The sequence below is a fragment of the Rhinatrema bivittatum genome, chromosome 11 (assembly GCF_901001135.1).
Source record: "Rhinatrema bivittatum chromosome 11, aRhiBiv1.1, whole genome shotgun sequence".
In the NCBI taxonomy this organism is placed as follows: domain Eukaryota; kingdom Metazoa; phylum Chordata; class Amphibia; order Gymnophiona; family Rhinatrematidae; genus Rhinatrema; species Rhinatrema bivittatum.
Genome location: NC_042625.1, coordinates 87,967,904 through 88,256,261, shown reverse-complemented (window position 1 = coordinate 88,256,261; position 288,358 = coordinate 87,967,904). Strand labels below are relative to the sequence as shown.

Sequence of the window (288,358 nt, the reverse complement as noted above, 5' to 3'; positions counted from 1 at the left end):
CAGCTCTTGACAAACACAAACAAAAAAGGGGGAATGCCATTGGACTTCCCACTAAGCAAGACTGGCTGAACAAAGTATTGTTCACTTTGAATCATCTAAACATATCAGGTTCAAATCAGACCACAGCCGTGGATAATCATTATGGGACTAGGGTTAGTCACCCACAGCCATCAGTTTTGTATAGAATATTTAATGTCTGGTATGGTCCCGTTCCCTTAAAATGGGGAACGAGGATATGTTTCTGTGCTTGCTCCCACAGGTCCACTTTGGGTTCCGAGCCGCTGTGTGAAACCGTGTAAGGATGGCGTGGCATCAAGGTCTACAGGACCCGATCCCCAACTTCTCCCTGAGCCTCCACAGCCCTCAGAAGAACAGAGACCGGACCCCCCGCAAGAAGCAGCACCAAATGACCTGGGGACAGATCAAGGCCCTATCCAACCAGTCTGCACAACTCTTGGAACAGCAGGGCCTTGAGAAAACTCCAGAAAACTTCTTATTGGCCGCCTTTTCTTGCCTGAATGCCAACTCATTAACAATTGTGTTCTGCACCCTCCTCCTTTGCCTTATTTCTCCAGCTCTGGCGATTTCAGAACAAGGACTCTGGCAGGACAACATGTACATCCTCGATGCACAGAACTTTTCACACCTGCTGAATCAAACAGACTGTTGGATCTGCACACACCTGCCAACCCATACCCGCGGAGGACTAATGATGCATGCCGTGCCATTTAATCTTACAGGATGGATGAGTTTCCCGTGGCCGGGAGGTTATCCCCTTAACTCTCCAGTTGGTAACACCATAATACCCATCAGCAGCCGTATTCAAGAGACTGCCGCTCTTTGTTGGGACTATAATACCGGGGATGGGGAGGGGCTTCAGGTGGGAAAATATCCATATTGTAACCGCACCATTGTATTAGAAGAAGTCATGTTTAGATCATATTCTAATGTAACAGTTTACCCTGAATTCCCAAATAACATCACAGAATACTTGCATAGCTTTACCCACCATATGTGCAATTGGCTGATCTCAGGATGTTCCGTGGGAGAACCAAAAAGGTGTGATAGAAAAGAAAAATTCTCAGACGGGCAATTTAGCCTGTGTGAGTATGTAGCCGCTATGGTACAACAAGTCAAACAGCCCCGTAACTGGTACACTAACCAGATAGGGAACATTTGGATGCTGTGTGGGCGTAGAGCATATATGCACATTCCCCCCAGATGGAGAGGCAGATGCACTCTAGGCTACATCCTCCCCTCTTACTATGCAGTCAAAAATTTACCCAAAGCAAGGCTCCGTAACAAAAGGGAGGCGATTAATAATCCCATAGAAAAGTTTACAGAAACTCAGGTAGCTAGAAGCCTGTTTCCTCCCATGGGAACAGCTATGAATTACAGGGACTTACACATCCTAGCTAACTGGACGACTGCCCTATTTAATCAAACAGTCCATGCATTAAAACTACTCACAACAGAAGTTTCTCAGATTAGACAAGTAGCATTACAGAACCGCTATGCCTTAGACACCATTTTAGCATCAAAGGGTGGTGTTTGTGCATTAATTGGATCTCATTGCTGTGTGTACATATCAGACTATAAAGCAAACCTCACACATACCATAGAGCAGATAGAAACCATGGTTGCTGATGCACCATTTTCAGACAAAATACCAACTTCTCCATGGGACTGGCTATGGTCCTGGCTCCCTGATATTTCTGGTCTCAAAAGGGTGATTTCTATTATAATTACTGTAATTGTCTTAATTATTTGCCTGTGCTGCTGTATTCAGTGCATACCCAACCTCATATCCTTACTGAAACCTTGCTCTCAGCCCAGATATAAAGATGTCTTGTATGCTGCTTAATGGGGAATCTTGAGCCCTGCAGAGTTGGCACACCACCTGCACCAGCTCTGGGTGATATGGAGATTCAGAAGCTCATCGGTGGCTGGCACACCACGTCGAATCAGCTCTCTTCTCTCCATAAGCCCCCTTCCCCTATTTCCAGCCCATACCAAGACATAACAGATTTCAGTAAGGGTCTAAAGCTTTATTTGAGCTGCCCTAAACAAAAACAGAAAGGGTGAGATGTGGGAAATATAAGCTTTGCCAGCAAGCCATATCAGGGTTTAAACACTAACTTCCCTTCTCCTTGACATTTGCCTGAATAAAAGCATCACTTGTGCTTAAGTCTCTGCCTGGGAAAGGATACCTGTTGGCCCTGAATTCCTGGGGGAGGGGCTGGGTGTTCCCTAGTCAGAGGCAGGACAAAGTCAGGAGGTATAGATTTCAGCAGCCAATGATATGATCCGTGCACACCCCCTGAGCCAAAGCCAATGGTGTAATGACTCTTCTGTTGGAATGGAAAAGTAGCCAATCATGTAATGACACATCATCTGCCTTGGTAAGAATGAACAATAAAAGAGAGGGCCACACTGTGCTCAGCCCTTTTGACCTGCCTACCATGAGAACTGCCTCAAGTGTCTTCTTTGCCTCCATACACAACATACAGATAGCCCGACTGTATTTTCAAAACAATTGAACAAGGATCTAGAGCAGTTCAGAAGTATTTTACCTAAATCAGTATCTTTATTTACATATGTTGATGACATATTGCTTTCTGCTGAAACTAAAATAGAATGTTGTGAATGGACATTTAAATTATTACAAAGGCTTGGTGAGGCAGGATATAAATGTAATCAACAGAAATGTGTATTAGCTAAGACTCAAGTAAATTTTCTAGGTCAAATAATATCCTCAGCTACTAAACACATAACAAAGGACCTATTGTTAGAACTACAGAAACAGGAGTTTCCCCAGAATTTAAAGCAATTACGAGGTTTATTGGGAACTTTTAATTACTGTCGACAATGGATACCAAGTTATTCAGCGCGCATTTCTCCTCTACTGAGGCACTTACAGGTACCGGCTGGTACTGGGTCTTATGCGCAAATAAAATTGACTGAAGATGACGAAATGGTAATACAAGATGTATTACAGACTTTACTACAGGCTGAACCCTTAGGTACTGTAGACCCCAGGCTGAAAGTGCATATATGGGTCCGAGACATGGGAAACACATGGGCTGCTTTTGTAAATCAAGAAGATACACCGAAACAAGCAGTGGCATTTCTATCTGGATCCTATAGTCCAGTGGAACTGGCTCTACCTGAAATTCCAAAGTTATTAACTGCTATTGTCGCCGCTATTGGTAAATGGCGAGCTATGATGCCATATAGCTCGTTAATTTTACACTGCGCTCATTCAATACATCATTTGCTAACGACTAGTCAGGCTGCATTGACAGCAACCAGATTTGGTAAATATCAAACAATATTGACTGGCCAAGATATAGTAACAGCACCTCTCACGAAAGCTCAGAATAAGTTACTAGATTGTTTTTTTCCTAGTAATGTACAGAGACAAATTGAAAGAAAAGATATCCCGGATCTTTTACTGACCCAGTTTGATCCCCTTGATAAGGGACTAATATGGTTTACAGATGGGGCACAGAAAGACCAGCAAGCAGCGTTTGCAGCATTAAGTGTTACACCCAGTTTAGATATTATTACCAAAATACAGTATCAAACAGAGAAAGGTGTAACAGCACAAGAAGCTGAACTCCTTGCTGTAATAGCAGCTTTGAAATCTTCAGGAATAAAAGAGCACTGCACAATCTATACTGATAGTTCATATGTAGTTAGTTCTCTACAATACCATTTATTGAAATGGAAAAGAAGGGGAATGATTACTGCCACGGGTCAGCCCTTACAACATATCAACAACTGGAAACAAATATTGAACTTATTATCAAAAAGGGAAGGGGTTGGTTCTAAAACTGCTATAGTATGGACGCCAGCACATACTGGACATATGAGTTTTGAGGCAAAAGGAAATGACCTAGCAGATAAAGCTGCTACAGAAGTGCTTACCGTGAAACTAATGACTATGCAAACACGGTTTAGCTCAGAATTAATGCATACTCCATATCCCATGCCACTTGACATACTCCATGAACAACCTAGTGGTGAGGAATTACAGAAATGGGTGACAATTGGATGTTATAAAAAAGGGAAAGAATGGCTCCACCCTAATGGAAAAAAATGTTTGACAACATCAGAAGTGTTGCGATACTTCTTTGCATGGCATGCAACCATGCATCTGTCTGCCACTGCACTATTAGCAGGCATACAAAGTAATCATTGGAACCAGAATCTTTATGCTTTAGCTGTACAGATAATTCATAACTGTTTAGTCTGTTCTACTCATATAGCTCGTCGAGGCCCAGCTGTGAGTCCTGGGAACTTGCCTATCCCCCAGGGACCAGGTTTGGAATGGCACATTGATTACACTGATATGATTGAAGCAGTTAAAGGAAAACGGTATGTATTGGTATGGGTGGATAGCTTTTCACATTGGATAGAAGCTTTCCCATGTACAAAAGAAACAGCTCATGTAGTTATTGATACCTTTTTACATAGAATTTTACCAGCCCATGGATGTCCAATCAAAATTGTATCTGATAATGGGACACACTTTAATAATCAAATTATGAATGAATTACAAGAGATCTGTAATATTATCCATCGACGTGTGTCAGTCTATAAGCCAACCTCGAATGGTTTGGTAGAACGATATAACGGAATATTAAAACCAAATTGAGGGTATTGCTAGCAGCATTAAATAAAAACAAAACAAACAAATTATATACCTGGTTGGATGTATTACCGTTGGCCTTAATGAATATACGGAATACGCCAGGTACAATCCATGAGATTACTCCATTTCAATTACAGACAGGACGGATTATGAATCCGGTGAGAATAAGACAAACTGATACTCAAGTAGAGTATTGGAAAAAAGTTCAGCCCCTAGTAGCCATGGCAGCAGATCTAATACAGACTGAATCGAAAAAGGTTCCTAAACAATCTTTTTGCGCTTCCTTTTCAGTAGGTGATCAAGTACTACGAAAGAATTACACCCACAAGACTTGGAAGGATCCGATATACGTTGGACCTTTCACTATCACAGACCTCAGCCATACTACTGCTAAACTATCTGAACATTCCACTTGGGTACATTTGTCGGATATACGGACATTTAATCCGATACTATAATTGGACTGTTGCATTATCTTTTCTCTCTGAAGTAGACTGACGACTGAAGGAAAAGAAAATGTTATGTTTACTAACCTGTTTATATGTACTAACGTATACATGGCCACTTGTTACTTCTTTCCCTCTCCAACAGGCCCCTGTTTCAGGTTTAACAAATTTGTGGGTACAGACAATACAAGAATTAGTAAAGACTCTTCCAGCAGATGTTACTGATTGTATCGTCTGTACTCCACATCAAAAAGCCCATTCACATGTCCCAGCCATTTCCTTTCCAGTTCCATTACACCATATTTTAGGATTTAAAGATAATGGACCTCACAATATGACCATAGATCCATTAGCAGGACAAACATGGACACAATATTTGGGTAATGCCAAACCTCCCCCACTTACAGCCGATTTACCAAAAAATGGTTTTCTTTGCCTTAGTAATGTTACTTCCCCGAACCCTATTCCTTGCAACTATACTTACTCCACATACAATACAACATGGATTATTCGTAAGGGAACCATCTTACCCAGCACCCCTTTCACTGACATTGTAATAAGCTGTAATTGCACATTTTCACATATTACTGCATCTCCTCCACCAGGTTGCCTCCCATGTATAGCAAATTTGTCCAAGATTGTACATGTAGCCACCGACACCCAATACATACGCACTTTCAATTCCACATACACTGTCTGTCCACGTCTGTGTGACCTCTTCAACATAGCAGACAATAACTGTTCATCTGAAAATGACTTATCTTTGGTTCCTTGTAGTGTATTAGGAAAATATAAATCTCCTTTTGTTTATGGCCCTTATGACAATAGCAATGATACCGTAATACAAAACTTTGCAAATCTTTATGTTGGACATTATTGGTTGTGTGATGGAATAGTTTTCCTCAAACTCCCTACATACTATGAATTTTGTGTGTTAGTTACATTTAACTATTTTTCTCGAATTATTCCATTAAATCACCCTATGCATACCCGCTCCCGAAGGAGTGTTCCCTCAGCTGTCCCTGAAGATCAAGCAATCCAACTCTCATTGGATTATATTAACACAACCTACCCTTTAACTAAAACTAGATTAGATGCATTAAGCTATACCTCATGGTTACCATTTGCCCAACCTGCAGTTGCAGCTGAATTGGGAATGGCCATTCGGCGACTACAATCTGTTCTCCATGTAGTCACGCATGAATTAGAAATCGCCCTTAAAGCCCTTCAAGACACGGTAGATGAATTAACTACTGTTTCTACATATAATCGACATGGTCTGGACTATATATTGGCTGCCCAAGGCGGATTGTGTACAGTACTTAATAGCTCTGAATGTTGTACAGTAGTGGTTAATCGCTCTCATATAGTTTACAACGCAATGCAAAAGATACAAGAACTGGCTAGACTTCAAGTTAGCGATTTTGAGGGAGGAATCTCAGTAACTTGGTGGGATTCCATAACCTCCTGGTTTACTAACTTATCTAGTCATTTGAAGGGGATAGTAGGAGTTTTTCTTGGATTACTAGTTTTAGGTATAATGTTATGTTTTTGTATTCCATGTATTTGTTCAGTATTACAATATTGTCGACCAAAGATGCCAACACCAAAACCAGTAACCAATATGATAGCGTATAGCAATATAAACTTGAGAACTACTAGAATGGTCCAAACCACAATCAGTACAGATGATAGCTGGGAAACGGAAAGTGAGAGCAGTTAAAAAAGGGAGGTCCTAGGGAGGTGTCCACAGATACAAAGAAGAAAACCCTAGTCTCTATGCTGTTCCCCTGTGTGAAGAATGAAGACACCTAATGTGAGCCAGAGTCAATCTGGCTCAAGGGAGGATTGTAGAATATCCTGAAGGAAAAAATACCAGAGGCCTCAAAATGAATTAAGGCTCTGAAGAAAGAAGAAGAAGCTATGGTGAACTATGGCCTAGTTCTGCAAAGCAACATATGAACTATGGCCTAGTTTTGCAAAGCAAAACACACATTAGCAGAATCCAGGTGAAACGTCAACAAGTGAAGTCACAGGATGAGCATAAGATAAGAAGATGACAGGTCTGAGAAAGGGTATCTGTGAAGATAACAGATATGAGAAAGGGTATCTGTGAAGAAAGTTTGTACATATGAAGTAAGATAAGATCAAACGGGAACAAAGAACAGCTGTATTTGCAGCAAGGTTAACTGAAATCTTGTGGTTTGGAGTAAATAGTAGTTATCAATTAGCTTACTGAAAATGTATATAAAAAGAGCTTGCAAAAAGAAAAAATTAAGCAAATGTTCCAGACCATAGATGTGCTATGTACATTGTTGTAAGTATACCTTTGCTTCCTGCGTATACCATTGCTTATACTCAGTATAATAAATATATTATTGTGTGATTTAAGACTTAGTCAGAGTTGTTATTACAAACATAATGTACAGTACTGTAACATCCCCATACCTCACCACCAGTCACAATATTTAGCTCTACAAACAAACAAAGTCCAAGAAGGCAATTAGTACCCCTGCAAAGGACATGTAATGCCTCGGGTCTGTAGGTTTAGCACTGGATTCCTGGACTATAGTGCATCCTGGCAAGGAACACTGCTATGGTGTGAAGATGGTAAATTCTAACCTGTGAGCTCAGGAAGGTCTTTCTGTATTAACCTTGCCAATTGAGAAGTAGAAGTCCACAGGTGTTCCATCAGGCGTGTACATGTATGCTGAAGAATTTTCAAAAAGTCAGACATGGGTATAAGTGCGGAGAATTTTCTACTACTGGAATTAGTGTGATGAGAACCCAATAGCATTGTGGAATTTTAATCTGGACAGACACAATGATGAGTTGCCAGGAGAAACATGGTAGCCATGCAAAGAGGTCCAGGATTATTTTAGTTGTTTTGTAGTGCAATTCTAGTAGCCATACTGGTCTTGGAAAGGTTGCCATACCTTTCAACAAAACAGCAGAAAAGATGTTGTAGTACATGAGCTTTTGAAACCAGGCAGGTCAGAAAAAGGAACCTCTACGGTCTCCAAAGCTCATGTAGAACAACATCTTTTGTGTTGGCCCTATAGAAAGTCTCACTGTTGCTGTTCTGCAAAGGAAACCGTGAAGGAATTTTCATTGATGACTGAAGAGTAACTTTGAAAATAAAGTTTGATGAAATACCATTGCATATGTTTTTGTTAATGGGGGCGGATGAATATCCAGCAATCTGAACATGGGAGTTAAGTTTCTCAATGCTGATACAAAAGCATAAGTGAAGACTGCACCCCAGTTGGTGGAGCAGGAGCCAAGACGGGTACTGTCAACATTTTCAGCCTATATCAAACAACTCTGTGTATGAAAGACAAGGCCAAATTTCTCAATGCAAGAATTTTGTTTTTAATTTGTATCAATTGGATAAAATGTGTGCCTTAGATTTTCAAATGTTGGGAAACTCTGTTGTAGTACCACCTGTAATCCCTATAGCTGGTAGACAGTTCTCCCAGGCTCCTGCAATTCTGTGGCTGGACACCAAGGGGATGAGGGTGTGGGTGGAGAAACTGCACAATTAGCTTGTTACCGCATAATTTATAACCTGCTGCAATTCAACAAACCTAAAGCTTCCCCATCTCCTAATTCAATCATTTTAAGAAAGCTACAAAGTACCTGCCTTGAGTCTCTCTGCTTTCTGCTCCAGCCTCTCCCTTCACAAGCAGCCTGTAGGGAATAGAATGAGAAGGGATGCAGCTGAGGTTGGAGCAGAGAAGAGGCACTGCTCCTTAATCCAGCCCCCTCCCCCCTGAAAGGACCAGGAGGGAAAAGGTGAAGCTGGAATGGACAGAAAAAGTAGTCAGAATGTTTGATCCCTCAAGGATCTCTTAATCCAAACCAAGCAAAGATGATTTAGATAATTGAGATAATTACTAGATGGAGTGATTCAATTCTTCTAAAGGGACATCTTTATACAAAGGTTCTTGTACCTGCATATGTCAACAAGCATACACCAGTTGACAAAGATCTGGATGTTTTTTTTGGAAGTCTGCAATTGCTAGTATTACTCAGTTGACAGAGACAGCATTCATTTCAGTTCATAGAAGCCTTGATGACTGCTCACAAGTTCCAGACTTGTGCTAATTCAAACCCTTTTTGTGTCTGTTACCATGTGTCCAATACACCCACAAACATTTTTCTGAGGGCATTTTCAACATACAGAAGCTCATATACTCGGAAAAGACAAGGACTTTCCTAAGAAAATATAAAAAGGATGGTTGCATCGTATTTGGATTCAAAGCTAAAGTATATTTCACAGTTAAAGGTTTGTAACACATATACTTGATAAACAGTTGACTTTTGTACTTAGTAAATTTAGTATCTGTCTATATAAATATTGTTTAAAAGCAATGTAAAAGGTTTTCAATAAAAAATTGACTTTTTGGATATTGAGAGATGTAAATCTTTATGCAAAATTAAGCAAATTGCCACCGAATTTGCTAACTTGCTGTAGAATCTTGAAAAAAATCTGCTGTAGGAAATCAGGAAGTGTGGCTATAGGTTTTGCAATATCCATTATATCCACACCAGAGAGCAAATGAGGCTCAACCCCTGGGTAAAACTGAATCTTCAGCTGCCATTTCATTTCTCTCCCTAAGTTTAGTTTAAACAATTAATCCATTACTAAATAATAGAGATGTGAATCGGAACTGAAATCCGAACTGATTCTGGTTCCGATTCACATCTATAGAGATGTGAATCGGAACTGAAATCCGAACCGATTCTGGTTCCGATTCACATCTCTACTAAACAATGAATTCCCTTCTGCATACCTACAAAGAAACTTCTTTAAATCTATTATTTAATTATCTGAATGACCCTTTGGTGCAAACAAGAAAGCACCATAATGGGAGATCTCACTAGATAGATCCAGTACATATTTCCATTTGCTCAAAAAACATAAATCAAAGCAAACATGAACAGCAAAGAGAGAGTGGAAATATGATAATGCTGAAAGGTCACTATTATTGCTATTTACATTTAAGTTGCAATCAGCTTGACATGAGATCCTATCATTCTAATCTAAAGCCCTGGCCAACATTATAGATGAGGAACAGAAAGACATAACACTTAAAATTCAAAGAGTTAGGATTATTTCTCTTGTTTTTTGACACCTGACCCACAACCACAAACTTTCTCTGAATGAAATGTTTTGAAACAGTGAGACACACAAATTCCTTTCCAAGCATATTTTGGGAATATCACAATACACACCACGATATTAAGTTGGAGGACGTACAGAAAAGTAGTGTTTTCTGCTTTTCTGTACATTTTATTGTGCCGCTCAGAAGTTAACGCCTGCTCTGGGCAGGCGTTAATTTCTGAATGTAAAAATGTGCGGGTCCGATGCACATTTTTAATTTAGATCTGGGGAGAATAGCCAATAGCCTCATCAACATGTATTTGCATGTGTTGAGCGCTATTACCGGTAGTTTTGTGGGGGGTTGGACGCACGTTTTGAACGCGCTAATCCCCTTATAGCATAAGGGGTTGAGGATGCGCATCCAAAACATGTGTCCAACCAAGGGTTTAACAGTGTGCTCAGCTGAGCGCACTGCTTTGCATTGGCCCCATTATGCTCTACTGACATTCTTACAACACAGTTTCCATTACTTAATACCCCCTCCCCCCATGTAATAATGATTATTATTCCATTGTTTAGGATGGGTATTTTCCAATGTTTTCCATCACCTCTATTCTGAAAGGAGGATAACAATGAGGGATCCATCATGGTTTTACATTAAGAAATTCTGCAAATGCTAATTTATCAGCAGATAGCAGAAACTGCTCCATGGAAGGATCTACTTGGCTTTACAGCCCCACCTAGGGAGAAGGCTTTCTCTGTAATTTAACCCTCATAAGTCCCACTGAAACAGCTGTTGTCTCAATATTTGTACTCCTCAGAGCTCCATGAAGTTAGCAAGTAGCACATTTAAGACTAATCAGAGAAAATTCTTTTTCACTCAATGCACAATTAAGCTCTGGAATTTGTTGCCAGAGGATGTGGTTAGTGCAGTTAGTGTAGCTGGGTTCAAAAAAGGTTTGGATAAGTTCTTGGAGGAGAAGTCCATTAACTGCTATTAATCAAGTTGACTTAAGGAATGGCTACTGCTATTACTGGCATCAGTAGCATGGGATCTACTTAGTGTTTGGGTACTTGCCAGGTTCTTGTGGCCTGGTTTGGCCTCTGTTGGAAACAGGATGCTGGGCTTGATGGACCCTTGGTCTGACCCAGTATGGCATGTTCTTATGTTCTTATGTACTTTCCCCCTTGCTAGGAAAGGACTATCAGAGAAATTCCAGGTCCGTGAGTCCTCTCTATCCATACTAGCATATTAGGAGATTATATATTGTATATACTGAGTGGAGGAGTAGCCTATTTAGTGGTTAAAGCAGCACACTGAAAGCCAGGGTTCAAATCCAACTGTCACTCCATGTGGCCTTGGGCAAGTCACTTCACCCTCAATTGCATCAGGTACCAACTTGGATTGTGAGCCCTCTGGAGACAGGGAAAATACCTACAGTACCTGAATGTAAATAGCCATGAGCTAAACACAATATATTGAGTGCTACTGCAAAGTAAGCATTTTAAACCTGCACCTGAGATATGGCAACTTGCATTTTCTCCTCTGTCTTGTAAGACAGTTACATACATATCATGGGAATACATGCATTACTGCCAAGCCACATGTTCACATTTCTAAGGTTGAGGCATGTGTCTCCAAACAACAACTAGAGCTCCCACACTGTCCTATCTCTGTCTTCCAACTCCGATACTGCCCCACGCTTCGGGAAGGCTGGTTCCATTCCTACAAACTCTGAAATGTCTTCTGTCTAGCAATGAAATACATTTTCTCTGCACCCACAGAAAAAAGGCTGTCTCTGGAGTCCTAACTTCCACAGCTCCCATTTTGCTATAATGGACCCATGCATCTCTAATCCTTAGAGCCCAGTATATGTCTCTGTATGTACTGTATGTATATCTTTCACATTTTTCCCCTCCGATTTCCAGAAAATCCTCTGTCTCAGAGTTAATGCTGTCTCCAAACTCTCTACAAAGGTAAACTGAACTTTTATCCTTCTACTCCTGTATCTTTGGACTATATATTCAATAGAAAAAACTGCTTCTAATAGTATATCTGTAATAAGAAACAGTGCTTGGATTTGCACTGAATTGCTCTTAAAGATCTTGCTGGCAAATAGTGGCAGACAATTGAGTTGTCTAAAACAAAAACAAACTAAGAAATGTGATAAAAGACTTATGAAAAGGTAGCCATGTTTTCCTGTAACTACAGAAAGATTTCCTTTTCAAGTCTTTCTTCTGATTTGCATTGTTTTGTTATGACTTTATGTGAATAAACGGATGATGATGATGCATCTCACCCCAGATAACATTGTAACCGGCTTTCCTGTCAATGGCTCAGCTTGACTTGTGTCTCAGCCATGCGAAGGGATGGCTTTCTGGATTCCTTCTTCTTAGTCAATAGGAGCCACATCCTTTCTGATGCATATACTCATACAACCAGGTGCTTCCTCTGTTCTGTGCCATCATGGTCACAAGAACATGAAGATCAAAGAGCTTCCGGAAGAGTCTTGGGAATATGTCCTGTCTCAGATGCCATTTGGATAAAATAGCTTCTCATTGGCTCTGTGGCATAGATGATAAGAAGAGACCTGGTCCTGATGATACTAAAGCATTGCAAAAACCGTTCCTCCAGTCTTTTCATACCACATAAACCCCATTCTAATTATGTGCAGCTCTCAGCATCCTTTCATGGGAAAATAAACAAAAAACAAGCTAAAGACATTCTGAAGGCTAACTTGTACAATGCTGCTTTAGCATTACCTTAAATTTAACAGATAACATAAAAATCTCATAGACATTATACCACTGTATCACCAAAATATAATTAGAAACAGACATCCTAGGCATCATACCTGGCTTCGTTAGCCATCTGCTTACTCCATGACCTTGACTATCATATTCATGCATGGAGGACAATCAGTTTTGAAGGATTCCAGATGATCTGGAGAAGTAGCTGGTATTGGTAGTCACCATAAAATGGTACTGCAGAAGCTATTGTTACGCATGCTGTCTGTGGCAGACCCGTGGTACGGCCCCCTCACTTTTCTCCAGTGACTCCAGTGCCTGGTCCCTCGTCTCTGGTGGCGGTAGGCCGCCAGCTCCATCCTCAGGCCACCCCTGGTGCCTCCGGCTCAGCCACAGACCCTGGTATCTCCAGTCCAGCTACTGCTCCTGCTGTTCTACTTCGGGCATCTTCATGTGGCACTTGGAGAGACGCTGCTACTCCACGCTGCGCCCCCTCCCTAGGTGTGTGCGCGTGCATCACTGAAGCTTAAGTAGGGCCCACAGCGGGAACTGAGCCGCGGCCCCGGATGATGACGTCAGCAGAGCACTGGTATTTAAGCCTGGGCTCTGCTTCCTAGCTTTGCCTTTGCAACAGGTCTCCTCGCTGGTCGAGTACTCGTTGCCTCCTGAGAGATTCGTCTCGCTCCTGTGTTCCTGTTCCTCATTGACTCCTGTTCTGATTTCCTTGGTCCTGCTCTTCAACCCTTCCTTGGATTGCCTTCACGGACTTTGACTCTGCTTTGCCAGACCACGTCGTTGACTCTCTCCAAGCCCGGACCTCTGCTTTGCCTGACCACATCGTTGACTTTCTCCAAGCCTGGACCTCTGCATTGCCTGACTACTCCATTGCCTCTCTCCAGTCCTAGACCTCTGCATTGCCTGACTACTCCGTTGCCTCTCTCCAGTCCCAGACCTCTGCATCACCTGACTACGTTTGACTATCTCCACGCTCAGACCTCAGCCTTGCTTGCCACTATTTCCAGATTGCCGCCAGCCCTGACTCAAGCCTGCTATATGACACCTCTTCAGCCTACGTCCTGGACTTGGCCTATTCAGGCTTCGGCCTGTTCTTGCTCGGGCGCCCCTGTCTGACTTTGTGCCTTTGGCGCCTGGGTCTCCAGGACTCTAGCTCATCCGGTACAAGACTGTACCATCCCTCTGCTGCTGTCTCTGGGCTGACCTCGATCCATCCATCGCCTACCTAAGTCCAGCTGGCCCCAGCACCCAAAGGCTCAACCCGCTGGGAACAAGGGCTGGTATTGGTGAAGCGCCAGCTGGCCTCCATCCATCAGCCCACTCTGCCTGCCGACAGTGGGGACCCGTAGGACCCTTCCTACGGGTTGCGTCAACTCCACCTCGGCCCAAGGGTCCACCTCCGGCGCAACAGCTATGAGATAAGTTATACATGTGACTTTGGTGAAAAGCCATTGGCTTAATGGTTTTTCTCTGTGAAGACCATGCCGATTTCCAAAGCATGCATGCATTTAGCTGGGCAGAAGGGGGCATTGCCAGGGACAAGGAGAGGGTGTTGCAAGTAAACAGCACACATTGATTTGATTTTAAAATCTACATCTGGATGTTTTGCATGAAAATTTTGCCCATGCAAAAATGCAGTTGCAAACTCCATGGTACTTTTGGCCTGGCCACAGTCCTTGTAGGCAATTTTCAAAGAGCTATGAGGTCCATGAATTAAAAGTAGTTATGGACTTTGTTGCTACTGGGGCTGTTTGAATATTGCTCCATATAGTAACGTATGTATGGGTTCCAGAAAATTGCTACGATCCCAATCCTTAGATAAGCAGAGGACTTACATCATCATAGGATGCTAGTACTGGAAGGGGTCTATAAGAGACTGGGCAAAAACAAGATTCTCAAGGCTATGAAGCCGAGAGGCCTAATTTACAAGATAGCATGTGTGAAAGGGAATGGGGATAAGGGAATGAACCCTGTTTATTGGTTCCTGTAGAATTTAAATGGCTTGTATTTAGAAGGCATTTCCTGCTATTAGGTTAAACATCATCCCTGAAAATGAAAATTAATTCGAATTTTAGTTTGTTGCAACATAACAGAGGATTGTTGGGAAAGGTTTGTCTTTCTGCCAATGGAACAGGGTGAACAGCCAGGAAGGTGTAGAAAATATGTGGTGCATTCTAGCGAAACTCAAGGAATGGTCTAGGGTCAGGCAGCTATGATTTAATGCTAAAAAATGCAGAGTAATGCAAAACCCCAAGGGAGAGATGCAATACAGGGTGTGAAATTCTTCTAAGCATGAAAGAAGAATGGGGTCTGATGGTGATTGTATCTGAAGATCTTAAGGTGGCCGAACAGTTGGATAAAGCGATAGCAAAAGCCAGAAAGATGTTTGGGTGCACAGGAAGAGGAATGGTCAGCAGAAAAAGAGAGGTGAAATTGCCCCTGTATAGATCCCTGATGAGACCTCACTTGGAATATTGTGAACAATTTTGGGAGACCGCACCTTCAAAAGGATATAAACAGGATGGAGTTGGTCCAGAAGGTGGTTACTAAAATGGTCAGTGGTCTTGATTCTAAAGTATATGGGGATAGACTTAAAGATCTAAACATGTACATCCTAGAGAAAGATGAGATAGTGGAGATATATGAGACATTTAAATATTTCAAAGGTTTCCATGCATAGGAAGCAAGCATCTTTCAACAGAAAGTAGTCTATGGGATGAGGGTGAAAGGGGATAGACTCAGGAGTAATTTTAGGAAATATTTCTTTACAGGGAAGGTGGTGAATGCATAGAATGGACACCCAGTGGAGGTGGTGGAAACAAAACCAGTATCTGAATTCAAGAAAGCATGGGACAAATACAGGGGATCTCTAAGTGAATGATGGGAATTATACAGCTATATTAATTGGATGGAGGGGCAGACTAGATGAGCTATACAGTCTTTTTTTGCTGTCAAGGAAAGAAATCAAGAAAGCAAAAGGTCAAACGAATGAAAGGATTTCCAAAGAGGTAAAGCGAAGTGACAAAACATTTTTCAGATAGATCAGATAAAGAGGGTGGTATACTACAACTGAAAGGTCGCAAGGAGCAATGTCTGGAAAAAGATGAAGAAATATTAAACAAATGCTTCAGTTTGGTGTTCACTGAGGAAGACCCCGGAGAAGGACCGTTGCTAGTTAACAAGATCATGGACAGAAGTGAAAAAGATGCAACCCCATTCACAGAAGAAAATGTATAGGATGAGCTAGGAAAACTAATAATGGACAAGGTCATGGGGCCAGATGAGGTACATCCTCATCTGTCATATGTCACTATATCCAAGTTAAATAGTTAAATTATACAGATTATATTACATAATTTTATTAATTACAATGTTAAACTATACTATATTATTTATTATCATTATGTTAAATTGTCATCCAGTTATATTGTTCCATATGTGCCACTGTTCTATGTAAAGCCCCTTATCTCTGTTGGGCAGTTTATAGTTATATGTAAACCGGAGTGATTTGTAGTCTCTATAAGAACCTCGGTATATAAAAATTAAAAATAAAATAAATAAAATCCTAGGATACTAAAGGAGCTCAGTGATGGGCTGGTGAGTCCACTGACAGACCTGTTCAATAGATCCTTGGATGTGAGAGCGGTGCCACAGGGCTGGAGAAGAGCAGTTGTGGTACCACTTCACAAGACTGGCAGCAGAGAGGAGGCTGAAATCTACAGGCTGGTTAGCCTCAATTCAGTGGTGGAAAAATTAATGGAGACTCTGCTGAAGGAAAGGATAGTGAACTATCTGCAATCCGGTGGGTTGCTGAATTCGAGGCAGCATGGATTCACCAGAGGCAGGTCCTGTCAGACAAATCTGATTGTTTTTGATTGGGTGACTAGAGAATTGGTTCAAGGGAAGAGCACTAGATGTGTCTACTTGGATTTCAGCAAAGGTTTTGATATGGTCCCGCATAGGAGGCTTGTGAATAAAATGAGAAGTTTGGGAGTGAGCGCCAAGGTGGTGGTGTGGATTACAAACTGGTTGACTGATAGGAGACAGAGTGTAATGGTAAATGGCACCTACTCTGAAGAGAGAACAATGTTAAGTGGAGCGCCATAGGGATCGGTGTTGGGACCGGTCCTGTTCAATATCTTTGTGAGACATTGTGGAGGGCATAAAAGGTAAAGCTTGTCTTTTTGCAGATGATACTAAGATCTGCAACAGAGTGGACACACCTGAAGGAGTAGAGAGGATGAAAAGTGATTTAAGGAAGTGGTTGAAGGTTTGGCAACTGGAACTCAATGCCATGAAGTGCAGAGTCATGTGTCTGTGGTGCAAAAATCTAAAAGAGCTGTATGTGATTGGGGTGCAAAAGACTAATGTGCACCAATCAGGAGAGGGTCCTTGGGGGAAATAGTGTCTGGCAATCTGAAGGCAGTAAAACAATGTACCAAAGTGATAGCTAAAGCCAGAAGGATGCTGGGCTGCACAGAGAGAGGTGATAAAGCCAGTGCAGCTCCAGATATGGCCTTGGTGAGGCCATATCTGGAGTATTGTATTCAGTTCTAGAGACCATATCTCAAAAGGGTCATAGACAGGATGGAAGCAGTCCAGAGAAAGGCACCAAAATGTTGTGGGGTCTGCATCAGTAGACATGAGAATAGGCTGAAGGATGTAAATATGTAAACCCTGGAGAAGAGGTGATGCAGGGGAGATATGAAACTGTAGAACAACGGGTCACAATATGAAACTTCAGTGGGGATAACTCAGAACCAACATCAGGAAATATTTCTTCATGGAGAGGGTAGTGGATGCCTGGAAAGCTCTCTTGGAAGAGGTGGTGAGGACAAAAAAAGGAAATGTATTCAAAAGGGTGTGGGACAAACACTGCAGATCCCTAGCGTTGGAAATGAAGAAAGGGGTGCATGGGCAGGTAGCACTCTTAACAGAAGGCACAGGGATAACCTATATGGAGCAGCAGTTGCTACTCTTAACTTGCAGAGTGGCAGGTACAACTCATAGCAGAAAGCACGGGGGTAACCTGCATGGAGCGGCAGTTTCTATCCTGAGCAACTTGCTGGGCACAGTGGATGGACCACTTGGTCTTTAGCTGCCATGATTACTATGTTTCTATGTTTCAGCCTGGTACTGCTGTATCATCTTGCACAAATTTTGCAGAAAGGTTTGTCAGGTGAGGGCAGCAAGATGAGTTAAGATGTGAACACAAACTTGCAAGAGGTACCTCTCTTGCACAAGAGCAGGTGTCCTCTGCCAGACATGTTACCTTGTTATAATGCACCTGCACATGTCTCGTTCATGGGTGTGTTGTGATATTTAAGGTTTGATTTTGTGGTTGTTGTTTTTCAAGTTACCAAGGGTGACAGAGAGAAGTTCCTCTGTTACCTGCCATTGCATTTACATAATAAAACTGCCTGGGGAAAATGAGGGATCTTTAAATTTTATCTTTATTAAAAATGGAATGAATCACTTATGCAGACACTCAAAGCAACTTTCAAGAGTACATACATAATAAACAAATTAAAATTTTAAGACAGAAACATACTAATATGAAACACTAGTGGTTGGAAAAACCAAATTGAGCAAGGTTTGACTGTCCCTTGGTGCTTTGGAAGCTGAAAGGATTACAGGGCATGGAATGTTTAGCCAAAACAGACACTGAACCCAACTGGCCAAGCACATTTCTTCATTCTATAAATAGGTTCACGGGGCTAACACGAGGCACCTCTCCTGTTGTCAGAGAAGTGCCTACTGAGTGATTTGAAAGACTTAGGATGATTAAGAAAGGCTGCACCACTCTTAAGTTTCACATTCCTCAGGAGGCACCTCTGATTACCTAAATATACAATCTGGCAATGGAATGTTTGCATGTGGCTATCAAATTCTGTGGCACTGGACTGCTGGGGATTATTCTTTATTATTTATTTATATTAAAACCCAAGAAAGTTGTCCATAGCTTGGGTATGCATCTACATTCACATCTGTCAATAATATCAGGAGTGCATTCTTAGCTTTGAGACACATTCACCGGGTATGGGCATTTTTGGATAAGAGAGATTTGTTGACTGTGGTTAATGTGCTAATGTCAAGAGAACTGTAATCCCTCTACCAGGGTCTTCCTGCTATGAGATTAAAACAGCTGGTACAAAATACCACAGTACGCCTTACACAGAGAAAGAAAAGCTTAGACCATATTACCCCTATCCTTCATGAGCTGCACTGGCTCCCTGGAACTGCTATCACCAGTTTTTTTTTTTAATAAAAAAAAGTACCCCCTATCCTTCATGAGCTGCACTGGCTCCCTGGAATACTATCACCAGTTTTTATAAAAAAGTACCCCCTATCCTTCATGAGCTGCACTGGCTCCCTGGAATACTATCACCAGTTTTTATAAAAAATACCCCCTATCCTTCATGAGCTGCACTGACTCCCTGGAATACTATCACCAGTTTTTATAAAAGTACCCCCTATCCTTCATGAGCTGCACTGGCTCCCTAGAATACTATCACCAGTTTTTATTAAAAAAAAAATACCCCCTATCCTTCATGAGCTGCACTGACACCCTGGAATACTATCACCAGTTTTTATAAAAAAAATACCCCCTATCCTTCATGAGCTGCACTGACTCCCTGGAATACTATCACCAGTTTTTATAAAAGAAAAATACCCCCTATCCTTCATGAGCTGCACTGGCTCCCTGGAATACTATCACCAGTTTTTATAAAAGTACTCCCCTATTCTTCATGAGCTGCACTGGCTCCCTGGAATACTATCACCAGTTTTTATAAAAATACTCCCCTATCCTTCATGAGCTGCACTGGCTCCCTGGAATACTATCACCAGTTTTTATAAAAGTACTCCCCTATTCTTCATGAGCTGCACTGGCTCCCTGGAATGCTATCACCAGTTTTATAAAAGTACGTCTGCAACTAGTTACATGCATGAGCACTGGGCTATATCCTAACCGCCATGGGAATGACTCTTAAGTGTCGTCCTCGAGCCAAGCTGATATGCTTGTCAAAGTTACTTTCCCAACAGGTCCTATTAGTGGTGCCTGTGTTACCAGCTGTAAAAATTGACATGAACTTACAATTGTGCTTTTCTTGCCTTTGTCCCAAAGTTCTGGAATTCAGATTCCTAGGATCCTCAATCGGATTTAACTTAACTGATATTTTGTAACAAAGTGAAGACATGGCTGTTCAAGCAAGTTTTTGTTTCATTTGGCATTTATTAGAAAGGAAAAAACCCCCAAATAAGAAAAAGGAAAGGGACCACCGTACATTTTAAAAACTGAACCCCCCACTTTGCCCCAGAATCCTTATAACCCATCTCTGATGTTTTATCTCTGGTCGCTCCTGCCCCACCAGATCCTGTTTTCAAAATGACGATGGCTGGCCCTGAAACTGGGCCATTGGCCCTGGGGGGCAGGAATGATTGGGGATTGCTCCTGCCCCATTTTGACTCTGAAGACACCTATGGTGAAAGAGAACTCCAGGGAGGGTGGGCGATAGAGGAAGGCCTGAGGGCGAGGGGTGTCAATTTTTAACAGTCCACAATGCTGGGAGTGTTTTATTGTTTCCAAAATGAAAGGACATTTTTTTTTTTAGAAAACTTATTTCAATGGTTTATTTTTAATTTCATTTTCTAATGAAAGGAAATTAAATGTTTTTTAAATTGTGTTTTTCATTTGTTTAGAAAATGAATGCACAATCCTATAACTATTGTTTTTCTTGTCATCGACTTTGAGGTTTATGATGTAAAGTGGAAATGAAATATAAAGAATACTTTTTTGCACTGCATTCCCAATTTATCATAGCATAGTAAATTTTACCACAATGGACAGTAACTGGAAAAAGACCTTCTCATGGCCGCCTCCCTCTGCAGCTTGGTTTCTGCTTTCGCCCTGTGGATTACCTAACATTTTCTACAGTCAGGGTGTATTCTGAGGCAGTACAGGAAGACAACTGAATTTGCTGAACTATTGCTACATTTTCAGGTGCGGATATTTGTTTTGAGGTGGGGAATTTTAATTTCAACACGGTGATACAACATTCTTGGTGAAAAGGCTGAAATCAGTAGGGGAGGGATTGTCATGAAGCAGGAGATAAGCGGGTAAAATGTCTAGTCGCATCATGTCACCCTCCTAACCAACTCAATGACCTGCAGAGACATTAATGCTACCACCCTCTAACACAGCTGAAAGTCACAAACATCTCATGCATGTAGGATGACAGCTACGCCTTGCCAAATGCCAAAACAGTAGAACTCCTCGGCTTCCCCGCCTGAATGTATGAGTTGATTTTCTGGCTAGACTTCTGTTGCTATCAATATTTTCAGCCCTAGCAACAGAGAAAATAAATAAATAATTTTAAATGAAATAACCTCTGAATGGCTCATCTGCTCACAGAAACCCAGAAGGGTCCATTGTTCAGAGATGTGCATTCTGCCCCACGATGTGAGCCAATTCGGAAAGGGTCTGTGGTTTCCTCAGAAACACCAACGTGCCAAACCAAAGAGTCCTTAGTTCTGCAGAAAGAAAATCATGGAAGCCAGTTTACTTAATTAAAAAAGGTACAGTTCATATATTTCTGAGAGTTATTGACTGGCTCCATGTCATCTAGCCAGAGGGAGCCAGTCCAGGCCTACCCCCATGACATCCAGGGAGTTGACTCCAATGTCTCCAGGAAAAGCAGGAACTACAAATCTATAAATGCGATGGAGTAAACCAGGCCCGGCTCAAACTGTTTAAATGACATGAAGGCAGGGTTGCCAAATTCTCCAGTTCCAAGAGTGAGATTTATTTTGTCTGGTCCTGGTTTTGAACTCACTCTGTGGTGCTGGCAGTTCCTGATTCTACCTATTGAAAATCAGCAGTGAAGGCAACAGAAACCTAGGACTGTCCTAAAATCTCCCTCCTGAAACTGGGGTCTTGGTAGCTCCAATCATGCCCAACCTCAGGATTCAAGAATCCATCTCAGTGTTTAGGTCTGGATCATGGGCAGCAACCAGATTCTAATAAGCTGCCAGCATCAGTCTTCACTAGCCTGCAGTTTTAATGATTTAAAAATCACATTTTGTCTGAGTGTGGATTTTCTGGTGTAGAAATCCCGAGTTTCACTCAAATTCATCATGAAAATAGGACAGGAAGTACCAGTTCAGATGGTACTGTCTTCTGAAACTTAAAATACCTTTTTAATAAAATGGATGGGAGTTTATGTGGTTCATAATGAAATGTCATGTTGATTACTGTAACAGCAGTACTTTCAGGAGTGTTAATATTTGGTACCGACTCCTGGATTTGATTTCTGGCTCAGGTTCTTAATCCTTGGCTGGGAATTCTGCTGAAATCACTTTCCAACTTTTGGTGCAGATAGGGAGGGAGCGTGCCCTTCTTTCAGCCACCCGAAATCTTGGCACTTTTCCCATTTCTTCCTTTCTCTTAAGAACGGAAGAAATGGGAAAACCCACATGTAAGGAGATACTCCTGCATTTGCAGCAACACTCACATTTATTCATTTAAAAAATCACCAGTTTCATTGTTCTAGTCTGCAGAATTAATGAATACAAGTCAATGCATTTTAATAGGTATTGCTGAGCCTTGTGGTTACAATAATGGTTCCTAGCTTTCGTTTTCTCCATCTAATCTAATCTGAAGTTTGTTACCACCTTTCTGATATAACACTACTTGTGAACTGGGCAAGTCACTTCATCTGCCATTGATTCAGGTACACATTTTTATTGTAAGCTCTCTGGGCAGGGAAATTTATTGTACCTCATCCTGCAGAAAGGAGCCATGGTGTGAGGCTACTGGCTAAAGATTGTCTCTGCAATGCCTAGGCTGAATTGGGAAGGGGATGTCAAAATAGAAGAAAAATCCCTGGCTAGGTCCAAGGGAAGGTTCACAGCACCATAGTCCAACAGAGCTGAAAGCCGAAAGGAGCAAGAGGAAACTGTAGGGTTGCCAACTGGCTCCAGCTTTTCAGGACAGGTTGCTTCAGTCCTGGTTTTACCTCATTGCATGCTGGGACTTATTCTGATTTCTCTATTGCATTCCCTAAGAAAAGCAAGATCATGAATACCTGCATGCAGGTGAGTAAAAATAGGACTAGATCAACATGTCCTGAAAATCTGGAGCCAGTTGGCAACCCTACGAAACTGCCAGGTCAAAAAAAAAAAAGGGGGCGGGAGGAAGGAGGAAGCTTTACAGGACTGGATTACAGAAAAAGAAAAAATAAACAGCAAATAAACCACAGCAAAGCTCAGATGTGAATTCCTGTATCCAAGAAACCAGTAATACTAACTCTACAACTCGGAATGCCTTTGACACCCTAGAATCTGTATCTGTAATAGCACTTTTGCCTCCAGACCGGTTCATGGGCTTTGACAGTAAAACCAGAAGACTTGATGCAGACAGAGCTGGAAGAACTAGATTCATAAATATTTATTCTAAATGGAAAAGAAAGTGCTCAAGTGTTCGGCGTTGAAGAGTGCATGAAGCAACCTTTGCAAGACTGATGGAGTCACCGATATAAATTACCATCTTCTGCACTCTTTACATGTGCTGCCAGAAAACTCAGTTTCAGGTTTACTTCAGGGCAAACACAAATGCAGCTAGAGGACCCATTTAGCAGAATTTCCCTTTCCTGATGTGAGCATCTTTCCAGGCACACAACTCTGCATATGACATACAGTAACTGTAGAAACAAAATCTATTCTGTTTAACTTAGGGGCCCATGCAATAAAATTTGCACTAAAAATGTTTTAGAGTGCACCTTGGTAAAATGTTTAAACACATGCTAAAATACTACTTAATGGGTGATTAACAAATCTTACATAGTGCATGTGTATGTGGTATTAGCTAGCACAAAGGCTGTGAAATCCTCCAGGCTAGCCAGCCTGAAGTGAAGGCCCCACTCAACTTCCCCACCCCCAGAAGGTTGAACCTCAAACATTCATGACCTTTCACCCCACCAGCCTCCCTCCCTACTGGTATGAATCATTGACTCCTCCCCTCTAGGAAGCCAGAACCCCCATCCCCACAATTCTCTCACCCTTCTGGAAATGCCTTTTGCCGTGCCTTAGGGTCATACCTGGGAACTTTTGACTTCCAGTCACCCTGAGATCACCATGGATTAGCAGGGGGGGTGGGGGGATGGGGGGAGGCAACTGCATAGTGGGACCGGTTGCTCACAATTTGCTTTCATTTACATGTTCACACTTACTTTCCCTGCTCATTCTCTCACGTCCATTGACACCTTTACTTCTGTCATTCTCCCAGCAATACACACACACATGCCCACTCACTTTCACTCGCATGCTCACTTGCACTCAGCTCTCCTACATACTCTCAGATCTCTTCTTCCTGCACAAATACACACTCACTCACTCTCGCAGACATGCTCATTCATTCTCTCCCCCCCCCCCCCCCCTTTCAAAACACACTAGCAACAGCAGACTCTAACTTGGGCTCTTGGAGCAGCCTCTTCCTTCTCTTCCTTCTCCTCCTGTGCTGTGGAAGTGGATTCTGCCTGTTTCTTACTCCTCATTTGATGCATGGGCAGGAAATCACAATGTCAATCGGCCAAGGCAAACAGGATGGAGCAGGAAAGTGGCTGGATACAGGAAACAGGCTGTGCAGGAGCAGGTGGTGTCATGAAGCGAAGTTAAGAGTTAAGAAGGTCCAGAGATGGTAGAAATCACTGTCGAGTTCCTCTTTCTCAGCCGTGCAAGACCAATGACGTTCATTTCTTCTTTCCGGGTCCGAGCAGATTGGTTTTGCTGCAGCACCCGGAGATTTCCGGTATTGAGCCGGAGACCCGGTAATTCTTTTAGAATTCCGGAGAGTTCCCAGATATGCTTAGGGTCCTCCATCCCTATCCTTGTTGGTAGGGGAGGTCATGAGCCTGCACTGCTGCTGAACGTAACGATACCACGATGCAGCACTCCAGCATCTAGGCAACAGCACTTGTGTCAAAGTCATTGGGGCATTGCACTATGAATTAGATAAGTGAGATCAAGCCATCTTTGTTAATTAATTTTTTTGTGATGGATCCAAGATGGTGCTGGTCTCAGATCTGCGAGTGTCTCGGTAGAGGCATAGTTTGGTTTTTCTCTTATTAGTACTGCGGCATGTGAAACAAAAGGGTAAGATGGACTTTTTCCCTCTGAACAGGGCCAGCTCGTCCCAATAGGTGAACTAAGCAGTCACCTAGGGCACCAGCCATTAGGGGGCAGCAAACAGCAGTCATTAGGGGGCAGCAAACAGCAGCCATTAGGGGGCAGCAAACAGCAGCCTCCAGCGGAGCCCATCCCACTTACGGCCAAGAGAAGCAGACTCTCAGTGGGCCACAAGTGGTGCCTGTGTGTGTGTGTGTGTGTTTGTGTTAGAGGGACTGAGTGAGTACAAGAGAGCAATGGTGTTAGTGAGAGAGACGGAGGAAGCCTGTGTGAATGAGTCAAAGAACCTAAGTGTGTGAAAGAGAGGGGGCCTGTCTGAGTAAATGAGGTCGGGGTCTGGACTGGGGGGGGGGGGGGGGAGAGGAGAGGGGGCAGGCACCCTAATACCCTTGCACCAGCTCTGCCTCTGAAGCCTCAGCCCTTGTTTTACCTTCCCAGACAATTCCTTCAGTGTAAAAACCAGTGCTGCTTCATTGGTGGCCTCCACTACTGGGGATCACTCTGCAGTAGCCCCAGCTCTAATCAAACTCAGGTCCTAGCTCCTGACCCACACTGGCAGCCCCATTTCAATATTTTAAAAATTCAATTCTGTTCACGCAGCAGCTTCCAGTATATAACACTTAAGCAGCACTGTATCCAGATAGCAGGGACACACAAGGAATGGTATAAAAATACATCATCAATTAGATATTGGCAATATCAGAACGTAATACACAGCTGTTAAGCAAAGGGCATGTATTAATGTTTAGGTAATGAATATGAAGCATAATCTAAAATTCTACGTAGCCATCAGTGTGTTTGGAGCTTTGAGCCTATCACAGTCGGCAGAAAAGCCAGCACTAAGGGAAAGGGCATATCTACAGGAGGGCCTTGGGGAAACTGTACCCCCCTCACCGTTCTCTCAGGCCCTCACCCCTAGCAGCATCTGAGTCAGACCTTAAAGGTGCAGCATTAGCGGGCCTGGGGGCACTGGAATCACTGCCAGTTCATGAGCCCAGGAAGGGAGCTAACGTTAACAGGGAAGCACTGTCCTTGGGCAAGTCCTGTAAGGTTTGGGGTCATCAAAGCCTTTCCGTTTACTTTGAGCCGGTAATGCCAGTCCTGGGTAGAAGCCGATTTACCTAACTACGCTTCAGCAGCTTGCGTAACATAGCTGCCATAGCCACAGAAGGGGAGCGAGAAAATGATAAAACCAGGGAGAAGATCCAGAGGGCTGTCAAACATAAGAGTGTTATAGGCACTACCATGAAGACCCACATAGGAGAAAAGTGGGGTGGAGTAGGGCATGGCAGGGCAGTTAGCACAGAGTCCACCCATTTAACCGTACCCCCTCTTCCCCAAAAAATGCAATTCTGGCTACATCTCCGATTAAGGGCTACAGCAGACTCAATTTAAGAATGTGTCAGGTCAAGCCAATAGCGAGTACTGCACCCTGGCATGTGAAGGGCTCCACTCCCAAGTTAGGCCTCTGGTTGCTGGGTCAGCCAGGGATGCTGTAGAGGCAGCATTCACAAACACCTAGTAACTGAAAGATCCGTATTAAACAGATCCTAAAGGGAGGCCGGCCAAAAATGGGCACCGAGCTGGCTGGACTGAGTTGGTAGGGGGTAGAAAAACAGGGGGAGAAAAAATCCTCAAGTAGTTATGAATGAAAACTCAGGGCACTGTAGAGCACTAGAGGCCGGCTGCCATGGCATGGACACCCAAAGAAGCAGAGGGCAATGGTCGGGCCAAAACCAAAATGATCTAATCTTGGAGTACTGGGCCACTTTCAGTTCTGAAGGATTTCAAAATGTCAGTTCAAGCAGAATATGACTGCTGGGCAGAGAATTCACATGCTTAACCAGCTCACGCCTGCAAGCTTGAAATCCGGCTCTTGACCGGAGCATGTGAATATTAACTGAAATAAATTTGCAAGCCCATCAGCAAGTCAGGGAATCTGACCTTTCCATCTGAAATAGAAGTAGTGGAGAAAAGATCACTGCAGATATGATCTTAAATTGTGTATCTCAGACATGGATTCATTCTTGCTGAAGTGTGCCATACCTCATACCATTCTAGAGGGATGAGGATTTGTCTGAGACTGATAAGAGGGAGACCTAGAGTATCAGTTCAGGAGGTATGCAGGACTACTGCCAATAACCGGCTAAGGTATATTTTATTGGTTTAAGCATGGGAATTTAGGTACAGATGACCTAAAGCGGTAGAGAAGCACACCCAGGATGAATCTAGACTGGGTAGAGTGCAAACAGTAACTGGCCTTTAGCTGCTGTCAGTTATAATGTTTAGCTAGCTTTTCAAAGTGTCTTGCAAATGTGTTAAATCCATAGTAGTAATCACATACAATCAAGTTCTTGATACTAATTATGCCATTGGCATCTATATTTCAAAATCTTTAGTTAAAGCTTTAAACATTTAAAAAGGACAACAGCTTAGGTTTGGAACGAGCCTGACATTATGATTCATATGACTCAGCAAACACCCAAAGCGTATGTTTTGTGTGGTCACTCTAAGGATACTATGTTCCATCATACTCAAATTCTCTTGCCCAAATTTAGAATTGGTTTGGGCAGTCACACAAAATCCAACTGAAAAAGCACTATTATAAAGTCAGATGGCAAACCTATATGTTTCTCTAAAATTTTGCAGTATGCATTGTGGTTAAAATTAAGGCTTACTTAAAATAGGCTTTAAAATAAAAATGGTTGTGGCCTTAGGCCAGGTTCCCTCTCTAAGCAAGAAGCTAGTCACAGCTGCACCTGGACCTGGAGCAAAAGGCAGCAGCAACCTATTCTAGGCCTTTCTGCACTCATCACCCCTTTTTATGGATGTCTTGTGTCTATAAAAGGGAGTCCCAACTATCTCACCCCAGTGGAAAAGAACAGTCAGCCTGCTTAGCTTGAAAATGAGTCAGCCTGCTGCAGAGGAATGCAGAACAAGACAGACATTGTGGCTGGACTCTGGCCACTGTTAAACAAGGGACTGTGCTTTCGCTGAATAGGACTTAATGCAGTAGAAATACTAATGTACCAATACTATTTCCGTAGCACCTTCGGCCTTAAAGACAACAGAATTTTTTGGTGAATCTAACACAGTGTCTTCAATAACTTTTATGTGTTCCAATAAAAGATTAGTTATGTGCTTACAAAACCACATCAAACATTTCAGGGTAGTAAGTTTATTTTCTTAGAGCCTGTAGATCACGAGAGGTTTCTCGATAAGAGGAATCCAGTTTGAATGAGGTGGCATGGGTGTCACAGCATAGTAACTTTCTAAATTTCCAGATAAGTGTTTTCCTTAGTTTCCCCCCTCCATGTGGGCTAATGTATGATTACTAATATTTTTTTTCTTTAGAGTGCCTTAATTATTTTGTTTGACAATAATACTTTACCTGTCATTTGATATACATAATGATTTGAAAAATTTAATAAAATGTAAATTTTAAAAAAAGTGTGTGTGGGGGAGGGGGGGGGGTGGCCTTTGGCCCTACCATTTCTAAACTTGTCCCTTTCTCCCTGTAATAACTCCTTTATGCTTGGAATTGAAAGCATCATTTCAATGTTCAAGGACTGAACAGTTAAATCTAAAATGTAAAATCGAACACCGGTATATAAAAGTAAATAAATAAATAAAAATAAATACAGTAGTAGCCAAGTATGGGACAGTTGCTTAATGTTCCTGTGAAAATATTTTAGTTCTTGATATGGCAGAGGGCTTCTCAGGAAAATGGATTTACAGCAAAGAGCTGAGATTGAATTTCAGCTGTGGAAGGAAGCACAAGGAGCTTGCAACACATTATTGTGAGTACTACACCAGGCCAACGGTGAGAAAGGCAGCCAGAAATAGAACGTACCCACTGCAGGACAACTTGCTGCTGTAAGCCAAAGTTATTATTATTCATAGAGTGACAATGAAGGCAAGAGTTATCCCTCAATACATCAATTTTAGCTTTCAAATTATATTGCTGTAAATTCCACTCTTGCCTCAGGTCATGCACCCTTCAACCGCCGACTTTACTGCAATATTGACAGCTGGAAACCTCACCTTGGTTGCGACCCCCCTCACCTCCAGTGTGTGACCTTGAAAACTGGAAAAGGAGCATGACGTACACTTGCTCCATAGGCACAAGATAAGCTTACATGTCAGAGTGACTCTCACTGTACTCAAAACATTAGATTTTAAACTGTTGCGAGAAGGGTAACTACAGCAGGTTGATTTATCAACACCAAATTATTCTTAGATCATTAATCCTTTTAATCCTCTTAAATAGTTGCTAGGAATGAAACAGAAACCAACCCAAAGGAAGAGTGATGTGCCTCGTCAATGGATTATCACTTTTTAAAATTATAATTTATGTAAATTAGGCCAGTAAGAGTTCTATTTTATCTATATGCTACTATTCATCCATAGCACACAAGCCCCAAGCTTAAAGAACAGCTGGCAGCCAACGGGTGAGGGTTTAAATTTAATATTCAGAGCCAAGGTCATATTGTGCCAAAGCAGGATCTACTTCAGCTTACTATTTTAAGCAGTTTGGTTCCAAAGATTAAATGGGTGGTAGTAGCAGGGTGAAGGCTTGTGGCACTGTTGTTAGAGGCTCCAGGAATCCCCATAGGAAGTGGTCAGATTTGATCTCACGGCTCGAAGCAGGCCCCAGCAGACATTTTCTGATAACACTTCCAATTTCATGAGCACAAAACTAGATAGGGTAGTCAAGTCACAGCTACTAGGAAAATCAAACCAAAACTTCACTAAGAAGATAGTGGTGGGAGTGTGTGTGACTAAGTCTACAGCAGCCTTTTTTCTTTTCCCAGTAGTGTATATATTATCTTTGCTGACAACTCCACATCTTTGCTTTGTAACTTCCCAAGTCTCTTGTGCTATTTGTCCTGGTGGAGTGTAAGGTCTATTGAGCAGGAACTACATTAGTCCTGTAGCACTATAGAAGTGTTAAAAAGAGTAGTAATACTCAATGCTCTAGTACTGGTCTTCAAAATATGCTCAGCTTACTAGCTAACATTTTGATTCAGCTTTACTTCAGCCAAAGCTTTGCTATTGAAAAATCATCTTGAAATACATTGAATGAAATGCAAATAATTAAAGCTCAAATAGCAGTAACCAGTTAAGCATGATTTGTTACAGCATAGCTGTAAGCAAAACCCATAAGAGGGACCAGTTACTATTAGGCAAGACTCCCACAGAGCCCTGGGTCCACTCACCTAGCCCCTATTGTATATTAGGAACATCTGACTGATTACAACTTTAAATGTACTAGTTTCCCTCTTCTTTTATAGAACTCATTTATATATTCCTCTGTTCAGGGTGCCTGACCCCTCTCTAAACTCATTCACAACAGCACTGGAGAAATTACTTACCTAATAATTTCATTTTCCTTAGTGTAGACAGATGGACCCAGGACCAATGGGTATAGTGTACTCCTGCTAGCAGTTGGAGACGGATCAGATTTCGATCTGCCGTCAGCCCTAGTACATATAACCCTGCAGGAAGTGCAGCTCTTCAGTATTCTCCTTGAAAAGCATTGTGTATATATGTATGACTGAATAATTTGAATAACTTGATTAACTTTATAACTTGGTTAACTTAATTTGAACTAGTTGAATTGGCTACAGCTGGAGACCGCCAGTACCCTCAAGCAAGAAACGTTGCCACCCGGTAGGATGGGTGTCCTAGATGAAGGAAAGCATGGCTTACCCTTGAATCACTCACTCCTGGGGATGGCCCCCGAGAATTCCATGAGTAACGGCAGCCGTGAGTGGGAAGCTGAGTCCATCTGTCTACACTAAGGAAAACGAAATTATCAGGTAAGTAATTTCTCCATTTCCTAGCGTGTAGCCAGATGGACTCAGGACCAATGGGATGTATAAAAGCTACTCCCAAACCCGGTGGGAGGCTGCTATGACCTACTTAGTACTGCCCTTGCAAATGCTGTGTCCTCCTGAGCCTGAACATCCAGGTGATAAAACCTGGAGAAGGTGTGGATAGAGGACCATGTCACCACCCTGCAGATCTCCGCGGGTGACAGCATCTTGGTTTAGAGCCCAGGACACTGCCTGGGCTCTAGTAGAATAGGCCTTGACTTGTAGAGGCGGTGGCTTGCCTGCTTCTACATAGGCTGCCTTGATGACTTCTTTGATCCAGCATTAACCAACATTACTCTGACTGCTTTGTCTCGGAGTCTGTGAATGAACTTTAGGCAGGCTCGTCTGACTGCCCGGGCTTCTAGGCGATTGATGTTCCATCCAGACTCTGGTTCGTTCCATTGCCCTTGGGCAGTTAGCTCCTGGCAGTGTGTTCCCAATCCTCGTAGGCTGGCATCTGTGGCGAGTAGGATCCAGGTTGGTGAGGATAGCTTTGTTCCCTAGCGCAGATGGGCTTCTTGTAGCCATCATAGTTTGGCCCAAATGCTGTCCAGGAGCTGAAGCTGTACGGTGTAGTTCTGGGACAGTGGATTCCATCGTGATAGTAGTGAGCGCTGTAAGGGTCTCATATGAGCTCGTGCCCATGGGACTACTTCCAGTGTGGATGTCATGAGGCAGAGAACTTGTAGGTAATCCCATGCTGTAGGGCAAAGTTTGCTCAACAGGGTTCGTAACTGGGTCATCAGTTTTGATCTCCTTGGTGGTGTCAGGATGACCTTGTCTTGTTTGGTGCCGAACCGGACTTCCAAGTATTCTAGAGATTGGGAGGCCTGCAGGCAGCTCTCGTTTGTGTTGACCACGCACCCGAGGTTCTCCAGTAGGGTTTTGACTCTGTTGGTTGCCTGGTGGCTTTCCTCTGGGGATTTTGCTCTGATCAGCCAATCGTCTACATAAGGGTGCATGCAGATTCCTTCCTTCCTCAGTGTTGCTGCCACCATCACTATTATCTTGGTGAACATCCGGGGTGCAGTGGCGAACCTAAAAGGTAGTGACAGGAACTGGTAGTGACAGTCCAGGATCGAGACGCATAGAAAACGCTGATGCTCGATGGATCAGAATGTGTAGGTAGGGTTCCGACAGATCCAGGGACATAAGAAACTCTCCCAGTTGTATCGCCCTTATTACCAAGTGTAGGGTTTCCATGCGGAAGCGAGGAATCTTCACCTAATGGTTGACCAACTTGAGGTCCAGGATGGGCCTGAATGTTCCTTCTTTCTTGGGAACGATAAAATGGATGGAATAATGGCCAGTATTTATTTGTTGTGGAGGCACCAGTGTTATAGCCTCTAAGGCTAGTAATCTGGTCAGTGTAGCTTCCACTGCCATTCTCTTGGAAGGGTCATTCCACAAACTTGCCTGGAGGGAGGTGGTAGAAATCCAGGTAATATCCCTCTCGAATGATGGATAGGACCCACTTGTCCTAAGTTATCTTGACCCATCGTTAGTAGAATAGGGCAAGTCTGCCCACTATGGCTTCTTCCTTTGGATGGGTTGGCTGATTTTCATTGTGGGGTGTGGCTGGGGCCTGGGCCCAAGCTGGCTCCCCTTTTATTGTGCTTGTTCCAAAAGGACTGGCTCCGGCCTGCGGGTTGGGCCACTTGATATGAGCTTATATCTGGGTTGAAGCACTGTGATCCTCTGCGCCTGGAGGTCCGGGGGGAAGGATTGCTGGTTTCTTTTATTCCTGTCCTCCGGTAGCCGTGATAGTGAGGACTCACCCCATTTGTTGGCTAACTGCTCTAGTTCGCTTCTGAACAGGAGTGTTCTCTTGAAAGGCATCCTTGTGAGTCTCATTTTGGAGGATGCGTCGGCTGACCAGTTTCAGAGCCAGATTTGTCTTCTGGCTGCCATGACAGATGAGACTCCTCTAGCTGCTGTGCATACCAGATCCAAAGCAGCGTCTCCGAGGAATTATACAGCTGGTTCCAGGGCCTCCCTAGGAGTGTTGTTCCTGGTCTGTGCTAAGCAGGCTCATGTCACACCATGGCACAGCAGGTCACGATCTGTAAAGATATAGCAGGGACGTCAAAGGACTGTTTGAGGATAAGATTCCAGACATCTGTCTTGAGCATCCTTTGAGTGCTGCTCCTCCCTCCACCAGGCTAGTAGTGCGCTTCGAGACCGTGCAGACCATGGCATCCACTTTCGGACATGCCAGATCTTTGGCGGCTGGGTCCAGAGGGCACATGGCTGCCAGAGTCCAGCCCCCTTTGAATGTAGTTTCTGGGGCATCCCATTCCAGGTCAATTAGTTGCTGGACAGCTTGTAATAGTGGGAAATGGTGGGAGGTCTGATGGAGTCCCTCTAATAGTGGGTTCATCTTAGGTTGCCCCAAGGTACTTGTGCCCAGGATGGTAAGCTCTTTTAAGCTGTGTAACCAGGTCTGGAAGCTCATCCTTGGTGAAGCATCTCATGGCTCATGGTTCGATGGGGTTCTGTCCCTGGAGGGAGTTCCTCTTCTTCCAGGGGTTCTGACTCAGCTGAGATGTCAGTGTCCCCAAAGGTTGGGCTTCTGGGCGGTGGGACCACTTCCCTGGGTATAGAGGGTACCAGCCTGTTGAGGTCCTCTGGTGGAGCCTGTGGCCGCATTATGGGAGGCCCCGGTTGCATGTGGATGAAGGTAACAGACCTTTGAAGAATTCCATGCAGGAGATAGAAGCTGTGTCTAGACTAGGGGGGCCCCGCTGTGTAATGCTAGGTCCGGCGTACTGCTCGAAAGACTGGGGTCCAGTACCGGCTGGGGAGGGCCATGAGTTGGGTCCCCTAGGGCCTCTTCGCATTGTATACACAGGGCCGTGGCCTCCTCATGCTGTACACCTCTAATGTGGCATGCTGAGCAAAGGCCCTGAGCTTTGAGTTTATTTTCAGGTGGTGCCATGGCTTGTGCGCGAACAATACAGTTGTGCGTTCCAGTGTGTGTGTCAAAGTTGCGCGCGTGGGTTTGGTGCTTGCGCTGTTGTGCGCACAGGTTAAAATTATGCACCCAGCATAGTAAGCACATGGCTATGCGCTTCGCTTGTGCACATGGATCGAAACTGTGGACAGGGCAGCAGAGCCAAAATGGTGATGGCAACCACCTCGGAGGGTCTCTACGTGGGAGGACCCTCTGATCTGACCGGGGTCTAGCCCTACTAGGGCCTATCAAACCGGTGGCACTGGTCCCGCCTGGCAACCTGTTCATCTTCTCGAGCTTCAGAGACCGGAGACTTAAATACATTTCTACTTTACCTTGTCTCAGTGCTTCCCAGTTTCATTCTGGGGCAGTCTCCAGCTGTGGGGGGAGAGGGAAAATACCTTCACCGCCACGCTCTAGGTTGCACCCGCTGACTCTCAGCCTCACCTGATGTCGGGGGCTGGGTTGGCCGCCGGATCAAGGCTTACCGCAGAGGGATCACAGAGCTCACCTCAGGAAATCTGAACTGTGGAGGGACCCAGCAGGTGTCACCGCCGGAGAGTGGGGCTCGTCTGTAGAGGTAAGATTTCTTCTTAATTTGGATTTCTTTGGTAAAATTACTCTAATGCTGTGTGAGCATGCATAGAGACCCTAACTGCTATGGAGATGGAAAACACTGAAGAGCTGCACTTCCTGCAGGGGTAAATGTACTAGGGCTGACGTCAGATTGAAATCTGATCCGTCTCCAACTGCTATCAGGAGTACACGATACCCATTGGTCTTGAGTCCATCTGCTACATGCTAGGAAATAGAGCATTATTCAAACTTCCCTCTATTTAATGATGCTCCTATTTCAGATTTAGTTCTGCTCAGGCTCCAGCCCAAACACAGGTTGTTCATCAGCTCCTGCCCAAACGCTATACATGGAAGAATTTCTGCAGTAGCAGAAGCAGACTTAATGCTAAGTAAGATATTAAAATAGAAGATACCCTAACAATTATGAAACAGTTGCTTTTATACAATAATCACAGCTGCCAAAATTAAGAAAAAAAGCACATCTTAAGCCATATTTATATATAAAAAAAATCTTAGTTACTTGCTTTTATTTCCACTACCTTAAAACGATCCCATTTCCCTCTAAGCTCTGCTTAGACTTCTCCTATAATCCCTTGTACCAGTACTCAACCCCTTTACTAGCACAAAGTTTTGTTTTTTTTTAGTGTCTTAACCCCTCACCACCATATGTAGCATGTGTCCAGTGCAAGGCATGGCTATAGATACAGAGGTGGATAAGGCCTATGATGCAGACATGCATAGCTGTGTGCCTCCTTACAGAAATTAAGTCAGGCACACAGGGATACAGCCATGCACTTATGCTTTTCTAGAGCACTAGATGAGAAATGATGCATAGCAGACAGCCTTCTGCCTGAACAACTTGCTGCCTCTGCTCAGTAGGAAGACAGGTGACAAAACATTACAGCAGATCCAGCCCCTGTCATCCTAAGAGTGACCCAAGGGATTCAGGCAATGAACTACTCCCCCTACTGAAATTCTATCCACTCAGCCCCCTTGCCCTCACCCCTATAGTGACTGAGACCACTCCCATGGATTTTTAGCTCAAGAGCAGCTCCCTGATAGGGAATAAATAAGATTAAGGAAGGTCCCTCCGTGTTGCAGCAGAATCCTAAATCTCACATTGATAGAGCAGAGCTGCTTTCTCTATATTCCCTTCCTCATGCCAGCCTTGCCTGATTCTCTCAGAAGTAAAATGTAATGTCAGACTATACTGGCTGCCTCCCACCACCAGGACCAGGTTGGAGAGCATGGATTAGAGGGGGCTGCTACATAGCAGTACTTTATACTGGCACTGTTTGCACACTATCCTACCAAGGTAGCTCCTACAGGAGCTAAGAGCAGCATACCCTCTTACGTTAGGACTGGAGCTATAAGAGTAGAGGTTAGTATCAGCAATGCTGTGCTTCTCTGCTCCTGCGCACTGACAGGAGTGAGCATCTCTTCCCAGCCCTGCTCTGAAGCCATGCCCCTACTGCCTCAATGTATCCTAATAGGAACTAGGGCACAGAACCCAGTTTTTGTCCTTCAGAAGAGTTTAGCTGTTAAACTAGTGCTCTGCTAGATGTTTAACACAAGGGTGCTGCTTTTCTAATGCTGCTAAGAGCAAATGGCTTTAATGCTTAAACTGGAAATAGCACATCTAGACCTCAGCTCAAAGAATATTTTAATATAAAAAATTAAGCAGGTAGTCTACATTTTGTAAAAATAAAGACAAGACACAGTATGAGAAAATATATTTTATAATTTAACAAAAATAGGGTTCAAAACAGGTTGAGCATGTCCATCCTCCCTCCCCCCCACCTTACAGAGTTTGGATATAGAACTCAGCAAGAAGAAAGGCAAACTTATAGACTGAAGCTACTTCTGACTTCTATAAGCTACAAATTGCATAGAAAAATATTGCAATTACTTTAAGGGGTGTAACTGAACAGATGGGAGAGAGTTTAGAAAGTTACAGCAAAATTAGACCATGACAGACTGAAGTAACTTATTGCAAAAGCTATAGCCACTTCTTCAGGTAAAAGACTTCCCTTTAACAGTCAAGCAGTAGCGTGGAAGAAAAGATACAGAGTAAGTACTTTTGTGATGGAGCTGTAAGGGGAAGTTTAATTCAGCTTTCAGCATTAAGCACCCCTAATTGAAAGTTTTAGCAGACTTCATTGTTTATATACTGTAATTCAAAACAAAAACAGGTCATTTAGGTAGCAAGGGTTGATGGAAGCAGGCAAGAGCAGGGTCCAAGAAGCCATTTATAGCCCATTGAAAAACCCCTTACTAGTTTTTGGTCAAGTTCTAGTTTGAGCAATTAAAGGTGCAGGCTTCTGCCAGCCAGCTCTGCTCCTCCACAGGAGGGTAGCATTGTATTGGAGCAGGCAGGCTTCATACTGTCGTACAGTGAGTATGGGGGTGGTAGTCCTGTAACCCTGCCATCTCTTCTAGCTTTTGATAGTGTTATAAGAGCAATGCCAAACTGCAAAATAGAAGAATCTGCATCTAGCAAATAAGTTATGGCAAGGGCCAGAATCTGCCATTTTTCTAAAAGGTAAAGTCACAAAAATAAGTCCAGTCTTGTCATAGTTAAGCTCACATGCAAATATTGTAATACAAAACCCCCCTCAGTCTCATTACAAAAATTCACCTCATGTAGGTAAAACAAGCAGTTAAATACATTGTATTTGTTTATGACAAATTCTAAATAAGGAGCTGGTACATGAAAGCCAGCACCAGGATCAGTTAGGCCATCTAACTTTTGCTGTTTCAGAAAAATGGAACCTTACATCTCAGTGAAGAACACAAATGTGCATTAGTGTGGTAAGAGAAGTGCACTGGAGCTCACAGGCATGCAGCTGTTTAGTATGGCCAAAGATTAGCATAGATACATAGCACAATAGCCTAGTACTCAGCACTATCAAGCTAGCCTCCTGCACTGCTTGACTGGGTGTAGCATAAAGGTTATTTTTCATCTCTGGCAGGTATAAGTAAGCTGATGCTACCTTAAAGGGCCCAGGAGCAGAATTTATTTTAAAAAAAGTGTACAATTCACCCAGTCAAGAAGGCTGTACTGTTATTGATGAATCTTTAGAGAAGGGAGAAAACTTTTTAAAGTTGTTTGGAGGTATCTATAAAAGGATATGGTATAGTTGAGAGATAGCTACCATTTTGCACATACAAGGCACACTAATATATAGACCAATTTGCTGATTTATAGCTTGCCTTCACCTTCCTGGTTCAAAAAAAAAATAAGACAACTTTTATCTAGTACCAAGTATAACCAAACAAGAGTAACTGCTCTCTTGCAGAGGGCATGACAAGTATGTGCAACATTTAATATGAAATCTGATAAACAAAAAAGTATGCTACAAGTTTATACCAGTGCTAGCAACCCAAGTCTGGTTTAAGCCTTGCTTTAAAGAAGTCCATGTTATTCAGACAAGCATCACCTTTCAACCTCTTCTTGCTGTTGACTTTGTAGGAAGGAAGGAAGCTATGGATTTTCGTATGTAGGATCAATACAAGGAGCTATGTATTTAGAATCCTGTCCCTTTGGGTCAGGAGGAATTAACACAGAAAACCTTACATGAGAGAGTCAGATGTAGCTGCTAAGGCACATCAATTACTGTACCCATAATCTGTATTCTTACAACTGGTAATCAAGTGTTCTATGCAGGATTGTCAGGATCTGACTAGGTTAAATCTGACATAGGATGCACTGTACAAGAAAGGTATTGTGGTTTTAATGCTCTTAAATTGTCAGCTTAGTATCAAACTTATAAAAGCCAACACTAAGTTCTGAAGCACCTACAATCTGAGATCCACTGCTTTGACTAACCCCAAGTTTTATAGTTGGCAAGTCTTTCACCCCAGCCTTTACAAAAGGCCTAGAGAATTCCCTTCTTAGGCTTGATGCCTATATGATTGAGTTGATCACCCTCTACTCTTCAGACTCCAATAGGTTTGCTCAATAGTAGGAAGCTCAAAACCCACTGCATTGACAGACCTGGTGTGTATGTGCCAAGAATCATATACAGAGATGAGGGACATAGGGCCAAGAAAGGAGGGCACTGTTTAAGACAGATCCTACCAAACCCACAAATGGGGTGAGGGTGAGAACACAGCAACTTCAAAGTCATTGCATTAACAAGTTACACCCAAGCTCCATCAGGCATCCATAGTGAAATGATTCACTGCCCTCAGATCCACCCAAGGCTTACCTTAAACTACCAGGATGAATTTACCTGCAGAGACTTGCTTCTACATCATGACCCTCTAAAGTAGGACCAGGAGAACAGATAGGGGAAAAAACTGTAGTATTCTTTGCATAGCTGCTCTGGTATGTAATTGTTAGAAAAAGGCTACAGCTTTTAAAGTCATTCATCCTTTAGAAGTAATTACAGTGTAAAATATTGAACAAAGTATTTTTCTTGATCTAGCAGGGAGTAATCAGACCCCAGGAAGATATGCCAGAAAACTGAGGGAGACTATACCACACCAAATCTTTTGTAGATTAAGCTATGTTAATGCTAAATTGACAGCTATCAATATACATGACATTTGCAATAGTTTTGCCATTAAGTGCCAAGACAAAAGCAGAGACAACCAAGAACCCTGTGGTTTAAATTCTTCCAACTTAAGGTTCTCTAGCACATTAGCTTAAAATCAAGGCATCAGCACAAACATTTTACATCCAAACAGTTTTGGAAGCAGACCTGTTGGAGCCATTTTAATGGCAGACAAGTTCTTCCCCACCCACCCCTGTATACAATACTAAACTTTGAGACATACCAATAGATAACAGTCCCAGAAAGGATTGTGACAGTAAAAAAAAGAGCTTAACCATTACAGGCACTTATTGTACAAGAATTTAATTTGGTCCTTCAAAACATGATCTGCCACTGGCAGCTTCTCTACAGCTCAGAACACTTTCATACACCAATTCCATCCTAAATTGTCCATATTCTGACAAGACATTCAGATCAATTTGGACGTCATGCATTCTATTAATCTCTCAATCTCATTCAGTGGGAGTGATTTAGAGGTTGACAACTTGTTTCAGTACATAAGGAGCTTGTTCCAATAATCACAGGAGCACAGTGATATTGATGGGGAAAAAAAAATGAGTCACTTCCATTTGATGTATTGCTTCTCCTGGCTTTGGAAACTGTTTCCAGAACCAAGTGTAGAGCATTTCTGCATTGTGGCCACCAGGCTCAGTTACAAGGTAGCCATGTTGGGTAGGCATGGTTGCATGGTAGAAGGGGCTGCACCCGAGTAACATAGTAATTGTTGAAATTAATTTCACTGACATATGGTGCTGGCTGGTAGTAACATGTCACATTAGTTGCTGCAGGAATGATGCTTTGCTCAGACAGGATGCCAACAGCAAGCATGGCAATGAGATTAAGTGTTTGTCTCCTTTCATGCCCCATTAGGCAGACTGTACTTTCATTCACCACTCTGTGGAGAGTCATTAGGCAGTCATACCTTTTGCTCTCCATCCCTACAAAGTGATTCTGCAGATAGCACTCCAGTTTCCTTTGCTGCTCTCCAATGTCAGGGAAGTCTATGAAGTACCTTGAGCACATATACCTCTGCAGAGCCTTCATGTCTGCCTCAGATTCTGGCTTGAATCCCCTCACAAGGAGGTTGCAGTATTTCAAAAGTCCACCACCCCGAATTTCTTCAGGATTCCTGGTTGCAATGATGCCATTTTTGAGATGATCCATTGCTTCCTCAAAGTCACCATACACACTCTCGCCAGTCACTGTTGGGTGGAAGTTCTGGGACATAGGATTTTCAGAACACTCACTGAATAGCAACAGAGAGTCCAAAATAATTTGGAAGGAATCCACACTGAACTCAAACTGCCGTCTAAGGGAGTCCACAAATTTCAGCTCTACATTTTTCCCACTGTTGTTGGAAAGAGAAATGAGGCTCCAACGATCTGTTTCTGTACATACTTTTACAAGCTTCTGAACATAGGCTTCCTTCAGTGTCATGGGAGTGATCTTATCCTTGTTGACTCCCTCTGGTAGGAAGTCCAGGAGACAGTCCAAGACCACATCTTTCACCATCTGAAATGCATCTTCACTCTTAAGATCCACAGCAAAAATGAGGTCAAGATCTTTGTAGCCCAGTCCACTGTTGTGATGTAGCACGTGGCTGGCTGCAGAACCATTAAGTCTTACATTATGAACAATAATGCCTTTAGCTTCCAAACGGCTTCGAACCACCTGTAGATATAAAGAAAGCCTGGTTACAGGAGTTATGCTAAACAGAAAATATCCTAGGGAAAACCAATTTATTGGTCACAACTTATGAACTTAATTTAAAAAGCAGTAAGAAATCATGCTTATGTGTCAGCAAGTGTTTGTTCACACACTAGCATAAGTAGAAGTGAAGTAAAGTTACAAGGATGAACACCCAACTAAGACTGCTGCATGTCAGAACTAAAGTACAGGAATGAGTGTTGAACTGTAACATTACATTCAGATGACAACCAACATTTCTACAGTCTGGGGTACTGATAAGCAGACATAAGTGAAAAAAGCACATAACATGCCATACTGGGTCAGACCAAGGGTCCATCAAGTCCAGCATCCTGTTTCCTACAGTGGCCAATCCAGGCCATAAGAACCTGGCAAGTACCCAAAAACTAAGTCTATCCCATGCTACTGTTGTTAATAGCAGTGGCTATTTTCTAAGTAAACTTAATTAATAGCAGGTAATGGACTTCTCCTCCAGGAGCTTATCCAATCCTTTTTTTAAACACAGCTACATTAACTGCACTAAACACATCTTCTGGCAACAAATTCCAGAGTTTAATTGTGCATTGAGTGAAAAAGAACTCTGTTTTAAATGTGCCACATTACCCGAAAGAGTAAATAACTGATTCACATTAACCCATTCTAGACCTCATGATTTAACACCTCTATCATATCCCCCCTCAGCCGTCTCTTCTCCAAGCTGAAGTCCTAACCTCTAGTCTTTCCTCAAAGGGGAGCTGTTCCATTCCCTTTATCATTTTGGTCATCATTCTCTGTACCTTCTCCATCGCCACTATCTTTTTTTTAAATGCGGCAACTAGAATTGTACACAGTATTCAAGGTGCGGTCTCACCATGGAGCGATAGAGACATTATGACATTTTCCATTTTATTCACCATTCCCTAATAATTCCCAACATTGCTTTTTGACTGCTGCAGCACACTGAACTGACGATTTCAATGTATTATCCACTATGATGCCTAGATCTTTCTTGGGTGGTAGCTCCTTATATGGAACCTAACATTGTGTAACTACAGCATGGGTTATTTTTCCTTATATGCATCACCTTGCACTTATCCATATTAAATTTAATCTGCCATTTGGATGCCCAATTTTCCAGTCTCAGACGGTCTTCCTGCAATTTATCACAATCTGCTTGTGATTTAACTACTCTGAACAATTTTGTATCTGCAAATTTGATTACCTCACTTGTATTTCTTTCCAGATCATTAATATATTGAAAAGTACAGGTCTCAATACAGATCCCTGAGGCACTACTGCTTACTCCCTTCCACTGAGAAAATTGTCCATTTAATCCTACTGTTTCCTGTCTTTTAGCCAGTTTGTAATCCACGAAAGGACATCGCCACCTATCCTATGACTTGACTTTTCCTAGAAGCCTCTCTGGAGTAACTTTGTCAAACACCTTCTGAAAATTCAAATATACTACATCTACAGGTTTATTAACTCCTTCAAAAAAGTGAAGCAGATTTGTGAGGCAAGACTTGCTTTGGGTAAAGCCATGCCGACTTTGTTCCATTAAACAATGTCTTTCTATATGTTCTGTGATTTTGATATTTAGAACACTTTCCACTATTTTTCCTGCACTGAAGTCAGGCTAACAGGTCTATAGTTTCCTGGATCACCCCTGGAACCCTTTTTAAATATATTGGGGTTACATTAGCCACCCTCCAGGTACAATGGATTATCTTACAACTAGGTCTGAAATTTCATTTGAGTTCTTCAGAACCCTGGGGTGTATACCATCTGGTCCAGGTGATTTACTTTTCAGTTTGTCAATCAGGCCTACCACATCTTCTAGGGTCACTGTGATTTGGTTCAGTCCATCTGAATCACCCATGAAAACCTCCTGATATGGTTATCTCCCCAACATCCTCTTCAGTAAACATTGAAGCAAAGAAATTGTTTTTAATTTTTCTGCAATGGCCTTATCTTCTCTAATTGCCCCTTTAACCCCTCGATCATCTAATGGTTCAACTGACTCCAAGGACTGCTAAGGCAAAGTGTATAAACAGAGAGTTCCACCCTCAATTTAAAGGCTCATCTAGAAAAAAAATGTTGCTAGCAGTACATTGTATTATCAAGATTTGGGAATAACTGCACAGAGCAGCAGTTGCTACCCTTAAGAGAAACAAGAGGGTAATCTACACAGCAGATACTGCCATAAGCTTGCTGGGCAGACTGGATGGACCACTTGGTCCTTTTCTGCTGTCATGAACTTTAACACCATGGCAAAAATCTTCCAGGGAACCCATACAAAATCCAATTGGCTATGTCAGGACAAGCTGTATAAAAGAGTAATATACAGACCTACCACAGAATAGAAGAGCCATGAAATCCACGCATCTAGTCGAGCCAATTTACTTCCTTTTGCATTGCCATAGACCAGAGGCCAGAGAATAACAAATTGCTGTTGTAGATAGAGCTGCATTTAATCAACTTTCAGTATTTTTATAGTTTTCTGAAACCAAAGAGTTTCAGATGTGACAGTGTTTTGTTAAATCTTAACACGATCAAAAATGAAAAATGGACTAAGCTTTAAAGAATGGCAGATCATGAACTAGATTAAAAATCTAAAGTTAAGGGCATTAAGATTCTGACTGCTATATTTGTTTTCTATAGTATAATTTCACTATCATTGAGTTTAAAGAATTTGCTAAGAGACAGTTCCATTGCATGAGAACATGCACATAACTGAAAATGTTTTTATAGGTAATAGTATAAATTTAAAGGCTTGATTAAAATCAGCTTGTCTTAGTATGGCAAGTCAGAAAGCTGATTAACTCCATTTTGTGTCTTGCAGGAACTCATTAAATCCTCCTTTGCTAAAATGCTAAAGCTGCTGCACTGCTATCTACATCAAGCCTGCAACTCCCTGTCCTGACTTGTATGGTACTTCCCAGAATTCCCAGCATCAAGGCTTTTGGCAGGATGCCAAGCAGCATTTAATTTCACAGGTGTTACTACTTCAGCAGTTTTTATCCAGCATGACACCCTTCAGTTTTGTTTCTAGGGCTTCATTATCCATTTAAATAGCCTTCTGAAATCAGACAAGTTTAGGTTCCAATGAATCTTAAATTCATGAACTATAAGAAGGTATGTGTTCTGGCAGGTCTTCAGACATTGGATGACTGCTTATTACCATCTTCCCTTACAAAGGGATGTAATAAACCATGCACCAAGACTGTACCGAAATTCAGCAGTTTAATGCAGGCACAAAAATAAAATTTAACTCCAACACAATAAGCCAATGGTATGCTAATGCACTGGGAGTTAGCATGCTCAAAAGTTAGTGTTTAATGTATTTGATAAATCATTTGTCAGATATGAAGGTGATATTTTTTATTCCTTTTGGTTTTTGTATAAGTCAGTAAATTAAAAATACAGAGCTGTGAACATAAGTTGTAAAATCTAATGTCTAAGAATGATTTAGGAGAAATTGTAAAAGGCTTGATGAACAGCTAGGTCTTCACCCCCCCCTAAAGTGGTAACGAGTTCCAAAAGACAAGGCCTTAGATAGGAAGAGCTCATTTCCCTGGAGGTGGAGTCAATAGTTCACAAGTTAAAAGTGTGATTAGCATGGTTGACTGCACATTTTAACTTATGGTGCATGGAGTCAGATGGTGCACAAAAATCATGTTATGTGCATGAAAATGTTGTGCAGAAAGCCTATTCTGCATAAACCCCGGTTGCAGGTCCTGGCACCAGAACTGCTTTTGTACATAGTTATAGACTGACAATAGCCCTGGACCTTTACTCCACCTCTGACCAGGAGTACAAAGTTTCCAGTGTTAAGAAAACAAGTTAAACCAGCACACCTCTGCACTGGAGTAACTAGCTAGTGTCCTCAGTATAAAGTTTCTATGCATGGTTGCTAAGCAGCACATTTTTCATCAGCAATATTTACTTAATAGCCAGCATCATTCAACATTAAATATTTATTGTATGTAACCCAACTAGAGATTACATATGACATCTTTCAACATACAAAACAAGCTTTATGCTAATTCTTATAAGGCACTCTACTATATGCAATAACTTCAACAGGATTAATGAAAATTGTGTACAGTTTGTGCACAAAAATGGGCAGACTGTAGGTAAAACTGTTCTGCAGAGGACAAGGTGTGGGAATAAGATTGAACTACCCCTTAGGTGGGGGTGTGAGAAACATGGGAATACCTCGAAAACCTAGGTTCAGCATAACTAGTCTCATGAATTCTGAAGTTTATCTATGCCCTGTCCTTCCTACTGCCAAAAGAAAAGAGTTAGCATTAAGTCCATATAATGGATGCTGTAAATTGGTATCATTGCTTTAGCACCTGATAGAGGGTCTATATGAAACCAATGTTCACCTTTGAGGCTTGTATTTTTCTGTCTTAACTATGTACATAAATTTACAAAGTGAACATTTTTAAATCCAAAGACTAAAGAGATTTAGGGATTGCTTATAAAATAAGCCTACGCTGCTCCTACTTGCATATAAAAATTAGATGTCATGATCAAGTAATCCAATATTTGTCACTATCACCACTTCATAGCTTGAATATACAGGAAGTCGAGTAGTTTTGCTATTAGAAATGCTTTAAGAAAATGTGCATGCATTGCTGTTCCAACATAGTACTAGTCTAGCCCAGGATGCAAGCCACCATGTCTACCTTCACAACACAATGCATGCAAAGACCAGAGTATGACTCACTGCAGGAAGGTTTAAGAGAGTATTTCAAGCAGTTAGACTTGACCTGAAGCCCACTGTCTTAACTAAGAACTTACTAAAAAAAAAGTTTACTTTTGTATTTTACACAGCTCAGTGTGGTATCCTCAATGAAAGCTACTATACAATTACTATAGCATACAAACTGACATGATCCTTCAGACAAAAAAAAATATATATTAACTCAAGGCTTTGGAGTTGCAAGTAGCTTTCAAGGACTACTAGTGAGGTTTTTCACTAAAGATTACAAAGGTTCTCTTGGACATTAAAGCATTCAATCATGAGTCAAGACTTAGGCCTAAATTCAAAGTTTTCTGAAATTCTGTTTATAGATAGTACTGTGCCAAGCTTTCCAACATGGCACATGTTCTATTGGTTCTGACAAGTCACCATCCAACAAGTGCTGTAATGTGTAGTCTGGGCATAAGGCATTATATAGAGATAAGAGCTGACCTTATAAAACATTCAGTACACTTTACTGATTTTTACAATGTTTTAAGCTATAATGATTCAGATTTGAGGGCATTCAAATTTTGAAGTCTATGAAACTTTGTAGACTTGGCTAGATGCCCATAATTACAACAGGTGCTCAGTATGAGCATCTGTTTTATCCCACATTGAAGACCACATCAGTAAATCTAGTGACTGTAGCGATCCTTTCAGGGCTGGAGCCTTCTGGAGATGGTGACCTGAGCACCGCTTTCTTCCCATAGTCTTTACTGTGATACTACTATCTTCCTTTCCTTGCATCAGCAGGCGTAGTGTGAAGGCGATATTCAGCTTGTTTTCCTTCATTGCTTATCCTGAATGCAGACAGATTCAATGAAACTTAGTCCTGTCACTCGCAGAATGACTTCACTCCAGAGCTGATGTTAAAGTTTGGCATGTTAAGTGTGCACTGGGTGCCTAGGGAGTTTGTGCATCAGGGGATATCATCCTCATCTATATGGAATTTAGATGTGATGAGTGCCATCAGCTAAGCAGTTCGGGCATGTGTTTTGTACGCACTAATCCCCTTATTGCATCAGGTGTTAGTCTCGCGCATCCAACTAGACATTAACCTGTGAATTAGGCTGGGTGCACTTTATTGCATCGCCTGAGAATAAGAGCAAAAAAAAAGGTCATTGCCAGAATACAAGTGAATCTGAATATATTACAAAGGACATGCAAGGAGGGTGTCAATTAGTGATTTTACTGATACATTACTATTGTAATGTATTCTATGATTCACTTGTATTTTCTGGCAGTTATCTTTGCTCACCCATTGTTTAGACTGGAGAAGAGAGTGTTAACTCCCAAAAGCTAATAAAGAAATGTATTAAAGTTAAACCTGTTTAATGACCTTTATTTTCATGCATGTTTAGATTTTTGCCTTCTGCTTTTCACTCTTCAAAGCAGATTACATTCAGGTACTGTAGATGTTTCCCTATCCCCAGAGGGCTTACAATCTAAGGGGCCAATGCAATACAGCGCTCACACAAGCACACTAACCCGCTGTTGGTTCAATAGGTGCTAATCCACCCCCTAATGCAATAGGGGGATTAGTGCCTAATTAACACGTATCCAATGCGGAGTGAATGAGTTAGCACTCATCACATGCAAATGCATGTGAATGAGGCTATTACTCAATCATTCCGCATTCAAAATAAGTGTGCTTCTCAGACGCACATTTATCGCTCAGATATTAACACCTTCCTGGAGCAGGTGTTAATAGCTGAGCGCACGTAGAAGTACAGAAGAGCAGAAAAAACTGCTTTTCAGTACTTCAATAAAAACACATCTCTGCAGACCGCTGAGTTATGAGGACAGTTTACCAGCAGTCTCTGCAACCCCCTAATTTGCATATTGCATGGCACCCCCCTTGTGAAGAGTCAGTGCCCACTTTCTGCAAAATTTGTTGCATTGGCCCCTAAGTTTATACCTGAGGCAATGGAGGTTAAAAGTGACTTGTCCAAGGTCACAAGGAGCGACCGTGGAACTTGAACCACTTACTGAAGTGCAGTAAGGATATAATGCATGCAAGTGTTCTAGACAATATGCCCATCTCTTGCTATATTGTACTTTTTAGTTCTGCCCCTAGTGAAGTTAGCTGCTTTGCATAGGAAGCCTTATGTAAATAAGATGCAGCTTGCCATATAAGTAAGCTGTATTTAACAATGCAGGGGCATCAGACACTAAAGTGCATCCCAATGGTCCTAGATGTTCCTTAAAGGGCCAAAAAGCCTAGACATGATCCTCAAAGTATATCATCCTTTGGGGGGGTCTTGGCAGACCTTTTCTCCTGTCAAGACAACCATGCATAAAGTAAAAAAAATCCCTTTGATGGTGTGGAAGTACCCCCACCCCCTTAACACCTTCCACAGAATCAAGTCATGGGATGACGCCAGAGGCTGGTTGGTGCCATTTTGGAACACTGCAACCAACCCAGAGTCTAGGAAGTACTCCAAACTACATTTAGACAAGGTATGGGGTGAGGGAGTGGCTCACTAGACTACCAGGGACTTCTTTTTACTCGAGGCCACTAGACAGCAGGGATTTAATTCTATGGAAGGGAGGGGGTATGGTATCACCGCACAAAGGATTTTTGCTTTTTGTGTAGGGCCTCCTTGAAAGACAGTGATGGGATCTGACAACCCTGGAGGGTATTTTGGCACATTAAGAAGGGGCAGATGGAGGCCCCATTCAAAGGGTATCTGCATTCACATCCCTGCAATATTTTTTCATGGGGAGGGGAATACCTCCCCCCACATCACAGCTTAGTAAGTGAGCCCTTAAGTTAAAAACCAAAAAATCCCGAGAAATCCACAGATCAGTTGAGTAAAATCTTAATGGACATTACTGCTGACATTTCAAATGTGTGCAGTACCATGCACTAATTGTTCTAAGGGCCTCATTTACTGACAGAATGGGAGAAAAGCCTTAGTAAGTCAGGCCCTAGGTTTGCTAGAAAGGAGTCCTGTAATCATACTACAGGTTAAACTCCCAGATAACTGTTCAAAGACCAACCCCCAAACCCCCCCCAACAGTAACCATATCAAACTGAGCACTGGATGGGCAGCTTGATTTCAGTAAGCCTATGTTTATGCTTTCAGTTGAGTTTCCCTGAACACATCCAAACAGTATCTGGATTGCCTTACAGCAAATATGAAGAGAAAAATCACTGCTTCTACATGTGACTGATGAGAATACAAAGGACTCTGCAGTCTTTAGAGAAGTGATTCACCTCTAGTCTACCCAGGCTTGACTTGACACTGGTGTATCTAGATTAGAAATGCAGTGTTTTAAGTGTTTATTACTAACGAGTTAATAAAAACCTGAATAGTGCCACCTTCTCAGACCTACTGTATTTTTTGCTCCACAAGATCCACTTCCCCACCCCCAAAAGTGGGGGGTAAATATCTGTGTGTGTTATGGAGCGAATATTAGAAAATTAAAAAAATACAGTCCCCCCAACCTCCAAGACCTGCCAACAGTCCCTGGTGGTCCAGCAGAGGTCCGGGAGTGATCTCCTGCACTTGGGCCATCGGCTGCCAGTAATCAAAATGGTGCCAACGGCACCTGTGACATAGTAAGGGCAAAAGGGTCGTCTGCGCCATTTTGATTACTGGCAGCCAACGGCCCAAGTGCAGGAGATCGCTCCTGGACCCCTGCTGGACCACCAGGGACTTTTGGCAGGTCTTGGAGGGGGGATTGTAGTTAAATTTAAAGGTTGGGATGGGGTTTTTTTTGGGTGTCCCCCCCCACAGAAAGAATAATAAGTTTTCTGATCTGGGGAGTGGACCGAAATGACCCTCCCCAGACCCAAAAACAAAAATGGGGACCAAAACTTAGCTGCTGTGCTAGGGCCAAGCAAGATTCAGCTGTCAGAATAAAATGCCTTGGGTGTATACAGATTTAACCTGCACAATTCCTGTAGACCTTTGACAAAAAATGATGGGAGTTATCTGAAATGCCATCTACTGAACATGTGATGACGTTTGCTAAATAGGGATTCAAAGTCCAGTACCTGTAAAAGGTAGGACATCCAAACAACAATGGGCAAATTTCTGCAACACTGACTATCTTGAAACACTCTTCCCCCTTCAAGTTGAGCAATAGGTTTGTCCTGCTTCCCTGCAGTCTTTTAGCCAAGTAGGAAATTGAATCACCCTTAGGCTTAATGCAAGGAGCATGGTAAAACTGTGCTGAAATTCAGTTCACTAACCCATGTGGAGAAGTATAGCTCCCAATGCAGTAATCAAATAGTATGCTAATGCATTGTTACAAGCACACAAACAAGTTAAGATGCACACTGCCTTCTGCACATTAATGCTGGCAGGAAAAAAAAAAAAAAGTTTAGGCACAGTTTTCTATGCATAAAATGCAGATTACAGGTCCCAGCAGCAGAACTTGAGTTTCTGCCTATAGATTATCATCCCTGGGGGGGGGGGGGGGGGGAAACAAAAAAAGCTTCACACTGACTAGGAGTTAAGTTTCCAGTGCTAGGAAAGCATGGTCAGTATACCTTTGCATTGGGGGTTAATAGTCTATATCATTTGCATGGGTGATAACCTATTAAAGTCATATTCTGCATCTAAGCTATATGCACATTGTGCATACAACTGCTTGCTGCACTGGCAGTAGGAATTGTGTATAAATGCATACAATTGCAGGTTAAACTGTATTATGCCAAGCACACCTTATGATATTGGTCCCTTACTTAGCTAGAGATCTCACAGGACCAGACACCACAGTGGTATGACTACATGCACAAAAATGTACATTATGAAACTGTACTTTAACAATTTACTTTTCTCCAGACATACTATCTGCAAGTGGAGACACCTTCAGGAATCCTTTCAACAATTATATATATCATGTCAACTCACAACTATTCACATCTGAATAGGACCTTTATCTTGATAAACTCCTGCCACTTACCCATACCCGACTTCAAAGGCTATGGACACCACACTTCTATAGTAACTGAAGTTTAAAGAATATTGCAAAAGGTAGATGAATTCAGATCTTATACAAAGATTGGTATGAACAAATGAAGGTTACCTGCAGAGTGAAATATTTCATGTCTTATAATCTGAGGCTAGTTATGCATGTTAAACACTTGCTCATTATCAAGAGTAATATTAGTGCACTACATGCACATTATGCAGACAACCAGTCACTGCATATAAGCTTATGCCAATTGTTTAACATTGTAGACATGCCTGAAGGTCTAGTATTAAAATTACTAAAATAATGTTGTGCCCTTGTTAAATGCATGTGCAAAAGCCAATAAGCCACCTCAGACATGCCTTAGCAATTGCACTTCAGCAAGTATAACTTTAGTTGGAGAAGCATTTGCATGGTTTAAAAAAGTTTGAATTTTGAAATACTATAAAAGCATATAAAGCTATCATGACCTTTCCCATCCCACAGCTAGTACTGATATTAAGCAGAATAGTTGATAGGGAAAGAACAAAACTGCAAAGCTTTGATAAACTATTTAAGAGCGTTAAGGAAGTTTCATTTTAGAAAAAAAATGGTTACAACTTCCACACGTTAGATGTAGTGTTTTGTTTTAGGGGTCTGAGGCTTTTGCAAGATCAAGATCTTCCACATTCTTTACATAAGGAGAGATACGCTCACTAAAAACTGCTCTAGCTAGGTATGTCATAAGGATAAGAAACCCTGTCTCATGTAACCCATAAAACCACCTCCCACAAATAAAGAACTTAGTGGGCAAATTACTACTAGTTTTTTTATAGTACTAAAACTCTGGGGGCAGAATTTCTTTTAAGATATCCAGCAAGATGTGTAATTAAATACTCTGGGAACGTATATGTATTTTATAATCCTGATCATTTGAGAGAATTCTTAGATGCCAAAGGGTCGTGCCGTAAGTTACCCGTGCATTTAAAGATAGGTAGGTGCAGGAGTGCTTTACTTGTTAATTGTTTCCTAAATTTTCTCCCGTGTGTTGTTTCTATCTCCTCTCCAAATATTTCTTTGGAATAGCGGAAAGAAAATATATATATATATATATCCTGTTTGATGATGTAAGGAGAAAATATATTTCTTATATGTAATCTTATGCAGAATTTCCATGCAAAGTTTATTTGTTTATAAATATTGTTAAAATCTAATAAACATATAATAAAAAAAACTGCATTGTACTAATTGGTATCAGAAAACGTATAATTCCACACCAAAAACAGATTTCTTCTTTCTATATCTGACACTGTCTCAAATTTCATAATGAAGTTGAAAGGAGAGAAACAAAGTGTTAAGTTTTTCACCAAGCCCATTGCAGAAGCCAAGTACCAGATTAATCTAAAGGAATGATAATAGCAAAGAAGGGAAAGGAGAAGATAATAAATTAAGACCTTACAGTAGGCAGGCATAGAAGGGCAGACTAGATAGATCAAGTGGTCATTTTACGTAACTATGAGCCAGCAGAATAAGAATTCAGTTAGAAACATGATATCAATGTTTAAAGTTTTCTAGAACCGCTGACTCACTGTGAGCCCGATTTACTTTTTCATTCTGTGTCCATAGGAGTGGGGGAGAGCTCTTGTAAGCCACGCCCCGTATCCAGTTAGAACCATCTAGATAGTAATAAAAGATAACACCTTGGGCAAAGGTAAGAGCCATAGATAAGGACTTCAGACATGTTCAACCATGTTTCTACGTTTCTATCAGGAGATCTCTGCAGGCGTGGTAGGGATTGTAGACTAGCAGATGAGTGGATGGGAATACTAGAAGAGCCCGTTTCTATAAAGCTAGTTAGGAAGAAATAACTTGCAGATACACAGAACTGGAGATATAGTTAAACCTACCATATTAACAAACCACCCAAAACCCAGTAAAAGAAAAACGAGTCGGTGCGACCAGAAATCGTGTTCCAAAGAAAGTTAAACTAGAAAGAAACTGAGAAGGCATGGATGATCCGCGCCAAGTTTCATAGCCCCTATCCCTTTCCGCTCGCCTGCAAGTTCTCAGCTCCTCCACATCTCAGCAACGAATTACGCAGCCGGGCTGCGGGAAACCAGCACTAGAGACCTCGCAAGCACATACGCGGATGGCGTGCGCACCACGCCTCCCCCATGCCCAACCCCGGCACGTCCAATACCTGCACGATCTGTCGCGGGGGCACAGCAAGCGTGGGGAAGTTGCCGCGCCCGTGCACGGGCACGCTCTCGCCCAGGATGGAGTCCAGCCTCTGCACCTGCTGCCAGGAGAGCACGCTGAAGCGGCGCGAGTCCTCGATGGCTACCGGCGGCGTTGACGTCATGCTGGCGCAGGTTGGGCAGCCCCTTGGGACAGCTCTGGTCTTGCTCGCAGGGTCGCACAGTGGCTAGCGCGCGCGTGCGCGAGTGCACAGACGGCGATACGCACACGCCCCCTCGCGCGCTCAACGTCTCGCAGTAAAAAAAAAAAAAAAAAAAAGCGTCCTATATTATAACCGTCGTTCTCTTAACAAGTCACAATAACCCTCAATCTCGCGGCAAAAAGACAGATAGTTACTAGAAAAAAAATAAGCGGAGCACAGGAAAAAAAAAGACTTTGTCAGAAAGTTTCAAGAGAACGTCGTGCTGGTCTTTCGCTTCTTCTCTCCTACAAGCAGATTTCTTCGTTTTATTTACGCGAACCGAAAACAAACTTTTATCTTTTTTTCTGTAAAAAAGAAAAACCTGCAGTATTAACTACCACCCTACGGGCTTTCACCGATTGCCCAGCGAGACCTCGTTCAAATCACTCTACTATACTCCGCTGCTCAGGAAGCCTTATATAAACCGCGTCCCGAAACTCTAATTGGTTACCCTGGCTGTCAGTATTATTTTCCCCGCCCACCTGCGCCAGAGAGTAGAATCTGATTGGAAAGGGGGTTCAGCGGCGGAATAAAATGCCGGTACCTTTAGCCCCGCCTACTTTCCATCTGCGTCATTGGGAAGCGGAATTTCTCTGTGATTGGTCCCGTCGCCACCATCCCTTCCTGGCCGGCTTCTCATTTGCTCTAGTAGCGCTAAACCTTGCCGCCTTGGAAAGGAATCCCGACTGCGATAGCTCGGCGGACATGCCATTCAATTTAAAGGGCCACTGCACGAATGGTGTGGCATTTATCCAGTGTTACGTAAAGAGCTCCTGTCACATTAGCTAAGATTAATGTTTGAAATAGCTAGATAGCTTAACAAATTACCGTTAAATTATGATGTGCATTTTTTAAATTTATTTTGTTGCCACTGCTGATTATTTGATTATGAAGAGGGGACATACGTTTTCTACAAAGCAGTAGCAATTTGCGATTATGCTTACTTTAGGCCAATCAGCTACCATCTTAGATATAATAAAAGTGACCATTTTTATAGCATTACTGGGTGTACACAGCACTATACAATGGTGATACCTATTCATATATAAGTTAAGTTCTTGCCCAAAGAGTTTACAATCTGTGGGTATGAGGTAGTGGGAGATAAAGTGAGGTGCCCAAGTTCACAAGGAGTGTCAGTGGGAGAAGAGACTACAAAAGAAGATCATATGGCCTATCTAATCTGCCCACCCATTCCCTCAGAAATCTCCCATGCTTTCTTGAATTGAGATACTGTCCTTGTCTCCACCATTTCCACTGGGAAGCTGTTCCATGCATCCACCACCCTTTCTGAAAAAGAATGACTTCCTTATATTACTTCTTAGTCTACTCCCTTTCACCCTTATCCTATGACCCCCTCTTTCCAGAGTCTCCTTTCCACTGAAAGAAACCCACCTCCTGTGCATTGATACCTCTGTAGTATTAAATGTCTCTGTCATATCTCCCCTACCTCTCCTTTCCTCTAGGATAGACATGTTTAGCAGGATATGGACCTTGGCTTCCCTGGTTCTCAGCCCATTGCTTTAACCACAATTGAACTGGCCTCTTCCTAAACCCCCCCCCCCCCCTCCCCAACTAGGATAATTAAGGGTTGCTATATCACAATGCAATATTTGTCTGATCTCATTTTCATGAGATCATAACATGATGTTTTATTTCATTACTACTGAACCCAGAAAGAAAATATGGCACATCATAACAACTGTTAGACACTAAGGGGTGAGATTTCACAGTTCCACACTTAAAAATGAACATATATGCATGAAAATAGCTTGTACTTGTGACCCACTATTTTATAACATACATGCATATTTTCATTGTCTCATGCACATTTGAATGCATATAAAGGGGGCAGTCTAGGGGCATAATAGGACAGGAAGCATTACATGCATAAGTTGAGATTTTAGAAGAGACTTCCGTGAGTACATGTGGTAACTTATTCGTGCAATTTTACTGCTGCTAATTATCTCACGCAATTGGTATCAGATAATTCTGTTGTCGATTATTGGTTGAGTAAGAACATAAGAAATTGCCATGCTGGGTCAGACCAAGGGTCCATCAAGCTCAGCATCCTGTTTCCAACAGAGGCCAAACCAGGCCACAAGAACCTGGCAATTACCCAAACACTAAGAAGATCCCATGCTACTGATGCAATTAATAGCAGTGGCTATTCCCTAAGTAAACTTGATTAATAGCAGTTAATGGACTTCTCCTCCAAGAACTTATCCAAACCTTTTTTGAACCCAGCTACACTAACTGCACTAACCACATCCTCTGACAACAAATTCCAGAGCTTTATTGTGCACTGAGTGAAAAAGAATTTTCTCCGATTAGTCTTAAATGTGCTACTTGCTAACTTCATGGAATGCCCCCTAGTCCTTTAAAAGGCTGGGAGAATAAGAGATGTGGATCAACAGTGGACCAAACTAAAAGGTGCAATTATCAAGGCAACTAATCTATATGTTAGAAAAGTACAGAAAAGCAAAAGAAAAATGAAACCTATATGGTTCTCAAAGGAAGTGGCTGACAAAATAAAAGCCAAAAGAACAGCACCCAAGAAATACAAAGGACCCCAAAGGGAAGAGCACAAAGAAGAACATCCGGTACAACCGAGGGAGACGAAAAAAGCAACCAAGACGGCAAAAAGAAGGAAGAGTGAGTGAAATGGAGGTGGGGGAGTTCAGGCTGAAGAACTAGGAGACATTCTGGGTAAACTGGTAGAAGAATTGGAAAACTGATAATTTAAATTATGTGTGCAATATATCAACTTGCGCACGTAACTTAGAGTTTTATGGGAGCAAGTCATTTTGTTCCAAGCATATAAAATACATGGGTATGTTTCTAAAATAGGTAGGAGAGATACATGCTTTCAATGCATTGCAGATATTTGCACATATGTTGGGGGTTTGACATATGTATTTTATAATCTGCATGTACCTGATACATTCAATTTATTATATGTATTTATTTATTTGTTTAAAAGTAATTTGTATTCCGCCAATCCACAAATCTTGGTGGATTACAACATACTATAGTAGATTTCTGCATGGCCATATATGCACATGTATGGGGCCTGTGCAGAGTTGTTGGAAGGTTATCCTTCCTGTAGAGCTATCATGCAAACTGAAACTCTAGGATACAATGCAATACAAGCAAAGAAAACTGTAACAGATCATCTCCTGAAATGATTACTTCTTAGTTTCTTTTTGGCTGTAATGAAATGTAAGGTCTGAATCATGAGCTGAGGTCTGTTCCTTGTCCATCTGGTTGTAATTGTATAATATGATGGGAGGGGAGTTAACATCCTGCCACCTAGCCCTACTGGGGCTATAAAATAGTCGAACCTAGAGGATCACCCCTTCCATAAAACCCCTTCTGACTGATAGTAGGCCACTCCTTGCTCCCATTAGTAAGAATACCCTCTGCATAATGATTTTGCCAAGTGAACCAGATCAGAAAAGAACCAGTTTCTGTAAAGCCCATATTTATTGTATTTAATCTAGACAATGTAGTCCTATTGGAGACCCAGATCCCAAACTGCAGTGAAATGGACTTTAGAAAACCAGGTTCTACTCCTCTGTCTATGCTGACCTGGCTCAGATGGACCGCAGATCCTGAATTCCTGTATGCTTTCAGATTTGCCATATGTTTCATACTCACTCCTGTTATTTTGGTGCATACCTAGAGAATTCTTCAAAGGACAGGCTGTAATGCCTTATGGTTGTGTCTTGCTGCCCTTTATGAACCCGATTATGGAACTGGCTAACTAGGCAGGCAGCTCTTCTGCCTGGAACAACCTTTCAGGCTGTGCTGATTAGTAGATTTTTGTAACTTGGGCAATAATGTCACACAGGAGAGACAGCAGAGAAGATTGTGTAAAACAGCCATAGCTTCTATTTTCACATTAGGAGACAGAGGATTTGTGAGACTCTAGGGTGCCACATATTACTGGATGGAGCATTTGTGTACTGATCTGTGTGCACTTCTTTTACACCTCCCTTTGGACTTCTCCTTTAAAACTTTTCCCTTTAAATCTTTGCTATTAAATTAGCCATTATCATAAGATAAGAGACGGAAAAGCAAATGGTTACAGCAGTCATAGTGTTTCAGGTTCGAGGTTTCAGCAAACACTGGCAAAAAACATTGTGTGGAAAATAAATCTAAAGGGAAAAAAGAGGTGCAATCTTAAACAAGAATTATCGCAAGCTGCGGCATGTTCCACAAATACACTGTTCCGATAAAAAAAGGTTTAAAAGAAATCTTCTATTTGTCATATGATGCAGAATCCAGATCTTGTCAGAAACGTTTATTCTCTGTTTTGCTGACAGAAATTGATTTGCTCAATAATTATACTGCCCTCCAGTTAAATGTAGAACTGTTGAAGGATAGGCTGGCAAGGACCTGGAAAGGACATTCAGTCCATGCTCTGCCTGCGGGTTGCGTGTAAATCTGGTCAGGGAGGAAGGACATTCTTTCTACTGCCTGACCTAGAGTTTACCCTCCCAAAAGAACCACCCCGAGACCTTTCCACCTCGTTCTTTATGTGCGAGATTATAAGCATGGAAACATTGAAAATGAGGACGCATGGGGCCTGCAAGGGCCTGACCCGTTGGCCTAAGCTACTTTCTGTTATAATTGTCATGGAACTCGGTAAATCTCTGGCTTTCCCTTCAGTTCTTTGCAGCTAAGGATCCTCTGTGCTTATCCTGGGCCTTCCTGAATTCTGTTAGTGTTTTGGCCACCACCACCCTTTCTGTGAAGACAGATTTTTAAATGAACCTCTGGTAAGAGATCTTCTTTTCCACTGGAAATGCACTATTTATATCTTCTATACAATATGATTTTGTTCTGGGATGGACCTTTCTGTGAGATTCAGACTGAGGACTTGCTGATATGCTCCATATCTCTGCCGGGAAGAATCTTGCTATATTGCTTACTCTGCATGATGACAACAGATACGGATGAGAACCTGAGGACTAAATTTGTCAGTGCTCTGTTTAATCACGTCCCTTCTCCTCCCAATTATTTAACTCTCGTCTCAGGGAATGGAGAAGGTCCACACACCAGCTTTTTTGACTGCAGCAGCCTGGGTTGGGAGTTGCTGAGCCAGGAGCCTGTCCCAGCACGTTCAAGGTGATAAACAAGAGCAGGAGCAAAAGCTCCTCTAGACACACTACAGTAGCACTGCTCTGGTTCGGCTGCGGACTTTTCAGCATTCCAGGGTGGTGGCACCTCCACGGATCTTTTGTGAACCATGTTGGGGGTTGGCTCAACAGTAAACACTGAATGATCTGTCCCATGCTGCTTCTTTCAAACCATCATCAGCTTCAACGTTATACATCAAGTCTCTTTGAATGGCTACTGGGATGGTAACTAGTGGTCTGGCTACAAATAAAGAACACAGTGCCTTGCATAATTGACTACAATTTATCCTGTGCTCTTTTGGAAAGCAACCTCCTTGAACAGAGTGCCCTGAAAGTCCATCTGTGGGGCAGTGCCTGGTTAGCCAGGAACAGGACTCTATTTTCCTCATTACAATTCATCAGTGGAAGGGTGTTCCCCAAACACTCCTCCACCCAGCCAAATGAATAGAGCTTGTGATAATGATACCACCGTGTCCAGAAGCAGAAATACCTCTCATTTCTGGGCAGAGAGCCAGCAGGCAGAATGACGGAGTTAGCAGCCTTCTCTCCGTAGAAGGAAAACTCCTTTTGTGTTCGTGGGCCTTTCTAACATTGTTTACATTGTCTCCGTTAATAACAATGTCATTGTTGCACTGTAATTCAGTGAGAGATTAAGGCCTCTTCTTCACTTTCTCACCAAATCACCTTCTTAAAAACTTTTAAAATATTGGCTTGTCTGAAGCAAAGAAAAGAAGACCTGCCCAGGAACGGGGGTTATGCTTAACCTCAGGTTACTGGCGCCGATTAGTAAAAAAAAAAAAAAGAGATTTATTAGAACCAAACCCTGGAGTACTAAATACAGAGGCTGTCTCCTGAGATATTTTTCTTGCATGAAGGGCTTCTTTTCACCAGCAGCCTCCTCAAGATTGTGTAATTTGCTTTTCTGGTCTTTTCACCACACCTGCATTTCCAGCCCCAGGCAGCCATTCTGGACCTTCATTTTGTAGCTGCCGGGGTTATCTTGCTCGGTTTAAGCCCCACCTTCATCCTTCTATACCCCCAGTCATCACAAAAACTATTTTTGGTAGAAGGACCTTAGGGAACTGGTACATGTGCATTCTAAATCCTACCCAAAGGTGTCACTAGCAAGAAATGGCTGTGACTCCCTCTCCCTGGGGACTGTGACTCCTGTCTCTGCATTATCCCCAGTCCCTGCAGGCGCCGAACTTGGGAATCAAGTCAGGTCTCCCCCTGGCCCATCGAGCTGACCCACAGGCTATGAGAAGCAGGCTTTACTGTCAATTATATGAAAAGTGAGCATTTACCGTTCTATTGCCACTTACACCTCAGTTCTGTTTGGCACAGATGCCAAAGAGCTCCCCATTGTGATGGAAGCTGCTTGGGAACAAGCACGTGTGCCAGAAAGATTGAGCTCCTGTTGTGGGTGAGTGTGGACTTAGAAGGCGGAGTGGAGTTTAAGGTCTGCGTATCTACTTAGAAACGCCTTCTGCACAAATGCATTGCAATAGATAGCACTTGTTCATTCATAGTCATGGAATAATCCATAGCGCAGTGCACCAGGAAGAAAACTTGACGTACCGAGAGTGCCTTCTTTACCAGACGTAATACCCAAGTAAACTGCTAATAGAAGTTCACATGAGCTAAGGCATTTGGTAGGGAGAAATTATACTTTAATTTGTTTGTAGAAAGCTGGTAGATGTCTTAAATTTATTATGGATGCACTGGAGTTTGCTGAGCACCTTGGGCAAGATAAATATGTTAAATAAAAACCCACTTCATGTAAAGGTTGTGACACATCAGTGTGTGTATTAGCAGAATGAGGGCTTCAGTATTCTTTCCAATAATTTGGGCCCAGTATAGATGCTGGGCACACAGTTTTTGCTATTGTTTCCCTGCTTCTTTCTGTTTCATTTTAATCAGGTCGTGATCTAAGAATGTATTACCAATGGAGAGTATGCACAGATTTGGATTGCGAGGGTTTTGGCCTGCGTTCTGCTTGCCCGTTGGTCCCTCTTGTGGCAGATCAGTTTTATTACCAATCACACAGAAGGTTGCTACTGAAAGCCCATGCTGTTCCCCGTGCCACAGCTAGTGGAGACAAGGAACTGGATCAGAAAATTCACTGCTACTATTATTTATCATGTACATAGTGCTGCAAGATGTAGACAGCACTGTACAGACAACACAGGAGCCTGTCCCTGCTCTACGTAACTTACAATCTCACTAAGATCCACAGACAACACAAGTAAGAAGCGGTGAATGCAGAAAATAGGAACTGCAGACAATGTCTGGAATAGTTTGCTGTGGAGAAAAAGAATAGGGGAAGGCTAGTAGTACTGAACTAAGAAAGCATAGGGGAATGGTTAGGAAGCAAAAAAATGGGTGTTATCCTATGGTGATCTTCTTCTCCTAGTAATATCCATGAATTCTCGATAGGAATCACTGTTTCTAATTCTCCAAGAATAGTTAGTGGGATGGGAGGTTGTGGTGCAAGATGTAAGTGAGACAACTTAGCATATGAAAGACTGCTTCCAGCCTACAACCAGGGGCACGCAAAGAAGGGGCAACAGGGGAGAGAGCGCACTGAGAGTGGCCATAACTCTCTATCTACCACTGTCAGCTCAGGGTGGGTTTAGGGGAGAGGCAGTGATACATGGGTCTGCCTAGGGCACTACCGACCCTTGCACTGACCCTGCCTACATCTAGCAACTGGTAATCGGAAAAGCCTAAATTATTTCTCTGAATCTATAAGCCAAGATGAATTGCCAGAGAGTAAGTCTTCTACAGAAGTTATTGCCTTCCTTATTTTACGAGGGTAAAAAAGAGTTTGTGCGCTCTCTGGTCCACTTTACACGTTTTTTTCCAAAGCATGGGTGCCACCTCGGATTAATAGTTTTTGTAATTATTTCTATGATTTCTTTCGACATCTGTATTTCATTTTGTATTGTGCCTCTCACAAAAAAAGAAACAATTCTGCAGGCGTTCATATTCAAGTCAAAGAGTGAGCTATACTGAGGCAATAGATGCTTTCAGATCAGATGATGTAATCTGAAATAGTATCTTAGTGCCAAAGAAAGCTTTTTCGAAATATACTTCTGCAGTAGTTTCTCAGCAGTAATAAAGAAGGAAGATACAAAAATGGACAAGCACATGATGCTATTGTGGAGGTTTGCATGCAGCACTCCTATATTTACAAGGATGCTAGCGCTAGAGGAATAAACTCAGTTTGGGAAGTTGAAGTTTCTAAATATAGCTTATGAATTAACTACAGCTCCCTTGTGGGCAAACTGAATAGTCCAGTTGCCTGAGCATTACAGTGCTTGTGGATGTGTCTATCTCTATCTGTCTATTTTTATAGCCCCCTAAGGGCAAACCTAGTAGGATGATTAGTGGAGCCTAGGGGGTGTTGCCGAGCCCCACTAGACCACCAGGTAGGCCTGGGTGGTGGGGATTGGCCTAGGGTGGGTCAGGAGTTTGGGGGTGGTGGTGACTGCTACTGTGGGGGGAGATGGAATTTGAATCTGAGGAGGGGAGAGCATTTTTTGAAAAGTATGGGTGGAGGTGACATTGTCACACTTCTGTTTATTTTTCTTACTTTAATCACCTGAGGGCCACCTCCAGAGGGGGCAGGAGTCTCTCAAGACTCCTACGGGAGTCATTCACATGTTGGGAGATCTTTAAGGCTGTCGTGGCCCTTTAAGAACCATCCTGAGCGTGTTGAGATGTACATTAGCATCCTATGCTTCTGAGTTGTAGATAATTTCAGGAAAATAAAGTGGCTTGCAAGCCAGTTTATTTTATTAACATAAAATTACCTAATAATGAGCTGCTTTGCTTCCATTTGCAAAGCATAAGCATGCAAAGGAGCTCCTTATCATAGCTGCATTTGTTTAAGTGAAATAAAGTGCAATATTTAAAATATTTGTGTGATAAACACTTAACACAGTTTAGCAAATGTACCTCTAAGTTTGTGCCTGAGATAATGGAGGATGAAGTGACTTGCCCAAGGTCGCAAGGAGTATCAGTGAGCAGATCCCAAAGACTAAATCTGTTCATTTCTAGTAAAGAAGGTGTAGCAAGCTACTCAGCTCAGAAGAAAAAAAATAGCTTCCCGGAATCTGGGGAAACCCACTTTCCCTACATACAAGGGAGCAATTTTCCACAAGTAAGCACCTGTTTTCCAGTGGGAAATCTTCCAAGTACTGCCCCTTTTGAGGGTCATTTTACAAGGGACTTCTGTGGGCTACACAGTGGTTTTACTCAAAGAGATGGCCTTTTGCACAATTTCCTGCCCAGTATGCAATCATGTCAGTTTTGTTCCTGCATTTAACTGGATTGAGCAGGGTTCCTGGGGGCAGAGCTGGGATGGGCTTTGGACTTCTGCGCATACATTGACATTTTTAAAAGTAAGTGTATAAAATGATGAAAAAATCTGCATGCACATTTTAGCAGGTGCAAATTGTGTGGATAGATTTGGTGGGATTCTTTTCAAAGTCTGCTTTGAAAATGTGTGGAACTCACAGGCACTTTTGCTAACTTTCTTATGGAGCCTGTTCTACCCTCAGTGCTAGCCTTCATTTTTAGATCCAGATTTCAGTTAAAGGACTTTCATTTGTAACTGTGCACCAGAAGACTGGATTTTAATTTCTCTTGTGGGATGCATGCCACACGGCATATTATGGGGTACATTTTCAAAGGCTTAAGGGGGGGTTGGTGAACATAAAATGTTCCAGATGCAGGAAGTGGTCTGTGCATGGGCCAAGCCCATTTTCAGAAGGCCACAAAGTACGTGTGCAGTACTTCTGCCGCCGCACGGAGAAAGAAAACGTTCCAGAGCAGGATGGGGACGTGTGCGCACCCTCCTGCATTTTACACCTTCTAATCAGGGGGCAGAAATGAAATCTCACTTCTTGTTTGTCTGCAGTTTTTAAGTGGGAAGGGGGGGATCTGGAGCAAATGGTAGCAGGTCTCGGTGTACTGGTGCTTGGAAGCTTGTGCACAGCTGAAATGCTTGCCTGCATCTGCTGACTTGATAAAATATTTGCTTCCAAGCATGCACTGGGGGTTATTTTGCACACGTTGCCATTATTCCAGGTGAAAATCAGGCAAGCACACTTTTATAAAATAGGTGTACAAACTCTGTGAATCCCTGTATAAAAAAAAGAAAGTGCGCATCCCAAAGCAGACACACAGGGTTTTGGGGCAGAGATACCCAAACCTTTAAAAACTGTGTGGCTCCTGACACAGTTTTATAAAATACAAGCTTAACTTTAGGAGCCCTGCTCACGTGTGCACGTGCAGAGATATGTACTCGCTTGAAAAGGACCCTCTCTAAGCTACTGGTGCTGTTTTCAATGGATGGCTTCAACCTAAACGTTGGCATTTACAAGACATTATAAGGGAATGGAAACATAAAAAGTTCTTTCATAACCCACAGCCATGTGGATTATTTGTATAAGGGTTAGCTGTTTGCATTAAAGGGAGATTTATAAACAGATTGACTTTTATTATGCTTCACTATAGACTGGGAAAATAATGAAAAATTAAATGATGCCATAAAGTAAATAAATGCATATTAAATTTGCTATCCAAATATTGGTTTCCTGGTTATCTGGCATTCTTTTAATTAGTCAGCAATTCACCAGTCATTAATTTCCCCATTCAATTGCTCTACAAACATGAATGAATAAGAACATAAAAAATTGTTATACTGCATCAGACCAAGGGTCCATCAAGCCCAGCATCCTGTTTCCAACAGAGGCCAATCCAGGCTACAAGTACCTGACAAGTACCCAAACACTAAATAGATCCCATACTACAGATGCCAATACTAGCAGTGGCTATTCCCTAAGTCAACTTGATTAATAGCAGTTAATGGACTTCTTCTCCAAGAACTTATCCAAACTTTTTTTTAAACTCAGCTACACTAACTGCCACATTCTCTGGCAACAAATTCCAGAGCTTAATTGTTCAATGAGTGAAAAAGTTTTTTCTCAGATTTGTTTTGAATGTGCTATTTGCTAACTTCATGGAGTGCCCTCTAGTTCTTCTATTATCTGAAAGAGTAAATAATCAATTCACATTTACCCGTTCTAGATCTCTCATGATTTTAAAGACCTCTATCTTATCCCCCCTCAGCCATCTCTTCTCCAAGCTGTTCCATCCCCTTTATCATTTTGGTTGCCCTTCTCTATACCTTCTCCAGTGCAACTATATCTTTTTTGAGATGCAGCGACCAGAATTATACACAGTACGCAAGGTGCGGTCTCACCATGGAATGATACAGAGGCATTATGACATTATCTGTTTTATTCACCATTCCCTTTCTAATAATGCCCAACATTCTGTTTGCTTTTTTGACTGCTGCAGCACACTGAGTTGACGATTTCAATGTGTTATCCACTATGCCGCCTAGATCTTTTTCCTGGCTGGTAGCTTCTAATATGGAACCTAACATCGTGTAACTACAGCAAGTGGTATTTTTCCCTATATGCATCACCTTGCACTTGTTCACATTAAATTTCATCTGCCATTTGCTTGCCCAATCTTCCAGACTTGCAAGGTCCTCCTGCAATTTATCACAATCCGCTTGTGATTTAACTACTCTGAATAATTTTGTATCATCTGCACATTTGATAACCTCACTCGTCATATTCCTTTCCAGATCATTTATAAATATATTGAAAAACACTGGTCCAAATACAGATCCCTGAAGCACTCCACTGTTTACCCTTTTCCTCTGAGGAAATTGACCATTTAATCCTACTCTCTGTTCCTGTTTGTAATCCTCGAAAGGACGTCATCTCCTATCCCATGACTTTTTAGTTTTCTGAGAAGCCTATCATGAGGGACTTTGTCAAACGCCTTCTGAAAATCCAAATACACTACATCTACCGGTTCACCTTTATCCGCATGTTTATTAACCCCTTCAAAAAAATGAGGCAGATGTTGTGAGCCTCCCTACCTCTCTTCTAGCTCTTCACGGCAGGCTGCTGCCGATTCCGTCCTCTGCGGCCCAGAGGCCGCAGCCGTCTCCTGCGCTGCGCGGCAGGACTGAGCTGCCCGATGTGCATCTTCATGGCTGGAGCTGCTGCCGGGGTCCTCAAACAGCAGGGAAGCCGTCCCTGCCGGTGCCTGCCTCTTCTCCCGCTTCATGGCAGGGAGCTGCTCCTTCTCGGGCCTCCCACGTGGTGGGACTCCACCGATGAACCTCTGCTTCTTCCTGTTTCTCCTTTGATGCGGGCACATGCCTCAGTTCAAATTTTAAAGGGGCAGTGGCGGGAAAAGCCCCGTGGCCCTCTGAGATGACATCATCAGCCTGTTCCACTTCAGCCCTATAAAAGGGCCTTGCTGCCATTCCTCAGTTCCTTTGGATCGGGTTTGCACAGTGTCTGTGATCTTTCTTCTGTTCCAGGTCTTCCGTGGTCTCCTGTGCCTTGATGGATCTTCGTTCCATGTTCTTCGTGTTCCTGAACCTCGTCTCCTTGATGTTCCTGGTCTCATCACTGGTTGGAGCTCCCTCGTCGCCTGTCTTATGTTCCTGATGTTCCGTGTCCAGATGTCCTGATGTTTCAAGTCCTGAGGTGCCATGTTCCATGTTCCTGTTGTCCGATGTTCCTGTCTTGACTTTATCCATCTCATCTTCAGCTCTTTGTCCAGTTTCCAGGTCCCTCGTCTGTCCACCTTTCCTGGCGTGCCATGTCGAGGTCTGTGACCAGCCCCGGAGAGGCTGTGTAGGGCGCCTTGTGGTACAAGGCCTTCTTCTCGTCTGCAGCGCAAGCCTCCAAGAGACTTCTGTTTTTAAAGCCTTGTTCCTGAGTATCTTGTTCCTGGTCTAGGGAGTTCCCTTGTGTCTGCATCCGTCCATGCCTAAGACTCTGCCAGAACCTGCTCCGCTCCAGCATGGTCCGCGACCAGCCACAGGTGGCTGTGCAGGGCACCCCGGTGCAGGCCCCTACTGAATCTTCGCCATGTTCCAGTCTCAAGTTCCATGTCTTCACCTAGAATCTGCTTCGCATTCAGCGTGGTCCGCGACCAGCCATGGGTGGCTGTGTAGGGCACGCTGAGATGCAGTTCTCACCCAGTACTTTCGCCTGACTCTTGAATCCTTGCCTGAAACTTCTGAGCAACCTGAATCCTTGTCAGAGTCTTCCGAGTATCCTGAATCCTTGTCTGGTCCTCTGAGTCTTCTGGGTTTCCTGAATCCTTGTCCGAGTCCTCTGAGTCTTCTAAATATGCTGAGTCCTTGTTTGAGTATCCAAGTCTTCGTCCGAGTCTCCTGAGTATCCAAGTCTTCGTCTAAGTATCCAAGTCTACGTCTGAATCCTCCAAGTATCCTGAGCCTTCATCCAAGTCTTCATGTTCCTGCCCTCAGCCTCCGTCTGGCCTCACGCACTCGTCATTCCCTAGCGACGGTCCGGAAGGGCTATCGAGTGGCCGGAGGGCTACTCTCAGACCAGCATTGCGTTGCTGGTTCTCATTGGTGCGTGTAAGTCCAGTGGAGGGCTGAGCCTGCCTAGTTCCTGTTCCGGAATCCTCGCCTTGTCTTCACTCCAGCCTCACTCTTGCTCCACCCGTGCTCGTATCAGCTCACCTCCCACAGTGTGTCTTGGGGCTCCTCCCTGAGCTGTGCTGCGGCCCAAGGGCTCACATCCTACCTTAGATGGGACCGCGCCTCTGAGCTCCCAACAGGGCCTGAGGGCACGCTTCCTCAACAGCAGATTTGTGAGGTAAGACTTCCCTTGGGTAAATCCATGCTGACTGTGTTTCATTAAACCATGTCTTTCTATATGCTCTGTGATTTTGATCTTTAGAATAATTTCCACTATTTTTCCCGGCACTGAAGTCAGGCACACTGGTCTATAGTTTCCCAAATCACCCCTAGAGTCCTTTTTAAATATTGGGGTTACATTGCCACCCTCCAGTCTTCAGGTACAGTGGATGATTTTAATGATAGGTTACAAATTTTAACTAATAGATATGAAATTTCATTTTTTACTTCCTTTAGAACCTTGGGGTGCATACCATCCACTCTGGGTGATTTGTTACTCTTTAGTTTGTCAATCTGGCCTACTACATCTTCAAGGTTCACAGTGGTTTGGTTCAGTTCATCTGAATCATCACCCCTGAAAACCATCTCCAGAACCGGTATCTCCCCAACATTCTCATTAGTAAACATAGAAGCAAAGAATTCATTTAGTCTTTCTGCAATGGCCTTATCTTCTCTAAGAACCCCTTTAACCCCTGAGTCACCTAACAGTCCAACTGACTCCCTCACAGGTTCTTGCTTTGGATATATTTAAAGTTTTTATTATGATTATTTGCCTCTATGACCAACTTCATTTCCCATTCTCTCTTAGCCTGCTTATCAATGTTTTACACTTAATTTGACAATGCTTATGCTTTTTCCTATTTTTTTCAGATGGATCCTTCTTCCAATTTTTTAAGGATTTTTTTTTGGCTAAAATAGCCTCTTTCACCTCACCTTTTAATAATACTGGTAATCATTTTGCCTTCCTTTCACCTTTCTTAATGCATGGAAAACATCTGGACTGCACTTCTAAGATTTTATTTTTAAACAATGTCCACACCTGTTGTACACTTTTAACCTTTGCAGCTGCACCAGAGCTGTCACCATTGTTACTACTTCTGCCACTGTCAAGACAGATATCCTGATTCACAGTGAGGATCTGTGTGAATGTGAAAGTTGTCTGCAGGTCAACTATCTGATCAAACAGGTGGCAGAACTGAGAGAGGAAGCAACACTGAGAAGCATATGGGTCAAGGACGATTACATTGACGAAATGCTTATTGGGGTATCAAAAATTAAAGAATCAAGCAGAGGGAAAGATGAAACTATTCCACAAAATGATAGCTGTAACCAAATTACCAGAGCCAAGAAACCCTGACCTCAAATCCAATTTCCCAAGCTGATGTGTGTGGTGGCATATTTTATATTATGTCATAGAATAGTCTACAAACAATCTGATGGATAACAAATCAGCAAAGTAATATCAACATTGAATACAGTATCACAGTAAGCTGTACATAAATCAATACAGGTAAATAGGAGACAGACATAAATATAGATATAACATCAATCAAGGGACAACAAAGAACACAAAAGAACACCTCCCTTATACGTCCTCCTTGTATATAAGCCAATGTTCATAGAAACCAGGAAGACGTGGGCCCAGGGACTCTGAAAAAGAACGACTCGCTCTCTGTTCCTTTCAGTTCATCCAACTAAAATAAGCAAACACAATGCCTTATATATCCCTCTGCAAGTTAGGTGCTTCAGTCTGCACCCCAGCCAGGAAGGCATTTCAGTGTTAGTCTTTTGATCTCCCATTTGGTAAAAGACACCAAATATTTTAATTCATTATCAGCTCATTGGTCTTTAGAATTTGATCTTTCCAGGTGTTAAGAAACACCAAATGTCATAGCCTTTGATCTTCCCAGGGACACCAAATTCTATTTTGACACTCTATCAGCTCATTGGTGCCAGGAAGTCTCAGGAATGAAGGAACAAATGGTGATAGTGTCATGCCTTTGTACAATGTTTGTACTTAAATTATATGCAATATATTGATCCATACTTATCAATCATTAGAGTCTGTTCTGATCCTTAGCTCTTTATTCATGATACAAAGTCTTCCAGTGATCTAGCTTTGCCTAAAATTATCTTCTTACAGCTGAACAATCAGCATGCAGCCTTGGAAGTAGAGGAGAAAAAGCCATCCCAGGAAAAGGAGGAGGAGAAACCAGAACTCATAAATCCCATAGCTGCAGGCTCAACAACCACTGCACATAGGTGACTTGTTCCTTAGGGGCACTGAGGCATCCATCTAAACTAGGATGGCTGTCCTGGGAGGTGTGCCGACTCCCAAGTGCCAAGATCTGAGAAAGTACAATGAAACTGCTAAGAATCATCAAGGCTCGATTACTATCTAATGCTGCTCATCCATATTGGCACGAATGATACTACTACCACACAGAGCATATCTAAGGGTAGTGGACATATGAAACAACCTTCCTTTTTTGGTGGTGGATACCAGGGCAGGATCAGAATTCAAGAGAGCAAGGGACAAGTATAGAGGATCTCTAGGTAGAAAAGGGTCTATAAAACTGAGCAGGAGATGTGGATGGGCAGACTTGACGGTCATATCATCTTTATCTGCCTTCATGTTCTATGTTTTATAAATAGCTACATTGATCTTCGCAACAAGGTCTCTAACTGGCTACCTTGTTATAATAATGTAAATAATGTTTTTATTTACATTATAACTTTAGTGGTGTTATTAAGGCAGAGGTGCACAATGCCAGATATTGCTGGCAGCCTCATGAGTTCCAACTGATTGACCATTAGTTCAAGAAGTTCTAGTTCTGGCCAGGCTCTATCATTGAGTACAACTCAAGGGTGTAATTGAGTTAAGTGACCGCATACCAATGCCATAATTCTCTTGGCAAGTTGGCCCCCCTTGCCTACCCAATTCTTGCCTTTCTTTGCTCAGCCAGTGAGTGTGCATCATCAGCACCATCACAATTAGAATGCATTGTCCATGAGAGAGAGAGAGAGACTTAAGAGTAGACTAAAGGGAAGAGATAGGGTTGCCAACTGATTCCATGTTATCTGGACAGACTGAGCTACCCCTGCTTATATCTTACTATGAGGCAAAAGTACTAAACTGTGAGTGGGTTCATAGGAATGGACCAGTAAGGTATGAAACATTTGCACATTATGGGTCCATTTAAATGATATGTAAATTATTCATGTAGCAACATTTTTACAACAAAGTTCACACAAAATAATAGACTTTATTACAAAAAACTCAGCCACCCCTTTCTGAGATTTAGTTAATTTTCATGAAAAATTGGGTTTGAAAAACCTTTTGCATATAAATTTGCTACTGCAAAACCGCTAATGTTCTATTTTTTTTCAGCTCATTAGTGGTTTTGCCTATTTTTTTTAGAATGGCTTCACAAAATGGAAAATTACGTATAAAAAGAAGGCAAATAGTGTTCTGAAAAGTCCATAAACATGTTTATGCATGTCTTTTGCTGTTTCCCCACGTCTAATCCCATTTGCAAAGTCTTCCATTTCTTGGATGCACTGGGAGGCTCTGCAAGTCCTCTGTGTCCTGGGACTATATGGTGACCTTTGAGACGATTCCTGCTGCCACAGGCGGGTTTGTCACATCAGCATCTTTCTATCCTAAGCAAACAGAAAACAAGACTTTCTCTGCTGCTACTGCTTTCTTAGTGTTCGTACAGTCTGTCCACAATTCTGTATTCATGATCATTTAGGGATGCGCAGGCCTGGACACTGGATTAGCTTCTTTAAGTGCAATTAAAATTCTTTGGATTTTTTTTTTCCCCAACCTGGCAGTTTGCTCCTGTTCAGTTAACACCAAGGCTGGGATCCTGGAGCCATGAGTCTGGGATTTTCCCCTATTTTATAATCCTTCTGCCCCAGTCACTGCAGGAAGAGTCCTTTGGGGGCTGCGGGGCACATGCCAGGGCTCCTTCTGGAATGCTCTGAGCATGGTCCCTTAATCGAGCCACTGGGTGGCACCAAATGGGAACAATTACAAATACACAGGTCTTGCTAAAGAATTCAATCTGGTAATAAATTAAAAAAGTGAATGGGAGCAATCATAAGAATATGGCTCTCCTCTGGGAGAGACTTAGCCCCTGGAGCTGTTGTTACTCAGAGAAACTGCAATCGCTATATGGAGTCCATTTTTTTTTCAAAAGTTTTTTTTTAATTGCCAACAAACTATGTACAACTCAGATTTTCTGTGTCAAATATATAAAAATCTACCAGTTAGCTGACTTCCACCAATCCAGAAACCTTTTAACAGCCAAAATTGTGCTTTACTAAGAGGTACCATTCACCTGTCTCAGGGGGAGAACCGGGAACCGTCCGTAAGACGTGCACTGCCGCCAGGCCAAACTACATTTAGATTACCAGGAACACCTGCTACTTGGCATGAACTCTGCAAAGCTAAATTAATGTCCGAGTGCTTGCACTCCCAGACAGAGTCGCACTGTGAAGCTGGCGAGTCCTCACTCGGACAAGGAACAAAATTGCTATTCCGAAATGGAAAACAAATGTAATTAGCTACTTACCTCAATTATTGGAAACGATTACATTTACTTATAATTGTAACTAGTTACTGTTCAGAAGTAACTTTTACCACATGGGTGGGGGAATGGGCTTGACAGCAATGTTTATTTCTGTGGGTTGCAATATAATATTATATAAGTGAAAGGGAGGGTGACACGGGGTGGCCAAAGCTCTGATTTCCGGTGAAAATGAAGACTGGCCCAGTCTCACAGCTCCTTGCCTTGCCCTGAAGGAATACGAGCAAGCTCAAGAGGTTTAATTCTAAAAGAAAAAAACAAAGAGAGCAATAACAGACTTTCATCTTTGAAAAGGTCATCCCTGCCAAAGAGAGGGAAGAACAGACGCTGGCTCTGACATCATTGCTAGTGAAAGAAACTGATCAAACAGTTGCAAAGCAGGATGTGGATTTAATTACGCGCCTTTCCAACTCCGAGCTCAAGGTACATTATGTTCCAACACAATAGGTATTTTCCGGTCACTAGAGAGCTTAAACGATTGTCTCTGAGGCAATGGAGGGCGAAGTGAGGCCAAAGGTGAAGCAGGATTTGAAGCAGCCTCCCCAGGCCTACGCTCGCTGCTCCTTCTCAAGTTGGTTTGGGACACTGTCTGGGTCTGCCTCTGAGGCAGGGATGGATGGATTGAGGGTGGGGGCTCAAAATACCTTCACTAGGCATCTGCTACATTGACAAGCTCACCCCCTCTGAGGTTGGGACTCTTTTTGTACCCCTGGAACCTATTGGTGTCATGCAGACTCGACGGGAGGGTCCCCCAAACCCCCTCACATTCACACTTCAACGCATGGAAACAAAGGTCAGCAAAGCAAAAACCATACCAGGTAATATACAAAAAGTGCATGTCCTGATGAGGGATCATGAAAAACTGAATTAAGTTAGGAGCATTTCAAACTGTTTCTTCCTATGTCTGGCGAAGTTTAATTTCAGTGGCAAATGGGAATATAAAACAACTCCTTGCAATTTCTGTTCTAAAGTTAAAGAGGGAATGCTCCCAGTATGGCTGGGGTGGGGAGAAGACCTTTCTCCTTCCAGCTCCTAGAAGATCAATGGATAATGATGTTCCTACTAATTTCACCGATTTCCTTGAAAATTCTGATGAAGGAAATGTGATTGATTGTGCTATTTTGCTGGTGACTTTTGCTTTTATGCAAGACCACAATAACATCTTTAGTCTATATTTTTGCAATAATGACGTTTTGTTTAGAGGTCAAAAGATTTGGATGTATCCTAATATATCTAGAGCAATGCAGGAAAGAAGAAAGAAATTCTGAGCTATGAACGATGCCGTTCTCTCATTAGGAGCCACCTGCATTTTACCTTATCCTTGTAAATGTGTGATGATAACTCTTGATTCCCATGGTTATGTTCTTCTTTCCCCACCCCCCTGTATTTATTGGGGTCTAATGGAGGCAATTTACATTGATACAAATTTCTTATAATTTGCTTTATGATCGGTGTACAGATTACCAAGCATATTGTCTATTTTTCTTTGTCAAATATTTTTGTATATTTGATTTAAAACTATAAATAAAGTGTTAAATAAAACAAGAATTCTATGTGGGAGCTATTTTCCTTTCAGTTGGGCCCAGGATTCTTTTAAATATTTAAGGGTCTTGCTGCACAGAGACGTGGCTAAGGGACGTGGGGTGAAATGTAAATGTCTGCTATTACATACTACAAATACTTTGCAAACTTGGATGGGGCGGGTAAATCTGTACCATATGATGATATATTTGTTTCCTACAGTACCAATTTGGCTGAGAAAAGGGGAAACTGGCCGTACAGAATGACAAATGCGACAGTTTATATGGCGAAAGGTGAAACCTTACATACGGGAGCAAGGAGGTCTGGGGCTAGCAAACATAAAATACTATAACAGAGCGTGTCATTTGAGACATGTGGGAGACTGGATTATGGGGACAATGGTTTTCACTCCAGTGGAAATAAGGAGAAATTTGGAGATGCCTAAGGATTTACCATTATATTCTGCATAGGTCTTGCTTGGCAGAGTTTCCTTCTAGCTCCAGTAATAAAATCCTGGCAGTGGTACCATAGGAAGGTAAAGGTGGACTATCATATATCTCACTTTTTGCCCATAGTGGGGAATGAAGATTTTATTCCTGGCTCTCACTCCCAAATCTTTAAAGAATGTGGAAAAAGGGGATTATTCATTATAAAACATGCTCTGACAGATGAGGGAGCAATATTATCCTTCCCTGAGATTTTCTGGCAGTTCGACCTCTCTCCAGTGCATGGTTTTTCATACCTTCAATTAAGACACTACTTGCAGTCATAGAACCTTAAGGTCTTAGAAGGAGAGCGACAAGAGATAATGTTAGAAATATTGGACTTAGAGCTCCCCACCTACCATTCTGTCTCTTATTGGAATAAAACTCTCCATAACTTGCAAAAAAGATCAGAATTTGAACAAGTAGCAATGGGTTGGAGCAAAGACCTGAACATGGAGATGTCAGGGCAATTTCTGTTTCAGTCCTTCTCTTACGCCAAATGCGACTTTGAGGGAAACTCAATACGTTTCTTCTCAGAGCCTTCTGCTCCCAAGCTCAGGCGTATAGGAGTAACTTAGTAACGTCTAGTCTGGTGTCACACTTGCCTTAGATGCACGCGTTTTATTATTTGATGATCTGTAAAATAACATTTCCATTAGTTGTTGTGTAGGAAATTATTACTGTTGGCAAAGAAATGTATTTTACAAAAGTGGATGATGTCTGAGGCACCCAATTTAGGGCAGCTTAGGAATATGGTTTCCCAGACATGTCATTTAGAAAAATATATTGAACAAATAAATATGACTAAGAAGCACCAGACCTTTCTAAAAATTTGGGATTCCACTTTTATGATACTTTTTGCCGACCTGCCGGTAATGAGTTTCCATGTCAGGCTTCTACATTTTGAACCTCTCTTACAGTGGATATACGGGCGTTTCTTCGCAAACTTTAAGCTAAGTAAAAAATTGCATCTTAAGAAGTCAATAAATGCAATGACATGCTATGAATATGATCTTCACTATCTCCATAACTGGACTTTGATTTCATGAAGAATAAGAAATTAATTTTGAGACCTATGATTATTGATTACACTCATTGGTGCATATGTTCTGTTTGGAGATAATAGTCTGCTTGGGATTAGCAATCTGTTGTTATTTAGGAGAGTTGTGGGTAGATCCTTGGACCGGTGGCAGATGACCACAGCCCTGGTGGAAGATCCCGAGAGGGACCACCGGTCAGGCTCAGAGTATGGAGACAGACACACACACTAGTTCTTTTATTAGACAGTATACTGAACCACCCGAGGTGGCAGTAGTGAGCTGGAATGCCCGGCTGGGCTGTAGCGCCTCAGATACTGGAACAGCGATCCCTGGAGGCTGAGCTGTAGAGAAACTGAGATATAGTGAGTAGGCAGGGTATGCAGAGTTCATGGACAGAACCTGATGGTGACACTCACACAATGTCTCATAGAAGCCCAGGAGCTGGAATGTATAGGCCCTCGAGGAGCGAGTACCTGGTTCCAGGGAAAGCTCTGAGAGTGCGATGGTAACTCACTGATGTAGTTGGCAGTGATGACTTCCAGGCAGATGAGAGTACCAAGTAAGTCTGGGAATGAGGGCCCTCAAGGAGCGAATACCGGTTCCAGACTGTCACCTGAAAAACAAAGGAGAGAGCGAGGCCCCCAAGGAGCAGGTGCCCCTAGTAAGTCCGAAGAGACAGAGTAGCTTAGGTAGAGTAACCCTTGCTAACTCGATGTGTTAGCAAATTCTAAGACCTTATATATCTGTCGCAGGTGACATCATCTTCGGGGGATGCCCCCGAGGTTCACGCCACTGCCGGTACTTCAGTTGGGGCCGAGCCACGTGCGCGCCCCTAGGCTTCCAGGAAACATGGTGGTATTCAGCATCTAACTGGTCCGGGGACACCAGAGGACTTCAGCAGAAGACTGCCACAGCAGCCAATCTTCCCACGGGTGAAGAGGAAGGTGCCAAAGAGGTAAGGAGGGTGGAGAGAGGGCATCGGGAACCGACAGACACAACAGTACCCCCTTCAAAGGGCGATTTCCTCTTCAGGTACCAGGCTTAGGTTTTGAAGGATGCGCGAGGTGAAACTGATGAAGCATCTCTTTGTCCAAGATATTAGTCTGAGGCTCTCAAGAGTTTTCTTTGGGGCCAAAACCTTCCTATTTTAGAAGGTATTGAAAAGTCTTGCCTCTTTTACAAACATCCAGAACTTCTTTGATTTTGTATTCTAAGTCGTCTTCTGCATTGATGACAGGTAGATCTTGAGTCTTGGAAGAAAATTCACTGAGTATGTTGATATCAGCAGCGATGGATGAGCTGCTGGAGACGTCACTGAGATCTTCAGTAGAAGTAGCGAAGTTGGGGAACGTCCAAAGCCCACTTCAAGTTGTAACACAATAGTGGATCTTCAAATTTGATGAGGGGACTCTTCAGGTTTTCCACTAGACGTCTGATAATGAAGTTGACTCCTGCCCCTGAGTCCACTAGGGCAGGAGTCTGAACCGTGATCAGTCCGTAGGTCAAAGAGACTGGAAGAGAGCGCGGAGGAGATGTTGCAGTATGGCCTAAGAACAGTCCTCCTGCAGGACTTAGGCCCGTCCATTTTCCGGATGAATGGAGCATGTGGAGAATTTATGGCAGAGCTGACCACAGTACATGCAAAGGTCGCGCTTCTTCCGAAATCTTCTCTCTTTGGAGGTCAAGCGACCGTGACCAAGTTGCATATGTTCATCTGTATCAGCAGCAGGGACTACTGGAACCATTCGAGGTGTAGAGACAGCTCTGGCCTGTTTCAACCCAGGTAACACCCTAGGCCGAAGTTCCTTCACCTTGTCCTGGAGCCGGTGATCAATCCGAGTAGCCAAGGCTATTAATTCGTCCAGCGAGTCAAGTGTCTGGTGACCGGCCAGCTCGTCCTTCAGACGGTTGTCCAGGCCTCTGCAAAAGAGAGTCTTGAGACATCTGGGGTCCCAGTGGAGTTCTGCCACTAGAGTTTTGAACTCTATGGCAAATTCAGCCAATGATCTGTTGCATTGCTTCAAATCCACTATAGCAAAACCGGCTACAGACATTCAAGCAGGGTCATCGAAAACAGATTTAAATAAGTCCATAAATCCTTCTATGCCCTGCAAAATGGAGTCTTTGCGTTCCCACAAGATAAATGCCCAAGACAAGGCCCTACCATCCAGGTATGAAAGAATGTAGGTGGTCTTGGAAGAGAGCTGTAGGTAATAGAGATGGCTGTAAGGCAAAGTGCATGCAGCACTGGTTCAAAAAGCCCTGGGTCTTCTGGATTTCTCCGGAAAAGCGGATTGGAGCCGCCAGTGGTACAGCAGTCTATAAAGTTACCTCCTGTGACTGACCTTCTTGGTTGGAGGCTGTGCCTTGAACCTTCTCTGTGTGTGCAGCTGATGAAATGTTGCAGTAAGTTTCTCCAAGGCGTGTTGCTGCTCCATAATGCACTGGGCGAGGCCCAGTATGGCCTGCAAGGCATTCAGTTGTACTGGATCCATGGAGTTAGCAATCTGTTCTATTCGGAGATAACAGTCTGCTTGGGATTAGCAATCTGTTGTTATTTAGGAGAGTTGTGGGTGGATCCTTGGACCGGTGGCAGATGACCACGCCCCCGGGGGAAGATCCCGAGAGGGACCACTGGTCAGGCTCAGAGTATGGAGATAGACACACACACTAGTTCTTTTATTAGACAGTATACTGAACCACCCGAGGTGGCAGTAGTGATTTGGAATGCCCGGCTGGGCTGTAGCCCCTCAGATACTGGAACAGCGATCCCTGGAGGCTGAGCTATAGAGAAACTGAAATAAAGTGAGTAGGCAGGGTATGCAGAGTTCATGTGCTGAACTAGATGGTAACACTCACACAATGTCTCATAGAAGACCAGGAGCTGGAATGTATAGGCCCTCGAGGAGCGAGTACCTGGTTCCAGGGAAAGCTCTGAGAGAGCGATGGTAACTCACTGATGTAGTTGGCAGTGATGAGTTCCAGGCAGATGAGAGTATTGAGTAAGTCTGGGAATGAGGGCCCTCAAGGAGCGAGTACCAGTTCCAGACTGTCACCTGAAAAACAAAGGAGAGAGCGAGGCCCCCGAGGAGCAGGAGCCCCTAGTAAGTCCGAGGAGGCAGAGTAGCTTAGGTAGAGTAACCCTTGCTAACTCGATGTGTTAGCATCGAGTTAGCAAGGGTTGCGGGTGACGTCATCTTTGGGGGACGCCCCCGAAGTTTGCGCCATCGCCGGTACTTCAATCGGGGCCGAGCCATGTGCGCGCCCCTAGGCCTCCAGGAAACATGGCGGGTTGCAGCGTCTAGCCAGTCTGGGGACGCCGGAGGCGTTCGGCAGAAGAACGCCGCAGCAGCCAATCTTCCCGTGGGCAAAGAGGAAGGCGCCAAAGAGGCAAGGAGGATGGAGAGAGGGTGTCGGGAACCGACGGACACAACAACATATAAGATCATGCTATCGAGCATTACAATCCATGCCCATGTATGAGGTCTATTAAATGAGAAAAAAACATTTTTCATTCACGGTGTGTTTATTTGGGTTACAAAATCTTGGTTCTTTAGCCTCCAATGTTATTGTTATTACTTATACCGCTATTACCACCCTCAGAATATTTTGAGAGACTTTTGTGATTCTCAATCAAATGACATCACCCAGGTTTAAAGATACAAATACTATATTATACCACCTACCACTGAGGGCCGGTGCAAGGGGGATGAAGCACCCTAGGCACCTTCTGCCTTGTGCCGCACCTCCCAGTTGTGCTGCCACCCCCATTAGGGGGTGTGAGCCATATGGGGCCGCAAGCTGCGGTGCGACGATGTTAAAGAGGAGTAGAGATTTCCGAATTTCCACTCCTCTTTGGCGCAGCCGCTCATGGCCCCACATGGCTCATGCCCCCTAATTGTTGGCACCATAGGCCCAGGCCTAGTTCACCTAGTGGTTCCGCTGGCCTTGCTAGCACTGAAACCATTATAGCCTATTATCATCTATGGGTAGAGGTTAAGTTAATTTTAGGTAGGGGTTAAGGATGGATCATATAACCATAAAGGTCCCAGGTTTGGAACCAGGGTTATACTGCTAAATATAAAGAAACTTAAAGAAAGCCAGGGAGAGGAGTTGTCCCCTACCATCCCTACCCCCAACCCCAAAACAGAATCTTGAATGAAAGACATTAGCTGGAGAGAAATCACTCTAGGTGAAGGGGCAGGGGAATCAGTTAATGCAGAACCCCCCTTTCCTCCCTACCTTTCACTCTAGCTCTTGCTACAGGATTAATCCCCGCTTGGGATAAACAGATGTCTTGGTATGAAGAATTTCTACACTCCAAACCACCCTTGTCTGCACATCCGGTATTTGTCAAGACTGGCAGACAAAAGGTAGAAAATTAAAGGGTGTTATAGAAAATCAAGTGCTCCTCCTGTGGGTTGTGAACATGGACACACTCTGGCTCTTAAGCCTTAATTGCTTAACTGATTCAATTAAAATTATTCATTTCTGCTCTTAATGCAGGACTGAAAATAACTCTTAGAACTCCAGACTGGTGATATCCGAGTGAGATCGAGCACCGAACGGACAGAAGTGAAAACAAAAAACATTATTTTAAAATTGAAAACTAATGTAAACCAACAATCTCTTTTATGATTTTTTTTTTAAACCCAGGACATATTTAGACATGCCTAATATATTAAAATATGCATATCAGTTACAAAAGACATAAAACGCAGACCACATCCATCCATACCACTTCTAAAATCTCATAACACAATCATACCACACATTCATACCATATTATCACACCCATCTATTCTACATCGAGCTTTACAAAATATTTCTCCTATATGCAAATATGTCCAAGTGTCTAGGGCAACATATATAGCCTTTAGAATTGTCACAGCTGTCTCCCATGTGATACAAATATCTTCTTGTTTCATCCTAGTCCAACTTCCTGAGGGGGCAGATACAGGTTCAAAGTGTCGAGAATTGGAATCACTGTTGTTAACCAGAAATGTTACTCCCTAACTTTCCATTTTAAAATAAGGCATGCCCAAAAGATGTCCTCAATAATAATTATTGAAGATGCCAAGCAGTGAATAAATTATTCTTGCAATAAACTGTAATCCACTGAACGTTTCGCTTGAGACATCTGTGACAACTTCTAAAGGCTATAAATATGTTGTCCTAGTTATAGGGACATACTTGCTATAGAAAAAATATTTTGTAAAACTCGCTGTAGAATGGATGGGTGCGATATAAGGTATGAATGTCTGAAGTGGTATGGATGTGTCTGGATGCATTAGGCGTGAATACGTTTGGGGTTTTTGATAAAATCATAAAAGAGATTGTTCTTTTATAGAAGTTGGTTATAAGGTAGAATGAAATTTTGTAAAGAGAGTTTTATTTCTTCCTCGTGTTTATTTGGGTATTGTTGTTACTGCCATAGAGAATAGTATTCCTTACCTTCATTTTCTTAATCTAAAAGCAGACTGTCAAATTTCCAGGAATTTGTTTGTATTAAAGATTCGCCTTTCTTCCAAATCCAAAGGCTTTCTCCGGCGAATTCCACATCCACGCAGTCTCCTCTCTTTCGGCTCTTGGGCAATTTTAAATCACAATGGTTCTTGCTTTCCTCCCTTCTCTTCTGTTGTTCTCCAGGTTTCTTTATTATATGTTTCTCATTTTCAGCCGGGACCCTTCAGCCATCCCTCTGGTTTTTGCAATTGATCTGCTTAGCAGACAGGAAAAGCTTAATGGGATGAACCTACAGCTAACCCTCAAAGCCCAGCAGGTCACAATTTTTTTTTTTTTAACCATGTTCAGATTTAATCACTGCACAAGGGTCCTTGTATGTTACTGACTGGGGGATTCCGGCAGGTATTACAAAACGAATGTGTAAGGAGCACAATATTCATGGTTTGTACCTGGAGCCCTTTAAATATCTTAAATCACCAGGCACAAAGGAATAGATTCTTCTTCCTGCCCAGAGTCCAACTAACACCAGCCACCCTGGAACCCCACTACACCCTCTGTAACGCCAGTTCTAGAGTTTTGCCCCTGTAGCAGTAGCCGTTCCAGCCATTGTACTTTGCCCAATTTGTCTCATACACCGCAGGTCTCTCTTTGCCTTTTCCTTCACTTCAACTTATGACTCGCTATATTTACACTGACTCAAAGCGATTTAACAGTCACAGTCCCACACAGATTATGCACCAGAACTCATTTGATTCACTTAGGATCCAGTTGATTTATAAAATGTATATTCCATCTTTCCCAACAAAATTGTACAATCACAATCAACATAAACATCTGTAAACAGCTAACAAATCCAAACACTATAACCAAAGACTAAAACACCATAATACCATTCAAAGGTCATCTCATTAAACCACAGCAAACATTGCATACTGTTTACACATTTATAGGCACTTCCTCAACAGTGAGGGGCCACAGAGAGCCATTCCCTTCTGCAGATAACAGGTTTACGGGGAACCACTGTTTGCACTGCAAGGAGACACAGCACCTTATTAAATCCAGGCTTTCCTGAGCAGATGTCATGTTAAATCGTGTACCCTGCTGGCAAGGTTGAAAGAACAGGGACATTTCTAGTCAAACCTGTTTCTGGTTGCCTAATACTTCTCATTACATGATCATCTAGGGGCAGGTGGAAAAAAAAACACACTCTGCACATATGTGGCCAACTTCAAAGCACCATGAGAAAACCTCACCCTAATCGAACCTTTACAATCGGTTTGTCCCTGGCTACACATTTCTCCCTAAATCATCATAACCTCTCATCCCTCACTCCACCAAAAACTCGCCCAATTTTCTTTTAAAATTATCAAGTGCTGCAGCCCATGACTATCTCCATTGGCAAAAACATTTCATCAATTTCATCTCGGGCTGCCCAATGGCTTTGTGGCAGCTGTGCGCACCCCCATGCCAATTAGGGTTGCCATCTGGCTCCAGATTTTCAGGACAGGTTAGGGAAATCAGAATAAATCCTGAAAATCTGGAGCCGGTTGGCAACCCTAATGCCAATTCAGGTCTTCTGCTCCCAGGGTGCACTGGAGCTGGGAATGGGTCAGAGTCATGGTCATTGTGCAATGCCGACACCTAATGGTCAGATTTATGTCCCATGATTGCAGGGGTCCCCTGGCCAAGGACTTGTACCTTGGCAAAGGATATAAAATGGAGGGGGGAGAGAGTAAATCTCTGGGTAGCTGTGAATGAAAGTTTATGGTCCCAGAACCCAGCTAAAAGCTCAGAAAGAACAGGAGGAAACTGTTGGGTGCCTCAAAAAATGTCCTCGCCAAGGTGGCCCCTTGCTTTGTTTGTTGGTTCTGGGAGATACAGTAAAGGCCACCTGTGAAATCTCTGTTCAAATGCTTGTGCAATTCTAAGTAAAGCCCTCCCAGTTACCTCCTTTATTAGCATCCAAAAAGTAAAAATAATAATAAAAGTAGATCACTAACATTGGATTTGGCTTTTGGGAATGGGAGTCCTAAACGGAACCACATACTCCAAATGGGGCTAGGCAGAGGTCGCAAAACCCTGGCACGATAAACCTCCTTGTGGCTAGCATGCACCCTGCAGCTGCTACTGCTGATTGGCTTTGCCCACTCCCCCACTCCCAGTTATTCTTAATATCATCAAGGGTTTGCTTTTTTGGTGTGGGGTAGGGCAGGAACATTGAAAGCCTGGGGATTTGCTTGTGCAGCGCTGTATAGGCTAAGGATTATCACTTCCACCCTCATTCTTCAGGTAACTTCCTCAAACTCTAACTGCCAGCCAGTCCCTGGCATCAAAAAAGCTTCAGAAACATGGTGGAAGGTTCTTGGAGCCAGGCCAGGATTTAAGATTTTGGAGCCCATAGGCAATAAATTTAGAAGTGCCCTGGGAGGGGGAGGGGGAGGGGGAGGGGAAGGGGGGCAGGTGAGCAAGTGGGCATGGGGGGGGGGTGATTAAGGATTAAAAGTGGAATGCAAACATTGAAAGCCTACAGTAAATATATAAATCATAAATAGGAGCAAGGAAATATGAACCAGTAAAGACTGGAAGAGCCCCCCCTTCCTCCCCCTTAAAACTCCATGCCCCAGTCCCCTCCTCCCCTTTAAAACACCATGCCCCAGTCCCCTCCTCCTCCCCTTTAAAACTCCATGCCCCAGTCCCCACCTCCCCTTTAAAACTCCATGCCCCAGTCCCCTCCTCCCCTCCCCCCCTTTAAAACACCATGCCCCAAGTCCCCTCCTCCTCCCCTTTAAAACACCATGCCCCAGTCCCCTCCTCCTCCCCCCCTTTAAAACTCCATGCCCCAGTCCCCTCCTCCCCCCCCTTTAAAACACCATGCCCCAAGTCCCCTCCTCCTCCCCTTTAAAACACCATGCCCCAGTCCCCTCCTCCCCTTTAAAACTCCATGCCCCAGTCCCCTTTCTCTCCCCCTCCCTATTAACATGCCATGCCACATTCAGCATCTAGTTTCTCTCTTTTACTCCCATCCCATCGCACTTGTGCGCCCTCTCTCTTTACTCCTCCTGCCAAGCCCGGCCTCCTTCCTTAGCAGATCTGCTGAATGTACCCGCAGGCAGCTAAACTCTGTGGTCCTCTTGTTTGGATGGGGCTTGCACCATGCCACGCCCATGAGGACAGTGAGGAGCATTTGCCTAGCAGGACTCCTGTGCAGGCGTCAGGACCATCAGCTGCTCTGCACCAGGAGGGGGCCAACAGGTAATCGCACGCACGCAGGCTGCTGCCTCAGGCCCTTTGAAATGTTGGTGCCAGACCCAACTGCTTTCTATGAGCAAATCCAGACTTACAGCAGATGTATTCCAGTGCTACAAACCCCAAACTGAGCATACAAAACAAGCAGGCCCTAATGAACTGAAAGCTTGATCTCGTTTTGCATCTATGGGGAAAAATGCTTCAAAAGTCAAAGCCATGAAGTAGCTGCCCAGCAGTGACAAAGCACTTCTGCCTGCGCTGGGTACATATGTAATATGGATTCTCCTTTGACATTGTATAAAACCACGGAAGCACAGATCTGAAACTCAAGGGTAGGGCCACATTTATGATTTTGGTGCCCATAGGCCTAGTACTTTGGCAGCCCTTCGAAACTATGCTGGTCCATGACCCCAAAGCAAGCCGAAGCAGGTTCCTCTTTGGCTTGGATATGTAGTGCCCTAGGCAGTTGCCTGTGCCAAAATCCAGACCTACTCAGGGGACAATATAATACTCCCAAGAGGGAATCATTATTTAGGAGGGATGTGGATTCATTACATCCGTTTCAGTGGCACTCGCATACCTCATCGACTTTAGCACACATGAAAAAATGGATCGTGTGCATGTAACTCATTGTTGAAAATACATGGATAATATGTTTTTATTTGTGGGTACTAGAAAGTCTGCCAAAATGTAAGAAATTCATGTACTTCCCTATTATTGAGATCCCTATGGACCAGGTCATGCACCGTTCCTCTTTCAAATATTGACCTGAGTTATGAATGCACTGACCCCTGAATGTATAGACCCATATTATGAATGTCTCCTCAAACTATTGAATAGCCATGATCTATGAATGTCTCTTGTGATCTTTATTAGGAATAAAGGTATATAAAATGCTTAAATAAACAAATAAAATGTATACAATTTTTGTGGGAGACCTATTATTCTATAAATAAAAAGCTCTGTGCTACTCACTAGTGCCTCTCTATCATTGTATAATCAGGTAAATCTAATGGCAGGTGGCTGAGAAGAGTATAGTTTGTCAGTGAAGGGGGGTGGGTCTGCACAGAGGTGAGCCATAGACCAGGGGGAGAACGCAGGCTCTATGCCACTCATTTTAAATTTAAATAAATAAATGAATTATGGTTGTTGACTGGAACAGTCAGATTGATGCAACTGTCTTATTTTCCACTGAAGCCTATAGACATAGGGAGATGAGCATGTTAACTTTAAAGATTATGGAAGGTAAAGACCCTGTTTGAAGGCATGCCCTAGCAATGCTCCCAAATCATACTATGGTGCAGGTGACAAAAGGAACTCCTCATTTTAGTTTACTAGCACTTAACATAGTGGCATAGTGAAAGACAGCACATAAAGACAAAAATGGCCCATCGAGTCAGCCCAGCAAGTTTTTTTTTAATTTCTTTAAGGGTATTAGCAACTGCTACTCCATGAAAGTTATCCTCAAGCCTTCAGTTATGGGTAGTAGCAGCTGTCGCTCCATGCAGGCTATCCTCAAGCCTGCTGTAGCCCTGTTATATAGTCACATACTGCAATGGAGCAAAATGCATGCAGGTTAGGTGGTGAGGGATCAGTATTCAGAAGAAGCTATTTCAATGGCACTTATATTGTTTAGGGCAAAACATCGCTGATATCTCTATGCCTTTTTGATTCTGATGGAACATCACAAAATGCCATTTTGGTGCAGCATATTCTGACACAACACATACATAAAAATAGCATGTGCTAAAAATGAAGTTGATGCAAAAAAATCTAATGAAATAAAATGAAAACTTAATGAAATTTTTTTTTCATGAACACCCCTAAAAGCTAGGACTGGCAGAAAAAGCACACTGCTACCATACTGCTAGTGATATTTTGCTCAAGGGAAACAGCTCCCCGGCTGCAAGTTTTATTTTTCTGAACTAGCAAGACATCTGGTTTCAACCAGATTTTAAGTAAATAGTTTATGAAGGACAAGATCACCCAACAAATATTTGCTTAAGCTGAAACTTCTTGAAAACTTGGAGAGTAATTTCATATCCCTCCACTTTGGTTATTCATTGCTTTTCATCTTTCAGACTCATGCTGCTAGAGTAGCACAGACCAGGACCTGCTTGTGGAAATCCAAAAAGGATTGGATAAGTTCTTGGAGGAGAAGTCATAAGAACATAGAACATAAGAATATGCCATACTGGGTCAGACCAAGGGTCCAAGCCCAGCATCCTGTTTCCAACAGTGGCCAATCCAGGCCATAAGAACCTGGCAAGTACCCAAAAACTAAGTCTATTCCATGTAACCATTGCTAATGGCAGTGGCTATTTTCTAAGTGAACTTAATAGCAGGTAATGGACTTCTCCTCCAAGAACTTATCCAATCCTTTTTTAAACACAGCTACACTAACTGCACTAACCACATCCTCTGGCAACAAATTCCAGAGTTTAATTGTGCATTGAGTAAAAAAGAACTTTCTCCGATTAGTTTTAAATGTGCCCCATGCTAACTTCATGGAGTGCCCCCTAGTCTTTCTGTTATCCGAAAGAGTAAATAACCGATTCACATCTACCCGTTCTAGACCTCTCATAATTTTAAACACCTCTATCATATCCCCCCTCAGTCGTCTCTTCTCCAAGCTGAAAAGTCCTAACCTCTTTAGTCTTTCCTCATAGGGGAGTTGTTCCATTCCCCTTATCATTTTGGTAGCCCTTCTCTGTTCCTTCTCCATCGCAATTATATCTTTTTTGAGATGCGGCGACCAGAATTGTACACAGTATTCAAGGTGTGGTCTCACCATGGAGCGATTTAGAGGCATTATGACATTTTCCGTTTTATTCACCATTCCCTTTCCAATAATTACCAACATTCTGTTTGCTTTTTTGACTGCCGCAGCACACTGAGCCGACGATTTCAATGTGTTATCCACTATGACGCCGAAGTTGACTTAGATAATAACCACCACTATTACTAGCAACGGTAACATGGAATAGACTTAGGGCTAGATTTTAAAAGCCCTGCGTGCTGGTGGCCTATTTTGCATAGGCCGCCAGCACGCACAAAGCCACAGGACGCGCGCAAGTCCTGGGGCTTCGTAAAAGGGGTGGGAGGGGGCGTGTCCGGGGGTGGTCCGGGGCTCGGTGACGGTTCAAGGGCGGGCAGGGAGGGCGGTCCCGAGTCCCCCGGCACTGCGGCCTGTGCCGGGGGTTGCCGAGGTGGCGCACGCAAGTTACGCCTGCTTGAAGCAGGCGTAACTTGCACAACAAAGGTGGGGGGTATTTAGGTAGGGCTGGGGGATGGGGTAGATAGGGGAAGGGAGGGGAAGGTTGGGGGATGCGGAAAGAAAGTTCCCTCCGAGGCCGCTCCAATTTCTGAGCGGCCTTGGAGGGGACGGAGGCAGGCTGCGCGGCTCGGCACGTGCAGGCTACCAATTTTGCACTACCTTGAGCACGCCGACCCCGGATTTTATAAGATACACGCGTATCTTATAAAATCCGGCGTACTTATTTAAGATCTACGTCTTAGTTTTTAGGTACTTACCAGGTTCTTATGGCCTGGATTGGCCACTGTTGGAAACAGGATGCTGGGCTTGATGGACCCTTGGTCTGACCCAGTATGGCATATCTTATGTTCTTACATATTTCACTATAACTGAGCAGTAGCACCTCCACTAATTAAAAATTTCAAAATATTTTTAAACATTTTCCAAACATCAATAAAACATTTCAAAACAGCAGACATCAAATAAGACCCCATAATTAATTTGAAAAGATTAAACCCTTCCCCTGCCCTCACTATCCATACGTGAAAGTTTATGATGTCCAGGTGCCTTGAGATGGTCATGGATTAGCAAGTGAAGGGAGGAAAGAGTGAAACAGAAACTTTCTCCTCCACAGAGAGCCTTGGTCTCCTGAACACATTCTTCCTTTGTGGAATACAAAAATGGGAGCAGCAGCTTTCTTCTTCAGCCTCCCTAAACCGAAGGGCTGACACTGGGTATGTGGGCCCAACACTGCGCGGGGTAGGTGGGGCCAGCTCACTCCTTCCGGCAGGGACGACTGCATCCTCTTCCTGTCCCCGCAGGCCCCTGAGGACCCCACTTCCTTTTCGGGGCCTGAATACATGGGAAGGAGATGGAATCAGCCCACTGTCCTCCTGCTACTGCTCCCACTGCCCCTCCTTCCACGGGAACACAACTCTAGGGATATGCATTCAGGGGAAAAAAAACCCCAAACCTTAGAACTGCCACTTTCATTTAAACACAAAAACTTCTCCAACATTCTCACTCTTGGATTGTGAAAAGTCAACAAAAACAAAAGGGCAGAGCTACCCCCACATTTCTTACCCCCTACTGGAGGATCAGCAAAGTAGAAAGGGGCAAAAGTGATCCCCAGTCACATTTGCCCTACTGGTTCCCAGTTCAAAAACAGCACCAGGTCGCACCATTTCGCTGTACCGCCATCGCAACCTTCGCCATTTTTTAAACTGGGACCAATTGGGCAGAAGCAGCTAGGAATCCCATCCCTTCTGTCTCTTTCTACTTTGCTGACCCTACCAAAAGCATTGGAGACCTCTGAGGGTGAGGGGAAGATTAAATAATCCTTTCACCAACCAACTTCAGTTTAGTAAACAAACGAGCCAATGCAATATCATCACGTAAAAACGTGCATCCGAACACACGCACATCTAGCGCTCGTAGGCACTCAATGCAATAGGTAAAATGAGCTGACGTGCAAGGGGTAATTTCTGAGTCCCCAGCACTCTGCATCGGGTGCTCCAGAGTCGTGGCTGTGCGCCCACAACAGCCTCACCAGGGCTCCCTGCCCATCTGCGGCCGGTCTGTTTTGGAGTGGTCCTTTTCACTAAACACTTCTTTCAGGACAGCCTTCTGAAATGTGACCATGAATAGACCAAGCCACATTAAGTGAAGGCATGAATTAAGTGCCCAGTGCTTAATATTTATTCATGCATTCATAGGCTCCTGGGCAGGCATTACATTTGCCACTTTAAAATGGGTGCCTTGGCGCACGGCAATTTTTGGCATTGTGGGTTAATAGCTAATATCGCTTATCATAGCCTGATCTACATGGAATCTGCATATTAGCTATATGCTCCTTTGTATGTGCTAATCCCCGTATTATAGCACAGGTTATTTTAGCGTGTTCAAAACACACATCCAAGAGTGTTACGCAGTGCGCTAGCCTGAGCTCACTACATTGCATCACCTGAAAATGAGAAAGTTTCCTACACCCTCCCACTCAAAAAGCAAACAGCAATCCTATTACTGCTAATTTTAAATTTACCATTAAAATAAGACCCAGAGCACACTCAACTTAAAAAAAATATATGCATATTATATTATATATATATATTATATATAATATGCATATTTTTTTTTCATGGACAATTCAGGAAACTGACTAGTGACATTGGTGCAGGAACAAGATAAAATTGAATTTAAAAAAATTGCTAAATCTATACAAAGTATAACAAATGAGAAATATTGTATAAGCCAAATACAAAAAAGAAACGAGAAAAAAAAAAGGACACAGTAAATTGGCTTAATATATGGATAATAACTCAGCAAAGAAGTCCTCCCATAATTCTAGGAAAGTTAATTTAAGACTCAAACAAACAGGCCGATACAGTAAAGTTCGCGGGAGAATGGGCGAGCGCCCGCTCTCCCGGCGCACGCACAGGCCAGTGTCCTGTGTGCGCGATTCAGTAAACCAAAATATTTAAATTAGGGCCTGCGGTAAAAAGAGGCACTAGGGACACTATCACGTCCCTAGCGCTCTTTTTGGACAGGAGCGCCGGCTGTCAACAGGTTTGACAGCTGATGCTCAATTTTGCCGGCATCGGTTCTCGAGCCCGCCGACAGCCACGGGTTCAGAAACCGGATGCCAGCAAAATTGAGCATCCGGTTTTCAGCCTGCGAGCCGTGGGCTGCTTTTAAATTTTTTTTTCTTTTTTAACTTTTGGGACCTCCTACTTAATATCGCCATGATATTAAGTCGGAGGGTGCACAGAAAAGCAGTTTTTACTACTTTTTTGTGCACTTCCCTGGTGCCGGCAGAAATTAACGCCTACCTTTGGGTAGGCGCTAATTTCTTAAAGTAAAATGTGCGGCTTGGCTGCACATTTTACTTACTGTATCGCGTGGGAATGACCAATAGGACTATCAACATGAATTTGCATGTTGCGGGCGCTATTAGTCTCGGGGGGGGGGGGGGGGGGGGGGGGGGGGGGGGGGGGGTTGGACGCGTGTCCAACCCCCCTTACCGAATAAGGGGTAAAGCTAGCACATCGAAAACGCGCATCCAAATGCAGGTTAACAGTGCGCTCCACCAGAGCACTGCACTGTATCGGCCTGAATGACTGCAATTCTCCAATAACTCAAGCCTTCTGGATAAAGCATTTCTATCCTTGATAGTTGCCTCATCGAACCCATGAATTTGCTGAATGCCTCCTTCCAGCTTTATGACCGAGGACTTTAAAGATTGCACAGATTCCTCGTGAGTTTGCATTTGAGTCTAGAGAGTTGGTAAGCAAAACCCTCTTACAGTTGCAAGATTTAATGGCAACTGACAACCCAGAGATAAGATCCTACCGTGTATCTAATGTTACCACCGCAGGTTTAATCGGAGAGAAATTGAGCTCACCCAGTGTTATAGGGGCTTCATCAGGAGGAGAGGACATCAGGGGACCCCCCACGGTTCAAAAAAAAAAGCAAAAAGCAGGGGAGTCTTTCCCTCGTTACGATGATGGCAAAAACGCTGCCTCCTGCAGTGTCAAAACGCGGACATCACCAGCCAGCACCATCTGCAACCCACCCGAAGCCAAATCTGAGCCATTGGCAGTCTAGTACTGGGGGAGGGGGGAGAGAAAGGGCTGAGGGGAAACCTGCCTCGCTCCCCAACGGGGGTCAGCTCCCAAGGCCATGAAGCTAGTAATCAGCGACTGCTGCACAAAGAGAGAAAGCCCCTCACTTTGCCCTTAGCTTTAGGTGGCATAACTGATAGAGGAAGATCGGCACCAGGCAAAGGGTTTTAGGAGCAACTCTCAAACGTGGCTCCCTTTCAGGAAGCCATCTTGCCCCCTCTGAATATTCTTATGGCAAATATTTTTAAGAACAAAATTACTGGGCATAGGGCTGTATGGGAGAATAGCAAATGTGGATTTAGCAAAGAGAAATCACGCCTTGCTAAGCTAGTTGGCACATGTACTGAATCCCCTACTACGAATGTCACTGCAGCAAAAGTAGTAAATAGGTTAAGAATCATTTGGTCAAGATGAGAGAAGGGACTATAATGGCTTTGAATTAGTCCTCCATGAGCACAGCTGGAGTAGTACATGCACTTCTGGTTGCCCTAATCTCAAAATAATATAGCAAAACTAGAAAAGGCTCGGAGAACTCCCTCTTCTGAGGAAAGGCGAAACCAATTCAAACTTCAGTTTGGAGAACAGGCAACAGCTGGATAAAAGAGGTTTATAAAATCATGAGAGGTAGGGAACATGTAAATAACTTCTCTCTTAACCTTTTCAAACAAGACCAGGACTAGGGGACATTGCATGAAATGAGGGTATAGCAGATTTAAAACAAATTTAAGCAGCAATTTTTCAGTAAATGGTGGGATGTGGGCAAGGTTTATAGTATTGCTGGATTAAAAAACAAAAAGATTTGGTCAAGTTTCTAGAGGACAGGTCCAGAACAAGGTGGTAGCGAGGTAGAGTTGAGGCATCGCATGTGGGGAAACCAGGGACCATCTCCATTCAGATATGCTGGATCCTTTGTAAGGACCCGGAATGGCCACTACAGGGGAGACTGCACTGGCCTTGGACCATGCTCTGTGCCAGCACGCTGCTGCTTCTCTTACTAAGCAGATACACGCATGCTTTGTAAGGACCCGGAATGGCCACTACAGGGGAGACTGCACTGGCCTTGGACCATGCTCTGTGCCAGCACGCTGCTGCTTCTCTTACTAAGCAGATACACGCATGCTTTGTTAGGACCCGGAATGGCCACTACGGGGGAGACTGCACTGGCCTTGGACCATGCTCTGTGCCAGCACGCTGCTGCTTCTCTTACTAAGCAGATACACGCATGCTTTGTAAGGACCCGGAATGGCCACTACAGGGGAGACTGCACTGGCCTTGGACCATGCTCTGTGCCAGCACGCTGCTGCTTCTCTTACTAAGCAGATACACGCATGCTTTGTTAGGACCCGGAATGGCCCCTGCTGCAGAGACTGCACTGGCCTTGGACCATGCTGCTGCTTCTCTTACTAAGCAGATACACGCATGCTTTGTTAGGACCCGGAATGGCCACTACGGGGGAGACTGCACTGGCCTTGGACCATGCTCTGTGCCAGCACGCTGCTGCTTCTCTTACTAAGCAGATACACGCATGCTTTGTAAGGACCCGGAATGGCCACTACGGGGGAGACTGCACTGGCCTTGGACCATGCTGCTGCTTCTCTTACTAAGCAGATACACGCATGCTTTGTAAGGACCCGGAATGGCCACTACGGGGGAGACTGCACTGGCCTTGGACCATGCTCTGTGCCAGCACACTGCTGCTGCTTCTCTTACTAAGCAGATACACGCATGCTTTGTAAGGACCCGGAATGGCCACTACGGGGGAGACTGCACTGGCCTTGGACCATGCTCTGTGCCAGCACGCTGCTGCTGCTTCTCTTACTAAGCAGATACACGCATGCTTTAGAAATAGCAAGTGCTGCTGCTTTGGAAGCCAAGAAAAGATGCCTCCCTTTGATGGAGCTGTACTGCCCTCCTGTGGCAAGACGGTGCTTCTGCTATGGTTTCAGTCCTGAAAGAGAGGCCGGTGGCCTAACCACCATATTCTGCTGCAGCAGTTTGCCATAGACCAGGCTTTTTAATCACACTGAGACGAAAGCTCCAGTGCAGAGTTTATACAGAATAACCAGTGGTAAGACATCCTCACCACACTTCTGCTATTGATCCTTGCTGGTGTTTTAGCTCCCCATTAGCTGCAGCAGTAATGAAGTGCAGGGCATGCACCAGAGAACCTGTCACCATGCTGACCTAGCATCCTCCCCCATGGTGGTAGAGCTGGTGCTTATCAAGCATATTGTCCAGCAGCTGCAGTTGTTCCATGAGGGTTGCACTTCAAACAGCCCTTCCTGCCTATAAACTTACCTTCTCTTTTTTGGCAAAGCTTTGAAATGAGAAACTTTGATTCTCTTTACTTTCTTCCTTCCACTCCTACAAGGGCCACACAGCTGTGGTTTTCAGGAAATCCATTATAAAGGGTATGAGAGAGGGTGAGAGATTTAAGAATTTGGCAGCCCTAGGTGGAGACCCATGCCTGTACCCTTTGAAGCTGACACAGCTCATGACCCTAATGCAAGTCGGCATAGTTTATGCCTTCAACATTTGGCACCCTAGACCATTGCCTATGCCTAGATCCTAGCCTCTGATAGATTTAGAGACCGTGGAAACAGTGCATGCAAACGTATTATGAATATCCTGAAAGCAGGGATGGGTTGTGGCTCCAGGAGCAGACTTAGCCACCCCTATATCTCATACTAACTATTCATTCCCTCTGGGTTCAGACTAACTCACCTTACCCGGGTTACTCTCCTAGAACTGGCTGCTGCCATGGCACATCCCATGCTCTTCTCTACCTTGTCATGACTTTACATTTGATCCAGGTTAGAGTTTGGGTGGAGGTGTGCGAGCACTTAGTATTCATAGTAACCTTCTCTGCACCCTTTAAGAGGTGGGGGGGGGGAAGGGTCTGATTTTACAATTTTTTTTTTTTTTTTTTTAAACACACACTACTCTTCTCTTGCAAGTTTTTGCCACAGCCTGGTCACCACTTTCTCATCCCTTCTCCCCTCCATCTTGTGCTTTAACTCATTTCTTGTCTTCCTGCTGCATTGTTAATCCAATACAAAACCCTCAGTCAGTCACAATTTTTTTTTTTTTTTTTTTTTACTTTCTACCATCGCTCATCTTCCTCTTGATGCAGACTATCCACCCCTCACCCATTATCTATATATAAAAAAAAGTCTGGCCTAGTGCTTTTTGGATGTTTTGAGTACCTACATTTTGACATTTCACTTCCAAATCTTTTAGTGCCTCATGAAGCAGGGAAAGTAAACATAGGACAAGGAGCTCTGAATTTCCTGAATGAGGCGACACCACCCCTCAACCTGTGTTGTAAGGATGCTAAAGGAGGGGACAAGCTGGAAAGCAGCGTGGGTAAAAACTGTGCTGAAACTCAGCACACACTCTCACTGCAGTAAGCTAATGCATTGGGAGTTAAAATGCACCTCACAGGCTGACCGCACATTGTAACTGGTGGGGGGAGGCCCAAGTGATGTGCCCAACACTCAGGTTTTGAGCAAATTAAAGCTTTACGAACTAAAAAATGCTTTTAGTACAGAAAGCCGTCAGCAACCCTATTTATGTGCAGAAAACCTGCTGTGTGTAATCAAAGGAACTTGTGCTTCTGCCCAGACTGACAACAGAACTGAAAACTTTACGCCACCTCTGAGAAGGAGTAAGATTGCCTGCATTACAGTTACCCTCAACTGCAGAGACAGGTGCCGGCTTAATAGCCAACACCTTCGTAGACATGGGATTTCCACGTAAGGGCACCAACCAGAATGCAGTTTTAGTGCTCAAAAACTTGCTGCATCCGGCACATTTATGCACAAACATGTATGTAGAATTGTGGGTAAAACTGTGCACACCTTATCGCTCTGAGCCCACTGTCCGTGCTGCTGTGCTTTAGCTGGAGTATAGAAGGGACAACAGTACATGACCTGATATGGCAACTCCAAAAGATTAAAGAGGACAATTTTGCATCAGTGTTTTGGCAAAATCTGTTACCCATGTTACATATCCAGTTCTACGTTGCACCTTCCTCCCAATCAGTCCTATACAGGCTGCTTCCCGGTACAAAAAAATTCACACAATGACTAAAATGTAATTATAATTTATTTGAATATTTATGAACAAGATTATTCTCTCCCTTTTCATTATTGTACAGATGCTTTTACACGTCATTGCTTAGGATTCTTGGTATATATTACACACTCTTTCCAAGAGATTGCACATGGCCACATTTTCCCCTAAATACAGAGCTATTGCTACTTCAGGATGGAGCTGTGACCTCATGGCTATAGTGCCTACAGGCTTAGGGCTTCAGGCTTGCTTGGACACTCCTGCCCCCTCTGGAGGGATGGAGGTCGGGGGCTAGCTCACGCCATGATCACTACCGCTACTGTACCATTGCTGGACACTGAAATTCCCTCCTCCCAACAGGTTGCTTTGAAGGGTTCACACCTGTTGCACAGGGAAGGAGTAGAGAAGTAAGTAGGTGGGGTGGGGACAGTGTCAAACATCTAATTATCTAAGTAGTAACAAGAGGAGAGAGACACCAACTTAAAAGCAGGAATTTGGGAAGGGGACAAGGCACCACTGAAATACTGATTGTCCCCAATGAAGACTGTGCCAAGCTCTTCTAATCCACTTTCTTTACTTTCTACATTTAACACAGTGCCTAATAATCTTCCCTTCTCAGACACAAGGACAGACACTGTCTCCAAGATGGATAGCCATGCTGGTTTATTCAAGGCCTGCATCGTATACGATAGTTGTGCATGTAGGCATAGATTACATTTGGTAAAACATTTTATAATTGGCTTTCATCTATCAGCATCTAACACCATAGACACATAGGTAGAGCCCCTACTGCAACGAACAATGAAAGTACAGTTATGGTAATAAAATTATCCCTCAACGCACCATTAAGTGTCAGTTCATACCTTAACCAACCATGCAGTGTTCTTTAGTCTTCTCACACCCTACTCCTGCTGTGTTATACCCAGCTAGGTATATTTTTATTGAGCTATAGTTAGGAAAACAGAAGTGAAAGCAGGCAGTGTGGCTTCTCAGGATAACAGAAGATTCTGACTAGAGGCAGGAACAGAACTCTGATGTTTGCATATTGCTCTAGACTTTAAATCTTTATTGCTTCCCCCTGCCCTCTAAATGTGCTTTCCAGCCAGGCATTACATTTATAACCATGAAGATCTAGTCTAACTTTGAAAATCCTCAACACCAAGACCCAATTCCATGTCACATGTTGTACCTGCTTAAGGATCCGGCAGTGGGATCAATGGCCTCTTGCCAGAAGCCCCAAGCATTCATAAGCAAACCATTCTTCTTGATCAGATTTAGCCATATGGGGGAGTTGAGCTATTTTTACAACACACATACAGATAAGAATCATACAGTAGCACTTGCCTGTAGGAGGAGCACAGGCAAAGCTAAAGGCACATACTAACGCAAATGTCTGCACAAGGAATGAGATTCAAGAGGGGCTGAGAGGTTTGATTGACTTCTTAATTTGCCTGGTACACCATGAGGTAGTCACATGTCACTACTGCCTTTCAAGTTTTATACAATGGTCTTAAAAAGGAAGGGATAGCAAACCTTTTCAGCACAGGGTAGACATTACGCAATGCTCGGCCTTACCTGGACACTTTAATAACTGGGAGAATGGGAAGCAAATTTCTTTCCACACACTGCTGTGCTACCAAAATATCTCCACCTTGGCTAGGGTGACAGACAACAGCTTTAACCTTCCTCCCCTTCAATAGTGCAGATGCACACGTAAAAGAGAAGCTTCCCCCCAAGGACACTTCAGTAAGACCTGCACATTATGAAAAAGGATTTCTTCTGCACAATTACACGCAACACATACTGTGTCTCAGAAGGCCCAGGCTGTATCACTCCGGTCCACGTCACAGAAAGGCTCCAGGTTCTTTCCGAGCTCAAGGGAACTGCTCACAGAGGCAACAGAAGAAGGTTTCAGCTCTAAGACACCGGCTGATCTGGGAGGGAAGTCCCTCCCATCCACAGAAGCAAGCAGCAGAGATCCATAGGGAACTAGATCTTCCTGGCAACTCAGTGAGAGGACCACCAACTGCTTGCAAACAGCTGGCACTGAAGCTATCACAAAGCTTGGGGGGCAGGCAAGGGAGGCGTCATCTTGAAAACTGATCAGCTGAAAACCAGTTTTAATTGTGAGGCAAGTCAGGACAATTAAGAACCTAAATGTATTTTGGCAAGGAGAAATATTCATTCATTTTTAACTATAAAGGAATAAAATTGCACTAAGGAACATAACACATGGAGGTTTCCATACAAGTCTGAGCAAATGGTGCCAGATAAGATTGCTCCAGAACAGTATAAATCTGTGGCCATCTTCTGCAAAGTATTTAGCAAAAACCTTTTCTAAAAGAAAGGCGAGAATAATTAAGCATTCCCCTGCCCCTTCATCTGGAGGTTTCCCTGCTCCTTCAGTCTGAGTGATCCTTCAAAGGGCTCTTCGTCCACATTTGACTGCCAGGAAGCAGTAAGGTTACAGCTTTCCATTAAAAAAAAAAATGGATCATGCAATTCTGTCCCATGACAGGACGTGCACAAGAAATTTGCTTACATAGACAGATCAAGAGGCCCCACCCCAAGGCAACAGCAACTCATCTAAGAAAATAGATGCCACGTTAAAAAAAAAATAGTATTTACAATATTGATTACTCTTTGGTTATAAAATTTAAAAAAATCCAAAGGAAAATAAAGGCGCTTAGTTTAGGCTACAGAGAAGCAACATCCAGGAGTGGAATGCATTAATCTGTTATGGCAAAGACCTTCCTAGAAAGCGGCTTGTGAGATTTCTCCCCATTGCAAACACTAGGGAAGGATCAAAGTATTTTTTTTTCTAACACGAGGACAGCAGGATAGGAAATTTGCCCTGAGCCAAGCCACTGCTCTGAGATTATACAGGCTGTGCAAGTCTAGCAATGGTGAAGGACGTGGTCCTGAACAGCAGTCTTGGGAAACTGGGAAACCGTGTCAGGTGATGCATCACAGAGTCAAGGAGGAACAAATCGGATGTTCATTGTCAAAGCAGCTTTACCAGAAAAAACTTATTTCCTCCATCAGAAGCAAAGTCTCACTTTCTGTAGGGCCTGCGTCGGAAAGTGTTATTGGTTTACTTCTATAAAGTTTATAGGTAGGTTATTCCAGAGAGGCAACAGAAATTAAAGTTATGGGTCACAAAAGCACCTTTGTTGCATTATTACCCCCCCGTCTGGCCACCATGCTGCTTCCCCTGTGAGAGCTGGCTGCTGGCAGTCACCAGTCAGGCAACCAAAGCGTTCAGAGGGGCTGGGACCTGGAAGGTTGCCTGAATGTACGTACAGGGGATTTCAGAGCAGAATCCACCCAGTGTCCACAGGCTGTAAATAAAGAGTGGTCGGCATCTCCAGCACAGGCAAGGGTTTCCTAGATTAATGTTTCCAAGTCACAGACGATGTTCGCATTTCATACTGCAGCAAGAGCCGCAGGAGGGCAGTCCCATGCCAGCTCTGGATGCGGCAACCTGTGGCTAATGCCCTTTGGGTATAAAAGGCTTCTCCTCGTCCTCTGGCCTGGGTCCAGGGTCACTCAGGCATCGCAGTAAACGGTTACTAGGGCTGTCCCCTGTGCCAGGCGTGAAGACATCGTCTGTACCTGGAGTGGAAGGCTCCTTCACCTTCATCATGAGTCCTTCCTCCTCCTCCTCATCCTCCTCTTCTATGGACTGCCCCTTGCCTTTCATCTCCTCGTCCACGATATCAACAGATTCCGGGGACTGCGGCGAGGCAGGGTCAATGGTAATGATGGGAAGGTTCTCAGAGTCTGATTTAGGCTCGTACGCCAATGGGTCTAGAGATGGGAAGTAAGAAAACAGATGCAAACTTTCCATAATTCTTAAGGTCCCTTCCTCAGGCAAGGAAGTTACTTCTACACATCAAGAATTATATTTGGTGGCCCAACAGTACTCCCTACTCAAGGCTCAGTCACTCACTGGGATGAGCGTTACACATGGGGCTGACGGAGGTGGTCAGTGTTGCTCTGTGACCTATCAGTCAGCACCGTTGATCCTCAGGCATGCAATCTACCCGAGGACCATCTGTGCTGACCTGCAGGCTTGAGCCCTGGGATGAGGGGCAAGACTCGTGCTCCCAGAGCATGATTCTCCGTAAGCATTAAGAGTACAGGGCTGCAGCTTTAGAAAGCTTCCCCTTTTGCTCCACCATCACAGGAGCCAAAAGCAGACACTTCAGAGTATATGGAAGAACTGAAAAAAAAAAATAAAAGCCCACAGGAAGAAAATAAAGGGTGGCTATGTTTACCTGAACCAACACGTGCTCTGGACATCGTGGGAGAGTCAACCTTATGCACTGGGACAGAGAGGTAATTATTCATCTGAAACGGTAAAACCCAAAGCAGCCAAAGTCAGAACTCTAGAATTTATTTTTTTGTTTAAATATTCCACCTTTCATGACACTTCAAAGTGGATTACGTTCAGATACTGTCCCCAGAGGGCTCACAATCTAAGTTAGTACCTGAGGCAATGGAGGGCAAATTGACTTGACCAACGTCACAAGGAGTCGGGGGGGGGGGGGGGCGGATTTGAATCCTGGCTTCTCATCCTATGGCTTTAATCGTCAGCAGAAAAAGGGAGGGGACATTGCCCCTGTATAGGTCCCTGGTGAGACCTCACTTGTACAGTTCTGGAGACTGCACTTTGAAAAGCTTATAAACAGGATGGAGTCGGTCAAGAGGGAGGCTATTAACATGGTCAGTGGTCATTCTAAAGCATATGGGGATAGACGAAGATCTAAACATGTACACCCTGGAGGAAAGGAGGGTTAGGGGAAATATGATAGACATTCAAAGATCTCAAAGGTTTCCATGCATAGGCAGCCAGCCTCTCAATGGAAAAGAGGATCTAGAACGAGGGTGAGAGGAGGAGTAATCTTAGGAAATATTTCTTTAGGGAGAGGGTAGTGGATGCATGGAACGGCCTCCCAGTGGAAGTTGTGCAGACAAGCAGTATCTGTATTCAAGAAAGCATGGGAGATCAGAGTGAAGGGAATGAAAGCTAAATTAGTTGGGAGGATGGGCAGACCAGATAGTGTTTCTAAGCACTAGGTCTCTAGAATCTGTTCATTCTGTAGCAATAATTAGCAGTGCCAGCGAGGAACAGTCCAGAGATGGGATGTTATAAGACACAAAATAGAGATTCTAGAGGTAGGGATTGCAGTTTCAGTCAAGCCTCCAGGTGCATCAGTGACTTCTTCCAGTCTCCAGGATTCTTACTGTAATGTGCAAGTGGATAAACCCACTTGGGGCAGCCCCTTGCCAATCCCTGGAATCGCTCTCTCCATCTTGCATGCAAGCTCACCGCTCCCTTGAAGTGCTATGCGGACACCTTCCCTCCCCCCAGCTTCAGCCAGTTCCCTTATTCTCACTTTTTGCTCGAGCTGGTGAACTTTCTGCCTTCGAAGCAGCATCTGGTTCCAGGCCTCCTCATACGGGTCAGCCACCAGCGTGTGCCGGTTGTACGATCGTAACTAGGAAGGCAAGAAAAAAAAATAAATAAAGGCAATCAGCAAGAAACCTCCCCTCTAAAATCCTGCCACATCTCATGACCCCCCCCCAAAAAAGAAGCAAACATAAGATGAATTCCACACTGATGAAACTATAACCTAACTCCAAGGCTTTGAGGTTAGCTGCTTTCAAAACAAAATGTTAAAGCCTTTGCTAATGTGCAGGAAAAGGACTCAAGTTAAGTCTGCTTGCAATAGGTGTGAACAGCAAGGCGGCTCAGAGGCCGACATTAACTGCAAACAAGGCTTGCATTGCACAAGGTTTTCATTTTACGCCTCCTTGCCCCCTGGAGTACAACTTGAATGAAACCGCAGCTTCTAGATATAGTTTCTTTCAGAAAAGAGAAAGCAGTGCAGTCACACCTGCTTATGCCAGAATACAGAAGACTTCAGAATCCTTACCCGTTGTCGGGTTTTCTGCAGGTTGGTGCGTAGGATTTTGCGGATTTCTTCCTCTTTATCCTTGGACAGGGTAGGGATAATGCGCTCTGCAATCTTGGGCTTTGGTTGGATGTTCCTGTTGACAAATCAATTCAGTTTATTGCTGTCTGCATGTTTCGCCAAAATGTGCAGAGTACTTACCTAAAACCTAGTGAACGGTAGAGTTACAAGAACTATACCCCCTCCCCCCCAAAAACAAACCAACCACACTTGCCTTATTCTATTCTTGCTGAAGCCTGGTCTTAAGGAGCTCGGTCTTCACCACAGCCACAAGGTGCAGAGTGCAAGACTTTAGGCCTTCCTTCAGAAAGTTAACTTTTCCTTACCCTGCCCCCTGTCCTGGATCCTCTGTTCCGTTTGCCCACCCCCCTGTCCTGGAGCACCTCTGCCACCATCTCCTTCCCCCTCCCAGAAGTGGCCGTGTCCACAATCCCATTTTCTTACTGCATAGAAACCGTGGAAACCGCTGTGGGGATCCTGCCCATCCCTCCACTCTCCACGAGTTCGATGGCCTGCTTCATCTCCATCTTGTGGTAGAAGGCGATGAGCTGGGGCTCGTTGGAACGCTCGCCAGCTATCAGACACCTCTTCACATACTTCTTGTTGAAGCGGTTGAGCCTGTGCGGGATCAGGGAAAGGGCAGCTGTCAAGGACCAGCACACAGAGCTTCACAGTAATTCATATGCTGCGTGCATTTGGTTTCCATGCCATCTGTGCAACTTCCCCAATGAGACAAGCTGCTCATACATTGATCTTTCAGAGCCCCGTGCTTTGCCACTAAAGATAGTGGAAAAGGGGTGTGCACCATATTTTAAGAGTACAAACCTGATTTATTGGCTAGTGTAAGACATAGGAGTGGATGTGATCAAGGCTTACACAGCATTATTTCCATGTCCTATAGCCCAAGGTTAGAACTTGATATTGAATAAGTCATTAGTTGAACACACCCCCCATAGAGTGAAAAATTACAAGTCACTTGATTTCAGTGGTGATTAGACAGGCATTGTGCATCACTGATGTACAGTTGCAGGATAAAGAGGGTGGACTTAAAATGCAGAAGAGCCTGCTTGTGCATCAGGAAAATCCGCTGTGATTTACTTGCCTGATGCTCCAGCACTGTCCTACACGTCAGACACAAAGTTTATCAGTTTAAAGAAGGACCATCACGAGATGCCTTTAGCATACTCTGGAAGCCAGTGCTTTGGCATCCAGGAGGAATGTTATGACTGTCAGAGCATGAGTGGATACATCAGTTTTCCAAAGTTTAGGATTGTGTTCCTAAGCTTTTGCACAAAGCCTTCATATCAATGGATAAGTTATAATGACTAAGTAGAAGCACGGTTATATAAATAAAAGAAGTTGCTTTAAGTTTGGCCCTCCTCCCTGTACACAGTATCCTATGCAAAATAGTTTGGTTCTAGAGTAACAAATAAGCATTCCAAGAATATTAGGGTCATGAGGTTTAATTAAGTTTATTAACCTAGGACATGCACTCACTTGTCCTTCCAATGGTGATGGCCATAGTGACCACAGATATCCTCAATACCAGTCAGAAGGTGATCCAGAAACTGAAGGCAGCAAACAAACAAAAACAGTAGGTTTCTAAACACAGGTCACTGTATGCCTTTCAAAGCATTAAAAAAAAAACAACCACCCCAAAATGCATCACTAGCAGATAGAAAAATTAGCCTATTCCAAGATGTTATATCACAAGGAAGCAAGAATTTGTGCTGCTCCGTGAATGGCCACTAGAGGTCAGCAGAGCCAAGCATGCTAGTACTCCCCTGGTCACATCCGGGTCAGGAAAGCCATCCAAGTGACATGTCCAGTCTTTTTTCTTCTCCATGCCTTAACGGTACACGGGGAAAACAAATAGGAAAAACAGGGCGTAGAGGAGGGTGGTGAACGAGAGAAGCCGAAGTGCTACTACTGACAACATGAAGAAAGATGGACAAAAATTCTACCTGTGTGTGAATCTCCTCATTGATCGATCGCTTTGTCTCTTGTTTCTTCTTCACAGCCAGTAGTTCAACCAATGGCCGAATGGTCATACCCTGTGGGAAAGGCGCAGTCAGCTTCTTACATCAGTAACTGTATAACCCAAGGTGGAGGAGATCATGGCCCATATTTTGCCTTGAATTACAGTATTTTTAACCCATCATCCTCCACTTGTCCTCCCTGGGCTTCCAGCTTAATTGGATCCAGCCTTTGCCAAGTCTCTGATAACATAAGCTTTAATCTGGTGTTTGTCCCCTATTTTTGAAAATCAAACATGGAATTTCCAAACAATTCCCCTAAGAGCAGTCACAAATGTACGTCTCATGCAAGCTACTTAAACCACCACAAGTTCTCGTTGTCATGACCTATTAACAAGCAGTGTAAGTCACTGCCAGTGTCGAGTGTTATGAGAAAGATTCATCTGACCAGTGGTGTTTTATCCCCCTTTGCTACTGTTCACACCATTCCTCATCTCATGCAAGAGACCATTTCTCCATCACTGCACTTCCTTACACATCAGACATGGACATTGTGCTTGCCAAGTCTGTTACCAGTAAAAAAAAAAAACAAAAAAACCAAACACACCCCCCGCAAAGTTCTTGTGTAATGAGCCTTTGGTCTCTAGATAAGGGAACCCAAGCTGTGTGGGATTTATGGCTCTTGTCCAAATGGTCGAGTGCCAGTTTTTCCACAGCTCAGATGTACCAATATTTCAGTCACTCACAGTTTCCTCTCTGTGACCAGGAGATGGGAAATAAGCTTTCACTAGGAAAATCCTGATCACGAGGCTAACCCAAAAGCAGAATTGCCAGGTCCCTGGGCTAACGTGGAGTAGCTGCCTTGTGGTTGTTTGGAGCAGTGGGCTGGGAAGCAGGGAAGATGGGGTTCAAAGCCAGCCTCGCACAGGAGGCTCCTCCTGATTTTGGGCACCTTCCATTGCCTCTGGTACAAACTTAGACTATAAGCCATCCGGGTACAGGGAAATAGCCGCTGCACCTGAATGTAAAGTACTTTCCTTTTCAGAGATGAGCTCAAGGTTAACAGCCAAAAGCCAAATCAATATTACTTTAATGCAGCACGTCTAACATTTTTGCCACTAAATCTGCCACGGTCTGCATAACGCAAAGAGGAAGCAGCCTTGTGAAACCTTTAGAATCTATGCTGGGTCAGATACGGACTGTACAAGACTCATTGTGCCACCCCTCTACCAGCACAGTCATGACAACAGCTGTCCTAGGCCAGCGGCCAGAGACCATGGCTTTCTTTGGAACCCAATACATGAGCATTTGGATCAAGTGCATGATGGCAGAGACTCCCTCTGTTCCAGGATGTGTGAACATCACGTCTGCAACAAACCAGGCTTTTAAGAAACTCCCACAAACCGACCCTGGGCTAAGGCAGCACACAGGCCTGCCAGAGCCCCTTAGGAAGGCTGAACTCTGCCAACATCCGGCTTCCATCCCACATTAAGGAAACACCTTGTACTGCCTTCAGTCTACCTCCCCTGCCTTGCCACTTACCCCACAGTGGAGTCTGTCTCCCTTGCTCTGCCCGAAGTATTCCATTTGTTTATTGCTTCCTTTATCCCATGAGAAGTGGGTAGTTTTCCCAATGTGTGCTCTAACCCATCCCATAATCAAGCGGCCAGCACTTTGTACACGGCAAGTGATCCAAAACACTGCTATGGGACTGATAACAAGCAGTAAGTACAGGGGCTGAAATATCCTTACACAGCTTCATTTGTTCCTTATTGTTTCACGTGCACAATTCAAAATTGACCCCCCCCCCCCAAAAACAAACCTTAATATAGGTCCATCTAGTTTTTCCAAAAATTCAAGATACGTCACCACCTGGGTGCTGAAATCCAAATGTAAAGTTAAATCTGTTTTACAGGCATGAGTAGCTGAAACCAGTTATATTGCCTTTTCCTCTGCTATCCATCTTCATGGGTCTCACTATCAAAATTTGCTTGGAGAATATCTGATTTTTTAGAAAACTAGTAAAGAATTTAATTTTGTACCTTCTATATCTATCTGTTTAGTATAGATTTTGCGCTCTCTTAGAGAACGGTGTTATAGAAGTTTTGCAGAATGTCGTGAGTGTTCATGTATTTTAGACTGAATAATTTTCACCTGTGTGTTGTATTCATGTTTCTTTGTTGTTCCCTCCTTTGCACACATTATGGCAAGGCAGGCTATAAAAACTGCATAAATACTGAATCCATGCAGCGTTGCCAACAGGTCAATATAATGCAGCTGGCAGTTAAAGAGCAATATTCCCTCAGGGTCAGGCACTTCAGAGATAAAATGAAATGTACAGCCTTTGAAGGTTCTCCTTGCCACTGCTTTAGATCCCAGCAGTGAACTTGCAGTACATGGGGAGGGAAACTCAATGGATATTTCTGCAGGTAAAGCAGGGCCTTACTCTCAGAAATGGCTGGTTGTAAACTGCCTGCCCATTATGCAGGTAAACTTGCAGCCACATGTCCCGCATGTGCAAGAACTTAACCGGACTGAGCTGTGGTACAGGGATTTGGACTAATGAAGAAATACTTGCATTTTCAAAACAAAAAACCCCCCAAAAACATGCATATATGTCTCCAAAGCTTTACGCACACAAATTAGCCAGTGTAGTTGTATGCATGTAGTTTTGGTGGGATAATTTTCAGAGCAAATATTCATGCTCAAGTGGCATCATTTATTGGCTTATTTGCTGACTTTGTGCTGGATGTTACAAAATTACTCCCTTAAAAGATTAACAGCCAGAATGATCTTTTTAGGAGCCTACTTAAAAACTAGAATCCAACATCTTTATCCTGGTGGACGCCTCTAATTATATTAATTGTTTTTATGTATTGATTTATTCTTCTTCTTTGTATTATTTTGTAATGTATCTTGAGCTTTTTGGAAAGGTGTACTTAAATTTAAGTAAACAAACCTGCAAAATGTTTTGAAAAAAAGGTTAATTCAAAGGCCTCTGGATGGAATCCAAGTGGTACAATGCATCACTGAGTCCTACTCAGTTAAAGTACTGGATGTTAAAAAAAAAAAAAAAAAATACAAAAAACCCAAAGACATGGGACAATTCTGACAATCCCTGTTTCAGGTGAAATTTGTCAATGTTATCTGAACTGCCATCATGAATTCTGACATCTGGCTGCCCCTCCCATCAAACCTAGGCAGTTGGCACAATGACATGGGTATGGAGGTGGCAGCACCTACCTGCACAAATACAGTGAAGAATATGACCGTGATGATGGCTGTGAGGAACATGTTTCTCATAGGGAAGTGCTCTTTTTCCAGAAGGTAACCTAGAGAGAAAGCAATGGCCCCTCTCAGGCCACCATAAGCAATGATGAACTGATCCTTGGCTGTCAGTTTCACGATACGGAATTTGTTCATAAACCAGGTGAGCCCCAGGACCCCTACAGAGGGAGGGGAAGGAAAGAGGTAAGATTGAGAACTCATCCCAACAATCACACAGATCCTGCTCATGTACAGTACATTCTGAAAGTATTTACAGCCCTCACGTTTTCCACATTTTGTTACATTAAGGCCTTATTCAAGGCTATTAATGCATGTTTTTCGCTCAATCTACACACAATACCCCCAATTAATGGCAAAGCAAAATCAGGTCTGTAGAAATTCACTAGGACAGAATGGAGATGCCATTAACTCGATCTGTGACTTGAATCAAAAAATAAAGATGCATGTCTCGTTTATTAGACCAGATGAAAGTCATCTTTTTGGTTCTGCTACAGATGTTGGGCTCTGACATATGACTGATATCACAGAACTCCCACTTCTAGCTTATCAAGCACTGCATTCTTTCCTTATCTGCCAAGATGGCTTGTTTTATTATCTTCATTAAATACCAGTAGTAGATTCACTTCAACTTAACAGATTTATATAACCACACAAATTTAAGACAAATTTAAGTTTATAACAGAGGCACCAGACAGCTAAGAACAGTTTGAACTCATTGGCTGTACACCCTGACCATCACCTGCCTCAACATTTTCAGAAGCTGGGCCAAAACATCTATAATCAGGATCTTTGGAGTATACTCAAGGCTGGCCACCATCCTGAACTTCATTTCATCTGATTAAGCTAAGAACATTTACTTGATTTAAATTCTGAAACTGATGTTTGAGAAGATTCTCTCCCCTCCCAATATGCTTGGATAAAAGACTGCATGGAGTAAGATAAGAACCTGCCATACTGGGTCAGAGCAAGGGTCCATCAAGCCCAGCATCCTGTTTCCAACAGTGGCCAATCCAGGCCATAAGGACCTGGCAAGTACCCAAAAACTAAGTCTAGTCCATGTTACCGTTGCTAGTAATAGCGGTGGTTATCATCTAGGTCAACTTAATTAATAGCAGGTAATGGACTTCTCCTCCAAGAACAATCCTTTTTTTAAACACAGCTACACTAACTGCACTAACCACATCCTCTGGCAACAAATTCCAGAGTTTAATTGTGCGTTGAGTGAAAAAGAACTTTCTCCGATTAGTTTTAAATGTGCCCCATGCTAACTTCATGGAGTGTCCCCTAGTCTATTATCCGAAAGAGTAAATAACAGATTCACATCTACCCGTTCTAGACCTCTCATGATTTTAAACACCTCTATCATATCCCCCCTCAGCCATCTCTTCTCCAAGTTGAAAAGTCCTAACCTCTTTAGTCTTTCCTCATAGGGGAGCTGTTCCATTCCCCTTATTTTGGTCGCCCTTCTCTGTACCTTCTCCATCGCAATTATATCTTTTTTGAGATGCGGCGACCAGAATTGTACACAGTATTCAAGGTGCGGTCTCACCATGGAGCGATACAGAGGCATTATGACATTTTCCGTTTTATTCACCATTCCCTTTCTAATAATTCCCAACATTCTGTTTGCTTTTTTTGACTGCCGCAGCACACTGCACCGACGATTTCAATGTGTTATCCACTATGACTAGATCTCTTTCTTGGGTTGTAGCACCTAATATGGAGCCTAAATTGTGTAACTATAGCATGGGTTATTTTTCCCTATATGCATCACCTTGCACTTATCCACATTAAATTTCATCTGCCATTTTGATGCCCAATTTTGCAGCCTCACAAGGTCTTCCTGCAATTTATCACAATCTGCTTGTGATTTAACTATTGAACAATTTTGTATCATCTGCAAATTTGATTATCTCACTCGTCATATTTTCCAGATTAATTATAAATATATTGAAAAGTAAGGGTCCCAATACAGATCCCTGAGGCACTCTACTGCCCACTCCCTTCCACTGAGAAAATTGTCCATTTAATCCTACTCTGTTTCCTGTCTTTTAGCCAGTTTGTAATCCACGAAAGGACATCGCCACCTATCCCATGACTTTTTACTTTTCCTAGAAGCCTCTCATGAGGAACTTTGTCAAACGCCTTCTGAAAATCCAAGTATGCATGTTAGAATAAAAAGTTTATAGAAAGAAAAAGAAGTTTAGGCAGGTGGTAATGGTCAGGACATTAGCTAAGAAGTTCAAACTGTGCTCTTAGCTGTCCATTTGATGCCTCTATTATAAAACAGAAAGTGATCTTGAATTTTTGTTATATAAATCCATTAAACTGAAGTGAATCTATTGGTATTGTGTTTGCTTTTGGTGTAGATTTGTGTCTCCTTTTTTGAATTTTATTTAGTGAAGGCCTCCTTTAGAATCTCTCTCTTCAAGTTCAATACCATGGCCACCTAGATGTCCTACAGCCAGGGAAATTTGGAATCCAAACCCGTGATCCTCTTCCAACATCCCAGGGTAATCTTTCTCTCACCCCAAATGATGCTTCTCCCCTTCTTACCCAATACTCTGGCAATGAGACAGAAGAGCAGGGTGCTGACAACAAATGTCCAGTTCCACTCATGGGGTCCTGCTACAGTCGACACCCCAAGGAAGATGAAGATTAGAGTCTCGCTCACACTGCTCCACATCTTCAGGAAGTATTTGATGGTGGTGTGGGACTTGTGCGAAATGTTTGCCTCCACGTAAGGTCGCATCACCACCCCAGAAGCGATGAGCCTGCAGAAAGGTGCAGTGACAACAGATGAGGCTTGGAAACCATTTCAGAAGAGCAGCTGCAGCTAGAATGTGTGCATTTTAAGACAAAAGAAAGAAGTAGGTGACTTTTCCTCGGGTGCTGGCAAATTAATACTACGTCAAGACATTTCAAGCGTGTTGACAATGCATAAAAATACAAAGGTGTGCATCGACCTAATGCAGACATGAGGCTACCATGTTAAGGGCCCATCCCATTTCGTTTTGCAAGCAGAGGGGAAAGGCTCTTAAGTGCTTTGCAGTTCTAGTAGCTGTGCAATCTCAAACTCATGTTCTGACATTTTAAAAGCTTTTTGTTAAGCAAACAATGCCCCAGCTTTGGCAGTGTGCTCCCATATTGCACTGGGAGCAGCTCCTACCCCTGTGCCTCATGTATCCGGCTGTAGTTTCCCTCCCCCTTTGTAGCATTCTGAGATTTTGCTTATGCAACCAAGTGCAAAGTGATCTGTGGTGCTAGTGCTGTGGGCCACCCCTCAGAATCACCGCTTTCTGCCCTTCCTGCTCTCCCCAAATAATTTAAGGACTACAAAAGAATCCCCACAAAGTGCAAGGCAGGAAAAGCTGGCACGCCATGGACCAAGCTTGTAAGGGATGAAATACTCACGCCATGATGCCAGACAAGTGGAAGAGCTCAGCTGATAAGTAAGCCATGTAGCTGTACAGAAAGACAAAGAGGGGCTCGATGACTCTGATATGGGAGGTGAAGCGAGAGGTGAAGGCAGCTACGATTCCGTAAGCGACCCCAACAAACACACCACCTAGCGCCACAACCAAGAAACTCAGAAATCCCAGAAGGATGTCAGTAAAGGTCACCCGGTCGAAGCTTGCATACTCCTCAAACAGATGGTACAGCACCTAGGAAAAGGAGGATGTGTGAGAAACAAGGTTTTTAAAACAGATGGATATTTTGTTTCTACATGCCATTTGCTCCTTGATCCTAAGAGGCCAGGCAGCTCACCATGGAAACCGAAAACATGCACCTTGGTGTTCAGGATGGAGTGAAGTCCATTCAAACAATCACTTTGCAGAAGAATACTAACAAAACCTCAAGCCCTCAGCTCCTCGAGTACCAACCAAGATTCCTAGGTCCTGTTTGCATTCCTAGTTTTCACATTTCACTATGTCCTTGAGATCGAGTCTTGTTTTAATATCTTTACAGTCATTGGCAAGACCTCATCTGAGTATGGTCTCCAATTTTGGAGGCCATACCTCTGAGAGGAAGTAGATGTGGCCCAGAAAAGAGAGTTACCAGCACCACTAGCTCTCATTGCATAGAAGCATGAAGGCAGAAAGAGGCCGTGAGGTTCATATTCAGCCACTAGCAGCTTGGTTAGTTCTCCGGCTATCTTTAGCTTGTTTATTTAATGGGGCAGGTGCGCCATTGAATACACCCCGGCTATCCTAAATTTAGCCATCTATAGCTCTACAACAGGTTTATGGGATGTCCAGATTTAATGAGAAGTCATCCGGCCAACTCTGCTCCTTCCAGTGATGCCCCTAGAAAGCCCCTAACCTATCTGGACAAAATTTAACTGGATAAGTTATCGGCTAGAATTTAGCTGGATAAGTGCCCTGATATTTATTTAGCTGGATAACTTCTGAGCTATCCAGCTAAATCCTTCTGAATATGGACCTCTACGTGGCCTCTCTTGTCTGCCCATCTACACCAACTATTCAGCTCCACAATCCCTACTATTGCTCTAACTTATTGGCAGTTCCAGCTCAGCGCTCCCTCCTATCAGTAGTATCATCTCCAGCACAGTACCCTATGCCTTGCACTGGCCAAAATTTGCCACTCTAGGCAACCACCTAGTTTGCCTAATGGGAGCACTGGCTCATGGCTCTGCCTTATGAACATTTCTGCAATGACCACTAGGGAAGGGTCAGGTTAAATAAGAGAAAACGCCCCATAGAGTTATGAATGAAGGCTCATGGTAGAAAATCCCAGCACTGGTTCTGAGCAAGCTGGAAGAAAAACAAAGGAAAAGGGAGGAAACATTGGGTAGTCCCAGCTTCTAGTCTATCCCTGTCGGAAGGGATATTAATTGCTGGGATCAGGTAAACCTAATTAGAGTCTTAGGAAGTAGAGAGAACCCCACCCAGATGATTAAGGTAGGCAAAGGCCCAGCAGATCAAAGGCAGCCAACATCCCAGCTGCTACCAGAGCCCCAACTAAAGTGGGTCAGGAACTCACAAGCCGAAATCTCGCATACAATTTGATGCCACCCTGTATTAGGAATATTTATCAGGCTTAGAGGCAAGACCCTGGTGCCATGGGGGAGGGAACGGACACAGAACTTCTGCCTGTGACGGAAGTCAAGTAATCAATAAAAAGTGGCTTGCAAGCTGTTTGGATATTTTTCTGCTACTACAGATCAGTTGAAATGGCCTGCAGGCAGAGAGCACAGGAGGGGAGGTTTCTCCAAAAACTAGATAGATGGCCAGGATGGAAAACGTTTCCAAGAAGGTAGGCATCACCTAAATTTAGAAGCCAGGGAAGCCACCGTTACCGGTAATCCCTGGGTATTTCAGGAACCATTCTGCACAGCTCCTCCCTTTGAGGATGCTGGAATGGCCATCTCTCAAGGTTTTTTTTTTAAGCAGCTCCTCCTGAGAGTGGGTGGGGGGGGGGCAGTGTGAATTGATTTTGAAGTCTGTGGAGTTTTCCTTGGGATACATTTTCAGGCCTCCTCTTTGCACTCCAGCAAACCCTGCTGGGAATCTGAGTTGGGTCAGATCTGCTCTGCTTATCCACAGTATCCCAGCATATTCTGGCCTTTTTGAAAAGACTTGTTTTGTAGGAGCCTCGAGACCCCTGGGCCTCTTCGGGACACAGGAAGCCCTGCTGTGTTTGCATCATTTTGGGGGATAGGAAATTGTTTTGAAATATCTGGGAGAACATTTGCTGCCTCTCTTCCTACCCATCTGAAGAAGATCTGGAGCTGCTTTTCCAGATCAGGAATTCATAGACACTAAAAAAAAAATACTGGAATATCAACTGCGTAAAAGCTTTAAGACTGAGGAGACCCAGCAGCAGTCTTCATCCCCTGGGGAGTTGGAGGATACCCTGTCCACCTGGGAACTTTTTCCAAGCCCTGAGGGTAGCTCTGTTTTAGAAATTCCTATACCGATAGATGAAAGACTAACAAGACAGAAAAAAGCATGTGGTGCTGAGGATTGATTTGAATTCGGCCAATTTCTCATAATGTACCGGCAGAGACTCCGTGATTCCAGTGTTTCACTTGGCACTCCCAGCACGTAGCACTGCGATTAAGTGCGCAGGAGTTTTCCAGCCCTGTAGATGACAGGGTAAGGAGCAAACGGCTGCTCTGTTATTGGGTAGCCCAAAAAGCAGGAGGCAGGTCAGAACCAACCCTAGTCTCAAGCTCTGCAGTATTGCTTCTGGCCATGAAGCAACTCAATCCAACTTGCTCCCAGCTAGAAAGTCATTTTCAAAGCACTCACAAGACCAAAACTGCCCTCCAGATATTAAGCAGTCTCGATATCTAAACATGTGGCATCCAGAGCTCAGTTAACATAGTAACAGCAGCTGTTAACAGAGGATGACCTTTTTGGTACACCCAGTTAAGCTTTTCAAAGTCAAAAGATTTTAGGCGCATGCCAGTGGCATAGTGTGGATCTCCAGCACTTCCATCTGTGTCCCCCTCCCCCAGTCCTATCAATATTTAAGGTCACGGAAAAGTCACATCACTGAACACCAAAAAAGTAACTTTAGGAGTATTTCATTTCTGGTCTTTGGGGGGTGGGATGAAAAAATGCAGACAGAATACATTCCCCCCTCTTCTCGTGTATCACTGGGGTCTCACCCCATCTCATTTACTGCCCCCTCATGTAGAGAGGATGTGTTCAGTGTCATGCAGCAACAGGAAGAACCACAGCAACAGAGCCATTCAGGGGAACAAGGTCCTGGGTTTTGGCCAGAACCTTTTGCCTTACTGCTACTAAGCACCGAGTTCAGTGTGAAAGGGACCCAGCAGGCAGTGGAGGGCTCAGCAGAGAAGCGTCATAAGCTCACACTGGAGGGTTGCAAGCAGGAGTGGGGGGGAGGGAATAGTGGTACTTAGGCACCCAGATCCATGGCTTCCCTCTGTAACTCACTCCCCCATCCATGGATGACCCTGTAAAGCTAGGGACCCCAGCACTTCTTCCATAACCTCAGCAAGATCACCCTTCTACCCTCCCTGATCTCTGCCACAGGTTTGCTGCAAGGTCAGCACTCTCTCCTCCAGCCAACATGCAGGGAACAGGAGGAGATGTAGGAGCTTGGAGCAGACAAGAGAAAAATCACTCTGCTTCTTAATCCAACCCCTTTCTTCATGGTACTCCCCACTCCAAGGAGGGATGGGCAAAGCAGAGCAAAGTATGTACTACTCTGCTCTAATTCAGCACCTCCCCCTCCCAGGCAGCCTGCAGGGAACAGATTTTCCAGGTCATATCCCCTGAATAGCAAGGGCAGGTTAGTATATGCCTGCTCTGCATGTGATGAAGACAGAGGCTATGGTTTTCACAGAGCTCTGAAGTTGGTGGCCTCACCCTCTTCTGTTTGAAGGCGGAGTAATCTGTTCCTCATGCAAGGGAGCCTTGATGTCATGGTGACAGCCCAGATTAAAGCGGTATGGAAATTGGGTTAGTTCAAATTATGTTTAAGGCCCCTGAAATCTTTGCTATGTAGCATGACCTTCGATCAGTTGTGCAAGCCATACTACTGCTTCCTTTAGATTACTGTGACATTCTGTTAGTCAGGCTCCCACGAAACAGGTTTACAGAATTCAGACGCCTGTTTGATATCTGGGCTGAGCACAAGAGTCCATATTTCACTTGTGCTTAAAGACCTGCACTGGCTGCCAATTGAACAAATGATTCAGTTTAAAAAAACACTTCTTATACACAAAACTGTTACAGATTCATCAGATGTTGCATATTTACAATCCTACGCAGGCTCTTTACTCATAAGCAAGGTCTATTGGATGTGCCAGTCTTGTTTGTCCAAATCATGTGAGGATGTTTTTGGTCCGGTCCAGACCTATGAAACGAACGTTTGCTCTGTGACCTTAGAGCACACTCATGATTTAGGTGCCTAAAACCTTTCCCGTTTCATCAGGCATTTGATGCTCTGATATGCAATACCATTTCCTGCGCTAGTAGATATTTCTTTTGTCTTATCAGATTTTCTTTTAAATGATATATGTGCTTTATGTAAGCTGCCAAGAGCCTTGTGCTTGTCAGACTATAAATCTGAGAAAGTGGCACCCAGGCCAGTCAGTGCCCTCCCAAACCATGGGCACTTTCGGTACTGATTCTCTATTTTCCTTTTAAATGCAGTTTTGCATTTTATTAATTGATTTGCTGTTGATTCAGGTTTATATGAGCTTTTGTAAGCGGTAGAGAATGATTATTCCTTTAAGATGCGTGGCACAGGAGGAGATGTAGAGGGCATTAGAACAGGTACAAAGAATGCCTGCCAACACAGTTAAATGGGAGGTGGAATAGGCCATAAGTCAAAAGGATCTCTTTCAAAAGCTGGATCCAAATGAAGAAAGTTAGTGCATAAGTACTGGCAAGTTAGATGTAAAGCAGGATAAAAATGTGAAAAGAAGCTTGCCAGAGGCAAAAATCCAAAATAAAACAAAAAAAAACCTTTCAGATATATCCTTCTGCCATGTTTTATTGTATTTTCCTCCTTTCAGCTCATTGTAAACCCGGCATGATGTGCCTTACGAATGTCGGTAAAGAAAAGCTTATAAATAAATATATATTTGAAGCAAGAAGCCTGTGAGGGAGTCTGGGCTGCTAAATGAGAGGAAAGATGCTCGGGGGGAGGCCATAGCAGAACAAATTCTCTCAGTCTTTGCCTATGCCAGAAACACTTGAGTGACGATTCAGAGGAATTGAAGCAAAATTACAGTGAACCACGAAAAGAAGGGCACATTGACAAACTAAAGAGTAACCGATCACTGCCCAAAGTTCTGCAAGAATTAAAACTTGAATTTGCACATTTATTCCTAGTAAGCCCGAATTTCTCATTCAAATCCATTATGGATTGCAGGATGGCCAAGGTTAACAGCCATTTTTTTTTTAAGAAGGATTCAAGAAGGTGATCTAGGAAAATTGCATACTGGTGAGCTTGATATCAACGCTGGACAAAGTGGTAGAAACTATTCTGAAGAATGAAATTACTGGCCATCTGGACAGGCTGGTTAATGGGGCAGAGCCAACATGGATTGGCAAGGAAGTCTTGCATTACAAATCTGAGATTGTTTTTGAAGGGGATTAATAAAAATGTGGACAAGGGCGAGGGTTGATATAGTGTTTCTGGATTTTCAAAAGGTGGTTTGATGAATACCCTCCTGAGACATCAGGAAATTAAAGATTCATAGGATAGGAGGCAATGTCCTACTGTGGATTGGTAACTGGCTAAAAGATAGGAAACTGTACAACTGAATGGTCATTTCTCTCAATGAAGAAATCTACAGTGGAGAGCCCCAGAGAACTGTACTGGGCATGGGCTTTTAATATATTTACAAATGATGTAGAAAAAGGAGATCAAGCTTGCAGATAAAATTATTCAAAGTAGTTAAATCACGAGCAGACTGAGGAACTGTAAGAGGACCTTTTGAGACTGGGGAATTGTGCATCTAAATATAGTAAATGACAGCAGATAAAGATCAACAAAGTCCATCCAGCCTGCCCAACAAGCAGATACAGTACAGTTCGATGCGCTAGCTTTACCCCTTATTCAGTAAGGGGTAATAGCTCATCGAAAACGTGCATCCAACCCCCCCCCCCAGACTAATAGCACCCGCAACATGCAAATGCATGTTGATTGCCCTATTAGTTATTCCCACTCGATACAGAAAGTAAAATATGAAGCCAAGCCGCACATTTTACTTTAAGAAATTAGTGCCTGCATTAATTTCTGCCGGTGCCGGGGAAGTGCACAGAAAAGTAGTAAAAACTGCTTTTCTGTGCACCCTCTGACTTAATATGGTGATATTAAGTCTGAGGTCCCAAAAGTTAAAAAAAAAAAAAAAAAAAGTTAAAAATTAAAAAAAAATTTAAAATGGGGCCCGCGGCTTGAAAACCGGACGCTCAATTTTGCTGGTGTCTGGTTTCTGAACCCATGGCTGTCAGCGGGTTTGAGAACAGATGCCGGCAAAATTGAGTGTCTGCTGTCAAACTCGCCGACAGCTGCCGTTCCTGTTCAAAAAGAGGCACTAGGGACGCGCAAGTGTCCCTAGCGCCTCTTTTTACCGTGGGCCCTAGTTTAAATAAATTTACTGAATCACGCGCACAGGAGAGTGGCCTGTGCGCATGCTGGGAGAGCAGGAGCTTGCCCGCTCTCCCGCGATTTTTACTGTATCAGCCCGAAGGTGTAGAGTTAACTGCTGCTCCATGCAGGTTACCCTAAGGGTAAGGAGGCTCCACCCAAACTGTAGCCATAATGGGCAGATTCCCCCCTTCCTCAGTTTCAATTTTTTCGTCTTTGCATACTAAAAGGCCGATGCAGTATCACACACGTAAAAATGTGCATTCAAAACAGGCCCCCATTTTTTCAACATGCGCATATCCACCTGCTCCTGTTTTAATAAGCTGCCACCTTGAATACTGTGTACAATTCTGGTCGCCGCATCTCAAAAAAGATAATTGCGATGGAGAAGGTACAGAGAAGGGCAACCAAAATGATAAACGGGATGAACAGCTCCCCTATGAGGAAAGGCTGAAGAGGTTAGGGCTGTTCAGCTTGGAGAAGAGACGGCTGAGGGGGGGGATATAATAGAGGTCTTTAAGATCATGAGAGGTCTTGAACGAGTAGATGTGACTCGGTTATTTACACTTTTGAATAATAGAAGAACTAGGGGGCATTCCATGAAGTTAGCAAATAGCACATTTAAGACTAATCTGAGAAAATTCTTTCACTCAATGCACAATTAAGCTTTGGAATTTGTTGCCAGAGGATGTGGCAACATATGCAGTGTAGCTGGGTTTAAAAAAAAGTTTGGATAAGTTCATCAAATTGACTTTGGTAATAGCCACTGCTATTACTGGCATCAGTAGCATGGGATCTACTTAGTGTTTGGGTACTTGCCAGGTTCTTGTGACCTGGATTGGCCTCTGTTGGAAACAGGATGCTGGGCTTGATGGACCCTTGGTCTGACCAAGCATGGCAATTTCTTATGTTCTTATTAAAAAGCATCAGGCACCCAGGGGAACTATGGCTGTGCACGCAATAGGAAAATAGGTGTTCAATATGAGCGTGCGTTCTCGCTCATTACTTTTGGGGGTTTTTTTTGGGGGGGGAGCCAAGGGAAGGGGAAAAAAAGATCATGATCAGGACAAGTGGATCTTTCAGGAAATCTATTTGTGTTGCTGCTGTCCTGGATGGGGACAATCTCCCTGCTTGATTACCCACCCTGTGACTCACTGTAACAGCTTCTCTACCTCAGTATCTAGCCCCCAGCCAAGCACAAGTAAGGCTGGACTTCATTCATTCATTCACAGGGCTCAAATGCTGTGGTGCATTTGGAAAGAAGGAACCCAGGGAAGTGTTCGAGCTGTGGCGCCGGAGCAGCCCCCGGCTAACCGGTGTTTTCCCCCGTGGATTGGTGGGGGTGGGGGAGGGGAATACACCAAATCAGACTTCCATCAGAAAAGTAAAAAAAAAAAGTTACAGATTTGGATCCGCAAGCAGTAGAGGAACCAAAGCGCGCAGTATTTTTGTTTTCGAGCACCCTTGACTCCACGGTATGACAATGCCATCTCCAGGGCTGGCATTAAATTTGTTGCCTAAAAAAAAAGTGCATTGGCTGAGCAGCAATTTTCTGCATCAGGGTAATAAAAACAGCTTCTTCTACACGGCATTTACATGTGACGAGTGTTATTAGCTACACATTTTGGACACGCTAGAACCCTTTTTGCATGAGATGTTAGTCTAGCATATTCAAAAGATATGCCTGAACGTGCGCTCATTTGTGTGCTAGGCTGAGTGCACTTTATTGCATCAGCTCCTAAGGGAGAGGGTCTCAGTCTGCTCTCTCTTCTTCCACCTTTATTCATTCCTTTTTTGCAACAGTCCTGGCCATAGAAATGCAAGAGTGTGCTTGCTCTACCACCATCACAAGTGAACTTTATTAAACTTAATATAAGCAGCCAGACAGTGAGATATTCCCAGATGGATTCCTTGCATACACCATTGACTAGTGGCCACTGGCACTCTGTGCTGGTTATCCCTGTGCACAAAAAACAGTTCTATAGGATACCTTGGTTTTTGATTTCCATCCTCTAACCACCAGGGAATGGAGCAGCAGGGATATGAATCAGGGTTCAAATCCTGCTGCCATGCCTTGTGACTTTGGGCAGGTTACTTTATTTTATTTAAAAACTTTTATATACTGACGTTCATAGGCATATCACATCGGTTTACAGATAAGGGGATAAGATATTTATTTATTTAAAAGCTCTTCTATACCGTCGTTAAGTTAGATAACCATCACAACGGTTTACAGCAAGGCACGATAATGAATAAAGTAAGTGGTATAGATTACAATTAATCATGTGCCATCATAGTGTGGTAACAATTCACTTCAATAAACTATGTGTGTACATTAAGTTTGTTTGTAGGGAGCATAGTAGACGGAAAGAATTTAACTTTAATGTGCATTTGTAGGTTACAAATAACAATTTCTAGTTTGGTGCATCCTAATCAATCAACTGTTTTTTTTCCTTCTCTTTATCGCAACTGAAGGGAAGCATAAAGTTACATGTAACAGGGGTCTGCGAAACTTGGAGGGATGGAAGGAAAGGGTCAGGCGACCTAGGCAAGGTTTAACGATAAAAACTTTGAAAAAATAACATTAACACTATCTACAAAAAATACTTGAGTTAAATTAGAGGAGCGAGTGTGGGGAAAAGCTGGGTGGAGTCTTTAACTAATATACCTGAAGTGATTAGGCAGTAATGAGGAGATGAGGATCACGTCACCCTGCACTGCCTTGGGTACAAACGTAGAGCCTAGTTTACTAAGGCTTCCCACCCCAATTCTCTGTCCATGGAGAAATGGCTTAGTAAATCAGGTCCTTAAGAGTGTGAGCTCTCTGGGGAAATTCCTACAGGTACCTGAATGTGGTCTGCTTTGAAAAACTTGTGATTATCCCTACAATTCTGTCTTCACAACCTCTTCCAGGAGGGCATTCCAGAAAACTATCACCCTTTCTGTGAAAAAACATTTCCTGATATTAAATTTCATCTGAACGATGTGGATAAAAATGCAAAGTGCTAGGGAATAATAATCCAAAATAGATACAAGATGTTGAGTTCCATATTAGGAAAAAGGATCTTTGATTCATCGTGGACGATACTTTGAAATCCTCAGCCTGTGTGCAGCAAGAGTCAAAAAAGTGAAATTGAATGTTAGGCATTATTAGAAACGGAAAATAAAAGGATATCATGATGCCTCTAACAATCTATGGTGCAACCGCACCTTGACTCTACTTCTGGTCTCCCCATCTCGATATAGTGGAACTGGAAAAGGTACATAATGGGTGACAAAAATGATAAAAAAAAAAAGGGATGGAACAATTCCCCTATGAGGGAAGGTAGCAGGTTAGGGTGCTTCAGCCTGGAGATTGGATGTGATAGGGTAATGTTTCCCAACCCTCTCCTGGAGGCTCACCTACCCAATCAGGATCGCCACAACAAATATGCATGAGAAATTTGCATGCAGTGGAAACCAGTGTATGTAACTCTCTCATGCACATTTCACTATGGTAGCATATTTTAAACAAAAATCAGATTTTTTCAGTCCATGCACAATTGAACAGTAGAATTCATTTCCAGAGGATGTTCTGAAAGCAGTAAACATAGCTGGATTTAAAAAAGGTTTAAGCAAGTTACTGGAGGAAAAGTCCATGTAGACTTGGCAACGCCATTACTTACCCCTGGAATGAGGATCCCAAAAAATAGATCCAATTTTTGCTATTGGGTACTTGGAACCTGGATTGGCCATTGTCCGAGATAGGATATTAGGCTTGCTGGACCTTTGGTCTGATCCAGTATAGCATTTGTGTTATTTATATAGATATGATTGTTATTTATTTTATGTTAACTTTTATAATCCACTGAGGGCAAGTCAGATTGGCAGAGTTGGATAAAAATTTGACTTCTCCCCTCATCAGGTGCTTGTGCAAGTACTAGGGGGCTCTTCTCCCTTCCCCACTCAATAGCTGCATACACACATCTAAAGCTCTGGGATCGTGACGTCAACTGATAGCCCATCAGGCAAGGCCTTCGGCTTCAAGAACCTCTTGCAAGCTACATGACAAAATATACATGCAACCAACCATGTTCTATGGCATGCAATGGTGTCCAGTAAAGTGGATATGGCTACAATCTGAAGTTGCTGAAGCTCTTGGAGCAAGAAATTAGTATTTACAAAGTCCTGTACTCTACACCTCTGCCCAAGAGTCCAAACACCAAAGACTTACCACAGTTACAGCATCGTTCAGCAGGGACTCTCCAAACACCAGGATGTGCAGCAGCTCATTGATGTGGATCTCTTCAAACACTGCTAACACTGCCACAGGGTCTACCGCCGAAATGATGCTGCCAAACAGCAAGTTGGCCAAGAGGCCAACTCCACTCAAGCCAGTGCCACCAATCTGGCAAACAGCAAAGAGCAGCCCTCCAAGGAAGAAAGCGTTCCAAAGCGTTCCCACCACAGCAAACATGAGAATTGTGCCCAGGTTCTCTGTGAAGGGCCGGAGCGGCAGGAAGTAACCGGCATCCAAAATGATGGGTGGCAGAAGGAAGAGGAAGAATACATTTGTTTCAAGAGTTGGGGGCGTCTCTCCCACGCCTTTCATCAGTCCCCCCACCAGAAGACCCACTACAATTAGCAGGCAGCTCTCAGGTACTACATTGGACACAGTGGGGATCACATGGAAGCCTGGAAAGAAGGAAAAAAAAAAATCCATCATTTTTGAGTTTTTGATCAAGTTATGAACCTGCCAGTATAGAGTGCCCTCATTTAAATATGGAAACCATCGTGGCTCAATCCCTCTGCACAAGCAAGTGTACTTATGGTTTACTGCATCCCCAGCTTTTGCAGCTGGTAAGAATCTGTACATTAAAAGGAAACACCTTTTGCCTCCTAGTATGCAAGGATTTATTGTTCTTAAGGCAAATTGCGTAAGATATTAGCATGCAGTAATGATTTTTCAGGGAGCTAAAGCAAGGTAGCACTAGGTCCTGCAGAATGAAGTCATGCATGCATCCAAGGCCTGGATTCAGTTGTTCCAGGTTCATTGCTCTTCTCTGGCACCGTTCCATCAAACACCAAAGGAAAGAATCTACATGACACTTCAAGCCTGGGCCAGGTGCAGTTATGAATGACTGCCAACTGTGTCTCACACGAGCTTCCTGAAATGTTTTAGTTGATGCTATAAGTGATTACGGAGCAGCCTGCTGCTTGGTAGTCAACTTGAGTTACAGAGCGAACGAACAAGGCCATACTGCTGTTTGTAATGCACCCTCCAGTTTACTTGTCTCCCTGCTATAAAACCAATCTGAAACAGATGTAAGTTAGTGAGTGTTTCGTATCTACATTCTGGTGCTGCTGTCCAAAGTCTGTCACAGGTAGATCAGGCTTTCCTGCATGGGGACATAGTCATGTTCATTTTGTGTATGGTCATCATTAACCCTGACCTGAAGAGGGCAATTTTTTTTTTTTGGGTGGGGGAGAGAAGAAAACAGCCTCCCTATTCTGAGAACACTGGTGTTTTGGTTCAATAACAGCAGTACAATTCTTCTCTGCTGCTGGCTACGTGATCCTCGGCAGGTCTCTGGGGTCCTAATTTTATCCAGCTGCAATTGTGTCACATTAGTCCTCCTCCCTGGAGGGCAGCATGCAGTGCGAGCACTAGGAATATCTTTGTCAGCAAGCATGTTTAGATAAGGTGCTAAGAGCCGCAAGGTGCCCTGCATTCCGGGCTGCATAAACCCACTCCCTTACTCTCTGGTCTGACAGAACCATCCTCTTAATCCAAAGCAATCCAGTGCCAGGTTTTTGGTATGATGCTGCAGTGGTGTCACACATTTATTCTCCTTTCAGCTGCATGGGGACAGTCTAAGTCCCACTTTCTCTGCAAACATTTAAATCCATTCTATTTTGTGTTCATGAAAGATGAACTGATGGCTGCCAGGCCTATGTCAAGCCCTTCACACCCCCCTTCTTAAGAAATGATGCAAACAGCAGTGGGATGGCTGCCTCCCATGACAGGCCTCCAGGACTCATCTCCGGTGTGAGGAGGTCCGATAACCACCCTGTCTCAGAGAAACAGTGCAGCGCTTCACTTCATTCCAGTTACCAAGGGAACTGGGCCACTGCCTGCGTGCAGCTTTTCCATCTTCCCTCCCTCAAGCTCAATTGCAGTTTGTAAAATAAGCAGTTTCTCTGCTTGAAACAGAAGATGCAATACCTTCCCCCAGGGAACAGCTCTGGACCCTAAAATGTTGTTCTATAGAGATCACAGATGAAAATTAAAGACTGCTCCTTTGTACTTTTCAGAGTATTTGGCAACTGATATCCAATTGTAATAGCAAGTCTGCTATTCAACTGCACGACCTATCCAATAAAAAGAAATAGTGATGCATTTGGATATCCATAGTTTTTCTAAGCTTGTCAGGTGGAGTGTGGCTCACTAAGAGCACACGCACTCACCTTCAGCTGCTGCTATTCCTGTAAGCATGGGGAGAAGAGGGGACTATACCCAGCCTTTATAATGAGGCAAAATTGTTCAACTGCTGTCAAACCTCTTCCCTTGCTTCTGACTCCAGCCTCCAAGTAGCAGGACCCACTGACAAAACCCTCTCCCCTCAATCAGGCGAAGGCAGAAAAATTCGCAGGAGAGCTGGCTAGCGATACAGAAAAAAAAATATGTAAATGAGGGCCCGCGGGAAAAGGAGGCACTAGAGACACTAGCCCCTCCCTAGCGCCTCCTTTTTGACAGGAGCGGCGGCTGGCAGCGGGTTTGACAGGCGACGCTCAATTTTTCCGTTATCGGTTCGAGCCTGCTGACAGTCACGGGTTCGGAAAACGGATGCCAGCATAATTGAGCATCCGTCTTCCAACCCGCGGGCACATTTAAAATTTTTTTTAAAATTTAAAATTTATTTTTGGGGCCTCCGACTTAATATTGCTATGATGTTAAGTCTGAGGGTGTACAGAAAAGCAGTTTTTTTCTGCTTTTCTGTACACTTCCCCGGTGCCGGCCGAAATTAGCGCCTACCTTTGGGCAGGCAATTTCTGAAAGTAAGATGTGCAGCTTCGTTGCACATTTTGTTTTCTGTATCGCACGGGAATAACTAATAGGCCCATCAATCTGCATTTGCATGTTGCGGGCGCTATTAGTTTCGAGGGGGGGGGGTTGGCTGCATGTTTGACGTGATATTACCCCTTACTGTATAAGGGGTACAGCTAGCGCGTCAAAACCGCATGCCCAAACCTGGGATAACAGTGCACTCCACTGGAGCGCACTTTACTGTTTCGGCCTGAATGTGAGCAGCACTATCTTCCTGAATCTCAAATTATTCCCTAGAGCATTTTACATTTTCTCAATTTGCAGAAAGATCCATATACACACCCCCAAAATGTTCTGCATGACAATATAGATGGCATCTACTTTTACTGTTACCTCTAACAGCTCGCTCTCGCTTTTATAGAGCCAGTACCACCTAAACTCAAGTGTTTCTTGCTTTTTTTTTTTTTTTAGACTTCCTTTTATTTTCAAGTTATTCTCAAACTAAAGATGCTACACCTTTCAGAAGCAGCAAGTACCCTTTATCCGCTCACACCTACATATAATGGGGGAATATACAGTTTTCCCATGCTTAAAATAAACTTGGGGGAGGGAAACATATAAGGGTAGGGAAATGCCATAGTATCCAAGGCCACAAGACATTTAAAATGAAAATGAGCAAACCTATCCATTAATATAGGGACATGGATTATTTCACTCAGACAAAGCTGCCAATCTTGCCATCTCACTTTGCACCACCAATGTATAAAAGGCAGTCCACATCACCCCCCTGGTGGCCTCTTCCCATGTACCCTAGAAACTTATTGTGAAACTAATACCATTGTTAAGAGGCAATGTTACCCCCCCCAACATAGTCGAGTCAATGTAAGTGTTAAATATACACCTCCTCCCTTGCCCTACACAGACACTTAAGCCATATTTTCTCTAATTGCCATGGAGCCACGGCAGATTATGCCCATCCCAGTGGCTTGCCGTACTACCATAGGCCAGCCAGCACGCCTGGATCCCACTCCACCCATTCTGAATGGGGCATGGGTAGGGTAGACTTATGGGTATCGTAAGCCCAAGTAGAAGAGATGCTGAAGGACAGCCCTCCAACTTCACTCCTCCATCCTGTGCAGGAAGTTTAGCCTGCGGACTTCTGTTCAAGCGGCATCTTTTGGTCCAACCCGCTCGTTCTTTTGGTGTGATGGAGCATCCGCTCCTAACCGCTAGTCAAGAAATGTACTCCATCAGCAAGAATAAGAGGGAGACTTTATTGGGCCACTTCTGTAGAACCAAAAAGGGAGATTGAGATTTGTAAATTTAACATTTTATTTTATTTATTTTAGTTTTTTGTATACCGGCATTCGTGAGGGAATCACATCATGCCGGTTTACAATAAACAGTGGAGTGAAAAAAAGGAACAATGAACGAAATAAATACTAGGTGTTAAACATAAAATAGTTACAGTTACAATAAAACAGGGATGAGTGCAACTGGGAGCAAGAGGAAAAATGAAAGGAACTTTAACATAGTATCTTAACCGAAGGATGGCGGGGTGCATTACAAGAATTGTGTGATTTACAATGATTTGTTCATTTGAAATAATTGCAGTTTTTTATATGCAGGTAGTGGTCATAAGTGATGGTTTTCTGCATGCTGGTAGTGCTTGGAAGTTGGTTGTAGGCGAGGTGGGTGATGAATTTACTCCGAGTCTGGGAAGGCGTTTTTGGATAGCCACGTTTTGAGTCTTTTCCTGAAAGTTGGGAGGCAGGGTTCTTGCCTTAGCTCAGATGGGATGGAGTTCACAGAGGTCCTGCAGTGGAGAATGCCCTGTCTGAGAGTTATGTGAAGGGAGGTTTTGGAATGAGGTACCTGAAGGGAATCTTTATAGTGCTCTCTTATAGGTCTGGAGGATGTATGTTTTTTGAACATTTAAAACAAATGGTCAGTGCTTATCTGACTTGAATGCACACAGGTATGTATTTATGTGATGTTTGTCAATATGTGAATTTTATTTTAAAAGATTTGTATCCTGCTTATCAATCTCTAAGCAGGTAAGAATATATACATAAAATGCAGTTACATACAACTGCAAAAACCATAAGAGACCCCAAAAGGCAGACCATAGCAACATTGCAGCCCACCCTTAACATCAGATACAGAGCATGTCCTACCAGAATCTTACCTAGATTATGAGCTGGAACCAAAATCATGTTTTGCCAAATGTATCTGCAAAAATACATGCTTAGAGCTTTCTGAGATTTACCTGAATCTCTCGCTCCAATACCAGCAGCCACAAAGCCTCATCTTAATGTGGGAAAAGCCTGAGAAAAGTTGTGTCACTGCTGTTTTTGGCTTTAAGCCATTCTGAATGTACAGCTGCAAGCCACAGTAACCAGTCTCATGACTGGAACATCAAGGCTAGAAATAAAAACACGCTAGCAATAACAGATTGCTTATGGCAAATAGCAATTTATTTTGATTTAGAACTGAAGTCACCCAGAAAGAAATCTGAAATCCTTCAAAACACATTTTGTGAACTTATATAATGCTAAGAAAATGGAGGTGTTCATGTCATTGACTGGGATCATGTGGCCATTCAGGAGAATTCAGCTAACGAATACTGACCACTTGTAATCCAGTTCTAAAGGATTCTGGTACTCACGGTTTTAGCAACAATGAAATAGATACAGACTCTCCTTGTGGTTCACTACCAAGTGTGCTGGGAACCTGCCTGGATAAGAGATACTATTTGCATTTTTGTATACAGCAACATGTAAACAAGTAACATTATTCATTTGAAGCCACATCCTGCTTAGTTTTTGTGCCAGAGAGAATAAGGGAAAGCAATAAACTAGCAAAAGCAGACAGAGCACTCTTATTTGGTCAAGTGTTTGAGGTACAGGCCTTGGTTTGAAACCAGAGAGCTACAGTCTCAAATGCAGAGATGCCAAGGTTAGTGAAATAGGCTGCAGCACTTAGGGTGATTATCACTTATAGAAACCTAGAAATGTGACAGCAGAATAAGACAGTTACAGTCTATGCAGTCTGTCCAGCCACACTAACTTCTCAGCTTAACGATCCCTAATCTCCACCACCTCTACAGGGTGGCCATGTAGCGCCATGTGTGTAGGGAGAGATGAGCCAGTCCTTGCTCACTGCATCCATTGGATTTGCAATTCCAATGGCTTAAATATACATACAGTGCCTGAATTCCTACAAACACCACCAATAAAAGGAATCAGAAACTTCTCAATGTGAAAAATACTTCAAACAGGATGTGAAAAAAAACCTGGGATAGATTCTTATGACCTGGACCAGAAGCCATTGGTTACTTTTTTTTAAACAGGTTTATCTTCCTGCTCTGGTAATGGTCATATTTTGTCCCTACTTGTGGAGGTGGATTTGAGTGGAAGGGTATTAACCCCTTATATGTTGTACAGGTTCTCAGTCTCAGCCAAAAGGCCAAGAGACCAATCACAACTCATGACAAGACTTGGATCTTAGCCAAAAGGTGGAACGTTAAGTCCTGGTTAGGTATTTGCACGTCCCAGTAGGGACAACTGGTTTATCTAGAAAAAGTGGTCTCACCTTCATTAGGTGCATGACTAACAGATGCAAGAACACTTCTGTGCTCCAGGTAAATAAATCCCATGGGAGTCTCAGGAAAAACACAGAAGGCACTGCGATTTACTTTCAGTCTAAACATGCAGAGTCAGCTTCCCTTTCACGCACCCCCGACGAAAAGCTGAAATACGTTTGTGGGTGGAAATTATGACCCTTCCTTGCATTTGCACACAAACTTCCTTAAGGGCACAAGCCAAGTACTGAGCACGTTCTGCTCTGCCTTTAGAAAGTAGTATCAGAAGTTGCTTCAAGTTAATTATAGGCAGCACCGTAGTGAATTACTGCTTTGGGTGGGGGTAGGGTCAGTGGAAGGAATCAGAACAATCCATTATAACTCCTCTTACTAGTTTCAGTTCACACTTTATAATTTTATTTTTGCAGCACACAAGGATAAAGTGAGAATAAAAAAGTTTATAACTTCTTGTACTTGGGGGGAGGTCCTGAATGTGTCGCACTATTTTCTTCCATAAGTATTGCTTGTACGCATTGTAAAATTCACAGAAAAATAAAAAAAATGAATTAAAAAAAATATAGTAATTCTAACATTGATACAGTTAAATATTTTAATCCATGAATCAGTTGTGTAATCCTGGAGATTTCAGAGTCAAAATGGATTTAACAAGTTAGAGGAAATCTGCTGTAAAGAAACTGAATAGTTGTGTACTCTAAAGTCTTAATTATAGGAAGCCCGGGCTTAGCTTGTGGGGGAACGAGCCCCCATCTCCAGGCAGCCCGCAGGGAAGAGGAGTGAGCACTGGTATGGGTGAATGGCCATGGAGCATTGTGGGGGCTGAGCAGGGAGGATCACGGGGATAAGGACGAGTGCGGCGTTATGTTCAGATAATGGGAGAAAAAAATTCGACTGGCTTTGACCCTATGCCCTCTTTCCCCAGGTCCACTTCCTGTCTACAAATTAAACCCTCCAAGCAACTTCCCAGGTTGTTCCGTGCCCCCCCTCCTACTTACAAATTAAAAGAAAAGACAAAAGAAGGTGGAAGAGGAATATATGCACGTCTATTTTTTAGTGTCTGACAAATGAGCACCTAGATTTGCAATTTATAAGCCCCTAGAATCAGAAGCACTAACCATAGTTTAGAATTAAAAATAAAAATGGGGGACTTATCACTGTTCGGGGGGATATTAGTATGGAAAGGATAAGTGAGCTGATAATCTCAGCCATGGAGCAGTTTGTCTCCTCCAAAGAGTAAAATGTAAATTTTTTTTATGGGGGGGGGGGGGGGGGGGGAGGAGGAGAGAAAAACTTGTTAAAAAGTTTGAAAGTTTCTTGGATGAGGATGGACAATGTTTCACCTACCATTACCAACAAATGATCTATCTAAATGTACTGGACTCACAGGATAGGAGTACTATAAAAAGTAAGTTTTGACACTTTAGGTGGATTCAGTTTAATGGCATATATTTCGCGCCACATAGGTTAAAATTACAACATACAGCTTCACAACATTGTGGTGCAGGGTGGGCATGTGTGGCAATGGGAGCGGCTAATGTTCAGCTGGGTGGCTCCCTCCCACCATACTTAAAAGTCCAAGTGCTTATAATTTTGGAGATTACCTCCTTAGGCAGGGTATTGACACCCTAAATCAGTGATGGCGAACTCCAGCCCTCAGGTGCCACAAACAGGCCAGGTTTTCAGGATATCCACAATGAATATGCATGAGAGAGATTTGCATACATTGGAGGCAGTGCATGCAAATCTCTCTCATGCAAATTAATTGTGGATATCCCGAAAACCTGGCCTGTTTGTGGCACTGGAGTTCGCCATCACTGCCCTAGACAATCAGGAAACCACAAGCTGAAAGAATTCCTCATACAGCAGGCTTAACATACAACTTGACTCACTCTGCACTTCCTATGCAGTCAGTACATGAGATTCTTTGCTGAAGGCATGAAGCTACCAGGGGATCAGTCCCACTCACTCTTACTGAAGTGTCTCGGTCCTTAATCCTCCTCAATTTAAAAAATTCAACATGCGAGAGAATAGACATGGAGCTTGATTTAAACCAATTTTCTCTCATGCTGAGTATATGGGGAAAATTCTTTTTATAAAAGTCCCAGAATATTCTCCATTGAGTGAAGGTGGTGTGGCAGAGGAAAAGCTGTAGGCAGCTGTAATGAAAGTCCCATATTTTACATATTCTCCTTCCTCCAGGAGGCCTGTGGCTATTTTGACAAAAGCAATTGAGATCCCAAAATGAACAAAAAAAACAAAAAAAACTCCTGTACCCAAGTGCTAGGCCAATTTTCACAGGGGGAAAAAAAAAGTAAAGTATTCCACAGACCAAAACACCTCCTGAAAACAAAATGACACCAGACTGTCATAGACACTGCTGGTACTAGTGGCAGTATCTCAAGTCCTGAGCATTGTGCTCAGCAAGCTTGGTAATTTGCTTCGGAAATCAAGCTGTGCCACATTACATGTTCATTTATAACTAAATGAAAGAGCACAACACTCATTCAGAAGGCCTTTGCAAAAGAAGGTGAATTTAAACTTACCTATTTCCTTTAGTCCTACCAGACCAGAAAAAAGTAGACTGTGTCATCCTGCCAGCAGATGGCAACAGCTCTTCGGAATACTATGTCAAAGCCAACCGAAAGCAATTGCTTGCTTTGGTTTTTAGTCACCATCCCAACCAAAACCTAATACAGCCAAAAAGCTTCACTCCCTGTTTTAACCCAGGAACATGAAACCCTATACTAGCTGTCGTCAGTGGAGGCCAAATACTTGCTATTTGATTTCTGAACCTATCAGAATGAGAGCCCTGGATTGCCTCAGCTTCCCATGATAGAAAGATTGGGTCTTTCTATAAAGCCTCTCACAGGCTGTGTAATGCAGTCCTCCTGCATTAGGTCCATGGCGACATTTCCTGCAGGTAACATGTGAAGAGGGGAGATACTGAACCTGTCAACATGCCAGGAATGATTCACAGCTGGTGAATCTCACATTGTGGAGGTGATGCTCAAAGCTCCTTTTGATCATAACCAACCTCCAATCTGGCCTGTTCGGGGGTTATTTCAAGATGGGGCCTTCCCCCATAGGGGCCAGGGTTTAAAGTGGGGAACCCACTCAGTTTTGCTTTTGGCAGGGCACAGACCTTTCTGCAGACTGCACCCGCCTGCTTACAAGCCAGGCAAAATGCACTGGCTGATCTGCTTTTCTGCTGGTGACATCTATAGTGCTTCACCTCTTTCCCCTACCCCACCTCCCCAAAAGAGCCACCAGAAGCCAGTGGAGGGAGAGGGAGGTGAGAATAATCACCTCTGACTCCCTGACCAAGTCCAAATGCAGTACAGCACATTGGAGCCTGGGAGGCAATCCAGGGAAGAGGTTGTGTTCCAAGCCTTTTCTTATTTTTTAGGATTCCACTACCAGGAAATCAGCCCAAAAAACTTGCCCTAGGAGTCTGCTCTCCCAGGGGGGGGGGGGGGGGAAATCTGCCTTGTCTATAGCTCTGCTGATGGACCCACCAAAGGAACAATGTCAGTGGGGACTACCCACTGCTTGAGCTATTAGTACAGGAACTCAAGACTCCCAGCTGAGTGCTCTCAAGGGGAAAGGGAGAATTAGACAGGGCCCCCAGGCCTCTGCCTACTCCTAGCTGCAGGACCAGTTTTACATGTTGGCACCAACTGCTGGAGAGATGCTGAAGGCAGCACCAGGCCTTCATAGGGGGACAGAGAAGATAACTTTTTCCTTGGTCTCCATTTGCTGGCAGGACGAGATAACCCTTTTGTCTGGATTGGTCTGACATGGATAAGGAAGGGAGATTGTGGGGTAGAGGCAGAGAAGTCACCAAATAAACCCTTCCAAGTGTTAAGCGCACTCTATGCTTACGGCCTTCACAAGCCTGCAGGCTCTGAACCAGCACTTGCTCAACTACAGTCGAGTACTTCAGAATTCTTCTGTTACAGCATCAAAATGGTTGATCAGACTTATTTCCTTTCCTAAAATACACTGAAAATCCTGCTGATTTATTCATGGTGGGTGTTGACCTAAAATATCATCCCCTCCCCTGCCTTTACTAAAATCCTCAGCTCGTTCAATAGGAAAGCCTCTCATGCCAAAGAGAAAGCACCTCACTCAACCTTTTCAGAGCGACCACTGACAAGAACCCTACCCGAGGAGCCAATTTATTACCATCTACTAGAGTTGTGCAAGGTAATGCGCACACACCTAGGAGCTGAGCAAGGCAGGAAAGAGCAGCCCCTAATTTGTTCCCCCACCCTCCAATACCATTTAAGGGTGCTGGAGATTGGGGAGGGGGGGGGGGGAAGGAATACATTGTAACAGGGGTGTCCTACTCCAGTCTGAGGGCCACATACCAGTCAGGTTTTCAGTATTTCCCACACAAATAAAGGATTTGCAAACACACTGCCTCAATTGTATGCAAATCTCTCCTGCATGTTAGGGAGATCCTGAAAGCTTGCCTGGTATGTGGCCCTTGAGGATAGGGTTGGAAAGCCCTGCAAGACAGGAAACCCTCCCACCATGAACTGGCAGCGCCTGCTGCTCTCGTTTCACACAGGCCTAGGTTCTGATCTGTGCAGAACCAAGAAGGGGGTGCATGGAGCAACAAAATGTAGCCAAGGACTGTCACCAAGATCAGCAAAATGCAGGATTAGCACAGAGGGGTGGAGCATGCTCAGATCTTGTCCTTCTGAAGGACACTGCAGATGGCTGCTTCAGCAGAGGACAGCACAGACAAGAGGCTGGCGTATGCACACTTCTGAGCTCAAGGCACCGAAACAGATAATATATTTGGAAGGGAATTCTCTTTCGGAGCACTGAACACTACAGCTGAAAGAGTTTGATAAAGATGCACAGGAAATACTCTCCATAACCCATGCAAACTTTGCTATTCAGCAGCCTCTGGAAACTCCAGCTCTGTATCCTGAAGGCCTCTGCTCAGATTGTCATAACTAAAACAGACTGAATGTTCCATATAAATCTGAATTAATCTATACAGCACCCAAAAACACTCTGCAGTTTTAATGTGCCAATATATTATTGAAATACACACAACCATCTTTGGATTAGCTGAATGGGTCTTTAAGTTTGCTGCCTCCTTCCCTATAATGAACACAAATTTAGTAGAAGCTTAAGGAAGCAACCTCCCCAGTTTTTACCCCAAACTCATGCCATATGGGTCACAGTCTACGATAAAGGGGTCTGCTTTGCAAAAGAGCTGGCATGCACACACTATGCAAGGATATATTCTATAATTAGCCTTCTGCAGCTATAGTTCTCTTACACTCAATTGCTCTGCAGCAGGAGTGAAATACTGGCAGTGCATGCATCTCCATCTGCTATCTTGATGTAAAGCGATGGGTATGGATTTACTAGCAAGATTTTTTTTTAATTCACTTGACTGTTAAAAATCAATTAGATTCCCTTTTAATTCTGAATTTTATTTCAGACTCTGTAGACATATTGGTGTTTAAAGCTTTGGGGGACAATCCCCTCCAACTTAGGCTCAAAAAGGTGGCCTAGCAGAGTACATTTTCAGAATCCTGTGCAAGTATCATGCAGCCAGGGAACCTGCCCATTGTGGGAATGAGGAGCTGAAGACAATTCAGAGGATAGGGGTATCACTATAGTAAAAACAAGGGGAAAAGGGGATAAGCTTACCAGGGTATACACCTCATAAGCCCCAGTGGCAAAGTGTGTTTGCAGTTTTAGCCATCAATGGGGGCACTTTTCGGGACAGGCTTTACTCGCCATGTAGCAAGGAGGAAAATAAATTGCTGCACAAGTTAGTGTTCCAGCAGTTAAAAGCCATATTAATGAAGGCATTAGCTATTACTCCCTGATGGACAGAGATACTCACGGTGTCTTAATGGTAGAAATTTGTGGTGTGAGGGTCCTGTACATGCAATGTACGCAAATCAAGTTTTCTGCACAAACTTTGCGTGCAAAGAGTATGCTTTCTACACAAAATAGGTTTGCTATGCAGAAAGCTTGTTTGTGCACATAAATCATTTGATGCCACTAAGCCTGCCTTCTGTGCACATTCCTGTTACCACTTTTTTCAATAAACTCCTGATGCATTTGTATTACTTTACTGCATTGGGAGTCTGCTTTTATAAAAAGTGGAGTTAAATTCACATTTTATTACAACAGGCCCACAATGTGCTGCAGTATATTCTTTGCACAGCTTTTATTGCATTTTTCCCATTAAATTGAGAAATTGAACTGTGGCCCATTGAAAACATTCAGCAAACCCAAGTATGGGCCACAATACAATATCTGAAAATATATATCTGAAGGCACTGTATACCAATTAGGAGAGTACAGTGAAGTGTACAACTATGCAACACCTATTTTAAGTAAAAAAAAAAAAAAAAAAAAAAAAGCGCAAAATTCAAGCAGTAGCAATACAGCCAAGAAACGTGAATCAATCTGCAATTTAGCTAGTACTACTGCTTTAAGGGAAGGGAAATGAATAGATCTTACACCATACAGGGACTTTTCTTTCTGAATGGGTTCCCACTGTATTTTTGTTATTGAAAACTCAAAATCTTTAACAAAGATACATTTAAATGTTGCTGTTTTCTGAACCAACCCCTACATAACCCACAAGCAATTGGATAGTATACGGTAACTAAACTAAATCTTACAGCCTTTACATTTTAGAAGGAATCAAGACTTAACCAGATAAATTGATACCTTGACAGCCCTAATGATGAAAGGAGAGAAGTAGGTTGAATGCAGATACAGTTTGAGACACAAAACAAAATCTTGTAAGATACCATGAAATGGGAGTGTGCCAGACATCAGATAACTGCTCACAACAAAATGATTTTAAAAAAGCTCTCCACTCTCCTTGGTCCCTGCAATTCAGCAACCTTAACATTCACGAGAGGCGGGGATCTCAACAGGTGTGTCGGGAAGTCCCGGGAGGTGCGTTGCAGAGCCCGCAGAAGTTGGCTGACTTCTCCTTTATTGGGTGTGACTGGAAGCTGCTCTTGCTTCCTTCTCTTCCTGGCCAGAGGGAAGTTGTTCCTTCCTCCTTCACCCAGATCAGAGTGCGATATCACCAACTCTTGTTTATATGGGCCTGGCAGGACACCAACTTTATCTTCCTCTGCTTGACCTGACAGTGAGGCTGCTGATGCTCTCTTCACCCCATGGGTTCTGATGTAAAAGCAGGAGCGTAAGGGGGAAAGGTGCGTGCGCTGTAGATCCACTGCTGCAGTTGCCTCCTCATCTTCCTCTCCTCAGTGCTTCTTGCCCTCATCTGCTGCTGATAAAAAGGGGAGTCTCTGTATTGGACTGAAGTCTTTGCTGCTGGCTGGGAGCCAGGAGAAAGGGGAAATGTACTGGGCAGGAAGGTGTCAGGGGTGGGGGATGTTGAGCAAGAAAGGGTAGGAAAGAGGTGGTCAGAGGTATTCTGGATAGGAAAGGGAGAGGGGAGGGCAGAAAGTTGATCAGAGAGGGGGAGCACAGAGAATGGTGCCAGGCATATGAACATGTGAAGGGATGATTGAGTAGTTGAGAGAAGTGAGGGGTGATGGGGTACAAGGGCCATACTATAGCAGTTTGAGAATGTGCATTTCTTCTCTTTAAAGTTTGTGTAGGAGGAGATATATTTGTTTCTAATCTCCAGTTTTGCACTGCATGCAGAATGTGGTCTTGGAGTTTCCAGTTCAGGTTTTGTTTGCACATTTGTATTTTGTGGTCTTATTCTATATTTGGTGAAGGCAGATCTGTCTGTGTGTACGTGACTGAGATGAGGTTATCATCAGCCTTATTTGTTGTATTTTCTCAATATTATATTGCACTGGTGCCTTTTCATGGGTAGGGCTATCACTGTTTCATTTCTTGGAGTTAGTGCTCCTGAGGTATGGTAGGGTTTGATAGACATGTACAGAGTGGGGGTTTTGTATTTTACAATGCACCTGGAAGTAGAGGGAGTTTGTGATGCTGTAGGATGACACTAGAATCAGAATATCTTTTTTATATGGTGGGTTGTTCAGGGAAATGTCTTAGTTCTGCTCTGCACCCATTGTTAGGAAGCGGGGGGGGGGGGGGGGGGGGGGGGGGGTCTGCGGATGCAGAGCATATGCTTATATTAAGTCCCATGATGATCATGTGGTCATCTCGCAGGTGTGACTTGATAGAAAAAAAGGTTGAGAACCACTGCAGAGTACAGGGAAGAGGTGAAGATGGCTGGTTTGGCCTGCAGGGAATTTAAAGCAGGCATAACCACAGCTACCACTAACAAGGAGAAGAGTCATTGAAAAGACAACATCTTAAAGAGGTATTTTTCTGAAAACTCCATTAGTATACTGTAATTATGCAACCTCATAAGAATTAGGTCTTCAACTGCACACGCAAACTCCCTTATACTAAAAACAAAAAGAAAAGATGAAACCAAATCACACAAGTTGGACATCAGAAGCAAGACATCCAAAATTAGATAAGTGCTTGATCTCAAAAGGATGAACTTATCGCATTACAATACGGCATAGACTACGATACAGTGGCATGCAACTGCTGGGACACTAATTCAAAACTCCACAGAAGATTGCATGATATATATATAACTTACTACACCACAGCTAAGGGAAACAGTTCATTCTGCTCTCAGCCTTTTGAAAATTCATACTGTCCAAGTTATTCACAAACATGGCTGCACATGTTTATGAAGAATTACACTGAAAAGGCAGTGAAGAATGCAAATATTTATACAGAAAAAAACCACAGGAACTAGGAATGGAAAAAGACTGTCAAATACTTCTATGTCATTTACATCTCTACAAAGCTAGTTAGTATCCAAGCATAGAGGGTTAGGAGATCATAAATCAGATTTTAGTCACTGGACTCAAATCCTGGAACCTGCATACAGTGCTGTGTAGAAAGCAGTCTCTGCACATGAGTTGTACAGGTATTCTCAGGAGGGTCACACTTAGCCTATTTTAAAATAGACCTCACCCACTAAGGAAACTCAGTTTGAAAGTAAACCCATAGTTATTGAAGTGCTAGTTTAATTATCAGACACCCAGCGGTGGGAAAAATTAATCTCAAAAGACTGAGCAAAAATGCCAATCTACACAGCTGTATTTGGTCAGAGGTGCCTAAATGGCAGAGAGAACTGCAGCCTGTCTGCACCACGTTTGTGTAGTGCTCCCGCTCTTCCCCCTCCCACCAGTAACCACACTGCATCACTGCTGCTCAGCAACATTCAAGCTTAAAAAACAAAAAAGTAGCCAAAAACCATGTGATGTTTATATTTAAAGGGAGCAAGGTAGTAGAAGCTCAAACGCAGGGGAAAGCAAACAGCCACTCAGCAGTGCATGGGTTCAGGGGAAGTAACTTCAAAGGATATTAATACAGGGGAGTTGAGCCATCCTGATAGAGAAGTTCCAATAAAGGCATACGTAATCGGTTTGCCTACAAGTAAAGAACAGATTCCAAGTTGTCTGTATCAAGTGCTAAGAAAGTTGTACAAGCAAGAGATGTACCTTCAAATGTCTAAATGCCAGAAGTCTAAAAAGTAAGATGGAAGAGTTAGTGTACAGCAGAGAATGAAGAGATGCTTAATTGGAATCTGAAGAGACCTGATGGAAGGAGGAGAACCAACGGGACACTGCTATGCCAGGATATAAATATCACAAAGGGGTGGATCAACTTGGTGAGGGGTACACTAAGTTAGGGATAGCAGAGGGACCACAGGAGACTAAATGCACAGTCCCATCTTTAGGGGTGGAAATTCCATGTTTGATGGCTAGCAAGTTTGGCATCAGTACTAATAATGGGAGATTTCAGTTACCTCATCAAAACAGTAAGGGTAAGTATAGGATCAATTTTAAATAGACCTAAACACATACATTAAGCTTTTAATTGAACTTGTGACCAATTTATACCAAATTTAAATTAACTATATATGTTGAATATTTGTACAAAGTATGAAGAAAATCATAAAAATAAAATATTCCCATACAACATACATACCAAAGCACTCAAATATAGTTATAAAACCAAAATAAAATCTGAATAAATGCAGTGTTACAATAGTCTACAAACCGTCCCTTGTACATAAAATGATGTTCTTTATAAGAAATCCCCAAATTGTCAATCCTAGATCTTAACTTTGGACTGACTTCAGTGCCTGGAAAATAAAAGTTGCAGAACATAGAAAGGCAAGGTTTAATGGAACACAGCCAGCTTTGATTTACATAAGGGAAGTCTTACTTCACCAGTCTGGTACTTTCTTTTTTGAAGGGGTTAACAGACGTGGATATAGTGTATTTGGATTTTTAGAAGGCATGTGAGAAAGTCCATGCGATAGCCCTGTTGTGGATTGTAAACTAGTTAAAAGATAGTAAATGGTCAATTTTCTCAGTGGAGAAAGGTAAGCAGTGGTGACCAGTGCTTTTAAATATATTTATAAATGATCTGGAAAAGGAGATGAGTAGATCTGCAGATGACAATTCCGAGTAGTGAAATCAAGTAGATTGAGCATCCAAATGGCAGATGAAATTTAATGTGGAAAAGTGCAAAGTGATGCACGTAGGGAAAGTAACCCAGTGTTAGGTTCCATATTAGGCATTACAACCCAGGAAAACGATGCTTCGAAATCCTCAGCTCAGTGTGCAATGGTGGTCAAACACAACCAATGTTAGGAAATTAGGAAAGAAATGGAGACTGAAGCGAGGGTCCTAATGCCTGTCACTCCATGGTTAGACTGCAGTTCCGGTCATCACATCTCAAAATACATAGCTGAACTGGAAGAGGTACCAAGAAGGGCAACCAAAGTGATAAAGGGGATGGAACAGCTCCCCTGTTAGAGAAGACTAGAGGGTAGGGCTGGTCAGCTTGGACAGGATAAGGCTGGGGGGGGGGAATATGATAGAGCAGTGGTTCCCAACCCTGTCCTGGGGACCCCCCAGCCAGTCTGGTTTTCAGGATATCCACAATGAATATACATGAGAGAAAATGTGCATGTTATGGAGGCAGTGTATGCAAATTCTCTTGTGCATATTCAAGGTGGATATCCTGAAAACCAGACTGGCTGGGGGGAGGGGGCAGTTCCCAGGACAGGGTTGGGAACCACTGAGATGTCTACAAAATCATGAGTGGAATAGAATGGGTAAATGGAACATTATTTACTCTTTCAAAAAGTATGAGTCCTAGGGGACATAACGAAGTTACTAAATATTACATTTAAAACCAGCAGTTACTTCTATACTGTATTGCTCAGTTTTTGCTGTCAATAAAATTTTACATTTAAAAAAAAAAAAAAAAAAAACCAGCGGCAGATTCCCAATGAAGACCGGCCTGGGGATTCGCCGCCCAGGAGATACCACGTGGTTCTGCCAAGCGCGGCTCCATCATGGCCGCACTCTGCAGACTACGTGACTAGTGCGAGCGGCCCACCAGGGGATGCCCGATCCCCCGATAGGCCAATCCACCCACCCCCGTTTAAAACAGAAGAAAATGTTTCACTCAATGTTTAATTAAGCTTTTGAACTCATTGCTAGAGGATGTGGTGAAAGCAGTTAGTGCAGCTGGGTTTAAAAAGGTTTGGATAAGCCCCTGGAAGAAGAGTCCATAAAACATTAAAGTGAACTTAGGTAAATCCACTACTTATCCCTGGGATAAGCAACACGGACTCTTTCAGGTACTTAAGACCTGGATTGGCCACAGTTGGAAATAGGATAATGGACTTTATGAACACTTAGTCCAAGACCCAGTATGGCAATTCCTTATGTTCTTAAAGATGACAAAGACTATACAGTCTCTCTAATCTGTCTATCTACACCAACTGCGCTGCAATCCCTAACCACTCAGCTTTTGACCTTTTTGCCTGGTTGGGACTGTGTCATAGTATCCTTCTGTAAATCTCAAAATTGATCTTTGGACAAGGTCTATTTGAATATTATAAAAGGAGCAAGGAAAGTTTCAAGTCTAATTAGAACATAAGAATTGCCATACTAGGTCAGACCAAGGGTCCATCAGGCCCAGCATCCTGTTTCCAACAGTGGCCAATCCAGGCTACAAGTACCCAAACATTAAATAAACCTCAAGCTATTGCTTATTAATAGCAGTTTGATTTTTCTCTAGGAAAATATCAAAACCTTTTTTAAACCCAGTTACACTAACTGCTGTAACCACATCCTCCAACAATGAATTCCAGAGCTTAACTATGCACTGAGTGAAAAAGAATTTTCTATTTGTTTTAAATGAGCTAATTGTTAACTTCATGGAGTGCCCCCTAGTCCTATTATCTGAGTGTAAATAACTGATTTACATTAACTTTTTCAATTCCTTTCAGGATTTTGTAGACCTCTTATATCCTCTCCTCAGTCGTCTCCAAACTGAACAGCCCTAACTTCTTTAACCTTACCTCATAGGACAGCTGTTCCATGCTACTTATTTGGGTCGCCCTTCTCTGCACTCTCTCCAGTGCAACTATCTTGGAGATGTGGTGACCAGAACTGTACACAGTATTCAAGATGCAGTCTCACCATGGAGCGATAGAGGCAATATGACATCCATTTCACCATTCCCTTAATTCCTAACATTCAGGCTGATACAGTACAGTGCACTCTGGTGGAGCGCACTGTTAGCCCGCGTTTGGCCATGTGTTTGACGCGCTATTTTTACCCCTTATACAGTAAGGGGCAATAGCATGTCTAAAACGCACGTCCAACCCCCCCGAAACTAATAGCGCCCGCAACATGCAAATGCATGTTCATGTCCCTCTTAGTTATTCCCGCGTGATACAGAAAGTAAAATGTGCAGCCAAGCCGCACATTTTAATTTCTGCCAGCACTGGGAAAGTATACAGAAAAACAGAAAAAACTGCTTTTCTGTACACCCTACGACTTAATATCATAGCAATATTAAGTCTGAGGCCCCAAAATTTAAAAAAAATATATATTTTTTTAAATGTGCGCGCGGCCCACAAGACGGATGCTCAATTATGCCGGCGTCCGTTTTCAGAACCCGTGGCTGTCAGCGGGCTTGAGAACAGACGCTGGAAAAAATAGAGTGTCTGCTGTCAAACCAGCTGACACCCGCCGCCACTCCTGTCAAACAGGAGGTGCTAGGGATGCACTAGTGTCCCTAGCGCCTCTTTACCGCAGGCCCTCATTTAAATACTTTATCGTGCCCAGGAGAGTGGCCTAGGCACACATTGGAGAGTGTGCGCTTGCCTCGGAACGCCGGCTCTCCCGTGGGCTTTACTGTATCGGCCCGATTGTTTGCTTTTTTGATCGCCACAGCACACTGAGCCAACGATTTCAACATTTATCCACCAATGCCTAGATCTTTCCGGGGTGGTAACTCCTAAGATAGAACCTAACATTGTAACTACAGCAAGGGTTATTTTTTCCCCCATATGCATCACTTCGCACTTGCCCATGTTAAATTTCATCTGCCATTTGGAAGCACAATCTTCCAGTCTCACAAGGTCCTCCTGAAATTTATCACAATCTGCATAACTGTTTATAATGAATGTATATAGCTTTGTAATCTGCACTGAACAAATGGGAAATTGTGGAACAAAATTAAATGCTGTAATTGATCATTTGGTGAATCCACAGTTCAGTGCCTATCTGTCAATGCATCTAGAAAGCATAGAAACATAGAAATGACGGCAGAAGACCAGTCTGCCCAGCAAGCTTTCACACTTTTTTTTAAAAAAGTTTTTCCACGCTTTTCTGTTACTCTTGTCCCTTTAAATAACTTTTTTGGTTCTATTTCCCTTCCACCCCCACCACTGTAGATAGCAGTGCCTGAGCTGCATCTGAGTGATGTATCCAGCTAATTGGTTTGGGGTAGTAACCGCTGTAATAAGCCAGCTTCTCCCACACTTGTTTATCCTGCCTGTGCAATTCAGTCCTTGTTGGTTGTTTGAATATAAATCCTCCTTGCTTCATTCCCCCTGTTGAAGCAGTGGGCTGCGCTGGATATGTATTCTAAGTGAATTATCAGGCTTGATTTGGGGTAGTAACTGCCATAACAAGCAAGCTACACCCATGCTTATTTGTTTTACCCAGACTATGTAATTCAGTCCTTGTTGGTTGTTTGAATATAAATCATCCTTTCTTCATTCCCCCTGCTGTTGAAGCAGAAAGCTATGCTGGATATGCATTGAAAGTGAAGTATCAGGCATAAATAAATAAAAATAAATAAATTTTTGGTTTGGGGTAGTAACTGCCATAACAAGCAAGCTATTCCCCTGCTTTTATGTGGATGCAAATCCTTTTTTCCACATTTCCTCTTGCCCTTGAAGCATAGAGCAATGTTGGAGTCGCATTAACCGTGTGTATGTTTATTGAATAAGGATATTCATCTCCAGGTAGTAGCCATCATTCCTGCAAGCCACCCCCCATGCCTCTTCTCTTCATTCACATCCTCTATACTTTTTGTTGATCCACAGTATTTATCCCATGCCCCTTTGAAATCCTTCACAGATTTTCTTTTCGTTAGAGCATACAGATACTTTAAAAAAAAAAAAAAAGGGGGGCAGATCATGAGAGTTATGTGTTTGTTAATGTACAATAACTCTCTACACAGAACACATTTATCTAGGTCTGCATATCCAAGCCTCTTGCAATATCTTACAGAAAACCCATCCGGATGTGGTTTAGACATCACTGATGCAACAGCAGCAGCAGCCACTAGACTATTTCTGCAATTTTTGGCAACACTGCACTTACCTCTTGTTTCCCGGGGCTGGGATCAAGTACCAGAAGCCCTAATTTAGAGCTACCCTGGGATTTCTTCGCCTATTTTATATCCTAACAAGCTCCTCAAGGTCATCGCAGCAAGTCCTTGGCTAGGAGCCATGCAACTGAGCTCCTTCCTGAACTCTTGCAATCATGGGCCCTATATATTTGGCCACTAGGTGATGCTGTTTCACAATGACTGGGACTCCCCCCATCAAGTGCGAATGTTGCCTTCCTCAGCATCCATATTCTTTGCTGGCCCAGGGAGTGGAAGGCCTGAAATGGGAATTGAACTTTTCCTCCACATGTATTTTTGTGATTCTGACCCCAGGGTCAGAACTGGGCTAGTACAATTCTTTCAAATTAAATCCTTCAGCAGTACTCCTAAGTCAGCAAGAGGCTGCTCACAGCACCAGTTGTATTCCCATGCACTGCCTCTTATGTTTTGTTTGCTCTGGATGGGAGATTCAAGCTTGATCTCCAGCAATCACAATGCTACTCCCAAGTGACAAAACATAGGCTGGGGTCAGCACTGAAAGTTTTTCACCAAGTTCTCAGCCCTTTCCCTTTTTTTCGCAAGGAAACTGATCCATCAACTTTAGACTATAGGGGTCAGGGCAGTTAGCAAACAAGAAACCCATAGTGTAAATACTTCAGCCCAGTCCATTAGTAAGAACCTGGTACAGCCTGGGGTTGGAACAAGTCCAAGGCAGCCATGACAATGGGATCTGCCCACGCAGCCAAAGATGCAGAAGATTTAATTTAGAGTTAATGCAGTTTGGTCAAACAATTTGTATTTACTAAGCATTACTTTATCAGGCCAAGACTGTACCCTGTATTAAGCTCTAGTACAAGGTAAAGCAGGAGAACTGGAAACGTTTGGATTAAACAGTCTGGGAAAGGGAAGTTCATCCAATCATTCCCCAAGTCTCCGGGCATCCTTCCTATGGAAGAATTTGTTAAATGAACCTCAGAAGAAAAAAATCCATAACTGAAAAGTTTGTATTTGGCTTTCCACCATTAGGTTTCATTGTTCTTCCTTCCTTTTAAGCCTGATCTACAAATGTTTTAAATTAAAAAAAAAAAAAAAAAGCAAGCAGAAAGCCATTGATGGGGCAGGGAGTGCAGCAGTAGACCTCAATTACTTATACACCCTATTCAATTCTTCCACACGCCATACAAAACCTCCTGTAAAAAACAGTTTTAATAAAGTGTAATCTAGAAAAAATAAAGTGTATAATGGAAATAAAGGGCTTCATTATCTCTGAAGCTCTGTACGACTATGGGCTGGGACAAATATCCCATGAGAAGGAAAGATCCCAGTTCAGAAATTAGATGGGACCTGACCTTTGTAGGATGCCACAGATCTCAGGTTTTTGATCTGAGTAATAGTTTCTGCAACATGGTGAGAAAAAAACAGCATCAGGGATTCTTCAGAAAACCAAGGCCATCTCCAATTCGTGTCCTCCCTATCACAGGGCCCAGCTCCTGCAGACAGGTCAGGTGGGCAGCAAAAGCCTTCATGACAATTCCTGAATGATCTAATATAACGTGCACACATTAGCTCGAGCTGTTTGCTAGGTCAGAAATAAAACAGCCCAGATTGCTGTTGAAATACAGACTGCCCAGTGTAAACACTGGTTTTCCTACAGACAAGTTTGTCGTCATTTAGCACCCTAAACCTTCCCTCCCATGGAAAAAGGTACTACTGTTCCTTATACAAGAACAGAGAAAAACCATGTGACAAAGCAGAAGAGTTTGCCCCATACCTGAACACTCAAGACAGAGCCACATCAGCACCTCACAGCAGCGATGGCTCAAACATGCAGAAGCACCTGTGAGAACGTGTAAATCATGCACACCTCCTCCAACTACAGCATGGCATAGGTAGTTAAGGCACTGTGTGCTGAACAAAATGGGACCTATCTCCCTCTTGACTCCCCTCCGTGGGAGAGGGGGACAGCATGCACAGAGCACTCCCCGAGCACTGGGCAGTAATGAAGCAGCTCTGGCTAGCACATGCGGCAGTCAAGGTACCCGAGCCAGCAGCCTGCACCACACCAATTTTTCTCCCCTTTCTCCTGTACTTGTATAAAGGAGAGAACTGATTGGTGCTGAATCTGCATCTCCACCTCCTCTCACTGCATTTTAAAACGTGGAATAGGGACTGGAGGCTCTTTCAGTGCTTCCATAGCTTTTCTTTGGGCCATGTGGGTCCTTCTCAATGTCTGCCCAAATTTGCTTCACAGACTGGTGTCACATTTTTTAAGGCAGGGTATATCTTGGTCTTGAAAAGGCTGAGAAGAAACTGCTATAAAAGTGTTCCCAGCAGAAGATTAAATATACATTTCTTCATGCTTCACCAAAAAAAGGAAACACTCCAGGAAGCCATTTGCTTTTCCCATGAGGAAAGCAATTTTAAGATACATTCAGGAAGACTAGTCAGTGTCTAGTGGTCATAAGCATGATACAAATGAAAAACGATGTATCCTGGCAGATGATACATCCACAGCCCACCCTGGTAGTTCAGCAGGTGCACAGTGTACTACCATGCAGAAGACCTGGGTTCCAGTCCCCAGCAGCGAGGGAAATCTCAGCCATCACTGAACAGCTCTCGGCAGCCAGACTCCGGCTCCAGGATTACACGGCTCTGTAGAGAGCTGGGATGATTGGGTCTGAACAGGGTAAATACTCTGGGTAGTTGCAAATGAAGGTTGATGGTGAAAGATCCCAGCAGGAAGTATGAAGCTGTAAGAGGACAATACTAGGCCTAAGGGGGATAAGGGTCTTCCACAGGGAATATTTACAGCAAACTGCATAGGAAACATGGCTTAACTGGGATGAGGAAGAGGCTCATTTCTTCCCTAGATTTTGCAAGTTTACCATTCCTGCGGAGAGCTTTTATTTGGGTACTAGACAAAAAGGGTTAACACTTTAAAAAAATTGTGGGGTTTTTTTTTTGTTTTTTTTTTACTGTGTATAAAGCAGTGCAGTTGCTGTGTGAACCCATTTGGATACGTAGAAATAAAAGGTCAACCATGTTGCAGGTGTCCATAGAAGTGCTCAAACCAAGCTCCAGTCAGGTTTTCAAATCCTGAATATGCATGACACTTGCATGTATGTGGGACCAGTTATTACAGACTGCTTTGGAGCTAAGCAAACCACCCCCCACCCCCTTGGCCGTCATCATACATCTCGGAGGTAACGACCTGCCCCTTACCAAGAGCGTGGCCCTCACGAAAAAAAAAAAATTCAGAAAGATTTATTGGCACTATAGAATATGTTCCCGCAGTCTGTGATAGTCTGGTCTTGCATCACCCCTCGCAGGATCTGGAGAGATGAGCGATCTCCAAGCGATGGAGAAGGTCAGAAAGAAAAATAATAAGTGGGTGAAAAACCAATCGATAGAGTGCATGAATTTTATCTATTGCACACGACTTCATAGATGCAAGCCCTGCTCTATTCTGACCAGATGGCGGACATAGGCTGGGATATCTTTAATTCCGATTTACAAGACTGCATACAGGCGGTGTTGCACCTAATGGCCGCAGCCCAGATAGGATTTGGGGGGAGGGGTCCCTGGTAAGCGGATTCGCTACCAGGGAACCGTGGTGTGGTGACTGGTGGGAGCGACCCCCCCCCCCCCCCCCCCCCCCACCACCACCACAGGAGGATCAAGCAGGCAGCTCGAACTGGGCAAGTGGCTTAACAGATCCGGCGCAGTCCCGCGACGCTTCGGGGAATGCTGAGGCGCTTAACGACCCCAACTTCTACAGCAGGCCCCTAGAAATCAGACTACAGAGAAATTTCAAACTTTAAAAAAAAAAAAAAGTTTAAAAACCTGGCTTCTTAAACGAGCCTTTTACAAAGAAGACGGAGAATAGAAAAGTATTAAAGCAGGCAGTGGAATATCAGCTCATTATGAGCATATTTTGTTACTTTAATTTCAAAGTTAGTAAAACATAACTATTTATGTTAATGTTATTTATTGCTGGTTAATCGTATTGATGGGCAGCGGCTATTTATTGTTCCAATAATAAACTGTTAGCGGAAGAAGTTGTGCGAGTCTGCAATAAATTGGGAAGGGTGGGTGGGGTGTTGGAGCTGCCCACATTGAGAACTGAAGAGAAGCACTATGCTCTGTTTTCTAAGAGATAAGGTGGTGAAGGCTTGTGTTTGAACCTTTTAGGAGCCAGGTAGCACCAGGATGTGTAATTGGCCATAGCTTAATGAGCTGCTGCTGGCTATTGAATGTTGGCGTACAGCCAGAAAAGTAAGGATATCAGGAATTGCATTTGGCAGTGTTCTTTAGATGAGCCACGGACATGAGCAAGTATATGTCCAGCCTTCCATTTTCAAGAAGATACTCTCTCATAGAAAGGAAGGCATTTCCTGTACACATTTTTTTTTTATTTCTGTTATTGCAGACCAATCTGTGACATTCATGGTGATGCTGTGTGCTTATTACTGATTACTAAATAAAAGTTGGTAGAAAATTATTAAACTTTTATAACAGTGTGTGTTCTACCCCCATTTTAGGCCACCTTTCACAACTGCCTCCAATAAATGAGATTTGCATGCATTGGGAATAGTACATGAAAGTTATGCCTATTCATTAAGGATATTCTGAAAATCTGACTGGCTTGAAGGAAAGGACGACCAGAGGACTGGTTTAACATCTGAATTAAATACATTTGTGAATTCAGTGCAGAAGACAAGGGAACACAGCGCAAGAGCTAATCACAAATACCTTTTGATTGGTCTGACATATCTACAACTTTATGACATTTCTGCTCTATGTGAATCCTCTGGCCATAGATTATAATCAATTTTTTTCTGTTAGCTGATTTTGAACTTTATATACAAGTTTACTGGAGTGAAAATACAGAAACGTATGCTGCTATTCAGTCTGGTCTCTCAAAGCTTTACTATGGCTTAGTAACTGGCCAAATCAAAATTACTAAACTATAACATGATAGGTAATTCTCCTAGAAGAGCTGAAAAAAAAAAAAAGAGTAAAGGCTTCACTTGGCCCTATGGGGAAGCACAAGGATCAAACAAGTGCTGTGGTTTGATTAGGATCAGAGCAGTTTTTTGTTTTTTTTTACATTCTGCTTCTGGAATCAGTTAGGAACAGCTGACTGGGTGCATAGGAGGGGGAGAAGGCCAAAAAATATTGTTTGTACCCTCTTGGAGACTGGCAAGATTCTGATTCGAGAGGAGGGTTACTCCAAGCTGTGTGAGGATTCACCATTAGTTAGAAGTTGGGGACTGGAATTTACACAGAATATAGTAAATGACAGCAGATAAACATATTGGGTCCAGCTAATCTGCTCAATTTTTCTGGTTAATACTAAACACAAGAACATAAGAACATAATAGTCGCCATACTGGGTCTGACCAAAGGTTTCATCAAGCCCAGTGTCCAGTCCAGGTCGTAAGAACCTGGCAGGATTGCCAAGGGGTAGATTTATAAGCTATTTAAAACAAAGGCTCTAAGTAGCATAACAAGAGATGCCAAACTGCAGATCCCAGGGATAAGTAGTGAATTTCTGCAACTCAGCCTTAATGGTTTATGGAATCTTCCCCTAGGAACTTGTCCAAAAATTTTTTATTTTTTTTTTTTATACAGCTATACTTTCACCACATCCTCTGGCAATGAATTCCAGAGCCTAACCATGCACTGAGTGAAAAAGTTATTTTCTTAGTTTTAAATGTTTCACCTAGTAATTTCATTGTGTCCTAGTTTGTACTCTTTCAGAGTAAACCAATTCATGTCTACTCATTCCACTCCATTCATAGACCTCTATCATCTCCAGTCAGCCATTTCTTCTCCAAGCTGAAAAGTCCTAACCTCTTTAGCCTCTTTTCATAAGGGAATTCCATCACTTGTTCCTCAGTTGTATTACTCGTTCCAAGTTATCTAATTGTTTTTCCCCGTTTTGCTTGGCTCCAAGTCTTGATCGCCCTGTTCAATGTAATGCATCCTTGTGCAAAGTTTATTGTTCAAATGTAAACTGAGGTGATTTGTAACTTGTTTACAAGAATATCTGTATAGAAAAATGCCAAATAAATTGTTCCATCCCCTTCATAATTTTGGTCACCCTTCTTTGTACATTTTCTAATTTGCTATATCTTTGAGATGTGGTAACCAGAACCGTACACAATATTAGAGATGAGATCACACCATGGAGTGATACAGAGACATGATATTCTGTTTTATTTTCCATTCTTTTCCTAATAATCCCTAACATTCTTGGCTGCTGCTGCACACTGAGCAGATGTCGTCAATGTATCAACAGGACGCCTAGATCCTTTTCCTGAATGGTGACTCCTAATACGGAACCTTGCATTTTGTAGCTATAATTTGGGTTACCCTTCCCTAAGTGCATCACTTTGCACTTATTCACATTAAATTTTGTTTGCATTTAAATGCCAGGCCTCCCAGATTTGCAAGGTCCTCATGCAATTTCTCACAATCCTCTTGTGATTTAACTTTGAATAATTTTGTGTCATTGGTAAATTTGATCATCTCACTTGTTGCCATTTCCAGATTAATTTATAAATTAAAGCAGTGGTCCTAGCACAGATCTCTGGGGCTCTCCACCTTCCTCCATTGAGAAGAGTTTGCCATTTAGCCCTACACTGTTTTCTATCTTTTAACCATTTCCCAATACACAATAAGCCACTGCTCCCTAAGTAGTCTCATGAGGGACTTCTGTCAAATGCTTTCTGGAAATACAAACACTATCATCTGGCTTATCTTTATCCACATACCTATGACCTAAAAAAAATAAATAAATTTGAGTGGGATTGGAGAGAAAAATTCCCTTGGCTAAATCCATGATTGCTTTGTCCCTTTAAACTAAGACTATGTTCAGCAATTTTGTTCTTTGATAGTTTCTACCATTTTGCCTGGCACAGATGTCACACTCGCTGATCTGTAGTTCCTTGGAGCACCCCCTTGAGCCCTTTTCAAAAACTAGCATTACATGGGCAACTCTCCAGTCAGTTACCATAGACTATGTTAATGAGTTTATAAATTACTAATAGCAATTTCATTTTTCAGTTCTTTCAGCACTCTGGGATGTATACCATCTGGTCCAGGTGATGCTATTCTTTAGTTTGTCAATTTGCCCTATTACATCTTCCAGATACACTGATTTGTTTCACTTCTGCTGAATCACCACCTCTGAATATTTCTGGCATGGGTATCTTACAGCTTCCTCTGTGAAGACTGAAGCAAAATTAATTTAGTCTCTGCTATTCTCTCTCTCTAAATGCCTTTTACCCCTTGATCAATGTGGGAAATTTTAAAGCAGTTAGCTAGCTTGTGTGAAGAATATTGTTCCACAATAGAAAGTAATGAAGCAGAGAAATCTAGTGTAGTTATTTGATATAAGGCCTATAAGTTCTGAGAATAAATACTCTTAGCCTACTTGTTACAAAAGGATAAAGTCCTGAGATCAGGTATATTAAAGAGCAGTTACTCAGAAGGCTAACTGTGCAAATAGAGGAAAACAGGACAGTAGCCACACCTAACTGCTTGCTGATGTGATGGACAGTTGGGGCCTCAAGAGCACATGGGAGTAACTCAGAAGAAACCAGAGGCAAGGTCAGAAGAATTAACTTAAGAGCAACATGAGACAAGCTGTTTGAATCAGAGAAAGAACAGTTCAGAAGAAGAGCTTTGAAACATTACCAGTGGTTAATGAAGTGCCTGATGAGCTGTTGCTGGTTTCCTATTCTTCCAAAGATATAACAGACTCACATTGGGGAACAGTGAGGGGAAATATTTGTGTATATATTCTTTAATGTAAATTCTAATCTTGTATGCTTTTATTGCTTATTTTCAGACTTAAGTAAAACTTCTATACTTAAGTGTTGTGTAATTACTAAATCACCAATTTCCCTACCCACTATCATCTAATGGTCCCAACTGACTCCCCTTGCAGGCTACTTCGAATGAACCTGAAAGTTATGAGTTTCTGCTTTTCAAATTCTCTTTGCTTTATCAAAGCTTTGCATCTAACTTATGAGTGCTTAAGCTGTTTCCTTCATTCAGATCCCTTTTCCATTTTTTGAAAAATGTTTTTAGCTAATATAAACTCAGCTTACCTTTAAACCAAGTGATTGGTTTAGCCTGCCTTCCACCTTTTCTAATGCATGGAATACATCTGGTCTGGGCTTCCAAGATGGTATTTTTAAACAATTTTGATTTAAATACTCATGCCAGAAGTGATTTCAGACACTACAGCTGTCAAATGCTGAAGAAAAAATGAAAAGTAACATGGAATAGTGAATGCCTACACCTGAAGCATATGTTTTGACATTGAAACACAGCCCATGCTGGGTCTGGGAAACTTTGGAATAATTTTGAGTCAGAAATGTGAGGAGTTAACTTAAAGACAAGTGTTTCATGAATCTTACATACTGAGTATGTCATATGTAATTAAGCCAAGGCATGCTTGTGAAATGTAGTTGCATATTTTGAAAATAGGATTGTCATTAAAGATTTTTGTTGAACTTATCCATTGACCTATGATTAAAAATGTGTGATTTATTGTATAAAGTATCTTCATATAGTTGAGGTCTTAATATTTGTGCGCCCCAGTTAGAATTTGACCACAGAAAGTACAGGTGGGTTTTTTCACATTTTGAAACTTACAATTGTAGTCACCTGCTTTGCCTGGGTTATAGAATTGGGGTTCATTTTTAAATGACGTTCATGCCTGGTGTAAACTCTTAACCTTTGCAGTTGCTCCCTTCCTAACCAACCACTCTCATTTTTATCTGTTACCTTTGAGAGTTAAATGCTGACATAGTAAATTTTAGTGTCCTCCCTCCAGATATTAAGTTAATTTTGATCAGTAAATCACCCATTACTGTGCTGCTGGTTTTGTTAGCTTCCCTAATTTTTATCATTTCATTGTCTGTTCATGCTGGCCAGGTGGATTGTAATACACCCCCACTGCTATTTTTATTCCCTTTTTCACTTGGAATTTCTATCCACAAGGTTTCAACATTGCATTTTGTTTCCTGCATAACTTTTATCCCATTTGACTTAATGCTCTAACAGTGCCTCCCTTTCACCAATTTGATGATCCATCCTATCATTTTGATATTTGTACCCTGGTATCAATATCCCATTGTTATTCTCCTTTCACCAGGTCTGAGACACCAATTAAATCTACTTCATCCAGTGCTATACACACCCAACTATCCCGTTAAAAAACAAACGACAAAAAGCAGCTTAGCATTTGCATACAGAATTGTCAGGGTAAGTTTGTATTAACCTGTTATCAGTTGGCAGGGGTAATTTGGAATCTGTCTGCTCTTTACCTAGGCACCTGGTCCATTTTAGCATTTAGTGCAACCTCTACTCCATTCTTAGTTTCTTCCAAAGATAAATCATTCCGAACCATGCGCTTCTGAGCAACTGTCAGCTTTCCCCCATCTAGTTTTAAAGCTGCACTCTCCCCTTTTTAATGAGTACAAATAGGTTGGTTCCACTAGGACTAAGATGGAGCCCACTGCTAAGACTATTGCAGCTTCAGAAGTTTGGCTTATCAGATATTGTTACTTTTTCTAGTCAGTTTGTCAGCTTTATCTTTAGTTCTTTACCATCCTGGGTACATAAGCATACAAAATCCCATATCCAAGCTCCTCCCCACATCTTACCATCAAGATTTAGTTTAAGCTTCTACCAAAATAAGGTAATGTTGCCCTAGCAATCACCTATGACCCCATGGTCTTGCTGGACACTAACTGGCCAACAGCAATCAGTTTGATTGCTGGGGGTGTTGTAGCCTGGCTCATGCTTCCTTTACTTCCCCTTGCTTCTGTTCACAGGCAGTGAAGGGTGGGTTGTTTGCAAGCCTGCAGCCTTATCCTTATTTCTATGACTGCCATTTGTCCCAAGCATACTGGATTTAGTATTGGAGTAGGGGGGAGAAGACATCCACAACAGAGCACAGACTCTGAAGTACTTGTGTTGGAAGCAATGAAACAGGGTATGTGTTTACTGCAAAGTTTACATTACTATACATTTTAGTGTCCACTAGACCAAACTGCATGGAGCAAGGACTCATGTGTATCTGTAAGGCGCTGTGTAGATGCACCTAGCATCACTATAAAAATGTTTACAAGTAGTAACATAGTAAGTGATGACCGAACGAGAACCAAGTGGTCCATCCAGTCTACTGAATAAGGTGCCTAGGGTAGTAACTGCCAATCCGTGCAAGTTACCTCTTAAGTTTCATCTTTTAGACATTAGGAATCTTCTGCCTTTATCCCACACCATTTTGAATTTCATTACCCTTGTCTTCACCTCTTCTAGAAGGGCATTCCATATATCCACTATACTTTCCATGACAAAATATTTCCTGTGTTAGTCCTGCGTCTACCCCAGCTCTACAGCTTTCTATTGGAAGCAGTTTGATTCATGTGTATTAACAGATCTAGTCTCATCTTAAGCCTTCCAATGCAGCCCCTATACCACTTCCACCCTATCTCCAGAACTAGAAAGTACTCCAGGCGAAGCCTCACAAGAACCTGTACAGAGGCATTATCACCTTTTCCCTCCTGGTCATGCCTCTCTAGGAGTCTAGTTCTGAAGCAAAATTAGATTGGAATAAGATTGCCAAGGTCACCTTTTATTGTCGGAGTTTGGGGTCCAGATAGACAAGACTAACCACCTGATACCAGAGCTTTGAACAATAGCTCCCATTCATCTGGAGTAGCATGGAAGGCCATTTCTCCAGCTGAGTTAGAACAGCATTTGTTTGACAAAACAGTAGACAAGTATTTCTGTGCCATGCAGAGATGAATTTTTCATATTATCTTTCTTTGAGGATGAATCACACCCAAATAAAGTCTCCATAGGGAATGGGGAACCCAGAATTAAAGACATCAGAAGCTAGCCTGGAGTATTTTTGCAACAAGTATCTTTCCTCCCTTTCGTCTGCTCCAGGCAGTGAGAGTTATAGGAGTTAGCTTTATAATTTAAGTTTATTTATTTAAGTTTTTTTATATACCAACATTCAAGACAGAAGTCCCATCATGCTGGTTCACAAGGAACAGGGGTGCACAATATAATAAACTTTACAATTTGAGCAATAGTGCAGAAAAGCAGTTACATGTAACAGGAAAACAATAACTTGGATTAAGAAGGAAAAAGAAGATCAGATAATTATATATGTAAATGATAACATTGTAAGAGGTGGTTATTAATGCTATAACTAGCGAAGCATGATGATTGAAGGGAGTTAAATGATATTGGAGTTAGGAAAGGCTTGCGTGAACAACCACGTCTTGAGTCTTTTCTTGAAGGTTGAGATGCTAGGTTCCATTCTAAGATCCGGGGGAATGGAGTTCCATAAAGTTGGACCGGCTGTGGAGAACAGGAACAAACGCAAGGCAGTTACTCTCAGCCTGAGTAAAGACCAGGCTTGGAGCTACATCAACATCTTCTGTCTATCACCTGACAGAAAAGAGAATCAGTCAGCACACATTTCTGAAGTCTTATGATGGGAGAAAGCAAAATGCCCCACAAAGCTGATGCAGGTACTGCTGTTCTCTTCTCTAAACTACTCCAGAAGATGAAACAGGCCCATGAAGGCTTAGTTTCTACTTATGATGCAGAAGAGGGGACAGGTGGCTACTTAACTGGTAGCATAGCATACAATATGCTAAGTTTTATCTTTTTCTTGATTTCAGAGCATCTGAGCAATGTAAGAAGCTGGTTGTGTGCATTTTCGTTTATTATTGGAAAGGCTGCCCAATGCTAAAAGACTTATGCACTTAAAGATTAGGCACTGTTATACAATTCTATATCTTGAACACTGACACACCCCATTCCTTAGATTCCCACCTCAGCACACTTGAGTGGGGTTGTAATTGCAAGACTTCCAGTTGGGTCTTAAATAGGGCAGTTAAAATGCTTTCAGAACCCTGAATACAAATGGAAAAACCCAATACACTAATGCATCTGCTCTGCAATATTTTAGTAAACTGACATTTCTTGCCTCCCATCCCCACATCAGCCATTTTATAGCAATAGTAAGACACTCCAGATGTACTTAATTATACCACAATGCAGTGGCCGAAAGGAACGAGTATTGCATATGAGGCTTCATGAAATCTGAGCACCAAGATTAACCATTCCGATATTGAAAGCCATCTCTGGTAAGAACTCATATGGTCAACTGAATATCTTGCCCACTAAGGGAACACTGAAATGGTTTTAAAAAAAAAAAAAGTGAAACATTTTATAGCACAAATCCACTGATAAATGACATCTCTTTAAGAGGAAAAATGAAAATCCAACCTGCCTTCAAACATCTTATGGTAGGCCTTTATTCCAGATCACCTGAGGTTACTACTTATTTATTTTTAAATGACATGGAATGAAAATTGAATTTGGTGTTCTCAGATAGAACCATATTTTACTGAGAAACTGTCTAATACTATTTAATTGTAGGCAGATATAAGCTTAGGAAATAGACTGTACACATGGCCTACTTGCTTTGCATTGGAACTGTGTTAAATGAGCTCTTAGGCGATAAATCAACCACAAAAAGACAGAGCAGGTAGCCTGCAGCAGACTTCCAACCAACTCCAAGCCAGTCAGGGACAATATTAAGCCATCTGTGCCCTTTTAACCTGGATTTTGTTAGGCGCAAGCAATATTTTGTGCCACGTAAGAACTTATGTCACTAATTGTTCTACAGTCTCTCCCAGGCAGATCCTTTATTGTATTTTACAGAAATTATGAATCAAAACAGATGTGTTACAGCATGCAAGGCTATAAAAAAGTACCAACCCAGAAAGCAGGTAAAAATGGTACCTGCAGTAAGTTTCAGAATGAAAGTATTCACACTTACCATGGCTCTGAAAAATGGGAATGAAATCCATAGCCACTGCCTCCAAAAATCAGTTTTAAAATTTCCCTCTATATGTTTAAAATGTAGCAGCAGATAAGGACCACTTGGCTCGTCTAGTAAATAATTGCCATAAAGACCACATTTGCCCCATCCAGCCTGCTCAGATGCTATTCTTTTACTCTGGGTAGATGAGCAAACAAATCCCCAAATTCGAGTCAGCACTAGCTCTACATCCGCCATACTGTTTACTTCAACCTCTTTCCTACCTCTGCCCTCATGAGCAGAATCTGTTAGAGGACTTCCTCTACCACCTCTGCTGACAAGCCTTGCAATCTTCCTGATTCTTATAGCAATCGAGCACTCGGGTCCCCTATCACATCATCTTACCAAGCTTTCTAAAATATGGGCAACCAGGACTCTCAGCTCCTTACAACATAGTAACGACGACAGAAAGAGAGCAAAATGGTCCATCTAGCCTGCCCAGCAAGCTTTCCAAGGCAGCCACTGGTGCTCTGTGCCGGTTAAGCTTTATTTATTCCCATCCTCTAGCCTTTTAGGGATCCACTGTGTTTATCCCATGCCCCTTTGAAATCCTTCACAGTTTTATAGTCTTCACCACTTCCTCCGGAATATATCATCTCCAGGAACACACAAACACCGATTGGAATGACAGAAGGCCACAGCTTTTAACAACAAATCAGAGGCACTGAAAACAATACAATTCACTCCCAGCATACATCTGCCTCGCCCCAGCAAGATGCTCTGTCCACTGGCCACCAAGTCTGTAACTACCAGCAGCTTCCTGCTGCTCACTGGGACCCCCCACCACAGCCAAAGGGTCCCAACCCAATCACATGCAAACCAACAGCACAGTCAGGATAACCCACCACACATGGCTCTGGGTCACTGCCACAACCAACACTACCAAAGAAAGGGAGGGAGGGAAACTAGTACAAAGCAGTGCTGGAGTCAAATGGGCGGCACCCAAAGGTGCCACCCCCCACCAGGTCCTACCCCTCTCTTCCCTTGGTGCACTGCGGGCCAACTAACCAGGACCTCAGTGTCCTGGGAGATTCAAACCCAGTGCACCAATTCCCACCCACACCTAACCATCACCTTGCAGAAGAAGCAGGCCTGGGGTCCATATTATCATGGACAGCCAGAGACCTGGCTCCTCCTGCCCTCCCAATAATCACACAGAAGCCATTGTCCATAATATCTGCCTCCCCATGCTCACTGAAGATAGTTTTAAGCAAGGCCACTGTCTTCTTGGAAGCTCGATGCAGATCACCCCAGTACCTGGATTATGCCTTGTTCTATGTGACTGAGCAAACAGACTTAACCTGGGAACTCCATGGGTCTGACCCAGAGACTCCTGGATGCTGAAGAAGTTTCCAAGTCTCCAGGCAGACACCAGTAAGCTCTGGGTCTCCCAGTGCTGTGGCTAAAGTGACCAGCATGGCTCTGGAAGAAGGTTATGTTGTATGGGCCCATACAAGAAGTAGCAGTAATCGTTGAATCTGCTAGTGGAGCCGGAAGGAGTCATCTCCAACAGAACAGAAATGGGGGGAGGGAAAGGAGGGGAGAAAATAAAAACACAAAAGCTGCTTTATATGCCCCTTATGAGTTAGCTGATGGGCCTCAAAGGCCTCACTTACAAATCCACTTACCAATGACCTTAATCTTAACTTACAGTGTAATGCATAGAAACAGAACATGATGGCAGATAAAATCCAATATGGCCCATCTAGTTCAGCCATTCACATCTGCTTACTGGAGATAAGTTCAGGAAACAAATGCTACAAATGCCAGAAGTTTGAAGCCAAAGTGGGCAACCGTGGTCGACCACCTTTAATACCCAACAGTGAAATCCAAACACACACGTGGATCCTGACGAGAGTAAGGAGCAGTCTAAGTTGTCATTAAAACTAGGGCTAGAGTTACCATAAGCACAAAAAAGCAACATCAGGAAAATGGTGTCACCGCCTCAGTCCTTGCAGCCCCTTTAAAGCCACGGGGGCACCTGGAGGTGATTTTACAGCTGTGTGCTGCCAGCCTTGCACCCTTCAGATCTGGGTCTGACTGGACAACGTCGCTTAGGCTGAGCAGTGCTTGCAAACCCCCTTGGGCAGGTGCCTACTCTGCCTTAACTAGAAGTGTGGGCTGATTGCAAACAGTTCCCTGCCCTATTTACGGTAGACCAGTGCTAAGAGCCCTTCCTGCCTCATTTTTCCCCCCACACCATTACTGATAAGCATAGGACAAACCAATCAATTTTAAGGTGAGGCTGCCACACCTAAGAGCCTCTTAGCACTGGATAACCAATAAAAGTTCTGCATCAAGCTGTGAACAAAACGAGTACGGTAGTTCCTTCTCCCCCTTCTTCATTCCATATATACAACAAAACAGGGAGGGCAGACCTGGAAAATTAGAAAGCCTCAGGAATGGAAAATTCCCCAGTACCAAAAAAATCCAGCCTTTCGTGCTGGCCCAAACCCAAGCCCAACAGGAGCCTCCGCTGCAGACCAGAACAGCTCCCTGCACCCACAGAAGAGAAATCTGAAAGTGACAAAAATGCTAGGAAGCAAAACAATATCGTGCAAAATTTAAGAGAAGTCGATCAGCTTTGTTTTGTCTTAAGTAAAAATACCAAAAAGAGGTGACCTGGAAAAATATTTTGGCTACTGCCCAAGTTTGCTAAATATATTTCCACCCCTGTGGAACAGATCTTCCTATCCCCCGCTCCCCCCTCACTTCAAGGATACCCTAATGTTCAATGGAAAGGTTTCAGAGAGCAATTTCTGAGATGCAAATGACAAGGTAGGGGAGGAGGTGGTAGACAAACGCCCAGGTTTAAAGCAGACCCAGCAGTGGAGCTTCCCAATTGTCTGCTATTTCTGAAAACACCTCCCAAGCCACTCCTGCATCACCACCTTGCAGGTCGGATTTGCTCTACAAACCATTTAACCTGTGGCTGTGCACCTTATTTGGAAGAAGATTTTGCTACTGTCCAGAACAGGAATGTATTAAAGGAACTTTGTGTAATTCCTGCTACAATGAGGGAGATTTAGACTTACTAAGTATGCTTTATTTTATGGCTCTGGATGCCTCTAAAGGCTTAACATTGACAGGAATGTAAGATATCCAGTATTTTGCTATTGAAAGTGTCTCCTCTTGTGCTGGAATTCAGTTTAAAGGTAAATAGAAACCTTCAGGAGCCGCATGTTTATATATTTTTCCACTAGGTCAGGCAATTCCTTTAACACCTCAAGTTTGGTGGTCATTTCATACAGCATGGGAAGAAAGGTAGAGTGTTGCTTCTACTCTGACTTGTAAGCAATTGATCTGCTATGTAGTGCTGTGTAAACTCGTCTGAAGAACGCTACAGAAATAGCAATGTGAATTTTTGGAGTGCAGATTCTGCAAGAAACCAATTGTATCAAATAAATGCACCTGATAGAAGGAGATTGGCATGGGAAAAAAGTGGGGTTTAACCAAAACAATTTCCCCCTATTTGTTGCAAAAAATCCGTTTGCTCCTTGAGAATTGTGGAAATGCTGATTAAGTGCGTACGGTTTACACGCAAACCGCTGAAAATAAATAGAACAAAATGCACATGTTTAAGGAGCACAAGGTGGTTTCTGTTTACCTTGCTGGGCTCCACCTTGCCTGATACCTGATTAAAAAGGGCAATCTCCTTTCTCTACCCCATTAACTCAGGTAGGCCAAAGAAACTGGAAAAACTTGAAATACTGCACTTAAGCTATCACCTCTTTCTAAAGCCAGAAAGGGAGAGGCATAAGTAAGGAGGGAGTTACTCTTCTCAGGTGAAGAATGGAATTGGGTTTCAGGCACAATTAAACTGATCCAAATCAGATCAGCATTGAGATGGGTAAGGAAAAAAAATACTTCCACGTCACGGAACAAAAATGTCTACTCTCCATAAAGGAGTCAGAGGTCACGGCTCCAAAGTACTTCACATATCTTGTGAAACTGGCTGATAGCCAAATCTATACTGTAAAAGGCAACAAGGTTGAAGAGTATCTAGAAAAGTTGAGCACAAGTCAATAATTTAGGAGCTAGGGTAAAAATGTATTTTGCCTTGGATTTTTTGGCCTGGAGCCTTCCTTCAGCTCCGTTGTGCCTCCAGCTTAATTGGAACCAGGGTAGATAGCCAAGTACCCAGGGCTCCACCCCCCCACAACGCACCTAGTCAGGTCAGTGCAGTGATAATCCTCAGCCAAGGGTCATGCGCCAGGGCTCCTTCTGGAACCTTGCAGTTATGGGCCTTGAATCCAGGAGGGGATACTGTGGAAGCAGATTTCACAGCCTACCAGAGGAGCTGAAGGCCTGACACTTGAGTTGAAACAGATAAAACAAAGGTTAGAAGGAAGCCAATCTTTGAACTTTGTTTTTTGGGCTCTCACTTTCTTCATTTTTGCCTTCTTGCATTTGCTCTTTGCCCCCATGGCGCCTGCTACAACTGCCCCGGGACAAGCCTGCCACAATGATGGCAGCTGCCTTTGGATCCAGCTTCTCGGATACACTGCTGTGGCTCCTCCTGTGCCCAGACCAGAAGCATGCACCAATTTTTTTTTTTTTTTTAAACACCCCGGATGACCTGACAACCAGGAACTCCCCTGCCCCATGCAAGTCTGTTTAAAGTTCAAGTCAATGTCCCCATCCCTACAGGAAAGGGAAATTGCTATGAATGTTGCAAATTGCATCCATTTTGGGATTAATACAGATTTCTTTAGAAAAAGAAAATCAGCATCTGGTTAATTTAGATTCAGTGGACATCAGCAGCCCCCCCCCCGCAACCTTTCCTAATGCTGCCTGGCAGGTCAGAAGCTGCAATGCAGATAGTAAGGGTGGGGCAACACAGCAGTAAGAATATTTATTTTCTTGTCCTATCTGAAAATCCAGAAAAAGATCATTCGCTGCCTTTGTGATGTTAATCTCGGTGCTTTCACAGTTTCTCCTCTCCAAAAGTTCTCCATGCTTCAAGACTACTATTACACACATTGTAATACTGCCTACCATTTTCTCACTGCTGGGCTTCATGCACAGTACTCTGAAAGTTACTGGGGATATTGTATACATTCATCTCTAACATATGCTGATTTCAAAACCTCTGGAAGTAGAGACTAAAATTAGCTTTCTATTCTTATTTACTGCACAATGGCGACCTCCAGAATCCTGTTTCTTTGGAACACATGACTGCCTGATGAGATGTGTAGGCAGCTCAATGCACAGTGCAGTACTGTGCAAAAATGGATTTAAGTAACAAAGCAAAATAGGACCCAGGTGTCAGTCCCATAAAACAAAGAATGAAATGGGAACCACCTCTTCTGCCACAGGTAGTTGCAAATGAAAGCTTAAGCACCGCAGACCAGTAGAAGCTGGTTCTGATTGAGCTGGAAACCCAAAAGAAGAAAATTGGCAGGCCAAAGCATTAGGAACTTTCCTTATTCCAAAATTTCTCAGGTTATTAATGAACAGTTTGAAAGACTGGCACCACTTTTACTATTCTGAATTGGGCCGATACAGTACAGTGTGCTCCAGTGGCTCCACATTTGTCGTGCTAGCTTTACCCCTTGTTCAGTAAGGGGTAATAGCGTGTCGAAAACATGTGGCCAACCCCCCCGAACCTAATAGTGCCCACAACATGCAAATGGCAAAGTAAAATGTGCAGCCAAGCCGCACATTTTACTTTCAGAAATTAGCACCTACCCAAAAGTAGGTGTAAATTTCTGCCGGCACCGGGAAAGTGTACAGAAAAGCAGTAAAAACTGCTTTTCTGTACACCCGACTTAATATCATAGCGATATTAAGTCGGAGGCCCCGAAAGTAAAAGAAAAAAAAAATTTAAGATCAGCCCACAGCTCGAAAACCGGATGCTCAATTTTGCCGGTGTCCGGTTTCCGAACCCGTGGCTGTCAGCGGGTTTGAAAACAGACGCAGGCAAAATTGAGCGTCGGCTGTCAAACTCGCTGACAGCTGTCGCTCCTGTCAAAAAAAAAAAGGCGCTAGGGACACTAGCGTGTCCCTAGCGCCTCTTTTTACCACGAGCCCTCATTTGAATAGTAAATCGTGCACACAGGAGAGTGGGCTTGCCCGCTCTCCTGCAACTTTTACTGTATCGGCCCGAACGTAAGTAAACGAGCATGTCAGGATGCTCATCTGAATACCACAAAAGCAGCATGACATGAGAGATTTTTTTTGGTTTTTATTAACAGGGTGAATATCTTACTGCAAATGTAAGAATGCACTTTTTTTTTTACACACAAAAGAGTGTAAGAGTAGCGGGCTACAAACCAGGAGACCAGTGTGCAAATCCCAGTGCCACTCCTTGTGACCTTGGGCAAGTCGCTTTACCCTCTGTTGCCTGAGGTACAAACTTAAAGACTAAGCCTGGTGCGGATAGGGAAATATCCACAGTACCTGAATGTAATCCACTTTGAAGTGCTGAAAAGCAGATTTTAAAAAATCCAGGATGGGGAATCAGAATCAGGAAAGTTCTGTCAATATTAAAATATTTAAAAGCTTTGAGGATTACCCCATGTCATTGACACTTGATATGAAACAGGTTTCTTTTCAAATATATAAAACTTTAAGCAGTATTACTACTAGCAAACACTGAAAAACAGAAGTTACCGATTTCCAAAACCAGATATACAAGAAGGCAACTGAGGAACATAAAAGTACTTTTATGACTAAAAAAAATTAGACAAAATTATATCAAGTTACTCAAAAGCATATGCAACAAGAAACTTTATAACAACTCCTGGTGGCCCACTGACAATGCTTTTTATTTTAAAGCTATCACTTTCCAGATCAAAACTTCCAAAGCGATTTATAACAAAACATTTCAGGAGCCTGCCACCTCCACAGGTCCCCTGATGGAACGCTGGAGAGAGTGCAGACGTCCTGCATGGCTCAGACACCACCACATCCTGAGACCCGAGCTTCATACAAGCCTCCCACACTTTCTGTACATTGTTATAGGGACCTGGGGGGGGGGCAACAGGCTTTTCTGCAATTGGAGCAACAGAAATGTCTATGGCCACATAGAACCTGGAATCAAAATTTCAAGTTTTGATACTCCACTATGATTAAACCTTCCTACCCACTTGCCCCCTAGCTAAAAAAAAAGCTCCCTATTTAAAAAAAAAAAAAAAAAATCACCATTTAAATTTTGCCATCTCTTATGTATCTTCTGTTTTTACTTTCATTCAAGATATTTTCTTTTTTCAGCTGTGATTTTAGTAATATTTTGCAACGCCTTCCTTTGTGAGGTATTGCAAATAGCATTTAGCCCTGTATTGTTTATTTTGTTTTGGCATTTATTGTGTCTTAGCATTTAGGCTCTGGGAAATGTGTATTTTATTGGGTTTTTTTTCGCACTTGTCTTGTTTATGGATATACATTGCCTTCAGCATCCTCCAGAAAGCAATTTAAAAACAAAATGAAATTAGATAACCCAGCAAAACAGCTTGGCAGGCAATGAAGAGGGAATGGGGCTAATCATTTAGAAAATGTATAAAAAATAAAACATGCCTACATTCCCTCACTACTACCAGATAAAGATACGGAGGCAAGAATCCTACTGCGTGCTCTACCTGCAAGCTGGTAGCATCTAGTCATGACTGGCTGAATGCTAAATGAGCTAACTTTATGAATTAGCAATTGATTAAGCCTTCCAGGTCTTTAATTCTCTATATACAGATGCCTCAATACAATAGGCTAGTGCCTTAAAGACCAGACCATGCAGAGGCCAGTGGAGCAGCTGTCCTCCACCCAGACCAGTGTTAGGAAGTGGTTGTACAGCTTAAGTTTAGTATAAATTAAACTGTAAGGTTTTCAGTTACCATTTTGGCCTAGGGATAAATGTCTCTCAGTCTTCCTTATCTTAACAGCTTCCCAGGAAACATACTGAAGAGTAAAGATTTATCAATTCACCTATATAAAAACTTGTCTGCATAGGCCTGATCTCAGGTCAAACATGCTTGACACTTGAACATTTCCCAGCTTGCATTGCCCCATCCTGAGAATTTCAAAGCATTTTGTTTGCAAAAAAGTCACTTCAATGTCTTACTACAGTATCTGCACTACAGGATACTACAGGTCGTTAGGAAAAAAACAAAACCAACCATTGTAGAGAAAAGCAAATGTCATTATGATGTGTTCTAAACATTTGCAAGTTCTGTCCTGCCCCTCCTAAACTGGTAGGAAAATGTTATTCCAGACTTCCTCCTCAATAGAACAGCCTCGTTCTTGTGCAGAAAGAGGACGGTGTTTCACCCTTTTTCTAATCCAAATCTTGTCCCACAGACATCTTTAAGCATAAAGATTTGTTTACCCTTCACATAACCCTTACCAAAGGCAATCCCCTCGCATTTTAAAAGACCTCTCATTCCCTCTCCGTACTGTGCAGTGGCTTTCATTGTACAGGATTGAGAGGAGCATGGAACAGTCAGCTGTGTCTGAACTAACATTCATTAGTGGTACTATGCAAAACTAATTAGAAGGCACTTGTGAATTCGCAATCATAGTTTCTTCATAAATAGCTGCAGTCAAAGTTCAGTGCATGCACCGCTCAGCCATTCCTTTGCATATGGTCACACTAGTGCTGAAAATCACAGGCAGGTGGTCAAACGCAAGCAATCTACCAGGCTGATGCTTGGTGTGCATGGAGATACTCAGACTACTCACACACAAGATAGGATGCACAGAAATAAAAGTGGAAAGAGATAGGATTTGCAACTTCTGCTTGTATGTACAGGGTAAAATATACCTGAAAAAGGAACAGTTTCTGAAAACAGAATTGAGCAATCTGCTTACACACCTACAGTGCTTTATCATGCTTAAAGAAATAAAGAGAAGCAAGACTACCCAGTTTGCATTTTCTCCCTTTTGTTGCTCTCGTTTAAAGCCAAGGAAGCTACCATTATGGAAGCCTAAAAGCTGACTAGTCCCTCCCACTTCAAATACACAGGCACTATCACAGAATCCTGACTTTACTCACTTCTATTAATCCCTGAGACACTATATCCAATCATCTTTCAAATATAGCAGCTGAGTCTTTTCTCAAAGTAGATTTTTCATTTTTAAGCATGGACAATTGCTCAATCTTCCCACACAGCTGAACTTTAGTATGCATTTATTATCAAATATATTCTTACTAGTACAGAAAGAAAATTGCAGCTGACTCCAGAAGAGGGGCTTCTTTCAAATCAAAATACACTTTTTGATTAGAATAGGAAGGATAAAGTCTGATTTTCAGGAAATGCAGTTAACACGAAGCAAATCAAAGGACTGCTATAGCTAATGGACTGGAACATGGAGCCTGCAGAATTCACTCTTTGGAGGGTAGGAATGGAATGTAAGAGAGACAATGTACAGTTGTACTGCAAAGGGTCAGACAAGCTGGTTAAAAAATTCCTTTTGGATCTGTTGTAAATGCCATTTTTTTATGAGGTAGTATCTACTTTTAAAAAAAAAGTCAATGCTTATTTTGTAAAGATTCCCTCTTATTTTGATGCATAATTACATCCTTAGTACAAGTATTATTGCTGTGCAAGACGACAGATTCACAGACATGGCTTACAGTATTGCTGAATAAGATGAGCCACCAGACATACAGTTAGATACGTCAGGCAGCAATTTCACCACTGAAGGAGGAAGAAGAGACCTATACCACATTACGGAAAAAAAAATTCTCACCTATCATTATTCCTAAGGCACTATAAGCACAAATTAAAGCTGTTAATTCCATACTGAGGTTTCTGGTGATAGTCAGCCTTATAGTGAATGATGGTCAATGCAATCAAAAGCATGCATGTAGAAAAAACTATCCTAACATCACAATCTATGGGGCTGACGGTCAACCAAAACCAAAGATATCCTTTCATGCAAGACTTAGGAATGTTACTGCTTGTGAAAAGTGATTTGCATAGAAGTATTACAAAAGGAAAAAAAAAAGGACCAGAGAAACATTCTGAAGGAAAAACCAGGTTAAAAAAAATAAAATCTTATTCAGAATGCAAAGATACACTGACGATCTGATAAACTCCCAAGTTAGTACATCAATCTTTCAATTTCACACCAGAACTGAACAAGTCGGTCACAATCATGTACTGATTCATAAATGCTAGCTTTGCACTGAGTTTATGAATATGGACAGTTAAGGTATGGAAACGCAGAGGTGTTAGAATTAACTGTGCTGCCTGCTATTAGCAACTTGTCACAAACGGGGGACAGAAATGCAGTCTAGCCTCACCTCCAGCCCCTCATAGTGTCACCTGTAAGGCCGAGCAAGTAATCTTCCAGGTGCATCACCACATTACTTAATAGGCCATTGCAGACAGTTAATTATAATGTTATGATCTCACTGCTCCATGCTCATTTTGAAGGCCATAAAGACAGACTGTCATACTTTGTCAACCTCAGGTAAAAACCAAAAATCCAAACCAACCAATTCACTGCCAATCCTTGTCTGTTCTTGTTTTTACTACAGTCATGGATAAATGACTGAAGTGCCCGTCCACTGGGCACTTCAGAAAAATTCTAAGGCTAGAATTTTCCAGGCCTACCGACTATAACAGAAGTGCCACAAATCCATTGTAAGAGCATTGCAGAAATAAAATATATACATAATGTTTCAGGTATGGGAGAGGGTCCCTTTTGAAGGCATATTTCCTCCACCCCCCCCCCAGGATATACTTATTCTGGTCAATTAAAAAAAAGTGTACTGCTAATATGTTCTACAAGTTCTTTTAACCTACTCCCCTGAACTTCAGCAAGCAGTTCTGTTTGCAAAGCCATGGTAACCTCATCCAAACTAGAACCAGTTTGTTCATACTGGCTACAGTGTAAATCATACATAACTCAATGCAATCTCATTCCCTGTGAGGTAGTTTGTTATTGTTTTACTTCCAGGGATTAGGGAGAATTGACAAAGAATAGCTGAAAGTTTAAAAAATGATTTGGTTTAACCTTAACTGCTAAAGGATGAATTACTGTTTTAAATGTAAACTTTGGAAATACTTCCGAGTATGCAAGGAGCTGGGAGTGCCTTTTTTTTTTTTTTTAACAAAAAGATTCTTGTGCAGAAGTAATTGCTATTATATTTCCATTCACGTAAATGTTGATGGAAGTGAGACAGCACTGGCAATTTCAACCTTCTTCGAGTTAATGCATTTGAGACTGGAGTACTACTTAAAAAAACCCAAAAAAAAAAACAAAAACCTAAAGACAAAACATGCCTCAATTGCTAAGTTAAACAAAAGGATTTGGTTAGCAGAGTAGGACTTAGTTTTATATAATTGAAAGTTGGCCCAACTCCCCTACTCTCAAGCAGAGCTTGCTGTCTTATAGCATCCTGACCTAGAATCTTACAAGGGAATGAAGATTCAACAGATGTGGTTGAACTTCTGCAGGGCTCTTACATAAGCATACTGTATATACACCGGAGGCCAGAACCGAATTATATTCTGAACTGAAACTAATAAGTTTATGGCCACTTGTCTAATTCATTTAATAAAATCACCATTAATAGAACCATCAACCAGCAGAGTTACGCAAAAATGACTTCAGTGAATCCAGTGCAGAAAGAAAAGCTCTAAGATATTAAAACAGGAGTGATTATCCCTGAATAAAGAAGGGCCCCCAACCCTCAGTCACTAAACGAGTTCGCTACTGTACTTTGCCCAGCTTGGATAGCTTAACCTTAACCTAAAAGATACTAATTCTACCAGAGTCAAGCATTCTCCAGTCAAATGGCATTTGCAGTACAGAAGAAAGCAGTGGGCTCAGAAGGTGAAGATTAGGGAACTGTGCCAAATTGCACAGCGTAAGCACATGTCAGAATTACCAGCTTAACTTATTAGAAGTGGCACAGATGGCTTATGAAGCCTGAATAGTTTTGAAGTTTGAATGGGATAGTGGGTCCAGGAACCACATGTGGGATATAATTATCAGGACCATCACCTACTAATGGGATCCACCTACTTCAAAAACCACTAGCTTAATTCTTGAGGAAAAACTATGCATTATGACAAGGCAGATGCAGAAGGATAGTTTCATATTTTTATTTAACACGCGTACGCATTAGCTTCATATATTAAGCATTCAAAGCTATATATAGAGAAAAAAAAATCTCAACATCTAATACAAACAAACAAAAAAAAAAAGCTATCAAAACAGCATCATTACCCTAAAAGCTCCCAAAAGTGCCTAAATGGGGAGTGAAAAGTTCACTAGTTTACAGAAAGCAAACACACTAAACATTTATGGATCAAAGACAGTGATCACTATTTGGCAGGTTTTAAGTTATTGTCTCAGTTATTTTGAATTCTTTCAATTAAACAGAAAAACTCCCTAGCAACAATGATCACAGCAACTAATATAATACAGAAAAAAAACCCAGTAATTTTAAAGAAGAGTGAATACTTGGAGAGCAACAGAACAAACATTAGGTTGTTAAACAGATTTAAGAGGAAAATCCAAGCTATTCTAGTAGCTAGGTAGCACTAAAAAGCAAGCAGAGCGGGCAGGAGGAAAGTAAACTGTTTATTACTGAAGGTGCAAACACAGAGACAAAATACAGTAACGTACCCAGCTTCATGAGACATGCCAGCAGGATCCAGAGGGAGATCTCGAAGGGCATTTGCACATGGAGGTAGTCCAGACTCAGGACAGGGAAGACTTTGCGCCCCTTGACATGTTTGTCAGAGGAATGATTATTGGCATGATCATGCCCTGCTACTACTGGAGGGGCTACCCCGTCCGGCTGGGGGGCTGGCGTGATGCCCGGATCGCTCGCAGGCAAGCCGGCATGAGACCGGGGCGGCTCAGTGGCCAGCATCGCTTCAGCCACAGGTTTCAAGGAGCTCACCGGGGGCGCTAAGAGCAGCTGCCCTAAAACCACAGCCGAGAAGAACAGGCAGCCCGGGAAGGACACGCTCGCCTTCTGCTTTACCTGCATTTTCCCCTCCCTTGAGATCACAGAGATATTTCATAAAGGGTGGAAGTTAATGTTAAAAAGCTTTTCTTCCAGATAAAGGACGGACTAACGATTCGTGCAACGGGCCGACAAGCTCTCCCATGAGGACGTGCATGTAACAAGTACAGATATTTCTCGCAAGATACAGTAACAAAAAGCAAGGGGGCGGAAGGGCGAACACAACTGAGAACTGTAGGGCAGACACACGAGCACCTCAAGTGGAAGCCTCTGAACGAGGAAGCTCGCGGGAAAGACACAAACCCCACCCGGGGTTTTAAAAAAAAAAAAAAAAGTGAGGGGGGGGGGGGGAAGAGAGGAAACCGAACCTCGGGGATTCAGCTCCGTGCGGGCAGTGCCCTAAACGGGAAGCCTCATCCTTTCTCAGAGCCGCCCATCAAAGAGACGGGAGCCAAGGGAAGGTGCCGCACCCTCCCCGCCCCCAACAGGTGAGAGCAGGAGAAGCCCCGGGGAGCGGTGATGGGGGGTCCACTGCGGGCTGTGGCCGGGAGGAGAGGAATGCAGGGCGCCCGGCTCCTCCGGGCGACCAGAAGGGGTGGGACCGGAGCTGCAGAGAGGAAGCGGAGGAGGCTGAGCCGCCGCCTTTTCTTCCTGGGGAACGGACCGCACAGGTCCCGCCGGCTCCAGCTCCTCTTCTTATAGAGCTTGGCGGGGAAGCGCGCGCACACTCGCAAGCCGGGGCTCAGGACAGCGAGCAAAGCGGGCGCGCGACACCATAGAGCTCCGGGCCAAGACGGCCGGAGAAGATGTCACCTGGCACGGCGACCTCTAGTGCTGGCGAGTTTAACTGCAAGGGTGCTACCGTGTTTCCCCGATAATAAACCCTAGCTTGATTTTCAGAATTTTTGGAGTAGGGCTTGAAATATAAGCCCTACTCCAAAACTAAGCCCAATTCCCCCCCCCCAAGACACCGAAAGTCCCTGGGGGGGGGCCGAAACCGGAGGGGGGGGCGCAGACGGGGGTTAAAAAATAAACCCAAACCCGCCCCAACCCTTCAAATTTAATTCATTGCAAAACTTCCCCCCCCCCCCCCAAAAAACAACAAAACTTGCAGAAATTCCCTGGTGATCCAGCAGGGGTCCCGGGAGCAATCTCCTACTCTCGGGTGTGGGCTGCCAGTAATCAAAATGGTGCCGATGGCCCTTTGCCCTTACTATCAGGCCAATACAGTACACTGTTAGCTGGCATTTGGACGCACTAGCTTTACCCCTTATTCAGTAAGGGATAATAGCGCGTCCAACATCCCCCCCCCTACCCGAACCTAATAGCGCCCTCAACATGAAAATGCATGTTGATGGCCCTATTAGGTATTCCCACGCAATTCAGTAAGTAAAATGTGCAGCCAAGCCACACATTTTACTTTCAGAAATTAGCCCCTACCCAAAGGTAGGCGTTAATTTCTGCCAGCACCGGGGAAGTGCACAGAAACGCAGTAAAAACTGCTTTTCTGTGCACCCTCCGACTTAATATCATGGCAATATTAAGTCAGAGGTCCCGAAAGTTTAAAAATGTTAAAAAAAAAAAAAATTTGAAATAGGCCAACGGCTCGCGGGTTGAAAACCGGATGCTCAATTTTGCGGGCGTCTGGTTTCCGAACCTGTAGCTGTCAGTGGGCTCGAGACCCGACGCTGGCAAAATTGAGCGTTGGCTGTCAAACCCGCTGACAGCTGCTGCTCCAGTCCAAAAGGAGGCGCTAGGGACGCGCTAGTGTCCCTAGCACCTCCTTTTACCTGTTTTTACCGCCGGGCCTAATTTGCATACTGAATCGCGCGCACAGGAGACTTTACTGTATCGGCCCGTAAGGCAGGGGAAGGGGGGCAGGGGCAGCCAAAGGAAAGGAGGAAAGACACAACCTAGGACCAAGTCCTTACTCCAGTGCCCCCCAAGCTGGAGGGCACCGGAGACCAATGAAAAAAGAAGGGGGAGCCTTAGAAACAAAAGGACCAGAGATGAAAATGGCCCGACTGCCTTCGCTCGCCAATCTTCTGACATATACCGCTTGGATATTTGTAGGTGGAGTTATTTACCTACCGAGACCGGCAGTAGGCATAAGCACGGGGGAGTAGACAGCCCAGTGACCTCCGCACCCTGTCATCTCCGTCCGGAACCGTAGGCCGAAGAAGATCCCGTCAGCAGCAAAGGGGAGGGGGGAGCCAACAACCTCAGGGGTAGGGGGGGGGCCCGCATTTTGCTGCCACAGGGGCGGGGGATGGGGCAGGGAAAGGGGGGGGGGTCGCCAACCAAATTAGGGAGGGGGAGGGATCCTTCTTGGGACCAGGGAGGGGAAGGGAAAAGCCCCCTCACCCCCTTTGCTTTGACCCTTAGCGAGGGGTGAGGGGGAAGGACACCCAAAAAGTGCACAAAATGAAAACAGAACTACAACACAAAAAACTTAAATCTTAAGGACTAACTCGAAAAGGGAGGGGAGGGAAGCAGACCACCCCGTCCACTGCCCACCGGCGGGCAAACTCTTCCACCCGCCCGGTGGACAGGGCGCAGAAGTGCTCTGCTGTCAGCCGGGTGCGCACCGCCGAGCGGAAGAGGACCTCGCACTCGAGGGACCGTCCCTCGGCCAACATCTAAGACTGAGGATCTGGTGGCGGACAGGAGATAGTTGACCAGGTCGTCCCTCTGGCGCAGAGGTCCCCTCCCGGGCGCTCGGCACTGAAGCCCCAGGTGGAAGACAACCTCCTCCTGTCCGCAGCCAAATGGACAGGAGGAGTCCTCCCGGAACGCCCTCGCCTTGAACCTGCCGGTGGCCACGGCTCCGTGCACCAACCTCCAGGAGCGATCCCCCTCGTAGCCGGGGATCATCCCGGAATAGAATGACAGCCCCTCGGACCCAACATCTCCCACCAGGGCGTGTCGGGCCTCGGGGCGAGGGTGAGGCGGTGCACGGTATGTACCACCAGCCGGCCCAGGACCTTCCGGGACACGGTCCGGAAGTCCGCTACGGGCAGTTCCCACAGCCTGCTAAGACTGTGGGCACAAGGAGGAACATCAGCTCCGCGAGGGGGTCCAAACTCGTCGGCAAACCTAGGCCCTATAATCAGCACTGAGGGGCCGGGGGGTGCTGTCAGGCGGGGATCCCCGGGCTGCCGCGGGGCCCTCTCACTCGCGGCTTGTGCTAGAAGTTGAAGAGCGTCGGGCTCTTTCTGCAGGAGGTGCCCGATGACGCATGCCGGGGCGTCTAGCAGGTCCCCGACCCTGGTCACTCGGGCACCGACCAGGTAGCGTCGCAGGCTGGTATCTTCCTCCAGCTCCACCAAACCGAGAGCGCGGTTGTGCAGTTCCTCCAGGAGGTTGCCCGGCCTGCATGGCAAACCCCTGGTCAGTCCCAGCAAGATCCAAGCTCTCAGCACTTCTTGGTAGAATCCCGGCAGCTGCATGAGCCTCGTGGGGGTGAAGCCGCTCGGGTCTAATACCAACAGCTGCCAGTCGTACCGCAGGTTGCCCGCTTGGCGGAAAAAATGCGTCGCCAGCGGGCGTCATCGCGGAGCGGGGTCTGCGTACAAATATCTCTGCAGGGCCTGGAGGCGGAAGGTGTGCACCTGACTCTTCAGGCACACGACTCCATGTCCGCCCTCCCTCGTCGGGAGAGCCAGGACTCCCGCGGAGACCCAGTGCTTCCTGCCGCTCCAGAAGAAGTCCAGCAGTTTCCTCTGGGTGCGGGCGAGGAACTCCGGAGTCGGGCTCAAGGCGGTGAGACGATGGTACAGCCTGCTCGCCAGCAGCTGGTTCACCACCAAGGCCCGACCGCGGAAGGACACCAGTCGCAGCAGACCCCTCCACGCCCCAAGACGAGCCTCGAACCTCTCCCCGAGCTCGCTCCAGTTAACGGAGGCGGTGGCTTCCGCGACGGCTAGGTGGACTCCCAGATACCTAAGGGTCTCCCTGCCCCACGACAGGTCGAGGAGAGCGTCCACCCTCTGCGGCCCTACCAGAAGGCCGGAGCTCTTGGCCCAGTTGATCTTGGCCGAGGACGCGGCGGAATAGACCTGCTGGCAGCCCCGCACCCTCTCCAGGTCAACCGGGTCCCGAACCGCCAGGAGCACGTCGTCGGCGTAAGCCGAAAGGGTGACCCGCCCCTTGGGCTCGCGCAGCACCAGACCGGTGAGCCGCCTGCGCAGAAGACACAAGAACGGCTTGATGGCCAGGGCGTACATCTGACCCGAGAGGGGGCACCCTTGACGCACACCCCACGCCCGAAAGCCAGAGGCGCCGCCAGGGACCAGTTGACTTTGTCGAGGCACTCTGCCCTCCAGTACAAGAGGCGGAGGTGCCCCACGAACCCGGGGCTGAAGCTGCAAAGTACCCATGAGATAGCCGTGATCCACCCTGTCGAAGGCCTTCTCCTGATCGAGGGACAAAACGGCCGCCGACAGACCGGACCTACGGGCCTGATGGATGAGATCCCGGACCAAAAAGATGTTAACAAAAATGGTGCGCCCGGGGATCGGGTAGGTCTGGTCGGGGTGGGTCACCTCTGCCAGCACGGAAGCCAGCCGCAGGGAGAGCGCCTTGGCCAGAAGCTTGTAATCCATGCAGAGCAGGGAGACGGGGCGCCAGTTCTCGAGGCAGCGCGGGTCCCCCGCCTCAGGCAGGAGGGTGAGCACCGCGCGCCTGCAAGAGAGGGGCAGGCAGCCCGGCTCGAGGGCTTCGGTCAGGACCTGCAGGAGGTCGGGCCCTAAAACGTCAAAAAAGAAAAGAGACGAACTCGGTGGTGAGCCCGTCGATGCTCGGTGACTTCCCTCTTGGCATCCGGCCCAGAGCCTCGGCGAGGTCTCCCAGGCCTAAGGGTAGGTCAAGCCAGGCTCGGCTGACCTCACTCACCACCGGAAGCCCCTCCCACAGGGTTTGACAGGCGTTCGGATCAATTGGGTCCGGGGAGAAAAGCGATGCGTAGAATTCTCGGACCTCCGCCCTGATCCTACCCGGCTCGTCGAAGGGGGTCCCGTCGGCAGCCAGCAGGCACGCTATCTGCTTCCGGTTGCCCCTCCGCCTCTCCAGCCCGTAGAAGAAGGGTGTGCCGCGGTCCATCTCCTGCAGGATCTGGATGCGTGACCTCACGTAGGCCCCGCATCCTCGCCGCTCCTCGAGGTGGCGCAGGGCCCGCTTCTTCTCCTCGTACTCGAGAAGCACAACCGGCTCACCACCCGGTCCCTGGGCGTCGCCGAGGTGCCCCTCCAACTCCTCCCCCAAGAGGCGACGGAGCATCCGGTGCTGTTCGGCGTTCACGCCCCTGGCGCGTTCTTGACAGAGAACCCAGAGGCGGACTTTGCTCACGTCCCACCACTGAGCGAGAGAAGCGAAGTCCGCCTCCCGGCGGCGCCAGAACTCCCGCACTGCCGCCACCAACTCCTCGTCCTGCAGAAGCGAGTTGTTGAAGTGCCAGTGGGTCAACCTGGGCTGCACGGGGCTGAGCTCGACCCTCAGGATCGTGGTCCGAGAGGGCGGCCTGCTCCGCCTTGCACTCCGTGACCCGGTGCATCAGCCAACGGGACAGATACCACCGGTCGATGCGGGAGCGACGCACGCATTCCCCCTCCACCCGTAGATAGGTGAAGCCAGAGCGAGCGTCCGGGTGCTGCTCTCGCCAGACGTCCACCAGACCGTCGCGCAGGACGGCGTTCCGAAGAATGGCCGCCTGCACTGCCCTGCGCTCGCGGGCTGTCCTCCCGCGATTGAGCGGGCCGAGGGTGAGGTTGAAGTCACCCCCGAGCGCCACTTCCTTGTCAGGGTCCAGCGAGTCCAGGAGGTTGGACAACTGGCGAAAGAATCCCGTTTGCTCGGCCGCGGGGCAAGGGGCGTACACGTTGACTAAATTCACCGTGCAGCGGTCCTCGACCGGCAGCCTCACGTGCAGAATCCTGCGCGGCACGACAGCCTCGACGTTCAGCGCCTCCGCCTGCGAGACCTGCGAAATCAAGATGGCCACCCCTCCAGCCACTCCCGTGTCGTGCCTGAAGGCCATCTCGCCGTCCCACTCCAGTCGCCAGGCCGCTTCGGCGTCTGGAGTGGTGTGGGTCTCCTGTAAAAAGGTCACCGAGTACCCGCTGCGCCTGATGGCAGAAAGTGCCCAGTGCCTGCGGAACCCGGTCCGGCAGCTGCTGGCGTTAAGGGTGCAGAACGTGAAAGCCATTCTCTGTCACGAGGGGGGGGGTTTCGGGTAAGCGCACGACCGGCCCCGTCACAGAGCCGGCCGCAGCGCGCACAGTTCGTGACCGATGGAACTCTCCTCGCCGGGGCGGGAGGCGGCGCACGAGCGAAGGCGCTCGGCGCGCGTCCCTCTCCCCGACTGAGCCACGAGTAAAAAACCTCCATGAGCGGGAGCTACCGGCGGGGGAGGACGGGGGCCGAGGGGCCAGCGTGTCCCGTGCCGACGCGTGGCCCTCCTTCCTCGGCCGCACGCCCACTCACACTCGCCCCTCTCCCCCTCCTCCTTGCGGCTGAGTCCCCAGCCCCCGACCCCGGGGGGGACCGCGACCTGTTCCCGCGCCCTTCAGAGCGGGCTCTCCGGGATCGCGAGCCCCTCCAGCGGTTCCTCCGGGAGGAGGATGGCTGACCGCTCACACCCTCCCTCCCACCCTCCGCAGGGCTTTGGTAAAAGGAGGCTTTGGTAAAAGGAGGCGCTAGGGACACCAGCGCGTCCCTAGCGCCTCCTTTTGGACCAGAGCAGCAGCTGTCAGCTGGTGGTTGCCGGGCCACCCGGGGCAGGGAAAGAGGGACAGGGAGGGTAAACAAAAGAAAGGAGGGAAGGGATGGGAGAAAGGAGGGAGGAGAAGGGGACAGGGGTGAGAGGGAGAGGGGAGACACGGGGAGGAGGGGGACGGACTGGGGTCCGGGGGACGGGAGTGGGAGGGAGAGGAGAGATGGGAGGGGGAGGACGGGGAAGAGGGGTTTGGGGGATGGGGGATGGGAACAGAACAGAAAGGAGCGGGCCTGAGGGCGGCCCACTCCGGAGGGGAAGAAGGGGAAGGAGGCGGAAGGGAGAGGACCTCCCCCTCTTCCAGGTCGGAGAGAGGGGAGAGGAGGGGGAGGGGAAGACGGAGGGGGAGAGGGAGAGGAAGGGAGGGGATGGAGGAGCCCCAACAGCAGCTCCATTGGGGGCAGCCAGAGGACTCTGCGGCACGGTCGGGATCCCGCGGAGACAGGGCCTCTTCCGGAGGCGGATGGCTGGCCAGGTCCGCCCCTTGCGGAGGTGGGGCAGGAGGGGAGGGGAGTTCGGGAAGCCGAGAGGAGGTGCAACCACCTCCTTGGCCAGAGGTTTTCCCGCCTGGCCCACCGAGCTGTCCCCCTCCGATGACACTGGAGGGGGAACCAGGATGGAGACAGCGGGGAGCTCGGTGGGGGTCGGCGGAGGGGGGCTACTCGGCTGGGGGTGGCAGAACAGGAGGTGGCTCACCTGCCTCCTGATCAGGAGGGGGTGGTGGCGGCGGGGGGTCTTTTTCCGGGGATGGGAGGAGGCAGGCCCCCGTGGAGGCGGGTAGGGAGAATGCTAACTCACCGACTCTCGGATCCCACCTGGATCCCGCCCAACGGGTCCCCAGTGTCTTCCCCGCTTCCTGGGGTGGGCTCCCGCCCTTCCAGGTCCTCGGGGCTAATCCCTGGGGCCGGCTCCGACTCCCCACCCGGGACGTCAGGCCGAGGCTCCGAGGGCCCTTCCTCCTCACCCACGGCCTCCACGGCGACGATGACCGCTTCGTCAACAGGTAGCGGACTTGGGGAAGGAGGAGGGGGTGCCCCGGACGCCTCGCGGGCAGGGCAAGGTTCCCCTAAGCTAGCTGGTATGGGGGGTGACAGGGAGAGGGCAGGCTTCGCTCCCAGGCCCCTCCTCGTCAGAGAAGGGGTGGCCCGAGGACCGTTGCCCGGGGGCCTCTCCCCGCGCGAGTTTCCTCTGCTTCTTAGACAAGAGAGCAGAGGGGCTGGCGCACTCCGGCTGCGGAGCGGGCAGAGAAGGCGACGGTAACGCCTCCATCTCCTCCAGCATGCTCATGCAGTCCTCGCTGGCCAGCGGGAAAGACGAGGCCGCCTCGTCGTCCTCGCCGCCCACCTCCACGAAACAGCCAGAAGAGGGGGGCGATGCGGAGTCGGAGGCGAGGGGCTGCCCTAGGTCCCTACCTACGGGGCCCGTCTCCCTCGCCTCGAGCTCTTCCTGATCTAAGGTGATGATGGGAGCATCGGAACAACGGGGGGCTCCGGAACAGCAGCAGGGCTCCCGACTCCTCCAGGCGACCAGAAGGGGTGGGACCGGAGCTGCAGAGAGGAAGCGGAGGAGGCTGAGCCGCAGCTTTTTCTTCCTGGGGAACGGACAGCCCAGGTCCCGCCGGCTCCAGCTCCTCAACTTATAGAGCTTGGCGGGGAAGCGCGCGCGCACGCAAGCCGGGGCTGAGGACAGTGAGCAAAGCGGGCCCGCGACACCATAGAGCTCCGGGCCAAGACGGCCGGAGAAGATGTCACCTGGCACGGTGACCTCTAGTGCTGGCGAGGTTAACTGCAAGGGTGCTACCGTGTTTCCCCGATAATAAACCCTAGCTTGATTTTCAGAATTTTTGGTGTAGGACTTGAAATATAAGCCCTACTCCAAAACTAAGCCTGATCCCCCACCCCGCAAGGCACCGAAAGTCCCTGGGGGGGGGGGGGGGGCAGACGGTGGTGTGTGCAAAAAAAAACCCCAACCCAAACCCACCCCAACCCTTCAAATTTAATTCATTGCAAAACTCCCCCCCCAAAAAAAAAAAAAACTTGCAGAAATTCCCTGGTGATCCAGCGGGGGTCCCGGGAGCGATCTCTCGCTCTCGGGCTGCCAGTAATCAAAATGGTGCCGATGGTCCTTTGCCCTTACTATGTGACAGGCTATCGGTGCCATTGGCCGGCCGCTGTCACATGGTAGGAGCAATGTACCCTTCTAATGACATGGCAACAGTAGAGCTCTTGCACCCTGCCTCCTGGTGAGATGCCCCGCCCTCTAGTGGTCTAACTCGCGCAGCCGCCCCAAGCGCAGCCTGGAGTGGCGCGAAGATTATTACAAAATCATTAGCCCCAGTGGCAGAAACATCCAGTTACACCTGTTCATATCTGTAGTGAGGTACAGAGAAGCTGTGGGAGCAATTTTCAAAGCCATTTACGTGATTTGGAAAACTTACAACTCCCCCATCTGCCCTTACCAATGCGCTCGGTGTCTGTCCCAAACATGCTTACATTCTGTCATGGTTTTAGCTGCTACCTCCCCTGCTGCTAAACTATTCCGGGCATCTACCACCTTCTCGATTGTTATACTTAACAAGTCTACAATGGACCTTTCTTTTATAATCCATCAGCACCTGCAAATCTTCCCCAAATTCAGCAACTTTTCTGCTACTTAGCCGTTCCTCTGCGGAGGAAAATCCTACATTTCCCACAGTGCCATGCGCGGGACCGTTTTTTCTTTTTTTTTTTTTTTAAGAGAACGCAATTATTTCCAGTCAAGTTCGTCAACCATCCCTCTATTTCTCCCTCATTCCCTCTCATCCCTCCGCCGTATTTGGACGTTAATTGGCTAAACCGTCTCCGGAGTCCCCGCCTACTGGTGTAGCAGCGCATCCGACTGGGCAGCAAACCCTCACTCAGCCCGCCGTTGCCAGGGCGGCGAACTAGCGGGTTAGTAAGTGCGGGGGCTTGGCGTGGATGGGGAGCGGGGTATTCCGAACGCGACGTTTACGCTGTTTGCGCGGCGTAGGCGCTGCTGTGGTGGACGGCAGCGGGGGATAAAAGCGTTGCGCCAGCGGGTCGGAGGAGGTGGGCCTGTTGGGCAGAGATCGCTGCTGGAGGCTTCCGAGAGAGAGGGGGGGAAGGCAGGAGCGCGGCGCGGCATGGCGCGGGAGTGAGGGACGAGGAGGAAGGGGGTTCGCCTGCCGGTGTGTCCCGGGGGTTCGTGCTGTGGGGCCTCCCTCTTTGCGCACCCCCCTCCCCGCGGACGGACTCCCTGAAGTTGCACTTGCTGCTCCGCTATGGAGGAGGCCTGACAGGTAACACCCAGCCGTGCCGCCCGCTGTCACACGCGCACTCTCTCGCTGCGGCGCACTGGAGGTGTCTGGCCGGTAACTTTTCCCCTCTGCCTGGCTGTGGAGCGCTCTCTGCCCTCGCAGGCACTCGGTCGGAGTGTGGCGGGCAGAAGGGGCTGCCCTGACACAGGGTCTTGCCGCGCAAGCTTGGAGGGGAAAGGTGACGTGCGCTGGGTCAGGCGGTTGTAAAATGTTTTGTTGATTTGTGGCCGTTTCCCTAGCCTGTAATGAGCACATACTCTGTGTGTGAGTAGTTCTGACATGCAGTTTGGCTCCTACAGTAGGGCACTTGAGACTTGAAGTGCTGTTATAGCATTGCGTCCTTTTGATAGCTTTTTGTGTGTGTGTGTGTGTGTGTGTTATGTTGGTTTTGGGGGGGGTCTTAAACTAATGCACTCAGACAGAGTAAAAAAAAAAATAGCCATGTGACCAGTGTCTTGCTTCTTAGCCCTTGTGATGTTTGGATTTGATCATGCTGCACTACCTGGAAGAAACCTGGGACACTGTCTCTAGTTTTCAGATGTCCCTCTTCTCCCCCCCGAACATTGGTGGACAAACTATCTTCAAAATAATCTGTTTGGGTCTGAAACGTGAATAAAAAGACCTGTTGCTGGGAAACCTAATTAGTGTGCCAAGATATCAGGGCATATATTTCATTGGTACCTGAAGCACTCTTTCCTAGTCAAAATCCAGTAACTAATGTCACTATTAAACGGTCTGCCCATTTCTGTCCTCGGGAATTGTTTACTATTTCTCAGCTTTATTTTCCAAACAAAGATCTTTGAAGTATCTTTGTTTCTATTTATTTATTTATTTATTTTGACATGTTTATGCACTGCTTGATCCAAAGTAATGTACTAAGTGGTTTAACAATAGGCACATAAACATGATTTGTAACATACATACTTTCAGTTTATTAAGTGTCTTCTGAGGAGTAGCCTAGTGGTTAGAGTAGCAGGCTGCTTACTAGGAAGTTAGGGTTCAGATCCTGCTGATGCTCCTTGGACCTGAGGCAAGCAATGTCAATACAAACTTAGGAACAGGTGTAATTAGCTGGGTTAAAATTGTGTGCTGAATTTCAGTGCACAGCCCAGTTTAATGCTCAAGCTAAATTTTTAACTCATGATACAGTAAATAATGATATATGCTAACGCATCAGTAGTTAAAAGGTATGCACAAACCAGAAGTTGGGAGTAAAGAAAAGGCTTATCACACAGAAAAAAAAAAAATTTTCTGTGCATAAAATACTGAATACATATCCTGACACCGGAACTCCTGCTTCCACCCATAAAGTAACTCTTAATGCTGGAAAACTTATTCCACCTCTGACTTGGAGTAAAAATTCCACCATTGACAGCAGGAGCTAAGCCATGCATTAACTGTTAACCTGCCCCCCCCCCCCCCACACACACCTTGATGGAGGGTAGGGGGTAATTGTGCCTTCATTTGCACTTTCTATGCAAGGGCACCAAGCAGTGTGTACAGTTCTACGCGCACATTTTTTGGTGCACAAAATGTCTTGCTGCATTGGGAATAAAGACTGTGCACAAAAAAGAGAGTATACTTACAAATAAAACTGTGCACCCTGCTGACTGAACGTTGAGCTGATGTGACTTGCAGGCCTCTACAAATTGCACATATAGTCTCAAAAGGATGTATGAATACTAAACTAGGGGTAAGCAGATTTGGTTACTCAGGTTTGTTTTTCAGACTACACTTGGACTCATTTTAATTTTCCTGAGTTACCAGCCTTGGTCAAGCATTTGCTTATGGGACCCTGATGGGCCAAGAATTGGCTTTTCAGGTTCAGCTACTACTATACATTTCTATAGTGCTACTCAACATATGTACATAAGAACATGCCATACTGGGTCAGACCAAGGGTCCATCAAGCCCAACATCCTGTTTCCAACAGTGGCCAATCCAGGCCATAAGAACCTGGCAAGTACCCAAAAACTAAGTCTATTCCGTGTTACTGTTGCTAGTATTAGCAGTGGCTATTTTCTAAGTCAACTTAATTAATAGCAGGTAATGGACTTCTCCTCCAAAATCTTATCCTTTTTTAAACCCAGCTGCACTAACCACATCCCCTGGCAACAAATTCCAGAGTTTAATTGGGGGTTGAGTGAAAAAAAACTTTCTCCAATTAGTTTTAAATGTGCCCCATGCTAACTTCATGTAGTAAGGATGTGCATTCATTTCATCTGTTTCGGTGGTACATGCATACCTCGCTGCCTTTATCATAAAGTTAGGCACATATTATCTGTTACTTTGTGAGTGCTATAAAGTCAGTGAGGTACATGCGTACTTCTGAAACAGATAAAACTAATGTATATCCCTACAAGCCCACAAAAAAGAAAGTCCCTGCTCAAATAAGACAAGAATACAGCCCAAGAGACCTGGGGCATTTCATAAATTAAAACTAGTTAAAAATGAGAAAAGGAAGAAAAGTTAATGAGGCTAAAAGCACACACTTGGGCCTAGGATTTAAAAGCAGCCTCAAAAGTGAGACTTGAGGTGGGATTTAAACACAGAGAGGGAGCATGATGCACCAGTTCAGGAAGATTGTTCCAAGCACACTGTGCAGCCAGGTGCAAAGCACAGAATTGGGAGTTGGCAGTAGGACTGACTTGTCTGAGCAGAGTGTATGAGGAAGGGGTGAAGAGAGGTAGTGAGGTGCTACTGAGTGAAGGCATTTGTAGGTGAGAGAGAAGTGGTTGAACGGTATGCAGGAGCCGATAGGGAGCCAATGCAGTGACTTCAGAAGAAGGGATATGCGCATAGCGACTTTGGTGAAAGATAAGTCAAGCAGTTGAATTTAGAACAGATTGCAAATCATCCCTCATCATGGCAGAGACCTGTGAGGAGCAAGTTACAATAATTTAAGCGTGAGGAGATGAGAGAGTGATAGTGCATTCAGAAAAGAAGAGATGGATTTTGGCAATCTTTTTTAGAGAAACTCTCTTTTGGCTATGAATAGAAAAGGGGAGAGAGAAATTGAATATGACTCCTAGGTTATGGGCTGAGGGCACTGGGAGCAGGAGGATGACTGTGGTATCCACAAAAATAGGGGGGAGGTGGGCTTGGGGGAGGGGTGGGGGAGATAAGGAGCTGAGACCTGGTCATGTTTAAACTGGTGATGGGACATCCAGGCAGAAATGTCAGACAAGCAGGCTGAGCTCTGGGACTGGATTTCTGGTGTAGAAAGGAAAATTTGGGAGTCATTAGCATTAAAATGGTATTGAAAGTCATGAGAGGTGTTATGTGCTGCAGTGACTTTTTTTTTTTTTTTTTTTTTTTATTTACACACAACTGTTGTGATGTCTTTGTGACTGGACAGGTGGAGTACTAGAAAATGTGCTGCCATGTTAAATCTAGAATCTACTGTTTGGCATGCCAAAGAGCAGGATACTTACCTTGTTCATCTTCTAGTCTTCCTAATACTCTGCAGGTTTTGATTACTTTTTATTCAGTCAACATTACAATTATCCAAAAGATACTATCCATGAGCTTTTGAAACCACACAGGTCTCTCTTTCAGATGTGAAAGCAAGAATGAAGGAAGGAAGCACATATACAGCTTTATCTGCAGATGAGACCCATGTGGTCTTGAAAGTTAATGAACAGAATTCTTTTGACATGTCTTATGCTGGTATTATAATAAAAAAAACAAACACCCCCCCCCCCCCCCACACACACACATACACACACACACACACACACACAACCCAACACACACCCTTTACCACCAGGGCAAAATGCATTACAATCAGTAAACCACATGCTGCAATGTAGTTCAGCAAATTAATTCTCTTCATTGTTAATAAAGTAACCATTTTTTCCTTTAAACTATAGTGTGTATTTCTAATAGATACACACTATAGTTATATAATAAAAAAGATATTTTAGTGTGTGTTTTCAAGACCTCATAGGCTGCCTCTTCACCCAAATGCCTGAAAATTCCATTTAAATTTTAAAGGAATAGCTGAATGTAATGTAAACTTATGTCCTATCCAAGCATTAACTTGTAGTACCTATAAGGGTACATTATCTTTAGCATTATTTTTAGAAAAGTATGAATAAACAAGATATATTCTTATTTTTATTGTATATTTAGCTCATGCTTTTTCACTGGGAGCTCAAGGTGCATTACATTCAGGTACTGCAAGTATTTTCCCCATCTCCAGATGGCTTACAATCTTTTACCCGAGACAAAAGAAATTGAAGTGTCTTGTCCAATGTCACAAGGAACAGCGTGGGATTTAATCCCTGTCTTCCCTAGTTCTCAGCCTGCTGCTCTGACCATTAGGTATACTACTCCAATTTTGTTTTTACTAATAAATAAGCCAATGGATGGATTGACACAGGTTTTCTGGCTTAGTATGGCTATTTCCTATAGGATGCAAACATGGTTGGCAAATACATACATTGGTACCATAGTTCCCTCTAAGATGAGTGCGTGAGTGATCACTAATACATTTTGGAGTGTCGCCCATAGGCTTTGCATGGTTGCTCACATAAATGTTTTTATGCTATATACAGAAATGTAGCATTGATACTGGAGCTCAAAAATTGTTGCTCGCATGAAAAAAAAATTGCACACAATTAGTTACTCCTTGGAGGGAGCATTGGACAGTACCAGGTATTCTGTTTCTGAATGTCAGTGATTTAGGAAAGAAACTAAAAAAAAAAAAAAAACCATTTGTAATCTAAAATAATAACCGCACCTCTACCTCAAATTTTTAACATATATATTTAGTTGATAATTACATACCTGTGTTTGTCACATTTTTGCTTTCTAATTCCGTATTTCTGGTACAAACCTATATAAAACAAGTAGAAAATGTAACAGTGTCTGCACTAATGGATTCTGTGCTTTAATGTTCATAATATCCTCAAATAATGGGGCCATGTGCATGTGAGTTATCCCATTATTAAAGGAGCTGTTTTCATGACTAGAATAAGATTATGGTGCAGTGGTCAGAATGACCTGCAACTTGGAAGTGCTTCTGAGTCTCTAATTCAAATCCCACTCTTGTGGATTCTGCTTGACTGTCATGACATTCCTTGATCTCAACTGTAATAACTGCACGGTCTATTTCTCTAATGTTGGTAGGTCTTGCATAGGTGAAACTGCTTATATTTTGTGCAGTTCATATTTTGGTACCAGACATAGCACTGTTAATGTTTAAGTATATGTTATGAGACTTATCCAAAAAAGATCTTTAGTACAAATTTATTTTTGCTATATTAAGGGTTTATATTAAACAACTTGTTTTGGATTTAAAGTTGGTTTTTTGTTTTGGTTTTTTTTTGTCTTAAAACACAAGGAAATGTGACCCAAGGCAAATAATTTGTTGGGCTGCTGGATCCCAAGCCCCAGCCTAGAATAATATTGTATGTTGGCCCAGTCTGCAGGATATCATATAATTTGGCTGCAGCCCATTAGTTTCATTAAACCAGGTTTGTTTTGTGTCACTCGGGTGATTTTCCTTTTTTTAATTCCTCAAATCATAAGGTTGCTCTATGATCCGCTACAGTAGAAGTATTGCTGAGAAACAAAAAATCAAGCAAGATCAGCATAAAAATAGTTCATCATGGTCCTAAATATCAGGATAAGAAATACAAAAGGAGATAAGAATGGGCATGCTGGGTTTGGCTTTATGGGTCTTGATGTAAGTTAGACTGAAGGTTGATAACTGAGCCCCCTTGTCTGGAGAGATGCTTTTGTGTGAGAACGTGTCGGATCAGTTTCCTTGGCCTAGAAAACGGGTCACTGATTTGACTGCATAAGTTTGCCCTTCTGGGCAGCTGGTTGAGGGTCTTTTTTTTTTTTTTTTTTTTTTTTTTTTTTTTTTTTAATTTCATTGGGTTGGTAATGGATTTAATTTTTTTTTTTTTTTCTTTTTTAACCATTGTGCAATAACTAGCCACAATTCCTTGTGGTAGCATTTTTGCAGTATAAGAGCTTAGGTTACGAGTTTAAATGATTAGCACTTACACCGTGACAATATAAGGCTCAAGTATTAGGGGTACTGCTTGAACTGAACAGCCTCAACATTCGCAACTGTACAATTCAGAAACCCATTGGACAGAGAGGAAGTGACATCACGGTCTCAAATGGCTGCTTAGAGATCAAGCTCCCGACCCCACTCTAGAAATCCACCACATAACTAACTGTGCAATCAGGTTGCTGATCGAAGGGACTCTAATATAATTTACCAAAGCAAAACAAGATGTCTGCGAGAAAAAAAAGTTCCCGACTTGAAGCAATTCTCATATGAAAGCGCCGAGGCTCGCAGAGGAGGAAAACTAAGATGGCACCAGCAGGCTAGAGATGCCAGAACGTGGAGACCCACGCGCTCAACCCCTGCAGACCGAAACCCTGCCCCTGTCCCGGGATGACTTCCAAGCCTGGTTTGGAGAGCTCAAAGCTAATGTGTTTTCTGAAGCAGGAAATGAAAGCAATTGTCAGTGATCTCCTTGTGACCATGAGGAGCTGGGGGTGCAGGGTTGAGGCTGTGGAACAGTGAGTAGAGGAGCAAGATGGTGCAACTGAAAACCTTAGGTGTGAAGTGAAACAGCTGCAGGAAGACTATGCCTTTCTGAGAGAGTGGGTCGACAACCTAGAAAACAGATCACGTAGGGGGAACCTACGTTTTAGAGGCATACCCGAGGAAGCAGCCTATGTGGACTGCACTAAATGTAGTCAAGGACATCTGCGACCTGCTAGATGAAAATGAACCCCAGGAAGGGAGGCCAGAATTTGGTTTTGGATAGAACACATAGATCCCAAGGTGCCCCGGGACATTGTAGTATCTTTCCACGAATATGGAGTGAAAGAGCAAGTGCTGACCCAAGCGAGGAAGAGGAAAGAAATCTTGTGCAAGCCCACAAAAGAGAAGTGTTTCAAGACCTTTCCATGACCACCATTCAGAAGCGCCAAGAGTTCCAGGAAATTGTACAAATACTGAGGAATGGAAATTTCATTATAAATTGGTTGTTTCCCTTTGGTATACAATTTACTATTAATGGCGAGTCCTCAAAAGTAAAAGCAGTCTCTGAAGCGAGGAAAATCCAGCTGGCCTAGTCTCAACCTCCAGCACAGGCGGCAATTCCCCTTCTGGATTGGGGAACAAGGGACTCTAACGCTGGCAGAGGGTTCCATATGGAGGAGAAACTAGAGTGGTTCAGCATCTTTGAAAGATACTGCCAGCTGAACTTTAGCCGGATGATTTTGAGTTCACTGGGTTAATGGCTGAGCAGATGCTGTGGTTATAGTTGGGTATAGTTAAGGGCTGCCCTCTGTGTAAGGGCAATATTCGGTGGAAAACATTTTCTCTTGAGTATGCATAATAGGGGGGAAGGTCCCAGAGATGGGTGGCTGGGGATGATCGGTCTAGTCATTCCTCATGGAAGAAGAATTGGCAGGATTATGAGGGGTGGGTTGGGAGGGGGGAGGTATGGGGAATGTTTAAGGGTACTTGGGAAAGCGTAAAGGAAGTTATAAAATGTGGGCAAAGGATGCACAATTAGGAAGTGTAGAACTAGCAGGGAAGAGGATTGTGTTTATATGAACAATAGAGGGGCTTAAAAATCTTACCTTGGAATGTTAAAGGGTTAAACACCCAGCTTAAAAGGAAGAAGTTGTATAACGATGTTGTTTCTCTTAAGGTTGATATATTGTTGTGCCAAGAAACGCACTTAAGGAAAAGACATGAACGCGTCATGATCTCGCAATAGTTTCCTACACAAGTTTTTGCCTCCGCTTCTAAACTCAATAAGTACTGTGGGGTGGGTATCTTGTTTTCCAAGAATACAGTGGTGGATGTACTGTCATCAGAGATGTCAACAGCAAATATCTTATTGTAAAATTTAGATTGGGGAAATTCTCTATTTACACCCTGGGGCGGGGTGATTTTTGGAGGGGTTTTCAATTACTTTACAACAGTGGGTGGAGGGTCATGTAATTGTAGGAGGGGACTTTAATATGACAAGGTATCCCTTTCTAGATCACGGGGGGGAGGGAGATGAAACATCAAGGGTAAATAGGGTAGGCTTGAAAGCTCTGTCAGACTGGGGGCTAGTTGATATCTGGCACCTGTTACACCCAGCCGAACTAAACTATACCTTCTTTTCAAAGGATCATAAAATATACTCCCATATAGATTTTATTTTAGTAGACAATACCTTGGTAAATAGAATCCAATGCTCTGATATCGAGCTGATCCTGTGGTCGAACCACCCAGCCGTGTGGATAAAATTGGAATGTGGAACAGAGCAGGCCTCAAAAGGTGGGTGGCAGTTGAATGAAAGCCTATTAGAAGATAAAACACTTACCGATTCACAGGGGCGGATTGGCCTATCGGGGGATGGGCATCCCCCAGTGGGCCGATCGCTTCAGTCACGTGGTCTGCCATGCGCGGCTGTGACAGAGCCGTGCTCGGCAGACCACGTGACGTGTCCTGGGCCGGCTTGGGGGGTGAATACCCGAGCCGGTCCGACATCGTGAGTCTGCCGCTGCCGATTCATTGCGATTGGATATAATTGGTCATTTTCATCTAAATAGCCAATGGGGAAGTGTCAGCAGGGACGCTATGGGAATGTTTTAAAAGTAGTGGCCAGGGGCCATTTAATAGCGAGAGCATCTCATGTAAAAAGAGAAAACAGAGTGGTCCTTTCCCAAATAGGATGCCTGGAAATTCAACACAAACGAAATCCAGATAAAAATTTAGCAAGAAATTAGGCCAACTACGCAGGGAGCTGAATACTTTAGATGCGCAGCCTATCGCCTTTCAACTAGATAAACTGCATCAGGAGCACTTTGAGGGAGATAATAAGGCTATCAGGGTGTTGGCCAGGTCCCTTAAAAATAGAATCATGAATAATCAGATTTTAAAAATTTAAGGATAGGAGCGGTAAAATGGTCTCTGTCTCGGTAAATGAAGATATTAGGGCTAGGTTCTCAGAGTTCTGTAAAGAACATATACCAGCAAAGGACAGACATCTGTTCCTAGCATAATTGAGTATTCAGGTGAAATACACATACCAACCGCAACTTCAAGGTAACAGGATAGTCTTAAAAGATAACTATGCTAGAGGTCACGCTGGCAATCAGCAAACTAAAGTTGGGGAAATCACTGGGGTTAGACTGCTTCTATAAGCAATTAGTTCAGGTAGTTGTGAATCCTTTACTGCGGCCTATAATGATTTTCTGGGTAATGGTAATATTGCAGCAGAAACCAATAAAGCAGGAATTAGAGTACTAGTGAAACCAGGGAGAGATGCCACTCTCTGTGGGTCATATGGGCCCATCTCACTATTGAATCTACACCTCCAAGATCCTGGCAAAAATTTTAGCCAAGCGGCTAGGAAATATAGGCCATCTGATTCACTTAGATCAAACTGGCTTCATCCCATGCAGACTAGCAGAGGACAATGTACGGAAGGTGGTAAACCTAATTTGGTGGGCTGAAGAATATGGAATCCCTATGGGTCTCCTCACAGTTGATGCTGAAAAAGCATTTGATTTTGTTCATTGGGACTATCTCTCTGCTGTGCTCAAGAGGTTTGGCCTAGGAGGGAATTTCTCAATTTGGATTACGAAGCTGTATCTAAACGCTAGCGCTTGTATTAAGGTGAATGGTGGCTACTTGGAAGCCTTCTCAATAGGAAGAGGTACAAGACAGGAATGCCCTCTGTCACCACTATTCGCTCTATATTTAGAACTGCTTGCGATTAAATCTGCTCCATTAAGGAAATCCGGGGCCTGGTGGTAGGTGACTCAGAGTACAAGCTCTCCATGTTTGCAGATCTGTTTATGGTAGCCCAACCAAAGGACTCCTTGCCCTTTTTAATGTAAGAGCTAATTAGATTTGGCAAAATTTCGGGTTACCAACTGAATGCAGAGAAATCTGAATTTTTGAACATTTACATTCCCTCCTGAACAGGTTGTAATTCTTAAGCAGTCCTTCCCCTTTAAAATTGTAGCAGCAGAAGCTAAATACTTAGGGGTGAAAATTGGAGCCAGAATAGTTAATCTCTTCAATACTAATTATAATGGGGTCTGGGACAAGATCCTTTGTGATTTACAGAAATAGGATAGAGCACCTTAATCTTGGATGGGGAGAATCTCAATAGTAAAAATGAATATCCTTCCAAGGTTAAACTACTTATTTCAAACACTCCCAATTTCTGTTCCAGAAGATAGATCAATCTATGGCAGCGGAAACTATTCTATTTTATTTGGAGTTGAAGGCCCCCACAAGTGAGTAGAAGGGTTATGTATCTACCAAAAGCAAGAGGGGGGGATGGGTGGTCCCTGGTTATTGGGATACTGTGAGTGTGCAGCTTAAAGCAGTGATGGATTGGCATTTGGGAGATGGGAGGAAGAGATGGGTCTCACTAGAACAAGCAATGTTGCAGGGGGTACCTCTTTCTGGAATTGTTTGGCTTCCTTCCTCAGGTAGGCATCTGCCCAGAATGCTATCCCCAATTATCACATTAAAATTGAAAATCTGGGATAAATGGAAGGTCAAATTGATGGGGAACTGACCAGTGTTTTTATAGCACACCTATATGTTTCAACTCTTGAGTTCATACCAGGCTGTTCTAAAGTAATAGGCAGCAAATGGATGGGTAAGGGATGTTGGAGATTGGAACATGTCTGGGATGGTGTACATTTAAAGCCCTTTGCAGAAATGGAGGTCCGTCCACCTGGTCAAGATGGTGAGATGGACAGTGAAATGCTAAGAGAAATTAGAGAAGCTAACCAAATTGGTAGTGCGGTAATAATGGGAGATTTCAATTACCCCAATGTTGACTGGGTAAATGTTATCATCAGGACACACTAGAGAGAGACAGTTCCTGGATGGAATAAATGAGTTTTGTGGAGCAATTGGTTCAGGAACAGATGAGAAGGGGCAATTTTGGATCTAATTCTCAATGGAGCACAGGATTTGGTGAGAGGTAAAGGTGGTGGGGCCGCTTGGAAATAGTGATCATAATATGATCAAATTTGATTTAATGACTGGAAGGGGGACAGCAAGCAAATCCATGGCTCTCGTGCTAAACTTTCAAAAGGGAAACTTTGATAAAATGAGAAATAGAAAAAAAACTGAAAGGAGCAGCTACAAAGGTAAAAAGTGTGCAAGAGGTGTGGTCATTGTTTAAAGAAAAAAACAAAAAACCCATCCTAGAAGCACAGTCCAGATGTATTCCACAAATTAAGAAAGGTGGAAGAAAGTCAAAACGATTACTGGCATTGTTAAAAGGGGAGGGGAAAGAAGCTATTTTAGCCAAAAGATCTTCATTCAAAAATTGGAAGAAGGATCCAACAGAAGAAAATACGATAAAGGATTGCGTTGGCAAGTTAAATGTAAGACATTGATATGACAGGCTAAGAGAGAATTTGAAAAGAAGTTGGCTGTAGAGGCAAAACCTCACAGTAAAACCTTTTTTTTTTAAATATATCTGAAGCAGAAAGCCTGTGAGGGAGTCAGTTGGACCATTAGTTGATCGAAGGGTTAAAGGGGGTTAAAGATAAGGCCATCGTGGAAAGATTAAATGATTTCTTTGCTTCGGTGTTTACTGAAGAGGATGTTTGAGAGAGAACATTCTCCAGAATGGGTTTCATGGGTAATGATTCGAATGAACTGAACCAAATCACAGTGAACCTAGAAGATGTGGTAGGCCTGATTGACAAACTGAAGAGTAATAAATCACCTGGACTGGATGGTATATACCCCAGAGTTCTGAAGGAACTCAAAAATAAAATTTCAGACCTATTAGTAAAAATTTGTAGCATCATTGAAATCATCCATTGGACCTGAAGACTGGAGGGTGGCTAATGTAACCCCAATATTTAGAAAGGGCTCCAGGGGCAATCCAGGAAACTACAGACCAGTTAGCCTGACTTCAGTGCCAGGAAAAATAGTGGAAAGTGTTTTAAATATTAAAATCACAGAACATATAGAAAGACATGGTTTAATGGAACAAAGTCAGCATGGCTTTACCCAAGGCAAGTCTTGCCTCACAAATCTGCTTCACTTTTTTGAAGGAGTTAATAAACATGTGGATAAAGGTAAACCGGTAGATGTAGTGTGTTTATCAAACGCCTTCTGAAAATCCAAAGTTCCTCATGAGAGGCTTCTAGGAAAAGTAAAAAGTCATGGGATAGGTGGTGATGTCCTTTCGTGGATTACAAACTGGCTAAAAGACAGGACAATTTTCTCAGTGGAAGGGAGTGGGCAGTAGAGTGCCTCAGGGTTAGGTATTGGGACCTGTACTTTTCAATATATTTATTAATGATCTGGAAAGAAATATGACTAGTGAGGTAATCAAATTTGCAGATACAAAATTGTCCAGAGTAGTTAAATCACAAGCAGATTGTGATAAATTGCAGGAAGACCTTGTGAGACTGGAAAATTGGGCATCGAAATGGCAGATGAAATTTAATGTGGATAAGTGCAAGGTGATGCATATAGGGAAAAAAAATCCATGCTGTAGTTACACGATGTTAGGTTCCATATTAGGAGCTACGACCCAAGAAAGAGATCTGGGTGTCATAGTGGATATTATAACACATTGAAATCATCGGTTCAGTGTGCTGTGGCAGTCAAAAAAAAAATGCAAACAGATTGTTGGGGGTTTATTAGAAAGGGAATGGTGAATAAAACGGAAAATGTCATAATGCCTCTGTATTGCTCCATGGTGAGACCGCACCTTGAGTACTGTGTACAATTCTGGTCACCGCATCTCAAAAAAGATATAATTGCGATGGAGAAGGTACAGAAAAGGGCGACCAAAATGGTAAGGGGAATGGAACAGCTCCCCTATGAGGAAAGACTAAAGAGGTTAGGACTTTTCAGCTTGGAGAAGAGACGGCTGAGGGGAGGATATGATAGAGGTGTTTAAAATCATGAGAGGTCTAGAATGGGTAAATGTGAATCTGTTATTTACTCTTTCAGATAATAGACTAGGGGACACTCCATGAAGTTAGCAAGTTGCACATTTAAAACTAATTGAAGAAAGTTCTTTTTCACTCAACGCACAATTAAACTCTGGAATTTGTTGCCAGGGGATGTGGTTAGTGTAGCTGGGTTTAAAAAAGGATTGGATAAGTTCTTGGAGAAGTCCATTACCTGCTATTAATTAAGTTGACTTCAAATAGCCACTGCTATTACTAGCAACAGTAACATGGAATAGACTTTAGTTTTTGAGTACTTGACAAGTTGTTATTGCCTCGATTGGCCACTGTTAGAAACAGGATGCTGGGCTTGATGGACCCTTGGTCGGACCCGGTATGGCATGTTCTTATGCTTTTCAATTCAACTCTTCTGAGTTTTAGCTTTATTTACAGATAAGCCAGATCTTTTCCAGAAGAGGTGAAGATTGATTTATATAAAGGGAAATCATTATTTGAGGGTTACTGTGAGAAGACCCAATACATCACCAAGGGAATTTCCCAGCTTTACGTCCTGTTAAATAAGGACAATCTCCTCCACACATGGTGAAATGGGAAAGTGACATGAATAGGAGAAAAGATATGGGATAACTATCTGCATATAGCCAAGAGCTCCATATCAGCAGGGATACAAAATGCTATACAGATGGGACCTTCCACCAGTGAGATTAGCAAATTTTGTTGGTGAAGATGTGGTATAGAAGTGTCCTCTTACCACTTGTGGTGGGAGTGCCCAAAGGTAATCCTATTTTGGGATATGGTGGTGGAATTAATTACAAAAATACTGGGAGTACAGATATCAAAGGACCCTGCCTTTTTTTTTTTTTTTTTCTTCTGAATGTACACCCTCAGGATATGGATCAGACGTTGCATTTTTGCACAGCAAATACTTATAGTTGCTAGAGGAGAAATGGCTTTCGCTTGGAAAGAAATTCAGTTACCATCAACACAAAAAGTGGTCCAGAGGCGACCTAAAGTTTATTTCTTAAACCATCTCACAGCAATCTGACATAAATGGTCAGTCAAATTTGAAAGGTTATGGCATCCTTATATTCAGTGGCAAAAACATTTTTACATTAAGAAATTGTATGGGGGGGATGGATCCTGGTGGAATCTTCCCACACTATGTACCGTGTGCGTTGAATTTAGGGTATAGAACTTGGGGTAAATTCATCAAGGATGTAGGTAGAAGAATATTCTCAATGTGTCCACTAAACTATTATTTTTTTGGTTTAGTTTGTTTAAGTGTTACATATGCTATGTACAATTGGTCAATCGTATATTGTGACACTTGTTATATTTCTTGAACTAAATATCACAGTAAATTGCAAATTTCAAAAAAAGAAACCCATTGGACAGTCTCCCCACCCAGTTTTTACTCCGTTTCTTATTGGTTCAGTGTAGGATGGCATTATTTAGGTTTTGGGGGGTGTTTTTTTTTGTTTTTTTTTTCATTTTAAACTAAAGTCTGCCCTCCAGTCTTTTCCACCATTGAATGCCAATGCTGAATCTGCTCCTGTTCTCTGTCCTCCCCCTCTCTTTGTCATTGTAGGTGCCCCTGAAAACGTCAGTGCTCACTCCTTTCTAATGCAGCTGTGAGTCACTGCTTTCCAGCCCCATTTTGGAATCTCTTATACAAGCCTTGTCCAAGTCTCATCAGTGTTTGATGGGAGGAGAGCTAAGCATAGCCATTAGTTGGAGACAGTATTTAATTAAAGCTATATGTAGAAACAATTGTGAGGTTTTTAGTGGGTTTTTTTTTCTTCCCTGCTTGGTTTAGGTAATTTAAATGTCTTTGTGGTGGAGCATTGCTGCGTTGGAATGTTTGGATGTGCACCGAGTCCTTCTATGCCCTCCCTTCTACACCCTCATTAAAGATGGCAAAAGTAAACATTGCACGAGACCTCATCCATAGGCAGATCAAGGTAAGGAGCCTTCCTCTTCATACCCACATCAGTCCAGACTCCTGTGTTTTGTCTCCCTGCCAGCAGATGGAGACAGAAAAGTTTCACTGATGCTGCATACAACCTAGTGTGCCACCTGCAGTCTCTCTGTTTCTGAGTCTCTTGCAAAGGGTAGAGGTGTAAAACCTGCAGTTGACTGGTTTGCTGGATAACTTACTCCCAGGAGTGGGCAGATCCTTGAGTGAGGACAAGCAGGGGAGTCTGTAATCCTTGGGTGCTTTAGTCCTTTCCTGAGGAGGATTGAAAGCCACTGGTGTTGGCTCCCTCATTCCTCTGACTCTCCTCTCCTGGGCTGCTGCCAGCCTATTCCTCGATCTTCCAGATCAGGAAGTGAACTTTCCTTGCTTCTCACCCTATTTGTTGATGAAATTTAAAAAAATAAATAAATAAAAAGGATTCTGAGGGTCTGGAGCAGAGCAGTCAGCACTTCAGCCCTGGTAGGGCTGCTCTTAGCTGGATCAGTAAGCTTCTTTATTTAAAGACTTTTATATACTGGTATTAGTGGGGACATCATACCGATTTTACATTTGAACAGCAGGTAGAAATTACATGTTAACAGGGAGTTACAACTGGGAGGGGGGAGTCATGCAAGTGCAGAGTGGAAAAGTAACTTAATTTAGGCAACAAGTGTCTAAATGAGTCCTAAACAAAAGGGAGCAAGGGGGTCCTTAATAAAAGGAGGGGAAGGGGTAGTTTATGTGGGGGATGGAGAGAGCAATTAGGATTGCTTATGACGGGGATAAAAAGTGCAATCATTATGGGGAGGAGCAGGGATGACAGCTGGCTAGAATGTTAGACCTTTACAGGGGTGTGGGGTGGGGGTTAGTCCGGGTAAGCTCGTTTGAATAACCATGTTTTTAACTTCTCTTTGAATTTGAAGGTGCAGGTTTCTAGTCGTAGGTTTGAAGGCAGGGAGTTCCAGAGTGAAGGGCCTGCAATTGAGATGGCTCGGTCACGAGTGGGGGTACAATGAGGGTGCCTTGGTAGGCGGTTCTGGTGGGCTGGGAGGAGTGGTGGGTGTTAAAGGGAATGTCTAGCCATTTGGAGTTGTGAGCATGGATGGATTTGTGTACAATGGTCAAGGTTTTGTAGTGAATTTGGGATGGGGAGCCAGTGTAGGTCTCTGAGGATAGGGGTGATGTGATCGGATTTACGAGTATTAGAAATGATCCTAGCAACCACATTTTGTAACATTTGTAGTGGTTTTATCGTGGAGTAGGGAAGCCCTAGGAAGAGTGTGTTGTGGGGACTGATGGAGATCAGCAGCCTGGATGTGGGGGGGTGGGGGGGAGTGACAGCAGCTGCTTGGTAAGTGGCGTTAGCCATGCGGTGCCAGTTTTTAGGTCGGAAACAGTTCGCCGCAATTCAAATAAGGGAGACCTGCAACGGTTCCTGGCGGTAATGGCCTGTTTCACAGCTCGTCACTGCGGCTCCCACAGAGCATAGGAAGCACAACGAAATGGGTGGAGATGCAGTGGTTGCCAGTCTGGGGACTCATGGCGGCTCCCGCTGAGTGCAGGAAATGCAGCGAGGCAAGAGGAAATGGCAAAGCACGTCTTAACGCTTCATGGGGTTCGTGTCTGCGTCGATTTGAAACTGTTCAGGGACTGTAAGTGCTGCTGCAGGTATGAGGAGGTGAGCTCTGTGCAGTGCTGGGCTTTCCCTGCAGTGCGAGAACGGCGCCATTTAAGTTTTTATTCCCACGGTGCAGGGGTTCTCCTACAGCTAAGCACTCTTAACGGTGCTCAGGAATTGGTCTGTTTAGGCTCAAGTGATTTCCTGTGTTAGAATACTGATCCCAAGGGGGCCCCTTCTAGGGGTGGTAACTCCTGAAGGGCAGTTTCTGGTTCTCCTCTTGTGTTGCCTTCTTCCCAGAATAAAAAGTCATAGCCTGTCTCTTTTTTTGCATTGGATTTTGGCTCGGGACAGCTTTTCCTGCAGAGCACTCTTGAGATTTTTTTGCTGAGGTTGGTGATGGGGGTTGCGACCCTTCGGGAGGAGGGTGCAACCCCTTGCACCTGACAGGGCTGATGCCAGATTGGTTAATCTGTTCAGGAGGAGCAAATTGCCTTAGAACAGTCCCTAGCACACTGGGGTGTATGGCAAGGGGGTTGGGGCCAGTAAAGGATAGGGAAAGCCCTATTTTGGAGGAGCTTGTGGTCTAAGTTTACCATCCCATAGGCCTTGTGTGGAAAGTGATGGTGTCTCAGCCTTCTTCAAAGGGTTACTTGGCGAGCCCTTGGTGTCTAGTTCAATTTGAAGAGCGCATGGCTCTCAAGGATACCCAAGGCAAAGTTTGGGACCCTTTTCCAGAGGGGCTTTGGAGTAGTGGCCTGGTGCTTCCTAATGTGCTGGGGTTTTAGCAGCCTCAGGTACAATAGGCTGGTGGCTAGAGGCAGCTGCTGTGGTTGTAGGGGATGATGGGATACATCTTTTGCAGATGTATGCCATATATCTCTCTCTCTATCTCCTCGTGGATGCTTCTATGACTTTCTGTGCTCTTCCAACCTGGACCAGCCAGAAATCATTTTATGGTTCAAGTCTTTAGCTTGGCAGTTTTTCCTTCAAATGCATGCCTTTTGTGTGGCAAAGTCTTGGAACAGCTGATGAAGCACTTGAGTGGATCCCTTGCCTAAGAGGAACAAGAAGAGTTCCTATTGGGAGTATCAGCTAGATAGAGGTCTTTCAGAAGCAGGCATCTGTCTTCTGTTCTTTCCAGAATCACATACACCCATCTGTGGCAGCTTCAATACTGGTGCCAGAGGGAGTAAGAGTGCAAGGCAGCTTGGTTGGTCCAATCTTCCCCAGTGGTCACAGGGGAACGGTGGCCCCCTTGTACAAGGAGTTAACTATGATAATGATGGACCAGTGGGCCCTCTCAATCCCAAAAGATGGCTAAACCTTTGAATTTGTTCGTCCAGTCAGCAAAGTCTACATGAGCTCCTCGTGTGCCTCCCACAACATATCGAAGTAGTTTTCTCCACACTAGATCTAAAACACCTGGAGGTGATTGTCCCAGTACCTCTGGAGGACCTGGATAGAGGACAGTCTTCCATCTGTTTCATGGTTCCTAAGAAGGAATTTGCCTATTGGCCCATTCTGGATCTGAAGAAGTTGCATTTGGTTCTGAGAGTACCCCATGTCTGATGGAGATCACTATACTTGGTGTCTGCAGCTGTCCATAAATGAGAGCTCATGGCTTCTGTGGATCTCACAGAAGCATATCTACATTTTCCCATCAAGGACTAGCATTTCTAAGGTCCTGCGCTCCCGCTTGGGTTGCCAACCACTCCTCAGTTTTTCACCAAGGTGGTGGTGGTAGCAGCAGCACTCAGAAGGAAAGTAGTACTCATGCACCCATATCTAGAGAACTTGCTCATTTGAGCAAAGTTGCAAGTCTTTAGCAGTCAGCACAGCAGGTCTTCGAGAGTTTGAGGTCTCTGAGCTGGATAGTGAATTTGGCAAAGAGCCATCTCACACTGTCTCAATACCTGGGAGCTCAAGAGGGAAGGTGTTTCTCATGAAGGACTGGATGCTGAAGCTTCAGTCTCAGGTTTGTTACCTTTTGGGACTTTCAGTGCCGAAAGTTTTTGGGACTACTTACAATTGCTGGGCTTTTTGGGGTCAATATTTAAAATTGGTTCCTTGTGTGTTGACTCATGTGACCTATTCAGAAGTCTCTTCTCTCCCGTTGGCATCTGTTATTAGAGGAGTTTTGTCTTCCATTTCCACTCGGGGGGGGGGGGGAAATGCCAGGTCCAGTCTTTCATGGTGGCTTGGTCGGGCCAATCTAAGTTGGAGTGGAGATAGAATTGGGTGATAGTAACCGCCAATGCCAGCCTCACTGGTTGGGGAGTGATGTGCCAAGGTCAGTCAGCACAAAGCCAGTGGTCGACAACTGAGGCATCGGAGTCTCAGTTGATTAGAGATGTTGGTGATACATTTCATGTTGCTTGCCTTTCTGCCACGGTTACGTGGTCAGCCAGTGCAGGTTCTGTCAGACAATGTCACAGTGGTGGCTTACATCAATAGGCAGGGAGGAATTGAGTTGGACGGAGACTCAGGAGTTTGTCTATTGGGCATAACAGTATCTGTCATTCCTGGGGGAATCTCACATTGCAGGGTTAGACAACATCCAGGTAAATTTTCTCAGTGTAAGGCGGCTAGACCCCTGGAGAATGGGAGCTATCTGAGGAGGCAATGAGTTTCTCTTCAATCTGATGGGGAGTGCCCCACATGGATTTAATAGCATCACAGCAAAATGCCAAGGTGGCACGAAGCAGAAGGCATCGATGCTGTGGCCTCTGGGACTTCTGCTTTGTGTTTCCTCCATGGCCGCTAGTAGGCAAGGTACTTTGACAAATAGAACAGCATCCAGAACAGGGAATTTTAGTGGCCTCAGAGTGGCCATGTTGACCTTGGTTCATGGATCTGGTCAATATGGTGATGGATGGACCTTTAAGATTTGGTCACCTGTCGAGGCTTCTTCACCAGGGTTCGATATTTTCAGATCAGGCAACTCACTTTGGTTCATTTCTGTCTCATGGCTTGGCCTTTGAGAGGAATCATCTGAGATGGAAGGGCCAGTCAGGGGGAGTAGCAGACTCATGCTTCAGTTTCACATATTTTAGCTTTTCTACAGAAGGGATTAGCAAAAGGACTAGCCTTTAACTCCTTTCGAGTGCCGGTGGAAGCATTGAGGTGTCTTCTGGGTAAAGTGCAGGGTATGCCCTTGGCAACACACCCGGATGCAATTTGCTTTTTCTTCAAGGGGTGAAACATTTGCATCCTCTGGATATGCCAGTCTTGGATTTTTAATTGGTTCTGAGAGGCATGTGTGAAGCTCCATTTGAACCACTGAACAGAGCGACTATATAGGATTTAACCCTGAAGCTGGTTTTTCTGGTGGCAGTCTGTTCGGCCAGAAGGATTTCCAAGCTTCAGGTGGTGTCGTGTAGAGATCCTTTTCAACAGTTTTTGGACTTCGGGGTGGTATTGCGCACAGTACCCTTCTTTCTTCCAAAGGTTGTTTCTGCATTCCATGTTAACAAACGATGGAGCTTCTAGCCTTTCCGGATTTTGATTCATCTGCATCTCGCACGAAGGAATTTTGGGTGCTGGATGTACGGCAGGCATTTTTGAGGTACCTCAAGGTTACTAATAGCTTCCTTTTGTCAGATCACCTCTTTGTGCTTTGGAATGGTGTAAGGTAGCTAAAGCTAAAAGTACCCATTGGCTAAAGGAAGCTATTGCCTCTGCTTACATTTAAGAGCTGCCTCATACCAGAAGGTTTGAGTGCTCACTGACTCGCTCTTAGGCGACATCCTTAGGCTGAGCATCAACAGGTTTCCCCACAAGAGATCTGTCAGGTTTCTATGTAGAAATCGTTGCACATCTTCACCAGACATTAGTGTTTGGATGTCTGGGCTCTGGATTCCATGGGATTTGGGGAGAGTGTTCTATGAGCGGGATGTCTCTGTCCTGCCCTGTGTAGGGAAGCTTGGGATCATCCTGGGAATCTGGACTGATCTGGGTATGAACAGGAAAGGAGAATTTTGGTTCTTACTTGCTAATTTTCCTAAAACTCAGATCAGTCTAGAGCCCCACTTGTTGGAGCCTGCATTATATATTAAATATCAGGATAAGCAGAGTTGTTGAGGGATTCAATGATCATCTTGATTTGCTATTGGAAGGAATTTCCGACTTTGAGGCTTCACCTCTTCCCCTGCTCTTTGAAGGGGTTTTTGGAGTCTTAGTGTGTTTGTTTTTAATCATTTTGACTTGAACAGGTCAATACTGAGACTGCAGGTGGCGCACTAAGTTGTATGTGGCATCGGTGAAACTTTTTTTTTTTTTTCCCTCTGTTTCCATCTGCTGTTGGGAGTCTGAACTGATCTGTGGTATTATAGGTACAAAAAATAGCAGGTAATAACCAGTCTTCCTTTCCTGTCAAGAGATGGTTAGTTAATCTTTGATCCCTGTTAAAGGTGAAGTGGCCAGTGGACTAGGATTCGAGAGATCCTGGGCCATGAGTTGAGCATGCTGTCTGCCATTGATTTAGCAAAGTCACTTCATCTCCCTATGTTTCCTGTCGGCTGACTTTATTGGGTCAGGATTGACTATCTGTGCCTTCTTAACGTGTGTGAATAGTTCATACAATGTCAGAATAGATACTTTTTTTTTTTCCTGCCTTTTAAAATGGATCATTGTTTAGGGATGTATGAGGAGAAAAAAAAATGTTTAATTGGAAATGTGTTCTGCAGGAGAGAGGTGCGCTAAGGTTCGAGAGGCATTATCATGTCACAGACCCTTTCATCAGACGACTGGGCTTGGAGACTGAACTGCAGGTGAGGGCAGCGGATTGCAATGTATTTTAGTATTACTCACAACACTAAATCATGTTGATCGTATTGGTTTGGCCCAGTGGTTGGATGATGCAGAGATGGTAAGTGCTGCACAGAAGTCACAAACCTCCACCATTGTCAGATTCTAGAGGGATTGATCCTGCTAGGAGAAGGGAGGAAGCCCAGAACTGGGCCTTGTATGATGACAATTTAAGGCAGTTGCCTTTAACCAGACGTTTTGCTAATGGCATGTGTTGGTGCTGGCAGCATTCTAGAGAAAAAAGTTGGCCTGTCTAACAAAAGTGCTAACATTATCAAAGCTTCATAAGCAAATTGGGTGCTTTCATAACTGTCATGGGCTGGTTTCAGTGTGCCAGCTCAATAATTAAGGATAACGTCTTGAGTCAGTTTGAATGCCCGTTGCTGCTAGTCCAGTATTTTTATACCTGCAGAGACAGACATTGTCACACACATAGGTACCTAAGTTGTCCCTTCTAGCAAAGCAAGGTGGCTCTGTCCACCTGTCCTATAAGAGTAATAATTGGACTAGAAAAGATTACTCTGAGTACCTACGTTTTTCAGGACTTTCTCTTTAAATAGGCTTGTTTCCTCCCCCCCCCCCCCCCCCCCCCCCCAAGCCCTCTGGGATAGTAAACTCGAGAATCTGCACACTGTACAGAGAATAAGACCAGGATGTGATTGGTTGGAATGTTCCTTGCTGCCTTGCCGTGCACATTCTGAGGCAGGCAGGCACTGTGTGCATCTCTCTCCTGAGTCTGCTTCTTAGCTACCCTTTGTCCTTGCTGTGCTGAGGTTCCCTATTGCCTTCTCGTTTATGGAAATTCTGCTGAAAACCTGAAAAGACTTCATTTGTCAGCAGTTGATTAATGAACCTGGCTGTACCCCAGAGAAGAAAGCAGACTGTGTCTAGTGCAAAACTGTACCTCATATGACGTGTGGGACACAAGGAATCCTTGTAACGTTCTTCCTTTTTGCTTTTTCAGGGTCACTCGGGGTGCGTAAACTGCCTGGAATGGAACGAGAAGGGAGAGTAAGTATCCCTTTTGTCTCCATCTCCCTCTTCACTTTCTCTTTCTGACTTTCAAATGCCACTAAGATTTATTTTTGGCAGGGCCGGTGCCTGTCTCTTTATATAGCAACATAGTAAACGATGGCAGATAAAGACCAAAGTGATCCATCCACTCTGCCCAGCAAGGTGCTCCATATAGGTTAGCCCCACACTGAAATTACCCCAGGAATAGCCTTTAAGAGGAAAGAGGCCATCACCAATTTATATACCATAATTGTCATTAACCCTTCTGTAGCCGATTGTTTTTGTGTACTTTAAAAAGTGTAAGGGGAAAAAGGTTAAAGCCTGCACACCTGTCCGTGTGCATAGTTTTTAACCTGCATTTTTTTGTTCAAAGTGTTTTAATCTCTTGCAACTCCAGGAAGAAAAATTATACAGGCAAAATCTTGTGTAACTTTCTTGCCCTGCCCTGTACACTTAATCTAGCCTTAAGTTGTGTGTGGGTGGGGGGTGGTATTTATTTTTTCAATTTAATTTTGGTATATGCAACTGATCAAGGCAGATACCTCGATTCCAGAGGAACAGGATGTAAAATGACTTGCCAAAAGGTCACACAGAGAAATCTTGGAACTTGTTTCCTGGTTCTCCTAAATAGCAAGTAGCCCTGCAACCACTGGGCGGCGTACTCATCTAAAGTGTCCTTTTGTAAAAGCTAGTGTGTGCCAGACAAGGGCCCTGCAGGGCTGTCATTGCTGCGACCCAGTATGCCTGCTGCAGAGATGTTCTGTCCCTGCTTCAACTGACATGTGGCCTCCCAGGGCAAGCAGGAAGAGGGCATGTTGAGATAGCAAGCTGGAAGTCTCATGATGGCAATTAACAACCACCAGATCCCCATTGGGGATTCTTCTGCATTTTAATTTTTTTCCTTGCTCTGAACATATAACATAAGACATTGCCAGACTGGATCAGACCAAGGGTCCATCAAGCCCAGCATCCTGTTTACAATGGTGGTCAATCCAGGTTACAAGTATCCAAATATGAAGTAGATCCCATGTAGCAGTAATAGCAGTGGCTATTCCCTAAGTCAGCTTGATTAATAGCACTTAATGGACTTCTCTTTCAAGAACTTATCAACTTTTTTTTAAACCCAGCTACACTAATTGCTCTAACCACATCCTCTGGCAACAAATTCCAGAGCTTAATTGTGCATTGAGTGAGAATTTTCTCTGATTTGTTTTAAATGTGCTACTTGCTAACTTTGTGGAGTGCCCCCTAGTTCTTCCATTACCTGAAAGAGTAAATAACAGATTGACAGTTACATGTTCTAGACTTCTCATGATTTTATAGACCTCTATCATATTCCCCCCTCAGCTGTCTCTTCTGCAAGTTGAAAACCCTAACCTCTTTAACCTTTCTCAGGGGAGAGCCATTCCATCCCCTTTATCATTTTGGTCGCCCTTCTCTGTACATTCTCCAATGTTCTATATCTTTTTGGGGGTTTTTTTGTATTTTGGTTTTTTTTTTTTGTTTTTTTTAGATGTGGCAACCAGAACTGTACACAGTACTTAAGGTGCGGTCTCACTAGGGAGCGATGCAGAGGCATTATGATACTTTCTGTTCTATTCACTGTTCCTTTCCTAATAATTCCTAACATTGTTTGTTTGCTTTTTTGACTGCTGCCGCACACTGAGTCGACAATTTCAATATATTATCCACTATGAAACCTAACATCATATAACTACAGCATGGATTATTTTCCCTATATGCATCACCTTGCACTTGTCCACATTAAATTTCATCTGCCATTTGGATGCCCAGTCTTCCAGACTCACAAGGTCTTCCTGCAATTTATTTATTACAATCCGCTTGTGATTTAACTATGCTGAATAATTTTGTATTATCTGCAAATTTGATTACCTCACTCGTCATATTCCTTTCCAGATCACTTATATATATATTGAAAGGCACTGGTCCAAGTACAGATCACTGAGGCACTCCACTGTTTACCCTTTTCCATTGGGGAAAATTGACCATTTAATCCTACTGTTTACCATCTTTTAACCAGTTCGTAATCCACGAAAGGACGTCACCTCCTATCCCATGACTTTTTAGTTTTCTTAGAAGCCTCTCATGAGGGACTTTGTCATGCACCTTCTGAAAATCCAAATACACTATCACCCGGTTCACCTTTATCCACATGTTTGTTAACCCCTTCAAAAATAAAAAATGAAGCAGATTTGTGAAGCAAGACCTCCCTTAGGTAAATACATGCTGATTGTGTTCCATTAAAACATGTCTTTCTATATGTGCTGTGACTGTGATCTTTAGAATAGTTTCCACAATTTTTTCCAGCGCTGAAGTCTGCCTCATTGGTCTATAGTTCTTGGATCACTCCTGGAACCTTTTTTCTTTTTTTTTTAAATATCTGAGTTACATTGTCCAGTCTGGATGACTTTAATGATAGGTTACAAATTTTAACTAATAGATCTGAAATTTCATTTTTTAGTTCCTTCAGACCCTGGGGTGCATACCATCCGGTCCAGGTGATTTGCTACTCCTTAGCTTGTCAATCTGGCCTACTACATCTTCTAGGTTCAAAGTGATTTGGTTCAGTTCATCTGAATCATCACCCTTAAACAGTCTCTGGAACTGATATCTCCCCATCATCCTCATTAGTAGACACAGAAGCAAAGAATTAATTTAGTCTTTCTGCAATGGCCTTATTTTTCCTTAAGAGCCCCTTTAACTCCTTGGTCAACTAATGGTCCAACCAACTCCCTTGCAGGTTTCCTGCTTTGGATATATTTAAGCTTGTTTTTGGTTTTTTTTATTATGAGTTTTTGCCTCTGTGGTCAACTTCATTTTAAATTCTCTTAGCCTACCTTATCAATGTTTTACACTTGACAGTGCTTATGCTTTTTCCTATTTTCTTCAGATGGATCCTTCTTCCAATTTTTGAGTAGATGGTTTTTTGGCTAATAAAGCCTCTTTCATCTCACCTTTTAACCATGTCTGTAAATGTTTTTTGCCTTTCTTTAATGTGTGGAATACCTCTGGACTGAAGGGAAAGAAGGCTTATGATTTTGCTATCTCTATTCAAGTATCTCCCTCCTCACCCCAATAACTCTCCCGTTTGGTGTCCTATTAACACAAATATGGAGGATATATTGGGAGGGGGAAGGGACTTGATAATCACCCGGGTGGGTGTGTCTTTTTTAGTTTTTGTTTTTAGGATCTACACGTGTGTGGACAATGAATAGTTGCGTGTCCTGGAAAATAGGCTGGGTTAATTCTGAGTGGAACTTCTTGTTTTGCAGCTTGGTTGCACTTTGTGGAAAACGTTTAAATAGGGAAGCAAGCTCATTATGAAATACAAATAATAAGGAAATATTTTTAAACCTATTAGGTACCTCTCTGGTAAACAATAAAGCTGCTAATCTGAGTATGCCAGACTCTGCCATTTTACCCATCTGTATAGATAGAAATATAAGAGTGAAAGATGTACTCTCTTCCAGTTTACTGGCCTCTGGCTCTGATGATCAACACACAATTATCTGGGATCCCTTCCACCACAAGAAGTTGCTTTCCATGCATACAGGCCACACTGCAAATATCTTCTCAGTCAAGGTAAGCAGAACCACCCCAAGGAAGACATGTGCCTGGACAGTGGATATTAGGACTGAGCAAGGAAAAAAATCTCTGCACCAGAGCTGTTTCCTCAGACATGTGACTGTGACTTGCATAAACAATACATTTCAGTGCAGTGTTAGAAATGGAATCAGCCTGGGGGCTGTGAGGTGATTGCTGCATCTTGCTGCCCAATAGAAGTACAGGTAGGAGTTCGAAGGGGAACTTTAGGGGTGAGGTTGATAGGCTGGGACCAGTGATATCATGTTACAGATGAGAACATGGGAGCTGATTCCAAGGAGTCGGGTATAGGATTAATTTGTGCTGCAGTCTGTTTCATTCAGAAACACTAAGGGAGCATTTGGTACTGTTGAAGCAAAGGCTCATTTCTCTTACTACAGCCTTATGTAAGTAAATCATCCAGATACTATGAAGGTACTTAAACAGTGGTTATTTGGGGCCACTAATATTTTTAAATCTCCTCCTTTTGTGGGTTCCATTTAATGGTGTTCAGACTCTTTGGTTATTTCCCAGTACTGACGCTACAAGGTGAGGATAAGGAATGTAATGTATTCTGAGCTCTTTCCTTTAAGTGCTTACATAGTGGGGGAAGGTGCTACACTCTTGTAATACCATCCTAATAAATCTGAATCTAGTGCTGGCACTGTAAGATAAGTCTGCTGACTGTGCTTTCCACCCCTTCAAGATCTTGTTTATTCTACCGATCTCCAGGTCCTTGTGGCTCTGCTCACTATAGGATCTCGGGGCACAACCTACATTTTCCACCTTCTGTTGTGTCGCTTAGGCTCTGAAATCCTCTTTGTAAGTTAGTTGTCGTCTGCCTTGCCTCCTCCAGTTCCTGCCACATGCTGGGGACCGAATCCTGATTACAGGTGCTGCTGACTCCAAAGTGCATGTGCATGATCTGACTGTTAAGGAAACAATACACATGTTCGGGGATCACACAAACAGGGTGAAGCGTGTTGCGACAGCACCAATGTGGCCCAACACGTTCTGGAGCGCAGCAGAGGATGGGCTGATCAGGTGAGAAGTTTGGGCTTTGACTGAAATTTTTTTTTTTTTCTTTTGCTTCCTTTTCTGTCTCGTCTGCACTGTTGGGACTCTTGACTTGGGTTTTGTATTGTTCGGGGGGAGGACGGGCGGGATGTTGGCCTTGAATCTGTAAAATTCTCTCTGAAATTAAGGAATAAAAAAAGATACTGGGCCAGTTCTACTTTAAATTGATTTTTGTTATTTGGACCCATTGACTTTTTTAGGTAGTGATTTCATAAAATGTAACTTAAGTATTTTGTTCCACAGTTAAATAGTCGCCTCCTTACTCCCATGCCATTCAGAACCTGCCCTCCCTGCTCATGCCCATTGATGAGCCATGAGCCTTCATTTACAATTACCTAGGAATTTCCCTATTCATGATCCCGATCCTCCTCCCACCTAGTGCAGCCATCGCATCAGAGGGGCTGGGAGCCCAGTGGAACTGGGCCCTTGCACCTTTCAGCAGGTGCTGGTATGTGCTATATCTTGTGATGCACACTAGTAATTGTTATAAATTATGAAGTAACCAATTATATAGGTAATGCAGGTTATGGTTTGGTTCCTCTGTATTCTGTTAGGCCAGTCCATTACACATGGGTTATGCACTCCTTCCAGCAGATGGAGGCAGAGGCTTGCAGATGTCATTTCCTGTATTCATCTGTGCTGACACCATCCTGCCAGTATTCAGTCTCAGCAGATGTTTGATGTGCTTCCCATGCTGGAAGCTAAGGCTTGGTTAGGCCGGATGAATAGGAAGAATATGGTGGGAAGCTCCTGAGGTAACGGCGTTGGCTTCCTTCACTCAGTGGAGCAGCACAGAGTACCAGTGTGAGACTTGGAAGGCTCCTCCCCCCAGCTTCTCTTTGCTGAGGATAGAAAATGAGTTATGGAAGTCCTTTTCTTTTTTTTTTTTATCTTCATGCTCTGTTTGCCTTCAGCTGAGTCCTGTTTAAAAAAAAAAAAAAAAAAAAAAAAAAAAAGGACAGGCTCTGCTCCTTCAGTGAAGGCTGCCTGGGGAAGTAGGACCATTTGGAAAGGTTAATGGAAAAGATTGGAGCTTCTGGCAGAGTGACTAGCAGGCAGTTGTGATGTTACTGAGCCCTGCAGCAGTCCCTGGAAGCGTGAAAACTCCTGATAGCGGCACAAATTGCGTTAGGGGCTGTATCGGACCCTCATGGGGGGGGGGGATGGGTGAGAGCCCAGTGAGCGAGTTTGAGTCTGAGCTGCCTCGGGAGGTTTGCAGCTGTTGGATGTGCCGGTGCTGCTTGAGGAACAGTGGATTTAGAAAGTGCCTTTGGTGGGGGGACCCGGGTCCGCAGGGCTTGCTGACTTTTCATTCCTGCCAGAGGTGGGAACAGTGGCCATCTTGCAGCGCGAGAGAACTTCCACCTCCGTCTTCCAGGCAATGGCTCAGCCGATCCATTTCTCAGTGTTATCTTTCCAGTTTATTCTGGCGAGGAATCGGAGGTTTCACAATTGTAATTTTATCTGCCACAGTACTCTGAGAAACTGAGTATCAGCACAGGGTTTTCAGTATTTGTTTTCTGTCAGGAGCTCGCAGTGCAAGGTCAGGGGTCCAGTGTGGAGGCAAAGTGACTCAACAGTCGGGTTGCTCGGGCAATTTGTCTGGCACGCCTCGAATGTGCTCCCCGTTTACTTGGAAGAATGGTGAGAGTGATCTCAAACAGACAACGCTATGGCAGTAGGAAAACCTGCCAGCTGGTCTCCTTAGAGATGGTTATGCTTCTTCCTTGGGTGGAAAAGTATTTTCTGGCCTTGCCATCTCACATAATGGGAGAAGACAATGTGGAAACTGATTCTCTTTCGTCACATACTGGATCCTTGAGAGTGGTGTCTCTGCAATGGGGCTTTCAACTTCTGTCAGCAGGTGGAGTTGGATGTTCATGGGTTTGGGTGAGATGTGAAGGTTCGCTAGTTCTTCAGTCGCCAGAGAGATCTGAGGTCCTCTGGGATCAATGCCCTAATACAGGAATGGCTGAGAGCGGAAACTTTTTATGTTTTCACCTTGGCCCATAATAGGTGGGGAAGTTCAGTAGATTGCTTGATATCCTGGAGATTCCAGATTGGCCTCACACTTGTTGAGTAATTGGGTTTTCTTCGCTTTCCTCCACACAGGAACATGCTATGCAAGGGTCCGATGTCTCTGGCTCTATTCTGTCTTGAAAGGGTGCATATGATGGCTATTCACCGGCCATAGGCTTTTAAAGGCCAGGAATGTGTGTGGTGAGTGTCTGAGGATGGCTGCCTGGCTGTGCCTCGATTTCACAGTTCTTCGATTTGCTGCAGGAGGGTCATAGTAAGGGTTTATCTCAGGTAGCAGTGCTGTCTTGCTATAGAGGATGGGTTCAGGGTTGACACTGTCCTTGCCCCCAGATATGTCTAGTTTTTTACGAGACACTAAACACATTTGACCGCCCCCTGGATCCTGTTTCCTCTTTGAGATCTAAATTTAGTTCTGGTTTTATTTATTTTTAATTTTTTTTGGCAGGTCCTCGTTTCGTTGCTCTTGAGTTTTTCTCTGCTCTTGCTCACATTGCAGACCTGTTTCTGATCGCAGTTTTTTCAGTATGCAAGGTATTGGAGTTGCAGGCGCTTTCAGGTAGAGACCCTTTTCTAACCATTACTCAGGATAGGGACAGCTTTGCACGATATCCTCCTTTCCTTCCAAAAGTAGTCTTCAGTTTTCATATGAATCAGTCTCTCTATCGTCCTTTAATAAGCAGGGGGACGCAGAGGAGTATGCGCTCCTGCGACCTCGGGATGTACGGCGGCATCTTCTGAGGTATCTCAAGGTTTCTAATGAATTCTGAAGGTCCTATCATCTTTCTGCTGCACAGTGTATGAGAGGGTGAAACATCTTCTAGGACTACAGTGGCGTGCTGGATTAAAGAAGTGATCGCAGCAGCTTTCTTAGAGGCAGAGATGCCCTTGCCAAAGCAGGTTTGGGATCATTCCATGAGAGCGCAAGCTACTTGGTTGGCAGAGCTCCAGCTGGTATTGCCATGAAGAGACTTGAGGAGCTGCAACCTGGTCATCCCTGCGTGCTTTTTCCAGACTCTCTTGTCCTTAAGCAGCTTACTACACAAAGAGAGTAGCTTTGCTACATCCCATGTGCGATGGACTGGCCTGACTGAACGTAGAGGAAGGTGAAAACTACTCCTTACCTGATTTCCTTTCCTCTAGAGCAGTTAGGCCAGGCCAGGATCAGTCCAAGAACCTAATTTGGCAGGGCACAACTGGAGAGATGATTGGCAGAATTAGTCAATTCGTCGTCTTTTGGATAAGCATGCCTTTTCAACTCTTACCCTGTTCTTGCTATTGTCTATCTTTCCTCTGGTCCTTTTGATTTCTTGGTCTTCTGGAAGTTCAAAAAAGAGAAACTTGTTTATATATGGTGTTTCCAGTTATTTCTGGTTTATGTGAAATATATTTTTATTGAGTAATGACCAAGCAAGGTATGTATGAACAGAGGCAGCATATAAACATAGGTCAATAGTGAAACATTCAGGAATGTACTAAATGCTGAGTGGAAGATCTATCACTCTTTTTTTCAAAATAAACAATCAGCTATCCTGTAATCTATCCCCATTTAAAAGTTGTTCAGGGTTGGCTTTTTCAGAAAATACTGGCAGGCTAGTGTCGTCATGGATGCTTATAAAGCGTGACAGCGAGCCTATTCTCTACCTCACTCTGCTGATAGGTAGGTGTGTGTAACCCATGTGTAATGGACTAGCCTGCTTGCTCTAGAAGACAGGAAATGTATCAGGTAAGTAGTAATTTCACCTTATGGTTTAGAGAAAATGTATGGCATTGTCAGGTTCATTATGTATCTGTTTGGGCAAAATCACAGTTGCCTTATTCTGCATGGCTTAGTCATTAATGTAAGTTCAATAAAAAGGTATTTACCTCATTTTTATGTCTGTCTTTCTTTCCAAACTGCCCTGTAGGCAGTATGACCTCCGAGAGAGCAGCAAGCGCTCTGAGGTGCTCATTGACCTGACAGAGTACTGCGGACAATTGGTGGAGGCAAAGTGCCTCACTGTCAACCCCCAGGACAACAACTATCTAGCGGTGGGGGCCAGCGGGCCCTTTGTACGGATCTATGACATCCGCATGATCCATAACCACAGGTGAAGGTGGAGCTTTTAGGCCTTTTCTGTAATAATAAAATCTTATGCATGTGCTTTTAACAGCAAAAAATTGTGAGGTGCTGAGTTATTTGGTCCTTATGTCAATAGATTAGAGTAATCTTTTGGTCCATTCACATTCAGTGTTCTGAATGGAAAGTGAATGGCAGAGTAAGCCAAGCTACACACATCTGATTTTCTTTGGTTTAACAAAGCATCTGTATCATGTTACAGCAGAAGAGAGGGCTTGTTGACTGAAATGCATATTGGTATGAGCTACTGAGATTTGGGGTTGTGGGGGTTTTTTTGTTTGTTTTAACTATAATAGAGACAAGGTGGCCATACCTGCTTCTGTTTTTCTCTGCTGCTTGGCAGTCAATACAGAAATTGTTTTATCTTCAGTGAAATGATGTGAATGGCCATTTGGCTCCATTTATCTGTCCCGTTAAAGTTATTGTAGTTATCTCTAATATTGTGGTGCTGTGACCCTTGACTTCTGCTAAATTCTATCACCCAGTAGCTTGTGGGTTATGAATAGTCTCAGCAGAGCAACCTAGATTCTTGGGGGGGGGGAACGGGACTTCTGGCTGTTCCTGGGTTGTGGGGTGTGGGTTTTGTTGGGTGTTTTTTTTGGGTTGTTTGTTTTGTTTTTTTTTTTAAAACACCATTTTCTCTCAAGGATTGTATGCTGGTATTAGTGGGCCTGTTTATTAGAGAACATTGAAGGGGAGGGGTGTGCAGGTGTCTGAGATGGAAGAACATCCTTTTTAGATGGAGTGTGTGTGTGTGTGTGTTAGAGGAGTCTTAGCTCTTTGTGCCCTAGTGGCTGAACGTGGGGTGCATATGTACCAGGCTGTAGGGGGAGAACTGCAATCTGTGGTCCATGGCTAGACAGGAACGTTAGAAGTGGGAGAAAATCCCCTAGGAACTGTGGATTTGGGCTCAAGCTGCTGTAGCCCAATAAAGGCGAGTTTCAAAGGAGCAGGAAGAAACTGCCAAAAATAACTGAAAAATGAAATCTGTAGAAATTCATGCTCTTTCCAAGGGGAAACACTTATTTTGATGTAATATTCCTCTGCAGTTTTCTTATTTGTGTTTTTCTTTATAATTTGGATTCTTAATTCACACTATTACTGCTGTAAACACCAAATGGACCTATGGTTTTAACTTTTTCTAACTGCGGTAATTTTGGGTGGGGGTTAAACCTTGATTCCAGTATCTTCAGGCAGGATCCTGTGTGTGTGTGTGTGTGTGTGGCGTGTTTGGTTTTTATCACTTCACAGAGGGTATTATGGGATCTGAAAATCAATCCAGGTAATTTTATGATTTGGGATTTAGGGTGTGAACCTCCCCAAAAACCAGAATTGGTTTTTCTACACATTGTAATACAGCCCTGACTTCATAAGAGAAGCAGGACTACATCTCCATACATGCAGTGGGTAAAAGCAGGACTGGAGCAGTCTGTCCTAGTTGACATGGAGTCATTTGGTAATGCAAACAAGGTTCTGCATAGTGGAAAGACTGCTGGGAGAAGCTTTTTAAAATGGGTGAGCTTTTGTCTTGTTTGGGGATTTCTCTCACAGTTCGGTTTTTTGTTTTCAGGAAAAGCCTGAAGCAGAGTCCCTTGACCGCGGTCCACACGTTTTGTGACCGACAGAAGCCTATCCCAGATGGGGCTGCACAATACTATGTAGCAGGTGAGCTTCCAGTCGCCACTCCCCCTGCACTATGGCATTTTTTCACCAAACTTGGGGGATAAGTGGGTGACCTTTTTTACGTTAGCTAACCCAGTTCCTTGAGTATTTCTCCCCAAATTGACATCTTTGAGTCAGGAGCCTTTAATATTCCTTTTTTTTTTTTTTTTCTACCCATCTTTCCCTGTACGTACCCGGATCAGTCCAGACCATGGGGTTGAGCCTCCTGTCCAGCAGATGGAGACAGACCAAAACTGAAAGGGTATCCCATATCAGGACAGAGCCTACCCTGCAGCCTTTCAGTATTTGTCTCCAGCAGATGTGACAGCTCACCCTGCAGTTCCCTGGTTCTTTTGTTTGTCCCACTTTGGGACTCCCTTTCTTCTCTAAAATGTCTTGGATCAAGCAAAGTATTTGTTGTTTTTAAAGTTCTATTTATAAAAAAAAAAAAAATATATTGTTGTAAACTTTTCAGTTGGACTCTGCTGATCTCCTTACAGGAGACAGTTTTCTGTCTCCTCTCTCTTGGGGGGGGGGCCTTGCCCCTTGTTTTAAAAGATAATAGCCTAGGCTCCCTATTCCCAGTGTTCCTCGGCTGTGGGGTGATACTGGTGGTCCAGCCACTCCCCCTCTACAACCTTCTCTTTTGCCGGGATGTTTTTCCCCTGCACTACTCGATTAAGATTAAAAAAAAAATTAGATAAGGACTTGGCAGCCTTTTATTGAGAGAGAGGAGCATGCAGGATTCATTCTCCTGCCTCCGCTCCCTCAACCCGGCAGCCCAGCTGATTTTTATTGTTGCTCCGCCCCTGTAACGGGGCCATGCCGCGAACTCCTCTGTGTCTTGCCTGCTGGGAGTCTTCGCTCCGACTCTCCCGCGAGCGGCTATGCTCCAAACGTCTGCTGGGGAGAGAGGGTCCCTCCGCGGTTGCGATCACCTCATGACCCCGGACAAGGCCTAGCAAGCGTGTGGCCGCATCGTTCCCGGGTCGGCAAACCGCGGGAACGGTGGCCATTTTGGGTTTTTCTGTTGCTTCTACCATGGGACAGCAGGACACACAGGACCCAGAGTTTTTGGAATCTTCCCCCCCCCCCCCCTCCCCCATGGAGGTTCTAGGCCTTGTTTTTCTTCAGTTTGTGCTTTTAATGCACAAATCCTATCTAGCCAGTTTACAGGAGGAGTCTGCGGTGCCGGATGTGCAGGGGTATGTTCGAGTGCGGGTGGTCCCAGGGCCCCCCCCCCCCCGCTCCCTTGATTATCCCAGACAAAGATCAAGACCTGGATTTTGTTGAAACTTCTCCCCCCATCTAGAGGGGCATGACCCTCATGTTCTCCGTCTATTCCGGAGGGAGGAACTGGAGCCACTTATCCCTTTTATCACTCAGGAGCTGGGGATCGAGTGCCCTGCAGTAGTTGAGTTCTTGGCCTCTATGCTTGCTTGCACGGACCCAGTCCTGTGGGACTCAGGACTCTTCCATGCTCCTTCCCCCTTCCATCCAGTGCATAGGCTGATGCTCCTCTGGGAGTGGGAGACTCCCGACTCGGGGGCTCCGCGTAGTGAGGGCCATGGAAAAAGCTCTATCCTCTCCCGAAGGAGTGTTTAGACATGCTGAAAATTCCCAAGGTGGATTCTTCTGTGTTTGCAGTCACTAAGCACACCACCATCCCGGTGGTGGGTGCTAGGCCCAGAGGGATGTTCAAGACCACAAACTAGAATTTCATCTCAAGCGCATCTTCGAAGTCTTGGCCTTGGGTGTTCGGGCGTCGATATGCAGCGGGCAAGCCTTAGGTGGGTTCAACAATTGCTCAGCACCCAGGACCTCCCGTCTGCAGAGGCAGAGCAGGCTGAAAGGTTGGCGGGAGCTATAGCATATGGGGCAGATGCCCTTTACGACTTGTTCCGGGTCCAAGCAAAAGCGATGACTTCCGCAGTCTCTGCCCAGGCGGCTTCTCTGCCTCCGTAATTGGGTGGCTGACTCGTCTTCCAAGGTGCAGCTGGGCACGCTCCCCCTTTAAAGGTAAGTTGCTTTTTGGCGAGGACCTGGAGCAGCTTATTAAATCCTTGTGTGAGAACAAGGTCCACAAGCTACCTGAGGATTGCCCGAAACAGGCGAGAGCCGCCTTCCCTATTCGCACCCGATTCAGGGGTCAGCGGAGATATAATCCCAGGACATGGGGCACCTTCTCTAGGGGAAATCCCTCTAGATCTGTCCTGGTCTCAGGCCTTCCGAGATGGTAATCCACAGCGCCCTGCGACCAAGCCCACCTCCCAATGAGATTCAGCCAGCCCATTCCTCGTTCCAAACTTAGGTGGTCATTTGGATGGTGGTCCAAAGGTGGACTTTTGGATGGAAACCCTAAGGGCAGTTATAGCGGCTGTTCATCCCAGAGAATTTCTGGCCTTTCTCGACTTGAGAGGCCCACCTGCACATAACAATCTGTGTCGAACATCAGAGGTATCTCCGATTCAACATCTTGGGTCAACACTTTCAGTTCCGGGCTCTCCCCTTCGGTCTTGCCACAGCACTGCGCATGTTCACCAAGGTTGTGGTGGTGGTGGCCGCCCTCCGGCGGGACGGAGTCCTATTCCACCCTTACCTGAACGATTGGCTAGTACGGGCCAAGTCTGAGACCTTATGCACACTGGCAGTGGACTGCATCCTTGCTCTGCTCTTGTCCCTGGGATGGATAGTAAATTTTTCCAAGAGCAATCTCCGATCTTCCCAGGTCTTAGAATTCCTCGGGGCTCGGTTCGATACCAGAGTCGGCAAGGTACTCCTGCCAGACTCGCGAGCATTCAAGCTGATGGATCAAGTCCAAAACTTCCTTTCCATGCCTCTTCCCACAGCGTGGGACTACCTACAGGTTCTGGGGACCATGGCTTCCACTATCGACTTGGTCCCCTGGACTTTTGCGCATATGCGTCCTTTACAGAAAGCTTTGCTATCCCGCTGGAAACTGGTGTCAGAACAGTTTCAGACGCTGCTCCCACTCTCCGCCTCTACCATCAGCGCCATACAATTGTGGCTATCGCTCAAGCACCTTCTGAGAGGAATATCCCTTCAGACTCCACAGTGGATTGTAGTCACGACAGACGCCAGCCTCTCCGGATGGGGAGCAGTCTGCCAGTTGCAGGCCACGCAGGGATACTGGTCCCCAGCCCAATCCTGCTGGCACATCAATCGCCTGGAGGCTCGGGCAGTTCATCTGGCTCTCAAAGCGTTTCTCCTGCTACTTCGCCAAAGAGCAGTTCGGGTGCTCTCGGACAACTCTTCCACGGTGTGTATCAATTGCCAGGGGGGCACCAGGAGTTGCCTGGTGGCCCTCAAGGCCAGTCAGCTCTTCGTGTGGGCGGAGCATCATCTGCAATGCCTAGCAGCTTCTCACATTGCAGGCAAGGAGAATGTTCAAGCAGACTTCTTGAGTTGCCAGTGGCTCGATCCCTGCGAGTGGGAGTTGTCCGAGGCAATGGATCTGATTGTCGATCGGTGGGGTCCTCCTCACCTGGACCTGTTGGCAACCTTGGACAATGCCAAAGCTCCCAGGTTCTTCAGCCACTGGAGGAGTACTGCTCTGAAGGGGTAGATGCACTAGTCCTTCTGTACGTGTTTCTTCCTTGCCCCCTGGTGGGCAAAGTGCTCAGAAGGATAGAGCTCCACAGAGGTCCGGTCGTTCTCGTAACCCCCGAATGGCCTCTCAGACCGTGGTTCGCAGATCTCGTAAACCTGTTGAGGGACAACCCTCTTCGTCTGTCATCTCCAGTTCCTGCTATGGCAGGGTCCTATATTTTTCGACCAGGCGGATCGCTTCTGTCTAGCGGCCTGTCTTTTGAACGGCGGAGACTGAGAAAGAAGGGATATGGGGAGGACATCATATCCACTATTCTGCGTGCCCGCAAGACTTCTACTTCCCTCACCTATGTCTGGGTTTGGAAAGTTTTCGAACTTGTCTGCGTGGAATCGGGTGTTTCGGCTCATTCTGCCCCGGTGTCACTGGTTCTTTCTTTTCTCCAGAGAGGTCTTTCTAAGGGTTTATCCTTCGGTTCGCTCCGGGTCCAGGTTTCTGCCCTCAGCTCTCTTGGGAAATCTTGAAGGTTATGCGGTTGCGTCTCATCCGGATATTGTCCGTTTTTCTCAAGGGAGTTAAACATTTGAGGCTGCCGCTGAGTTCCACTTATCCTTCGAGGAGCATTAATTTAGTCCTCCTCTCTGCCTAGCTCCCTTCGAGCCTCTCCGGTGCTCTACTCTCAAGGATTTAACACTTATGGCAGTGTTTTTAGTCTCTATTTGCTCTGTGTTTTTTGGACTCGAGGGGGGGGTGTCGGTGTCTCCCTTAACACTGTCCCATCTTTTTTGCCGAAGGTTGTTTCTTCCTTTCATGTCAATCAGTCGGAGCTCCCTGCGTTCTCTCCCATGGATATTGCTGGTACAGCAGGGGATGATCTACGCCGTCTGGATGTGAAACATGTCCTCATGCGTTATCTTCATGTAACCAGTGATTTCCAAATCTCAGATCATCATCTTTTTGTCTTATGGAGTGGGCCCAAACAGGCCTCTAAGATTACAATCTTTCGCTGGTTGAAGGAGGCGATCGTGTCGGCCTATATCTGTCGGGGCCGGGCGTTCATTCCTTGCGTTCTCAAGCTGCTTCTTGGGCGGAGAGTCAATCGGTCTCTCCGCAGGAGATATGCAGGGCAGCTACGTGGAAATCTTTGCATACTTTTGCTCAACATTACTGCTTGGATGTTCAGGTGCCTGTCTTTGGTTCTTTTGGTTGGCAGGTGCTTTGGTTCTTTGGTTCTTCGAGCAGGTGCTTCGAGTGGGTCTGTCTCGGTCCCAACCTGTTTAGGGAAGCTCTGGTACATCCCATGGTCTGGACTGATCCGGGTACATACAGGGAAAGGGAAATTTTTAGTTCTTACCTGTTAATTTTCGTTCCTGTAGTACCACGGATCAGTCCAGATACCCTTCCCTATATATTTTCTGCCGTCCGCTCGAAGCTTCTTTTCTCTTTTTTTGCAGGATTCAGAATGATTTTTCGTCTGTGTTTATAATAAGAGGCACCGGAAGCATCTCTCTGACCATGGACATTTATGCAAGAGCGTTTATCTACAGAGTCCATTCAATGTTTGCACTTGTTAAAGTTTTTGAGTTCTCTTGTAACTTGCTTGATTCCTTACTGTTTATCTTCATACTTTCTGCTTTGACAATGGTTATACTGAAGGGCTGCAGGGTAGGCTCTGTCCTGATTATGGGATACCCTTTCAGTTTTGGTCTGTCTCATCTGCTGGACAGGAGGCTCAACCCCATGGTCTGGACTGATCCGTGGTACTACAGGAATTAAAATTAACAGGTAAGAACTAACAGGCCGATACAGTAAAGTCTGCGGGCGAACCGGCCACTTGCCGGCGCGTGAAATTCTGTATTTAAATTAGGCCCGGCGGTAAAAACGGGCAAAAGGAGCGACAGCTGTCAGCGGGTTTGAGCGTCCGGTTTTCGGCCAGGCAGCCGCGGGCTGAATTCAAATTTTTTTTTTAACTTTTTTTACTCTTCGGGACCTCCAACTTAATATCGCCATAATATTAAGTCGGAGAGTGCACAGAAAAGCAGTTTTTACTTCCAGTGCCGTAAGAAATTAGCACCTACCTTTTGGGTCGGCTGCACATTTTACTTTCTGTATCCCGCGCGCATACCTAATAGGGCCATCAACATGCATTTGCATGTTGAGGGCGCTATTAGGTGCCGCGGGTTGGACGTGCGTTTTCCTCCCCTTACTGAATAAGGGGTAAGGGAAAACGCGCGTCCAAGAGCAGGCTTACAGTGCGCTCCGGAGCGCACTGTACTGTATCGGCCTGTAAATTTCCTCTCTAATATATATTTTAGCATAAAGATTTTGTTAACATCTTTGTATATGTTTGAAATTGAGATTAAACATTGGAGCAACAATCCTTGCATTTAGAATTAATGTTGAATTGTAGGGTGCATTTAACAATTGATTTTTGTAATTTTGCTTGCTTTTTTTTTTTTTAAACAAGTAATGTTTTTGAAAGATTGCGCATACTCAATCTGTTAGAATTTGTAATCCATTTTATCAGTGAGTAAGGAACAGATTTTTACTATTTTGGATGTGTATGTTGAGCTCAATGTGTGTTGCTATAATTGATAATGGTGCTGGTAGAGGCAGCTAGAGCGGAGTGTAATTTATAACAAATTTGATAAGTGTGTGTATATAAATATTCAGAAGACTACTAGAATAATAAATACGTAGGCCTTGAAGATATCAAGGAATGTGTATGTAGTTTTTCACATTTTTGTATAAATTTTAAATTGAAGAGAAGGTGGTCTGCATATTGGGTGCCATCGCATGTTTCTTTCCCCCAGGCATTGAGTAACATTTTTGAGTGTTAGTAAACTTTTGCTAAGCCTTGCTCAGCACTACAAGAGCTATGTTTTTGCATTTTAATCACTGGTTCAGTATTGGGATTCACCTCTAAGGAGGCACTTGATGCAGATCCTAGTTCTTCCATTTTGGCAGATTGGTATAGTTATGCCATGTGAGTCTGACTGGCTTTTTTTTTTTTTTTTGGAAATTCAGCATCTGGGACTTTCTGTACCTTGGAAATATAAAACACTTTGATCCAGCACTGGATGGGGCTTTTCTGTTCGTTTGGCATCTGCTTGCTATATTCTTTAAGTACATGTTGATCTGGCAGCAGAAATACTATTGTTCCATAAATTATCCCTCCTATCCATGTGTGAAGCTGCCGCCCAAGTCTTTCAGAGGACAGGGAGACACTGACCAGTATTTAATTAACTTAGCTGCCTCTTTCTCTGCAGGACACCTTCCAGTGAAACTGCCAGACTACAACAACCGTCTGCGTGTCCTGGTAGCCACATATGTGACTTTCAGTCCAGATGGGACAGAACTGCTAGTTAATATGGGAGGGGAACAGGTAATGAATAAACTGTCTTCAGATCCTTGAGTAGATGCAGCTTGAGATGAGAGGAGGGAAACTGAAGGCCTGTCATGTTCATGGTCCACATATAAAAGGGAAGAGCAGTTTTTGTTTGTTTTTTGTTTGTTTTTTTTAAGTACTGTTTTCTGCTATTGCATCTTGGGACTGTGGAGATGAGGAGGGTTCTGATTCAGTGCTTTGACAGGTGGGAAAGCTTGTGCACTAAAGCCAGCCTCCAGTATCCCCCAGTTTCTATGTTTCAAGTACTGTCAACATCTTAGCATAGTGTGTGTGAATTTTGGGAGGCCCTCTATTCTGTTCTGGAGTTGTGGCTACGAGTCGCAGGTCATGGCTGCGTTGGTAAACAATGTGCCCTGCCATGCAGGAAGTCCTCAGTTCTGGATCTTCTGTTCCTGAACTGGCTGGAGCTGGGCATGCTGTGGTGGTAGCATTCACAGCCCCTAGTTGGGTGAGAGGGAGTCATTGTCATTGCCTAAGGGTGACAGCTAGTGACTGGATACAAGGTTCCAAAAGAGAGCCTTGGTGCAGGGACCCCCCCCCCAACCCAATTACAAGCTATTGCCATTACTAGATTAAACAGGAGGGGATGTAAAATGAGGTGGGGGAGTCCTTGAGCAGTTGTGAACAAAGGCTCATGACTCCATCTGAGCTGGAAGTGCACAGGAGGAGGAGGAAACTGCTTAGTGAAAGCAGTGACTGAGTGGAAATACATTTGACATTGAGATTGGTGATGGCTCAGGAAACTTAAGTGCAATGAGTAGAGACACAGGAAACGTGGCTTCATAGAAAGGGTGTTATACAAGCATTGGGTTTTTTGCGTCCTTCCTGGATTACCATTAGAGTTGTTGGAAGGAGGCTGTATTTGATAGGTTGAAAGGTGACCAGCAATCCAACTATGTAATGGGCCCAGATCTGTAGACTTGGAAGCAAGAGTAAAGCCAGAAATCCAGTAAAATCAGGGGTACTGCAGTAGGTAGAAAAAAAAAATAGGCAGACTGGATAACCCTCACTTATGTCTTTATCTGCTGTGAATATTCTGTTTCTATGACTTAGCTCCACCTCTTGTTTTATACTTCTAGGTATATTTGTTTGACCTGACATTTAAACAGCGGCCGTACACCTTCCTTCTGCCAAAGAAGTGCCATTCTGTTGGTGAGTGGAATATGTTGGGCCTCTGGTACATGCATTAGGAGGCTGTTTATGGGGAAGGACGGCAATGGGAGAGAGGAACTAGAACAGATTTAACTGCCCCCTCTCCCACCACCACCAAAATATTTTTTTTTTCTAGCACCCAGACAGATGCATTCAGAACCAGTGGGTTATGCATCTCTACCAGCAGATGGAGATGGAGCAAACTGATGTCACAGTATGTATCCCCCTGTAGTGACATCAGCCTGCCAGTGTTCAGTCTCCTTCCTGGGGATAGCTTCAAATTTTAGAGGAGAAATAAGATTTAACTTGCCCCACTCCTGCGGTGATACCAAACGGTCTCTCCCCCAGTTGGGAATTCCTGAGGTGATTTCTGTGGTCCCTTAGATGAGTGCCTTGGTCCAGTAACTGTTTTTCTCAGCCAGTGTGGACTTAGCTGATTAAAACAGCTGAAAGGCAGCGGGTGCAGGAAGCAGAGTGCTGCGGTGAAGGTATATGCCCTCTCTGTACTCAGCTGGGAGAGGCTGAGCTCAGATAAGATTTAAAAAAAAGAAAAAGAGGGGGGGGGGGGGGGGTGGTTTGTAGGCCTTGCCCTTAGTGCTGCTCCTGCTCCTGCTCCCATGGGAGGTTAAGGGACTTGAGCAGCCCGGGTAAGTTAGGCCCTGCTGTTAGGCTTTTTTTTTCTGTGCGCTGCATGGTGGGCCGCAGTGGCTTTTTCACACACTTTTTTCTGCACGTTGGGTTGCTCTCTTCAGGACTGTCGGTGTGTGCAAGTGCATCTGGCGGTGCATCAGAGTTGTGTGCCCAGTTTCTTTTGGGCGCGCTGCCTGTGCACACAATCTGGGATATATTGGTTGTGTGCCTAGTTTTGTGATGCCTAGCCTTTGGACGCCTAAAACTTTGCAGCGTGAATTCAGCTGGACGCACACCTTCAGTCGCCCGTTAAGCGTACTGATGGACTAATGGCACCTTTCCCTCTGTGCGCCTGTCGTATTCTGGCATCTCAGCCTGGAGTGCCCTCTTGTGCAGGTGCGGCTTAGAAGCTCAGGGAGAATGATTTTACTAAGCCTGCTGGGCTGGGTAAGGACATGTCAGGAGGGGCGCCTGACCTTGAACTCTCTTAACTGGTTCATCAGCAGGGGCCAGTAGCTCAGTAGGGTTAGCACAGGTGCCTTCTGGTTTTGCCGTGGATCCTTCTGTCTTTTCTTGGGTGGAAGTTTTTCAAGGATTGTAGTCCTCAGCCCCATCCTGTCAGGTCAGAATCACAGGCAGTGGCCTCTTACTCGTCTGATACTGTTAAGCACCGAAGTACACCTAGATTGGCAGCAGGTCCTGTGATAGGAATCCGGATGTCATGGATGATGAGGCTGATCCTGATACTCTGGAGCATGGGGAAATTCCTCCAGGACTGTATTTATATTGATTAAAATTTCTTAATCACCACATGCAAGCTCTGAGCGATTTTACCTTAACACACAAAAACAGCAAAAAAATAAGACACAACGTAACAGGACAAATATAAGCTGTTCAAGCATCCAAAGGCCAACTAAGGTGCAAGATTTTAAATCTGGAGCCATATAGGACTGTTGCGGTTCTTTCATAGAGATGAGATACCGGCTCAGATTTCCCAGATGTAGGGAATACCTGAGCCTGATTCCATGTCTGAGGCAAAGAAAAATCCCATTTTTTTTTTGTTTCTTTGCATAAAGCCTCTTGTGTTTTCCCTGTTGAAGCCATTCAAGAATTGATTGATCTTGAGTGGGATGCCCTGGAGGCTAATTTCAGTCTGGCTTTGGAAGGCCTGTGCCCCCTGGATCCAGTGGTGAGAGAGTATCTGCATTTTCCAAAGTGGATGTGCTTATCTGGGCTGTCTAAGTGGACAACTATCCTCATGGAGGGAGGAGCAGCCTTGAGGATAGTTGGATAGGAGGATTGAAGCCATCCTTAAGCAAGCATTTGAACCCGTGGCAATGACCTTGCAGATAGCTGCTGCTTGTTCCCTGGTGGCTCGCTCTTGTTTACTTCTTTCTCGGGAGTGAATTCCAGGGCAGTTATGGAACCAGCCACCACCTTTTTAGCATATGCAGGCTGCGATTTGGTCCGCACCTCAGCCAGAGGTGCGGACCAAATCGTAACAGCGGCCAGGCCTTAGTTATGGCTGAGAAATTGGTCAAGACGGCCAAGGCTAATCTTACAAAATTGCCCTTTAAAGGCTCACTCTTGTTTGGGAGAAACTGGCCAGTAAGTGGGGCAAATCCTCTGTTGCCAGAGAATAAGAAACAGATGCCCGTGCCCCTCTGGCATGAGGGTTTGTACCAGGGGTTCCAAGCATTTTCGACCCTATAGAGGAGCAACCTTTCGGTAGGTCTCAGTCCTTTTGTCCAGACAGCCCAGGCAGGGCACAGGCTCGGGTAGTGGAACCTCCCAATGAAGGTTTGTTGACTCATCCCCAGGAGCAGGATTAGGTGGGGATGCCGCTCTTTTTTTTTTTTTTTTTTTTTTATCTAACAGAGGTGGGTCAAAATCACATCAGATCAGTGGGTCCTGGAGGTGATACGAGAGGGATATGTGCTGGAGTTTTTCCAGTGTTCCTCGGGACCTGTTCATGATGTCTCCCTGCCACTCCCCGCAGTGGAATGTACATTTGTCAAGACTCCTCAGTTTGAGGGCTGTGCTTCCAGTGCCCACGACTCAACCTCTTATTTTCTTGATATTCCTTTTATTTCATTGCACCCAAGAAGGGAGGTCTCCTTTTTGTCTCATCCTGGATCTCAAAGGGGTCCACTGTCACTTGCGGGTGACTCATTTCTTCATGGAAACAATGCACTCTGTGTTAATGGCAGTGCAGTCGGGGGGGGGGGTGTCTGAATTTGTTCGCTGGGGCCTGTTTTCAGGACTGGACAGCGCCGTTCTCACATCGGTAGGGGCTATTTTTAGGCCAGATCGTGCTGACATGCTGCCTCCCGCACAGTGTGGCAACGTTTGTGGCTGGGGTTCTTGTCAAGAGGTCCTTGATTTGGCCGCATTTTGCCGCGAATGTGTCTATGGAGGGGCTGGGACCTCTGCAGGACCTCAGGGAGCAGCAGAAGCACGAGGTTAGTTGGGCTGTCTCCAGAGGCCCTGGGTGTGTCAGAGCAGCCAGCAGCCATTTTGTCTACTCATGCTGGGACCCAGGCTGCTGTTTTCAGAGCCTTGGGACTCCCCTCCCACACTGTTTTCCATGGAATAAGACCCTGCTGGTGGCAGGGAAAGGGAAACTGACTCGGACCCTTCTTTGGATCCGGAAGCTTTTTCAGTGGATTTTGTCCTTCTGCTCCATAAGGCCTATCTGGCTAGGAAGGGAGTATGGACCAAGACGCCTCTACCCAGGAAGTCCCAGGCGGTCAAGAAGCCTAGGCAGGTGAAGTCCGGAGGGATCCTGTGGTTTTTGGGTCTCTAGGTCCGAGATGGATGATACAGGTCAGATACAGGACGAGCTGGTGGATCCAGACAGGGACCCGGTTAGCATGTTGGTTGATCCAATGCAGGATCCAGACAAGGTCCCAATCACGAACAGTAACTATCCTCGGGTGGTCTGCTTGTTTTTTTGCAGGGATTAGTTGGGCCCACTAATTTCCCAGGTTCAGGAGGAGCTGGGAGATTAAGGTCACTCAGGAATATTCGGATAAGGGGTTAAACCCAATCCTGGAGGGATTACCGGGGGGGGGGGGGGTACCTAACTCTTTTCTATTGCCTAACATGGTGAAGTTGATAGATTGGGAGTGGGGATCTCCCAATGCGGGCTTGAAGATAGCCAGGGCTATAGCTAAATTATATCCCTTGCCAGAACAGATGGAGTCGTGGAAAATTCCAAAGGTGGATGCTGCGGTTTCCACAATTATCACGAAGACTACCATTCCGGTGGCAGGTTCTGCTGCTTTGAACGATATCCAGGATCGAAAACTGGAAATCCTCCTTAAGAGGCTGAAGTTTTGGCTCTAGGCCTTCATGTGGCGGTTTGCTGAAGTCTGATGCAGAGAGACTACTTGTATTGGGTGCAGAAGGCGCATGATAAATGGTTAGGAATGGCTGTTGAGAAGGCTCAGGCTGCCTGCTTGGAAGTGGGAGTGGCCTGTGTGGCCATGATCCGGACTTCCGCCAGAAGTATGGTCTCTGTGGTAGCGGCGAGGAGACTTCTGTGGCTACGAAATTGGTCAGTGGATGTGTAGTCTAAAGCCCAGCTGTCTAACCTCCCCTTCAGGGGAAAGCTGCTGTTTGGAGAGTATTTGCAGTCGAAGGGTAATAAGTTGCCTGAGGACAAGAGAACCCCTAAGAAGTCTTTTTCCTCCAAGCTCAATTCCTAGAAGCGAGGTTTTGCGCTGGCAGGATCCCTAGGCTGGCGGCAGCGCAAAAAGATTTTGGGTAGACGGCTGTCCTTTCGAGCCAGACGATGGGCCCCCAAGGGGGGAGGCGGAAGTAAGATTGGTCAGTGAAGGCGAGCTGGTCCGCTCCTCTCCAGAGGCTATTGGAGGAAGGCGGTCCCTCTTTTACGAGGAGTTGGACCAGTAGGTCCTGGAGGTAGTAAGACGGCTCTGCCTTAGAATTTTCTCATCTGCTCAGGGATGCCCGATGAGAATACCTCCTGCATGGCTTTGTGGCTGAAGCCCCACGCTGGACCTTGGTCTTCTGGCCAACCATGCAACATGACTGATGCCATCTTCCAGTGCTGGCATGGCAGGGCACTGCTTCTTGAGTTGAAGGTGCTTCACAGCAGCTCTCCCTCTTCTTCTTCTTGCTTCTGTCCAGGGAGTTAATGTAGGCGTATTCTGTTGCTGCTTCAGTCTAGGTTTCTTTGAGAAATGCTGCTTTAGCATTATTGTATTGGTGGTCCTCGTTTCATTTTTCATCACAGATTACATCCTTGCACAGGAGCATTCTTCCTTCTGCCCCCAAACTTGGATTCCTTGTGGCTCCAAGCATACAACAGGATGGGAAAGTCTCATGAAAGTAGAGAGCACACACCTTTCTTTTATTATTGAATTGAATCTTGATGCATTCTGGGATTTGTAGTACTAGGCAAGCAGGATCACTGCTAAATTGGGACCATCTAGATCCCTTGCAGAGCTTTGGCAAGGGCCTGTGATTCATGCTGCTCTAACCTTGTTCACACAATCAGGCCGATGCTATTCTGTGCGCGCTTAACCTAGCACGTCCAATCGCATGCATAAGTAATAGTGCTCGTCACATGCAAATGCATGTTCATGAGGCTATTATCTATTTCCCCCATGCAGGAAAAAAAAGTGTGCCCAAGGAGCCTACTTAATGTCGTGGCGATTTATTAAGTCGGAGGGACAAAAAAAAAAGTGCCAGCCTTCAGGTTAGGAAAACAGATGCCTTAAAATTGTGGTCCGTTTTCCTAACCGGCTGATAGCCACCTCTCCCGGGTACCCACTGCTGAGGAGGCGCTTAGGGGTACGCAGTTTCCCCTAGTGCCTCCTTTTTACCGCAACAGCCCATTTACATTCTGCATTGGGCACCCTGGAGAGGTGGATCAGCGTGTGCTCAATCATGAGCGCCCCTTTAACGCCTGCCAATATTGCATCGGCCTGATTGTTGTGTGTGCAGACGCCACTGAACAAACTTAGCTGAGTGTTGGCTCTAAGCTTGCATGAAGTGTGTAACCCTGTGGCTTTTTTGTTTTTTCTTAAGTGCCTCTTTTTTTTTTTTTGTTCTGAGATTCACTGAGTAAATCACCAACAAGAGAAGGCTTGGTTGTTTACTTTCTAGTTTTTGATGTTTATTTCCTTTTCTGTGTGCACCCTTATAGTAAGAGGCTCTCCTAACTGAATGGAGGCACTAGAGTGGCCTATGCCTTTTGATATGGTTTAAAACTGGGTGTTTGTGTGTGTTTTTGTTTTTTGTTTCATTTGTTGCAATCCCAGAAGTGCAGAATGGGAAAACGTCAACCAATGGTGTGTCAAACGGCATCCATCTCCATAGCAACGGGTTCCGATTGACGGAGGGGAAAACGCATATTAGGTAAGGAGACCACTTCAAAGGCCAACCTCTTCTAACTAAGGGGGGGAAATCTTCAAAGCCCTTCACGCGTGCAGAGCACGGGTTAATATGCATAAATGGCTTCTTATAAATCCGGGCGGGTTTGTACCTAAACAAGATTCCACGCATGCTTTTATGTGCACCGAGCATAGGTGTTCCAGGAGTGGAGTTGGGATTTGAATGCATACTTTGATTTGAAAAAGTGTGCATGTAAATGCAGTGCAAAACGTGTGTGGATTCGAAGAGCAAGTGGTAACTTCATGCAGGCTATTTGAGAAGTTAGTTCAAAGCATACTTTTGCACATAGTTGCTTTAAAAATTGGAATAACTTGTGTTGCCAAAATGCTAAGTTATGTGGGTTGTCTTGAAAATGACTCTAAATGTCCCATTTCTGATTATATCATGTGTATCACACAGAGAAGAAAGGGATCTCCTGATCCGTGAGCTTTTAGACTTTGGTTTGGTTTGCATATGCTTAGATTAATCAAACATTCAGACGCCATGTATATAGACTGTCATAAAATAATCATACTGTGAAGTGGTTGTCTACCACTTTCTTATCAGGGCCGGCGAGTCCATTAGGTGAACTTAGGTGGTCGCCTGTGGCGCCAACCCTTAGGGGACGCCGAATAGCAGCCAGGTGGTGCTGCGAGCGGAGCCACTCGTGGCAAAGAGGAGTAGAGATTTGTCGGGCTGTGAATGACCCTGAGAAGTATACAGTGGGCGGCACGAATGAGGTAGGAGGGGTCAGGCCTGAGACCAGCGAGGGCAGCATGAACAGGGGAGGGCGGGTGCAAGGCAGAAGTCGCCTAGGGCACCTACTACCCATGCACCAGCCCTGTTCCTTATTACACCAAAACTATTGTGGATAGTCAGTTCATGGTTTGCAGACAGGTTGAATTTTCATAGTAGCTGAATGGATAGACAAGAATTATGTAAGTGGCTCTTTTGCCCCCATTTTATATGGCATTCTTACTGGAGGCTTATATTGGTACATCCAGCCAATTTGTTACACAACTTGTTTCACTTCTCCAAGTCACTGTCTTTCATACAATCAGACTTGGAACCCCCACCCAACTCCTGCATTGCTGTCACAGGGGGATGGGGGCAGCCATTGGGCATCTTTGGCTTGTGTTCTCTGTCATGCTTTTGTGAAAACCTCACCTCCCACTGCAATCAGTTTTGCGCACATAATTGTCAAGGTAAAGGGGAAAGCAGTCTTTCACAGCAAAAGTACTACTCCATCCCGCTTGCTGGTCTTGCAATGTATTCCAGACCTAGATGCATTGCTGTATAGAGTATGTGAGTGTTCACGGGTGCCTAAATCTGTGTCTGTGTACATGTAGTTAATGCTAGGGCTGAATGTGTTTAAGATAGATGATGTAAAGCAGGCCGATTTTTCTTCATTTTTTACAAGGCAATTAAAACCCAGGGTAATTCTAGAGCTGTGAATTCTCCTTGCGTATTTGTAGCATGAGAGAACATCTGTGGAAATTTGTTTTTTGTTTTTTGTGGGGGGGGGGGTTTCCAGCGATAAGCAGCATTACATGTGGGTGACATCATCCAGCAGCACGGAACGGATTTCTCTCTATTTACTAGAGCTGTGAGCTGTACTGAACATCTGTGGGCGTTCCCACTCAAGTTTTGCTTCGAGCCTTCTGTCCTTTTTTTTTGTCAGAGCACAGCGTGGATGCTTAGTCTCTCTCTTGGTCTCCTTTTATTCAATATATTTTACAACTCAATAGTAAAGTTTGGCCTGCCCTTCTATCATATCAGGCAGAAAAAAAATGCTATCATAGTGAGTGGTTTTAAGAGTTACATTTGAGGAAACATTATATCCCTTGCCACTGGCCAGATTATGAGCTGCGGAACTGCTATGCTTGCAGATGGATGTCTTCACGCACAGAGATCCAGGGCTTTTAAAATTGGAGCGGTTTATGCAGTTCCTCAATCACAGTAGGTCATCATCTTGCAATGCAGCCTCATCTGCTGCACCAGAAAAGTCTAGCAGAAGCTCATTAAAAATGCTCCCCCATCTGCTCAGGCTGAAGCTACAGGGTTGAATTCCTCCCAGCATCAATTACTGGAACCATTGCAGTCTGCCTTGAAGAAACATAAGCACTTTAAGTGCATTGACTTGCCCAACACATCTTCCACAGATGCCAGCAGTGTATGGCACATTGAGGAGCTAGATGCTTTGTGGCATCTAGGCACTGGATGCCACAAAAGCCTGTGGCCTCTAAACATGATCCCACGATGCACCATGCAAGACCCAAGGCTCAGCTCCAGTGCAACAAATGCAATATTGTCTGTCCATGCTGGATTCCTTGACATGTCTCTAAAGGCCCATCGAGGCAACCAAGGAATTCCATTGCCACATCCACTTCGATTTATCAGGCTGCTTTGCCAACACAGCTCTATACAGCCCATCCTAGATTGGCGGTAGGGGGTGGGGGTGTCAGATTGTCCCTGCTGCCGCCAATAACCAAGCCACTTACCCCATCTAGACTAGTGACAGAGAAATGTCACCTGAAGACTGCAGACTCTGTGACCTCTATAGGACTATTTATTGTAACATGCCACCTCTTCTCATGCAAGAGCCTATCCTGGTTTTGAAAGAGGAAGTTCCACCACCTACACCATGCCAGAAGACACATCAGTCGTTTGACCAAATGCAGATTTGGTACAGAGTTTTTCTCTGACCAAGGAGATGTAAGGAACATTCCAGCTTCTCTTCTCCACTCTTGCTACATCGATATCACAGACCGGAGTCCCAATATCACCTATAGGGGTGCATTCATTATCAGAACTTTTGCCCAGAGGTTCTTCATCTTTTGCGGCTGATTTGAGCAGGCCAGAGGTGGCTCCTCAAAGTCAACCAAAAGCCCTTTCTGGTTCGTCCTCTGTCATTTTAGTCCTGGGTAAGTAACCCTATACCTTTTTTAAGCCTTGGATGAAGACCCTACCAGCATACTCTGATCCTCTTCTGGAACATCTGGACCACACTTCACCACCAGAGGATCTGACCTACTCTGTTTGTGGAAAAGAGGGATACTGCACTGGGTGTCTATGCCTACAAAGATAAGACCCCTTGATCAGAGTTCTTAAGGCTGCTTCAAATACTAGATACTCCGACATGAGCTGATTAAGTACAATGTCATATGGGGGCCCTACTATACGTTTCTAGCTGTAGATACCTCTGTGGTCTAGACATGAGACCTTTTTCTGTTTGGATATGTGCCTGTAAATTCATGATTGCAATTTTGTTTGTACCTTGGGCTGTGCTATAATGGATCTTTGTTATGTTGTATTGTGCAATGTTCTCTTGTTGGAACCTTGTCTTTGACTAGGTAATACATTAAAATTGTAAATAAAGATTTAAAAAAAAAAAAAAAAAACCCCAAAAAACTAGACACTCCAGCAGCCCTTCCAGTTCACACAGTCTCAATACTCTTATAAATACTTACTCTGACTTTTTTTTTTTTTTTTTTTTTTTAAAGCCATTGAGGGCCTTGTTGCCTTCCCTCCCCCCCCCCCCCCCCCCCCAACCTGTCTTCTACTATCCTCCTCTTCATGATTTGTGCTCGACAGATCGTAGATTATTGGTGATCCCTAAACATAAGTTGATTAGCTTAGCTAAGTCATGTTCTTAAGTTTCCAGCATTGCAGGTTACACCCTTTGGAATAGTCTCCCAGAACTGCCAAAAATGGAGTATGACCTATTATGCTTGAGGGATTATAGTATGCTGCCTTATGGTTGATGACTAGCAATTTTTTGCTGTTAAGATTTTAATCTGTTTAATTTTTGTTTAGGAATTTTTTTATACTGTTTGAAAGCTACTGTGTTATGTTTGTAATTCTTGTTACCCGCTAAGGTCTATTTATTAGTGGGCTACAAATTTGAAAAAATAAATGAGAATGTAACTCCCTTTTTGGTCACCTCCTTTTGAACTATTGGAGTCAGTTCCTCTAAAATACTTGGCATGGAAGATGGTGGTCCTTGTTGCAGTGATTTCAGCTAAAGTCGGAACTCCAAGCTCTCATCCACAATCCTCCATATATGTAGTTCTTTCATAACAGGTGCTTCTCCATACTAATCTGAAACTTTTCCCAAAGGTTGGCTCTTCTTTTTCATATCCATCAATGCATCATAGTACCTACCTTCTTTCCTAGACATGGAGATAAAGCCCTGCATACTCTTGACTGCAAAAGGTCCTTATCTTTTTACAAGAAACTAACTCAGCTGCATCATAAAACCTCCCAATAGTTTGTCTCATGATCCCAGTCAACGAGGAATAGCAGTTGCCAAACATACTTTGATAATTGGCTGGCTGAGTGCCTTCCTCAGTACTACACCTTAGCAGGACTGCAGATCACAAGCTCGATGAAGGCTCATCAAGTGAGAGCTACGGCTGCTTCTGTTGTGCATCTTGAGAAGTAGCTATTGAAGATATCTGCAAAGCTGCAGCTTTGTCTTGCATTCATACCTTTTTACGTCATGTCATTGTCTTGATATCCTCTCAGACTGTCGGTACATTTTGGATAAGCAGTTTTGCAAAGTCTGGACTCTCAGTAGTCCACTCTCCATGGTGAGGGCTAGGTTGCATACTAAGTAAGTGCTCCACTGCAACCCTTAGCTTAGGGCCCCCCCCCCACAGACACACATGTCATGGCTAATTCAACCTGCTAAATCGATGGAAAAAGCAAGTTTGCTTACTGTAAATGGTGTTTTCTATAGCCAGCCATGGAATACCCACCTGCCTCCCTAGAGAGTAGACTATATAGCCAGATTAGCTGTGGTATAGACCAAGGAGACTGAAGAGGCAGTGCCCACATTCCCATGTGTCTACTAGCTTGGAGAGACGAGTCTGGTGCTGCCGGGTGACGTCAACCCCATATAATGGCAAATTCATCCTGCTACACGGAGAAATGTTGTTTACTTAATGCTTTCTTTTTGCTTTCTGAAATACTGTATAGTCTGCAATGCAAAGAAAATTAGATATTTTTAAACATTACCTTTTTATTTTCATTCACACTTAATGTTTTAATGGCATGACCGCTATTTTACTGAAGCTGGTTGCTGAGGTGACAGTGTGATCCTGCCCACATGTCTCCGACACTATCCAGTCTCCATCTTTACCGAAACTGCTTTTGTTTGCCTGCCTGCCTGCAGTTTGCCCTTGGGACTGCACTCAATCCTCCTCCCGTGCCTTTTCTCCCTGCAGCTCACAGATGGAGCTTCCTCCTCACCTGGAGAAAGTCAAGCAGCAAGCCAACGATGCCTTTGCCCGCCAGCAGTGGAGTCAAGCCATCGAGCTGTACAGCCAAGCTGTGCAGAAAGCCCCCGGCAGCGCCATGCTGTACGGCAACCGTGCGGCAGCCTACATGAAGCGCAAATGGTAAGCAGGTTGGGCTCTGGGGACTGGCGAGGGTTCCTCAGAAAAGGGGTCAAAGATACAGAGGCTCGGCTTATTGGGCAGAACCCTACTGGATCATAAGGGCTACCAAAATGATAAAGGAGATGGAACAGCTCCCCTATGAGGAAAGACTAAAGAGGTTAGGACTTTTCAGCTTGGAGAAGAGACTGCTGAGGGGGGATATGATAGAGATGTTTAAAATCATGAGAGGTCTAGAACGGGTAGATGTGAATCAGTTATTTACTCTTTCGGATAATAGACTAGGGGGCACTCCATGAAGTTAGCATGTGGCACATTTAAAACTAAACAGAGAAAGTTCTTCTTCACTCAACGCACAATTAAACTCTGGAATTTGTTGCCAGAGGATGAGGTTAGTGCAGTTAGTATAGCTGTGTTTAAAAAAGGATTGGATAAGTTCTTGGAGGAGAAGTCCATTACCTGCTATTAAGTTCACTTAGAGAATAGCCACTGCCATTAGCAATGGTAACATGGAATAGCCTTAGTTTTTGGGTACTTGCCAGGTTCTTATGGCCTGGATTGGCCACTATTGGAAACAGGATGCTGGGCTTGATGGACCCTTGGTCTGACCCAGTATGGCATTTTCTTATGTTCTTATAAATCATCTTTTCGTCATTCTCTCTGCCGTTTAAGCAGAGAGCTATGCTGGATGTGCATTGAAAGTGAAGTATCAGGCTTATTTGGTTTGGGGTAGTAACTGCCGTAACAAGCAAGCTACTCTCCTGCTTTTTTGTGGATGCAAATCCTTTTTTCCACATTTCCTCTTGCCGTTGAAGCATAGAACAATGTTGGAGTCGCATTAACTGTGTGTATGTTTATTGAATAAGGACATTCATCTCCAGGTAGTAGTTGTCATTCCCACAAGCAAGCCACCCCCTTGCCTCTTCTCTTCATTCACATCCTCTAGACTTTATGGATCCACAGTATTTATCCCACGCCCCTTTTGAAATCCTTCACAGTTTTGGTCTTCGCCACTTCCTCCGGAAGGGCATTCCAGGCATCCACCACCCTCTCCGTGAAGAAATACTTCCTGACATTGGTTCTGAGTCTTCCTCCCTGGAGTTTTAAATCGTGACCCCTGGTTCTGCTAATTTTTTTGCAACAGAAAAGGTTTGTCGTTGTCTTTGGATCATTAAAACCTTTCAAGTATCTGAAAGTTTGAATCATATCACCCCTGCTCCTCCTTTCCTCCAGGGTGTACATATTAAGATTCTTCATTCTCTCCTCATAAGTCATTCGATGAAGACCCTCCACCTTTTTGGTCGCCCTTCTCTAGACCGCCTCCATCCTGTCTCTGTCCCTTTGGAGATACAGTGCTCCAGGTGAGGCCTCACCAAGGACCTGTACAAGGGGATTATCACTTCCCTTTTCTTACTCTATATTCTTCTGGCTTGAGCTGTTGCCTTGTCACATTGTTTTGCCGACTTCAGATCATTAGAGACCATCACCCCAAGGTCTCTCTCTCCTGCTCCGTACATATCAGCCCTTCTCCCCCCATCGAATACAGTTCTTTCGGATTTCCACACCCCATGTGCATGACTCTGCACTTCTTGGCATTGAATCTCAGCTGCCATATATTCGACCATTCTTCCAGCTTCCTTAAATCCAGTCTCATTCTCTCCACTCCTTCCGGCGTGTCCACTCTGTTGCAGATCTTAGTGTCATCCGCAAAAAGACAAACTTTACCTTCTATCCCATCCGCAATGTCACTCACAAAGATATTGAACAGGACCAGTCTCAACACCGATCCCTGCGGCACTCCGCTTAACACTGCTCTCTTCAGAGTAAGTTCCATTTACCGTCAAACATTGCCGTCTGTCTGTCAACCAGTTTGCAATCCAGGCCACCACCTCTGCACGCACTCCTAAGCTTCTCATTTTATTCACCAGTCTCCTGTGCGGGACCCTATCAAAAGCCTTGCTGAAATCCAAGTAGATGACATCGAGTGCTCTTCCTTGATCCAATTCCTTGGTTACCCAGTCAAAAAAGTCAATCAGATTTGTCTGACAGTATCTTCCCCCTGGTGAATCCATGCTGCCTCTGGTTCAGCAATTCTCGCGACTGTAGATAGTTCACTATTCTCTCTTTCAGCAGTGACTCCATTACTTTTCCCACTACTGAGGTGAGGCTGACCGGTCTGTAGTTACCAGCCTCTTCTCTGTTCCCACTCTTGTGAAGCGGGACCACTACTGCTCTTATCCAATCCCTCGGCACCACTCCCGTTTCTAGGGATCTATTGAACAGGTCACACAGCGGACCCGCCAGCACATCTCTAAGCTCCCTCAGTATCCTGGGATGAACCTCATCAGGCCCCATGGCTTTGTCCACTTTCAGTTTCCCCAGCTCTTCCCATACATTCTCTACTGTAAACGGAGTTACATCTACTCCATTCCCCACCAGTTTCTTGTTAACTAGCGATGGTCCTTCTCCAGGGTCCTCTTTAGTGAACACTGAATTGAAGTATTTAATATTTCTGCCATTTCTTCGTCTCTCTCCACACATTTGATCCTATTCATCTTTCAATTTCACTATACCACTTTGGAATTTTCTCCTTTCACTGATGTTTCTGAAAAATGTTTGTCACCTCTCTTTACCTCCTTGGCAATCCTTTCTTCCGCTTGACTTTTTGCCGTCTTGATTACTTTCTTTGTCTCCCTCAGTTCTACCAGATATTCTTCCTTGTGCTCCTCCCTTTGGGATCTTTTATATTTCTTGAACGCTGTTCTTTTAGCCTTTATTTTGTCAGCCACTTCCTTTGAAAACCAGATAGGTTTCATTTTTCTTCTGCTTTTCTTTACTTTTCTAACATATAGATTAGTTGCCTTGGTGTTTGGTCCACTGTTGTTCCACGTCTCTCTCGTTCTCCCAGCCTACTAGTTCTTCCCCATTTCATCAAAGTCTGTGTTCTTGAACTGCAAAACTTGGGTCTTTGTGCTTCTTTTCCGTATCCTTTTTGTGATATTAAACCAATACCGTATGATGATCACTGGTGCTGAGGTGGGCGCCCACCTGGACATCAGAGACATTATCTCCATTAGTGAGCACTAAATAGAGTATAGCTCCCTCTCTTGTGGATTCCATTACCATTTGTTTGAACAAAGCTCCTTGCAGGGCATCCACTATTTCTTTACTATTGTTAGATTCTGCAGATGGGATTCTCCAGTCTACATCCGGCAAATTAAAGTCTCAAACGATCATTACTTCTCCCTTCTTTCCCATCTTTTGGATGTCTTCAACCAGATCTCTGTCCAGCTCTTCCTTTTGGTTTGGAGGCCTGTAAACCACTCCAATAAAAATGGATGCCCCATCTTTTTTTAGGTTGTCTCATAAAGCTTCTTCATTGCCCCATCTTCCTTGCAGCTCAGATGCTTGGATATTGTTTCTGACATAAATGTTCAATGTTAATATGTTCAATGTAAACCGCTAAATGAAGCGATAGTTCTTGTTTCTTGTAAACCGGGGTGATATGTATTTTATACAGGAACCTCCGGTATATAAACCCTATAAATAAATAAATAAATAAATAAAGAGCCACTCCTCCCCTTTTCCTATCCTCTCTGTCCTTCCTTAACAAGTTATAGCCCGGAATTGCCGTATCCCAATCATGCGATTTCCATGAACCATGTCTCTGTGACAGCAATAACGTCCAAGTCTGCCTCCTCCATTAGGGCCTGCAGGTCTGGGATTTTATTGCCCAAACTACGAGCATTTGTGCACATAGCTTTCCAGATTTCATCATTCAGGTTACTGTTTTTTCCTGGACTCCTTTTGTGACTTTAGTTGAGTTTTTTGTTATCCACGTCACCCTTTCCCTTTGCAAGATTAGTGCCTCTGATGTCAGCAGAGGGCTTAATCTCTGGCAGAACAACCCAGAGTGACTTTCTGGGGCCCAAGAAAGTGGAACAGAGTCAGCGGTTTACAACAGTTCTGGCTCCCCTGAGGAAACAGAATAGATCCAGTAGTTGCATGAATCATGTATGGCCCCGCAGCCCTTTGAGAAAGCAGAGAAGAGTGGTGGAGCTGCTTTACCCAGAGACAAAGGCAGCCACATGGCTTTGATTGGGTTTTAAGAGAGAAATCGCACCTGGCCCTGCCTCCAAGACATCTCACTCCCTCCACCGTTCCACTTCCTTTCTGTCTATAAACTAAGCCTGCTCTGGATCTGTACTGCAGGGAAGAGAAGACGGGGGAGAGGGTAGCACTTTGCCATTCCAGATTTTACTCATAGGGTGTGCAATAATTATACCTTCCTATTTTAGGAGCCCAAACTGAAGTGGTTGGTAACAGGAAGTAAACAAAAGTTCTTTGCTTTACTCTTTAAAGGGGAGGATGATGGAGATATCCCCACTGTATGAAATCGCAAACAAATAGCAGGCCTAAATTTAGGGTCTTAACTTCCAGGCCCCTAAATGTATGGGAATTTTCCATATTTTCAGCTGAAAATAGGTGCCTAATTTGGAGACCTTATTTAGGAGGCCAGGTTGTTGGTTGTTTGTTTTTGCTTCAGTGTATAACAGCATTTGCTTATTCTCCTGTGTGTTGAAGCTCATTGGGACAGGGTTTTTGTTTGTTTGTTTTTTTGTCCCCATAATTTTACTCAATAACAAATATATTCCAATATTTTCATTGTATTCTTTTCCTTTTAAATGTGTATCTGTGTCCTTTGGTCAGAAAATGTACTAATGACGAAGCTGAAATGGAAGGTGCTGCTGCATAGCTCTGTCACATGGGGGCAGTCCTGCTCTGTGCCTTGTGGAGGAAGGGCAGCCACACAGCTTTCAGCAGAATGTTTGTATTTCCAGGCAAATTACTTGTATGTCCCATGGTTTGAGACGGCAACATTTTAAATTGGAGGAGTTAGCCTAGTGGGCTGGGAAGGCAGGGTTTAAATCCCATTTTACCACTGATGCTTCTTGTGACCTTGGGTAAGTCGCTTCACCGTGCATTGCCTCCGATACAGATTATAAACCTTCTGGGGCAGGAAAATACCTACTGTGCATGCAGTGGAACTCGCATTGGATTTGGAAGGGCGAGTAATTTAAAATTTCACAGCTTATTCAGCTGGATCCATTTAGATCATTTAATTTGTTTTCCAAAGGAACAGGGACTGAGTGTATCCAACCCAGATTGCTTAGGTAAATTACCATCCATGATTCTTTCCCTGCTGGCATAGCAAGGGGCAGAAACCTCATTTATTTCAGTGATCATTACAAGGCAGTGAATTTGATCCTTGTTTTATTTCCATAGCATTAGAAGGTCCTGTAGCTTTAGTCCTTTTTTTTTCTTTTTTTTTTTTTTAAGAGAAAGTTTGAACTCCAGGTCCATACATGAGGCAGGATAAAACTAGGACAGGATCAGCCTGTTAGGAAAAAAATGGAGTTGGACTGAGGATGCCATCTGTAATGGTAAATGTTGAGAGCTTAGTTTTACTTAGTCTATCAAGGCTTCATCTTTACTACTCAAGCATCAACTTGTGCTACATCAACTGCATTTCTGTATCTTGCCATGAGCTCTGTAGTTTCCTGCATTCATTATGTTGGGGAAATCTGGTGTGCCTTTGTTCACATAGAAATGACGGCAGAAGAAGACCAAACGGCCCATCCAGTCTGCCCAGCAAGTTTCGCACTTTTTTTTTTTTCTCATACTTATCTGTTACTCTTGGCTCTTAGTAACCTTTTGGTTCTGTTTCCCTTCCACCCCCACCATTAATGTAGAGAGCAGTGTTGGAGCTGCATCTAAGTGAAATATCTAGCTTAATTAGTTAGGGGTAGTACCCGCCGCAATAAGCAAGCTACACCCATGCTTATTTGTTTACCCAGACTATGTAATTCAGTCCTTGTTGGTGGTCGTCTGAATATAGATCCACTTTTCTTCATTCCCCCTGCTGTTGAAGCAGAGTTATGCTGGATATGTATTGAAAGTGAAGTATCGGGCTTATTTGGTTTGGGGTAGTAACCACCATAACAAGCAAACTACTCTCTGCTTTTTTGTAAATGCAAATCCTTTTTTCCACACTTCCTCTTGCCGTTGAAGCTTAGAGCAATGTTGGAGTCGCATTAACCGTGTGTGTTTATTGAATAAGGGCATTATCTCCAGGTAGTAGCCGTCATTCCCATGAGCCACCCACTCTTCATTCACGTCTAGACTTTATGGATCCACAGTGTTTATCCCACGCCCTTTGAAGTTCTTCACAGTTCTGGTCTTCACCACTTCCTCCGGAAGGGCATTCCAGGCATCTTCCACCCGCTCCGTGAAGAAATACTTCCTGACATTGGTTCTGAGTCTTCCTCCCTTGAGCTTCAAATTGTGAATCCTGGTTCTGCTGATTTTTTTTATTTTTTTTTTCTGACTGAAAAGGTTTGTCATTGTCTTTGGATCATTAAAACCCTTCCCAATCCCCATCATTAAGAAAAACAAAAACCCACAAAAAAAAAAACCCGACATTTTATTACACTGGGGCCACAATTAATAAACGATACAGAGAACCCATCTGAAATGGGCAAGCCATAGATGGAAGGGATACTTAAATCACATCTGAAAGCAAATTGTATACTATGACACTAACATAATGTGATTGTGTATGTTAACCCTTGTATGCTGCCACGATTAGAGGAGTGAATGACATACATTTATTTTTATTTAAAAATATTTCTAACTGGAATTTAATTTTAGTTTTGATTGCAATCCAATTCAAGACCAGCTCGGTAAAGGGGGTAGGGGGAATATCAATTGTTTATAAATCTCATCCTTCCCAAAGTTAAACCATGCTTTAACAAAAAGTCCATAAGACACAAAACCAAGAAAAGCATGAATATTGAGAAACAATTTACAGAAGGTATAACAAATGCAAAGAGGCAGCTAGCTGAGATGATACAGACTTTCACTCTTGACAGATTCCATGATTGGGTGCATATATCACCTCTGCTCCTCCTTTCCTCCAGGGTGTACATATTTAGATTCTTCAAATGACTTATGAGGAGAGATTGAAGAATCTCTCCTCATAAGGGCAGGGGAGGTGGACCTGAGGCTTGGATTGCAGCCTCCCTAACCCGATCGAACCCAGGCGGACTCCGAAAAAAACAAAAAATACAGAAAATTAGTGGTAAGCCCACCCTCCTTAACCCGAGGTCATCCAGGCGCCCGAGACTACGTCAGCAAGGCGCACCGGAGCCCTTTAAAGGGCTCGATGGCGCTAGGCGTCACGCGCCTAAGGGGCGCAGCATGCCCCTTCGTGCGCCCTGGAGCAACACTGTCAGAGCATTTTAACTCTCTTCTCTTTTCTTCCATCAGACCTGCACTCTCATTCATTCATTCATTCCTCCAGCATCCTCACTCAGCTGACCGACACCCTGGTGACTCATTCATCAGACTTGTGGACTCTCAGAACATAAGGATACACAGACTCACTCAGACGGTATTTCAAAGGTCACACTCAACGGACGCACTCTGCAGACCCACCTTGCAGTAGACTCAGTCAGCAGATGATCACCCATCAGATGAACGTCCAGCGGATCCATTGACCTCCTCTAGCCAAGATGCATACCTTCCCAATCCCCATCATCCGTAACCATTTCCGAAACTACAAACCCTCCACTATTCCCAACATTCAACCCAAGAGGCTGATCCTTATCATGATCCCCCCCCCCCCCCCCATCACTCAACTACTGGGCCTTTCCCTGTTCTCACTAACACTTTTTAATGCCCAATCTCTCACTAAAAAAAACCCCACATCATCGACTATCTTCTGGACGCCAAACCCGACATTTGCGCAATTACTGAAACATGGATGAAACCCACTGATTCAGTGCTAATCAACCAACTTCGCATGCAGATGTATAACATTTTCTCAATCCCAAGACTTTAAAAAAAAAAAAAAAAAAAGGCAGCCTCCTCCCAATGGCTAAAAAAGAGCTAAGACTTTCACTTCATCACTCAGTCAGTAGAAAATATTGATTTCGCACTCTTTAAATCTTCACAGCTTCAAATAAGCCTAATTTAGGCCCCCTCCCCCGGGCTCTTAGAATCTGACCCCTCACTGCTTATTGAACGAATCGCCAAACAAATTAACTACGACGTCCCAGCTATAATACTGGGAGACTTTAACCTACACGTTGACACTTCTCCCCTTTCCCTCAACTGTGAAATCTTTCTCTCCCCACTTAAATACTTGCGTTTCAAACAGATCATAGACAGTCCAATGCATAAAGCAGGACACACGCTGGATCTAATATTTCTAAACTATGGCATTACCTCCGTTGCTAAACCTATCTGCACACCCATCCCCTGGTCTGACCACCGGTTGATTACGTCGACTCTAGACTTCACCAAAACCATTCCTCAACGAACTCACAAGTCCACAATCCAATTCAGGAAATAGTGCACGTTAGACAACCTCAGCTCTCGCCTCTCCAAAGAACTAGATCATCTTGATCTCTCTGATGCAGATGCGGCCATTACCTCATGGTCCAAGATAACCAATAAAGTAGCAGATCTAACATGCCCTACAATCACCAAAGTACTACACCCAAAACATGGACAACAGGAAACCTTGGTTCACATCTGAATTAAATTCCCTTAAACAAGAATTAAGAAGAAAAGAACACAGACTGTGTAAAAACCCTTCCACAATGACACAAGCGGCCTACAAAGATACCATGCACCATTACAGGAACACGATCCTCAGAACAAAGATTTCTTCACACAAAAAATTCATCACTTCCAATTTGACCCCAAAGCTCTGTTCGCTTACGTCTCTTCTCTTACAAAATCTTCCCCACCTACTATTCCAGATGACCAAGCTTTAACTAAGGCCACACAGTTAGCTACATTCTTTGAAAAAAAAAATCACCAACTTAGTAGCGCCGCTCATTTCAAACAGTTACCAACCCTACCTCCCTTACAACTCTACAATTCAGCAAGACTCCAGACTTGAAACATTTGAGCCCACTTTCTCATTGGAGATCAAAATCTTGCTCAAGACATCCTCTCACCCCTCTGACCCAATACCTTCAAATCTCATCTCTATCCCAAAAATCATTGCCAAGCCGATTTCTGAAATCATTAACTGCTTGCTCACACAAGGCCTAGTTCCAGACGCTCTCAAGATCGCGATTCTCAAGCCGCTGTTAAAGAAACCAAACCTGTCACCAGCTGACCCAGCCAACTTCTGCCTGATAGCCAACTTACCGCTCATCACGAAACTATTAGAAAAAATAGTCAAGCAACTATAAGAATACCTGGACGCTCACAAGATTCTTGCTCCAGCACAATTCGGTTTTCGCAAACTGCTAAATACGGAATCCCTTTTAATTTCACTATCAGACTCCATCATCCTTAGCCTAGAAAAAAGGCAACTGTACCTTCTCGCTCTTCTAGATCTTTCTGTGTTATTTGATACAGTGAACCACTCAATTCTATTAGATCGCCTCACAGGCATAGGAATTTCTGGTACGGCACACAGATGGTTCAAGTCATTCCTGAATAACAGATGCTGGAAGGTCAAAATTAACAAAGAATCTCACTCTGTCAGCTACACCCTGGGTGTCCCTTAAGGTTCATCTCTCTCTCCAACCCTCTTCAACATTTACCTCCTTCCGCTCTGCCAGCTCCTTACCAATCTTAAGCTAACCCACTACATCTACGCGGACAATACTCATACCCATCAAGGACCCCCTACCCAAAACCCTCAATATGTGGAACAATTGCCTCCAAGCAATCAACAACCTACTCTCCAGCCTTAACCTTGTCCTGAACACTAATAAGACGGAGATTCTTTTCATCTCCCAAGACGACAACAGTGTTCTAACCAACATATCAATCACTTCCCAACTAAATTTCTCACCGCATGTCAGAGACCTAGGCGTAATTCTGGACAATCAGTTTAACCTAAAAAAGTTTGTCAACATTGATAAGACAGGCAAAGAGAGAATTTGAAATGAAGTTGGCCATAGAGGCAAAAACTCATAATAAAAACCTTTTTTAAATATATCCAAAGCAAGAAACCTGTGAGGGAGTCGGTTGGACCATTAGATGACAGAGGGGTTAAAGGGGCTCTTAGGGAAGATAAGGCCATTGCAGAAAGACTAAATGAATTCTTTGCCTCCGTGTTTACTAATGAGGATGTTGGGGAGATACCAGTTCCGGAGATGGTTTTCAGGGGTGAAGACTCAGATGAACTGAACGAATTTACTGTGAACCTGGAAGATGTAATAGGCCAGATTGACAAACTAAAGAGTAGCAAATCACCTGGACCGGATGGTATGCATCCTAGGGTTCTGAAGGAACTAAAAAATGAAATTTCAGACCTATTAGTAAAAATTTGTAACCTATCATTAAAATCATCCATTGTACCTGAAGACTGGAGGATAGCAAATGTAACCCCAATATTTAAAAAGGGTTCCAGGGGCGATCTGGGAAACTACAGACCAGTTAGCCTGACTTCAGTGACAGGAAAGATAGTGGAAAGTGTTCTAAGCATCAAAATTACAGAACATATAGAAAGACATGGCTTTACCCAAGGCAAGTCTTGCCTCACAAATCTGCTTCACTTTTTTGAAGGAGTTAAACATATGGATAAAGGTGAACCGGTAGATGTAGTGTACTTGGATTTTCAGAAGGCGTTTGATAACGTTTCTCATGAGAGGCTTCTAGGAAAAGTAAAAAGTCATGGTATAGGTGGCTATGTCCTTTCGTGGATTACAAACTGGCTAAAAGACAGGAAACAGAGTAGGGTTAAATGGACAATTTTCTCAGTGGAAGGGAGTGGGCAGTAGAGTGCTTCAGGGATCTGTATTGGGACCCTTACTTTTCAATATATTTATAAATGATTTGGAAAGAAATGACATTTGACTAATCAAATTTGCAGGTGATACAAAATTGTTCAGATTAGTTAAATCACAAGCAGATTGTGATAAATTGTAGGAAGACCTTGTGAAACTGGAAAATTGGGCATCGAAATGGCAGATGAAATTTAATGGGATAAGTGCAAGGTGATGCATATAGGGAAAAATAACCCATGCTATAGTTACACAATGTTACGTTCCATATTAGGTGCTACCACCCAAGAAAGATCTAGACGTCATAGTGGATAACACATTGAAATCGTCGGTTCAGTGTGCTGCGGCAGTCAAAAAAGCAAACAGAATGTTGGGAATTATTAGGAAGGGAATGGTGAATAAAACAGAAAATGTCATAATGCCTCTATCTCTCCATGGTGAGACCCCACCTTGAATACAGTGTACAATTCTGGTTGCCGCATCTCAAAAAAGATATAATTGCGATGGAGAAGGTACAGAGAAGGGCGACCAAAATGTTTAAAATCATGAGGTCTAGAACGTGTAGATGTGAATCAGTTATTTAGTCTTTCAGATAATAGACTAGGGGGCACACCATGGCACACCATGAAGCTAGTATGTGGCACATTTAAAACTAATGAGAGTTCTTTTTTACTCAATGCACAATTAAACTCTGGAATTTGTTGCCAGAGGATGTGGTTAGTGCAGTTAGTATAGTTGTGTTTAAAAAAGGATTGGATAAGTTCTTGGAGGAGAAGTCCATTACCTGCTATTAAGTTCACTTAGAGAATAGCCACTGCCATTAGCAATGGTAACATGGAATAGACTTAGTTTTTGGGTACTTGCCAGGTTCTTATGGCCTGGATTGGCCACTGTTGGAAACAGGATGCTGGGCTTGATGGACCCTTGGTCTGACCCAGTATGGCATGTTATGTTCTTAATGTTTTGAAAAGTTTCTCTGCCTCCATCTGCTGGTAGGGATGCAAAGCCAACTTGTCTGGATTGATCTGTGGTATTCTAGGAACAAAAATTAGCAGGTAGGAACCAGTTTTCCTTTATCTGATGCTGATTTGTACTTTTTTTTTTTTTTTTCCTGCTTCAGGGATGGGGATCACTATGATGCTCTTCGGGACTGCCTGAAGGCAATCTCTCTCAACCCTTTGCACCTGAAAGCTCACTTCCGCTTAGCCCGCTGCCTTTTTGAGCTGAAGTATGTGGCTGAAGCATTAGAATGTCTAGACGACTTTAAAGGGAAGTTCCCTGAACAGGCTCACAGCAGTGCTTGTGATGCACTAGACCAGGATATCAAGGCCGCTCTCTTCTCAAAGAGTGACAACTGTAAGTAACAAAATCATGGAAGTGGAGGGTGCTGCAGGTCAGAATGGAGGAGCACTGGCAGAGCTGTGGTGGGGGATTCCATTACATGAATCTGTACTCCTACACCAGGCCCTAAATAGTGGTGTTAGGTTTCCATATTCATAGCATGAAAGCAAGCACAGTTTTAATGCCTTCTGTGTAGTCGACTAGTGGGGGGTTTTTTGTTTATGCAACAGCACAACAGTCTCTCAGTACTGCCCTGCAGTGTCACCAGGACATGCATAACCCTTATCTATCACCAGATGTAAACATCTGTCCCTGGTATTCATGTATATAGAATTAATGGAAATGTATGTGTTTTTCTAGCTGATGATAAGAAAAGCGGAGACTCTATTCGGGTGCGAGCGACTGGGCGGAAAGATTCCATTACAGAGGATGAAATGGTGCTGAGGGAGCGAAGCTATGACTACAAACACAGATACTGCGGTCACTGCAATACCACTACTGACATCAAAGAGGCCAACTTTTTTGGCAGGTACACTGCCGGTGCTCATTTTGGGGGGCCTGGGCTGGGAGTCTGTCACTTGCCCTGCAGTGGCAGGAAGAATGGGATGCCTGCTGGTTATTGGACGGGATAGTTCAGGTGACTGAACCCAGTGGCCCAGAGTTGAAAGGATCTGCAATGTAGTGATCAAAGCCCAGCTAAGCTAAGATGGCCTATGTGTAATGAGATGGTGGTCTCAGACCAGTTCCAAGGACCACAGCAGAAGCTCCCTGTGATCTTGGGCAAGGCACTTTACTCTCCATCGCCTCAGGTACAAACTTAGATTATGAGCCCTCTGGGGACAGAGAAATAACTACAGAACCTGAATATAATCCACTTTGAAGTGCTGAAAAGCAGAATATAAAAAAAAAGTAACAAGGACATGATCTGCCCAATCCTTACTGCCTGCTCTTTGTCTGTCTGCACTCTCCAGCGTAATGGTCTCTGCAATCTCTTCCACAGCAATGCCCAGTACATTGTCAGCGGTTCAGACGATGGCTCCTTTTTCATCTGGGAGAAAGAAACAACAAACCTTGTGCGAGTTCTGCAAGGAGATGAATCCATTGTAAACTGCCTCCAGCCTCATCCCAGTTACTGCTTCTTGGCAACAAGTGGCATTGACCCTGTGGTGAGGTTGTGGAACCCCAGACCAGAGGTAAGAGTCACCCTGTCGGAGCCTCTGCTGCTACCTGCTCTTAGAAGCTGAGCCACGAATGGAGGCAGAATGTTTCAAGAGTTGGCACTTGTATCCTGCTCACTCTTTTCAACTGCAGTAACAGATGAAGGGGGGGGGGGGGAGGGGAGAAGTTCCCCCTCCCTCTGCTTTTGTCCCAAATAAGCCATAACATCTTGATTCCTAGCCTTATCGAATAAGTTGCACACGGGCTATAGCATAGGCACACTGGAAATTAATAATATCCATGTTGTCAAACACATGCTTTTGAATTCTGCAATGATATATATTAGGTGCAGGAGGGGTTAAATTATCCCTTTAACTAATTTGGAAGAATTTTAAACAAAGTTGTGACACTGAAGCAAGGAAATCATTCTCTATCCTCATGCTTGCTTTAACTTAGAAGTACAGGATAGTCCTTTTATCTGAATGGGTTCCCTCTATACCTATGTTTAATCATATTTTAACTTTAAAAACAAATGTGCTACCAGCCCCCAAAAAGAAACCTGTGGCTGTCCACATTGCAGTTGGCTGCATTCTGATTCCTGTAGTAGTTCCACCATGGCAGTGGAGTAGGACTTTTCTGGGCCCAAGTATCTCACCGCCGTGTTGTGCTTCCGTGTCAGGCTCAGTCATTGTTTTTCTGTTTTTTCCCATTTTAGAGTGAAGACATCAATGGACGTGTGGTGGAAGATATGGAAGGGGCCTCGCAGGCTAACCAGAGGCGGATGAATGCAGACCCCCTGGAAGTGATGCTGCTTAACATGGGCTACCGGATCACAGGACTCTCTAGTGGGGGGCCAGGTGGCTCAGATGATGAAGAAGGCTCTGAAGGGCAAGTACAATGCCGGCCCAGCTAAGTCCCAGCAATTGGACCCATTTGGCTGCCTGAGCCGCTTCCTGATGCTCTGAGCAATGAGTGACTGCACCGTCTTATGCTATGCACAGACAAAAGCAGAGAAGCAAAGCAGGGTCAAGAACACTACCCGAAGCCAAGCGTTCCTTCCAGCTGGAACCCTTGCTGCTTTCAGTCCCCTAACCCAGTTCCTACTGGGCTCTCGTTACTGGGTAGCAGGATACGCCAGCCAACAGCTTCCTTGCCTGTTATGTTCTCCAATGCAGGGGGTGGGTTGTTTGTTTTTTCAGTTTGCCAGGCTGTTCTCCAGCACTGCGGCTCCTTCTGAAAGCGAATGGCTGCAGTGCCGAGAGGAGAGTTTGCGGAGCATTACTAAGGAGAAGGCCCTTTTGTGTGAACTTTACTACCGATGTTATTGCATTGACTTAGGAAAGCGAATAAGATGTTCTACCAGCAGCTGCTGCAGGCTTATGCTCAGTCTAGCGCAAAGTAGCTCTCTGAGGGGGCCGCTGTAAGCTAAGGCAGTCACTACCGGTCGCCAGCATTGACCGATTGGTTTCAGCTGCTGTTTCCCTCTGTGGCTATTGAGTGCCTCTGTTACTGCACTGAGTTTGAGTGAACTCCTCCATGGGAGGGGGGTTTTAAGGAGGAGGAAGTCCTTTAAATCCCACGCTTCTATTTATTTCCCTGTTTCCTTGCTTGGCGGGGCAGTGGTGGACACTGGGTGGTGGGTGGCTATAGGACACATGGCAGCTTTTTGAGTTGGGGAAAAGGACAGGCCTAGAGATCTGACTTCCTAGAGCGTATGTGTTCCCTCTGCCCTACATCCAGCAGTCAGATGTACCTCATTTAAATGGCCATTGTAAATTCAAGAACCTGGCTTGCAATGATTGCAGAAGGGAACTGTTGTGTGTTAAGATAACGGGGCAATATTTCTCTTTCATAGATCTACTAAACTAAGTTTGTTTTATAAAGTTTTCTTGGTGCACTCCTTCTGCATTCTGACCATCTCCCTTCCCTTCCCTTCTCTTCTTGACTCTTGCCTGCTTTCTTTGCAACATTGAGGCAGTGGGGAAAAACCTTTTCTTTTTTTTTGGGTGGGGTGAGGGGAAGGAATATTTAGGTGGGTTCTCTTAGAAGGAAAGCCACCCAGCAGAATTACTGAGCGTGCTGTATGAGCTACTGCCAAGAGCAGGGATGCCAAACATGTTCTCTAGTACCACAGCGATTGTCTCTGGCTTTCCACAATGGATATTCATGAGACATATATTTTTTCTATTTAGTTGCATATAGTTTGAGCCAAGAACAAGACTAACTTTTTTTTTTTTTGGCTAGTCTGACACCTGGATCAGTTGCAGAACACTTAAGGACAGGAATTTGCTATCTTTGTCCATGATGGGATGGTCCTAAGCCCTCAATGTCTCCCATGGGGGCAGGATCAAAACACCTGTATTTGAGCTTTGCTTCTGCGAACACAGCTGGCCCTTTCCTTCCATGGCTGTGCTCTGGTAAAGCCAGTGAGCCTTTGTTTGGACTTTTTTTTTTTGTGCTGTATGAATGGCTGCCTGCTTCCCTACTGCAGACCATCCAGAAGCCTGCAGTCTTATAAACCTGTTTCTGAATAGTCCTGGAAGCATAGGAGGGTTGATCGTGCAAGGTTGTACAGATCTGCATGAATCCTCTTGCCACTTTTGCCCATTACCAACCCCTTCAAATGTATCTTATTCCACCACCGCCCTGGTATTTTCATGGTGTTGGCATTTGAAAAAGATACAGCCTTACCACACATTTTTAGCTGTGGCTGATTGGTAGTCACTCTTTCACCCTGCTGAATAGAATGGGGTTCGGCTTACTCTGGGGGGTTTTTTTTTTGTTTTTTTGGTCACCTTGCAGCTGCTTCTCGTCTTCCCTGCTGTCAAGTCCTGTCTCCCACTTCCGTTAAATAACACACAGAATGCCATATAAGCAACCGCTCAAGCTATCGAAGGCAGCAGCTACAAGCAGATCGTTGGTTTTAGGGACGCATTCTAAGTTCCTGGGATAGCGTAGACAATTCTAGGACCCCTTCTGTTGCTCCTTATTGAGTACTCTCTTATAATGTCTGTCTTTTGCCACTCCCAAGAAGCAGATGCCCTGGTCTGCTTTGTGACTTATTGTTGTTTGCTATGAACTGAAAGGCCATTTAGAAATATCAAGTGTGTGACTGTTGTGCTGTCTAGGGGGAGAGGAGAGCATACCCTATTCAGAGCTGAATTTCCAATCCTAGCAGTTAAAACAAAATTAGGACAAACTTATAGGCATGCAGAGTTTTTGTCTGTGTGTGTTCTTGATGCGTCTACCTTTTGGCTCTGCTGCCAGCCTTGCAGCCATGACAAAAATGTGTTCTGAAAAGGACCTCGACTGGCCGAGCTAGTTCACTGATGAGGGGCAGAATTCCAGTTTTTAAATGCAGCCTGGAAAGCGGAGCTGGGCCTTTCACATCCTGAGGCATCAAAGTCCAAGGCCCAGGGCCTTCACTCTGCACACAAACCTTGTCCCGTCATCTGTTCTCCTGCCTCTTCCCAGCTTTGCCTCCACTGGTGGAGGGAGGTGAACTTTTGGTGAGTGAGGGTATTTGTTTTTTGTCAGTAACTGCTGTCTGAGTGTGTGCTGTGTTCAGAATGACCAGAGCCTCATTCTACACCACTGTGGAACTTTTTTAACCATGCGGTTTCCCTTAAAATAAGGGAAGCTGCTGCTCCTTTCTCTTTTCTCTCAGGGGGTTTAATGTTTTACATATTTTGTTTCTCCCCTTCTTGTGAGGCAGGGATGGGGTTGGCCCTATGGCCTTACGTTTTGGGGGCAGTCTGCACCCTCTCTCTTTCTGCTGGTGACAATACACAGGAGAAGGGGGGAGGGGGAGGATTCTGCTGGATGAGACAGTGTGACCTGGTGCAAGTGAAAATACTTTCCGACTTCAGTTTGAAGCAAACTTTCCTTTAGCGCCAGCTAAATGTCCTCAAACAGTTGCAGGCTTAGCGCTAGCCTTTCCCTTTATCCTCCTTCACTCCCTCTGCGCCCCCCCCCCCCCCCCCCAGCTTCTTCCTAGGTGAAAAATAATTGATAAATGTAATTAACTCTTGCTGACCCAGGGGCTGCGGTAGTGCCTTCCTGTCTTAACTTGTGGGGTGAAGTGGACGCCCAACCCTGGGTGGGATTGAAGCAGGGCAGGCAGCTCAAGGATTCAGCTGTTGTTTTCCAGGGTTACGTTTTTGGGGGTTTTTTGGGTGGGGGAGGGTGCTTGTATTTTGAGATGGGCAAATGACTAATGGTAACAGGACTCCTGCAGCCTCGCTGTTCAGTGGGCTTGCCGCTATGGCTTTCTCCCTGTGTTCCTTGGACAAGAAAGGGTTCTAGAGTGAAGTCATTCTCTTGCTTCACGAGCTGCTTGCAGTAATTTCACACAAGTCCCCTGCCTTTTCTGCTTCCTCAATATTTTTTTTTTCATCTTTTTTTGCTGGAGGTGGCAACAAGAGGAAAGGATGCATTCAAAGATTTGTATTTGATGTATACCATTCAGGCTTTTTTTTTTTTTTTTCCGGTTGGGGGGAGGGGTGGAAAGAGAAAATGCTCCTGGAAATTGGGTGAGAACAAATGTATAAAGATTTGTTTTTAAACTGAACTGTGGTCTTTTTTGTTTCCCTCTGAATGTGGCTTTAAAGAGTCTCTGAATGGAGAATATTACATTTTAAGAGTCTGTAGTCCTACTGCTTGTATTTCTACCACTGCCCAGGTAATTATTTGTGCCTATGGTGCTTACCTGAATAATCCTAGAAAAACAATGTGGGTACTCTTGCTTTAATTAGTGCCCTATGAAAAGATACCCTGATACATGCGAGGCAAAACTGCATCACTTTAATTAAAATGATGCATGGAGTCGCCTTCTCTAATGCGTGCAAGTACACGTTTTATGTAGAGGAGTACTTTTACCTCTAGCGGGGTGGTGGATAAAAAAAAAAAAAGCCCAAAGCAGTATTTTACCAGCAGCTTTTGTATTGCGAGCCTTGACCGAGCAGCTTCAGTAAGTCCCCACCATTTGAATAATACAGCACTAGTCTCGCTCTCCCTGTCATCCTGTTCCTAAAAGGTTCAGCTTTGTCTTTGCTGCTCATGATATTCTTAAAAGGGGAATGGAAGGAAGCATTTTCCATATGTGAAATCAGCTGCATAAAGTACTTAACTTCTGTCCTCCTGGTCAGACTCTACAGGTCCCACCTGTGCCCTCCCAACCTCCAGCTCCATTACTGCCACATCAAGCAGCAGATATGATGCGCTGCATCGATATTCCAGGGGGCTGATGGGACATGGGCGTTTGGAGTTAAATCTGCTTTTCGATATCCCTGCCTTTGCATGGTGGGAGTTGTAATCCTACTTTTGTTTTTTTTCCCATTTTGCTACAGCTCCCACCCTGCAGCAGAAGCAAAAGCCCCAAGCTAGCCCTGCCGAAGTGTCAATTTCCCAAAACTGAGTCCTGTCTCATCCTTACTGCTTTGTAACTTTTACTGTTTAAGTGTAACCTCTCTGCTCCCTAGAAGGGCAACTTGTAGGGAGCCTTCTTACTCAACCACTAATTTATTTAAAAAAAAAAAAAGAAATCATCTTCAAAATCCCTCCTCATTGTCAGCTGCTGGCTGGATTCAGCTCCTTCCTGCCCTGCCAGGCAAGTGCCAATCATGCCTCTCAAAAAAAAGCAGCAGAAGCTGCTGTACTAATCCTGTTCCCAAGCAGTAATTGCACTGAAGGTGAGGTAACCCCCACTGTGGCCTGGTCCCGGGCAGTTTGCAGCTGGTCAGCCTAAGTGACTAAAGAGCAGAACCTTCTCTGCCTGCCTTTATCTAATTACAAAACACCCCCCTCCCCCCTCTCTCTGTTTTGCTTTAAAAAGGAAGAGGACCCTGACTTGTGGAGGAGGATCTAACTGAAGGCTGGCAGTAGCCTGGAGGAAATGGATGGAGCTTCAGCTGAATGTGCAGATTCTAGCAAGGCTGGTGACTGCGCCATCTCACCTGCTTAAACCCTCTGCCATCAGCAATTCTGAATCTGCCCCCCCAAGCAACTTTGGAGATGGCTGCAAGCGCGTAAAGGCTGACAGTGGGCCTCTAGTACGAGCTGTTCTCACTGAGCCCTTAATTAAGGTTTTTATTACACTTGCAGAATGTAGATTTTAGAATAGATTTAGAATTGCTCATTTTTTTCTCTCTCTGGGTGTAGATATGTATATACATGGCCTATATATTTAAGCACAGTTTTATCGAGTGGGAAGTTGGTCCTTTGGCTTATAATTAGGGCAAACTGGAATGGAGTTGTTTGGTATTCTTTATTTTGGTGTTTGAAAGAAAATGTTGCTGTGTGCGGAGTGGAAGATTTGAAAGGTTCCAGCACCCAGTACTCCCTTACAGTAGATACCCTGAACTAAATCCAAGCTCGCTGCAGTCTTGGCATTCTCACAGGACAAGCAGGATGGTAGTTCTCACATATGAGTGAAATCAGGATGGAGCCCAATCCTGGCAAACTTTTGTCAAAGTTTCTAGAACTTTGACTGGCACCTACTAAGCATGCCCAGCATAGCACCAACCCTGCATCCAGCAGGGGCCCCCCCTCAGTCTTTTTGCCACGCAGGGTAAGGAGCTCTTCAAATTTCTGACAGGAATTTTCCTTACAGAACTTCTTCAAGAAAATGTCAATTTTTACCCCACAGGGGTCCCCTATCAATAACTTTACTCCACGGTCGAATGGTAAGGTGTTTTTTTTTTTTGGTTTTTTGTTTGGTTTTTTGTTTTTTTTACCTGCTTGTGGTCTATTCTCGTTGAGTTTTTCCCCTCACGGCCTATTAGCCATCGACCACACCACGACTAAATTTTGTCGGTCATGGCGTATGGTTTCCGTCTGTGCCCTGACTGCACTCGAACAATGTCCATCACTGACCATCCTACGGTCTGCGTGATGTGTTTGGGGACCGACCATGATTCCTAACTTGCACCAAATGTGCCCAAATGACACCAAAAGCTCGCCAGGCTCAGCTGGAGAAAATGGAACTTCTCTTTCGGTCTAAAACCCAGACTCAATCGATAGCGTCAACGTCATCTGAACCAGTGCCATCTACTTCGCGCCAGCACCGTGAAATCGCTGCTGCCCGACTGGCTTCGGCAACTCCTGTCTCCCTGTAGGAAAAGGACTGGGGAGAGCACCGTGAAAAACTTAGACACCGCCATCCAAAAGCTCAGGCCACCGATACAGGCAAGCCCTTGCCATCGACGTCATCTGAGCCACCGACAAAGAAATCCCATCCAGAAAAGGCCCCATCCTCTTCTGTGTCTGGATCACTGAGGCGTTCTCCCACCTGGACAGGTGCCGAGAGCCGCGATTCCACTTTCACCAGTGGATCCTCTGGCTACGCCAGTGCTGCCTCCTACTCTGGAACCGGGGCTCCATGTTCCAGGTTTCCACGAGGACTTGGATCAGATGATCCAAGAGGCCATCGGAAAAGCACTCCAGGGATTCAAACCTCATCAATACGGGCACCGGTTTCCAAGCCGGTCACCGACCCGATACCTATGGCTCTTGCACCGCTACTAGCCAGAATGGACGCATTAATCGGTGCCCTTCCACCGGTGGATCCGAGAGAACCGGTGGCCCCGATTCCTTCCACACAGATACCCTTATCTTCAGATGAAGAAGAAACACAGATATCCATTCAGCCTTCCGGAGTGCTGCCACAGACACGTCCATCGATGGTGCCACCTTAAATTCCATCGGTGCCTGGACCTTCAGGATTAGCACTGTTTCTCCCTTCTGATGATCCCATGGCAGCTGCTGATGAGCCTTATGATCCCTGGACCGATGACAGGTCCCAGGACACTGATGATCTACCTTCCCAGCCCTCTCCTCCTGATGAAAGAAGACATTCTCCTCCACAGGACTTGTCTTTCATTAATTTTATAAAGGAGATGTCTGAAACAATTCCATTTCAGCTTCAGACAGACGAGGACTCCAGGCACAAGATACTGGAAGTACTCCAGTTCATTGATGCCCTAAGGAAATCATGTCTATTCCAGTACGTGAGATCCTTATTGATTTATTGAAAAGAAATTGGGAGCATCCAGGTTCTGTACCACCTGTCAATAGCAAGACAGATGCTACTTACTTAGTACAGTCTGCTCCTGGTTTTCAATGATCTCAGCTAGATCATAACTCAGTAGTTGTGGAGTCAGCCCAGAAAAAGAGCAAGATTGTCCAAACCTCATTCTTCTATTCCTCCAGGAAAAGAGCAAAAGTCCCTGGATGCATTGGGCATACGTGTTTTTCATGGTTCAATGCTAATTTCTTGCATTGCTTCCTACCAGTTATACATGACACAGTATAATAGGGACCTGTTCAAAAAAATCCAAGATTTTTCTGAATCTCTACCGGAACAGTTTCAAGACCAGCTTCATACCCTTGCTCAAAAAGGTCTAGATGCTGGCAAGCATGAGGTCTGTGCTGCATATGACATCCTCGACACTGTCTCTAGAGTCTCTGCAGCAGGATTCAGTGCAAGAAGATGGGCCTGGCTCAAGTTTTCAGACCAGAAGTACAGGATACGTTAGCTGACTTACCCTATGCTGGTGATAATCTTTTTGGGAAAAAGATTCAAGCAACAGTGGCACATCTCAAGGACCTCCATGAGACTCTCCACCAACTCTCCTTAGTACCTTCGGATTACTCTTCCTCTTCCAAGAGATCTTTCAGAAGAGACTCCAAGAGGCCTGCGTACAAACCAAGGAGCTATTACCCTCCAGCTTCCAGAGGTCGTCCCTCCAGGCCTTACCAAAAAGGCCAATCCAGAAAATCTCGGACCCAAAAGCTACAGCTAGCCCCTCAGATGGGCCCAGCGTCCGGATTTTGACTCCTTCCTGGAGAGCAGTGCCCAGACTCCTCTTCCTTCGGTACCCATAGGAGGTCGATTGTGCCACTTCACCAGCATGTGGTACATGAGCACGACAGATCAGTCGGTACTAGCTGTAGTGACTGAAGGTTACCACCTCAACTTCCTCACCGTTCCACTGGATTCCCCACCTCGGCTGACATGGGAAACATCTGACCATTCTCACGTTCTCGATCAGGAAGTTTCCATCCTCCTCGAGTCTCAGGCAATAGAACCAGTACCCTTCTCCCAGCAGGGCTAGGGATTCTATTCCCAGTATTTTCTAATACCAAAAAAATCAGGTGCGGTTCACATAATACTGGACCTTCACGCCTTAAACAAAAACAAATACCTACAAAGAGAGAAGTTCAAGATGGTGACCTTGGGTTCTCTCCTTCCCCTTCTGCAAAGGGAAGACTGGCTCTGCTCTCTAGATCTCCAAGACGCTTACACGCACATCTCAATCACTCCGTCACATCGCAGATTCCTGTGATTCCTAGTAGGCCCAAAGCACTTCCAGTAGTGAGTGTTGCCATTCGGCCTAGCATCTGCCCCACCAGTCTTCACCAAGTGTCTCGTCGTGTTAGCAGCCTATCTCAGGACTCTGGGGTAGGGGTAGACGTGGACACTATCTCGACGATTGGTTGATCAGGGCTCCCACTCATCAAACTGCGCTGACGTCCCTACTTCTCACTTTGCATACCCTGCTCTCTCTAGGGTTCCTCATAAACTATCCGAAATCCAGGCTAGTTCCATCTCAAACCCTATCATTCTTAGGGGCCGACTTGGACACTTTACAAGCGAAAGCCTTCCTCCCCTGGGATCAGGCTCTCACTCTTGCTTCTCTGGCCCAACAACTGCACGTCACTTTCTGATCTTACTGGGTCATATGGCCTCCTCCGTGCATGTCACTCCGATGGCCTGCCTTCCCATGAGAGTAATGCAGTGGACTCTAAAAGCACAGTGGATTCAGTCCTGAGCCAATCAGCTCCGCTTATCGCTGACTTGGTGGATAAACCAATCCAATCTTCTTCAAGGCCTTCCATTTCAGGTTGCAGAGCCTCAAATAATCTTGACAACAGATGCCTCCAACCTTGGCTGTTGTGTACATGTTGCAAACCTGCAAACTCGGCATCTGGTCTCCAGAGGAAGCCAAACACCAGATAAATGTCCTAGAGCTTCGTGCAATCAGATATGCTCTCAGGGTCTTTCAGGATTACCTCATCAACAAGGTCATCCTGATTCAAACCGAAAACCAGCTGGCCATGTGATACATCAACAAGCAAGGGGGAACAGGCTGCTACCTGGAGCTCTCGCTCCATACCTTTGCAGCCCATTATTGCTTAGACAAGGCTGGCAGACAAGATTCCATCTTTGGCCAGTCTGTCCTACGCAACTTATTTGCCAATTAATGTACCAACAGCCTTCCACTGACCCATCAGTGTTCAGGATGCCCTTTTAACCAAATTTTCACCCCAGTTGTTGTGCCTGTTGCACATCTTTGGGTACATTTGGTGCATTGCTCGGGCATCCTCAGCTCGGTACTTACCCATAGGTGAAGACTATCATCCTGTGAGAAAGTAGAGTTGCTTACCTGTAACAGGTGTTCTCACAGGACAGCAGGCTCTTAGTCCTTACGAAACCTGCCCCCCACTCTGTGGTGTTGGGTTCGTTACGTTTTCTTATTTTTCACATGTACTTTTACTATAAGACGAGACTGAAGGGGGGACCCCTGCTCGATGCAGGGTTGGTGCTATGCTGGGCATGCCCAGTAGGTGCCAGTCAAAGTTCTAGAAACTTTGACAAAAGTTTTCCATAATTGGGCTCCATCCTGATGTCACCCATAGGTGAGGACTAACATCCTGCTGTCCTATGAGAACACCTGTTACAGGTAAGCAACTCTGCTTTCTAGTCATAGAAAATCCAGGTCCTTAACAGGCTTGTGAAACAACTCACTGTGACTTAAAGAAGTTCAGGCTTCATGAACAAACTTATGTTTACCATTAAGTTACTCCTTTTGAATTTAAGCTGTTTTGCTATGATTTCTCATATTTACACAAATTTCCCAAATGGCTTGAGACACTATCTTGGTTTTTTTCCCCCTCTTTTTATTTTTAAGTTCAAATCTGTTTTGTTTACTAAAACAACACTTACCATCTATGCTAGAATAATTAATAATTGCTCAAGCTCAGACTTTGACCTAGGTGGGATAGTGATTGCAGTGAGTGGTCCTAAATTTGCAAAATCTTTATTTTTCTTGGACGTATCAGTTTTTGTTTGGGTTTTTTTCCACCTATTTTTTTTTTCAAATACATACCTGTGCTGCAGTAGCTTCCTCCACTGTGTGATGGGAGGGGGTGGTTCTCATCTAGCTCGCTGTCCAGTAGTGTGTTCTGTCTCTACAGCTTGGTAAATGGATCTCTTTGTAGGTCCTTGAAAAGGATGACCTTAGCTTCCAGCAGTAAAAAGCTACCTGGCACTCCTGCTATATAACGTAGTAACTGCCCCTAGCACCTACTACTGGAGCAGACCACAACTGGATGTCCTACTGTCTCTGGCCCAAATTTACATTGCACATACTACTCAAATGGAGTAAGCTTAGCTCCATCAGCGTCTTGTTGAGAAAAATATAACCTACTCCAGAATTTATAGCAAGTGTCCCCTAGGGTGACATTACAACTAACAGACCAAAATCTTTTAAAACACCATAAAAAGATTCAGTAAGGACCACATCAAGTTCCTCATTCTAGTGATATTTTTACTTTTAATAATGCTGGTTAATTAGACCAAGGGCTGGCTAGGTTCTGGTTAGAAACATTCAACCCCAACACCATAAAAAGACCATGAGGCTTATCTGTTCTGCCCAGGCCACAGAGTGGTAGTAGTAACATTAGACCTTTCTCATTCTCTGCTGTCAATCCAGCTGTAACTCATATTTCATAATGCAGAAGGTAAGATATGGTTTCAAATTTTGAAAAGTGTGATGGGAAACACTGGTTCTTTATCTACATTGCACTGTAGCCCAGGTAGCTAGGTTGAAAGTCCATTAATGGCTATTAATCAAGTTTACTTAGGTAATAGCCACTGTTATTAATTGCATCAGTAGCATGGGATCTTCTTAGTGTTTGGGTAATTGCCAGGTTCTTGTGGCCTGGTTTGGCCTCTGTTGGAAACAGGATGCTGGGCTTGATGGACCCTTGGTCTGACCCAGCATGGCAATTTCTTATGTTCTTATGAAAGAAGAGCTGAGGGTCATTGCATCCCCTCATCTGATTACACTTACCGTAGGGCAAGAGTGATTTGGTAATGAAAAAGCACTAGGCACCTGTCTCCATCTCTGCAACATTGGGGATAAAAATTCCTTCTCAGCTCCATCGGGCAAACCACGTGGAATGGGTGCATAGAGTGGATGAGCACTAACGTGTAAAGAAAAGTCAGGTTCTACTCTGTTGTTCATGCGACAGAGCAGAGCCGCAGACCCAGTACTGGACCTCTGGGAGTGAGAGGCTGACGGCTTTCACTGGTGATGTGTAATGGCTGCAGTGAGCAGAACCTGTGAAGGGCAGCAGTTGTCCCAGTGCTGGTGAGAGCAAGGTGTGCTTATAGAGGGCAAACGCCTTCAGACTTCAGCTTGAATTTTCAAAATGGACTGCTTTGAAAATTAGGAGGGTGTGAAATCAAGGGTGGGGTATGTACACATTTATGCCTGCTGGCAAGTAGGTGCCAATATGTATGTGTGGACTTGAAAATCAAAAATCTCTGGCATTTTTTCTATCACTTTTGGCTCAAAATAAATCCTCCACAATGAGGTTAGTAAGAGGCTGGCCTGTGCTTTTAGTAGGGAACTTAAAACTAGGTAGCAGCTCTGCAAATGATTTAAAATAGGGAAAGAAAAGGTTCTCTAATATCCTTACATTCCCTGTATGTAGCCGGATCAGTCCAGACAGCTGGGTTTTGCCTCCCATCCAGCAGATGGAGACAGAAATTTTGACTAACTGCCACTTAACCTGAAGTGCCATCGGCAGCCTGCCAGTATTTCTCTGTCTCCAGCAGATGGTGGAGGTGCACAATCCTGCAGTCTGAGATACAGATATATAGATATATAGAGAAAGAGCTTCTTTTTTCAGGTAGCCTCCCAGCAGGTAGTGAGGTCCTGGTGGGACCATCCCCCCTGGTATTTGAGGCAGGAGAGCTGTTGGTTGGGGATCCTTTTGCAGCCCCCAGAGCCTTGCTGCCATTCAGGGTGACACTGGGGGTCCAGGTTCACTCACCCTGTGAGTTCACGTGAGCCTAAGTTGTTTAAACTTGTTTAAAAAAAAAAAAAAAAAAAGGTTTTGCAAGTTTGGGTGCTGCGTTTTTGGCACGGATAGGGAAAAAAGGTTCTCTAATATCCTTACAATCCCTGACCTGTCTGACAGAAGTGAGAGACCTAGGGTGCTGCTAGCAAAGCGATGAGGTCTCTCCAGAGGGAAAACCAGGAACAAAACAAGGGAGGCACGTTGTGTGACCTCAGAACCAAAGAACTAGGCTCCTGTGTCAATTCCAGGGAAGGGGGAATGGGGTAGGGACACATTTATTTTAATATAATGAATGAAGGAAAGCAATAGAAAAGCTGCATTCAAGTACTGCAGCGAGATAAATAATGCACAAAAAGCAATCATAACTAAGCAGAAAAAGTTTAAGATGAGGATCAAAGGAAACTTCACAGAGAGTGAAGAATCTACCTCCCAGTGGAGGTCAAAACAGTTAGAAGGGCTGGAATAAGCTGCTGTGAGGGTAAAGTCTGTTTTATTGCATCAGGAATGGACAGACCAGATGGGCCCTTGTGCTTTTTAGCTGCTGTCATATTCTGTGTTTTAACCCAGTGGTTCTCAAAAGTGTAAGCCTGGATTTAGCATCGGCAACTGCCTCTGGTGCCAAATTTTTGTAGGCCCTGGAGTGTCAACGCTGCTTCCTGGGTCTGAAGCCTAGGTCTGCTGCTTCTCTTCTCTTGGGGCACTCTGCTCCTTCTCCTGTGTGGGCTTCCTGTTAGCAGGGAAAACCACGCAAGGGATGAGGCACTGCGGGATCTGCCAGCACCAAAGGGCAGTGGAAGGTCCTGGGCTGATCTTGCTCTGTGCTGCTGCCGCCGCTGGAGCTGGTAAAAGTGAGGGAGGGTGTGGGGACACCTGAGAAGAGGATTTGAATATTTATTTATTTTATTTATGTGCTTTTTATATACCGTTGTTTGGAACAGGCCTTCACAATGGTTTACAGGAGGGGAGATCGCACCCCCTCCCCCGAGGAAGGAGGGGGGAGGATAAGGTCTCTCTTTTTATTGGTCCATCCCAGCTTTACAGAAGGGACAGGGAGTCTCACCTAGGCCCAACCTGACTCTCCAACCTCTTTCTTCTATGCCTAGCCACAAGAAGGAGACGGGGACATGGATTTGCTATCCCACCGTCTCCAGAGCCAGAAGTCAGCCCCTAAAGACTTTAATGTAAAGCATTTAAAATGGCACAAGTCTTCCATTTTGAAATGCAGTCCATGCCATTGTTCGGACAGTGTTGAGAATGAAGCAGTGTGGACCTCACGTCCGGTCACCTCCTGCACGATGGAGTGCAGTTCTTCCCATCAGTCTAAAACCATGATGTATCAAAGGTGGGTCCTACCGTGAGGCTCTGCCCTTTTTGTCTTCTGTTCTGTGTTCCTTGCTGTTGGTTACATATTCCTTTTCCTTCTCGTCTCCCTTCGTGCCTTGCTTTCCTTCTCCGTCTTTTCCTCTGACCTGCTCGTTCTGTTTGGACCTGAGGAGGAGAGTATTAGCTTCTACCAGCAGTCAAGCAATGTATTAATCTATTAGGGTGATATTTTTATTTATATATATATATAGATATATATTGTGGTTTATTGACCTTATATTTCTATGCATTAAAGTGGACTAACATGGCAACTGCACTACTTTATCTTAACACTTAAAATCTTTGCAGTATAGTTGCTTGACACCAATTTAGTAGCGAAGCCTGTGCATGAATTGTAAAAGATGTCGATAAAGTCAGAACCCTGAGCGTAACAACCAATGTGCATCCATCTTTTCCCAGGCCAGCTGGATCAATAGTGATGCAGCTGCCATTTCGGCTTCCTGTAGTGCAATTAAAGACTGTCAGAGGACAGCGCTAGCCTGCAGTGAAAGGACAGGGTCTTTCTTTTTTTGGAGGAGAGGGCTTGGAGAGGGGCTTTGTTCCTCCTCTCCTAGGACCCAGTATAGAAATGACATTTCACATCAATTTCCCCAGGCTCCTTCTGTTCCTTCTGGTTGCCAGAGTGCAGCTCCTGCTTCGTTTGTCAGCGTCTGGGCAGCTTTTTGCTGAATGGTTTCTTTCTGGAAGCTGGTGCAATCCATCAGCTGTCACTGCTGTCAGGACCCAGGAGCTGTCTTTATGCCTTGCACTGGGGAGGGGGAGATGCACTGCATGCATCTTGTACACTGAGCTCTTTAACATCTCCTTGTTTCTTCATTCTCGCCTGTATTTTTCTTATTCCCCCCCACCCCCAATATCTCCCTTTATCTCTCATCTCTCTACCTTCCTCATTCCCTGCTTCTCGTCCATATTTCTGTCCTCTCTTTCTATTTCTTATTGCCCTAGTCTCTCTCCAGTCCTCAACGCCCCCCCCCCCCCCCCCCCCCCCAAATCTTCTCCTGGCTGTTTCCTCTTCTGCTTTTTTATCCCAGATCTTTACTCTACGCCAGGGGTGATCAAACCTGTCTATGTATCCCCCCCCCCCCCCCCCCCCCAGTCGGTTTGGCAGGCTATCCCTAATGGATATGCATGAGAAATAGTTGCATACACAGGAGGTAGTGCATGCAAATAAATCATGCATATTCATTAGGGATATCCTGACAAGCCGACTGACTTGGGAGGAGGAGGAGGGGGTGAGGGACAGGTTTAAGTACCCCCTTCCCTACTCCATGCTCCATGACTTGGGCATCTCTAAAAACTGCTATATGTTCCTTAATCCCATAATTATGCTGTAGCACTAAAGGGCAAATGATATTTAGGCGTGTCATCCTTTTTACACTAATCTCTCCTCCTCCTCCTCTTATCTTGTACAGTATTTTAGAGCCTTATAGCACTGTGAGTACAGGGAGATCTATACAGTGGGTGCCATGCAATGGTATGACTACACCGGTTGTAAAGGAGCAGTATACATTAAGAGCTACAACGTCATAAGTACCTACTTACCTGCAGCACTAGCCGTGGGCTGATTTCTATATAGTAGCACACGGTGTTCTAGGCCTATGCAGTGCTGGAAATACCACGCAGTGCTGGAAATACCACGCAGCCTCTGCTTACGCACAGTTCCCCTTCCACCATGTCCACTAAGCCCCGTGCGCCTGTGCAGAGAGCCCTATTGTGCTTCAGCTATAGCCTGGACAAGGAAATGTTTATAATTGAATATTAGGATTAGGTAGCATCATGTGTCCTTTTGGTGTATGCTGTTTCCTCTTTCCAAAAGACACAACAAAATGCCGGTTTTATTTCTCGTTTTATCATGCGCTAAAGCAACAGGCATAAAACAAAACATTAAATAAACATAAGAGACAAAACCAAAACGAAATGAAACGTTGCTCCATGCACACACCTCTTATATACCGGCATATAATGAATGGCAGTTGTTATCGTCCAGGGTAATTGTTTTTCAATCTTATTTGCATATGCAATCTCTTTAATCTAAAAGAATTTCGAAACTCTCGGGTAGCGGAAAAGGCAGAACTGAATTCATTTATTTACTTCAGAAGTTGTATAGCCCGACTATAACGAACCGGCCGAGCTAAGCGGATTACAACATGTAAAAAATGATATAAACATATAAAACGATATTGATAACTTAAAAACATTTCCCCTTCTTATCTAAAAAAAAACAAACCAACATTTTGAAAGTAGTAATTGACAGGTGGTGAAAATCCCTTTCTGCCCCCAAGGAAGGGAGCCTTGTACTGAATCAGTTTCCCTCCCTGCTGAGTCCAGCCAGGCTCCTTTCTCTGCTCCACAATCCGCAGATGGGTGCAGGTGACCTTGCCCGAACTGGACACTCCAATCCGCTTTACATCGAGCCTGCAAGCCATGGGTGTGAAGGAATACGTTGGGTGGTAAGAGAGAGAGAGAGAGATCACCGCTATCTTTGCTCAGTCCACTCTTCCCTCAAATCTTGGCAAGCACGTGGCACCATGGCCTTAACTGTAGCTGTGTTTTATCTTTCTGTATTGCACTGCTGATTTGATCTTCCCAGCTCCATTAGTAAAGTTTCAAACGTGATACATGAATAAGTCTCTGACAGGTATCTGAACAGCTTCAGGATGCTGTGGCCAAGGATTGGGAGAGAAGGCGTAACACAGCCATCTGTCATTCACCCAGCGAGGACAGCTTGTACCGGCTCAGCCTGCAACCGGGGAGGAGATGAAGCGATCAGAAAGAGCTCCCCCAGAGAAAGAGAGAGGCCACTTCGGCAACACACGTACCATTGCCATGCCAATCAAGTTTCCTGACATTTCTGAGAGAAGAGTTGTGGTGGGGCACTAGCAAAATATTCTGCATCTCATCAGACCAGAATTATATGACCAAAGCCCATGTTGATCCTCACCCTCCTCTCTCTCTTTAACTCTGTATTTATAGATTTCAAGTATAATATGCAAGCATAAATTTGTGAGGAAACAAAACAATCAACCAGTAAACATTGTATAATAACATCACCTTCTCTTCTACAATTCATTTTAATGATATAATCACATTTCCAGCTATTAATACGATGTAAGTTTACTGGGGGGAAAACAGATTTGCAATTCCTAAACTCTTCCATCTGTGCATATGCTTATTTTTCTCCAGGCAACCCGATGTAAAACCTAGTAGAATTTTTGTCTCTAGTCCTAGCTGTACAGCTTCCATTGGAATAAAAGTCAACAAGTTGTAGTGTAGCCTTGAGCGCTCCCAAAACCCCCAGAATCCTCTGCGAGGGAGTCCTGAAACTCCCACAATCCTCTGCAAAGAGCAAGAGCTAATCCCAGTTTCCAACTATGGCAATAAAGATGAACAAAGATGTTGTAAATTAGACCTTTTTTTAATGGATTAACTCAGTCCCTCTGTGACTATCTCAGTGCTATGCTTGCTTCATAGGATCAGCCAGGAAACAGCAAGTTAGGTGGAATAATTTAAATAGTACTAGAGTACAGACGATAAGCCTTTCTCTTCACTGAGCTGATGAAAGAAGCCTAGCTCTTCAAAGCTAGTCACAGAGGGATTGCCTTGCCTTAGTTCAGTAAAAGAAAAAAGTTATCAACTACAACTTGCTTGTTTGACTCTTATTTTACTGATTCAAGTGGACTAACACAACAACCAAGGTACTTAAGTACAGCAAAAATATAGTAATAAAGAAAAAAAAAGCACAAATGGTCCATCCAATCTGCCCAGCAAATTTCTTATAGTATCAACTGCCGCTCCATGCAGGTTACCCTCCTGTTTCTGTTAAGGATAGTAGCTTCCACTCCATGCAGGTTATTCCTAAAGATGGAGAGGCAATGTGACAAGGCGATAGCTATAGCTATGGGCTGCACAGAGATAGGAATTACCAGTAAGAAGAAGGAGGTGATAATGCCCTTGTACAGGGCCTTGGTGAGGCCTCACCTGGAGTACTGGGTTCAGTTCTGGAGACCGTATCTCAAAAGGGACAGAGACAGGATGGAGGCGGTCCAGAGAAGGGTGACCAAAAGGGTGGGTGGACTCCATCAAATGGCTTATGAAGAGAGGTTGAAGGACCTCAATATGTACACCCTGAAGGAGAGTAGGAGCAGAGGAAATGTGATACAGACCTTCAGATACCTGAAAGGTTTTAATGATGCACAATCAATAACAAACCTTTTCCATTGGAAAGAAATCAATAGAACTAGGGGTCATGAAATGAAACTCCAGGGAGGTTGACTCAGAATTAATGTCAGGAAATATTTCTGACATTGATTCTGAAGGGCATTCCAGGCACTCAGGTGAGTGCCTGGAATGCCCTTCTGGAGAAGGTGGTGAAGACAAAAACAGTGAAAGAATTTAAAGGAGCATGGGATAAATACTGTGGATCACTAAAGGCTAGCAGACAGAAATAAAGAAAAGAGTGCATGGGGATAACTTGCTGGTATGGCGGTTACTACCCTTAACCAATAAGCCTTCGTACTCCATCATTGATCTCGGTTTCAAAGGCAGAGAAAAAAGAGGAAAAGAAGAATTAGATTCAGACAGCAACCAACAAGGACATTGAATTTTACAGTCTGGGAAAACAAATAAGCATGGGGGTAACTTGCTGATGCAGCTGTTACTACCCTTAACCAATAAGCCTGAAACTTTTGATCCAACTCCAACATGGCTCTCTGCTTCAACGGCAAGAGGTAACAGAGAATTGGACTCAAACAGCAACCAACGGGTGCCCTGACTTTGATGGTCTGGGAAACAGATAAGTATGAGGGAGACTTGTATGGCACAGCAGATGCTACCATAAGCTTGCTAGGCAGACTGGATGGACCATTTGGACCTTTTCTGCTGTCATTTCTATGTTTCTTTGTTTCCCAAGACTTGAGTTAAGGGTAGTAACAATCAAAACCAAGCAACTGACACAGCCATAACAAAAGTACTGCTAGCAACATTTTTACAGGATGGGCAATCTTCTTGATAATTCAGACAATGCTGTGTGAATGTGCTTTGCTTTTGGACTTGACCTTAGAAGCTGACCTATGCTTTTTCCCTAATGTCTGCATATCATTATCCTGGACTGTAAAGATCAGGGCCAACATTGGCTGTCATCTGAATCCAATTCTATTTGTTTTCCTCCGGCATTGAAGCAGTTGCATCAAAGTCCTGAAAACTAGTTGGTTAAGGGTAGTAATCCCCATGCCTTCTGGTAGGGGTAGTAACTGCCACTCCATGCAGGTTACTCTCATGCACTCTTTTCTTCATTTCCAGCTCTAACATTTAGAGCTCCAGTGTTTATCCAATGCCTTTTTTAATTCGTTTACTGTTTTTGTGACCTCTTAGTTCTACTGTTTACTTGTGGCAGGGTTTCCTTATGTATACTCTGGAAGAGAGAAGGTGCAGGGGAGATAGGATACAGACCTTCAGATATCTGAAAGGTTTTAATAATGCATGATCCTTGAACCTTTTCCATTAGAAAGCTAAGTCCCACAAGCAGTATGAAATACCTGTGTTTTTTAATAGATAAAAGCAGGTTACCAATGAACTCAAAATAACAAGTATTCTCATTAACATCTCTGCCAACATACAAAGGGGTGCCAACTGGCTCCATTTTTGAAAGACAGGTTGATCCAGTCCTGGTTTTACCTCACTGACTACATGAACTTCCCTAAGAAAAGCAAACCTCACAGTTATCATTTCAGGTTGTATTTCTGTGGTCATCCTGTGGGATGTGGGGCCTGTCTTGGCAACTCCCTGCCTTGTTAACAATTGGGGGTCTGTTGTTGAAAATGGTCCCAAGGATAGTATCGATGGCAGGGGCTGCCTAATGGCAACTCTTTGCCATGTTAACACTTGGGGTTTGTTAGTTTAAACAGATCTTTGAAATCGGTCCCCATGAAAAGCAAGGCTACAAGTCCATGCCATGCAGGAAGTGGGGTAAAGCCAACACTGTATTAGCCGGTCCTGAAAATCTGGAGTCAGTGGGCAACCCTTGAATATCCAGGAGTCAGGACTGAGAGACACATTGGCATCCTATCCTACATTGTTTGTGGTACAGTATGAGTTAAGGACTTGGTGAGGAAATGATAATGTTTCTTTTTTTGTTCTGAAAGCTATTTTGGTTGTAATGTTTATGGGTATATAAAATTAGGATACACATACTTGCTTTTGTGGTTTATTATTTTTAATGTCTGGGAGCACTCTGCTAGTATTGGGATAAATTTCCAGGGATCAAGATCTCTAAGCAGGATGAATAGCAGACTAATCCCCGTAGAGTAAATGATGATACCTTTTGATTGGATTAACTCAATCCCTCTGTGACTAGCAAGAGATATTCTTCCTTCTTCTGATCAATGCAAAATGCAAACTGATTCATTCATGCTTTGTGTTTATTAGGAATCTGGGTCAGATCTCAGGGACCCATGATCCTTTTCATGTCCTAATAAACCTGGGGTCCATGCTTCAGTTCCTCTGCTGTTTACTACAGGTTTTGCCCCAGATCTTTATTACCCGCCCACGCCTCCAGGCTCCTGTTTCACAGTCCACCTCTGCATGCATCAATCCACTGTATCCCGCCCCCACCACCGTATCCCATTGCTTAATTAAAGCATTCATTGTCTTTTCCTCAGATTTCAGAGGCTCATTACAAATATCAGCAGGGGCCAATTAACTTTTGTAAAAATAAAACAACAAACAAGAAATCAGAGAAAGAGAGAGCAATGAAGTACACCCATCTATACATGCAGAAGAGGAGGACATGCTTTATTGTTCACTTCCATACAGAAAACATAATAAAATGGCAGCTTGCCTCCAGGGCTGCCAAGGAAAACACAAAGGATTCTAGTACTCTTCTTCCACTTGCTTCTCACTGTGAACCTACCTCTTACTCTTGCCCCCCTGTTTGTTTGTTTTTTTCAAATTTAAGTAAACTTTATTGGTATGACAATCTGTACATGCATTGCCAAAGAAATATATTAAATAATAAAGGCTAGAGAGAATAGAAATAACAAAGACAATTACCAGTGCATATGGACCCATAAGGGAGAGGTATTGCATTTTATTTTAAATAGGGTCACCACCTCACTCAGATCAACTTGAACAGGCTGACCCAGTCTTGGCTTTGGCTCATTGCTTGCCAGGACGTTTTACTTCTGATTGCCTCAAGAAAAGTAGGACTACATTTCCATACATGCAATGGGTAAAATCCAGGACTAGATTAGCCTGCTCATGTTGGCCTGGGTGAAGCGGTGAGCCCAATTTTTAAATCTTTTATGGGGTAAGGGTTCATATTTTCAAACATGTCCTTGACTACACTAGAAAAGGACCTTGGGTCTGATAGATGCTAGCTATACACTTTGGGGTAGATTTTAAAAAAGTATGCCCGCGCGTACTTTTGTTCATGTGACCGGTGCAAACAAGAGTACGCCAGATTTTAATAGATACGTGCATAGCCGCGTGTATCTTTTAAAATCTGGGGTCGGCGCATGCAAGGCTGAGCAAAATCGGCAGCCTGCGCACGCTGAGCCACGCAGCCTGCCTCCATTCCCTCTGAGGCCGCTCCGATTTCAGAGCGGCCTTGGAGGGAACTTTCCTTCCACCCCCCCTGCACCTTCCCCTCCCTTACCCACCCCCCCCCAGCCCTATCTAACCCCCTACCTTTGTTTGAAAAGTTATGCCTGCCCAAGGCAGGTGTAACTCGCGCACACCAGCTGGCCGCCGGCGCGTGATTCCCCGGCCCGGGAGCAGTTTCAGAGGCCTCGGCCATGCCCCTGAAATGCCCCGGGGCCGAAACCATGCCCACGGCCCCGAAACCATGCCCACGGCCCCGCCCCCGGATGACGGTAAGTGAAGGTCCCGGGCCGTGCCCCGGGACCTTCACTTACCTCTGCCCTGGCCCGGGCTGCTGACGCCTCATTTGGGCCTGCTCGGGCCTCCAACGCGACGCTTCCCCCTCGAGGGAGACGCCAGCGTCCTGCCGTGGCTGGCCCAGCCCCCTACATGCGCACGCGCCGGAGCTCCAAATTTAAAGGGACCAGCGTGGGAAACTCCAGCACCACCCTCAAGCTGACGTCAGACACTGCAGGGTATTTAAACCCTGCAGCCACACTCCTACCTCGCCTTGCAACGAGGTTGACTCCTCGGAGTAGCTAGTTGTGCTTCCTGCTTCCTGCTTCTTCTGACGTCTGATTCCTGGCTCCTGACCTTGCTTCGTTCTCTGACTCCGGCTTCTGCTTCCGTCCCTGGTTTTGGCATCCGACATACGACTTCTGGCTCCCGACCTTGGCTTGTTCCTGGACTTCGGCTTCGTCTCTTCCCACTGCCAAAGGTACTTGTTCATCACCCACCTGGAGGTTTCTCCTAAGCCCCAGCGGCTCGGGTCCTCACGGGCTCCTCCTGGGGGGACCGCAGGCTTCCAAGGGTGAATTCTCTCCTGGTCTCCTGGGCGACATCTCATCGTCAGATACCTCGGCAGCTGCTCTTCTGATCCTTGGTCGCATAGGATCCACCTAAGACCAAGAGGCCCGGGTCCCTACGGGCTCCTCCTGGGGGACCTCGGGCTTCCAGTGGTGAAGCCGTCTTCGAAGCCTCTCCTCAGCGCTGCCTGCCGGCTGCAACACCCACTTTGGGCATCCGCAGCACGACACCCACAGTCTCAGCCAGCCCAAGGGTCCAAGATCCTAACCCAAGCAGAGTTCCTTCTCTACCACAGTAAACAGAAGGGAAATAAGAACATAAGAACATAAGAAAATGCCATACTGGGTCAGACCAAAGGTCCATCAAGCCCAGCATCCTGTTTCCAACAGTGGCCAATCCAGGCCATAAGAACCTGGCAAGTACCCAAAAACTAAGTCTATTCCATGTAACCATTGCTAATGGCAGTGGCTATTCTCTAAGTGAACTTAATAGCAGGTAATGGACTTCTCCTCCAAGAACTTATCCAATCCTTTTTTAAACACAGCTATACTAACTGCACTAACCACATCCTCTGGCAACAAATTCCAGAGTTTAATTGTGCGTTGAGTAAAAAAGAACTTTCTCAGATTAGTTTTAAATGTGCCCCATGCTAACTTCATGGAGTGCCCCCTAGTCTTTCTACTATCCGAAAGAGTAAATAACCGATTCACATCTACCCGTTCTAGACCTCTCATGATTTTAAACACCTCTATCATATCCCCCCTCAGTCGTCTCTTCTCCAAGCTGAAAAGTCCTAACCTCTTTAGTCTTTCCTCATAGGGGAGTTGTTCCATTCCCCTTATCATTTTGGTAGCCCTTCTCTGTACCTTCTCCATCGCAATTATATCTTTTTTGAGATGCGGCGACCAGAATTGTACACAGTATTCTAGGTGCGGTCTCACCATGGAGCGATACAGAGGCATTATGACATTTTCCATTTTATTCATCATTCCTTTTCTAATAATTCCCAACATTCTGTTTGCTTTTTTGACTGCCGCAGCATACTGCACCGACGATTTCAATGTGTTATCCACTATGACACCTAGATCTCTTTCTTGGGTTGTAGCACCTAATATGGAACCCAACATTGTGTAATTATAGCATGGATTATTTTTCCCTATATGCATCACCTTGCACTTATCCACATTAAATTTCATCTGCCATTTGGATGCCCAATATTTCAGTCCCAAATTCCAGAACCAGCTACTATCCAATAGAGCCAAAACTTCCCACCAATCACCCAGGAGTTTAACGAGCCTAGAGTCAGATATAATGCCAGCAACAAACTTGATTCTCCTCCCATTCTGGAAGGCTGAACATGATTTTCATATATGGACTGTGCTTTGATCTTAGAATAGAAACACGATGGCAGAAAAAGACCGCATGGCCCTATCAGTCTGCTCATCTGTCCAATTAATTTAGCATTATAATTCTCATCACTTCCTTAGAATAGAAACATAGAAACATGACGGAAGCAAAAGACCATATGGCCATTCTGGAAGGCTGAACACAATTTTCATATATGGACTGCGTTTTGATGTCCCTATCAATTACTGCCCTCAGGATAGCCCGATGAACTTCACCAATATCATTAATACACAATATTCTTCTTTTCTCCAATCCTCATTCTAGAAATCCAGTTAACGACGCTAAGTAGGAAAAAGATACATTGAGATAGAAAAATGTTTGTGCAATGCTTTTGGTGTATACAGCGCTGTTCAAGAGAGATCAAATGATATACGATAAACTATATCGCCCACACTTTCTCGCCCTTAAGCATGGGATAAAATGCACCTTTTGTCACCAAATCTTAGAAGGGTTTTTAATGTAATTTGCCAAACCACCCTCACCCTTCTCTGTAGCCCAGCTTCACTTAGATTCTTCCCATAGGTCCCCTCTTGGATGTTCTGTGCTGCTAAGCACATTTATAACATTTTACTTCGTGCCCGATGCAATAAAGTGCACCCAGCCTAGCGCACAGGTTTACGCATGGTTGAAAGCGCATTTTAGATGTGCTAGCTAGTACCCGATGCAATAAGGACATTAGCATGTCCAAAATGTGCACCCAAACAAATGTGAAGCCCAAGGCACTCATTTCATGTAAATGTATATGAAAATGTATATGTAAATGTAAATTATATGAAGCTACTACCCCCCAATGTAGAAAATCGCTGGGCACCCAACTCACACTTTTTAATGTGGCAAATTTAACTCCAGCCTCAGAGGTGGTGTAAAATTAATCTGCGAGTCAAGGGCTCATGAGATATTTAAAAATATGGTCCTCTGTGATTCTTCCTACTTAGTATCATTGTGACACTTAAATTTACAGTTTGCAGTGTTGAAAAGTAAAATAACCCAAAACTCTGGATACACAATTTAGATGCACAATGTAGACGCCCATAGCAAGGGGCACTTAGCTATGGGCGTCTTCAGCAACCTCAGCAAAATCTGCCAGAAGTGGGATAAAAGCGGACACTCGCATTGAGTGCCTGTTGCAATTGTGGGTGCCTGATGCATTTGAGCGCTAGGGATGAACAATTCTTCCCTAGCATGTCCTTTTTTACGCAGACCCTCATTTAAATACTGCATCGGGTGCCCAGGGGATGTGGTTGTGTGTGCATTAGGGAAACGGGCGCTCAATGAGAGCGTCTTATTTCATCAGCCTGCTTGTGTTTCGTGCCCTAATATGGCATAAAACTCTTCAGTGATGTTCAAACCTACGTTGTGACAGAAAAAAGAGCACAAGTAGATGGCATTTATGGGTACCTCTAGCACTTTCTCAGAGAGCTCTGAGCCTTTTAGCAAGGGGATCATGCCATCTTTCAAACTCTGTGGCTGTCCTGGGTTTACCTGCCATGTAGAGATGGGGTTGTAGTGCTGCGCACAACCTGAGAAAACATAAGAAGCGGAGTTACTAGGATACGTCCTAGGCATGAGATGGAGAAGAATGGCCCCGTGATTGATTACTAGTCCCGGAAGATGACATGTAAAGTCAAAGGCATGTGGGTAGAGGACAGACCACTGAATGCTGCTTAAAGAGCTCACAAATAGGAAGGGGGCAAGGGGGGATTCCTACGGCTCTCTAAAACATCTGCATTGTTCTTCACCTCGCTAAAGCAGCAGCTTCTGATGCTCTTGGTCTGTCTTCAGGCCTGAAAGGGAGAATATTCTACCGTTTAAAGAAAAACCCGCTGGACAATATGCTGAAAGGAAAACAACGAAGAACATTACAGGAATGCGTCAGGTGAGCCACAGAGCAGAATGTTTGTTCTATCAAACTCAGTGTAAATGGAGAAGCAGGAGGTTCCGTTTAACACTTCACTGCCCTATTAAATTCACATTCAGCACTGCACTGCCTATACAGGTAAGACTGGCTACCTTCAGAGCACAAGAAATGTCGAGCACTGAGAAACTGCACAGCTGAATTAAGAAAACAGATCTCACAGGAAGAAGCCTGAAAGCTTGTGGTCACCTCACCTATTCCGAAAACTGGATGGAAAGAGAGGCATAGTCTTCAGCTGCGACTCCGAGTACTAAATGTGACAAAGATCCGAGCAAGTGCTGAACATCAATATTTTTTTTCTGCCCCCGTATACGGTTTTCAGAGAGAAAAAAGAAAGGTGCTAATGAGCACAGGTTTTTGATTGACCTTGTAAGAAACTGGCAATACAGCACCTGCAGCTAAAGGATCAACACAGTCCACTGAAGCTTCTGTACTCCCATGCCCAAAACCCAAGACTGATTATTGTCTACCCAACTGAAAGTAATCTGTCTAGACAATACATTATAGACTCAAGCAGAATGTGAGCAAGCTTATTTTAGGAATATTAGAAGAAGGATTTCAGCTTGACTGACTCAAAAGTAAGATAAACTAAAATACCATTTGCAGGGTATACCGTACATCCCCCAAAAGGAGAAAATACATGTTTAATAGTTGCATGTTCTGTGATTTAGGCTTTCAGGTCTATCAGGAGAATATCTTGCTTCCTTCTCCGTGGTGCTCCATTGTGGAGGTTGCTGTGTTGTCACCCAGAGTGTGTGAGGAGAGTCAGCAGGCACATCAGATTTATTGAGGAGCTAAGGCTTGCATATCAGTGCTACCAATCTCCTATCAAGGGTGTCTTGACAGCTGTTTCAGTCATTCTCTGTTATCAAAAAATGGTATAACAGAACTGGCTGCATAGCTCAGTGGTAGTCAAAGCTAAGGGGGTGCAGGGCCCAGAGTGAATCACCCTAGGGCCTCCCCAAGATGCAGAGTGTGTATGTATGTGTGTGTGTGTGTGTGGGGGGGGGGGGGGGGGTTCCTACTCCCATCCCATGACCTGAAAGTCACAAAAAATAGGGAGGATGGGGGTGGAAATGCAAGTGAAGGGGAGCAAAAGACCCCAGATTGCCCCTGACCAGCTCCTCTCCTCTCCAGTCCTTCCCCTCCCTTCCCAGCCCCTTGTTACCTTACCTAAAGTGGCAGCAACAACTCTGAAAAAGAGAGTCAGTGCAGGGCCTCCAGTTGTCCATTGCGTGCTCAAGGCCCTGTAGTGCTTCACCCCATCCCCCCTCATGGGCGTCCTGATACTATGAAAACCTGTGCAAGGAGTGGGGCTTCCATACAGCCTCGAGTGCATGACACACAACCAGAGACCCTGCGATGGATTAGGAAAGGCAACAAGCGACTGGAAGGCAGGCCTGACGGAGGCATAACAGCAGCAACACTATGGTGCTTATCAAAATTTGGCACCTGAGGCAGTTGTCTATGCCTAAATCTGGGCCTGGATCAGTCCCTGGAACTGATACTGAAGAGCAGGGGGGAGGGAAATGGATTGAGAAGGGAGGAGGTCCCCTGAGATTAGAGTGGGAGAGGATTTTCCTATCCATACCATCTACTGTATTCTTGGTGTTTCTGCCATGCAGGTCACAACATCTCCTGGCCCGCCAGCACCGGTAACAGGAAGTAATGTATGACATCTGGCAGCATTAACAGGAAATGATAGAAACAGGGAGGGATTACAGTGGCTTAGCACTGCCTTTCAGAAGGACCTGGTCTGATTCTCGGCTCAGGTCTCCTGTTCCCCAGGTCAGCCAAAGCTGGGGATGTTGCAGAAGCTGCATTCACAGTCTTTGGGAGGGAGAATCATAGAATGTAACACATCTTGAGTTACCAATGAAAAGGCCTGAGCTAAACACACAATAAATAAAAATAAACATTGTGCAATGGTGACACCTAGTGGCTGGATTTGGGGCCCATGAGTACAGGGTTCCAGAGGGAGCTTTGGTGCATGGCATCTGTCGAAAATCATTGCTGCAATGACTGGAATGGGTTGCACTGGGAGATACAGAATAGGGGGAAAAAGTTCCTGGGTAGTTGTGAATGAGGATTCATGGCACCAGTTCTCAGCCCTAGTTCAGACTGAACAGCCCTAGTTCAGAAGGAACAGGAGACTGCTAGGCCAAAGAATAAATGCTATGACAGAGGTCGAGTTACCAGCATATTCATTGGGAATATCCTGAAAATCAGACCTGTTTGTGGCTCTTGAGGACTGGAGTTGGCCACCGCTGACCTCTTTGGTTCTTACTAACTTCTCCTCCATCTCTGTTTGCATCCACACTTCCTCAACCGCCTAACCTTGAAGTAATGTCTTTACCCTGGTTCCTCCCTCCACCCCAGCTGAGCCCATGCTTCCCCTATCCTGAGCCTCTCACTTCTTCCCCCATAAGTCAAATACCAGCAGGTCTCTCTCCCTAGTCTCTTCCTCCCACCGTCCAGCTGTATCCTGGGTTCCTGCTCCTTCATTCCTCCCTATCTTTCAAAGTCTGTCTCCGAGTTGTCATTCCTCCCCCCCCCCCTCTCCCAGGTTGTTTAAACCTACACTTCTTCTACCTGGTGCACAGTTTCAAGGTTTTAATGGCATGGTGCCCCATGTATCTTTACAGAGCATGCTGTGGTTCAGATCTGCAGAACTGAATGGCATGTGAGACACTGGCAAGAAGAGCCACTTTCAGGGCATCGATCTGATATGCAGAGTCAGGGATGGGGGTAGCGCAGTAAGAGAAATGTGCGAGAAGGTGTGGATGGGAGAGCATGGGGATCTTACTGTAGGGGTGGGAGGTGAGGGAGAGAAGCTTTCTGTGGCTGGTGGTTTTGCACCATGAGCAGCTGGCAATGCTTCCACTATTTTCCCAGTCACCCTTCTCTGCCAGGCAGGGTCCCAATTGCAGCCTGGCATTTTGTCAAATTCTAATAAATTCATTAACTGCTCATTTTTAACTTTACTGTTTTGTTTTTAGAGTATGGAAATATACTAGAATTACAGCAAAGCCAGGGACCCCAACCTCCCTTAGCTTCTGGCTTTAGAAGTTTATGGGGAAGTTCATGTTTTGCACCCTGTCCCTCCAACTCTATTTAAGGACCCACTAGCAACCCTCTCTATTTGAGCCTCTCCAGCTCCACCATGTCTTTCCCTGGCTACATGCCTGGCTGAGGAAAGCAGTCTGTTTACTTAGGCTATAGTCTATCCAGATTCTCTCATGTTTTGTCCCAGGCAGGGTTAGTTAGTTGACTGTATACTCCCTCCTCCCACTAGGGAGCGAAAACATCATACATCATACACTGAAACAATATCAATAAATACACTACCAAACAACCCCACATAAGACTTGCCTTACTGGGTCAGAGGAGACCAAGAGCCATCAAGCATAGCATCCTGCCTCTGATAGTGGCCAATCCTGGTCACAAGTATCTGGCAGATCCCATATAAGTAGATCTAATTACTCACTCCCAGGGACAGCAATACCTTTTGTAATTTACCTGGCTAATAATGTTTTATGGAGTTTTCCTCCAGGAACTTGTCCAAACCTCTTTTAAACTCCACTGTGCTAGTCATCTTCACCACATCCTATGGCAACAGATTCTACAGCACTGAGTGAAAAAGTTCTTTCTATGATTTGTTAGTTTCATAGAGCTTCCCTTTGTTTTAGTATTATTTGAAATGGTAAATAACCATTCTTTATTTACCTGTTTCACCCCACTCATGATTTTATAAACTTTCCAAGCTGAAGAGACCTAGTCTGTGTAGCTTCTCATCATAGAAGAGATGTTCCACCCCCTTTATCAATTTTGTCATCCTCCTCAACACCTCCTCTAGTTTTATTTATTTATTTAGCCATTTTATATATTGTCATTCCAAATAAAAGGTCACAACGGTTTACAATATGACAAACATATTATAGATCGACATGTACATTGACTTCATGAGGTCAAAAACATACAATTTAAAATGTAAATGACTTTGTCCTTGAGGAAGTTAGGTTATAGGTATTTTGAAATAACCATGTTTTTAGGTCACGTTTGACTTTCTGGAGTCACAGAGCTATGTCTTTTCTTTAGATGGGGGCAACCAGAACTGCACACAATACACAAGGTGCGTTCTCTTTTTTGAATGCTGCCGCGCAATGAGCCATTGATTTCAATGTATTGTCCACAAGGACTCCAAGGTCCTTTTCCTGGGTAGTGACTCCTAATACAGAACCCAGCATCCCGTTCCTGTAGTTGGAATTAATTTTCCCTATGTGCGTCACTTTGCACTTTTCCACACAATGACAAAGATTAAAAAAAAATAATACTATATACCCTCTCCACGTCACATTAACCAACATGGAGAAACCCACAACAGCAGCAAAATAAAAGAAAAATCAACCTGCTAAAACTTGCACCCAGCCCTCCCAGTGCACTATTGCCACCAAATGAGCCGTTGCTAGGGACGCTACCAACAGAGCGGAAGTGACGTTAGAAAGCCCACAGCGGCATTTCCTGGCGGGCGGAAGAGGAGAATGAGATGGCGGAAGCGGAAGTCAGCCTGTTGCTGCCAGTGATGACGGAAGTGGAGGAAGCGAAGATGAAGCAGTTTTCTGAGAGCGGCACCTCAGAGCGGGTGGACCCGGATCGCGGCCGCTTTCCGCACTGCGTAGTGTGGACCCCCATCCCCGTGCTGACGTGAGTGAACGGAGACCTCGGGTCTGTTCCTCCCCCTCTCACCTGGCTTCAGTGGGCCTTCGGAGGCAGGACCCTGGGCCCAAGCAGGGTGACCAGATAGCTCTAGGTGGTTAGGGCACGACTGAGCCAGTCCTGCTTTTGCCTCACTGCATCTCTGGACTTGTATCAGAAAGGCTGGAACTACATGTCCAGAGATGCAGTGGGGCAAAACCTGGACTGGCTCAGCCTGACCCTTACAACTTGGCTGAAACTGCCTGGTCACCACTGTAAATATATCTCAAAATAACATTTGCACATACGCTGTTGTAGTCTTTGTCCCTACAAGCTCTCCCAGCCTCAGGTCATTAGGGGAAGACCAGCCTTTGTCAGTTTCTCAAAGAAAAAAAAAATCAAAAGTAGTTAAGTTGTTAAGAATATCAGCATCCCTGTTTTGTTTTGTTTTTTAACCTCCAATTCTGTGATCTAGTTTTATTCCTTTGTCTCCTTTCTCCTTTATTCCATGTTTTATTTTATGCTTTGAAAGCTTTCTGAAATAAATTATGCACTTTTTTCCTTTTGCCTACACTCCCTTGCTTTTAAAAAGCTGCTTTTCATGCTTCAGTTTTTGCTATATTCATGTTCTACGTGTATTAACGTGATGTTTAAATGGGATTCTTCCAGGAATAAGCACAGTACTTAGATTCATAATGGGAGGTTTTGAATGAGTCAGCATTGCCTACAAAAAGCTTCAAACACCAGTGTTTATTGAAAACTGAAATATGCAGTTTTAAAAAAGAAGATTTTGTTTATTTATCCAGTTATTTCCCCATGGCAAACTTTTCTCTGATAATCATCCCCTAACCTGCAGGAACTCTGCTCTCTTCCCTAAGCCTTTGCATTTCTGATCCTTTTCTCTGCCTCACGTCTGTTCTTGCAGTTTGTCAACATAAATAGGATATTGGCTTTAAAGCAATGTACTTACCCTTCACTTTCTCTACAGATGTAGTCTTCCTTCCTGTACAATAGACCAGAGCTACAGGCTGTTTCCTAGAAAGACTGTCTTCCATTCTTCAGTTAATGTTTCCTATATGCCTTTTTTTACTGTAATCATACACTAGACTGATGTTATTAAAGGTTTCCCACCTTGACCCCCTCAGTCTGTCTCCTATTCAGTACATTGTGAGGAAATTTTTAAAGCCATTTTCATGGGTAAAACAGTGCTTTATCCATAGAAATTGGATCTTTAGAAATTGCCTACCCAATGTGCAGATAAAATGATTAGTGCCATTACATGCACAATTTTACCTGTGCTGAAAGGAAGCATTTTCAAGAAGAAGGGCTGAGAAGGTGCTTACAATTATGTACATAACTTTACCCAGAAAACATGTCTGCACAAAAGCAGGTACAAGGGTGTGTGAATACTTTTTCTTAGGCAATTTTCAAAGGATAAACAATTCCCGCTGACTTTCCACTTCTGTGGGCGGTTTGAAAATTACCCTCTGTGTCACTTGTCTGTTTAATTCAGTTGCTGGTTTCAGTTCATTGTTCCAAAATTTATTGCTATTTTCCAGATGACTGAGCGGAGGAAACTTTCCCTTACTTTTGCTGAGCTGGTCGTGTGCATTGTTTTCTATTTCAGTTAGCTCTAGGTACTTTTAAAGATCATTTTCCTCCTTTTTTTCTGTTTGGTGGAATTTCAAAGTTCTTAAAATGCAGCATCCCCAAATGCTTGCTGCAGTACTTTTTTATCTCCTTCCCCTGACCCACTTCAAATTAAATCACAGATCTCTCTCAGATTCTGTCTTGGAGTAGGGGTATTTCTTGGGTATTTGTCATTAAGCTGGAGCACACAAACCAAGTATAGTAATAATTTAATATTACATACATGTTCCAGCAGTGGTGAACTCAGCACATCATCAGCACAGTAAAACTAGCTTGTCTCACTATGGTCTAAGCCCAGCTCATGTTCCCTATCAGGTTATCTATGAATGATTTAGTAATAGGTTCCCCACAAAGCTGTGAATTTGGAAGACCTGGTTTGGTTTCTTTATAGCACCCTTTTCCAACAGGACATAATGCTATGAATTCTAAGCTTAAACTGGGGTTTTCTTGGGTGCTGGAAATTTTTACTTGTGATCAGAACAAGTGAAGTAAAGTTTCTGGGACTAGCATTAGTCTGTGGAACTGAAATACAATTTGTGCAGAAAATAACGTTTTATGCTTGCAAAGAATATCTTCGTGCACACATTTTTAGGTTGACCTGACCTTTTTTTTTTTTTTTTTTAACTCAGTGTATATACATACCATTAATGTGCATAAATCTCAAGTATAGGACCCCTGCACCACAAATTACAGGTTATTTTACTGCATCAGGAGTTAACCCTTTTTTTTTTTTAGCTTAATGTGCACTTGGTATCATATACTAGAATGCCTGATAAGTTTAGATGGAAATCCATCTCATCCTGCTGGCAAAAGTGTGGCAGTAAAGAGTCCTTGTTTCATGTTTGGCGGGCTTGTCCTATGATTCAAATATTTTAGGCAGAGATTTTTTCCTAGATTTATAGAATCACACAGATCATGCTCCCCTTACAACTTGCTATCTTGTTGTTAGGATGCAATTTGAATAAGTGCAGGCCCAAACTTAATAGAGGCATTCAACTAGTAGATCACACGCTGGATGCTGTGTGGCATACATCAACATTTCATTGGAAGTCCCCATTTAAACCTTTAATTTCCTTTAGGCTCCAGAGTGCTTGGAATGTATATACAGAGGAGCACATATTCTTTTTAGTGAAGGAGAATTATCCTGATGTTGCTTCTATCTGGAAGCCTTTTGTTGATGCAAAAGGAGAAGGTATTCTTCTACTCACAAACCCTCTTTCTTTCTCAATCTGTAGGTAGCATTTATATTTTTTTATATTCTACTTTTTGGCACTTCAGCCAAGAGGGCTTACAATCTAATTTTGTAGATGAAGCAACAGAGGATAAAGTGACTTGCCCAAGGTCACAAGGAGGGACAGTGGGATTAGAACCCTGGTTTTCCTGGTTCATAGCCCACTGCTGTATCCACTAGACTACTCCTCCATTCAGATGCTCTAGTTGATGGAATCTGAAACCTTAATATATTTGTTTTGTGTGCTTGCTTTTTAAGTGATGCTTTTTTTTTTTTTTTTTGCTGTGATATGTTGCATTATAGTATCCATTCACTTTCAATAAAACTTGGAAATTTTAAATAAAAACAAAATATGCACTGAAGTTCAACGCACATTTTTTATGGACATATTATTACATCAGATCCTTCCTCTGTTAGGAAGAGAATGCCAATTTAAAGCTTCCTTCCTACCTTGATCAAGACAGAAATAACAGAATTCATGGACAAATCACCTAGTGTTCTAAATCTTTAATGTTCCATAGACGTGGCTATTATTTCAGGTTTTTCATTTGCTTTCTGTCTTAGTTGAAATTACTAGTTTGCCTCATCCTTTCCTTCTGCTCCTCTAAGCAAACCATTCGCTGGGCTTCTGTGTGTATTTATACTTCTCCTTGTCTCTCTCCTTCCAGATTTATATCCTTTGAAAGAGCAGTATATGTTTGGTGATCCAAAAAAAGCCATTATTAAGGGTTTTATTCATCAAGGGTGGTGCTGATGGTTCAATAGAGCGTGCTCTTTCTTTTGAGTCAACATTGAATGGTGCTTTACTGGGATGCTAGAAAGCACTGTGCTACTAGAAATACCATCTCTTGGATGTGGTTTTGCCAAGAGTAAAGATCTCCCAAAAGAGGCAGACTCTGATGGCTCAGTGGCAGTGCTGTAAAAAAGATAAAATAAATATGCTGCTATATGTGAGATATGGGTTCAATTCCCAAGCTTGACTTATTCTTCTGGGGCCAGCTGAGACTGGGGATACTATAGAGGCACATTCACAGACCCCAGCAGAGAGGGAGTTCCAGCTATTGCACAACAGCAACACCTAGGGACCAGACTCAGGTACACACATACCAGGTTCCAGTGGGAGGTGGCCTGTGGCCTCTGGGCAAGGACTTCCACTGTCATGGCTGGGAGAGTTAAAAAAAAAAAAAAAGGAACAACTCAAAGTAATTGTGAATGAAGGCTCAGGGCACTGTAGCCCTAGTAAAGGCTATTTTTGATTGAGCTAGAAGCCCTACGGAGCAGAAGGTGAACATGACAAATCACAAAGATTTTTTGTTTGGCAAAAATTCAATAACTAGGTATATAAGCTTCCTGCCTGAATTTTTACAGGAGATATTCAGACAGGAAATAATCTTCCCTTTCTAACCTCAGTCATGGGAAAAGAACATCCCTAAAAACAAGTTACCACATTACTGTGGGTTCTTGGTTAGACTGGAATTCTGTCAGCTATTCAGAGCCAAGATCCTTTGGCCATTGCCATGCTAGCCAGTTCCCATAAATCTTTGCTCTTGGGTTCCAAATATTTAAAGGTTTAAATTAGTATTAAATAATTAGCGATTTTCCATGGCTCTACTAACTGTGGCTAGATTACATGCTCTTGCCTGTGACAATATTCAGCTAGCACATTCTACCTACACTCAGTTTTATTTCCTAGTAGCTGTGTTTGAGGTGAGTTATAGCCTAGGACCCCCACCTAAATGTCCTCTATTTTTGCTCGTCAGGTGGCTTTTCCCGATCATTGGCCACATGGGAATATGCACGTCAGCTGGAATCATCCGGGACTTTGCCGGACCATACTATGTCTCGGTAAGTTCCGGTCTGTTTAGCTAGGCCAGATGACATCAGATGCAAGCTGACTGTGGCAGATAACAAATATCCTTTCAGTGGGACTTGTTCCTCGGGCTCAGCACAAGCTTAACCTAAGCCTCACATAAATCTCCAGAGCCGGGAAACTGCTGCACCTATTACTTTTTCCACTGCCTATGTTTGCATTGTCTTCAGAGTTGTTGGAAGGCTATGATAGACTCATCTGCATTAAAATGACCTATGCAGCTTGCTTGCTTGACAGGAAAAAACTGATTAAAATCAAATATGAGCTGCCAGTGAGTTGTACAGCGGAGAAATAGTCCCTCGAGGGGGAGAGTGTGTAGCGACCGATATGAGTTAATTGATCCATGGATTATTTGTTTTATGCTGACTTGTATTATGTTTAATGCTAAATTCTAAGAATGTCTGCTAGCTGCATGTATGAAATAGAGCATTGCCACCTACACACCACAGCATGATATTTCTGCCTGCAAATCCAAGATCAGAGCAGGAATTTTGGACTGTGGTATAAATAAATCATCACGTCAGGCTGCGGGGTCTATAAGGTCTCTTCCATTTGGCATCTTTGGAAAAAACTCTTTTGCAAGTAAGACTCCAGTCTGATGGCTGAGCCAGCATCTGGGTTTCATTCCCAGCTAAGGTCTTGCAGAGTTTCTAGAAGGAGCCCTGGTGCTTTACCTCTGGCCAAGGACTGTTGCTGTTATGACTTGACTAAGTGAGTCTAATAGGATATAACATAGGGGAAAAGTCATGGGTAGCTGTGAGTGAAGGCTCGTGCATTGTTCACCATGGTTAGAGGTGCACAGCATTGCCATGGGAAGGAAACCAAGAAAGGAGCTGTCACTGGACATCATGAGGTGGGGTGGGGGTGTCTGCTGTTACATTTGGTTTGCACAGCACCACTGGCAGGCCCGGATTTAGGCATCAGCAATTGCCCTAGAGCACCAAATTTTGAAGATGCAAAATATGCAGACTAAAGAGTAATGCAGCTGTGCCAAGGTGGAGCTTGTTCCAGTCGTCCACTTCAAAGGGGCACTGCTATGGCAGTCTGCGACTCCGGAGTTAGAAAGTGGTAAAGGGACTTTGCTCACTATTTGATTTCCAAGGTCTTTCACTGCTCTCCCCCCAGTGCTGCCTGTGGGCGCCTAAATCCAGCCCTGACCACTGGATGTGAACTATCTAAGAACATAAGAAGTGCCATGCTCGGCCAGACCAAGGTCCTTCCAGGCCAGCGTGCTGTCTCTTGACAGTGGCCAGTTGGGGTCACAAGTACCCAGCAGATCCCATAAAGTCTTTCTGACTGTGAATAAAGCTGCTGTGATGATTTGGCATTTCCCTCCTATGTAAGAGCTGGGAAGCAAGTTCATGTCAGCTTCCGGTTTGCTGAAAGGCGTGTGTGGCACAGAAAACAGTATAATCTCTTGGCAGCGGCTGCCCTTACACTGTGTCAGTCTGTTCCATCCCCAGATCTGGGGGAGCACACGTACTGGAAATATTTTCCTTTAGAATTGATGATAGTTTTTCTTTTGTCTGTAGGAAGATAACATGGCCTTTGGGAAGCCAGTAAAGTAAGTATTCATGTCTCCTCCCTGCAGGGTACCCGGAGTGATCCTGATGCTTGCTTATGCTCAAACAGAATTGTTATCATGGCAATTAAGCAAAGAAACTGAGACCTGAAAAGAGATGGTGTAGTGTTTCTAGTTATATTGCGCTCCTAATATGTCACATTTGGGGAAAGGGAGGTGCTCTTCTGTTTTGCATTTAATCTTTGTTTTTTTTATTTTGCATAAATTTTCCTTTCTTAAAGAAATGTGACCATTGCAGTAACAGAGAATAAAATAAAATAATATGACATGTTATATACATTTTGGAAGCAATTTTGAGTACTTTAGGCATTCTTGTATTCACAGGGAAACTACACAGGTAATTTCTTTTGAAAATTAGTTATAAAATATGCATGCTAAAGTTGCCCATGTACTTTATACCTGTTATTTGTGTGGCCAGCCGATTTAAGGAGATAAAACAGCACCTGCAATTTTGAAAATACCAAGAATGCACACTGTTTTCACGCTCTGAAGCAAATATGCCCAGGAGACCATTCCTTGTTAGTGCCTTCTGACCTCCACCTGTACTTTATAGCTGTTTGGAGGAGGGCAGTTCTCAGGCAGGCCAATTTGCTGGGGCAAATGGCTTTGAAAATGACCCTTTTTAAAATATGATGCATCTTGTAAAAAGCACGGCCTTCCTCATAACAACAAGAATGGCAAAATGTAATGAGTTCCAGTGCCTCAAGCAGAACTGGAAATAAAATCAATCTTAAGAAATCAGGAGAAGACATTGCTCGGAGCCGGTGTGAGATGCTGCTCTGCTTATAATTTGCTTTCAGAATTTTTCTAGGGTCTTTACTGCTTGTTTAAAGATACTGTGCAAAGTCCTTCGTTGTATCCATGAAAACATTGCAGCATAACCAGAGACAGAGCAGACTTCCTTGAGCTGCTCTGCATTAAGAGAGTCCCCTCACTGTCCTTTCTTTCTTTGGTGTGTCTGCTGAGTTTGTCATCAGGGATACCAATTGTGATGGGATGTGGACTTTTCTCCTCTGGGAACTGAACTGAGAAATCACCAACTCTCTTTTTTTGCAGTGGCCACTGAGTTGTTTTCACATAGTAATTATTATTATTTTTTTTTAGTCAATACCAAGCTGATTCAGATCTGTAACCACTCCTCCCTCAAAATCTGGCAGTTTATATAGGAGACAGTATATTAGAGAATCTGTTGGTGCTTTGAAGAGGTAACTTCCTATTCTGGGCAGTTGGTAGTAATTAGAGGCTCCTATTCTCTTCCCACAGGTACTGGAATCTGGACTCAAAGAAGGTGTATTCCACAAGCCAGAATGCCTGGGATACTGCAGTGCATGAGGCCTCTGAGGAGTACAAGCACAGGATGGTGAAGCCCATTCTCCATACATTGGCAGAACCATTGGGGATGAGGTTGACAGATCTTATAACCCCCCTCCTCATAATTCAGAGGGTTTAGATATTTTTTGTGACACATCGACTTAGTAATTACTATGAGAAACATTGAACTCTGGTAATAAGAAGTCTTGACCTAAAAGGATAGAGAAAGGTCCAGCAATTATAGGGCAGGACCTCTCATCTTTCAGTGAGGGGCTACATTCATGCACTGTCAGTCAGGACATGGCTCTAAATCTCCGCTTGTTTGTGGAGTTATTTCTCTGGGTGTATTTTCCATAGATTTATGTATTGCTCTATATACACTATAGTGCCTTTATCCATTTGCACACATTTTCTGCACAATGCATGTATTAATGTGTATTTCCAGATGTGGACATAGAATGGAAGTGCAATTCTGTACTTCTGCTATTCTCCTATGTATTTACAACTGTGTGTTTTTGTATGCCTGGGTTTTGTTTTTCACATGTGTCTAAATCTCTCCTTATCTTTTACCTCTAGCACAACCTGTGTTGTGACAATTGTCACTCACATGTGGCTCTTGCCTTAAATCTGATGAGATATGATAACAGCACTTCCTGGAACATGGTTAAACTGTGCTTCCTGATCCTCCTTCATGGGAAGTATGTTAGGTAGGTCTTAGGCTCGTTATATGTATGCAGCGCTCATCAGGAAAGCAGTGCACACCCGTGCTCATGCGTGTCTGGAAGCTGACATCACGTCTGTCTGCTTCTCTACACTTGGACTGCTTTCACTGATAATTCCCCCAGCACATGGGCCTCACTCTCTTCCATATGTTCTAATCTGTTTGGAGCGGCAAATGTGGGGGGGGGGGGGGGGGAGAACAGAAAGATCACCATGCAGCACAGGCATTGATTTAGACCTGCTAAATTACTGTAAAGATGCTTCTATTTTCCCCATATTGTTACTTTCCTGAGGTTTAGTGTCTCCCCCCCCCCCCCCGTACACAGGTCCCTCCCCTCACTATTGTTATGTTTCCATCCAGTTTGTCATAGCATCTCCTTTCTATTGCAGCATCGGAGGTTTTGTGAAAACGTGGCTTCCCTTCGTCCTGCTCATGGGTGCCTTGCTGACGGTCAGCCTGGTGTTTCACTTACGGTGATGAACCTTTTGTAGACATTTTGCATTCAGGATGAAGCTGTGACTGTCAGTCCAGAGTGATGGAGACACCAGGTCCAGATGGAGTCTCTGTGACAAAGAGAGCGAGAATGGCAGGTCTTCCATTTGTAGTAATATCCCCCTGCTTTTCACTGTATTACGAGTGTGCTGGTTCCTCTGGTGTTGGAGGTGGGCGACCTGGGCTCTTCACCCCATTGGTTGCAGAAGCTGCCTAGAGAAGGAGTGAGTGTTGATCCAAGCAATGCAGGGCAGGTTTCACATAGAAGAAGTTCTGAGCAGTGAGGAAAGGGTCAGGCTGCAGTGGCTAAAGGATAGAATTAGACTCTTTGGGGTTCCAAGCCAGCTCTGGCCACTGATTGTGTGACTAGGCAAGTCAAATAATCTTTCTATCTCTGTCTTCCAACCTGTGATTAATTCATAAGAATTATCTTTAATCCACTTACCTGTAAGAGAGATTTGTGTGCATTGCCCCAGTACTGAAAGTTATTTTGGCATTATGTAACTGGATTAGAGCACTGCTAAAAGGGGAGGACTGGGAATCGCTGTTTATTGCATGTATCCATCCCTGACTTAGTGCAGCTAGCAATTGCATGCAGGTCATTAAGGCGAGTGTGGGAATCTTTGTGAAATAATAGGATTATATTACTCCTTACGGGATCCTCTGTTGATTGAAAGAAACTATATCATATTTAGTAAAATACATTTGTTGTCTTCATGCATTTTGTTCTTGCCAGTATGTGGGCCAGATCATCTTCCCTGTCTTTCTGTTTCCATAAAACAAACAAACAACCTCTTCTATTGATTCTTTGGGACTTCCGCATGACTTGCCACACCTTCGTTTTGGACTGAAGCACACTTGGCACAGCCCTAAGTCACCCGCAGGGTTAGGGTTAGTCCAAGTCTGAGTGAGGATTTTATTCCCAGTGATGGTGCAATGAATGTCATGAGAACAATGTTCTTATAGTCACAGCCTCCTCCTTTTAGTGTAACCAGTTTTTTGGTAGATTGCAGATTGATTGATTTATTTCCAAACTTTTTTTAGACCGCACATATAGAGAACATTGATCAGAGCGGTTTACCTCATAAAATATACAATTGAAAATCATAAGCGATATAAAATCACACAGGACATAAAAACTGAACAGAGCAGCCCGGCCTATTAAATGCTTGCGAACAGCCGCGCCTTTACCGTTTTTCTAAATAACAAGTAATTAGGCTCCAGTGCTGCTGAGTTTAGGGTTACCATAGACCATGAGGACTGGGAGAGGGGGTGCCCCATCCCTTTCTGATATTAGCATAAATTTGCAAATATTTGTCCCCTGCTTCTGTCTCCTCTCTGTTCCTTGTGCCTGGATTGTCTCTCTTTCCCCTCCCACTACTCCTCATCTCTCCCTCCTGTGCCCTCCCTTGTCTCCCTTCCTGTCTCCAGGCCCTGTGCTACCTCTCTCTCCCCTCATCTTCTGTGCCCTCCTGTCTTTTCATCCTTAGCCCCTGCCCCTACTCTCTCTTCCTCCAACTTCTCCTGTGCCCTATTGACTCTCTCCCTTCTCCATTCCCTGTGCCATCCTCTGTCTCTCTGTCCCCTTCACTCCCTGTGCCCCCTCTCTCCTATTCCTTCCTTCCATGTGGCACCTCTGGCCCTCTTATCCAGGCTGTGCACCTCCCTCTCTATCCCCACCTCCCCCTCCTTCTCCATTCTTGGTATCCTCTTGTTTTTCTCTCCTCTGTGCCTCTTTCTCTCCTCTGCGGCATTCCTGACATAAGCAGGAAGTGCTGCTAGATCTGAGAAGAGGGAGAGATTGAGCTGTGTTCCCATCTCCTCTCCCCACAGCTTCCAGTCACAGTAGAGAGAGGAGGGGGGGGGAAGAGCCTGCTCAGGTGAGGTCCCACCCCCACTCCCCACGGCTGCCAATCACAGCATGAGGAGAGGAGATAGGGCAAGGATGCTGCTTGTTCTGCCTTAGTCCCCTCCTCCATCTGTAAACAGGAAGTGCTGCAGAGCTGTAGGATAAAGGAGCTGCCTGCTGCAGGAGACAGATTTTTAGTGTCCGGTCAGTACTTTTGAACAGAAAACTAGACTGCCCGGGCAGTTGGCAACCCTAGCTGAGTTCCAGCGCACAGGTCCACACACAGTAAACGTCCTCTTTTGAAACATCATCTTTTTAATCTCTTTACCCCAGGCCCTACAAACAGAGCAGCATTTGCAGATCATAAATGGTGACTTGGAGCATTTCTCCACACAAATAACTAGCTCCCTCACCTTGGAGCGCGTTGTACAGCAGGCTCTTTATCTTACACTTTACCCTTTGTGAGGAGCCAGGGGTCTTGCACTGAGTGCTCTTGGGCAACGAAAAACAAGTCTAGCTGCCATGATCTACATCGCCTGGAGCCATTCACCTCCATCAAGACCCCATTACAGTAATCAAACATCGGCATCACCAATGCCTGTGTTATTATCCAAAATACCCGAGGGTTCACCCGACCCCTGATTCTCTTTAGGTGCTGCAATTTCAAAAGCACCCTCCGCACCACCGAGGAAATCTGAACTTCCAAAGATAACTTATCCTACTGTACCCCTAGATTTCGAATGACCGGTGTACAAATACAAGAAATCTTACCCACATCCAACTGCAAAGGTGTAGCTAATTCTGCAGCACAAAAAATCATGCACTCTGACTTTCCCCTCATTTAAAACTAATTTATTTTCTGTCAACGCACAATAAAACTCTGGAATTTGTTGCCAGAGGATGTGGTTAGTGCAGTTAGTGTAGCTGGGTTCAAAAAAGGTTTGGATAAGTTCTTGGAAGAGAAGTCCATTAACTGCTATTAATCAATTATTCTTAGGGAATAGCCACTGCTATTAATTGCATCAGGAGCATGGATCTTCTTAGTGTTTGGGTAATTGCCAGGTTCTTGTGGCCTGGTTTGGCCTCTGTTGGAAACAGGATGCTGGGCTTGATGGACCCCTTGGTCTGACCCAGCATGGCATGTTCTTATCTTTAAACCTTCCTGCACCCTACCCAAAGGAGTAAGTAAATCATTCACTAAAGGACAAACTAATTGCACGTCATCTACATAAATATATCCTCTAAAACCTAGATTTCGAATGAGTTGTCCCAATAGCTGCATAAACACATTAAAAAGTAAAGGGGACAATGGAGATCCTTGAGCAACTCCACATTCCAAATAATAAGGAATGACCTTCTCTCCTCTTTACCTGTATGTATGCCAGCATCCTGATTAATTTACATCCATGTATGTACTACTCAGCTGTAGGCCAACACATCTGAGCTGCTGGGGAAGAAAGGGTACTTGCAGAGCTTCTTCTCGAAGTGTCAGGATGGTAGGGTCGGACAACTCTGTGCACCTTACAGCCTTGTCTTTTCATTCCCAAAGCATTCATGCTTTAATTAGGCCATGCTGCTGGCTCTCCCCCAGGTTAACCGTTCTGATTTTCTACTGTGTTTTAGTACTTGTAGACCTGATTTGGTAGGAAGAAATTAGGAGTACATGTCCAGTGATATCAGAACTGGACAAAAGGACAGTGATGATGTGTGGTGCCTTGTGTAACAAGGGAGGAGTTGTATGCTAAAGCAGATGCTGTGCGATTTTATATATATATATATATATATATATATATATATATATATATATATATATATATATATGTGTGTGTGTGTGTACATTTCCTATGACAAAATTGCCAAATGCCCCGCTTTCTAAGATCCCCTCCCCCCATAAACTATTCACCAACTCTGAAAGTTCCAGGGTCTGATGTCTGCCCAAGGAGCTACTTCCACAGCAAGTTTGGTAAAGTTACTTCCAGCTGTTTCCAAGTGCCATTCAATACAATCTAATAAATCTGTAGTTTGATGAACCAGAGCTTAATGATGTGTCTCGATTAGGGGGGTTGAGCAGCATTGCCTCAATCACATCTTGGAAACTAAAGATAGAAATTGCCTTGGGGTACAGAGACTGCCTTTGGGAGGCAACTTGGAAAGGAGAATAATTATGAGAAATCAAAGACCTAAATGTGTCACAGAAATTTAATGTGGATTTTATAGATAGGTCACAGCTAAAAAGAAAACTCATCATTGGGTTATAAGTCACTGGCCTGGGTACAGAGGGTTTCTTTGCTTGGGATATGAAATGCGACATTTTGAGGTCTGTTGCTGACTCCCAGAAGAGGCAGAAATATCCAAGTCTATTTGGCTAATAATTGTTAATGGATCCATCCTCCAGAAACTTGTCCAAAACCTTTTTTTAAACTCAACTATGGTACTAGATATGACCACATTCTCTGGCAACAAATTCCATAGCTTGATTGTGCATTGTCTGAAAATAAACCTTTTAAAATGTAGTTTAAATTTGCTACCAGTTGGTTTCATGAAATGCCTTATAATCCTAGTATTGTTTGATAGAGTAAATAACCGTTCCCTATTAACCTGTTTCACACGCCACTCATGATTTTGTAAATCTGTCATATCACATCTCAGTCATCTCCAAGCTCTAAGTGCATTAAAAAAGTTTCAAAAGCAGCCTTCAACGGTATGTGTTCACTGTTTTATAGCAAGACCTGGACCTAAAACTTTTTATGCTGTATTAGTCATCATGCCAAAGTCAGATGTTTAGCCCTGGTCACATCTTCCTAAGATCGCCACATGCAGATTTCTCTAATTCTGATTCCCTTTTCTGAGCATGAAATTATTTTAAAAGCATCTTTTTATGTTGGACAAAGAGATGCTGATGATTTTCTGAGCCCCTGAGATTGAAATCCAGGTCACTATCCTTGCTGCATATTCAAGTGCCATGTAGAGAAGAGACCAGGGTTATATGCAAAGTGCAGCTATATATTGTCCCCTGCATGCGGCAAGGTGATGCCCTCACTAGAATCTAAGTTTTGATTTTTTTTTTCCCTTGTGGCATTCTTTGGACCTTATTCTATAAATAGACATAGAATAGATAAAAAAAACCAAGCCATCTTAAATTTCTGCAGAACACTGAGGTCTCAATAACCTCAAAGAATCCCTTCACGGCACTCCCCTGCCACCAGGAGTAGCTGAGATCTCCTGCCAGCCCTCTGCTATTCTTGCCTTCTGTTCTACTTATCTCTCCTGGTTTGCCACTTTCTTCCACCTGCCATCCTGTGTGTGGGAAAGATTCTGTCTTAGTTTATTTGTAAATCGTAAGGGTGGGATATTCTGAATGTTTTATATATACTGAACTTTAATGCTGCAGCTCAGTAATCTGACATTTAGGACAAAATAAACTTGTTTCCATGTATAAATGCTTAGCTGTGTTTATTTTTTACATTCACCTCTTTCCTTTTCAAGCTGTTCTGGAGGGTTTTTGTTTGTTTACTTATTCGCAGCTGACTGCTGCCTTCTTGAATCATCCCTCCTGCTATAGTGACTGGGTGCATACGTGTATGTTCCTTTACATTTACTTGGAGAATCCACTTTTCAATTATTTACAATTTCCCATGGAAGGAGATCATACAGGACCCAACATCAGGTAACGTATTCCTAAAGTCACAGGGGGAAATGTAGGTCATTTTTATGTTTTTGAGAGGGTGAGGTTCAGTTCTAACTATTTATGTAGCTGATAGGGCATTCCTTACAAGCTGACCAATTGGATTATCTAAAATGAATTTCTCCAAAGAATACAACTGAAATGTTGAACTAAGAAAATAATTTGATCTGACCCCATTGACAGTTACATTAAAATAATAATTCTCTTTTTTCAAAAATAAGTCCCAAAGCATGGAAGTATTTTTTTTTTATCTCCTGGTGGAGTTAGGAGCATCCCTTAGGCTGATAAGATTAGTCTGCTTTTAGCATTTTCTCTTTATATTGTTTTTGTAACACAGATCTTGGAGCTGAAGCACAAGGTTCTGTTTAGGATGGCATAAAAATGACTATAAAAATTTCTGCTTAAGATACAAATTCCCTTGTGCAAAGGCCCAGTCTCTAAAAAGGAAACGCCTGTAACACAAGCAAGCGTCTGGGACAAGGATGTCAGCACACCTTACACTTTAGCACTTCAGAAACATTCAGACAGTTACCTCTGGTGGGAGTGTTGTAAGAGCGCATAGGCTGGCTTGACTGGGTAAAGGTTTCCAAAGGTTGCATCTGCTTTAATTGCCAACTGAACTATCCCGCCTAAATGTTGCTGATTGCATGAATATATGGGAAAGTGCTAACTGGCTCCAGGACGTCACTGCTGAGCAGAAATCTAAGATTCATCCTGTCCACTTCTCTGGAG

The 288,358-nt window shown here is 44.2% G+C and overlaps 4 protein-coding genes across 6 annotated transcripts; 2 read left to right on the top strand and 2 right to left on the bottom strand.

The window, feature by feature from the left end:
- Window positions 1–36,165: 36,165 nt before the first annotated feature.
- TENT5B (terminal nucleotidyltransferase 5B) lies at window positions 36,166–53,309 on the bottom strand. Of its 2 annotated transcripts, none has more exons than XM_029619894.1 (2): window positions 52,668–53,309; window positions 36,166–40,794 (listed from the first exon to the last, which is right to left on the bottom strand). In XM_029619894.1, exons 1-2 carry the CDS (start codon window positions 52,827–52,829, stop codon window positions 39,772–39,774), a joined length of 1,185 nt encoding a protein of 394 aa, XP_029475754.1. In that variant the 5' UTR covers window positions 52,830–53,309; the 3' UTR covers window positions 36,166–39,771. The 2 variants fall into 2 exon arrangements, with proteins under 2 accessions (XP_029475754.1, XP_029475755.1); XM_029619895.1 differs by lacking the exon at window positions 52,668–53,309 and adding an exon at window positions 52,375–52,582.
- Window positions 53,310–93,917: 40,608 nt separating this feature from the next.
- Window positions 93,918–167,198, bottom strand: SLC9A1 (solute carrier family 9 member A1). Its single transcript, XM_029619871.1, has 12 exons — window positions 166,102–167,198; window positions 119,459–119,919; window positions 108,562–108,812; window positions 107,704–107,921; window positions 105,103–105,305; window positions 101,848–101,937; window positions 101,381–101,451; window positions 100,328–100,501; window positions 99,845–99,959; window positions 99,305–99,406; window positions 98,183–98,255; window positions 93,918–97,712 (listed from the first exon to the last, which is right to left on the bottom strand). Exons 1-12 carry the CDS (start codon window positions 166,469–166,471, stop codon window positions 97,393–97,395), a joined length of 2,448 nt encoding a protein of 815 aa, XP_029475731.1. The 5' UTR covers window positions 166,472–167,198; the 3' UTR covers window positions 93,918–97,392.
- Window positions 167,199–175,996: 8,798 nt separating this feature from the next.
- Window positions 175,997–247,485, top strand: WDTC1 (WD and tetratricopeptide repeats 1). Of its 2 annotated transcripts, none has more exons than XM_029570923.1 (16): window positions 175,997–176,146; window positions 191,294–191,438; window positions 197,741–197,824; window positions 198,826–198,872; window positions 202,367–202,478; window positions 203,335–203,522; window positions 207,500–207,682; window positions 209,282–209,376; window positions 216,211–216,326; window positions 217,430–217,502; window positions 223,421–223,517; window positions 228,761–228,934; window positions 240,866–241,101; window positions 241,447–241,615; window positions 242,087–242,279; window positions 242,960–247,485. In XM_029570923.1, the coding sequence occupies exons 2-16, from the start codon at window positions 191,343–191,345 to the stop codon at window positions 243,155–243,157; spliced, it is 2,061 nt and encodes a 686-aa protein (XP_029426783.1). In that variant the 5' UTR covers window positions 175,997–176,146; window positions 191,294–191,342; the 3' UTR covers window positions 243,158–247,485. The 2 variants fall into 2 exon arrangements, with proteins under 2 accessions (XP_029426783.1, XP_029426782.1); XM_029570922.1 differs by lacking the exon at window positions 175,997–176,146 and adding an exon at window positions 176,204–176,514.
- Window positions 247,486–273,070: 25,585 nt separating this feature from the next.
- On the top strand, window positions 273,071–283,915 carry TMEM222 (transmembrane protein 222). Its single transcript, XM_029571355.1, has 6 exons — window positions 273,071–273,244; window positions 277,877–277,961; window positions 279,519–279,550; window positions 280,832–280,928; window positions 281,456–281,586; window positions 281,990–283,915. The coding sequence occupies exons 1-6, from the start codon at window positions 273,087–273,089 to the stop codon at window positions 282,075–282,077; spliced, it is 591 nt and encodes a 196-aa protein (XP_029427215.1). The 5' UTR covers window positions 273,071–273,086; the 3' UTR covers window positions 282,078–283,915.
- Window positions 283,916–288,358: the final 4,443 nt, after the last annotated feature.

What these genes read in the sequence shown, in the direction of transcription:
- TENT5B (XM_029619894.1), bottom strand. Translation starts at nt 52,829, where the DNA reads ATGACGTCAACGCCGCCGGTAGCCATCGAGGACTCGCGCCGCTTCAGC. An exon ending in CCCCGCGACAGATCGTGCAG is followed by an intron (nt 40,795 to 52,667) that starts GTATTGGACGTG and finishes TTATATCTACAG; the next exon opens with GTGGTTCGAAGCCGTTTGGA.
- SLC9A1 (XM_029619871.1), bottom strand. Translation starts at nt 166,471, where the DNA reads ATGCAGGTAAAGCAGAAGGCGAGCGTGTCCTTCCCGGGCTGCCTGTTC. An exon ending in CACTTGTCTGGCATCATGGC is followed by an intron (nt 107,922 to 108,561) that starts GTGAGTATTTCA and finishes ACCTTTCTGCAG; the next exon opens with GCTCATCGCTTCTGGGGTGG. An exon ending in TGCAGAAAACCCGACAACGG is followed by an intron (nt 99,407 to 99,844) that starts GTAAGGATTCTG and finishes TTGCCTTCCTAG; the next exon opens with TTACGATCGTACAACCGGCA.
- WDTC1 (XM_029570923.1), top strand. Translation starts at nt 191,343, where the DNA reads ATGTGCACCGAGTCCTTCTATGCCCTCCCTTCTACACCCTCATTAAAG. An exon ending in TGCACAATACTATGTAGCAG is followed by an intron (nt 209,377 to 216,210) that starts GTGAGCTTCCAG and finishes CTTTCTCTGCAG; the next exon opens with GACACCTTCCAGTGAAACTG. An exon ending in TTAATATGGGAGGGGAACAG is followed by an intron (nt 216,327 to 217,429) that starts GTAATGAATAAA and finishes TTATACTTCTAG; the next exon opens with GTATATTTGTTTGACCTGAC.
- TMEM222 (XM_029571355.1), top strand. Translation starts at nt 273,087, where the DNA reads ATGGCGGAAGCGGAAGTCAGCCTGTTGCTGCCAGTGATGACGGAAGTG. An exon ending in AGGAGTACAAGCACAGGATG is followed by an intron (nt 280,929 to 281,455) that starts GTGAAGCCCATT and finishes TTTTACCTCTAG; the next exon opens with CACAACCTGTGTTGTGACAA. An exon ending in CTTCATGGGAAGTATGTTAG is followed by an intron (nt 281,587 to 281,989) that starts GTAGGTCTTAGG and finishes TTTCTATTGCAG; the next exon opens with CATCGGAGGTTTTGTGAAAA.